The sequence below is a fragment of the Monodelphis domestica genome, chromosome 3 (assembly GCF_027887165.1).
Source record: "Monodelphis domestica isolate mMonDom1 chromosome 3, mMonDom1.pri, whole genome shotgun sequence".
Lineage (NCBI taxonomy): Eukaryota > Metazoa > Chordata > Mammalia > Didelphimorphia > Didelphidae > Monodelphis > Monodelphis domestica.
In genome coordinates, this window is record NC_077229.1 from 305,862,481 (window position 1) to 306,150,838 (window position 288,358).

Below are 288,358 nucleotides of genomic sequence, written 5' to 3' on the forward strand. Positions count from 1 at the left end.
TAAAAAGACAAGGCAAAGAAGATGAAAGATTAGGCAAAGAAAATGAAAGATGAGGCAGAGAAGATGAAAGATGACCTTCAAAGAAAATCAGACCATAAGGAGAAGGATGTCCAAAAAGCCAGGGAAGAAATCCAGTCTTTAATATCCAGAATACAACAACTAGAAGCAAGCAACTTCACAAGGCAGCAGGTCACTATACATCAAAACCAAAAGAATGAAAAAATTGAGGAAAATATGAAGCATCTCATTCACAAAACAGAAGATTTAAAAAATCGTTCCAGGAGAGACAACTTAAGAATCATTGGTCTACTGGAAGAACATAACAAGAGAAAAAGTCTGGACACCATACTACAAGAAATTATTCAAGAAAACTGCCCTGATATTTTAGAACAAAAGGGAAAAGTGGAGATTGAAAGAATCCACAGATCACCTCCTGTACTTAATCCCCAACTGACAACACCCAGGAATATTATAGCCAAATTCAAGAACTATGAGACAAAGGAAAAAAATATTACAAGCTGCTAAGAAGTCATTCAGATACCATAGAGCCACAGTGATGATGACACAGGATCTGACTTCATCTACCTTGAAGGACCAAAATGCATGGAATATGATATTCTGGAAAGCAAGGGAACTAGGCCTACAACCAAGAATCAATTACCCAGCAAAATTGACCATATTCTTACAGGGGGAAGTATGGACATTTAACAAAATGGAATAATTCCAAGCATTTGTAAAGAAAAGACCAGACCTCAACAGAAAAGTTGATGCCCAAGCTCAGAACTCAAGAGAATCATCAAAAGGTAATTAAGAAAGAGGGAAAAAAGAAAAGCAACCCTCCAAAAAACACTTTTTAAGAGACCCCAAAAGTTAAAATGATATGTATTACTATAAGAAAAGAGGTCATTGGTAACTCATAAAATTGTTTTTATCACCTGAGCAGCTAGAAGAATTACATTTAGAGGGAACCGTGACAAAGCATATAGGATGAAATGCCAAGATATAAATATGTATATAGATTTATGTATGCATAAATACATATATACTATATATATATACATACAACTAGAGCTAAAAAAAGAGGTTATTACTAAAAGAAATGGGAAAAGAAACAAAAGGGGGTGAATTTATATGTCACAAAAAGCTCATGGTAGGAGTGGGGGAGAACATCAATACACTGGAAAGGTAAAGAGGTTGGAGACATGAAATACTCAACTCTCATATGCATTGAAATTGACTCAAAGAGAGAAGAACAATCAAATACATTGGGGCACAGAATTGATTTGCACCCAATAGGGAAGTAGAAGGGTAACAAATGGACTGGTGAAGAGGGAAGCAGTACAAGGGAGGGAGAGGGTAGAGGAGGAGTATAAAAAGACTATAAAGAAAATAAGAGGGGAATAAGAAGGGAGGGGATAGAAAGGGAAGTAAAATAAGGGTGGGAATTAGGGGGACTGGTTAAAAATAAAATATTGGTGTAAAAGGAAATAGTGAAAGAAGAAAAGGCAGGACTAGAAGTAGCAATCAAAATGCTGGGAAATACACAGGTGGTAATCATAACTCTGAATGTGAATGGAATGAACTCACCCATAAAACACAAGGAAAGCAGAGTGGATTAGAAACCAAAACCCTACCATATGCTGTCTACAAGAAATACACATGAGGAAGGTAGAAACACACAGGGTAAAAGTAAGAGGATGGAGCCAAATCTATTGGGCATCAACTGATAAAAAGAAGGCAGGAGTTGCAATCATGATATCTGACAAAGCCAAAGTAAAAATAGATCTGATTATAAGGGATAGGGAAGGTAATTACATCCTGATAAAAGGTGGTATAGACAATGAGGGAATATCAGTACTCAACATGTATGCACCAAATGGCATAGCATCCAGATTTCTAAAGGAGAAACTCGTGGAGCTCAAGGATGAAATAGATAGAAAAACTATACTAGTGGGAGACCTGAACCTTCCTCTATCAGAACTAGATAAATTAAGCCAAAAAATAAATAAGAAAGAGGTAAGAGAAGTAAATGAAATCTTAGAACAATTAGAGTTAATAGGTATATGGAGAAAAATAAATAGGGACAAAAAGGAATACACCTTCTTTTCAGCAGCACATGGTACAGTCACAAAGATTGACCATGTACTAGGTCATAAAAACATTGTAAACAAGTTCAAAAGAGCAGAAATAATAAATGCAATCTTCTCATATCACAATGCAATTAAAATAATAATTAGTAATGGTACATGAAGGAGCAAATAAAAATTAATTAGAAATTTAAAAATGCGATTCTCCAGAATTGGTTAAAGAACAAATCATAGAAACAATTAATAACTTCATTGGAGAAAATGACAATGATGAGACATCCTTTCAAAATCTGTGGGATGCAGTCAAAGCAGTACTCGGGGAAATTTATATCCTTAAATTCATATATTAACAAATAAGAGAGAGCAGAGGTCAATGAATTGTGCATGCAAATTAAAAAACTAGAAAGTGAACACATTAAAAATCCTCAGATGAAGACTAAATTGGATATCCTAAAAATCAAAGAGAAATTAATAAAATTGAAAGTCAAAGAACTATTGATTTAATAAATAAGACTAGAAGCTGATACTTTGAAAAAAAAAACAAATAAAATAGACAAAGTACTAATCAATCTAATTTAAAAAAGGAAAGAAGAAAACCAAATTGACAGTATCCAAGATGAAAATGGAGACCTCACCTCTAATGACGAGAAAATTAAGGTGATCATTAACAAATATTTTTCCCAATTATATGGCAAGAAATATGGCAATCCAGGTAATATGGATGAATATTTACAAAAATATAAATTGCCTAGACTAACAGAGGAAGAAATAGACTACCTAAACAACCTCATATTAGAAAAAAGAAATTGAACAAGCCAACAAAGAACTTCCTAAGAAAAAATCCCCAAGTCCAGATGGAATCACAAAAGAATTCTATCAAACATTCAAAGAACAACTAATCCCAACATTATACAAACTATTTGGCAGAATAAGCAAAGAAGGAGTTCTATCAAATTCATTTTATGACATAAATATGGTACAGATCCCAAAGCCAGGCAGGTTAAAAACAGAGAAAGAAAACTATAGACCAATCTCCTTAATGAATATAGATGCAAAAATCTTAAATAGGATACTAGCAAAAAGACTCCAGCAAGTTATCACAAGGGTTATCCACTATGACCTAGTAGGATTCATACCAGGAATACAAGGATGGTTCAATATTAGGGAAACCATCCACATAATTGACCATATTAACAAGCAAACCGACAAATATCACATGAGTATCTCAATAGATGCAGAAAAAACCTTTGACAAAATACAACATTCATTCCTATTGAAAACACTAGAAAGCATAGGAATACAAGGGCCTTTCCTAAAAATAATAAACAGTATCTATCTAAAACCATCAGCAAATATCATCTGCAATGGAGGTAACGTAGAAGCCTTCCCAATAAGATCATGAGTGAAACAAGGATGTCCTTATCACCTCTGTTATTTAACATGGAACTAGAAACACTAGCAATAGCAATTAGAGAAGAAAAAGAAAGTGAAGGTATTAAAATAGGCAACAAGGAGACCAAGCTATCACTCTTTGCAGCTGATATGATGATCTACTTAAAGAATTCTAGAGAATCAACCAAAAAGGTATTCTAAATAAATGTAAGGAATTTTCCTTACTGAATGACAAGAGCAATTAGGATTGTATTCTTCTTTGTCTGAAATAAACACCCTGACCTAATATGAACTCATTATTATAACAGGTTGTTAAACATACACAACACTTCAGATGTGGTCTGGGTAGGATAGTTATAACAGGATTGATTTATTGTTTCTTTATTGTTAGATACTCTGGATACTCTACGTTTTTTAAGCAGACAAAAATGCATTAATTTTCTTGGTTGCTTTATCTCATTCTTAACTAAACTTAATCTGGCAGTCCTCTTCAAACCTAAGCTCCTTTTCTGACAAACTAACCATGTCAAGACATCTCTACCCCAAAGTCTTGTACATTTGAATTCAATTTTTAAAGTCAAGTAAGACTATACATTTATCCCTATTTTATTTCCCCTTACTAAATTTGACCAAGTGTTCTAGCTTGCCAAAATCTTTTTGTATCTTGCCTCAGTTATTTATTGTGTTACTTTTCCTACATGGCTTTGGGTAATCTCCAAATATGGTGAGCTTGCCATCTGTCTCTTTAGCTAATTCATAGGTAAAAATGCCATGAAGAACAAGACAAAGCACAGATCCTTTGGGTACTCTATCAGAAAGCTCATTCCAAGTTGTTGTTTTTTTAATTTTTATTAACTGATTTTTAACCATTGCCTGTCAATTTTTAAAAATGACATGAATGCATCCCACTGTAGTTAACGCAGGATTAAAAGATCAAGAATTCAAGCATATTTGCCACTTAAATGAAGCCATTTTGGCATCCATGACAATAACAATCATACCAATTCATATAACATTCTTTGAAGTTAATAGAAGGAAGAAACCACAATTCTGGGACATCCAAAATACACCACACTATTCAAACCTCATAGTGTTATACACATATCTTAGTATCTTAGTAGAAGTATAGTGAGGACTTAAATTTTATTCCCACAATGAGGTATCCAGGTAGTACATTAAAAGACCTCGAGGCAAGATAGATCTGAGTTCAAAAGTGACCATAGATACTTACCAGTTGTGTGATTCTGGCTAAGTCACTTAACCTTTAGTTTCTTCAAGTATAAAATAAGGAGAATGATAGAACTGTTTAATACCATGAGATAACATTGGTAAAAAAATGTTCATTTAGCATAGTGCTTGGTATGTAGTAGGTACCATATATATGTTTGATCTTTTCTGGTCTTTTCCTTCCCATAACCCTGAGTTTAAATCTAGCCTCAGATACTTACTACCTGTTTAACTCTGGGCAACTCACTTAACCTCATTCTCTTCAGTTACTCATGTGTAAAATGAGCTGAAGAAGAAAATGGCAAACCACTACAGTATCTTTGTCATGAAAATTCATAATGGGAGCCACGAAGAGTCAGATACAACTGAAACAACTGGACAACAAAGAGCATCTGTCTTTGTTGATAATGTGCTGTAGCCTACTGTATTCAGATGCAAAGATGAGTCTTTGTAACATTGTGTTAAACATACTGTGATTTTTCATCAACCACACAGCTCTTTGTAAATGGCTGAATGTTTGGTGTCATATGAGGGCAGTGTCCATGGTCCTAGGCTAGGAATTCTTTTGGCATGAAAATCCAATTATAGTAATACATTAATTTTTCTATTTCCTTTCAGATTTTCTATGATTTTAGTCATCTAGAACATACGTTTGAATTTAAAAATGTAGTCGTCTCTGTATTACAAAGAAAATGTTTGAGGCCAAGTTTGAGTACTCAATTATATCAAAAATACAAAAATTACCCATAAGCCAGAACAATGACATATATAGAATAGGTTGTCACTCATTATTTGCTGAATTTTAGTGGCTGTTGTGTACAACACACTGTCTGTGACAAATTGTGGAAGATCAGGTATGGCTAAGCAGGCAAAAAAAAAAAATCTCCAAATAACCTTCTAATTTCTTTTCAGTCTTCCCTTCAAAAAAATATCTTGAAGTAGAAAAAATTACCTTACCTGTGTTTTACTTTTCCTTCCTTTCCTGTCTAAGTATTGGGAATGTTAATGAACAATGGACAAAAAGCAGGAAAAGGAATAAACAGGAAAAATAAATAATCATTATATAAATAATTAAGAGCTGAGTATATGTAAAATTTTGCGATATGGTTTAAAAATCACTTTTATGGTTTGCATACAAATTAGATATTTAAAAAGTGTTGGTTGAATTGAATCAGTAGGAGAAATGAGAATTTTTTTCTCCATAACATTTAAATGATATACTACAATCTCTAAATTCTTTGTAAAAAAAATTTTTTTTTAAACCTAAAATGTATAGCTGAAAGAGCACTGGAAACTGGTTTTGGAAATGGAAAATCTGAGTTTCATGGCTGCCTCTGTCACTATCAGCATAATTATTTAATCTCTCTTGGCTTCAGGTAATCAACAAACATTTATTAAGCACCTTCTATATGCCAGGCACTGTACTAAGCTCTAGGGATGCAAAAAGAGGTAAAAGCTAGTTTTTGCCCTCAAGGAGCTCACAATCTAATGGGGGAAACAATCAAACACAAATGCTCAAACAAGCTATCAACAGGTTAAGTAGAAAATAATTTAAAGAGGGAAGGCATTAGATTAAGAGAGGTTGGGGAAAGTTTCCTATAGAAAATGGGATTTTAGATGACACTTAAAGGGAGCCAGGGAAGCCAGTAGGTGAACTGGAGGGAAAGCATCCAAAGAATGGGAGGACAGGCAGAGAAAATGCCTGCTGGAGCATTTTCCTTACCAATGAGGCAATGTTCTCATCTATAAAATAAGAGATTTTTTACTAGCCAACTTCTATGTTTTCTAGCTTTAAATTATGATTCTATGATTTTCCCAACATGTAATATTACTCCACGTGATGAATAATAGTATTTCTTGAAATTGTAGCAAATTGTAAAGAAAATTATAGCCCAGTATAAAAATCATACATATTCATACAGATGTGAATTTTAGACCATTGTCCACTCTTATCTCAGTCTATCATTCTGGCACATTGTTATGCCTACCTTTTAATTTTTAATACATTTGTATTCTGTTTAATCTATTCAATTTATTAAATATCCTAGTTAATTGCCTATTGTGCAGTTTAATTGAACAAGCATTTATTCCTACCCAATCTAGCAAATAAACATTTCCTTTCCTCCTTCTAGGTCATTTTTGGATTAGAATGAGTTGAATCTGTCAGTTTATCAAAATTCAGCTAAGTTTCTTGACCAACATTTTGTCTAAACTACAGTTTGTTTACTTATGTATTTGTATATTTTTCCTCTGCTCAACTGACAAAAAAATTTAGACAAATACAAGATAGGGTTTCATTATCTAGTATACTCCGTGTAACTGGACATTTTGGGACTCCATTATGAAGAAGACAGAATAAAAAGAGGACATAGTAGAAAAGAAAATAAAAAAGGGGAAAAAGAAGAGGAAAAGAAGAAATCAAAGAGTTCTAATTTGAGGAGTAAAGTCAAACCTCATTATTAGAGTAGATACATGCATGTATATTCAAGTAATGAATATGTTCATATTTGTACATTATGCACATCATAAACATATATGCACCCATATAATGAATAAATGCACTCATACATGCTTATAGTGATCATATGTACATGCAAGTAATCAATAAATATGTCCCTCATTCATGTATGAAATAAATATGTGCACACATGGGCATACACATGTAGACACACATGTATATGTTGTATATTATATGTATATATAGATACATGTAATCAAAGAATGCACCATATGGATTGATTTGTACATGTGTTTGTATATACACATATGTATGCATGTATGTTATATATATGTATACCTAAGTATATTTTGTTTTGGACCAAATCTATAATACAATGGAGAGGTGAGGAAACATTCACTTCCATTGAAAACAGAGTTATTTTATAATTTGTAGCTGTACACAGTTATGTGAAGCCATAAAAGTTTAAATGACTTGCCCAGATCTCCTAATCCCTGAGGCACTCTCTCTATCCTCCAGTCCAGTAATTCATAAATAATTTTTTGTCTTAGGACCCTTTTGCATTCTGAAAAATTGTTGAGGACCTTCAAAGGGCTTTTGTTTATGTGGGTTATATCTCTTTGCTTTATTAGAAATAAAAGCATCTTTGTATTATTATTAAAATTTTCAGCTTCATGGATTCTCTTAAAGCATCACTAAGGATGGGTTCCAATCCATACTTTAAGAACCACTGAATGAGGCTAAGCTGCTTCTTTCTGAGCTTATATTGTTGTTGATGTTGCCAATGTCTGATTCTGTATCTTTAGTCCACCATCTCTCTTTCAAGATAGGGGAAGTATATGTCAATATTAGTCCTCTCAAGCTATCACTGGTCATTGGATTGAGTCTTTAAAAGTTGTTTCGTTCTGTTTGTTTTTTTCCTTACACATATAGTCATAACATATACTGTACTCCTGCATTTGTTCAATTTAGTCAACATCAATTTATACATATCTTCTTTTTAAATTTTTCTTCATTGTAATGATACTAATAACATTTATATATAATATACCATTCCCCAACTGATCTGGACATAACCTTTGTTTCCAGTTCTTTGCTACTGCAGAAAGTACTTGTATAAATATTTTTGGAAATATGTCCTTTCTGTCTTTTAAAAAAATCCATTTTGTGTATATGCCTCATATAACCATTTTCTAGTATGGCACTGAATAAAGTAAATTATTTTAGTTAATGATTTTATTATTATGATATTGGCATTTCCTCAACAACAAATAGTTGTATTCATATAAATCCTGTGTAACTCATGGCAACAACAACAATTAGTATAATAGCATATCTTATTTGATGCCACAATCCTGTGGGGTATGAGCTCCAAATATTTTATATATTGTGATGGTTATCTTGAAGAGAACTTATTTTTCTACCTCTTCCTGCTGGATTTTTTTCATAATATTCAGAAAGGCTAATGATTTGAGTGGATTTCTTTTATAGCCTAATCCTTTATTGAAACTGTTAATTGTTTAAGTTAATTTTAGTTTAGTGTTCCATAAATAGGCTATCATGACATCTGCAAAAAGTGACATTTTTCTTCTTTGTTATGCTGATTTCCTTGAATTATTTTTCTTGTTTTATTGCTACAGGTAACATTTCTAGCTTTCTATAAAAGAGGTGATAATGGATATATTTGCTTTCCCCTTTATTTTATTGGAAAGACCTCTAATATTTCTTCATTATATAAATAATTACTGTTTCTATATTTTTAGATATATACTTTTTTATCATATTAATGAAAATTCTATTTTTGAAAGTATAAAATTATTCTAATAGAAATGGATACTGTATATTGTAAAAATGTTCTATCATTTGAGAGAATCACATGACTTTCATGGTTTTTATAATTATCATATAATTATTATAATATTATATATAATTATATCATTATTATAATATATTTATTATTGATATTAATAGTTTTCCTAATCATAATCTGATCATTTTTTACTTTAAGCATTTCCTCAGTGTTACAGCATTACATGTATTACACTGAAATGTTTTTGTTGTCTAGTACCTTTAAGCATAATATAGATTGTTTCTCTTTTAACTATGTTTATCTTACTATTGCCTTATTTGAGATTATGATTGCTTCCTTTGCTTTTTTTCATTCATTTCAAACATAATTTAGTAAGATCCCTTCTTTTTCTTATTTTTGCAGTTTATATAATATAGTAATCAGTCGATCTTTGATATCACCTCATTCTAACTGGGTGGATTTTTATGCTTCATTTGCATTTTGTAAATAACATATTGTTGGATTCTGCTAATCATATCTATGTTCTTCCATTTTCTTGGTGAGTTCATTCCATTTGTGTTCATGATTATTATCATTAATTCTGTATTTCCCTACATTATTTCCTTCTTTCTTTGCCCTCTATCTCCTGCACCAAGCATATAATAAAGAACATGGTTATGAAAGAGGAATATGAACAATATTAGTAATTCATAAAGAATTCTGCTTCAACTTGATCTGCTCCTTATGTCTTCTCTTTTTTTCTTTCTATCATTTAAAATCCACCTCCTGAGGGTGAAATTTCTTTAGCTTGTTTTTGTTCCCTCCCTAACCTTATCTTTCCTCTTAAACCTTTCTTTCATCTTTCATTGTATCCACTTGTTTCATTATTTTTTTTAAACCCTTACCTTGTGTCTTGGAGTCAATACTGTGTATTGGCTTAAGGCAGAAGAGTGGTAAGGGCTAGGCAATGGGGGTCAAGTGACTTGCCCAGGGTCACACAGCTGGGAAGTGGCTGAGGCCAGATTTGATCCTAGGACCTCCCATCTCTAGGTCTGGCTCTCAATCCACTGAGCAACCCAGCTTTCCCCCACTTATTTCATTATTGAATAAAATGTTATAGTGCTCCAAAATGTATGTATGTGTATTTGTGTGTATGCATTTTCAACTTTCCTTTGATTCAGATAAAAATGAGTTTTTTATTTGAGTGACTGCTCCCCTCACCCTTTCATACATGCTTGTATACTTATGGTGTAGTGCATCTCAAATATGAGAAGTAATGTTTTCCACCCTGTTCTTCCTCATTTTCCCCCTAATGTATTCATTTTTACTCCATTTTCCTTTCTTTCTTGAGACTATCTAAACTGAAAATAAAGCCACCCTACAGATCCTCTGTTTCTTGTATTTTTCCATCTGTGTTCCTTGAAGACAGTAAGACTTTCTAAAGGGACATTTTTTTCCTTCTCTACATATAAGAATATAAGCCCTTACCTATCATTTTTTTCTTTTCTTTCTTTTTTTTCCTCTTAAACCCTTTCCTTCAGTCTTAGAATGAATACTGTGTATTGTTTCCAAAGCTGAAGAACTTTAAGTGCTTGACAATGGGAGTTAAGTGACTTGCCCAGGGTCACACATATATGAAGTGTCTGAGGCCACATTTGTACCCAGGACCTCCAGTCTATAGTCCTGGCCTACAGCAACTAAGCCTCCTACCTGCCCCTATCACTTAGTTTCATTAAAATGCTCAGATATATGCATCCTGCTTTTTCTGGCTCCTATATTTCATTTCAAAGTTCTACTCATTCTAGTACTTTTTAAAACTGGAATTGCTTTAAAGTCCTTAATTCTATTAAATATTTACTCCCACCCCTACCTCTACCACCAGCAGGATTATATTCAATTTTCCTGGATAACATATAATTTTTTACCTTTTGGAAAACCATATTCCTAGATTTTATCTGCTTCATAGTAGTTGCTGTCAGGTTTTATGTGGCACTAACTGATTCCTTGTTAACTTGAATACTTTCATATTGGCTGTTTGACTAATTATTTTTTCTTTGAATTGGAAGCTATATATCTCACCAATGGCATTCCTGGGAGTTTTCACTTTGGATTTCTTGCAGGAGGTAACTAGTAGATGCTACTTTTTTTTTTCACTTTGCCCTGTAGTCCTAATAAATGTGAGCAGCTTTCATTTATAATTTCTTAAAATGTGGTATTCTAGATTTACATTGTTTTTAGTTGTTATTTTAAGGAGTCTATTATTTCTACTCAATTTATTTTCATAATCAGTTGTTTTAATAGTAGATATCTTTTGGTTCCTGCTCTTTTGTTAAATTTTTATTTTATTTCATCCTAGCATTTATGGCCATCTCATGAAGATACTGTCGTCTATTTATTCCAGAATAATTTTTCAAGTCTAAGAAAGATTTTCTGCCCTCTGTTTTAAGCTATTTATTTTCCTTTCAATTCTTTCCTAAAGAGCCCTTATTTCACCTTGAATACCATTTTTATCTGCTTCTCTTCCCCTCCCTCTAGTGATTTCTGCCATATTTGGTCAAACTTTTTCTATAAGATTTGGCTTGTAATTTTATTGGATTTATCTTCTCCTCCTGGGTTTACTTCTTGGGCATCTCTTGACCCACATGTTTCTCATAGTGTTACTCTCTTCTTCTATTTATTCATATTCCCAGCTTTAGTTTCTCATTTTGGATTTTATGCCAAAGCTCTTTCCAATTCCCTTGAATGGGTTGATCAAGTTTTATTTTGTCATGACCTTAATTTTTTTGGATTCCTGTAATTGGTTTTCATCTTTTGATGTGTTGTTACTTAGAGCTCTGATAGGTTTCAGTGTCTCCAAGAGAAGTTTTATGGACTTTTGTCTCATTCCCCTCCCCCTCCCTTGGAGAATCTGTGTTAAGGTGCTACTATGGTCTTCCATTCTCTCTATGTGTTCTCTAGTACTTAGGACCTAACCCTGGTGGCTGTTGGGACTTCTCTTGGGACATTCCCAGGAAGGGTGCGGTGGCAATCTTCCATTCCTCTTGGGCAAACCCAATTGTAGTGGTTCCATAGGATTCTGGTTATTTTTTTATGTGTCCTGGTTTGCATGAAGGAGTTTATTAGTGTTTCTCTTTGTATTCTTGACCATTGGCTGATCTGGTACACTTAGTAGATTCTTCCTAGAGTTATGTGGGAAAAGTAGGTTCCAAAAATGACCTTTCATGCCTTAACTGGAAATCCCTTCATAAAAGTATTGAGGTAAATTGAATAGCTTTAGGGTCATAGCAGAAACTTACAACCTGTGTTAATTATAGACTTTGTGTCCCTATCTCAATTTGTTTATATTACTTTGTTGAAAGAGACTGTACCTTCCTGAATTTTTGTCTTTCTCCAATATATATTTTTGATATACTAAAATTTAGTAAATAGAAGTTTGCAAAACAAATCATACTGATTGTTGCCTGGACTCTGTTTTTATTTTAAGAAATGTAAAACTTTTCAAAGAATAATATTTTCTTATATTATCTTACTCTTCCAATTGCATCCACAGGGAAAATTCTTGGTGTTTGCTTGACCCATCTATTACAAAAGAGAGAACACTAAAGAGAACAATGCATTTGCTATGTTACAAATACTTAAGATGTCTGTAATGTTCTGTGAAAAATGTTTAAGTAATATGTTGAATTATGGATAGTCAAATCCTGCGATATCATTTTACAGCAAAAACAACAGCAACTTTGAAACCAAAAATTTCTAAGTTGAGTTTGATGACTCAATTTTTTTGAGTGATATTTTATGGAGAAAATTCCAGTAAAACAAAAGAAATTGGATAGTTCCTTAAAGGTTATTCTTAAAAGACTTTATATTTCTCTATATTACCATACAAATGGGATGATGGGGCTTAGATTTTTTCCTTCCCCCGCCCTGTTTTCTTTTTCTTTCCAGAGTATGTTATTAAAATTTTAATGACATTTTTTGACATTTTGTGATCCATATTCTTTCTCTCCCTTCGATTCCCCTTCCCTCCCCAAGATGGCAAGTAATATGATACATGTTGTTCATGTGTTATATATAGAGTACATATTTCCATGATCGTTGTATTATGAAAGAAGACATATTGCTTATACTAGAGAAAAATTCATGGAGTAGAGGCCTAGTTTTTTTTTTTTTCAAAATAATTGGTCAGACAAAAATAATTACTGGGACTTTCTGACTTGAACATTTCATTATTATTCCATCTCTGAATATATTTTTGATTATTTTTGTTATTGTTGTTGTTGTAATATGAGGGTAATGTTACACAATTTATTTGCACAAAAAGTTAGACACTATGGTCTGGATACTGTATAGAACAAACCAATATGAATTGACATCCTCAAACTCATAGATCAAAAGGACAAAGCAAAGGAATAATGCAAGAATTTAGTTTTTTGCTCCATATGAATACCAACAAGTAGTATTTCTCCAATGTCATATACTCTTTCTATTAATATAACTGGCAATATGCATAGCGAACTGAACATAGAAATAATAAGGGATAAGTTCAGATCCTGCCTAGTGAGTATTCTAATCTATGTGACCTTGGGCAAGTCATTTAATATATTTGAGTCTCAGTTTCTTCATCAGTAAAAAAAGGATAAAAGTAAATATAGTGCCTCCCCTCAAAAGGTTTGTTGTGAAGCTCAAATAAGATAATCACTTATACATGTCAGTCGAAATGAATTAATCTGAGAGAATAACACTGATATAATCTATTATTACAGTGCTAACATTAGCATGCCAAAGAGAAGTTCTATTTAAAACCTATTTTTCATGTTATCTTTTTTAAAAAATACATCTATTTTTGGCAGCAAAAAAGTAATATGAGAGTTAAATACATGTAGTCATTTTTGAGTTGAAGCTGAAAAATGTTCTTCCTTTGCTACATAAGCATTTTCCAGAAAATTCAAATATAGGTATATTCTTCTTATACAATACATGCTTTCTTGAAAAGTTGTGTATTAAATGAACCTTAGTTTAAAATTGAAGTAGAAGAGTTTGCTATAAATAATTCCATGATAAAACTTTTTTTTAAAGTGAATAATTCTTCTGAAAACATACTGGTGCTGAACTGATTTTTAATATGTTTGCTTAATCTGGATATACTTTTAGCTAATAAATTATTATGTTAGTTTAGATTTCATATGATTAGTCCTTCTTAAAGTTTTAGTTATTACAAAATTCTGAGGGATAATAAGTGGCCAAGAATATGAAGAATAATTTTGAGTGTTTCAAAAATGTTAAAATTAATTTAAAAATAGATTTGACATCATATTATAGAAACTTTATTAATGAATTAATCAAAATTCTTACTATACGCCAGGCACTGATACATTATGTTCCAGGAACTAAGAGACTAAGAGTACAAAGAGTGAGATAGCACCTGCCCTTGAGAAGCTTATACTCTTAACACAGGGAAACTTTTATATAGCTATCTAGCTAGATAACAGATCTAAGTTTCAATATAACTGAGTGTATTTGTAATCCTATGCATATTATGTTATGTATTTAAAACTGTCCTATAAGAAAGAGTTGATGGGCTTCCCTAGGCTGCCAAAGGGGTACATGACACTAAAATGGATAGAAATTCTAGTCTAAGGGAATACTAGAAGATAAACAAATAGAGGATATACAAAAAGAAATATAGCAGGTCCAAGGGAACTAACAACTGTGGGAATCCCAAAGACAGGAATCTCACCTCTTGGAAGGGGTGGCTCTTGAAATGAACCTTGATGGGAGGTAGGAACTCTGAGAGGTTGAGAAGAAAAAGGAGAATATTCCATACCTGGGAAACAACTTGTGCATAGGCACCTAGATTGGCGATGGAATATCTTGTAACGGGAGGCAACCCTGTATGTAGAGTGCTGTATGAATAGTGTATAAAAGAGAATAATGCATAACTGAACTATAAAGATACTAGATAGAGGCAGAAGGACTTTAAAATACCAAATTAAGGCATTTGTATTTTATCCTAAAGATAACAGGAAACCACTAAAGTTTCCTGAGTGTGGTCAGAGCTGCACTTTCGAATACTTATTGGACAGTTATGAGAATGGGTAGTATTGGGAAGAGAGAAGATAAGGGGTAGTGATTAAAGTATATACATAATTCCTTTAAAAAAAAAATCTTGGCAGTTAAAAGTGCTTCAAGAAAAATTAAACTCAATAATCCTAAAAATGGCAATATTGAACAAAATAACATTTAAAAAATGCAAGAAGTACTCATTTATTTAAAGTCATCATGCTTGGTGACGACAGATGTGGTGGCTAAATTCACCTAAAGGGTTGACCGTGATTCTGGACGCCCCACCTCCTGGCGCTGCCCCTTTAATTATAACTGCAGTGGTAAACAAAATCTTTTTTTTTTTTCTTTTTGATGTTCAAAGCTTTCAATAAAGTGATCCCTGTCTACCTTTACAGTCTTCTTATATGACCCTCACACCCCCACCTCGTCCCATATACGCCGAGATCCAGTGACATCCTTGCTGTTCCTCGAACAAGACACTATCTAAGGGCAGGTTTACTTGCTGTCAGTTTTCCTAGAATAAATACTCTCTCTCCTCTACTGTGCCTCCAGGCTTACTTCAAGAACCAAATAAAATCCTGCTTTCTAAAGCAAGCCTTTCCCGATCTTGTACGTTAGTGCCCTCCCTCTGTTGATAATTTCCAATTTATTTTTTATCTATCTTGTTTGGTTTTTGTTTCCCTCAGACTGTGAGCTCTTTGAGAGTTAGAAACTGTTTCATTACCCCAGCGCTTAGCACAATCCCTGGCACACAGTAGGCACTTAATAAACGATAATTTGCTGACTAATTAATTTGAAAGATTGAATAGGGTCAGGCTACCCCAATCACTTAGAATTTTAATCTTTTCTCATTTCTGTTGTTTTGTGTGGTGTGTTTTGAGGGAATTTTATAATCTGAACTCCTCATGTTCCTGTTTTAAAAAAAAAAAATTATAATAATAATAAGCTTGACCAGAGTGTGAACACAAAAGCTTCCACTAACCATAACCTCAACTCAAAACTAAGTTCCTTCCCTCACTTGCACAGTTAAACATCCCTTAAGCCCTCCCACTTCAGTGTGGACTAAACCATTGCCTCCACAAGCTAAGGCGGCCATAAAAGCAACATTGCTATCTCTCGCAGCTGGGGCTTGACAACCTTGCAGATTCTGCTCAGATCCTCCTCGGCCTTCATTTTGTACATTGTGGGCTTCCCCTGCAAATTGGGGCGAAAGGTCAAGCGGGGGCCGGCAGCAGCCTCCAGACAGGCTCCCCCGCGGGCTCGAGGACCAGTGGGCAGGGCCCGGTTTGCCTAGCTCTTCTTTCCTTTGCCAGCGGAGGCTCCAGACCCTGGGAGTTTCATTCAGGGTCTGGAGGAAGCGGTTTGTGCACTGGAGGCAGCAGCGGTGGCGGCGGCGGCCGTTCCTCTGAGGACTCTCCCTCCACTTCTGCCTTCTGGGTCCATTAGTTGGTGTCTCCCGAGAGGCTGTCGGAGACGTGTTTGGTGAAGCTGGAGGTGAGGCTTGGCCGGGAAACCAAGGGGGTTTGGGGATGCGCGCCGCCGACGCTGGGCTGCTAGCTGTCCGAGCGAGTTAGCGAGGCTGGAAGCTGGAGCTGGCGGGGGAGTGCACAGCTGCCCAGCTGCCTCCGCCTCGGCCGCCTCGACGCATGCATTTCCAGTTGTGGCAGACGCTGCTTCCTGGGATACATGGCAAAAGCCAGCGAGATCCTGGAGGCTCCAGCTCCTCACTCTGCCCTGCTTTTCCTAACACTGCTTCCACGAGTTGGCCAGTTCCGGCTCCAGGGTAGCATCCAAACCCCATTTGCGGGTGGCAACAATGGGGATCAGACTCCAGTCTCTTGCTGGGTTCTGGTTATTCCCCCACCTTCCTTTCTTCTTTGCACCTCTGTCTTTATTGGTTTTGCTTGGTTTAATTTCGAGGAAGGGGTAGCAGTTATTAGGTCAAGCAGCTGAAGTTTCCAGCTTCCAATAAGGAACAAGAGAAAACTGCTACAATTTGAAGAGAGGTGTGTGTGTGTGTCTGTGTGTGTCTGTCTGTCTGTCTGTGCGTCTGTTTCTTGTATAGAAAACCCCCTCAGATCTTGAAGTTGCAGCTTCAGAAGTTAATCTGGGAGGGGGAAGGGATCACCCTGTGGCCAGGGTTTCAAACCTGCTTTCCTTGAGTGATTTCGGTGGCTAGTCCTTTAGAAAATCTAATCATTTAATTCTGAATATTTCAGGGGAAACTACATCAATGATAAACTTGCTTTGTCTTCCCATCTCTATTTGGAAGATTGCAGCGACTGAGTTTAAATCCTTAGGCTCTGGAATTTGTCCCCCTTTCCTACTTCCATTATGGTCTCAAATGTCTATGCTTTCTTTGAAAGCATACACATTTGAAGGGGAATTAAATTATCTTTGGTTCACTAGTGCCCCAGATCGCTCAGTAGAGTTCAGTAACTAGGCAATAAAAAATATCCATGTAGCGGGCAGCCCCTGATGTTTGCTGCCTGAGCGTTGGATTTCTGCCCTATTATTGTTATTACTACAGGCATGGGCAGTGTAAAGATCAGGACTGTTTCCCTCAACTGTTCCTCCCCCTTTTACCCCTTAAGCAGCTTTATGAGGAAGGAAGAGATCTTTGGTGTGTCCTTTAATTCCTCAATAAAGTAGAGAGAAAACACCTGGTACTGGGGAGACTGCTGTTTAACCCCTTCAGATTGTTACCCAGATTGAGTAAGTAGAATGATAAATGTGCTCATTTTCTATTCTGCCTGTGATGTAGGCATGCCCTGGGTTTTTCCTTGGAGCCAAACTTATGTCCTATGCAAAATCTGGCACACATCTGTCACAACATTACATGAGACTAACTCTTTCAGCCGTTGACTTTGAAAGGGCTACTGACTGGGCTATTTTCAAAAGGGACTATGACAGTGAGATTAAAGAGTCTTCCATTCAGGATATTTCCTTGGTTTCCCTCTGTTATCAAAGATCTTTTGTTTAATTTTTTTCCCTGTTAAACTATTTTTTCATCTTTATGATTTTGTTCATTGTGTTTAATTCATAGCATCACAACCTTTGGTCAGTAAAATATGTTATCAACCAGTATTAACTTTTTTGCCAAGTTTTACCTAATTGACAAGCTAGATTTTCTATAGTGATGACATCTCAGTATATTATTAGAGCTGGAAATGGCATGAATCCAACATATGATACATCAAGATGAAATTAGAAGTAGAAATGATTTAGGAGTAAAACTTTTTAACTTCTTGGTAATCAATGAATATTGAGTAAATTTTGTTGGTAAAATACATTTGAGCTATTTGGAAATTTGCTGTTTGTGCCAAACCCTTTTAGCTGTGCCCCAAATATGTTTGTGGTTAGTTCTACATCAAAATTAAAGATATTGTGGGTTCTTTTTTAGACTGAAATATTGATTTGCATATTCTTATTGCCTAGCAAAGTTGGATCAACTACTTAGTGTATATTACTGTAGCAGTACACTGCCCTGATACCTCAGTGCACCATCCTGAAAGAGTGAATAGATAAGACTTCTTAGGGACCAAACAGTATAAAGGGTTCCAAACTGAAAAGTCTAGCTAGACTATTTCTCTTGCTTATGCTTTTGTATCCATTAGTAAATTGCATTATTGCTTATAATTTTAAATTGATTTTAGAACATATTTCTAGTCAAAAAGAATTTACTACAGGAATATTAAGTGAGTTGCCTAAAGTATCATACCATATTTAAGAGAGAATAAAAAATAAAGCCATAGTTATCTTTATTCCTACCTGTATGTTGAAGCTGCTAGATCCAACATAAGACCTGTCTAGTAATTTATATAGAAAATGAAAAAAAGTCTTTCTTTCTAATGTGTTCAATTAAAGAAAAATTATGCTAGTTTTCTAAAAAGAAGTTTCTTATTTAAATTTTTTCAAGAAACTAAACATTAATTTTCAGATTCATCTTCTACTCTTCAATGTATATCTTTAAACTCTTGAATAACAATGGATAAGAAAACTATATTATTAGATCTTGAAAACAAAGGTGCTATGTGAAGTAGCAGATAGTATCATATGTTTTGAGAAAGTTGAATATCACAGTTCATAGTGGAGAAAAGCATTAGACTGACAATCTGGAGATATGTCCTGACTTTAGTCAGCAGCATGACCCCAGAGGGGTCAGTTAATCTCTCTAGATACTTCCATCATTTATAACAGGAGTGGATTGGACTAGTTACTTTCTGTTTTTAACACTCTTTACCTCAATAATAATAGCTAATATTTGTATAGTACCTACTATGAGCCAGGCATTGTGCCAAGTGCTTTACAATTATCATCTCATTTGATTCTCACAACAACCCTGGGGGGTAGGTGCTATTATTATCCTCATTTTCACAGATGAGAAAACTGAGACAAAGGTGAAGTGACTTGTTGAGTCACCCAACTTGTACATATCTGAGGCTAGTTTTGAACTCAGGTCTTGACTCCAAGCCCAGTGCTTTATCCACTATACTACCTAGCTGCCTCAGCACAGTTTCCAAAGATAATACTGAATTCACAGCATGAAATCATCTAAATATTTGCTTCTATTGCCTTTTATGCTTTTAGACTTTACACTAGGCCATGTTTTCACTGGAAAAACCAAAGTGTTAGACAAATGTTTCATATGATTATCAAGTATAATTAGGTGAAATGGGCTCCTCTCTCTTCCTTTTCCTTCTCCTAATACAATAAAGCATTTATTAGTGAAGCCTAAATAAGAGGAACCTACAATCATTTTCAATGTTCTTTGGCACTTTTAGCAGAAAGAGAGAAATAGCAGGAAAACATTCTTAACAGGAATGGATTTTTAAAAAATCAACTTTGAATTTATCTTGGGATTAATAAACTTTTCCTCTCTATTTTATTTTTCTTTCTTTAGCTATAGTACCGTACAGTGAGAGATGGTATGAATATATCATTGATGAACATAAAGCACTCAAAGATCCTGAATCATTTAAGAAAGATATCTATATATCTCTATTATATGAATATTTCATCATTAGTGCTGGAAATTTGCTGGAGAATTTAAGAATGAATTTCAATCAAAAGAAGGGATTCTTGTTAAACTCTTAGTTTACCAGAAAACTTACTAAGTATAAGCTCATACTACAAGCATTTCAATTCACTAACTTAAAGCTCTTCTTTTTTTTTCCCCTTTGACTCTGGAGTCAAAGAAATCAAACCTCTTTTTAATGACTTGAAGTTACTGAAAAAAAAAATTGAACCCTAATGATTCTGAGGGAATATTACAGACTTTAATAAAGTCTATAACTGAACTGAAAATGTTATAGACTTTCTTAGGACATCATTTAACCCTTTAGAATTAATACCACCCTTTTTGTTACTGTTCTGTCCCTTTTTTACTACTTAGATATTTTCTTGCAATGTTTTGGTTTGGGAGTCAGAAGATCTGAGTTCAGATGTCATTATTTCTTTCTTTACTACTTATATGACTTTGGACAATTCACTTAATCTTTCTTATATCAATTTATTCACCCATAAAATGAGAGATTTAGAACTGATGGCTTTTAATGATTCTTCTAGCTCTTAAATATATGTTCTTATGAAGTATGTATGGATAAATAAAATATGATTTTCTAGAACATTCTTTTTTGGGTTCATCACTGACGATCTAGAGAAAGTCAGACCTTTATTTTTGATGCCTTGATTTTCTTGTATAAATTGATACATTTAAGTGTAACCATCTTTCCATCTCACAGAAAATTTTGAAGATTATTGGTTCAAATTCCTCCCTTATGCATCCATTGTTTTTACCTTGTAACTTATAGGATTAATTTAGTGTTAAAGGCATGTTGGAATTTTTGAATACCAGGGATATTTTGGAACAAAACTTTTCAATAAAATTGGACTTTTTCAGATAAGTTTGTAATTCATTTATCTAGAGACAAGTCTTTATACTGGCCCTTTAATGCAACAGTTATGCAGTGAATAAGAATGAGGATTATTGGCAAAGAATGGACTTTGAGCTTTGATGGGTTAATTTGAAAAGACACATTATTAACTATTGTTTAGCTAAAGATGAGGATTGCTAAATCCTGGAATGTCCTTTTCCAGTCAGCCTTTAAACCACATAGGTGAATTTCTGAAATTTCATTTTGTTTTCTTCTTTGTGATGGGAAATTAGCAGAGTTAAATCAGAAATGATTTCTATCTAGTACTTTGTGTTTACTTTCCTCTGTTTATGAGAAGGATCTAAAAAACACATAGTTAATTTAGCAACAATGGTGGTTAATCTCATCTTTTCTTTAAAATTCATAGAAAGTGCTTGGTTGTGTTTTTTTTTTGGGGGGGAGGGTTGAAAAGTGTGTTAAATTTTGCTAGGGAAGTCTCACCAGATTTAAAAATTTCCCAAGACATGAGTTTTCTATTGGCAAACCTCAATAAGTAAAACAAATTACTTCCTTTTTCCAGCAAGTTTGGCGGTAAAATGGGTAACATGTGGACAATTAAACAATTTGAAATTGGCATCAAGCTGTGATTTTAAAATTGTAAATAATTTAGAAGAAAGTTCAAAGGTGAATACCTAAGCAAGAGGAAATGATAAGTTATTTAGGCTGACAGGTTTTTGGAAGAATTAGCAGGAATCCCTGAATATGTTTTATGCATCAAGGCAAGATCAATGGGTTTTGAAATTGGGCTATTCCAGATAAGCCTTTAAAAAATACATAGGCATATGGGAACTCTTTTAAAAGGTTATGTAGTAATTCAAAGCATTTTGTTTCAGTGATCATACATTGAATTTATATTTCATATGTTTAATAGTCTTTTTCAGGAAGAATTATAGTATGCTTCAACAGTTATTATTCTTGGTGACACTTTTACTAAATTGATTGGAGGTTATTGTAAAGAGAGTACTAGTCAAAAAGAATGTAGTTCATCTCTTATCTTTTTATTGTGATATTTTGTATCCAAATCATGACTAGATTATTAGAATTGGAATCTCAAGAAGTCAAGTTAGTGAAATCACACATCTCAAAGAAGGGAATCTTTGATTATAAGGAAGGAGATTACCAAAGGAAGGAGTTGGAGATGTCTGGTTAGTTCCAGGATTCATACCTCCCAGTTGGCAAGCAGATGGTTAAGCAGGCTTCAATTCTTACCATGCTTTTTGGGATTTTACAACATCCCAAGGGTGCCAAGAAGATAGTGGAGAAGGTCAGTGGCCCACAGAGTCAGAGACAGAGAGCTGGGTTTCTTCAACTTAAGGGTCAAACAAAACAAAAAGATTGGAACTCTCTGTCCTAAACAAAGTTCATTTACCTTTGGTCTGACAGACAAGTTACAGATTTCATGGTGTTTACTAGTAAGTAGATCAAGGAGTAAAATTTCTTTAGGATATTATACCTTTCTTATTATCTTGATTTTGTATTTCAGAAAACATTTCCAATGTTTCATTCATTTGTAGCCCATTTTTCTCTCACCTTCTTTCCATGATTTGTAAATTATTTGAGTGGAGGATAGGGACTATATCCCCTAGCACTTAGCTTAGAATTTTACACTTAGAAGATACTTAGATGGATCTGTGATTTCAATCAATGTAACCTAACCCTAACCCTAAATCAGTGAAGGAATTCACTACATAGGTGCAGATTGAAACCTCTCTAGATTTTGCAAAAATCCCCCCTAGAGGCTATACCCTCTTCCACTGCCCTTAAAAGTCCAGAATACCCTCACCTGGTATTTACAGGTTTTGGCATATGACTAGCCACCTCGTTTTCTAGAGATATATGATGTCTAGTTTGTTTTATAACAAACATATTAATACAAATGGTATTTTTGAGTGTTTCTAGACTTGTCAACCTGTGTGTTCTTGAGAAAAAGATCACATTGATTTTCAGTAGTTACATTAGTGTTTATCAAGGACTTCAAAAGTATGGAGTTCTTAACACCCTTTGTTCAGTTTCTCCTACTCAGCTACTCTCCCTGCAAAAGGAAAAGGAAACAATATAAGAACAAGGGCAGTTTTAAGTTTACAGTTTCATGATCACCCATCATGATTTTTTTATGTTTATATGGAAATATTTATTGTATGCAGAATAGGCCAGTTGGAATATCTTATATGATTTTCAGTTTTTTGCTAAGCTACAAAGCATCCTAGTTTGGGGCAGGGTGATATATAGGACTCCTCTCTTTCAGTTCTGAGCAGTATGTTGAACTTGGCCACATCATTGTTACATAATAATTTCCTTACAACTTTCTGTTTGATGGCCTTAGGGTGATACCCTTAGTTTTCTTCATCACAAATTCAGTGATAAGAGAAAAAGATGATGAAAAAGCAATCAAATTTGTTCTTCCCAGGGATGTTTTCCCTAAGCTCCTTGGGCTGCCCATGAAACCAATATATCTGGTGGCTCCAGAAGCTGTTTTTTTTCCCCCCAATTTGGTGCTTAGGTATACCCTTCAGCACTGGTTTCTTGGCCTGTGACTTGACTTTTGCCTTAACTGTTCTCTTTGCCTTTGGTGGCTTCTTGGCATACATCAGGGTCCTCCCAAGTTTTGTTCAAATTCTAGTGGCCTACCTTGTGATAATTAGCAATCTAAATACTTGTAGATTAAACTATCCAGAGTTTGCTAGCTGGATTAACTGACACGATCTTTAAGAATTTGAAATAACTTTTTGCAGTGGGATTTTTATAGAGGTCACATGGTAAGGGTTTAATAAGTGGTTTGGTTGTTTTAAATTTTTTTCATTGAATGAATAAATATTTGTATGAGTTGAATTAGCAGTTTGAGATATAGTTGTTTGTAATTGCTCAATCATAACTAACTTGATAGTGGACACTTTGGACAATACAAGCAAGACTCTAAGAGCAGCTAATGATTTTAAGCCTTATGCACCCCACATGATAAAGGCAATATGTTCTTCCAAATGTAGGACAGGAATATAGGACATTGTTGACCGCCTGACAGAACTACACTGCTGGATGAAGCCTGGCTGGGCAGAGTCCTGGAAATTATTTTAGAATCTGCCTTTCTCTTTAGTTTTTGCTAAACAGTATTTTCAGATACCTTCCTACTTAAGACATTTTGTGTATTTCCATGAATGTACTTCAGCATGGACCATCATTATCATTTCAGTAGTACAATGCATTGCATGTAGTAGACATTTAAGAAGTTGATGAGACACTTGAGTTCAAGTCTTGCCTGTGACACATACTTGCTATATAGAACTTAACTCCCAAGATTTTTGTGAAGGTCTCACGGGATAAAAATTGTAAAACACTTGGAACATAATACGTGCTATATAATTGTTAGTTAAAACCATTATCATTCTCTTCATCATTACTATACGATCATAAACAAATCACTTATTGTAACAGTATGATAGTGGATCGGCCAGCCTGAAATCTCTCACCTTTCCAATCTTTTGCCAGAATGTATCTAAAGTGGAACTTGAAGTCTGATTTTTCCTGACTCCACAGTCAAGTCATTTTCTTTTATATTACACAACTTCTCAAGTAACAATGTAATTGATGGATAAAGATACAGATATTCATATGTATACAGAAATGCATTAGCTACCCTCCCTTCTTTTGGCACTGTGGTTTCCATAATCTCTTGGTATAAAATAATGAAGATAAAGAAGTATAAAATATAATGGTATAAGATAATGAAGATAATGAAATTTAAAATAGGAAAGGAGGAAAGAATGATATTAAGGAATCAAACAATGTCATGAAAAATTGTTTGGTAAATGATGAATTAGGCAAACTTGGATATATCAGAAATGCTGGTTTTCGTATCAGAGGATCTGGTGTCATATTCTGGCTTTTTTGCTTGTACCTTTGTGACCGTAGGCAAATCATAATGTCTCTAGACTTTAGTTTCCTCATCTATAAAGTGAGGGGAGTATAATATTAGATTATGTTAAAATGTCCCTTCCAGCATTACATCTATAATTCTTTGATTCTGTTTTATTATCTGCATAACTTATTGGATTCTTTGTTTTGTCTCGAATAAGCAATTGAGGTTAAGTAAATTGTGTAGAGTCACAGGACCAGGCAGTGTCCAAGGTCAAATTTGAACCGAGGTCCTCCCAACTCCAAGCTTGGTTCTCTATCTACTGAGTTACCTAGCTGCCCCACATCTAACTTATTGCTACTGGAGAGTGTTTGATCCTTTTAATCTACCCCCTGATTTGTGCTTATTAGAATGTTCAGTAATTGGAATGCTGAGATTATTAAGTGTCAGACATGTTTTTCTTTCCATCTAGATTCATTCTTATTCAGTGACTATGTGAGGAGAGAAGAAATGATTTTTTGTTGTTGCTATGAGATCACTGTTTCTCTTTGCTGCATTTTGGGCTAGGAAATTAGATTGGTAATAGGCATGGGGCACTGACCAGAGAAAGTAACCCCTTTTAAAGGATAGACTATCTGATAATTAAATGAGAATCCAGTGTCAAATGTTGAAACTTTTTGAGTGTGTGTTCCAGATAGTTTTATTGGATTTGCCTCTGGGATCCTTGGATAATAGCTTTAAAGTGCCTATTAAAGGAAGTCACAGTTATAATTTGTAATTATAACTACGCATTTGGAAGGAAGTAAGAAACTAATAGATGCTGTAGTTCAAACACTATTGGACCACACCAAGGAGCACTAAATGTCCAGTTGTGTAATAAAGATCAATCAATCAATGAGAACTTATTAAGTATCTAAAAGGTGCCTGGCACTCTGCTTAAATATCAGATAGGCTTACATGAGAAAGATTTATATTGTTTTAAGTGAATTTTGCTTAGAAAATATGAATACAGTGAACAATAATGTCTCAATGTTAAATATGTAAAGCAGTGTGTACGTATTTAGTTAAGACATTTTATTCAGTATCAAATAAGCATTTGCATTTCCTCAGTTAGAAAATATTTTAAGTTGTATACCGCTGTGAAATCGATGACTATTTCTGTGTCCTACTTTGGGAAGATGATGCCTCATAGCTATGTGACACCTTCTTTCTTTTTGAACTCACCAGCACTGAAATGAAATGCCTAGGCTAATAATCCCTTGTTGATATTTCCAAATGACTTTTCCAGAGTCATTCTAATGTGAAGAATCCTGACAGCAAAGCTCCAGTTCAAAACAGATATTGTGATGAGAAGCACATGCCTCACTCTGGTCATTTCCCACACTGCTATCAGACCCTGTGGATTAAAGATAAAGCAGAACACAAAAAGTTTTTTTTTTTAAATTTAACAGAACGTTGCCCTGTATCTTCTTGTCATTTAACGAATGAAAGATCCAAAGCTATCTTCTTACTTTAACTTCTATTTTTCATTATTTGAGTCACATAATTTCTGTAACACTGTCAAATTATAACAGTCAGGCCAACTGTTCCTAAACATCATCTAAGTGATTTTATAGGCACATCCCACATATGCTTGCCCTTACCAATATAATTTCATAGTAACATTGTTAATACATTGAAAATCAAACCCCTCTGTAAAGCTCGGAACTCTACTTTCCCTCTTGAGTTCCCATTATATTTTGTCTGATCTTTGGACACTGAAATAGAAAAGATGATCCTCTTTCTCTTCAGGTCTCTACCACAATACACAATGCATTTATTTTATATAATCTCAATTAGTCCTTTGCTACTATGTTGCCATCCTTTTATTTATCTCCAAATGATTACACTTCCCACAGTATCTGTTCTAAATCTGTTCTCAGACCTCCTACAATCAATCACTTCTTCACCCTTATTCTCAACAGTGAACCTGATCACTTGATCTGTAGAAGAAATAGAGGTCATCTTTCCTGAACTTCCCCCCCCCCCCCCCCCCCTTGTCCCATACATACCTCAGAACCCTTCTATTTCATTTTCCATTTCTTACTCTTTATTCCATTCCCTGACATGGAGGTATTATTTCTCCTTGTTCCAGTCCTTTTTCTCAAGTGTGCCAACACATTTGCTGGACATGATCCCTTCTCTTTATTTTGTTTTGATCTTCAGTTTCTCTACATTTATTAACACCTTTTCTGCTGCCTACAAAAATACCCGTGGCTCTCTCATCCTTAAAGAATATTCATTTGACTCTATCACAGATCCTTTTAAGCTATTGTCCTTTATCACTTCTCCGTCATTCTTCATGTTCAACAGCTTATCAAGTCTTACTGATTTTACCTTTATAATTTATGTTGTACCCATCCCTTTCTCTCCAATCACATGGTCACCACCTTAAGTCACCCTCATTATTTCTTGGCTAGAATATTTTGCAACAGCTTCCTAATCAATTGTCTGACTGTCTTTCTCTGCTCCAGTCTTCCATTGAAGTTTCAAAATAATTTTCATGTGGCACAAATCTGACTGTGACATTCTGTGACTCAAGAGTCTCAGTGACTCCCTATTGCTTTTTAGGATAAAATACAAATGGCTCAGCTTGGTACACTTAACTTTTCCAGGCTAATTTCACATAATAGCACTTTAGGTACTCTGCATTCCATCCAAACTGGTCCAACTGCTGTTCTCTGAACTCAACATTCCATTTCCTTCCTCCTTGTCTTTTCACAGGCCATGCTTGGAATGCTTGCAATCCTCACCTCACTTATTAAAACCCCTATCCTCATTCAGGATTCATCTCATGTACAACCTTTCAGGAGAAGTCCTTTTGGACTCCAAAAGAATTAGTGTTTTCTCCTTTCCCAAATTATATATTTACCTCTATGTGTTATCTCCCTAGAAGAATGGTGGTTCCTTGAAGGTAGGGATTATATTTGATTTTTGTTCTTGTATCACTAGTGCCCAGTACTGGTCCTTGCTTAAATACTTATTGGATCTGATTATTTTGGAATCCTGCTTCTGATATCTAGTGACTGTATCACCATGGGCAAGTCACTTAATTTCCTTGAGACTTGGTTTCCTCATGGGAGTACTAATAACAATAGTACCTCACAGGTATACTGGGAGTATAAAATGAAATATATCCCCTTGAAGAACTTAAAGCACTATATAAATGCCAGTTATTTATTAGTGCCTTTTGCGCTGATAAATTGTATCTCCCTGTCTTCATGCAATTCTCCAGAATTGCTCTTTGTTCCTGATCACTTTGCTGAGGATGACAGTTTAAAGTGTTGTGAATTTTTAGAACATTAGACATACCTATAATTAAAAGAAACAATCATTAATTCATTCCACATCCATTCATTAAGTGCCAGACACTTTGTTAGGGCTACAAGAAAAGGCAAAAAGCAGTCCCTGTCCTTAAGGAGTTTACAGTTTATTGGGGTGGGGGTGGGGAGAAACAATATATGAATAAATTCATACAAAGCAAGTTGTGCCTAGGGTAAATAGGAAATAAAAGAGGGAAGGCTCTGGAATTAAGAGGTGTTAGGGGACCCTTCCTGTGATATTTTAGCTGGAGCTTAAAGATACAGTGCAGTAGGCAGAGAACCAGGATTTTAATTCCAGCTCTACTGCTTATTAGCTTTGTGATCTTAGGCAAGTCACTTAAACTCTTGGGTCCCAATTTCCTCATCTGTAAAATAAGGGAATGACTAAAAGACTTCTAGGCTTCTAAGGTCCTGTTTAATTATATGGCTACAATACTATGATATGGTATGATTCTACATATTTTTATATGTTTTTGTGTTTCTCCATTTATCTTCCACTTTAGATTTTCATCTCCTATAACTCCCTTCACAATTAGACAAGCATTGATCTATTTGCTTATAAGAGCAGACATGGTATGCTTATGTTTGTTAGACAAATGATTGACCACTTATATTTTCATTTCAATTGTCTTGCAACTTTAGGATGCAAAGAGGTGTCACATGCCATCTGAAGGATTTCACATATGGAGGTCATAGGCTTTCTATATAATATCTCCCTCATATCTGTTAGCAATCCTTGGGTTGATTTATGACTCTAAGTCTATAGTCTAGAAGATGAATTAATGCATGAATGATAAAACATGTATTAAGAACTTGCTGTTTTCTACATACCGTGCTAAATGATAAGGATAGGATTATAAGAAATTAAGACAATCCCTTCCCTCAAAAAGCTTACATTTTAATGAGGGAAGATAACTCATGAATGGAATCTAGAAGGTGATGGAGTACATGTGTGGCAGCATGGTTTAGAAATAGATGGGAACTGATGTAAAAAGCTTGGTTCCAGGTAAGAGATGGCCAAAGGCTCACCTAATAGAATCTGTTATTTTGGTGGTAGAAGCAATAAAGAAGTTGAAGATTATGGCTAGAGTGTGGGTTCCATGGTTTGGCAATGCTGGGAAGTAGGATTTTGTATGTCCCACTGGTCTGTTTAAAAAAAAAAAAGATCTGATTGAAAACATCTCTAATGGACTGTTTTGACAGTCTTTATTATAAGCCATTGAACAGTTCTGGCAGGAAACTTCCTCTTGAAGTCAACCAGACTGAATTGAAATGTCCTCCCAGAACTGCCTAGTTTCCAAATTGGGAACATGTCTCAGTGAATTGGCTTGTTCTACCTAGACCAGGTGCTAGGATTTTTCTCCTTTCAATATGAGTTGTGATGTGAAGGACACTATGGTCTTTCCTTCTCTTTCTTCTAGACACTGCTGCCACATATCTTCTGCTTACATTTCCCCAGCACTGTGAACAAAAGGATTTGGGAACACATGCCCAAGAGCCACCTTTGTAGCAATCTAATGATCCTGACTCCATTGCTCTTTTGCTTATATCACTAAGCTTCTGGTGGTATAAGTGTATCATGCACATTGAACTAAGCTGATTGTTCTCTGAAATGACATTTACCATAAGTAGATGTGGCCTCATTGTGCTGTTCCTATTGTGCACATTCTCTGTGTAGCTTGTTAACATGGAGGATGTATAGCTCAATCTTGCCTATTTGAGATCAGTGGTGCAATGTTAATGTAACAGCAAATACCTATTAAAAGGGGTGGGGGAGGATTTGCCAGCTTTGTTTTGCCTGATGGTGGGATTTTCAGTGTTATTTTCCCATTTTTTCTCTTGCCCCCTTTTTAATTAATAAAGTAATAAATATTTCTCTTTTTTTTTTGCTTTTGTTTTTTAAAATCCTCTGGGAAAAGCTATTCGTTGTCAGAAAAAGGCTATTACAAAAGCTTCAACTAGCAGACCTCATAACTGACAAGAAAACTTTTATCTGTGCTAATAGATTTTTAAAATAGATAACTGTCATCTTATAGTCTCATGAAAGAAAACAGAGAACCATGAAGGACTTACTGCCATAAGGTTTTTTTTTCTCCTGTATGTAAGGTAAGACAACACCTAGTTTGATCTCATTAAAAGGAAATGATGCCTTAATATTGACCTGTATATCTTTTTTTTTTTTTAAACCCTTACCTTCTGTCTTGGAATCAATACTGTGTATTGCGGCTAGGCAATGGGGGTTAAGTGACTTGCCCAGGGTCACACAGCTTTTCTGAATCCAAATTTGAACCCAGGACCTCCTATCTAGCCAGGGATAGACCCTGGCTCTCAACCCACTGAGCCACCAGCTGCCCCTGCCCCCGCCCCCCCCCCCCCATGTCTTTTAAGGTAGCAAAGCATGGCTTATTACAAACAGAGAATATATTCCACATGCTAACAGATAATTCATTGAGTGACCCCATATGCATCACATAGGATAATGAATTTAAGAGAAAGTAGAAAGGGCCCCATTTTTTGGATGTAAGCCCTTGTTACTAACATTAGACCTAAGACAGATAACCTATGGATCACCACATAATGCCCTTTCATTAGGTTGTGAGGCTCTTAAGGACAGGAACTATCTTTTGTCTCTCTCTTTTTTTTCTTTAATCTCCAGTGTGTAACACAGTTCCTTGAACAAAATAGGGACTTAATAAATGCTTATTGATCAACTTATGCCAAAAACTATAAATGTTAAAAGACTACTAGTGTTAGCTGTGCTTCTCCTAGTGCTCTCATTATGCATTTCCCTCTCTTCCATTTGCTGCCTTACAGAATCAATGTCTCAGACTTTTAGTTTGTAGGGAATTCAGAGACCTTTTAGTCCATTTTTTCTTTACCTGATGTAGTATTTGTTCATGCAACCTCTTTGTGACTTTTAGGGAAAGGGAACCTCCCACTTCCTGGGAGCAGGCTATTCTGCTTTGGGATGTCTTGAATGGTTAGGAAGTTTTCCTTTTAATGAAGTCAGTTTGCCACTCTGCAGCTTCTACCCAGTGATTTCTGGAACCAGTTCATTTGCCACAGGGCAACCCTGTATATAATGGAAAAAAAGTGATGAGGTTACCCCCTTCACATGTTTTTTCTTCTGTATGTTAAATATGCCCACATCTTCACTTTCTTCCACTCTTGATATGCTCTTGAGTAGTTGAACTATCTTGATAACCTTGTTATGGAGCTACTTTCCAGCTTATCAGAAACTTTTTTTCCTAAAATGTTGCCTAGAACTGAATATTCTAGATATCTGACCAGGGCAAAGTTCAATGAGACTATCACTGCTTGCCCTCCCTTCCCACCGCCACCACTCCCAGTTTTGGATACTATGCCTTTCTTAATGTAGCTTAAAAATTCATTAAAATGGCTTCCTAGTATTACTTGGCTATGTTACATAATTCTGAATCCAAGAGGTAGAGGCTTGAAAATTACCTTAGGTGCAGAGGAAAAAAAAACTGGGGGGAGAGGGAATGTAAGGTGGCTTGTGGGAGATGTTTTAATCTTTCTAAGATCCTTAGGGAGATATTTTAATACCCCTAACATTCTTTTCTATTTAAATAACTAAAATACTGAACAATGGACTAACCTAGTAGGTATTTACTTATTTCAACCTCAGTACAATCATGATAACAAGACATTTGTATTGACTTTAAAGTTTACAAAGCTCCTAACACTAGCATGTAGCCCTGAGACAGAGATTTTGACTCATTACCTTGTATAAACACCATTAAATTATGGTGCAATTAGCCTTCAAGACAAGTCTTAAAAGTTACCTTTTCTAGCCTTTATTAGCCCTTCTAACCAATAAATTCAGGTTAATGCATTTGATGTCATGAATCACCAATGAACTGATTATATAGTACCACTATCTTACCACTGTGCACATCTCATGCTAATTTGTATTTTTCATTTTTTTAATCCATGGCAATTATTAAATCGCCTCCATTTTTGAGATCCTTCGTTTTTTAAGATATGGAATTACAAATCTTTGCCAGAACACAAGCTATCTTATTTAAATGAATTAAGTTAAGTTCAAGTAATATTGTAAGTAGATAGGACTAATTTAGGAAATTATATGAATTATATGTTTATGTTCTTTTTGTAAACTCATAAAATCATGAAATCTTAGAGTTGAAAGGGCTCTTAGAGATCATCAATTATAGCATTCTACCTGGTATATGAATCTCCTCTCCTTCATCACTAGCAAGGGATCATCCAACCCAGTGATGGTGAACCTATGGCACACATGCCAGAAATATCATGTAGGACCCTCTCTGTGGGCACGCCTGCAGTTGCCCACTAGAATTTGTTACTAGAAAGCCATGGGCCCTCTAGGCATTGCTGTTCCCCTACTCCTTTCCATGAGCCTGAAGATATTCCTTACTTCCCCCACTCCTCTGCCCAACAGCCCAAGGGGAGTGCTTTCTCCCTCCCCTATCTGAGGTGGAAGGGGGGTGGGAGGGAGGAATGGGGTGTGGCACTTAGTCTTTGGGGGGTGGGCATGGCACTCTGTGGGGTGGGATGGAGGGGCTGACACTCTGTGGGGGGAGAGGGAGGCAGGGCCTGATACTCCCCTAAAAGTTTTGCCATCACTGATCTAGTCTCTTCTTGAGAACTTCATTACCTCCCAAGAAAGGTTTTTAATTTTTTCCCCAAGGTGCTAATTGTTACAAACAATTTTTTTTCTTTTTTGTTGAGCCAATATGTATTATGGAACATGCCAGGATGTTACTGTCATGATAATTGGCTAGTGTATTCATTGGGTGTTCATCATATTCCTGATATTAGGAACTCTTAAAGATTTTAAATAACAATGTCTCTAATACTTAGTTTAATGGAGGAAATAATTGACACTTGTGAAATACTTTAAGATTTACATGGCATTTTATAAACATAATATCATTTATAATATTTATAATATACTCAAGCCCACCCTATGAGATAGGTATTATAGGTATTATTTTTTCCATTTTATATGAGGAAACAAGTTCAACTTACTGTCTGAACTATTCCACATTATCCCCAACTGTCTTGTCCACTCTTGAGATACCACCACTCCAGCATCTGATCTCTGGATTGGTGATTTCTTGAGTAGGATTACCATTTTGTGAAGGATTCCTGGCATGCTCATTTAACTACTGCATTAACTCCCTCTCCAGACTGCTTCACCAGAAGCTTTATTCCCACTACCCTCTCCCTCTGTTTCCTAGTTCTTCTTTATCATTCATCTTCTGCTATTAGAATATAAGGTCCTCTTAGAGACCACTGTGTTTTCTTGTATCCCTAGCATTAGCACAATGTCTGGCACATTGTAAACACTTCTACGTGCTCTCTAACAATCTGAATTTAACTGATCTACCCATCTGAATCTTCATTTTTATCTTCCTATTCATTCTTGGACCAAAAAAAAAATATTTATAGTGCTCTTTGTGGTGGCAAAAAAACAAACAAACAAACAATCAAACTGGGAAATAAGGAGGTGTCCATCAATTGGGGAATGGCTGAATAAACTGTGGTATAGGATGATGATGGAATACTATTGGGCTGAAAGGAATAATGAATTGGAGGATTTCTATGTGAACAAGAATGACCTTCAGGAACTGATGCATAGTGAAAGGAGCAGAACCAGGAGTACATTGTACAAAGAAACTCATATATGTGGCACAATCGACTGTAATGGACTTTTCTACTAGCAACAATGCAGTCTTCCAGGACAGTTCTGAGGGTCTTATGAGAAAGAACATGATCCACATCCAGAGAAAGAACCGTGGGCGCAGAAATGCAAAAAAACAACAACATATGATTGATCACATGGTTCAATGGGTCATGATTGGGGATTTTGGCTTTAAATGATCACTCTATTGCAAATATTAATAATATGAAAATAGGTTCTGAACAATAATACATGTATAACCCAGTGGAATTGCTTGTTAGCTCAGGGAGTGGGGAGGGAAGAAGGGAAGGAAAGAACATGAATCATGGAACCATGGAAAATATTCTAAATAAATAAATTTAGTTTTTAAAAGTCTAAGATATATTTTGTTAGATGAGCTTTACAGAATCATTATTTAATTGGATGTTATGGTCTCAACAATAACAATTCTTTATCTACTTATGGTTGTTTTTTCCCAGTGTGGACATTTAGTTCAAACTTTTTGGGGGGATTTGAATCTTATTTTACGAAGTGCTCTGATATTTATGGAGCATAATGCAATCAGCACAATGTCATCTGCAAACAAAGGCATCTGGAATGCCTCACCATCTCTAGAGTATTCTCTCTTGACCTGATACTGATGTATCTCCTTCTGTCAGTGGTAAACATCTTTGAGCCTACAATACCCATGCTGTCCTTGATATTAATTATTGTGGGGAAAGAGACAAGATCTTTGAACAAAAGTCAAATCACTTCCTTGTGCTCAAAATGACAAGGTTAGCCTAGATGATTTGTGCAGCCCCCTTTCATTATAAATCTGTAATCCCAAATCTTCTGGTAGAGGTATATTAAATGACACAGTATAGCCAAAAATCCAACAACTAATAGATGTGACAGTTGAACCACTGAAAAATCATGAAAGATTTCAAGATGAGCCAGAAAGCTGAAAATGAGGCAATATAATTTTTCAATTTAAAATAAATAAAAAATCAATCAATCAATCAATCAAAAAAATAGTAGATTCTTAGAATTTAGAGATAGAAGGTACTTTTAGGTCATCTGTTCTAACCTCCCTATTTAGAGAAGTGACTTTAGTTTCTTAGAGTTTCAGCGATTTGCCCAAGGTCAAATAGCTACTGGGAATTCAAAATAAAGTCCTTCAACTACATATTCCATTTACCTTCCCCTATACTATGTCATGCTGCCTCTATAGAGCAGTGGGTCACAACCATCTTTTAAATGAATCAATACTTACAAAGTATGGGCATTTATAAAATAAAGATCTTTAGGATCTAATATGGGTTCAGAAAGAATATTCCAAACTAAGCTCACCTTTTTTTTTTAAATGTTGGCTTTACCAGCCAGGAAGATAAAACTCTATACTTATGACATATTCCATCTTGATTACACTAAAAAAAAATTATAATATCCTTCTGGACAAGATAAAAATGTGACTAAATTGTATCCTTTTAATTTCTATATAAATCCTGTGTGATTCTCTTAATTAGGTGGTTTCATAGCTTGAAGGAAAGTCCTTGCTATTTTTCTTTGGCATTCTGTCCTTCAATTGGTTTAAGCGAAATTTTTGTTTTTCTTCTTATTCATTGTCATGAATCTTGAAGACCCTGATGGCATACTTATCATATTTAGGAATAACATAAAATGGGTGACAGAATTGACATATGAGTGACAGAATCAGTATGTGAATATATCTTGATGGGCTAGAAAATTATGCTAAAGCCAATTAGATGAAATTTAATAAAGATAATTATGAAGTGTAGTTCTTGGGATCCATAAAAGGTCTACAGACATAGATATTGGAAAATGTAGATTTATATCATTTCATGGAGAAAAGACCTCCAGTTTTGTCTTGACTTTTTGATAATGTGCTTTGATCTTCTTGGGATATATTAATATGATATACAATAGGAGGGAGATGTGCTATAATTGGTAGTGGTCAGCTTATGCAAAGAATTACTATTTTCAAATTCAGTGCCATTTTTTAGGAAGAACTTTGATACCCTTGAATGAAACCAGCATAGTACTGCATATGAGGAATTGTTGAAGGACCTGGAATAGACTGAAGAAGAGAAATTTGATTTGGAGATATCGGGAAAGAATGAGAAGTCTTATCATATATCTGAAAGATTTTCATATTGAAGAGTTTTATTTGGTGTAGCTTCAGATGATGGCTACCCTCTACCAGGTTATAAATGCTTTGAGGAGACAGATCTTGGCTCTGACTATTTAAAGAATATCCTGGAAATCAGAACTACCCAACAATGGAAGAGTTACCATGAGTAGAGAGTTCCCTATCATGAATAGATTTCAAGCAGAGACTGGCTGACTGAGCTACCTTTATCTTTCTCCAATCTACCATCATAGCCATAGCCTAAAGTAGACAATAGAAATTTCTGACCTAAAGCAATATCTGTTTGAAAAGAAAATGGTAAGAGTGAGGAATAATTGAGAGAATATCCATATTCCACTGGTGTATTGATGTCAAAAGAAGTTGAGGAAGGTGCCCACCATTTGGATAGAACCCCTTGAAGAATTTAAGGGAAGGTCATAGTCATAAAATGGGCAGGCATAGAGATATAATATCATTGGAAGGAACATTTTCACCTAAAAGGTCACACGTTGACTTGAGTATTTGAAGGAAGGAAAGCAACAAGTATATGTTAAGGGCTTACAATGTATTAGGTACTGCTAAACACTGGAGATACAAATACAAGCAAAAAGAAAGATAGTGCTTGTCCTCAGAGAACTTACATTCTAACTGGGGAAGATAACACATAAAAGGAGGTAGGGAATGGAAGTATTCAGCATGGAAGTATGGTTTTTGAAGTTTTGAAATCAAGATCAGAACTAGGAGGGGAGTAAAAGTTGATTGATCTGAGCTCCTCCACAAAATGGAGATTCCCCAGGAGGAACTCATCAGTTTGAGAAGGGAGCTGGTCTTGTGGAAGACCAAGGTAGGAAGGACCTACTCCAAGGTAGGAAGGATGGCAGGAGTGGTTGGATGTTATAGAATTAGGAGTACCCAGGCACCCAGTTCCAGTATCTGAAACATGGTTTTAAAATCTATAAGTCAAGATTACAGCTGGGATGGGAATGTTCACATTAAGGCCACATTGTTCGTCATTTTTAAAAAAATAAAATAATCTTTGGAGATGCTAGTAGATTATTGCAACTTTCACCTCAAATATCTTAACTATTCAAGATATTGGCCTGAATTAGATCAATAGTTTGACTAAATGACCTTCTAAGGTTCCTTCTTATATAAGAGTAATATAATTCAGTTATGGGGCAAATCCTTTTCCCTTATTGTCCCTAGCTGCTCCTTTCTTTGAATCGTATCTGAGGCTTCTTTGGCATTAGGAATGGAATCTCAATGGGAAAGCATACCTCCACAAGTATAGATGGACACCTGCACTGAATCAGTTTTCTGGGGTTACTGAGTGTTTAAATAACTTACTAGGGGTCAGATAACAAGTATGTGTCAGAGGTAGAATTTGAAACCAGGCCTTCCCTAAGTCCAAGGACTACTTTTTATCAACTCTCCTGCCTCGCTAACATTAAATATCTTTTTTCTCCCTGTTGTGAAACCAGTTCCCAGTACTTTAGAAGCAGGGAGACTGTTTCATGGAAGACTTAACAGCCTATTCAGGGCAATTTCTTAGGGACAAAGGGTTTAAAAATAAGGTCAACTCCCTTCAGCAGGGGAACAGCCTGATAAATGCTTGCTAGCAAAGTGCCAAATACAAGCAATAGGTTTTTCTTCTTCTTTTTTTTTTAAATTTTCAACACTACAACATTTGTTACAATACATTTAAATATGCTTGGGAAGTAGGAGGACAGACATACCTTATTTTAAGGAAATTCATTTTCTAGACATTAAGTTTTATAAACTCTGAAGTAATTTTCATGCTGGACAACAATATTTTATTGGATTCTAGCTCTTCCTATTCAATTGTGTTCATTTGGGGGAAAGGCTAGAGTTGAAGTCAAGAGACTTGTGTTCAAATTCCACTTTTAATACTTATTAACTAGATGATCATGGGTTGTTTAACCCCTCTGAACCTCAGTAAAAACAAAAAAACAAAAATAAAAAAAACCTCTCATCAGTAAAATGGTGATTATAACTCTCACTTCACAAAGTTGTTTTTGAGGAATGCATGGAGTAAGTTGTAAAACACTATATAACTGAGTTGTTACAGTTGTGGCTATTGGGAGTAATTATTCAGTCTCCATACTTGAGATATCTGTTTGGGTCACTCTTCCATTACATCAATCCTGCCATGACTTAGATGATCTCTGAGAGTTATAATGATTGAACAATTCACCACCTTCCAGTCAACCAGGTGATGTGCTTCTCACTAACTTTAGCCAGGCTAGTCCTTAGGCTACCAGGCTCAAACTTGAAATGTATCCAACTTGAGAAGACTTGCCAGATCTTTTCCTTACCTAGAATTGTCTTTTTGGAGCTCTGTTCAGCTTTGTATTTTATTTGACTTTTGGTTTTGGATTATATAAGTGAATTCATTGGCATGGGCAAAACCCAGGGAGTACCTTTGCAAAATTAGAAGTTAAATGGAGTGTGGTACAAGTAGGACAGTGATGGAGTCAACAAGGGTTTGTTGTCTATTATGTTCCAGTCACTATTCTGAGTGCTGGAGAGAGAAAGAAATGAAGAATAAAAATCTAAAGAAGCAGACCCCTGACCTCATGGAGCTCATAGTCTGATGGTAGAGACAACATACAAATAGCTATGTAAAAACAAGATATAGGTGGGATAAATTGGAGATAATCTCAAAGGGAAGTCATTAGAAATAGGGAACTGAGAAAGATCTTGCAGAAAGTGGGACTTTAACTGAGACTTAAAAGAAGCTAGGGAAGCCAAGAGGTGATGAGGAGAGTGACAATTCAAGGCAGAAGGGACAACTTATGAAAAAGCCTGGCCTCTGGACAGGTAGTTTGTCCAAGGAACAGCAAGGAACCTAGTGTCACTAAATCAGTGAGGACAAGGAAGGGAGAAGAGGGAGGGAAGACTAGAAAGGTAGAAAAGGATTATGTTATAAAGAACTTTAAAAACCATACAGAGGATATTATATTTGGATAATATATATTGCATTTGATCTTTGAGGAAAGAAGGAGTCACTAGAGATTTTTTGGATTGAGAAAAGGTGACATATATATATATATATATGTATATATATATGACTCCTATATTTTGGGAAGATTAATTTGACAGCTAAGTGGAGAATGAAAAGGAATGGGGAGAGATGAGGTAATGAGACCAACCAGCAGGCTTTAATTGAAGTTGAAGAGATTAATTAAATATATGGTCAGAGAGATAATAAAGTTGTGACCATGAATATCCAAATCCCTGAGGATGTTGCCTGAGGGTTGGGTGAATCTGGGGCTAAAATCAGTGAGGAAGGTGAGAGAATGACCTGGAGGTCAGTAAATGGTGAGGCAAGACTATAGATGGGAAAGGAAGGGATGATTTCAATAAATTTTATGTACTTAAACGAAGGAATGGTTACAAATTATAGGATTTTAGTATTGGAGAGGCAATTAGAAATAATTAGAATTTCTTCATTTTTACATATGAGGAAACTAAGACATTTTTCCCAGTGTCACATAATTTATAAGTGGTAGAACTAGGATTTGAACCCAATTATTTTCTTTTTTTTAACCCTTTCTCAAAGTCTTATGGTCAATCCTAAGTATTTATTCTGAGGCAGTTGGGGTTAAGTGACTTGCCCAGGGACACAGAGATACAATTATTTTATGTTGTGTTTTCATTGTTTTTAACTAGAGAATGGTTTGAAATAGCATGGCTTGGGGTAAACACCCTTCTTCCTGATCTGTGAATCAGAGAAGAAATTGTTTTTGGTGAAAAGAATTGCAAGGAATATCATGTCTTCAAGGAGAAACCAGGTTTCTGTTAAAGTAAAGCAGTCAATGGAATTTAGAAGAAAAGTTTGAGAATTTAGGGGAGTTTGTTAAGCATATGTTAGAGATTCAAAAAGGCATAGTGGAATGGACTCTTAAGATGTCCAAACTGGAACAGAGTGAGTTTGAGGAGGACTAGAAATGATCTGATGGGATGGCAGTTTCAATAAAGGGCTATCTAGTGCCATAGAAGGACTGCAGATTGAAGCATACCATTTTTCACTTTGTGATGTGTCTTCATTTACATGTTGAACATGGAAGTAATGTATGATAACACATGTACAACCTCAATTATGTTACCTGCCATTTTGGGGAGGGTTGATAAGCAGAGAGAGAACATGGATCACAAAATGTTATAAGATGATTCTTAAAAATTGTAATGATGACTTCCGGTCAAGATGGCGGCATAGAAGCAGCGAAAGTTTAGACCTCATAAACCCTTCCTTACCAATCGCAAACAGAGTGCTCCTAGGACACCAAAATTCAAGCTGAACAACAGGATAGACCTGGGGAACCCTCCTCCTGGACCTGGATCAAAAGGTACCGCACCGCAAAAACCAGAACACTAGATCACTCGGATCTAAGGGGTAGGCAGAAGGAAGGTCCCAGGACCCATCCCCCCCAACCAAGAGTGCGGAGCCCATGGCGGCAGTGGGAACCTCAGGGCTCTGAGGACTCACCTTGAAAGCAACCTGAGCCCATCTCCGGGGGGCCCAACACAGACGGCAGGGAAACATAGAGAGAAGGGGGAAGCCTGTAGCCCCCTGGCTGGGTCCTTCCATCTGAGTCTCAAGGGAGGTCCCAGCTTTAGGGCACCAGCTGAACCCAATCCCATCAGGAGCCCTCAGAGCTACTGAAAGGACAGAAAACTCAGGGCTGGCAAAGGGGTTGCTCCATAGAGCTTACCTTGAAAGTAACCTGGGCCAGTCTCAGGGCATTCAACACAGACTGTGGAGGAGGATGTTGGGTTTTTTTTTCTTCCTTTTTTTGGCTCCTGGATCATTTGGCCCACACCACTTGAACCTAATCCCATCAGGAGCCCTCAGAGCTTCTGAAAGAACAAAAACCTCAGTGCCAGTGAAGATTTTACCTTGAAAACAACCGGGGCCAGTCTCCAGACATTCAACACAGATTGTGGAGGAGGAGGTTTTTTGCTTCAGGGCTCATTCAGCCCAAACCAGGTGAACTGAATCCCATCAGGAGCCCTCAGAGCCCAGGCAAGACATGACCCCTTCCCCCTTAGAGAGCAGGGTCTTCTGAAAGAACCAGCTGAACCTAATCCCATCAGGGGCCCTCAGAGCCCAGGGAGGCCACACACCTCCCCCCTTAGAGAGCATAGTCTTCTGAAAAAAACAGAAACCTAGAGGCAAAGTCAAGATGGCAGCCTAGAAGTAGCATAGACCTGGCAGCCTGGCCAGAGCTTTGGAGATCCTCCATTTTTGCTCCAGCTGTCCAGGAAGTTTAAAACTCAGAGTAAACCCAGCCCAACTAAGCTGAACTCAATCCCATCAAAAGTCTCCAGAGCTCAGGGAAGCCCAGGCTCCCCATCCATCCTCATTGACTGCTGGACTTTAAGCCAATCAAAAGCCTCCAGAGGACAGGAAAGCTCAAACCCCCAACAACCCTCCCCCAGAGATTACACCAATAGAAGTCCCCAAAAAACAAAAAAAAATGAGAGGAACAAGATCACAGACAAATACGGGGAGTAAAGAAGGGGTGAATTTGAACAAATAACAGAAACAGAAGAAAGAAACTACAATAGACAGCTACTACTCAGCAAATAGAACAGGGGGGAGAGAATAGCAAATGATAAACCAGAAATCCCAGCGAATTGGATACAGGCTGTGGAAGAACTCAAAACACAACTAAGAGAGGCTGAAGACAATTGGGAAAAGAACTTAAAAATTAAGATAAGTCATCTGGAAACAGAGGCACTTGAACTAAAACAAGAAAATAGTGTCCTGAAAGCCAAAATCATCCAGCTGGAAAATGAGGCAAAGGAGATGAAAGACGAGATAAAGAGGATGAAATACAATCTTCAAAGAAAATCAGACCAGAAGGAAAAAGACGACCAAAAAGCCAGAGATGAAATCCCATCTTTAAGAACCAGAGTAAAACAACTAGAATCAAGTGACCCCACAAGGAAGCAGGACACTATAAAACAAAACAAAAAGAATGAAAAAATTGAGGAAAATGTGAAGCATCTCATTCACAAAACAGATGATTTAGAAAATCATTCAAGAAGAGACAATTTAAGAATAATTGGACTACCAGAAGACCATGACAAAAGAAAAAGCCTGGACATAATACTAGAGGAAATTATCCAGGAAAACTGTTCCGAGATCCTAGAACAAGAGGGAAAAGTGGAGATTGAAAGAATCCACATATCACCCCCTGTATTTAATCCCCAACTGACAACACCAAGAACTGTTATAGAAAAATTAAAAAACAATCAGATGAAAGAACAGATATTACAAGCTGCCAAGAAGAAGCCATTCAGATGGAATGGAAACACGGTGAGGATAACACAGGATCTGTCTGCATCCACACTGAAGGACCAAAAGGCATGGAATACGATATTCCTGAAAGCAAGGGAACTAGGTCTACAGCCAATAATAAAATACCCATCAAAACTGACTATATTCTTACAGGGGAAAATATGGTCATTTAACACAACAGAAGTGTTCCAAGCATTCATAAATAAAAGACCAGACCTGAACAGAAAATCTGAAGTCCAGCCACAGAACACAAGAGAATCATCAAAAGGTAATTAAAAAAGAGGGGGAAAAACAACAACAACAACAACAAATTTTTAAGAGACTCAATAAGTTAAAATGATATGTATCCCTATGAGAAAAGAGGTCATTGGCAACTCTTAAAAACTGTTGCTATCACCTGAGCAGCTAGAAGAACTACACTCAGAGGGAACAGTGACAAAGTGTATAGGATGAAAGGACAAGACATAAATAGGTATATAGATATATGCATGCATAAATACATATACATGTGTATGTATATATATACATGACTAAAGCTAAAAAAAGAAAAGAGGTTATGACTAAAAGAAATGGGAAAAGAAACAAATGGGGGTAAATTTATGTCACAAAGAAGCTCATGGTGGGAGGGGGGAGAACATCGATACACTGGAAGGGTAAAGAGGTTGGAGATAGGAAATACTCAACTCCTACGTACTTTGAAACTGACCCAAAGAGGGAAGAACAATCCAATCCATTGGGGAAGAGAATAGATTTGCGCCCTATAGGGGAGTAGAAGGGTAAAAAACAGACTGGTGGGGAGAGAAGCAGTACAAGGGAGGGAGAAGGTGGGGGGGAAATTTTAAAAAGACTACAGGGGAAAATAAGGGAGGGAATAAGAAGGGAGGGGGGTAGAAAGGGAAGTACAAGGGGGACTGATTTAAAGTAAATCACTGGACTAAAAGGTAGAGCTGAAGAAGAAAGGTTAAAATTAGGGAAGGATATCAAAATGCCAGGGAGTCCACAAGTGACAGTCATAACTTTGAACGTGAATGGGATGAACTCACCCATAAAGCGTAGACGAATAGCAGAATGGATAAGAATCCAAAACCCTACCATATGTTGTCTTCAAGAAACACAGATGAGGCGGGTAGACACAAGGTCAGAATTAAAGGATAGAGTAAGACCTTCTGGGCCTCAACTGACCGAAAGAAGGCAGGAGTGGCAATCATGATATCTGATAAAGCCAAAGCAAAAATAGACCTGATCAAAAGGGATAGGGGAGGTAATTATATTTTGTTAAAAGGGACTTTAGATAATGAGGAAATATCACTAATCAACATATATGCACCAAATAATATAGCACCCAAATTTCTAATGGAGAAACTAGGAGAATTGAAGGAAGAAATAGACAGTAAAACCATATTAGTGGGAGACCTGAACCAACCATTATCAAATTTAGATAAAACAAATCAAAAAATGAATAAGAAAGAGGTAAAAGAAGTGAATGAAATCTTAGAAAAATTAGAATTAATCGACATATGGAGAAAAATAAATAGGGATAAAAAGGAATACACCTTCTTCTCAGCATGACATGGCATATTCACAAAGATTGACCATACATTAGGTCACAGAAACATGGCAAACAAATGCTGAAAAGCAGAAATAATAAATGCAGCCTTTTCAGACCACAAGGCAATAAAAATAATGTTCAGTAATGGTACATGGAAAACCAAATCAAAAAACTAATTGGAAATTAAACAATATGATACTCCAAAATCGTTTAGTTAGAAAAGAAATCATAGAAACAATAATTTCATCGAGGAAAATGACAATGGCGAGACATCCTTTCAAACCTTTTGGGATGCAGCCAAAGCGGTAATCAGAGGTAAATTCATATCCCTGAGTGCATATATTAACAAACTAGGGAGAGCAGGGATCAATCAATTGGAAATGCAAATAAAAAAACTCGAAAGCAACCAATTAAAAACCCCCAGCAGAAAACCAAACTAGAAATCCTAAAAATTAAGGGAGAAATTAATAAAATCAAAAGTGATAGAACTATTGATTTAATAAATAAGACAAGAAGCTGGTACTTTGAGAAAACAAACAAAATAGACAAAGTATTGGTCAATCTAATTAAAAAAAGGAAGGAAGAAAAGCAAATTAACAGCATCAAAGATGAAAAGGGGGACATCACCTCTGATGAAGAGGAAATTAAGGCAATCATTAAAAATTACTTTGCCCAATTATATGGCAATAAATACACCAATTTAGGTGATATGGATGAATATATACAAAAATACAAACTGCCTAGACTAACAGAAGAAGAAATTAGAATTCTTAAGTAATCCCATATCAGAAAATGAAATCCAACAGGCCATCAAAGAACTTCCTAAGAAAAAATCCCCAGGGCCTGATGGATTCACCAGTGAATTCTATCAAACATTCAGAGAACAGTTAACCCCAATACTATACAAACTATTTGACATAATAAGTAAAGAGGGAGTTCTACCAAACTCATTTTATGACACAAACATGGTACTGATTCCAAAACCAGGCACGTCAAAAACAGAGAAAGAAAACTATAGACCAATCTCCCTAATGAATATAGATGCAAAAATCTTAAATTGGATACTAGCAAAAAGACTCCAGCAAGTGATCAGAAAGGTCATCCACCATGATCAAGTAGGATTTATACCAGGGATGCAGGGCTGGTTCAATATTAGGAAAACCATCCACATAATTGACCACATCAACAAGCAAACCAGCAAGAACCACATGATTATCTCAATAGACACAGAAAAAGCCTTTGATAAAATACAACACCCATTCCTATTAAAACACTAGAAAGCATAGGAAAGAAGGGTCGTTCCTAAAAATAATAAATAGTATATATCTAAAACCATCAGCTAATATCATCTGCAATGGGGATAAACTAGATGCATTCCCAATAAGATCAGGAGTGAAACAAGAATGGCCAATTTCACCTCTACTATTTGACATTGTACTAGAAAAACTAGCAGTAGCAATTAGAGAAGAAAAGGAAATTGAAGGCATTAAAATAGGCAAGGAGGAGACCAAGTTATCACTCTTTGCAGATGACATGATGGTCTACTTAAAGAATCCTAGACATTCAAATAAAAAGCTAATTGAAATAATCAACAAGTTTAGCAAAGTTGTGTGATACAAAATAAACCCACATAAGTCATCAGCTTTTCTATATATCTCCAACACAGCTCAGCAGCAAAAACTAGAAAGAGAAATCCCATTCAAAATCACCTTAGACAAAACAAAATACCTAGGAATCATTTCTCCCGAGACAAACACAGGAACTATATGAACACAACTACAAAACACTCACCACACAACTAAAACTAGACTTGAGCAATTGGAAAACCATTAACTGCTCATGGATAGGAAGAGCCAACATAATAAAAATGACTATCCTACCCAAACTTATTTATCTACTTAGTGCCATACCCATGGAACTCCGAAAAAATTCCTTTACTTATTTAGAAAAAAACATAACAAAGTTCATTTGGAATAACAAAAGATCAAGGATATCCAGGGAAATAATGAAAAAAAAAACACAAATGAGGGGGGCCTTGCAGCCTCAGACCTCAAACTATATTACAAAGCAGCAGTCATCAAAACAATTTAGAACTGGTTAAGAGACAGAAAAGAGCATCCGTGGAATAGACTGGGGGCAAGTGACCTCAGCAAGACAGTATATGATAAACCCAAAGATCCCAGCTTTTGGGACAAAAATCCACTATTCGATTAAAAACTGCTGGGAAAATTGGAAGACAGTGTGGGAGAGATTAGGAATTGATCAACACCTCACATCCTACACCAAGATAAATTCAAAATGGGTGAATGACTTAAACATAAAGAAGGAAACCATAAGTAAATTGGGTAAACACAGAATAGTATACATGTCAGACCTTTGGGAGGGGAAAGACTTTAAAACCAAGCAAGACATAGAAAGAATCACAAAATGTAAAATAAATAATTTTGACTACAGCAAATTAAAAAGCTTTTGTACAAACAAAACCAATATAACTAAAATCAGAAGGAAAACAACAAATTGGGAAAAAATCTTCATACAAAACCTCTGACAAAGGTTTAATTACTCAAATTTATAAAGAGCAAAATCAATTGTACAAAAAATCAAGCCATTCTCCAATTGATAAGTGGGCAAGGGACATGGATAGGCAGTTCTCAGATAAAAAATCAAAACTATTAATAAGCACATCAAGAAGTGTTCTAAATCTCTTATAATCAGAGAGATGCAAATCAAAACAACTCTGAGGTATCACCTCACACCTAGAAGATTGGCTAACATGACAGCAGAGGAAAGCAGTCAATGCTGGAGGGGATGTGGCAAAGTAGGGACATTAATTCATTGCTGGTGGAGTTGTGAACTGATCCAACCATTCTGGAGGGCAATTTGGAACTATGGCCAAAGGGCGATAAAAGAATGTCTACCCTTTGATCCAGCCATAGCACTGCTGGGTCTGTACCCCGAAGAGATAATGGAGAAAAAGACTTGTACAAAAATATTCATAGCTGCGCTCTTTGTGGTGGCCAAAAATTGGAAAACGAGGGGACGCCCATCAATTGGGGAATAGCTGAAGAAATTGTGGTATATGTTGGTGATGGAATACTATTGTGCTAAAAGGAATAATAAAGTGGAGGAATTCCATGGAGACTGGAACAACCTCCAGGAAGTGATGCAGAGCAAAAGGAACAGAACCAGGAAAACATTGTACACAGAGACTGATACACTGTGGTAAAATCGAACGTAATGGACTTCTCCATTAGTGTCAATGCAATGTCCCTGAACAATCTGCAGGGATCTAGGAGAAAAAACAGTATTCATAAGCAGAGGACAAACTGTGGGAGTAGAAACACCAAGGAAAAGCAACTGCCTGACTATAGCAGTTGAGGGGACATGACAGAGGAGAGACTCTAAATGAACACTCTAATGCAAATATTAACAACATGGCAATCGGTTCGAATCAAGAACACATGTGATACCCAGTGGAATCACGCGTGGTCTATGGGGGTTTGGGGGGAGGAAAAGAAAATGATCTTTGTCTTTAATGAATACATGGAAATGATAAAATAAAATATTATAAAATTTTAAAAAATTGTAATGATGTAATCTGGAAAAATGAAGATTTTTTTTAAAAAGAGGAACAGGAACATTTTTGTTAATTTATTTTAGTCATGTCCCACTCTTCTTGACCACATTTCGAATTTTCTTGGCAAAGATACTGGAGTGGCTTACTATTTTCTTCTACAGCTTGTTTTATAGATGGGGAAACTAAGGCAAGCAGGGTGAAGTGACTTTGCCCAGGATCACACAGCTAGTATGTGTCTGAGGCCAGATTTGAACTCAGGAAGAGGAGTCTTCCTGACTCCAGGCATAGTACTCTATCCACTGCTACATCTAACTGTCCAATAGTATCCTGAGACATTATAATAGAAAGGGGACTGGGGTGACATTATGGATTTGACATATAACCTGCATTTTTATATTGTCTTATAGATAGAAAGTAGAGTCCTTTGGACTAAAGAATTGAGTTCAAGTTCTGCCTTTGACACATATAAGCTATGTGATTGTGGAATCCAATTCCTCAGCAAGTCTTCAGAAATGAAAAATTACATTTGATTTGATGCTTTACAGGTGAAGAGTTTCTATCTTATAAGTACTCCATACTCCTAAAATTACACCTTTAGACCTGTCCATCCATTCCTCTCTTCTCTCTCCTTGCCCCATTAAAACAAGGGATAAATGAATATTTAATACTCTTTTGAAACTGCATTACCTTAATTGAGGTTGATAAAATGCCAGATAATTTTTAGGAACTTTTGGTAATCTTATTAACAAGCATTGAAAAGATGTTGGATATTTAAGGTTTAATTTCTTAAAAACATGGTTTTATTTGCACTACTTCCTTTTTTTTTATAATCTTGGGTTTCTCAGTCTTTAAATGCAACAATTTTATCATTTTCTCAAATAACTATGTTCTTTTTTTGTTGCCAAGACACAAAATTATATTATGGAAGGTATACTTTTTAAATTAATGAAAACAGGAATAGTCCCTATTATTATGATTCAGTTTGGAAGAAAATAATGAAAATAATAATTTCTAAAGTCAATTCAGTCTTAGATCACAAGCTGAATAATAACCACTAAGTGAACTGCTCATATATTTATGAAAAGATATGAGGAAGGGGTTAGTGAAATCTGGTAAAATCTGCAAACTAATGAAAGTGAATCTATCTTTCTAGAAGGAAATGTTAGTGTTTTTATGGGATATTGAACTTCTATTGCATATAAAGTTGTTCTTTTTAAGACCTAGTGACACTGGACATAAATTTGTTCATGTTGAAAGTCTTAGGATTCTTGTACCTTTTTTTCCTTTAAGGGGAGGGGTACAAATTCATTTTAGGTAAGCATGGTCAGAGGGAGCTAGTTAAATAGCTACAGTTTATGTGACACTTTAAAATATAAAAAGTACTTCATCAATATCATTTCACTTGATCTTGAAAATTACCCTGTGAAAAAATATTATAGGTATATTATCCCCATTTTATAGATTAGGAAACTGAAGTTCTGGTTCAAAGGGGCTAAATGACTTGTTCACTAAACACTAAATGAAGTGTTCCCCATAATGCTGGAAACTAGAGTATCTACCTTGCTGTTTTGAACCACTATGGTGAAATGTATGAGTTTGATATTGTTAGATGCTTTTGCATACAACACTCAAGCAGAGTAAATGTTTCCTTGACTTGTGTTTTCAAATAAATGCAATTCAAATTGTCATTTTCCAGTACTTTGTCTTACTTAATGAGTTCCTGACTACATTTATATCTAATCTACATATTTAGATGAATTACTTTTTATACTTTTTAAACTCACATTATCCACCTCACTTCCCTTCTTATCTTCTTCCCCACCCACGTATTTAATTGGCATTGCCCTTTTCAATATGTTTTTTGGCTCTTCTCAAGATAGATACTTCTCAGCTCTGAAAGTGGGGGGAGAAATAAAACCCAAACATTCCTGTCATTTTAAGCAACTGAGCCAAGTGGTTCCTCTTAGTATAGCCCTCATGTTTTTTATTCTTCCTCTTCTTTTCAGTGACAGCCTGTACTGTCTTAATGTGTTGGTCATGCCTGCTTGTCATTGTCACTTGAGAAAACTGAAGATGCTATGCCTGAATTTGTCTTGTGTTTTAAGTTCCCAAAGGAAAGATAATAGTTTTTGAAGCTCAGGAGATAAAGGAAGGAGCATGGTGGAAAATGAGTAATTCATGTTAAGAATTTATATATTTTATTGGACTTTACAGCAGCAACATAAATTTAGACATTAGACAATAAAGTTTTATTTAATAAAAAGTAAAGACAAAACCCGGCTTCTCACTGAAGATACCACATTCCTTGTTGCTTTCTCTACTATTCTCAACTCCTTCTCTCAGGGCCTCATATTAGGATTTCTTCCCTCCTGTCACACCATACCCTGACCCCACCCCAGGAGAAGTCCTCATCATCCTTGCTTCCCTTCCAGATATCACTCAGTAACCTCTTCTCCTTTGAAGTTTAAACAATCTGATTATATCCCTTGTTTGGTTCCCTGTGGTTGCCATTTTCCAACCTTTAGGTCACATTCCAACCTTCCTTAAGGATTTCAGCACCTGGTTAAATTCCTTTGTCTTCATTCCAAGCCCTGTCATTATCCTAGGTAACTTTAATATTTACATTGATAACCCTTCAAGTTCCTCACCACCTCACCCTGCTCTCGGCTTCTATGACCTTCTGCCACTTGATTTCAGTTTTCTGCAGGGGTGGGCACATGTAGGCTCACCTGAACTCAGAAATTTTCCTCTCTGATAAGTTTCTGGTCCTGTCACCTCTCCCATGGTCTCCTACTCTGGAACTAGCTCATCATTATTGGTTTACCTTTGATCCTAGTTTGTCCTATTAAATCACTAGGATTTACTCAATCCTAGACCTGTTATGGCTTTATTTCCCCCCCCCCCCTTATTCTTAACCCTATACATACTTGGCTATTTCAGAGAAGTCTGGGTTGTCATCTGAGTTTGAGGAAAAGGATTCAGGCTTCTTTAGTATCCTGTGAATAATATCAGCTGATTTGTTAGTATCTATAGTAGTTAAAAGGCCAATCTATTGTGAGAAGTAGCCTGAAGGTTTCATATTTTAATTCATTCAATAAACCTTTATCTCCTGCTTACTATGTATAATATTATCCATTCTCCTCTGATTCCTTTAGAGAAATACAGAAATATGAAAAATGGTTCTTGTCCTCAAGGAACTTACAATGTTCAGTGCTTCAGTAGTATCTGACTCTATTACCCCACCTGGGATTTTCTTGGCAAAGGTACAGCAGGGGTTTAGTTTTCCTTCTCCAGCTTATTTTATAGATGAGGAAAGTGAAGCACATAGGATTAAGTGACTTGGCCAGGGTCACACAGCTAGTAAGTGTCTGAAAACCACATGTTAACATGATCTATGTTTTACTATATTTTAAAAATTTTGTTAACTACTTCCTCATTTCTTTTAATCTGGTTCCAGAACACTATAAAGTTTTGTGGGCCATATACTAACTGTTTGATACCTCTAATGTGTGGTCCTTTCTACAGATGGAATGTAAAACAGGGAAGCCATGAGATATTTAAGCCAGTTGTGGTTTCATTGTTTTGTTCACAATATACCTTGTAAATTCCTTGAATATTATACTAGTTTTTATTTTATTTCAAATTGCAAGGAAAGAAAAGGGGGTATTTAACAGAGGTCAGGTCACATCACCTTTAAGTATTAAGGAAATCAGGGATTCTGGGACCTCTGAAAATACCTCCTCTTAAAAGGAAAGTTAAATCTAATGCCCAGTGGACTTACGCGTCGGCTATGGGGGGTGGGGGGGAGGAAAAGAAAATGATCTATGTCTTTAACGAATAATGCTTGGAAATGATCAAATAAAATATATTTTTAAAAAAGAAAAAGAAAAAGAAATTTAATTACTAAAAAAAAAGGAAAGTTAAGAACCCCTTGAGAAATCAATCTCTTAGAAAAGAAGTTTTAAAAAGATAACTCTCTCTACTGAGCTTTTAAGCTCTCAAAAACATAGTATTTTTTTAAATCCTTATCTTCCATCTTAGAATCAATTCTATGTATTGGTTCCAGGGCAGAAGAGTGGTAAAGACTAGACAATGGGGGTTTAGTGACTTGCCCAGGGTCACACAGGTAGGAAGTGTCTGAGGCCAGATTTGAACCTAGCATCTCCAGTCTGTAGGACTGGCTCTCAATCCACTGAGTCACCCAGCTGCCCCCAATGTCATAGTATTTTGACAACTATGGCCACTAATAATTGGGAGAAATAAGACAAATTATTATTTAAAGAAAAATGATTTTATTTTTAATAAAGTGTTTAAAAGTAATGAATGTAATAAGTAGCAGTTACACGAATGAAAAAGTACCTAGATTTTACCCTGAAAAGTTTACCTATTCAAAAATAATTCTCATGCCAAAATCAAAGTATATCAAATCCTTCACAAAAATAACTTCTATGAAAGAAAAATATTAAATAAGCTTTTCTGCCCACTGATTGTGCATTCATGAGTGCTTGCTCTGCAGTGGACATCACTAGTGGAAGAATTATGAGTGATGTAAAGAAAAGAAATTGAAGACATAATCCTTGTATATGGGGAATTTCCAAATTTAGAGATGCAACTTATATTTATGAAACACTCAGAGAATAATAAACAATTTCTAACCATTCTAACACAGTACTTTTATACCATGCTAGTCTGGTTAGTGCTAGCTGTTGTTTAATGATGTCATACACATTCTCAAATATTGAAGGAAAAAAAAGGTGAATTTCTGCTATTTAAACTTTGCTTGACATGACTAGCTTGGAAGCTTCTCCACTGGGGAAAGCCAACAACTAGAGCAGAAGAGATACTAAAAGTGAAGGTAAATAGTAGTAGAGAAGGTCTGTGTTCAGGATCTTGTTAGTACTGTAACTTTCTCACTTTCATGAACAGAGAAATAAATATAAAATACAAAATTTACCAGGGCATTAATGTTGCGAAACACCTGGCTATTATTCATTTATTTGTTTATTTAGTTATTCATTCATTCCTTTATTTATTAACTTTGAAAGCTAAGGTGTTCTGTGAAATGGATCACAATATATTTTACAAACATTATGCTCAAACATTTTTCACAGTATGAAAAATGAATTTTGTGGATGTCATTCTAAAAGCAGTATGTCATGCAGTATGTTTTTCTATTTTGGGGGGGGGATAAAAATCCTTTTCAGGGGATATACAAAAGATACCTTGGCAATACAGACACTGCCATTTTACCTAGGACACTCACTTGAAATGGAGAGCAGAGACTCTTTTACCCTCAGAAAAGATGGCTCTATGATTGAAATTGTTGATAGACAATTGACTGATAATCTCTGGAGGAACTGGAAGTAAGTGAAGAGGCCATTTTAATTTGGACTATAAGGGATATTGTGTATATATATATATGTATGTATATATATATATTACATATATATATATATACATACATATATACTCCTTTTCAGATGTTTTAAATAATATTTGGGGCTTCTACCTCACATTATTTTGTGGTTACTTCTCTTGGAGCATGATGATCAACCACCTTGGAGGGTGGTGATCAATCTCTTCTTCCTTCTTTGGTCTTGAGAAATACCTGAAATGATGACGGCAAAAAACTTCCCCTTGACAGTGCTGTACTAAATAGAGCATGACAAAGCAATATGCCAGGGTTTACATTTCTTGGCATCATTTCCTTGAGTTAAATGACTTCTGTTTAATGCCTTGATGCCCATTTAATCCCCATCCCCTTAAGTTAGCCATAAGATTGAGATGTTAAGTATGAACATAGTTATTTTCATGCCTTGGGACCAATGGATTTTGGTGATTTCCCTATACCACCTCTATTTTTTTTAAAGAAGAATTTTCCATAAACTAACAGCGATAGACCATTCAGCATGTAAAGATTTCAGGTATTAAGCATATGTTTTCTATAAAAATTTCTGCTGACTTAAGCTAAAATAAGATATTCTATATTATGGCTTCTGGTTTTTTTCCTTCAATCAGGTTCTACTACCTAAAAAAAAATAATTGATTTTTGAGAAGTTGATGTTGAAGGGAAATCTTTTACTAAATACATTGTAGACTTGTGCATCTTTGTATTCTTCCTTAAATAAGATAACTTCCTTAGGAAATGTAGCCCCACTATTTTTCTCTCTCTTTTAGCCTTGCCAAATTTGCTACAGGGTTTTAGAACCATTTATGCTTGTTCTCACATTCATGGAAACAAGAGACATTATGGTTTAGCTACTTCATTGTATTTTGAGCAATCACTTTATTGTCAAGTTTTTGTGCTTTATAAACATTACATATGACCATTAAGTGCCTTGTATAGGTAACTGCCAAGTCACCAGATTCAGCATTGTTTATTTATAATCATTAATCCCTCAAAACTACTCTATAACTCATTTTTGACTCTCTTAGCTAATATGTCCATTTTTGAAGCATTTTTATGAGAGGTAGTACATCTTTGGAGATTTAAATATGTATATATTTACAGAACATAAGACTATTTCTCTAAATACCTAATTTGTGATCCTTGTACACAAAAATCAATCAATAAACATTTATTAAGTGCCATGACTTGGTACTAAAATGTTGAGTATACAAAAAAAGACAAAGGATGATCCTTGCCCTTAAAGAGTTTACCTTGGATAACCTCTTGAGGAAGGCAACATGGAAACGAATATATGCAAAGCAAGCTATATACAGACTAAATAGGAAATAATTAACAGAGAGATGGCACTTCAATTAGGAATTGGGGAAGACTTCCAGTAAAAGGTACTATTTTAGTTGAGACTTAAAGGAAGCCAAGAAAGTCAGTAGGTGAATGGAGAGCATTCCCAGCTTGGGTGACAATTACAAAAAATGTCTAGAGCTGAGAGATGGAATATCTTATTTGTGGAACAGCCTTTGTCACTGGAGATTTGAGTGTATGGTGGGAAGTATGGTGTAAGAAACCTGGGAAACGCAGAAGAGAGCTAAGTTATGATGGAATTTGAATGCACACCAGAGAATTTTGCATTTGCTTCTGGAGGCAATAGGGAGCCACTGGAGTTTATTTGGCAGGGACTGGGATGGGTGATGGGAATAGACCTGTGCTTGAGGAAAATCACTTTAGTATCTGAATAGAAGGATGGATTGGAGTGGGAAGAAGCTTGAGGCAGGCTATTGATTGCTGTAATCAAGGTGTGAATATGATAAGAACTTGCACTAGAGGTTGGCAGTGCTGCAGGAGAGCAGGAGGTGGGGGGACTGGAGAGATGTTTGCAATTGTAAAATTGACAAGCCCTGACAACAGCTTGGATATAGGAGGGTGAGAGAGAATGAGGAGACCAGGATGACTTGTAAATTGTGAGCCTGAGGGATTGGAATTGCCCTCTATAAAAATAGGGGGGTCAGGAGTAGGAAGAGAAGATTTAGGAGAAAAAGATACAAACTAAAGCAAAAACTTGAGGAAGCTATTTGTACAGTACTGTGCTGATTATAAAAGGAAAATTGGGAGAAAGTCTCTAGAAGTCTTGAAAACCTAGCCTTTACTGTTATAATAGCAATTTTAATGACCTACATTTACATGGCACTTTGAGTTAAGGCAGACAAAGCACTATTTTCCTATTTTAAAAATTAAAACCTTAAGACTAGGAAATTAATTGTCTTGGTCATAACTGCACAGCTAGCAAATTCAAAACCCAGTTGTTGTTTTTTTTTTAACCCTCACCTTCCATCTTAGAATCAATATCCCATATTGATTTTTGGTAAGGTCAAGCCCGTGAGGGGTTAAGTGACTTGCCTAAGGTCACACAGCCAGGAGGGAAAATCTAAGTTTCTAGTCTCCAAATCCCACTATTCTTTCTATGATAACACTATGCTTCTGTTTATTTTTTTATCAGTGACTTGGATAAAAGCAAGGATTAGTCTTCATGAATAATGGGTTAGTTTATGAATCAATGGATAGATTGCTAGACCTGGAATTAGAAGATTAAGGGCAAATCCAACTTTAGACTCTTATTCTGTGACCCCAGGGAAATAATTTTACCACTCTTTGCCTCAGTTTCCTCAACTGTTAGATGGGGATAATAACAGCACTTGCCTCATGGTGTCGTGAGGCTCAAATGAAATAATACTTGGGAAAAGTGGTTCCTACAATGCCTAGCATCCAGTAGGCACTACATAAATGCTCATTTCCTCATGCTTTGGGCAAAGATAAAATGATCTAGGAAATCCTTTCTAACTCTAAATTGTGTGAATCTTTTAAAAGCCTGGTAATTTTTAGTGTCTCCTACCGTCCATTTTCGAATTCTATCCAAGAATTTTACTGGTTTTTTTGTTAGTGCCAATTTTTAGTTTCAATGTTGGAAATATCTTTATTGAAAAGTAACTTAGGAGAAATAATATTTAATGAAGCTAGGGGGCAAGAACCAGTGAATCGCTCAGCTTCATTTGCTCTAAAAAATGGATAAACATGCCACATGTCTTCAAGTTTTGAGGTCAAAACAGGGACTGAGTACTCTTTTAACATATCAAACCATCTCTTCATCTCTTCAGTATTGCTATCAATCAATCACTTTTATTTAGGTCTAATCAGTGAACCAGCTCTAGCTCCAACTGACTGTATGACATGACTTGCCATATACATCTACCCTCACGCCTTGACATCTGTACTATAGTTAGACCCACTGAACCTTTCTACCTGCTCTGCATTTGCACCCTGGGAAGGGTATTATCTCCTTATATTAGAATGTGACCATCTTGAGAGAAAGTATTATGTTACTTTTCTCTATGTGTCCCTACTTAGCACATACTTTATAATTAATAAGTGTATTTTTCATTATCATGCATGGATGTGTTCATGAACTCATGCTAATTATCATTTCCCCTCATTGCCTACAGGTTATCCCTTAGAAACATATACTAGCTATTTGACAGAAATCTATCAAGCCTATGACTTGAAATATTTCTCTTCTTTCCCCTTTTTAGGTTTATTTTCTTTTAAAATAAGTTTAACTCATCCTATGAATTATGATACAGTAGTCTAGCTAGGTGGATATATGCTGCTTTTAGATTGACTCTCAAGAAGGTGCATCTAACTGGATTCTTGGCTCTATGGGTGGGATAGTAGTAGTCTCTTGGTGTCCGAGAATGACAATTGTCTTTGTGCGTTTTCATCTATGGTGTACCCTCATATAGCTTTGGAGTCCAAAGATTGAGGCACAAAGTTTGGGATAAGAGTGACTGAAATTAGTTGTTTTTCTTAGGAGAAACGGGGGGGGGGGGGGGGGGAGGGGGGTGCCAAATTAGAGTTAAATAGTTCTTTTTCACTATTTTGTTTTATTATCTTCTTCCTTGATCATCTGAGATCCTATCATCTGTTTGATCTTCTTGCTTTCCATAACTAAAGATGGCTTTTCTCTTGAAGGTTGTAGGGAATCCTTATCTTTCTTTTGTATTCATCCTCAGTTATCTGCCTTTCCTTATTTGTCTTCTTGGTCTTCTTTTAAAATCTCCTTTGGTCCAGAAGAGCTACAGGGAGTTCAAGCTATATCAGTCTCTTCTGCCTCCTTATCTTGGATCCTGAATCACTTGTAAATGTTACCAAAATTTTGTTCTTCAAATTCTTGGTACCACATAAACTGACTTCTCTTACTTAGTCCACTGGATCTTACCTCCTTTATCTCTAAACTCCTTGAAATCTGCTTCTGTCAAGTAGAGTGATACACATTCATGAACCTTAGAGAAGAGGCTCAGCCTGGTAGGATTTGGACCCAGATCAAAAGATGGAGAAACTAAGACAGAGATCTGGGAGTATTATGGCATTGCCTCTCTTGTTAATGGTCTGTTCAAAAATGATGTGGTCACTGAATCCTGAAGTTCTGCTTATTTCTCCTTTACCAATAGGAATATTTCTCTACCTCATAAAAAGTTAAATCATGGGCAAGGTAAAGTCAAGAATTTCCCTGATGTTTTCCTTTTTATAGAAAGAGAAATCCAGCAGTCATCCAAATAGGTGGAATCTCCCAACAAAACTATGTTCTGTCTAGGCATAGTGATATATAGTTGTGATCCTTGCTCACAGGGAGGCTAAGGCTAGTGAATATCTTGAGTTCCTTCTGAGCTCTGATAAGTAGGAAGCTTTAAAGCTAATTGGGTATTCACACTATGTCTGGTACCAATAATATGTTGAATTCCTCAGGAACCAGACTACTTAAGGAAGGGTGAACTGACCCAGGTCAGAAAAACTGAGCAGGTTATTAAAATTCCCCTGCTAATCAGTAATATCATGCCATTTGTTGGTCATTGCATTTCCAGCCTGGGCAAGGTAGAGTGTCCTAGTCTCATGAAAAAACAAAAATAAAACATTCTGCCTCCCTGTTCTCTGTCAGGACTTCGTCCATTTGTCTCAGCTGACCCAGAGCCCTATCGTATGCTCATACCAGTCTATTACTACTGTTTTTCCTCCTTTGATCTCTACCCAAATGATTTCCATCTTCAAGTTCATGTATTTCTAAACTGTTGAATATCTTCTTAATGCTCAGTTAAGTAAAATGCACATTTATGTAACCTTTGGACCTTAAAAAAAGTTCTTAATTATTCATGTGGATTAAAAGGACTAAATTAATTTTGAGGAGATAGTTTCACTTTGACCAGGCAATATTACATAGAGATAACAAAGCTTTTTGAAGTTGGCAGTATATCTTCATCCTGATCATAAGATTGTATTATGGGTTTTGCATTTTTATATATCTAGGCTTTGCAAGTAAGAAGTTAATTTCCTTGGCACTTCCTTATTTTAATAGATAAAGTAGGCAGAGAGAAGGGAAAGAAATTTAAAGATAGTAAGAAAAAAGACTGCTAGGAAAATCTAAGAACAAAGTTAATGGGAAATTCTGGTGTTGTTTTTTAAACTATCTTAAAAGATGTTAAATTTATTTGTGTGGTTGGACTGAAATATATTAATTAGGTGGTCACCAGGGATTCAATTTCTAAATCCCAAAATGAATTACTAAAGTAAATGGAATTTATGGTAGTTTATTTACAATAGTGGGAAGATATTAAGGAATGAGAGAGAGAGACAGAGACAGAGACAGAGAGACAGAGACAGAGAGAGAGAGAGAGAGAGAGAGAGAGAGAGAGAGAGAGAGAGAGAGAGAGAGTCAGAGACAGAGACAGAGAGAGAGAAAACAAATAAGAACACACAAGAACAAGAACACACTCTGGCTTTCACTGATACCAGTTAGAATTTCTAAGCCCCAGGGAAGAGGATCTCAAGACATTGGGCCTTACCTGGAGGCTTCACACCTCCAGAAAGGTGGTGTTACTAAATCAGCCTTTCACTTCCCAAAGGTGACCATCTAAAAGGAAAAGCAGTCTGCGGTCTCCTGCACTCCTGCACAAGTTCCTCCAGGGGTCCAGTTCCTCCATGACATTTGAATCTTGAATGGAATATCTTCTTCTGGCCTCTGATCCTCTTTTTAAAGATCTTTTTCTCTTGTGTCACCTCCCCTAAATTTCACATCTACCAATCGCAGCATATGCTTTTTTCCAGGACTGCCCACTCTTTAGTTCACACCTTCTTTGGTTAGATTATATCTTTTTGGGTTACTTAACACCTATTTTGGTTAGTTCACCTTTTGTAGTTACTTAATACTTTTTTGTCGTTAAAATGGGTAGATCTACCTAAAATACTGAGTTATCACCTTTTGGGGATTAAAATCTAAAAATAGATTGTGGATTACAATTCAGTCTTCCCAATAAAGGAAGAGCTAAGTACCTTCATTGTGACAATCTGGAGATAACTAAATTCAATCTTCACAAAGGCCAACATAGTTTAAAAGATCCTCAACTTTTTCTTTATATTTTTGAATAAAGTATTTTTGTGAGAGCTTATTAAATCATTCTTATTAATTTGAATACCTGTTTGGTCTTCAAAAATTATCTCAGTAGGAAAATCACTCCAATTTAGAGTTCAAGTTTCAATTTTAATCAAATATTATTAGTTTGTACTTTATGTCTCTCATCTTGGGCCATGTCTGCTGGAGAGTAAAGTTGTTTTGAAAGTTATAAATATGAGAGTGGGAAGTATCAGTTCCAGTTGGTATTTAAATGGAAAAATTCAGAATTCCTCTTCTAAAATTGCATAAAATCTAGGTTAAGATTTGAAGCATTGTTTTATTAATAACATTAAGATTTTATTCACTATTCATAGCTGCCAAAATTTTGAGGAAAACACTGGGGAAATTGTCACTGAAATTAACGAACTGGTACTTAGCCATCATCTTCTGATGGCTTTCTTAAAGCATTTTACCATTGGCTGTTCTTACAACAATGTAAATACATTGCAAATCCCTTATGACAAATATCCATTTTAGTCAGAACATTTTTCTTCCACTGCCTGCCACCTCCCACTTCCAAGTAAACAAAGATGCAGTTATCTCAATTTATGGCATTAGGGTTTAAAACAGATGCTTGAGTAGAAGATTGTTCATTTTGCCTTCATAGTATTTTGTTTTTTATTGCCAGATGTCCAGATGACATTTATGTTCAGCATTCATCCAAGAGATTCAAACTCTTTATTTTTATTTTTTCCACCAGTGGTAGCAAGAATCTGGGAGGTATCAGCTTTGGATTTTTTACCCAGTTTCACTAGTCACTGAGCTAGGATCAGCAAGCCTTGTGAGATCAGTTTATTTTGGACTTCTGAATCTACCAATTTTCTACCTGTGTGGGCCTGGACAAGTATCCTAACCTCTCTGAGTCTTTAAAAAAAATCCTTACTTTCTATTATAGAATAAATACTAATTCTTGATTCCAAGGCAGAAGAGAAGAGCTAGGCAATTAGGGTTAAGTGACTTTCCCAAGGTCACATAGCTACACAGTGTCTGAGGTCAGATTTGATACCAGGACCTCACAAATCTAGGTTTAGCTCCCTATCCACTTAGTCACTCAACTGTCCCATCTCTGGGCTTTAAAGGTCTCAAATGAGGTGTTTGGACTAGGTGAACACTGGTGTTCCTTCTATCTCTAAATCTGTGATCCTAGGAGGTCCTTTTTGGTGTATTTTGTATATGTGGAATTTGAACTGAAGATTTTAAAATGAATATTATGAAATTTTTTTATCCACACTAGAGAACACTAAAATAAAGTTTTTGAATTGTGCCATAAGAATGTGTTTTATATATGCCCTGATTCCTTACCCTATGTTTCAATATTATCCCAGCAGGATGCATTGTTTCTGTTCTCTCTAGTATTAATATTCCATCATTGTTTGTCAACTTTGTTTCTCACTTGGATTCAGTGACACTGAAGAGGATATAGAAAGAAAGTTAGGATGGTAAGTGTTTGGAACCCTCCAAGGTGATTATTCTAAACAGGTTTCCATTTGGGAATTTGATAAATGGCATGCTTACCCATTTAGTGCAGGTTAGTGTTTGGCTGTCATTTTAGCATTTCCTCTTATAGCAATTCAGTTTCTCCCTCCCCTCCCTCACCCTCAGGTATATTAGGAAAGGTTTTCTTTCTTTAAAATCTCAAATCAAAGCTGGATTGTTTTTATTAAAGTTTTGGCTTTTTATTCATTATTGAGGCTTTCAAGCCATTGAATTTAAAGTTTCCTTCATATAATCATATAATCTAAGATTCTATTACACATTTTTGTCTATAGAACAAATCTTTCCCCAATGAATAATGTTTACCTCAGAAGTAAAAGAAATAAAAATTAAAAGTTGTTTCCCTCTTTTATTAACATTTTAACTCCATTTATGTTGGTAATTTATCTTTTTTTTGTTGGTAGTTGATGTTTATAAAATTAAGAAGTTAGAAAAAGTCTTTCCTTTATGGGACTGGGTATAAAAGTCTCTAAGAACCTTTTTAACCTTAATATTTTAAGGAGTCTATGATGGATCCACATGTATAACATGGAAACTGATTATATAGTATTTCCCCCTTTTTTGGTTTTCAGACACTAAATTGGCATTTTAAAAAATGAAATTCATGCAAAAAGATGTTGATAACACTCCAATAATAACCTTTATTCATTAGACTCCAAATGAAACAAAACTCAGACCATTATTATACCACAACCTAAATCATTTTTTCCTGAGAGGGCTAAAGCTGCTCCTGGGAGAGTCATAGTCAGATGGTGTATTTACAAAGTGATATTGTGGACAGAAGAGTTTTACTGTTGTTGCTCCTGCTTCTGGGGCAGGGCAAGAAACTAGTCCTGTAACCAGAAGATGATTCTTCAAAATAAAAAAGGTATAACACAATGTACATCGAATGTGATGAAGTCAGAAGCCCTGGGTTTATATTCTGGCCATATTTCTTTCTATTTGGGTGATATTGGACAGGTCACTTAATCTTTCTGGGCCTTGGTTTCCTTATATTTAGATGAAGGTTTAGGACTAGATCGGTGGTATCAAACTCAACTCCTTTGACCACCAAGTCATACAAAAGGATTCCTGCTGCTGCATAGTTTTAAAATATAATGTTACCTAGGTTCTATTGTATTTTTATTTTGTTAAATATTTCCCAATTACATGTTAATTTAACTCCCACTGGGGTCCTGAGTTTTGTACCTCTGGATTAGATGATCTGTAACATTCTTTCTAGCTCTTAATCTGTTATTTTAAGAAAAACAATAGATGGTCTAATGGATAGAATATGGACCTTGGAGTCAGAAAGAAGTGAATTCAAATCCTGCTTCAAATACTTTATAGCTGTGTAGGCTAATTACTTAATCTCTGTCAACCTCTGGAAAATGGAAAAAATAACCACTCACCTCACAATGTTGTTGTAAAGATCAAATGGGGTAACATATAAAGCATTTTCCAAACCTTGAATGCTTGTTAGCATCATCCTTGTTGTCAATCAATCAATGTCATCATGCTTTTGTTTGGTAGAGAGATCTGTAGATGCATATCAGTCTCAATAAGTTCATTATTTACCTATAAGGTACAATTCATTTTAGTAAACATTTTTGTTGTGGTTGGCTTTTTGTTTTGTTTTAGTTTTAGCTTTTTTTGGTCTAGTGGTGTCATTCATTTATTTTAGCAGGTTAATCAGAATGCCATTCCTAATGAGATGATAACTTTCTGTGATAGCCACCCATTATAGTAACTTGGAAAGGATCTCAGGTTCTGTTAATCCACTTCTCTTATTTTAGAGATGATGAAATTGTGGTCCACAGAGTTTGACTTACCTGAGTTAAAATGATTTCCCATTGCTAAGTTACAACTAGAATTTGAACCTTGTTACTTGACTCCAAATATAGGGCTCTTTTGCCTCTCCATACTGCCTTTCAATTTTGGTTAACAATGCAACATTGGATATGCCATTAACCCAATGAATGGCCAAAAGAATTGGTTTAATCATAGTCTTGATTTCTTCTAAAGCTAGACTAACTTATTCTGAACCATAATTAATTAGAATGTCTGCTTTTAGTGACTTGGATAATATTTATCACTTAAGTGATATGTGGTTGATATCAAACAAATAAAAGAATAGTCTATGATATTTCATTTTACCCACATTTCCTGTTATCTTGACTAGGACTTTCCCATCAGCTATTTTCATTTCATAAACAAAGTGTCTGTGAAGGTTATGGTATTTGATTTAGATGCTGTATAATAGAAAAAGATGTCATTAATAGGTGGTGCATCTTTGATGAAATACAAAAAAATCTTGAAAACATCAATATCAATCCCACATTCAGATAATTTGGTGGATTTAAGACAGACAAAACTTAATGCAAACTTTATTATTTATACTTTTTATCTATGAAAATATCTTCAATTCCTTAGTAGACTTTCAGTTGCCTTGAAGACTATTTAATCTTTATATTGTATTCTCAGGATCTAGCGTAATGCCTTACATATCATTGTTTCTTAATCTGTTCATTGAGATGAATAGAAATGGACTTCAGAAAAAAAATATACAGAAGTTTTTGGAGTCTCTATGACTAATGCAAGACTAAATTTATTTTCAATCTGGGAGCCAATCTAAAAATTTAGAAGCCAAAATCCTTTTTATTTCTAATTTGTATAATAAGAAAATATCATTAACAATTGATTTGAATTCCCTCACCTATCATGGGAGTTTTGCTCCAGAGACCCCAGTGATAGGTGAAAATCCAAGAAGTAGTGCCATTATATTTATTTTATCATTTATATATATTTTAAGGCTTTATAAACCCTTCCCACTCTCCTATAAACCTTTCCCACACTCTTATAAACACTGAGCCAATCAGCACCCAGGATATGGAACACAGCGCTGTGATTGGTTACCTTTCATTTTATCAGCCAGTACAGAAAAGCCTGCTTTGCACTCAGCAGTGTACAATCTCACATTGGCAAACTTGTGCAAGTAGCGGTAGTGGCTTCATTTCTATTGTTACTATATGATATTAATTTGCAAAATACCACAATATAGTGAAAATTCCATGATACAAAATTAAATTATTTTTTAAAGAAACTGCGATAAGTAAACTATGATATAGCAAGGGATGACTGTACCAACTTATTGTGGAATATTAATTTTTAAGATATCCTCTTATAAAAATTAATGCCATAATACAGACTCCTATCTTCCATTAGGTCCTCATTGGGTCACCATAGATTTGCACAAGTAGGGATTATTTTGTGCAGATGAGAAAACTGAAGCACAGTTTAAATCATACAGATAATGTTAATGGAGGAACTTAGATGTGACTTCTGACTTTAGAGAACATTCTATCCTGCATGTTATTTACTCTTCCAATCCCTGCCCTTTTTTCCTAATAAGTACTCCTTTGATCTGTTTTTTTTCTTCATTGTTTTTTTTTAAACATTCATGCCTCCCCAAACCATGTCTTTCTTTGCTCACTCTTTTGTGCTGAGGCAGCCTTCCTCTGTACCTTTAGGGTCTTATTAGCCTAGATGTGCCTGTACTCTGGTGTGGATATGAGAATGGCTATGATTTTGTTTGTTTTCTAATGTCAGGGTAAAAATGCAAGTGAGAAAAAAAGATCTTCTGGCCTTATGCTCACTGTGCTAAAATCTAGCTTTCTTTTAACCTAATTTCTTCTTGGTTCTAATGCCATGAATACTAGGTGCCATTAGAACTGTTATGGCATCTTGGCAGTTGGAATTTATTGAATACTGGACAAGGGTATACAATTTAATTGTGCTATATAAATGACAAGATAGCCAACTTTGGAGTCAGAAAGACTTGGGTTCAAATCTTGATAGTGCCACTTTTCTTATTGGGTTCCTTCTACAATTGAAGTCATACTATCAATACCAAAAGATATTATAAGCTGTCTAGATACTAGACAATATTAAATCCTAGTTTAGATACTAAATACTGTCTAGATATTTTGAAATCTACACAAGTATTAACATATAAATCTATATATGCATCTGTATAAGTATGTATAAAAATGTATTATTGTGAAGTTATATATAAATGTGGAGGTTTTTAATGTCTGCATATTTATCTAAATGCTTTTAAAATGTTAGTCTTGTCAAATTAGCTCTGTTGTCAGTTCTGATAATTTGTTTGAAACGTTCTCCTTCCCCCCCAATGACATTATTAGTGGCTGCCAGGCATAATTGCTAGCTCTGACATAGTGCTTTAAGGTTTACAAAGTGCTTTATAAAGAGGCAGAGTGAAGATGGTAAAATAGCAGGAAGAAGTACAGCTGAGCCCCCTCACCTCCAGACTTTTCCAAACAGATCTGGAAAATGCACCAAATAAGTCTTGGTAGGGAAATCCAATTTAAAAAAAATCATGTCAATCATTTTTTCTAGTCCAGGTCAGGTTAGATAAACATTGCAGTTGTAGTCTGGACAGGAGTTGGTGAAGCATTCCAGTACAAGGAGAAACTGTGGACCAGGACAAGAAGAGGTTCCAGATCCACTGTAGACTAGGATACAGGAACAGCAGCTGGCAGCCCTTTCTCTATTTAGGTTCAAGTCACAAATCCAGGGTGGACTGCAAAAGGGACTTGTGCTGAAGAGCAGGGTTAGGGTTCCAGAATAAGGAGGGAATGTGGATCCAAGGCTATATACTAAACTAGGACTAAGTTTAAAAGCAAGCAGCAGCTGTGTGGCTCCAGGACTTTCAGTTCCAGCTTGTTGTTTCATTGGAGGCTTGCAGAGGAATAATCAGGACAAGAATCCTAGACTAAAGGGAAGCCTCTGGTTCTGTCACTTCGAACCAGCAGTGTTTTTCATCTGGCTGATAGTGGCTGAGACCAGCCATAGGCTACTGAAACCATAAAGTGGGCAAGCCATGGTCCCATTGCCTGGAACAATCCCAAGTAAAAAAATTGCAAAGCCCTAACCAGAATCACTTTACTTTGGAAGCTCTGAATGCATACAGGTTCCCAGTCTAAGCTGTTCTCAAGATCTTAGAATAACAAAATATTCAGTATCCCAAGAGAGCAGCAACAGGACTAGCCCAAACCTTATTTCCAGAAGTGTATAGAGCCTCGCCCTAATATGAAGTCGGAAGTGAGGAAGTACGTTGGCAAAATGACCAAATAAAAAATAAAAAGATGTTTATGGTGACAGAGATGCCGAAGATACAAACCTAGAATCAAAGAATGTCTCCAAAACAACTACAAGCACCACCTCAAAGAAAATACAATTGGGCACAATTTCAACTAGAATTCTCAGAAGAGATGAAGCAAAAGATTTTTAATAGGCTAATAAAAATTTATGAATGAAAAGATAGTGCTAGAGGAAAGAAATGAGTAAAGAAATGGAAAGTATGTAGAAAGAATAGGAAAGGGAAAAAACAACTTGACACAAAAAAGGTCAAAATATTGCTCAAGCAGCAAAATCTCTGAAAATTAGAAAGGGCAAGGAAAAGCTAATGACTACCTGAGAAAACAAAAAAGATATTAAAACAAAGTGAAATATTGATAAAATAGAAAAAGGTTAAGGTATTTCATTGCAGAAATAAATCATTTGGGGAAACAATTGATAAGAAAAAACTCTTAAGAATCACTGGAGCACCTAAAAATTATGGCCAGAAAAGAGTCTAGCCATTTATAGTTTAATAAATCATAAAAGAAAACTACTCAGATCTCCTGGAACTAGAGGGCAAAGTAGAAATGGGAAGAATCTACCAGTTACTCCATGAATGAACCTCCAAAATGAAAACTCTTTGGAACAATTTAACTAAAATCTAGAGCTTCAAGGTTAAAGAAAATATATTTCAAGCAGTCAGGAAAAAAGATCCACATACTGAAGAACCAGTCAGGATCATATTCTAATGTAAAGGATAAGGGCTTACTGCCAAGAAGAACTTAGCCAATAAAATTTAAAGATAATCATACTGAAGAGAAAATGGATCTTTTATGAACTAGAGGACGTCTATGCATTTCTAATGAAAAAGACTAGAGCCTATTTGATTGCTCAAAGCAGAAATGTTCATTTTAAGTGTACAGAAAAATCACAGGTGTTAATTTTATTGCAACAACTAAAAGTTAAGGTTCATAAGTGGCAGAATTTCCAATTCAATGTGAGTTTTAATTTCATGATTCATTTTTTATGTTATAGTTTAAACATGTGGATTTCCTTGTAGCCAACAGGACAAAGAATTTTTGGAGGGATTATTATTATATAGAAAATTTGAAGTTTAAACACAGGAATTAAGAGAAAAATAAAAAGGTAAATTTGAGTAAGCACCCTAAGTGACTAAAATTGCAAACTGTTTACATTCCAATCTGAGGAAATGATGTACATGTCCCCTCTGACTTATTGTCATCAGGGGCAAAGAAGAAGTTTGATAGGAAAGGACTGGAAGTGGTCTGATATGTCTTGGTGGTGGTCCTAGAATGGAAAGAGAAGAGATGAAGAATATACTGAGATTCTTTTTTGTGAACTGAAAAATAGTAAATTGAAGGAATGTCAATGAATTAGGGAATAAGTTATCGAGTACTATTGGGCTGTAAGAAATGATGAAGGCACAGATTTCAAAGAAACCTAGAAGTCTCATATGATCCAATGCAAAGTGAAGTGAGCAAAAACAGGAGAAAAGATTTATCAATAACAACTGTATTATAAGTGAAACTTTGAAAGATTTAGGAACTCTAACCAGTATAATTTCAATGGACTAATGCTTTCTGTCTTTTGGTAGAGACAAAAAGAACTTTTATTGACGTGGCCAATGCAGGCATTTGTTTTGCTTCATTGTATGTTTGTAAGAGTGTATTTTGTTTGTCTGTGGATATTTTTTAAACTCTCTACGCTAGGTACAATGCTCTATCCAGAGCTCCAGAAGTCAAAAATTGTTATAGTACTAGTATAATACAGTAGTAGAGTGCTGGTTTAGAATCAGGGAGATCTGAGTTCAAATTCAGATTCAGACACATTATGAGATGCTGAACAAATCACTTAAACTCTAGCTGACTCAGTTTCCTTAACTATAAAATGAAGCTGGTAATACCACCCATTTCCCAAGGTTGTTGTGAGGATTGAATGAAATGTTTATAAAGTACTTAGCATAGTGTCTGACACATAGTATGAATTTAATAAGTGCCCCCCCCCCCTTTCCCTTCTCATTTAGGAAAGAGAATATATGAGGGAGAGAATGTGAATTGTTTAAAAATTGAAAAAAAAAAGGAAAAAAATGCAGAGAGCAAAAGGAAGACTAGAAACAATCACAGAAATATAGGACAGCTGTGAATTACATAATTATTACATGTTCAATTTATCAAATTTCTAAAAGAAAATATAGCTTTATAATAGGAACTTGAAGTTTCATATGCAATCAACCCCCTCTCTGTTCTATATACATGGCAATCTTTCCTTGGTATTTGTTAAGTACAGAATAAAAACTTTAAAAATGAAACAAATGTGATCTCATTTGATCCAAATGCAAACTATAAAGTAATTTCTATTATCCTTATTTTACAAACAAGAAAACTGAAGTAGACAGAAGTTAAGCGACTTGTCCAGGATCATACAGCTAGTTACGTGTAGAGGATACATTTGAATTCATATCTTCTTGACATGGGTCTCTATACACTGCACTATATACCTCAAAAATAATATGTTTGTATTTCCATAAAGTCTGCATTGTGTAGAAGAGAATGAGATTTAGTCACTATTTTTATATACTTCTGCTTATAATTGACCTGAAGTTTTATTTAAACTGTCAGGCTATTATCTCTTAAAGTAGATACCTAAATCAAATATTTTTATAAATATGTTAATTGCCCTTTACTGCTGTAGACATTAGCTCCTAGATAGTCTTTAGTTTGAATATAAATATAATCCTTCTACTTTTATCAAATTTACCTATATCCATGTTATATACTTAGTAATTTTAAGAGATTTCCATTAAAGCTGTGGTTTAATCTATAATACAATGCTATTAACGATGGGTGAGATTAATTAAATGAAAATTAAGTGTGGAATATGTCATGGAAAAATCTATGTGGCCTATTTATGATTGCCCAGAGCAGAAATGTTCATTTTAAGAGTGTATAAAAAATCACAGGTGTTAATTTTATTGAAACAACTAAAAGTTAAGGTTCACAAGTGACAGAATTTGCAATTCAATTGGAGTTTTAATTTCAGGGTTCATTTTTTAGAGAAAAAATGAACCATGAAAATGGTTGTAGTTTAAACATGTGGATTTCCTTGTAGCCAATAGGACAAGGAATTTTCAGAGGGATTATTTGCAGTTATGTGTTTTGTAAAGAAAGTTGCAAGTTACACTGGGCCTTGAGAATATTGTGAGGTTCGCAAAACTCAGGCTAAAGGTTTTGGCTGTTTGCTTTCTTTTTTCTTAATGTTTGCCTTTGGTTCATGGTTTCTTGCAGAAATTGGACAGATATTTATACGGTGTGGTGGCATTCCTGAATTATAGCACCAGGAATAAATTTGTGGAGTTCAGAAAGCAGTATACCTTATCCAATCTGCAAGTGTTTTTAGTGATATTTTAGAATGACCTTTGATTTGAACTCTCCTTTTGGCTTATTTGCTTTCAATATTAATCCAATCTGAGCCTGTAGGAGCAGCAAAGCACTCTAAGCAAGAGTTTATTTTAACATGTAGTCATTGTGTATAGTTTAGTAGTCCTTTTATCCTGCCTAAGTATTTGGATTTCTTCTTTTTTAAAATACTGAACAATGAATTCCTGTAATGTATTGTTTTATATCTGGATTGTCATGGTTATTTTGACATCTAATAACACTTTTCCTTACAGGAAAAAAAAATCCACCTGCCCCTTTTGAAGTGTTTAGTTAATACCTATTAACTGAAATTACTTTGTGATTTGTAGGATAGTTGCTAATGTGCATTTTTTTCTATTTGGGGAAAAGTATTTAAATCATGGAGCATCTGTAATGAGTCTATAACTGTGTAAGATACTGAGCTACATTATAGGGTTAGAAAGTAACCATTAAAAATACAAATAATAATGATGATAGCTTGCATTTATTTAGCATATACTCTGTGCCAAGTACTATGCTAAGGACTTTAGAAATATCTCATTTTATCCTCACATCAGAAGATATGTGTTATCATTATCTCCATGAAGAAACTGAGGCAAATAGATGTTATTTGTCCTGGACTAGTACATGTCTGAGGCTAAATTTGAATTAAGGTTTTCCTGTTTTCAGATGGAGATGTCTACTAGTTTCACCTAGCTGCCTTTAATAGACCTTGCCCTCAGGGAGATTTCATTCTTTTGGAAGAATGAAATAAACAGAGATTAGTAAATATAAAATCATTTAAGGAGAGGGGTGACTCCTCCATCGAGTCTTGAAGGAAGCTAAGGATTTTAATATTTTAAAAACATATATTAAAAATAATATGCATTCATATTATACATTATATATTATAAATATATATTTATATTTTATAGACTTTTTTTGCTAAGTAGATAGATATAGGTGGATGCTTTTCTTAATAGATTTTTATCTTTTTGTTTTTCCCTTGTATCATTCTCCCTACCTTCTTCCAGAAAGTAATCCTTTAAATCTGCAGGATCTTTAATAATAAAAATAGACATATAGATTTTTATGGTTTAAAAAGCAGTTTCTATAGATTCTCTCACATTCCCTCTCTCCACCATTTGTTATCCTTCATTCTCTTCTCCTTCATTCTCAGAAGATGATGTCTTTCTTCTTGTCAAGGAAAGGCCTGAACTTTTACCCTTGATGTATTCTCCACTGCCCTCTGGGAGCTTGTCCTTTCAATCATCTTCTCTTTCTAATCGTCCTTCTTTCTTTATGTTACACTGGCTCCTCTCTTATTCTTTATAAACATACCCAGGTCTCTCTCACCTGGAACAAGAATTGTTTATGATAGGAGCCAACTTGGGGAATTGAATCTCATTTCATCTGTAATCTGTGTGTTCCCAGGGATAGGGACTAAGACTGTGGTTCCCTTGGTTTGGAGAACTCCCAAGTGAAGTCATTCCCTATACCAAAGAAAATTGACACCTTTTCTGAAACTTATGGTCTCAAGAGGGCTCAAAGCTTAAGTGCTACACTCAAAATCCTACAGCCAACATGTGTCAGAGGCAGAACTTGAATTCATTTCTTCCTGTCTTTAAGGCCAGGTCCCTAATTATGACACAGCCTCTTGCAACAAGCTAGGTATTAAATATATTATCATTTTACAGATGAGGAAAAGGTATGTTTTGAGAGACTTGTACATGGTCACACAATGCCAGAACTAAAATTCCAATTGACTCTTTTTTATTCCAACTCCAATATCTAGTCCTTGTACTCTTCTTCCTGCCTGTTTGTTTGACAAAGGTATCCTTCTTTTCAGAAGCAGTTGAGGGCTCTGTAGATAAGAACCCTAGCTTTGGAGTCAGGAAGACTTCAGTTCAAATCCACCTTTGGACTCTTCCTAGCTGTGTGAGAGACACAATTTCCTAGCCCTCATTGCTTTTCTACCTTGGCATTACATAGTATTGGTTCCAAGCTGGAAGGTAAGCGTTCAAAAAAAAAAAAGAAAAAGAAAAATTATCTACTGATGAAAGAAATGGCAAACCATTCAATGTTACAAGGAGTCAGACACAACTGAACAACAAAGAATAACACTTATTTAAAAAAATAATACTTAATATTATATTGCTAACCTGCCTGACATCTGCACAATGTTTGCCACATTAATGACCAATTCCATCCCTCCTTTGACCATCCCCAATTTATCTGCTTTGTATCTTATTTGTACATAGTTGTTTGACTGTTACCTCTCCAATTAAAATGAGCTTCTTGAGGTCAGGAACTATTTTCTTTTTTTGCCTTTCCTTGAATTTGCATACTTGGCACTTAAATGTTTATTGACTGATGAAATTCTCATTTTTCCTGTTTGATTATCTTTATCACCATTTTTCATTATTTTTAAGAATCTATCATCATTTTTGTTCTTTAAGAATAAAACTTCAATTTTGAAAACTGTACACAATGCAAAATCGGAAATTTGCTAACTGCTAAATATTTTTCTAACAAATTCTGAGCTAGCTAGCATCAAAGAACCCTATTAACTCCAGTAATCACGATAAAAAAAAAACAAAAACTTTAATTGTGTGTGCTATTTTACATTCCCTTTTTATCTTTTTAGTGCCAGCTCTTTGCAATAGCCTACTGTCTTTGGCATGATTCTATGACTTGTTTTGTTACTTGGTTAGAACTGGATAACATTGGGGTTTTTTCCCCCTTTCCCATTGTTGTTCAGGGCTACCAGACCTTGCTATCTTGATCCTTCTTCTCTCCCTCCACCCACTGCAATTACCATTTCATTTCAGAGGCTACTTTTCTCTCTTTGGAGTCTATCAATTGACAGATAGCATCACTATACAGTGACACAAGCTGGAGACTGTCTGGATTGGAAATGCAGCTTGTAGTGGAGGAAATGAATTCAAGATTGTTCTGACCTAGTAGCTAGACCTGTTTTTTTGTTCTTATTTGTTTCTGCATCTTCAAAAGAATCTAGTAGGAGGGTAATTATTTCTATTGAAAAAGTATATCCTCCTTCCTGATCATTGTTTATGGAACATGAGCGAATTAAAAATCCCTTTAATAAAATCTTAAATTTGGCATATTTAACGCTCTAAAGCAATGAAGAATATAAGTTTTGATAATTTTAATAAGTTAACAATGTGACAGTCTGTCTTCTCTCCCACCTCCTGCTCTTATTTACGACTGCATTTTTTATCCTTAAGAACTTAAAGAGTAAAGGACTTTGGATTTGGAATGAAAGGTTCTATGTTCAGAGTCAGGCTATTACTTGTTAATTTCACCTCTGTTCTCCTCAGTCTTCTCATCCATAAAATGATAGGGTGAAGTAGATGATTTCCTAAGGTTCTTCTTGCTTCAATCATTAGTCAAGCACTTACTATCATTTCCCAAGCACTAAAAAAAAAAAAAAACCTAAGTAGTTCCTGCCCTCAGAAAACTTATATTCATGGGGGGGAGGGGGAGAGAAGGCATGTACACATATAAGTAAAGACCAACTAATGTAGTGGGATAAAGTTATGGGAAAAGGAATTAATTTCTAGCATCTACCTTTATGCTAATTATGTATTGAATGTTGATATAGTTTGGAATTGCCCTCCTTACCTTATCCACTCTTTTTTTTGCTTTTCTTTACTGGAGTGTAAAGTTTTCCTCATATTTCTGTATCTTAATTTTTGCAGTAGCTGTGTTCCTTAAAATAAAACTTAACATTTTTAAGTACCTTCTATGAGCAAGTTACTTTCAGTCAATAAACATTTATTAAGTGCTTACTATGTGTCATGCTGGAGAAACAAGGAAATGTTAAAAACAGATAAACAAAACAAATCTTGCCGTCAAGTAGCTTGCATTCTAATGGAGAAAGAAGTTGGAAAAGGTTGGGGGAAGAAGGAAAAGGGAGGGGAGGGCATGAGGGAAAAGGCCAAAGGAACCCAGGAAAGTGAGAAATGAAGAGATGACTAGCCTGGAAGCTCTTTTAAATGGAGGTTCTGGAAGGATGTCTCCACTCTCAATTCAGAGGGCTTCCTGAGGCAAAGGATACTGATGAGGTGTGAGTCCCAAAGCTGATGTCATCTTGTGGGATGATGAGGTTCCTGGAAGCATGATGGGGAGGAAGAGGTATAAAAGAAAGGCAGCTTGCTGTTTAAAAGAATTCCTTTTGCAAATTTATGAACCCCCTTGAAATACATCTGTCTTATGAAATATAATTTTTCTTATACCAGGTTTGATTAAAATGGAGCACACCTGAATTGTGCTTTGTGTTCTGGAGTTAACTAAGGAGGCAGAAGAGAACATCGAGGATAAGGAAAGAAGCATTTAAGTTCCTCTACTTTGTAGACTCTTGTAGGTTTTGTCCAAGAAATCACCAAGAATTTATTAAGGATCTTTATTTGTATTTACTTTGTCTCTGTTTGGGAGTGGAGGATGGGGAGACAGTAGATTGGTCAGTGAAGACCCAGGCCTTGGAGCATGTGCAGTAGAAGTCATGGTGAGTTTGATCTTGGAAATGCCTGATGATGCTTGAAGGAGGGGTCCTCCCCCTGATTCAAGACATGAACAGGTAATTCTGTGACCCTATCTTGATCCCTTATTGGATCTTAAAGAATTTTTAAATTTTTTCTGTTTAAAAATTATTTTTTCATACTATTTGTTTTTGTGAGTAATCTTATAAAACCAGAAACCCAAAACATAAATCCAAATAAAAAAGTGATAAATCATATGCTTTCATTTTACATTTCTACTCCCACAGTTCTTTCTCTGGAGGTAGATAGCATTCTTTTTCATAGGACCCTCAGAATTGTCCTGGATTATTGTATTACTGAGAGTAGCTAAATCTATCCCAGTTGATCATTCCATAATATCATGAACCCCTTTTGGCAACCAGCTGAAACTATGGACTCCTTCTTGGAATAATGTCTTTAAATGTATAAAATACCTAGGATTACAAAGGAAATCAAATATGTTGAAATTCAGTCATTAAATATTAATCAATCATTAAAATATTTTGGTTACCAAAATATTTTACAGATGGAGATAGTATAATATAATATTCTAGGTAAGAATTCAGGGAAAGCCTATACTGCAGTAGTGGTCCTTTAGTGGAGGAGAAGGGATTAGGTGAAAAGTTTTATTGATGTAGAATGAATAGGAGCTAGGAGCTGATTGGATATACAGTTCATTTTCTATGGTACCAGTGGCTGGCATCACAAGTATTGTCTGGGTATTACTGTAGCCTTTAGACCTAGAGGTAGGCAAAGCACCAAATCAGAAACATATAGGATAGATATTGAGCATGGTTGTTGTGGTAGGAGTACCAGAAAGAGAAACTATGCCTTATGCCCACTTTCTCGCAATTTAAAGCCTCGATGTTTCTCCTTTCATCAACATTTATTTTTATGTATGTTTTCCCTCCTCTGCCTTAGAAATCTAGAGAGACCTCATTTATAATAAAAATAGGGATAAGAATTGGGAAAAGGGAGTACCAGTATATATTTCATACCGGAACAGAGGAATCACAACACACCTAGAACTTGAAAGTGTTCTTTTATGGCATCTTTCCATTTCCCACCATTCTTATTTCAGCAACTCTCTGTTGGTGTATAGAGGTTAATGGTAAAATAAATGAAAACTGCTAATGCATAAATGCTTTCTGGCAGGAGAATAAAACATTGCAAAATTATAAATTGCTAGGGTAGACTACACTAAGGTTGCCTAGTGAGTAAACATTGAGCAGAAAAATTTATTCCAAAAGAAACTGAACCCATGATCTTTTCTTCTAAAAAGGCAGTAAGGTCTTCTTTTCTCCAGCACTGCCTCTCCTCATGACCCTTCACAAGCCCTCTGCATTGAAAGTGTCCTATTATAAAATTATGTACTTCTTGCTCAATAAATATTGATGATTATTTTCTAGTTGATGTCAGATATTTGAAAAACATTATTTTGTTGATGCTTTTTGTTTTCATACCACATTCATTTCTGAATTTAGCCATTCCTACCTGCTACCCTGCTTGAGCCCAGACAATATATGTGTGGGTTTCTGTATACACACATATATTTCTATAATTTTCGCAATTTATTAATTACAGGATTCATTGCCAGATAATAGTATATTTATTAGCCTCTTCTCACAATTTTCTCTCCCTTGATCCCTCATCTTTACTCTCCTAGGGTCAGTTTTTATGCAAAAACTTTCAGTTTTATGCAGATGAATCACAAATCTTTATTTTAAGACTAAAATCTAACTCTACTAAGCTGCAGATCTAGTAGGTTTACATAACCAGTTTCCTGCTGTATCTTTTCTTTGTACTTCAGGAAAACCATTATATTCCTGAGGCCTTTTGGCTCTAGCTGTCCTACTTAAGGGAAGGATCAGGATATGGAGCAGCTAGGAGGTAGGATGGATAGAGTATTGGTTCTGCAGTCAGGAAAACCTGAGTTCAAATCTAAGCTTGGAAATTTGCTCGCTGTCTGACCCTGGGCAAGTCATTTAATCTCTGTTTGCCTCAATTTCATCATCTGCAAAATGGGGATAATAACATCTATCTACCATGGCTTTTGTGAGAATTAAATGAGATTTATAAAGTATTATGAGACAATTATAAAGTACTTAGCACAGTGCCTGGCACATAGTAAGTTCCATGTAAAATATTATTGTTATTATTAGTTGTAGGAGTAGCAGCAGTAATAGTAGCAGCAGCAGCAGCAGTAGCAGCAGCAGCAACAGCAGTAGTAGTAGTGGTAGTAAATTTGAGGTCAAATCAGAGCTCCACAATTTGAAAAATTTATCCTGGATACTTTATCAGCACTCTGAACTTATTATGTCTAAAATGAAACTAATTTTCCCTCTCAAACTTCCTTTTTCCTCTTTCTTGTTCTCAGTTATTGTTGATGACATTGCAGTTTTCCTGGTCATGTAGGCTTTGATTTTAGAGGTTCCTCTCCTCTCCTTTCTCCCAGAGTCTCACTGAATCATTAGAGGTTCTATTGAACATTATTGCTCCTCCTTATCTATTGTCTCTTCTCCATTATCACTCTAGTTCAAGCCCTGTTTTCATTTTCTCTGGAGTATTCCAGTAGCCACTCTAACTCACAGTCTAGTCTGTCATATATATTACTGATCACATCACTTTTCTAATGCCTGGGTGTCATCATATTACTCATCTGATCAAAAATACTTTAGGGATTTTGTCTTTAGCTTGGCATTCGAGGTTGTCCACAGCCTAGACCCGTGTTGGCGAACCTATGCCACATGTGCCCCTCTCCAGTCATCCTGAGGACATTTCTCACATGACCCACCCCTCTGTCCAGAAGCCCAGTGGGAGTGCTTCCTCCCTCTCCTGTCTGGGGTAAGGTAGAGGACTCACATGTAGTATGAGGGTTGCCTTTTGGTCACTAAGTCTCTAAAAGGTTCGTCATCATTGCCCTATACGTTCCTCCATTAGCCAAACTAGACAACTTTTCATGATCTAAACATGTCCTATACATTCTTGCTTCTATAGACTTAATCCCCTCTATTTTGAAGTACTTAGCTAGGGACATCCAAGTGGCAGAAGAGATAAAGCATTGGGGCTAGAGTGATTTCAGATTTGGCCTTGGACATTTACCAGGTGAATGACCTTGGGTAAGTCAACTCACCTCTTGTTTGCCTCAGTTTTCTCATTGGTAAAATGAGGTTAATAATAGCATCCACCTCCCAGGGTTCTTGTGAGGATAAAATAAGATATTTATAAAGTGTTTAACATATAGTTGGCACCAATTAAGTGATTATGATTATTATTATTCCCTCTGATTGCAAGTCACCTTTTCCCATTCCCTATACTTAGAAATAATCTTTCTTTAAAATCTCATGAATGGTTTTTTTGTAACTATACATGCTTTTACACACAACTTGGTACTTTATAGATGTTTCTATTTCAAGGACAGAATGGTATTATGGCGAACCTTTTAGACACTGTGTGCTGTGCCCTTCTACCCTTACACCAGACAGGGGAGAGAGTAAGTGCACCCATTGGGGTGCCAAGCAGAGAGATCGGGAGGTGTAGTGGAGAGGGGAAAGGAAGCAGTGTCACCTGAGTACCTCTGCCTTTTTAGTAACTAACTCTGGCAGGTGAGGGTGTACCTGCCCACAGAGGGGTCTCTATGTGTCCTCTTTGGCACCCATGCCATATAGGTTTGCCATCACAGGTATAGTGGATAAAGAGATGTCCTGGAAGTTTGGAAGACATGGGCTTAAGTTCTATCTCTTGACACATACTGCCCCCCCCACCCCCACCCCATGGAAGCTCCCTGAGCACACAGATTATAGATCATGGAGTCAGCTGGATTGTATAATGGATAGTGCTGGACTTGGAGTCTGGAAGAACTGGGTCAAATTTGACTGAGACACTTACTAGATCTGTGACCTTGGGCAAGGAATTTAAGTTCTTTTTGTCTCAATTTCTCCATTGTAAAATAGGGATAACAGGTCCTACCTCCAAGGTATTCCCACTTCCTATGGAAATAAAATGAGATCATATTTGGGGAAAAGTGTTTAATATAATGGTTGGTGCATAGTAGGTACCATAGAAATGTTTATTCCCTCTGTCTTTCCCATTTCATCTTCGTACTTAGGCTTTGCCCCCTAACATTCATGCATCTTGTAGTGTCCCATTCATAGTGTCCAATCAGTAAATATTTACAAAATTGAATTCTTATTAGTCCAATACATATTTATTATGCGCTAATGTTAGAGGTTTGTGATTTAAGCTGACTTTTGCCTTATCGTCCTATGGGTTCCATTTTCTTCACTGGGCATCCATTCTTTTAGAAACTCGTGGACTTTCTTTGACCTCTTGGTGTAACCAAAGAAGAACAAGCACAAGATTAGGCTTTTGTTAAGACTTCTACTTCAAGGGCAATGTAGGTCAGTGTTGTCCTAGATCTCTAAGAGACTTCAGTGAACATTCAGTCTACCTCCCTTATTTTATAGATAAGGAAACTCAGTTCCAGGGAGGTTGTCACTTGTTCAAAGTCACATACATAATAAGTGATCATGTTGGAATTTGAACTCAGGTTCTCAGACTGGAGATGCAGAATTCTTCCCACACTCACCATATGTGTAATCATCTGTAAACATGTGCCATTGAGAAAATGAATAAATTTGGTATTTTAGTTATCTGTATGCCAAATTCTTTCCCTTTCTCCCAACTAGAAGATAACAAGCTGTGGGAAGGAAGAGATAATCTCTTATTTATTTTTTCTCCCCTATTACGTGGAACAGCCTTCTGTTTTTAAAATAAGTGCTTAATAAATTTGATGAATGGAACAACTGAAATTACTGCTATTCTGCTCTAAATGGTGGAGAGGTAAGTTGAAAGATCTACCATTATCCTGGTTGTGAATCTGGAGGTTTGTCTTTTTTCTGTCTGGGCCAACACATCATTGACACTACTGCTTTTCCTTTTCCCACTTCTATACTCTTTCCTGCTCTCACAGAGTGGAACCCAGCAATTAAGTGATAAATATGGTGAGATCTCATTTCCCATCCCTAGGCTTTTGTACAGCTGATCCCCATGCAGTCCCTCAATTACTTCTGCTTCTAAGGATCTCAAGCTTCCTTGACAGCCCATCTATGTGACAGCCTCCTACATCATTATCCTTTACCTGTTCCCTCCCCAACTGTAGCTAGTAATCCTAACAAAAATAACTGTTGTTATTGTTGTTCAGTTGTTTTAGAGTTGACTTTTTTGTGGCTTCTTGTTGGGTTTTCTTGGCAAAGATATTAGAGTGCTTTGTCATTTCATCCTCTGACTCATTTGACAGATGAAGAAACTGAGGCAAAGAGTTAAGTGACTTGCTCAAGGTCACACAGCTAATAAGAATCTGATGCCAAATTTGAACTCAAATATTCCAACTCCAGGGCCAGCACTCTATCCAGGTCACGGCACTACCTAGCTGCTGCTGCTGCTACTATGATGACAACGGCTGCTACTATGACGACGACGATGACTACTACTACTACTACTAATGATACCTAGCAATTATATAGTGATTTATCTTGCATTTGCTTTGGCATCAATGCAGCCTCTCTGAAATAGTGAATAGAGCAGTAAACTTGAAATTATGGAGACCTGAATTAGAATTCTACTTCAGATACTTACTAGCTCTGTGACCCCAGTACAAATTACAAAATTTCCTTCCCTCACATTTTCCCAGTTTATAAAATGGGGACAATAGTAGCACTCCCTCCCAGGCTGTTGTGAGGAGCATCTGAGAGGGTTATATATAAAGCATTTTTATTTATTTTATTAATTTATTTAGTCAATTTATAACATTATTCCTTGGTTACAAGAATCACATTATTTCCCTCCCTTCCCTCCACCCACCCTTCCCGTGGCTAGTGAGCAATTTCTTTGGGTATTAAATGTGTCTTTGATCGGAACCTATTTCCATGTTGTTGGTGTTTGCACTAGGATGTTCATTTAGAGTCTACATTCCCAACCATATCCCCTCAACCCATGTAATCAAGCAGTTGTTTTCCTTCTGTGTTTCTACTCCCAGTTTTTCCTCTGAATATGGATAGTGTTCTTTCTCATAAATCCCTCCAGGTTGTTCAGGATCACTGCATTGCCACTAATTGAGAAGTCCATTATATTCAATTGTACCACAGTGTATTAGTCTCTGTATAAATGTTCTCCTGGTTCTGCTCATCTCATTCTGCATCAATTGCTGGAGGTCGTACCAGCTCACATGGAATTCCTCCACTTCATTATTCCTTTTAGCACAATAGTATTTTATACCACAATTTGTTCAGCTATTCCCCAATTGAAGGGCATCCCCTCATTTTCCATTTTTTTGTCACCACAAAGAGCACAGCTATGAATATTCTTGTACAAGTCTTTTTCCTTATTATTTCTTTGGGGTACAAACCCAGCAGTGCTATGGCTGGATCAAAGGGCAGACAGTCCTTTATCGCCCTTTGGGCATAGTTCCAGATTGCCCTCCAGAATGCTTGGATCAATTCACAAATCCACCAGCAATGCATGAATTTTCCACATCCCCTCCAGCATTCATTGCTTTCCTTCGCTGTCATGTTAGCCAATCTGCTAGAGTGAGGTGATACCTCAGAGTTGTTTTGATTTTCATCTCTTTGATTATAAGAGATTTAGAATACTTTTCATGTGCTGTGATTTCTTTAACTGAAAATTGCCTATTCATGTTAATTAGAGAATGGCTTGATTTTTTGTACAATTGGTTTAGCTCTTTATAAAGCATTTTTAAGACATTAAAGCACCACACAGGGTATCCCAGAAGTTTTAGTGCTGTTTTAAGTTTTTAAAGCTGTAAAGTAAGGAACTTGATCACTAAGGACCTTTTTGACCTAAGAAAAGGCAGGCTATAAGGTCTGCCTCTTTTCCAGCTAAAAGTTAGAGCAGTTATAAATTGAATTACATTGTTTAAGTCAAGGCATGCTAAACATGCTTCAGATTGTTCAAGTCAATTTAACAAGCAGTTAAGGACCTACTACTTTTAGTCACAGTAAAAAGAACTCATTTATATTTTTCTTTGAAAAATAAGACACTCTTGGAGACAGCTAGATGGTTAAGTGGATCAAGAGCCAAGCCTAGAGATGAGAGGTCCTGAGTTCAAATTTGACCTAAAGAAACCTCCTAGTTATTTGACTTTGGACAAATCACTTAATCCTAATTTCCTATCCCTTACCACTCTTCTGCCCTGGGAACTCATACTTGTCTTGATTCTAAGAGAGAAAGCAAGGGTTTAAAAAAAAAAAGAAAGCACTAGGATTCTAAGCTGCTGAGAGTTAAGGATATAATGGGAGGCAGACAGAGATTTCTCTTTTAGCCTCCAAGGATAAGTATGACACTAGTGGTAATGATATATAATAGCCTGCATTTAAACAATGCTTTTTAGCATTTACAAAGCATTTATTTACAACAGCCCTATGAGCTAGGGAGTACAAGTATTTCATAGATGAGTGAAGGTGTAAGGGACTACTAGCCACTTAGGGACTCCCAGCTGGGAAGTGTCAAAAGCTGGGAAAAAAAAAACAAGTAAAAACCAAGTTTCTTTACTCCAAGTCCAGTGCCCTGAACATCATGCAGGGGTTGCTTTTTTTGGCCTTTTTTGAGTTCAGATTGTACAGTACCTTCTCCAAGCTAGTTCTGGCAGATTGATACATCTTTGTTTTGCCCAGATTTTAAAAATATAAAGTTTCAGTTCATAAAATGTGAGATCTCTGACCTCTCTCATGGGAAAGGGAGTTAAGTGAGAAGCTGCTGACACAATGAGGAAAAGGGCAGAAACATATCCTTGGATGTTCTTGGTTTTTGCCCTTCCCCACATTGTACGTGGTACAGATTGGCCCTTGTGTAGCCAGTATCTTGCTACATTGTCATATTAGGCTTTTCTAGTGGTAGGAGTGGGTGTTACTGAAGGTTGAAAGAAAATGACCAATAGTAGTATTTAGCTAATTATCTATAAATCAAGAGAACATCACCTTTTGTGTAGTCAGTTTTGCTATAACCAACTTGTTTTGAAAACACGAATTTGTTGACCAATGGATTAGAGAATGAGTTGAGCATGTTGTTCGCACATTCTCAATTTCTTCCTGGAGGATAAGAATGAAGAAACCACAACTTTCTCCAATAATTCATGAGCTGTAGCCTTTCAGACACTTCCTTAAGCAAGCCAGATCTTTTTAAAAGGTAAAGTACTGTACTTATTGTATATCTTTGTGGGAAAAAGATGGCTCATCTTCAGTCTCCACCCCATCCCACTAAGACCATGACCTCCAAATCAGAGCCCTAACTTTCAAATAGTGCCAGCCTTGTCCTTGTGGGCACTGGGGAAGAGGTCAAGCAGCAGCCTAAGCTATGTATGTTGCCATTATTTTTTGTAATATATCTGTATTCTTAATCATTGATGTATAAAATTGTGCTCCCACTTTTATCTGTCACTGATGAAGTTTTTGAAAGTTATTTTCCAACCTCCATTTTTCCCATAAACCCTGTGGTTTTTATTGTGAGATTGTGTATAGCAAAGTGCTTTTAGGGAATTAATATGTAGAGTTATAGCAGAATTGACATCAGTTTTAGAAAGTTGATGCTTTCTATATTCTCTAAAAACTTTTAATCAGTAACAAAACAAATTATGCTAAAAAGAAAAAAAATCTCCTTTGCTCATACTAGCATCCCAGGAATAGAAGAAAAGACATCACCAGGTAGCATACTTATTTGTATCTTCAGATGTAGCACTTCAAATTCTGTGAATCAGCCTCGACTCTTTCAGTCAAGTATATAGACAAAATACGATATTTTCAGTTCCCTAAAACATGCTGCTCCCTCAGGACCCAAACATCTAGGACCCTACTTGAATCCAAGAGAATGAAGTATTTTTTCTAGGTGAGAGAGTGACATTCTAAGGGATTTTTGATAATTTAAAATCTAAATCAAAAGAGCACAGACTTCACCAAGGTGACACACATAGAGTGGTTTTCTGTTGTTATTGTTCAGTCATATCCAGCTCTTTGAGACCCCATTTGGGGTTTTCTCGGCAAAGATACTGGAGTGGTTTGCCATTTTCGTCTCCAGCTCATTTTACAGATGAGAAAACCGAGGCATACAGGGTTAAGTAACTTGCTCAGGGTCACGGAGCTAAAAAGTATCCGAGGTCAAGTTTGAACCCAGGAAGATGAGTTTTCCTGATGTCAGACCCAGCACTTTATTCACTGTAGCACCTAGCTGCCCTTGACCAATTTATATTAGGTAAGTAGGTAGGACTATAATATTCAGTAATAGAATAATAAAATATTTTAGTTTAGGGATTTCATCTCCCCCTAGTCCTGATTGTGAGAGAGAACTATTTCTTACAAACCTAGAATCAGAGATGCCATGTTACTTCTGGGAGCTTTCCTCAGGGCATCATTTTCAAGCTTTGTTCTTAAGACACCATAGTGTTCCATTCTATATGAATATGGGCTCTATGAGAACATTTTTATGTCATTACTTTTCTTTCTATAATGTTAAATATGAAATTATGTTCTACAGTAATGCCAAATGAATAATTCATATTCTTTTATATTGCTGATGTGTAAATGTCTGAATTATTTTATCCATGTTGATAGTCCTTCTCCTGGCACAGATTGCAACCTCGTACCCCTTTTCTATGGATGAGAAACCTAGGTGAAATTTGATGATGGCTTTCCACAGATCTTCACAAAGGATGTAGCCAGTATCCTTGATATACCTTCTTTCTAGTGCAATAAATTCTATCCAAAGCAAGAAGGACCCTTAGAAGGTTCAACTCTTTCATTTTACAGATGCAGAAACTGAGACTGATGAAGATGAAGTCAGTTGCTCAAGGTCATAAAGGTGTTAGCATCAGAGTATTTATCTGAACTCAGACCCTCTGTCTACAGGACTACTATATACAGAATACAGTATATGGATAAGAATATAGTGCTAGTTTTCTGTTCACTATGCAAGTAATTATCATTATTTTTATAGATAAAGATACCAAAGCAACACTTGGACTGTCCTTTTTTATTTTCTCTTCTGGTCATGATTATCATTGAATATGTCTTTTATGACACTTCTCATGTATCAGGTTTTCATTAGTAATATGCCACAACTTATTTACTACAGCCACATAGTATTTCACTGCCCAGTGGTCTAGCTGCAAAAAAATAGGTATTACATGTCACAATCCTGGCTTTGCACAAACATTTAATTTGATCTATCATAGTTAAAAATTTTCCCTTAACCTCTTTTCACTATAGCATTCTATACCTTTTTGAGGGTCAATGCAATACTGGAAAGAGGCTAGCCTTGGAATAGGAAAGAGATGGATTTAACTGTTGACCGTTGATACATAATTGTTATGTGACAGTGAAAAAAACACTTAAATTCTTAAGTGTCTCATGTATCTCAGTTATAAAGGACTTGAGAACCCCTCATTTTATAGGTGGGTAAATTAAGCCTTAGAAAATTGAATCAGGGTATCAGTCCTCTCAGGAAATAAATTTTAGAGAACCCTAGATTTAGAACTGAAAAGCACCCTAGAGTTAATCTGATTCAACTCCCTCATTTTATAGATGAGGGAACAGGCCTAGAGAGTTAAAGTGACTCCAAGGTCACATAAGTTAGTAAATAACCAGCACTCTTTCCAGTATAGAGTTATGATTTAACTTTGTATCTATTCCTTTTTCTACTATACTTTGTTGAAACTTGATGGGAAACTTGGTATCTCCCAAGGATCTGTTCTAGTCCCTCTTCTCTTCTCCTTCTATACTAGCTCATTTGATGATCTTATCAAGTCCCCTGACTTAAATAGAATCTACACAAATGATTCCCAGACCTGTTTATCGAGTCTTAACCTCTCTCTCTCTTGAACTCCAGTCTTGTGTTGCCAACTTCTTGGACATCTTGAACTAGATATTCTGTAGACTTCTCAAACTCATCATTTTCAAAACAGAATTCATTCTCTTTCCTGTCAAGTCATCCTTCCCTTTTTACTTTCTTTATTACCATTGAACTGCTCATCCTTTGCTCATCACTTGCACTCACTCCTCCTCCACATTTAATCCGATGCCAGGTCTTGTTTCTACTTCTTAACATTATATATATATATATATATATATATATATATTTCTCTTTCTCTTTTCTCCTCTTAAATGGTTGTCTTCTTACAGAAGACCCTTATTGCCTCACACCTAAACTATTGCAGTAGACTTCAGGTTGGTCTCCCTGCCCCAAGTCTTTCCTCACTCTAGTCCACCCTCCATTTAGGTGCCAACATCACATTCCTAACATATACATCCAACCATGTTACTTCCTCCCCCAACTAAATAAATTCCCATGTCCCCCTCTTGCCTCTAGAATAAAATATAGACTTTTTGCCTTGGTTTTTAAAGCCGTTCACAATCCAACATGATCAGATCAGAAGTTGTGTGTTGGGGCTATGAATTGGATAGTTCTGGTGAGCCAGTTAATGGAATATATGATATTCCTGAAGAATATATGATAAAAAGAATATAAGCTTGATGTGATAAGTAGTAGGGAGACTTAGCATTCATACCTAGTCTATGCCCCATTTCCTTCATATTTCCATGCAAGGAAACTCATCAGGTTAGTGACAATATATAAGGGGTTATTTAGGAAGATTAAGGACTAGATGGTCTTTCAGGTCCCTTCCATCTTAGGATCTATGATCCTGTGATCTGGCAGCTCTATTTAAGTTGGATCACTGCAAAGGGAAGAAAGAGGAAGAAAAACCAGTTCAGGTGTGAATGCCAGTTTTTTTATCAGTGCACTTAGATTATGTTCTTCTCCAGTTTCTGTTCACCCACAGGCCCCCCCCTCACCTCACACACAAAATCACTTGGCAAATTTAGAAATGTGTTATACTAAAGAGCCAGCGAATTTGGGAAATAATAGTTTAACCAAATGGACTAATAGGTACATGTTAAGCAAGGATTCATCTGTAATCAAAACTATCCTATCTGTCCTTCAGATTTTTCTTTGATTATCATTGCTAGAAACTAAGGAGGATTTAGTTTATGGGAATAAAAGGGAAAATTAGTGGTAGGATGAGAGAGGTCATGGTCATTGGTCTTAAGTATTCAATATGCCCAACAATTCTATCTTAAGCACCACGAACCATCAAAGACCATGCTGTTTGACATGGTCCACGTGGAAACCAGGGACTCCAAAGCAACCTCCAGGAAGGATGGAAACACCCACTGAAACCCCCCTAAATGACTTTCCTTATTAACCTCCCCTTATTATTGGAATTGCTATGATTATTATTCTTACTTGGTCCCAGGAAAAATACATGAGAGCAACATGCTTGCAGGGTTAATACAGATGTCCCACTCTCTCCCCCTAGGATATTACCAGGAGAGCCCACTTACAAAATTAAACCTAAGGATTCTTATATACCCACTTAGATAGGACCCTCTTTTCTAGGGATAAAAACTTCTGGAAAATCTGTGCTTTGAATTCCCTAATCTATATCTCTGTCATGTTGATTCTACCCTCTGATCTTGCACTTAGCAACAATGCTTCATTGACTATGTCCCTAGACTTCCTGTCTGTTGTCATGTTCTATGGAAACATGTATTTTGAGAATGAAACTGTGTGCTGAGTAGATGTGTGATCATGAGGGTATAAAATAAAGCCAGGTCTCAGCCAAGGTGGAGCAGTTTATCCTGTGGAACCTGTGCTGTGGGTTGAATGCAAAAGCTGTGTCCCATTCATCATTTCACCAACACCATCCCACCTCCAAGACCCTATCCCCTGTGAGATGCTGGCCCACCCCACAGCACAAGTAAAGTTATAAAAATAAATGATAGCATCATGATAGAGTCTTTTTCTAGTCTTTATCTTACACCATTAGTTCCATTATTAAAAAAAGTCATCAATAATAATATAAAAGTCAGTAGCAAGGATCAGTAATAATAATATTTACATAGCACTGTAAGATTTATAAAGCACTATATATACATATAGATTCATATATAAAATACCATCTGTTCCCCATGGCTACCCCAGATAGCTAGTGCTATTATTTCATACCTTCCCTTTTTTCTTTTCCCCTTTTTAACAGCTGAGAAAACAGAGGCTAAGAGAGGTTGAATGATTTGTCCAGGGTTACACAGCTAGTAAGTGTCTTAAGTATTTGAACTCAGGTCTTCCTGATTGTTAGTTCAGTGTTACATCTACCAACATAATTAGCTGCCTGTGTGCTCTGCTTTTGGTTCTGCTATACAATCACTATTTGATCTTCTACTGAGTGAAAAAGTTGGACTAAATGATTTCTCTTTCTTGGAATTTTAAATTTGTATTTGTTTTTTTTTCTAATCATAATTCCTAAGTATATTTCTCTCCTTCCATAATCCAGAGAATCATCCCCTATAACTAAGGAAAATAGAAGGGGGAGGGATTTCAGTGAAATAACATAGCAGCAGAATCTAATAGTACATGTGGCATTCCAAATACAGAATGTACCACTTCTGTAACAAAGGAATAGAAATTATTTTCTCATTTCTTCAGGCCTAAGTTTGGCCAGTATGATTAAACAGCATTCAGTTTCTTTATTTTTTGTGCTTTCCATTTTTATTGTTATTATGTTTCTGAGTCTACTTAATTCTTTCTGCATAAATTCATGTCTTCCCAAGCTTCTCTGAATTCTTTGTAAGCATTTCTTACTGTGCAGCAGTATTCCATCATATTCATGTACCACAATTAGTTTAGCTATTTATTCCATAATATACTTTGTTTCCAGATGGCATCTACTTTGTTTTGAGTTGTTTCCTATCACATAAAATATTGCTATGCATAATTTGATGTATATGGACTAAATGACTTTAAAAGGACTCCTTAAAAGGATTCTTGAGGGTAGGAAAGACAGGCATTTCCAGAGGCAGAGACATAGACCCAAGGATATAAAGAGAATATGAGGGAATTGTTTTGGTCCTGATTATCTGCAGAACCTTAGGAATTCTTAACAGTGGTAAATAGAGTGGTTTTCAGGATTCATCGAAAAAACAAATGTGAATTTATAGGAATGAAGAATTATCACTTCGGTATGCATACCATTTTAATTACAATCAATTTGTTTCCTTTTTACATAGCTTACTTAGAAAACTATATCCCCTCTTTCCTACTGTTACTACATTTACTTTAAATGAGATGAATCAAAAACCCCATTTACTTATTAATTGCTTCCTGTGATAGTTGTGACTTCCAGTGATATTCTGCTCACAGCTTGCAAATATCATTTTATCTTTGTTCTAATCACTATGCTACTCACAAGTTCATGATTATCCTGGTGCTTCTTTCCCCAAAGGGAGCTTTGGCTTTTACTTCCTATTCCTTCTGCAATTTGAAGAGTTTTAGAAAAAAAAAAAACCCTAAACAAAACACAGAAATCATCTGTAAGCCTTGGAACTGCAAAGTGGACACATCTGTTTTTGCATAAGTATAAATTGCTGCTTTTACAAATATTAAACATAGAATTCTTGCCACATAGTTGGATAAAGTTTTCCATCCTTGAAATAAAAACAAAACTGTATAGTTTCTTTACCATGGAAGGGGAAAACATTTAATTTATCTTCTACCACTAACCAAAACATGATGCAATGGTGCCACAATCATCTGAAGTCCACTTTTCTCTATAGAAATTCCGTGATAATAGTGGCATTAAAGAAGTGGATTGAGATCCAGATTTTTTTTATTGTAAACATCTGCACAATAAAGCAAGAACTCACACCCTCCTTTAGTTGTTTAATTGCCTTCTTATATCAGTGATTTCTATTATAACCCTTTATTAAATGCTTGGTTTTTACATTAACTTTTTTTCTGTTCTTTTAAGAATAAATTAGTTTAGGGTATTTAAAAATATAAACTTACACCATCTTAGAAGCCCACATGAGTATTTCAGATAGTTGGAGTTTGAAAGTGAGAAAGCAAAAAGTCACGAAAAGTAATTTTTGAGCAGGTGAGGTCATTATAGATTATACCTTGTCAGTGTCTAGAAGGATTTTAAGGATCATCTGCCACATTTTCATTTTTAGTTTTTACTGTATTACCTCTGACATTGTTAATATTGTATTGGGAAGAGCTCTGAACTGGGAATCAGATAATGCCTGCCTTTCAGGACTGCCTCTTTGCACTAGCTATGTATGATCATGGGTATCCATCATCTTTGAAATAGGGATAATAATACCTCTCAGTGTTGTTGTAAGGATCAAATGAAATAATATATTGAAAGGTCTTTGTAAACCTTAATACCATATGTGAGTATAGGTATACAAATTAATTACTGACCATTATCATTTCTTCCTATTGAAGGTCCTTATCACCTCACCATTAAACTATTGTAATAGCCTTAGATTGGTCACTCTAGTCCACCCTCCATTTAGGTGCCAACACATTTTGGCCTTTAACACAAACACATATGTTTACAAAGTTATTGATCAGGAACTTATCTGTAAACTGGTATAAATTGGCTCAGTTTTTGTTTTTGGACTATATACTTTAGCTCATAAAGATGTTGGAAGAAACCAGGACTCACTAGGGACAAGAACAAACAAATGGAAAAGATGCTTGGGGTTCTCATTCACACTATTTCATTACTAGTATTATGGTCATTTTTGTTAATTTTCCTTGGTGTGTTAGGATGGGCTAAACTAAAACTCTTTAGTGATTATGACTCTCCTTTAGGAAATCCATCCGTGCTTTGTGTGTTGGTGTAATTTGTACAACATCGTCCATAAAAGGAGCATGTAGGGGACCTCACCATCAACAGAAAACTCCTTTTCCATTTGAAGTATGTGCTATAAAATCCTTCATTAAAGTGGCTATCACCTTTGGCAATAGTACAGTTCTGTTTTATGTTAGCTGGGTGGCACAACTGGTAGAATGCCAGGCTTAAAGTTAGAAAGACTCATCTTCCTGATTTTCAAATAAGATCTCAGACATTTACTAGCTGCGTGACCCTGGCCAAGTCACCTAACACTGTTTGCTTAAGTTCCTCATCTGTAAAATGAACTGGAAAAAGAAATGACAAACTAATATCTTTGCCAAGAAATCCCCAAATGGGGTCACAAGAAGTCATACACAGTTGAAATATAATTAAACAGCAACAAGAAATTAATGAGAAAAGATGGGTCTGATTAAGTAAATTTGAGAATTGCCAATTGTCAATAACCAAATTTTGAATAAAAGCTTATAATAGAAATCACTGATATAAGAAGACAAATTAACAACTAAAGGAGGATGCGAGTTCCCACTTTATTGTGCAGATGTTTACAATTTAAAAAAAATCTCGATCTCAATCCACTTCTTTAATGCCACTGTTAGCATAGAATTCTATAGAGAAAAGTGGACTTCAGACGATTATGGCACCATTGCATCATGTTTTGATTAAATTAATTCAATTTTTAAGTGAATCGCTAATTGAATCCAAGAAGTTTCCTTGTCAACAAGATTTTGGAACTGTAGAAGATAAGCTATAAAACTCTTCATACTCTTTAGCTACTATTGAGTAAAAATTCTATGTCAAAAGGTAAAACCAAAAGATAAATGCATACCAAATTATTGACAGCATCAGTACCTTTTATGGAAAAAGAACCAGAAGCAAAAAAAGCAAAATCATGGTAAATGATTGTTATGGAATGTGATGTGCTCTGAGATGAATATTAAAAATTTAGACAAATGTGGAAAATGTGTGTTCACTAATATAGAATAAAATAAGAAGAACCTAGAGAATGATGTATAAAATGGACAATAATATAAATTAGAAGATCACTATAAAAGGACCTTTGAGAAACTTAGAGGTAGAACATGAAGTCTATTTCCCCGCACATGGTAGCAAGGCTGGGTACTACAAGCCCAAAATATCCTAACATTGTCAGGTGTGTCATCATAGTGAGTATTTCTGTATAATTATTTTTCCTTGTCTAAAGGGAATGTTCAGTTGTGGTTGGGGGTAGAAAAAGTCACCATTGTTTCTCATTGGATTTCATGAACATCCTTAGGTCCAACATGAATGTAGTTGTGGATATCATTTGACTGTGATGTCAAGACAAAAAGTATCAATAAAACATTTAAAATAAAAATAAATTGCACACCATATCTTCTTGTTTTCTTCCTCTTTTGATATTGACTTCAATCTTTGTTCTAATTCTAATTAGTGGTATGAGTATGTGCAATCAGTTAATATGGACATGATTCCTATACTAATTCAATTCAATAAACATTAAGTGGCTATAATGTACAAGTGACTGTGCAAAACTCTGAGTAGTCAATTGTTTACTGTTTTTTAAAGTGTAATATTATACCTTAAAATGCCTTAAAATGAATATTATGGAAATATGTCTTTCATGATAATACATGTATAATAATCCAGATTGAATTGCTTGTGAACTTGGGAGGGGGGGAAGGAAGATGGGAGACTACATGAATCATATAACTTTGGAAAACTTATGTGGAAATTAATAAAGATAAAATATTAAAAAAACCTTATGGCATTATTTTCAATTTGATGCATCCTGAGGATATGTTCATAATGTATAGGAATAAGACTTCTGTGTAGCGTATAAGCTTTTGTCATATCTCACTTTTTAATGTTGAGCCATGTTTCCTAACCTATTGGTTTTTTTTGTCATCATCCTCTATGGCCACCTTTGCATTGAGCCCCTCAAATATTAAAATATGATGTTCTAAATTTGATGGTCTACTCAAAGCAACCAAGCCACCATGAAGGACCATAAAGAACCATCTCTCCACTCTTCTGTCTTCTAGTTTAATTTATCATGAGGATGTCAATTTTTATATGATTTCATTTTCTTCATTACTATATGAACTCTTGGGCATTAAGCAAGGTCTTCACATTGAAAGAACCAAGAGCTAAGTTAATATTTATATTGACTAAAAAGGGCATAATTGCTTACATTCTTTCCTTACTTTTTCTGTTTCTCAATCATCTTAGAAATAAAAGTGAGTCATAAGGGACTGAGAAACAGTTTTTATTTTCCTTTTTTCCAAGGGTTGCCATGCCTAAAGAATTCATCACCTAGTAATTTACCCTACATTTACCCTACCAGTAATAAACAACTCTTTCCATGCTTAACTAAAGGTGGTCTTTGACAGGCAGATTGTATTTAAATATGGCTAGTGCCATACTTCAAGCGAGCTTTATAAGTATTGTAGAACCTTAAAATACTATTAGGAATCCAGAATCACCTCTTTGCCATGATATGACATCTAAGTAGAAGTACTAAGACAGTATTTAATGGAGGTAGTTAGGTGATGACATGGATACAGTTCTAGATATAGAGTCAGGAAAATTTGAATACGACCTATGTGACCCTGGGCAAGTCTCTTAGCCTATCTCAGCCTCAGTATTTTTGTCTATAAAATGAGGATAATAGCAACAACCAAATAGGGTTTTCAAGGACCAAATATGATAATTTATGCAAAGTTTTTGAAATGAAAGTACTATACATATTAATTATTATTTTTATGTTAGCAGACAGTAGGTGAATGCAAATACCAGGATGATCTACAACTTGAATTGGAGATTGACAAGATATATGCATATATACATAGGTATCAAAACTTGCAAACTCACCCTTACCATCAGAAAGACTGATAGATTGCTGATCAGAGAATGTCCAAATGTCCCCACTCCCTTAGGTATTTTGGCTACCTTGGTGACTTTCCTGGGGATTTCCCTGTGTTATTGATACCTCTTATATAAAGTCCTCCCAGGATATTGTTGTTCTTGGCTGTCTATGACTGGGATGCTACCCTGCAATGGCTCTGGCTTTACTAGGAGAAGGGGATAAGGAGTTTTCTGGTTTCTGACTAATATTTTGGGAATAGAAAAAGTCACTTACTATTGTTTCATATCAGATTTCTTGGACATTAGTAGATCCAGAACACACTTGAAGATTTTGCTAAAGTATATGAAAGCTAGATGATGTAGCAGATATATTGAGGACATCTGGGTCAGAAATAGATTTTCTGTAGGGCATTCAGTTTCTTTTTTCTTTTTCTCTCAATCAGTGAGTTTATAAGCATTTATTAAGCACTTACTATGTGCCAGGTACTATGCCAAACACTAAGAAAAAAGAAAGACAAAAAACTAGATTCCCTACTCTCAAGGAGCTCATATTCTCTTGTTCGAAATACCTTGCAAATATATATAATACGCAATGTAAATGGGAAGTAATTTCTGAAGAGTGGGAGCAACTAGGAAAGTGTCCTTTAAAAAGATAGTATTTCGGTTGTAGTGTTTAAGAAAGCCAGAGAAGCCGGAAATTGGTAGTGAGAAAAATATTCCACATATGGGGGCAGTTAGTGAAAGTTCATGGAGTCAGTTACTGAATATCTGGAGGAATAAAAACAAGCTAGTGTTGTTGGATCATAATAGAGGGTAGTGGTGGTAAAGTATAAGAAGGTAGCAAAAAGGGGTTTGGTTGGAAGGGTTTTAAAAAACAAATAGAGGATTTTATATTTGAACCTTGGAAATAATTGGGAGCTACTTGAGTTCATAAAGTAGAAAAGCTGATATGATTGGATCTATGCTTCAGAATAAATCATCTTGGCAACTGAGTAGAAGGAGAAGTAGCATGGGGAAGAGAATTAAGGCAAGGAAGGCTGATGAGAAGGCTATAGTAACAGTCCTAAACTAGGATGGTAGTTCTGTAAATGAGAAGGGGGATATAAAAGAGAGATGCTGTGAAAATAGAATCAGTATTCAATAATTAATTCAATATATAGGGTGAGAGTGAATAGATGAGGATGACACCAAGTTGTGGTCTTGGATAACTCACTAGATGGTAGCACACCAAGGGAAGTTCAGAAGAGGAGAGGCTTTGGGGAGAAAGAAAGTTAATTAGAACAATTCAGTTGATTCTGAGATTCCTTTGGGATAGCTGTTTAGTGACATCAGAAAGGCAAATGGTGATATGTGACAGTATCTCAGGACAATCACTACACTGGAGAGATGGATCTGGAAATTATCTGCATAGAGATGATAATTGAGCCCATGGGAGTTGATGAGATCAAATGAGATTTAATTTGAATAGATTTAATCTTTCTTCCTCATTTGCATATGTTTTGTGTCACTGTTTTAATTATTGTTTTATTTTCTTTACTCCTTTACTCCTTAAGAAGCATTTTTTTTTGCTTTTTTTTTAAATTTGGTCAATTTCACACATTATTCCTTGGTTACAAAATCATATTCTATTCTTCCTTCCCCTCCCCCCCCCCCCCCCCCCCCGCCCTTCCCGTAGCCTTAAGGAGCATTCTTATTTGAAAGAATATGTTTTATTTTCTATTTCAGAATCTTTGCTCCCCATGTAAACATATGACATAGGAAGAGTGTACATCCTGGCACCTCATCCTTGTTATAGGCATTTTTAAAAAAATAATCCAGCATTTTCTACTTTCCTTTTGAAGTGAAAGGAATCAACTGTGTTTTTAAGTGATAGAAGTGATTTTTTTTTTAAAGGATACCTTTTGGGTCTGTTGAAGTTTTGGCCAAATGAAGGACTCTGTAAGTAGAACACTACATGTGGCTTTTGTACAGCCTCATGTTTCTAGATTTATCAGCATTAACACCTGTTAATGCAAATAAGGATAAACACAATCATATCTCATCTCAACAACTACAAAGGGCCATTTATACAGTTTTGTCTTGATCAAAAGTTCAGTATTCCAGAAGCCTAATTTTATTCTGAAATTTGATTTGGATTTATGAATCTTATAGTTTAAATTATAGTTTAGAGTCTGAAATAATCTTTATTTTGCACTTCTCAAATGTAGGCAACTCTCGATCTGAGCCTCTACCCTACAGAGAAAGAAAGAAGGAAGGAATTAAGCATTTATCAAGTATCTACTTGATACTTGCAGACATAAATCTCTCCTCACAACAATACTGGCAGGTAGGTGCTATTATTATCCATATTTTACAGTTCAACAAACTGGCACAAAGAGAGTTTAAGTATTTTACCCAGGGTTACACAGTTGGTAAATATCTGAGATTGTATTTGAACTCAGATCTCTCTGAGTCCTGGCTCAGGGCTCTAACCAATACGCAACCTAGCTGACCTATATTGGAAGGAGTTTACTCACCTGAGACTGTCACCTACTTATAAAATCACTGATTCATATCCCTATTCCAAATGTATTAAGGACTATTCACATAGTTTTTGAAAGATGGTTTAAGATCAATTAAGAGTAGTTTTTACATTTTAAATTCCATGATTTATCCATGGCCCTTAATTTGTTTAGAAGAATATAGAAAATAAAAGCATAAAATAAGACTGTCAGCAAATTCTCAAAGGCACCCTTCCCATTTTTAATTGTAGTGGAGGTTTCTATAAATTAAAATTATAACTAAAGCTATCACAAATATTAATGCATACTTGCAACTTAAGAGATTTCTATTTCATTTTTTATATTTTCATCCAGGGCAGAAATTCCAAAGTGAATGGCATAATTAGAATTATGTTTTTGTGTTTGTTTTGTTTTTTTACTAATTAGACTTATGTAATAGTGAATGCCTATGTAGTTTATTTTTTGTGTGTGTATGTCAAGTGATCCTTCTCTAGTGCAGAAAGGGAGGGAAGAATATTTGGGAACTTTAATGTAACAAAAATAAATAAATGGGGAAAAGCGTGAAAGCCTGTGGACAGAGAACCACAAGGAGGGGCAAAATTACTTGTCTATATAGTTTGCCTGAGTTTTGTTGCAAAAGATTTCTAGATTTTTGACCTTTTGACAGGTAATCAAAATTATTAGTCTAGAGCTGTGAGCCACATGCTTTGTGCATTTTAATGTGATATAATATTATTTTTAAAAATTTAATTAAAAATTTAAAAGATAAGCCAAAAAATAAAGTGGCATAAGAGAAGATAACATTATTATTATTGTAGTAAATATTAATATGTTATTCACTTATTCATTGTAAGTGAAAAACTATTTCCCCATGTTTTCTTTGACATTTAGCTGCAGGGTATCTTTAAATAATCAAGGATCTGTAGCTAAGTGAACATAGCATCTGTCTTTCAAGCCCTAGGCTTAGCCCTATACCTTGCAGGCTTAAGGTGGCCCAAAATGCTTAAAAATGAAGAAGCATAAAATTAGGGTGGAAATACAATGTCTTTATTTCCTGTCTTGGACTTGGAAAGAAGAGTAACAGAGGGGTTTTGTTAAATGCAGCAAAATCTAATTACAGTTTGATTTAAAGCCACATTTATACAATGGCTAAAGGGTGAGTTCACTTCCATGAAAACAAACCCAACTCCCTGCTATGACCTGGGAACCCTAGACAATCCACCAGAGAAGAGCAGGCTTCGCCCTCTGCTGGCTCTGAGAGTTTCTACACTTAAATTTCCACTGAAGAGGAAAACATCAAAATCCAGAAACTAGATTCTACTTGGTAGCACACATATAAGGTCATCTCCAGTGAGTTCATCAAATCAGCCAAGTGAGCCTGAGCAGAGAGCTGATAATGGACATCTCTGCTACTTCATGGGGAACTGCATAGGTCAGTTTGCATGATTCCTAATGATGTGGGCTCATTTCTGCACTTTTCTGTTTGTGTGTTTTGTCTTCTTACCCCTATGAATAAGACTTCTACCAGTCAAGGGACCTGGCACTACTGCTTCACCTTCCGTGCTTCTCTCCTAATTACATGATAACTAGGAGTTGCTGTGGATAGAGTGCTGGGCTAGGAGTCAAATTCTTGCCCTTTTATGAATAGATTATTGAGCAATTGATTTCCAAAAAGTCAGTTGAGATCTGGAAAAGCAAAAATAAGTAGGAAAATGACCCACACTGATGAAAATGCTTTTGAAATATGATTTATAAGAATTGTCCAAGGTAATGATTTTTTCAAGCACTTAGTTTGCTCAATTAGGAAAATGGGGGCATTTAATGTACTTTAAGGCAAGTTTGAATTCATTCCTAGCTAGCATTTATGTTTTGCAAATTCAAAATTTGCAAAGGACTTTACGTATATTATCTCATTTAATCCTCAGAACAACTATGTTAGGTACATGCTATTATTGCCTCCATTTTACACATAAGGAAATGAAAACCAGGCAGGATTTGACTTCCTGACTCCATAGTCCAGAACATTTGTTAACTGTAGCCCTTAAGTATCTCAGTTTCATGGGTTTGGTGAGTTAGATGGGTTATCCTTGCCCATCTGAAAGCAACATTTTTTTTTATTAAATAGCAAGTCATAATCAGCTATAAAATACTCAGGTATTTTTCACTTCCAAGTTTTAAGGAGGAGATAAAGTATTTTTTCTCCTCCTTTATGTATTGGAGAAAACACCCACCTGCGATTTATGGCCTGACTTATAAAACATGCAAGATACTTAATGTGTCCGTTTCACTTTCCTTCTCTGTAAAAGGAGGGCCTTGGACTAAATGATCACTAAGGTGAATTGTCTGTCCAAAACAAATGATTTTCATCAAACCTTCAGAAAAAAGTTAATTGTGTAATATGAGTGCTCATTCCTGGCTTTACCCACATAGTAGGTAAGGAAGTTTCCCCAGGACAAAAGGCAGAGCTCCATGGGGATGAGGAACATTTTAAATTATGATAAAATGGAGGCACTCTAGGGAGGCAGATTGCATCAGACAAACTTGTGTTTCCCTAACCCTTCTGACAGATGATCTCCCTGATCTCCAGATTTTCCTGGCTTGAAATCCTAGCTTCATTCCTGGCAATTCCCTAACCAGGTTCATCTTGTTGGATTTGACTTCCTGGTTTCTTTGGTTTCTTCTCATGTTTTAGATCTGACACTATTTCCCCACAAGGGATATTTTTATCTCTAGTCTGCTGATTACCTTAATCATTTGCATTTATAGAAAAGACTTGGATTGATAACAATCCTTGTGAAAAAGGCCTTGGGGTTTTAGCAGATTGCATATTCAGTCTATCAGCTGTGTGTCTTGGCAGCCAAAGATGTCTTAGGCTGCATTCAAAGAAGTCTGATGTCCAGAATAAGGGAAATGAGCTTTTCTAATGTTTTTAGCTTAATATTTTAAGGATACTGACAAATATAGGCATATTTATGGAGGATTATAATTCATATGATTATAAACTTAGAGCTGGAATGGACCTTAGGATCTATTTCATCCAACTCTCCTTACCTTACAATTAAGGATTTGAGGCAGCTGGTGGCCCAGTGGAGAGAGCACCATGCCTAGAGTCATGAAGACCTGAATTCAAATTAACTGTGACCTTGGGCAAGTCAGTTAGTTTCTGTTTCCTCCGGCTTGCTCAGATAAAAAAAAATTTGGATAATGTAGCACCTACTTTCCAGGGTTGTTTCCAAGGTCTAATGAGATTGTTTGTTTAAAAAAAAACCAAAAAGTGCTTTGCACAGTATCTGGGTACTATATACTTATATATAAAATGTATATAGTAGGCACTATATACATTTTTTTATTTCCTTCACTTTTCTGCTTAGGTAGGCTAAATGACTGGAGTTGGAGGTGTGTGTGGGGGGGTGGGGAGCAGGTGTCTTGGCATGAGGTACCAAACAAGAATAGTTTGAAAAGGAATTAGGAGATGTTTATCCTAGAAAAGAAAATTAAGAGAAATTATTGTCTTCCAGTATCTGAAGGGTTGTAATATGGAAAAGTTGTTGTTGTTGTTGTTGCATCATTCGTAACTCTTTATGACCTGTAGACCACAGCACACCAGACCCTTCTATCCCCGACCATCTCCCAAAATCTGTCCAAGCTTGTGTTTGTTGATTCCATGATGCTATCTATCCATCTCATCCTCTGCCCTCGCTTTCTCTTTAAGTCTCAAATATTTCCCAACATCAGAATCTTTTCCAGTGAGTCATGCCATCTCATTATGTGACCAAAGTATTTAATCTTTAATTTTTTTGTATTTGACCTTACAATGAGTAGTCTGAATTAATTTCTTTAAGTATTTGCTGATTTGATTTCCTTGTTGTTCAAGGGACTCTCAGTGAGGTCTTCTCCAATATGACCATTTGAAAATGTCAGTTCTTCAGTACTCAGCTTTCCTTATAGTCCAACTCTTATAGCCATATATTGCTAATGGAAAAACTAGAGCTTTGATCCTATGTGGACAAGGTGGTATCTCTGCTTGTTTAGCATGCTGTCCACATTTGCTATAGCTTTCCTTCCAAGGAGCAAATGTCTTTTACTTTGATGACTGTAGTTACTGCCTTCAGTGACCTTTGAGCTCAAGAATACAAAATCTGACACTGCTTCCATTTCTTCTCCCTCTAATTGTCAAGAAGTGATGGAACCAGTTGCCATGATCTTAGTTGGTTTTTTAAAATATATTAATTTCCAAGTCAGTTTTTTATACCTTCCTCTTTTACCCTCATCTAGAGGCTTAAGAGAGTGTAGGTTTATTCTGCTATTAGAACTAGGAAGAATGGGTCGAAATGATATTCAATTGAAATTCATTTCAAACTGTGGGAAGGGAATTCCTATCCCTGTTATGTCACTTTATTTGATGTCATCAACCAGGGACCTGAAGATCCTTTACCATTGAGATGTGCAGGTATAGAGAAACCCTGAGAAAGGAAGTTGAAACCAATGAGATGTGAAACTGATCCAGCCAAATTAAGGAACTATGATTGGTTCCTGAGATGTGATGTGGAAGAGTTGTTAGTAGCTGCAGAAAATTGCTTATACAGTGAGAATAAGGTACCCCCCCACTCTCTTTCTTCCCCTTCCTCTCTTTCTCTTCCCCCCTCCCCTCCCTCTTCACTGAAACGGGGAACCTGAAGGAACCTTGCCAGTGGCAAGCTTCAACAGTAAGCTAATTAACTCTTTATTCCTTTCCTACATTTCCCTCACTTTAATGTCACTACTTTGATGTAATAAAGCTACTAAATCTACTAGCACCCTCATAATTTAATTTTAATTATGCAAAAGTGGAATGGACTGCCTTGGGTAAAAGATAATGACTCTCCCATCTCTGTAGGTCTTATACAGGTATCTCTGAGATACTACAGAGGAAGCTGCCTTAGATACCAGTTGAAGTGGGTCACCTTTGAAATCACTTCCATGGAGGAAGATTCTGATTCCCTATGCTCTGAGCCCTATCCAGTTATCATAGCATTTGGTATTGAGGTAGACTATTGTCTTTTAGAATTTGTTCATATATAATATGCAGTATAAACTCATTCCTTGTTATTGTTGTCCTAGTGAATAATTGTGGGAGCAGAGTACATTTTTTAAAAATGCAGAACATTACTATCCCTTAAGTGGGTTAGAAATTAAAAATTATTTGCATATTATATATAGGTTATGAATTTGGTAAGTTTCATAGGATTAGGATATGAGGAGTATTAGGTATTTATGGAATTCACTTTGAAGAACTGTTTTATAGACAGATCACTTAATTTCTTGGTTTCCCTAGCACCTCTCTAACACTATAAATTGTAAAACAGTACTGGGAGGAGTTTCTTTACTGGGTATTTCCTATACTAAAAAAATGACATATTTAGTCTCCTTTTTAAGAGAGAGGAAGAAAGGAAGAAAGGAAAGAAAGAAGACTGTCACCCTAAAATACGTAATTGTTAAACATGATTTCCTACTTGTTCCCATTTGATTATGTGATCACTTTATTTAAAAAGCAGTTTAATTGGCATAAAAGAAAAGAAAATGCTCCTTTTATCTACCCTAAAATATAATCAAACATCACTTTAGATTTTCATTAAATTATCTATCCTGCTAATTTGTTAGTCTTTTTCTTTTACATAATTCCACCGTGTTATTTCACTTCTTTTATTGTAATAAATTTCAATAGAGCTAAGGAGTAGGGCCTATGTTTATACCTATCACATACTAAGGCCTCTAAATGTTTGTTGATTGATTAAAGGAACATCATTTCAGTTCAGCCTAACAAATATAAATACCTGTTAAATATTGTCAAAGAAGAAAAAAAAGGTTACTTTAATTCACTAAGCAATAGTTTTTTTTATCAATTTAACACAAGCATTTCTAGCTTAGAGAGAACTATATCCAAACTGATATAGTAACATCCCCATACCCTAGCAAATCACACTACTCCAGGACAATTTGAGATGATATTTGTAGGAATCCTAAAGAAAAAAACTATAGCTCAAAATTAATATTCCAGTACAGTCACTTAATCTTCAACTTAGATCCTTCCTTGACCACACCTCTCAATACTCAAGAAGGAATTAATACTTCCTGAACAAAAAGAAGCACTTTTGAAAAAAAGTAGCCAGGCCCTTTTTAGGTCACAGGCCAATCACTTCTGGAGACTGAGAGAGGCTGTGATCTTACCCAGGCAAGAAGTATTTTTGTCCTCAGTTTTGATTTCTACCCTTAATCTTATGTAATTATTTTCTAGCACTTAGTATAGCAAACTACATATGGTAGTTTATCATACTTAAATGGATCTGTAATCTCTATTAATTTAAAGAATTTTGTTCTAGTAACACAGATTAAAGCCCATCCATGACTAGACTAGTGAATCTAGTCCAAGTCCTCTAAAAATTTATCACAAGGGATCCACTTTGTGTGCTGGCAGCATTTCTGGATTTCTCGCTTCACCTTGCCAAATCTAGCCCCTCTATATATACCGTCATCTTTTCCAGAAACACCTAGATATCACTCACAGTGGATAGTGTTCAACCTGGAGTCAGGAAGACCTAGGGTTCAAATTTTGATTCAGACACCAACTGTATGACCATAGGCAAGTCACGCTCCCTCAGTTTCCTCAACAGTAAATGGGGATAATAATATCACCTACCTACCTCACAGGGTTGCTATAAGGATCAAGTGAGATAATGCAGATATTGTTACTACATCTTAGTGGTTAGGGACATGGTTCCCCCACAATCTGAAAGTCTGTGAAAAATTTATTCTCCCTTCATACCAGAGAAGTCTGATTTTTTTTCTTTTTCATTTATGGGGTTTTTCTAGTACTTTGTTTTAAAATTTGGGTTAAATATTTTGTCATAGGCTACATAGTGTCTAAACTTTTTCTATGGCATCTGCTAGCCTTTGTGGGTCATCTATAGTTTGCAAAAAAAAAATCCTCTTATTTCTTATGCTATCCCGCAATATATCAAAACTGCAATGGGGAAAGTTGTCATGAGAAAGAGATGCCTACATTTGTAAAAAAAAAAACTTAACCCACAGCATGGCATAAGGCAGCCTGATATAAATGCTTATTCCCATACCCTCTCCCCTCCATAGTTGCCTACAGCATATTCCCACTCTCTCTCACTTATTTTCTCTCTCCCTGTATACTAACTCCTTTTCTGCTTCCTACAAGCATATCCCCACCATTTAAAAAGAAAAAAAAAAACAAACCTAAACAGGTCTCATTTGATCCTGTTCTCTTCCTAGCTGTTGCCTTGTAATTTTCCTCCCCTTTGGGAATAAATCTGTACTGTCTCTTACTATCCTCATTCTCTTTTAAACTCCACTATCTATTTCTAGCCACATCATTCAATTGAAATTACCTTCTCCAAAGTTACCAATGATTTTTTATTTGCCAGCTCTAATAACCTTTTCTCAATACTCATTCTTCTTGTCTTTGGTGCATCATTTGATTCTCTTAATCAGCTTTTCCTTCTGGATACTTTCTCCTCTCTAGGGTTTTTCCTCCTACCTGTCATACTATTGTCAAGGGCAACAACATCTACCCAATCACTCAGGCTCACAACTGAGATGCCATCCTCAATATCCACAATAAGTATATTAAAGGTTTTTTAATTGACTACCAATTTTTGTCACTTATACCTATTTCCATATTATTCACTTTTGCAATAGAACAATCTTTTAAAACCAAAACCCCCAATCATATACCCATATAAACAAATGATAAGTCATCTTTTCTTGTTTATTCATGCATTTCATACTGATTAATTGTGGGTTTTTCTCAAGGTTCTTTCATAGTTGTTTTTTTTTTCCCTCTAGACTATTGCACATGATGATATCATTGGCAGTGGGTTCAGTTACCATCTATGTGCATCTATTAAATGCCACCCTAGTCTTCCATCCAGGCTACACAGTCCTGAATCACTAATAACCTTTTGTTTATACTATAGGCATTACAATCTTAACAAGTTCTCATTATATTTTCCCCCAAACCCTTTCCTTCAAAGGGGACCATCACCTGTCCCATAGACATAGGGTCTCACCTCAGTGTCATTTTTGGCTCTCCCGACATCTAATTCATTGCCAAATCTTATTGTTTCTACCCTCACAACATGTCAAGTATATTTCCTTTTCTTTGCTCTAGTTTTGGCCCTAACCACTTTTCATCTGAACTATTGCAGCAGCTTTCTAAGTAGTCTTTTTGACTCTGGATTTTCAGATTCAGTTCATCTTTTACTCAGTTTTCAAGGTGTTTTTTTTTTCTAAAGTGTAGGTCTGACTGTGTCACCCCCTTGCTCCCTGAATTTCAGTGACTCCTGTTAATCATAATTATATTGAATTGACTGAATCATAATTCAGTCAGACAATGGACGAAATTTATTAAGTTTTTACTAAGATCTAGAGAGACAAAGGCAAAGAATACTGATGCTGCCCTTGTGGAGCTCCCAGGCAGAGAATCAGGGAAGATTTTGGAGGAGGTGGTATTTGTGTTAAACTTTTAAAAATGGCTAAAATTTCAAATGACATAGGATGGTGAGCAGGCATTTTATGCTTAGAGAATGATGTGATCAAAGTATGGAGTTAGGAAAGTATGGAATATGTTAAGGGAATTGTGGATAGCCTTGTGATGTTGGAATATAGATTATATATAGGAATATTTTGAGCCCAAACTGGAAAGAAGTTGGTTTAGAACCTGACTATAAAAGGACATTATTGCTAGACCAGGAAGTTTAGACTGTATGTGGTAAGCAATGGTAGTCACTGAATGAATGAATATTTATTAAGTATTTACTAGTATCAAGTACTGGGATACCAATATAAAAGCAAAGGAACTTATGTTATAATGGAAAGTAGTGGAGGAAAGAAGACATAAAGCAGTAGTGGTCAGAGACTGATACCATGGTCCAGAAAATGGGACCAAATGGGAGTAGATCATATCCTTTTCAGAAGCCAATCTGTTATGATATTCCCCATAGCAAAAGTCATGTCACTAGGAAGTTTTCCATCATTAGAGAAGTAGTAGATAAGTAAAAATGGCTAAAAATGATTATATCAGAAGTTTTAAGATATAAAGGAAAACCCTGTCAATTTACCAACAATTTTGAATTTAGCATTTTCTTTTAATGAATTTATAGATTAATTGGTGTAGGGAGCTCTTAGTGAGCAATTGCTACCAATCCCATTGGCAACTTACCTCCTAACTACTTCTCTGAGACATCAAGAGGTGTCACCTGCCTTGGTAATCATCACACAGTCATCACAGACAGAACTGGAAGGATTCCTTTCTAGCTCTTCTACCAGCTTTCTCACCCACTGAGTCCCCCTGCCTCTCTAAACTACTTCCCCTCCAACAAAATACTGCATTTTCACCATCAGCATTTTGCATATAAATCAAAGTATGATTATCCTTAAAAATTTACTCTAGAAAATTCTAGAGTTTGTTAATTTTCGAAGATTATTTTTGCAGGTGTTCATTTTACTTAAGGCACTTTTACCGTGTAAGTAAGAGATAAATGATAACAAATACATTAAGGGGGGGGCTGTACAATTTTCTGATTTCATTTTAATCTTATCTATTTAGTTTTAAAGCTGGATGTGATTTGAAGGACATTAACTCACGTTAGTGAAACTTGCCTGAGTTTACCTTTTACTTTTTTTTTGAAAGTCAGATGAAAGGGTGATTGAAATTTCACTTATTAGAATACATTCTTTTTGAATGGATCCTCATGATCTTTGCCAAGTCAGAGCTTTCTTTTTGCTGTCTAATACCACTGCAGAAAAGGCTTCTTAATAAAGAGGGAGCTTTAAATTCCACTTATGGGGACAGCATGTGATGTAGGGTTTTTTCTCCTCATAAAGTTTGAGTCCAACCCACATAACTGTTTCGTGGGTTGAATTTTATAGAAGGATTTTCAATTAATGTCACTGGAATATTCTGTAATAGGAGTAAATGGCACTAAGTAGCTATTGCATTAGTGAAAAAAAGCACTCATTCCCCAACCCTTGATAGTCTAGAGGTGGGAGCATGAATTGTACACCTGACGTCTTGATTACATCCTTACATTTTAGATCTTTGAAGAAGCTTTTAAAAAGGTTTAATCCATTTCTCTTCAAAGAAAAGAGTAATTGCCAAAATTCTATTGCCCTGACCAAGAAAGTTCCCTATACCAGACTGTTTTTCTTGGATTTTAAAGTTTCTGAAGCTGAAGTAACTATATTGGGGTGGGAGGAGACTTATTTTTTCCCAGAGAGGCTTGCCTATTAGAGAGAAAGATAGTCTTAGAATAAGAAAAACCAGGATTTAAACCCTGCTTATGATTCTTAATAATTGTGATACTATGAAGGTACCACTTAACCAACTTTGAGTTCAAGATTTGTTTTCTGTAAAATGGGGATAATTGCCCAAAGTATCAATCTTATAGGATTATTATATGTTTTAATGAAATTATATATATGAAAATGCATTATAAACTTTAAAATTCCATAAACAATTTTTATTGTTTATCTGCAATAGATAAATTATCTTCTCCAAAAGAAACTAGGGCCTTTGGACTAAAGAACTAAGTAGGAAATTTATTCTCTAAATTGTTCCATCAGTTGGTCAAGATATATATATATATATATTTTTTTTTTTTATTCATACTTTTTAGGTGGTGACTTAAGGGCCTATAGAACCTAGAAATGAAAGTGAAGGAGCTGGTGAATGAATCATAGATATACTGATATAATAGATAGCATGGAAATAAGAATGTCTTTTTGAGCCTATACTGTATTGCTTAAAAAAAAGTCTTCCTTGAGTGCCATGACATTTTTCAAGGTTTTTTGCTTGGTCTTTTCTTTCTACCAACCCACATAGTTGTTGGATATACGTGATCTAAAACAAATGCCTCCATCTTTCAGAAAATATAGCCCATGGAAAAGCAAATGAACTGGTAAATGTAAAACCAGTAGACAATATAGTGCAATTTTTAAAAATAACATTATTTAATTGTACCTCTGTACAGTTCTTTTAAATTTATCAATTCTTACCTTCTTTTTAGTCTTTTCTTATATATTCTTTCTTCTCTAGACTTCTCTGTCATTCTTTGATGTCACGTGGTTTGAAAAATGCAGTGAACTGTGCCAAATTAATTCTCACTGAATAAAGTTACACTACCCACTAAGCCTTCTAACTTCAAAAGTCCATGTCTAAATATTCCGTTTGCAGCATGTTCTATTTCTTGGAAATAGATGCTTAATTGAACCTGCTGATCCCTTATTTGCTCTTTATGGCCCTTTAATAAGCTCTAGCTTTGTCCAGAAGATGAATTGGACAACCATTGAAAGTTTCAAGTTTCCAGTTTCCACTTGAAGATTTGGGTTTTGTTTTTGTTTTTGTTTTTTTCCAGCCACAATTCTAGTTTTATATAGGCAGCCAGGTAGCACAGTGGAGAAATTGATGACCCTGGGATCAGGAAGATTTACGTGGAACTCAGATAAATTAATAAGTGACCTTAACTATTGCCTACATCAGTTTCCTCATCTGTGAAATGGGCATAATAATAGCACCTACTTCCCCAATAGGTTATGAGGATCAGATGCAATAATATTTGTAAACGTTTTTTCCAGCTTTAAAGTACAATATAAATTCTGGCTATTACTTTTACATTATAGATATTAACTATGACGTGTATAATTTTTCTACTTTTAGTTTATATATAGCATTTAAAATTTGTTATTTGTTACATTAAAAGACATAGCTAACTCCCTCCTTCCCTTCTTTCCCCCTTAGAGGTGTCATTTGACAAAAAGATATATTTATACGTAAAACCATCTTACTGATTTCTATTTTTTAGATCTTTCACATAAATCATCAGCATTTTTACATATCTCCAACAATAGCTCATAAGAAGAGATAACCCATTTAAGCTAACCATTGATAGAATAAAATACTTAGGAATATATCTGCCAAAAACAAACCCAGAAACTATATGAATATAATTTTGAAACACTTCATGCAAATAAAGTCAGATTTAAATAACTAGGTATACATACTATACATATATGCATACGTGCATGTGTCTGTATATATATTTTGAGAAACCCACTACTTACCTTTAATTAAAACCGGACATTCTTCAGGTATAAATGAAATACTTTGATAAAGACAGCCAGTTATCACTTTCTCAAGTGGCAAAAATAAGACTTTTGACTTATTTTTGACATTAGGGTAGCCTTTGTATTTACTAAGGTTGTAGGACTATAAATTGATAACACTTCCATGATTCCAAACTAAGTAGCTAAGACTCCAAATTCATTTGTCCACACATGTAGTACAAAATTTTTCAAAACTCATGAGGAATATAAACATTTATTTCGAAAGGAATCTTTAAAATTGAAAATATGAGTGATGCTATCTGATACAAATCATCCTTTATATCATAATTTCATAAAAATATAAATCTAGCAAATTATCTTGGCCACATTTCCCCAATCTTGATCTAAATGCAATTTTAATCTAAATCTAAAAATTAAATTATGGGAACTTCAGATGATAATTTAGAGAACTTATAGGTTGATTGTAAGAAATGCATTTGTAATGTTCACAAATGGTGGTTAGGGAGTCTCTGCCTCAGTACTTCTTATGATGAACTCACTCCTTTAAAAAACCATCCATTCTATTTTTGGACCCCTCTGTTACACATTGAGCTAATATCTATCTCCTTGAAACTTCCACTTATTTTACTTTTGTTTTTCAATATCACAGAAAAAGTACAGAAAAAGTCCAATTCTCATTTATTTAACAGTCCTTCAAATATATGCAGACTTTTATCATCCCCCCAAATCTTTTTTAATGACTAAATATCTCCATTTCCTTCACCTGTCCCTCATATAGTATGTTTATAAGTCTCCTTAATACCTTTGTTAGTTTCATTGATCTCTGGATGGCCCATGACTCTCTTAAATATGATGATCAGAGTGGAATAGTCTTCCAAATGCATTGTAACTAGTGAAGTACACAAGGGAACTATATTATTTGCTGCATATAGATGCCATAATTCTTTTAATCAGAGTTGGCTTTGGGGGCTTGGTATGAGGGAAGTGGTAAAAGGTATGAGGCTAAGGAGGCTTACCTAGCATATGATCATCAGAGCATACAAGCATATTTTAACATACTTTAAATTTGATATGCTGCTAAAAGACTAGCCAAATTGGGGAGATAGATGCTTGGGAAACTATTGCCAAAGAGTATTAGTGTCATTTTGAAGAGTCTAGTGGCATCAAGGGTGGGGCAGGTTGGGGAAGATATCATGTAGGTGAAGCTATTGGGAACAGGAGGAAGAATCATGCTATCTCTCTTCTTTAAACTTGTGCACCCCAGGGAAAGAACCTAGTCACCCCTACACTAGTTATGACTTATATTAAGGTAGCTTAACATATAGTCACATCATACTGCTCTTTGTTTTTTTCCCATCCAAATACAGGATTTTCCATTTATATTTCTGAAATTTCATCATATTAGATTTGACACATTCTTCTAAGGTCCCTTTTGGATCCTGATTTCTCTCCTTTGGTGTGTTATTGTTCTTTTTTAATTATCTTCTATCAACTGCAAATTTGATAAGTATATCATTGATAGTTTTTTATCTAAGTGCTTGCTCAACATTTTAATGAGGACAAAGACCAGTGTTTGAAGGAAACCAGCTGCTTCTTTTGATATCATATAGATACAAAGATTGTAAACAAGTTTTTAGGGAGAGACAGAGCAGTAACTAAGCAATGGGAAAGAGTTCTGTTCATGCAGTCCCAGAATACAACACCCTTTTCCTTCTTGGTCTTGATCCCTTTCTCATTCTGTCAGATGAGGCATCTCATGCTCACTATTTATCTATCACTTTGGAGAAGTGCAGAGTATGTGAAGCACAACTTCATATCTAATTCAGAATGGGAAGAATTTTGTGTAGCATGGCTTCACCAGAGCATGAAAACAAATGTCCTTGGTGACTCCCAGGAGTTATATACCCAATCCAGATGATCAGTTTTCCAGGTGCAGTTCAAATATGTATAAACTAATAGATGCTTCTGAATTTGTGAAATTCACTTACACAGTTCTCTGAATAAACCCGACTTTGATTTATAGAAGAATATATTTCCCACTGTGGGAGAGAACTTTTAAAAACTTACATATTTGCAAAGAGTATTTATATTAAGTACCTATGAAAGGCTGTTGAGCTTAACAGTTTAAAACAAATGTCTTTTAAGTAAAATTGAGCTACTTTACAAGAATAGTAAATCAAAAAGATACTTTTCTAAAGACAGTAATGTGTATATTTTCGAGTTATATCCTAGAGAGGTTGAACTAAGCAAATGTTTTTAATGCATATTTTGCTTGGCAAGGTGCATTCATTAGGCTTTTAAATGTGAAGTGATATAAACCATATTCTGCATAAACTTTTGCATCAAAATCTCAAATTATTTGTACCAATTATTTGGTTTCTAAAATAATATGCTCCTCTTGTTACATGTTCTTTCTTTTCTATTTCAAAATTTATCTTAACTCTTATCCCTACTCCACCAGCTCTCCTCTGGAGAACTAGTATATAATTCATTGAGGAAGATGAGGAAGATAATGGGGAGGATATGTCCATCCTTTCTTGCCTTCTCTTTGACCTCTACCTATCTAGAACCCATCACTCACCTAACTTGGATGAAATGGGAATCACCAGTTCCATTCCTTCTGATATGAAGGAAGATCATTAGATCCTGACAGCTTACCCTACTTACTAAAGTCTTCCAGGACTAACCATTTAGTCATCCTCTGATTGCCTCTTGCCTATTACCTGACCTATTGATCTATGCTGAATAACACTATGCTTTGCCATCTGTTTCATTCTCTGAACCCTTAGGACTTCTATATCTTTCAATTTGCACTGTAGCTCAACTGTATTTGTTGTCTCCCCGATAAAGATATATTTGTTAAGAGGAGGGATTATCTGTTGTTTTTTTCTGCTTATTTTCCCAGTACTCAATTTAGTATTTGACACATAGTAAACTCATAAGAAATGTCTGTTTGTTTATTCAAGAAGATTGAAATAACAGATTCTTTTCATATGGAGTTATTACATGCTAGATAAAAATAAATCATCTGTCTTAGTTTAATTTGCTGGATATAGACATTATTTTGGAGTCAGTAGACCTGGATTAGATTTCCAATTCTACTACTTAGTAGCTACGTGACTCTGTCCAAGTCATGAAACAACTCTAAGCCTCTATTTCCCCAACCATAGGAAGAGGATAATATTTACACTATTCCTCACAGGGCTATTGTGAGGAAAATAGAAAATAGTTTGTAAATTATAAGTGTGAGATATTGGTTTTATTGTTAATCTTCCTTCATGAAGTTCATGAAGACTGGAAATAAACTTGAAATGAGGATTCATTATACCTACAAGAAGATACCAAGACACATGGTTTTAAAAATCAGGCTTTAGAATTTCACTGTGTCTACGATCTCATTGGATTTTGGATCTCGGTGTTACATCCAGTCTACTTCATTTTCCAATTCTACTTTTATGAGAGGCTATCTTTTATAACATCTCCTGTGTTCAAGTCATGTTTTGTTAATACACTAAAAGTTATTCTCATTCTACATCTCTTCTTTGTTTGGGGGTTGTTTACAATTCAGAGTCTTCAGAGATTGTAGTATTACATGATTCAGGTAATGCCACATTACCCAGAAAAATGCTGGTGTTGGTTTTTGTTTTAGGAATCATCTTGGAATGATTGAAAAGGCTGTTCAGTTTCCTAAATACAATACAACTTATTCTCTTTCTACATTTCAGTCCTTGGATTGCTCATTGTCCGTTGATATTATTTGTTCAAGATATATGAGTAGATGGATTAATTCAGTGGATTCTCCAACTATAGTGTGTGTGTGTGTGTTTATGTATCCTGTATTGTAAACATTTTTCATCCACTTGATTTTTCCTGTTTTGCTTATTAAGCCAAACTCTTCTGTGTGATTGTAGATTCCATTAAAAGTGGCTAGGACTTAACTGCAATCAGAAAAATGTCAGCAACAAGCAGATGCATATGAAAACAGGACCATTAATAGGAAATTCCTTTTCCTTTTTCAGTCTGCCCTGATCACATCCCATAGCATTATCAAAAATCTTTGGCATATTTTTTGGTTTGATTTAGGCCTTTTTTTCCTCCAGTGGTATGTAACCTCTTCAAGAGTAGGGACTATTTTGTTTGTCTTTTTTTTTTAATGATTTCTAGTGTTTACCACAGTGCCTGACACATAATGGGCACTTATTAAATACTTGTTGAATTTATAAAAGGATCAATTGGGGGGAAAATTCTATTTTCTGTCTTTGAATATTGCATGATCTTAACATATGGATAGGTGAGATATTTTTGTCTCTTCCTCTCTCAAGTAAAATACTTTAAAATGATCAATGTCATAAAATAAAATTTGCTGTTCACTATTATTTCTGCTATTTTAGGCTATGAAGATGTGTCTTCTATAGAAGATCCATTGCAAAAACCTCCATTGTCCCATCTCATTATTTTCATTTAGGTGGCAAAACTCCAAAACATGTCTTGCTTCCATAAATTTTGTGGGTAAGAAAAAAAAGTATTATAGATTGGTAATTTTTTGAAATGATTCAATCACATTTTTTCGAGTAACAACACTAGCCTTATTTTTCCCATTTGTTCAATATTTTTGCCACCTTGTTATCTTGAAAAATGATCTATCAATTTTTTTCAAAATTGTGTTATTTCTTGCACTGATGTTTCCCCCTTATGTATGCTTTGTTTCAGCTATACTTTCTAGCTTGGTTTTCTTTATTATTAGGTCTACTTCTTTAAGCAAAAGAAGACAGAGTATAAAATAGTTTGTAGATAAATAAATGGTTATAGATTTGTAATCTTTTAGTTGTTTCTTAACTTCCTGTTTCATCCTTGGATGGGGTGTTCTTGGCATAATCTGGCATAGTTAATTGGGTCTCACACCTGATGTTTCCAAGCACTGTTTCACTTTTTTATCAACTGAAAAAAATTTTTTAAATTTTTTTAAACTAAAAAAGTTTTATCAACTGAAAAAAAATCATAAATAAATATACATAAACACCAGTCTTTCCTTTGTCTTCTTTGTCCCTTGGCTTGGTACAGAGAAAAAGTATTTGTAAGTTGAGGCAGTTTGGGAGTTCTTTTGGTATTGTTCTGGTGATTCTTTAACATTCTAAGCAATGGTGATGTCCCACATTGATGTCTTTCCTATTATCCACTTCTCACTTTTCAGGAATTCCACAGTATACAGTCTTTAAAAATAGGATTTATTCAGATCTTTCTAGGTTGGCTTAGTTGTGTCCCAAGCAAAGGATTAGATTAGAGGGAGGAATGTGACAGCTAAATGCTTGAACACAACTGAGTTTATATTGTTGCCATTATTAGTCATTCATTGTATCCTATTATGTACTGTGCTAGATACTCTTAAAGTAAACTAGCCAATTTAGTGGAACTTGTTCCTAATGAACTGAGTAAACTTGCATTAGTAAAGAAATCAAAATAGCTGAATTACTCATTTTCATGGTTTTTCTTTGATTCTGTCATTCATCAAACATTTCTTGAGTTTTGTGTTGTCTACGTCATTGCATAAAGGAAACAGAAAGTAAGCTCCTTGTATATTACAGAGACATGAGAAATAAAATTAATAATATTGCAGAGGGCAACCAAGTAGCTCAGTGGATAGAAAACCGGGTCTAGAGGCAGACAGTCCTGGGTTCCTCAGTATCTTCTTAGATATGTGACCTTGGCAAGTCACTTAACTCTAATTACCTAGTCTTTACTACTCTTCTACCTTGAATTGATACTTATAGCGCAAACTGTGATTGGATGTCTATATGTGATGAAAGGCAATATGTTTTCTGTATTGTTTGAGGGAGACAGAGAGAGACAGAGACAAAGACAGAGAGACAGAGAGAGAAAAACTAAAACAGCAGAAGATAGTGAGATTTACCAAAGGAATTTTTATGATTTGACTCATTCAGCTATTATTTGTGTTGCATGTTGATCTCTATCTTATCCTTCTCAAATGTTTTTTGTTTCTTTTTGGACTTGTGATTTCATCTTTGTAAAGAAACTTCCTCCTAGAAAGTCTCCCTACTGATAAATAACTTATAAATTAATATTTTGAATTTAATATGTGTTTTCTAACAAAAACAATCTTAGTGCACTTTTGAGGCAGCCTCTAAAAGCTTTATTTAACCCAAAAGATATTTGATAATATAGGTGAGATAGGATCAATATGCAAATTTTCATTGTGTCTACTATATTCCAGGCACTGTGCTAGGAAGTAGGAATTCAAAGGCAAAGGAAACTGCTGCTGACCTAAGGACTTTTCATTTTATAAGGAGAGGCAACCTGAAGACATATGAGTATAGAAAATATGTTGAAAAAATGCAAAATAATTTGAGTAAGAAGAAACCACCTGTAACTGGGCAGGGAAAAGTGTGATAAGAGGATCAATAAAGGCCTCACATAGAAAAGAAGTTGGATTTAGCTTTCAGTTAGAAGGAAAATGGGGATCCTAAGGGTCACAGGGTAGAAGTAAGGAGGGAAAAGTGTGATAGGCATTTTCAAGATGGAAGATCCCACTACCTACTTTGCCCTGTCCTCTGATTGCTTCACTTCTTCTCAGAAGCACTATTTATGGGAAGGGCCAAGCTAATCATATTCAGTCCTTTATTCCTCAATTGGTGCTCTTCACTCCTATATGGTGCAGTAAAGTGCTGGACCTAAGATCAGAAAGTCCTGAGATCAAACCTAGCCTCAGACACTTATTAATTATGTGACCCTAGACAAGTTACTTTTACTTGTCTCAGTTTCTTTAACTCTAAAGTGGATATAATGATAGCACTTACCTCACAGGGTTGTTTTAAGGATTCAATGAGATATTATTTGTAAGTGGTTAGCCTTAAGAAAAAAAAAATACAAGTAAGCATTTCCTTTCTGCCTTCTTCTCTGGAATTCTTTTTCTATCATGTCCCAGCATCAGGGCCTTTTGTCCCCCTCTTACTTTTTCCTTCTTATTTTTCTTACTTTATATTCTTACTTATATTCTTACTTTCCTCATAAGAATATAAACTTTTTCAGGGTAGGAATTATCTTTTTGCTTCTAACTGTGTACCCATCACTTAACAAAGTGCCTGGCACATAGTAAGGATTTAATAAATGCTTGTTGACTTGATATGACTAAAACACAGCTTATGCAAAGGCAGGGAGATGGTAAGTGGAATGTCATGTGCAAGGACTAGCAAGCAAGCAAGCCACTTTGGCTATGTAATAATGTAAAAAGGAATAGTGCATGAGTTAGGCTGGAAAGAGAGTTTGGAATTGGGTTGTTAAGAGCTCTAACTATTGGACTGTTTATATTTGATCTTAGATATAATAGAAAATCCCTGGATTTTATTAAGCAGGTAAATTACATGGTTAGTCATCTTTTAGTAAAAATCACAAGAATTTATTAAGTAGACAAGTTTTATGAAAATCAGAGTTTTCTTGTCTAGAATTTAGCCAACTGTCCTCCCTCAAAACCAGATCTCTTATTCAGTTTACTGATTTCTGCTAGTAATATCATTTCCTCCCAGATCTCTCAGTCTTGAAGCCTAAGAATAATCTTGAATTTTTCTTTCTTCGTTTTCTGAATCTAACTTACCAGGCCCTCTGTTTGAAGTGTTGAAAATGCCATTTGGATTCCTTTCCATTACCACTCTCATCAGCCTTATTACTTGGAATTTAGGTATCTATACTTGCCTTAAAGCTATTCTCCTGACCCCAATCTCTTCTCTTTCCACAAAAAAACTTTCTTATGTACTGTTACTAGACTATTTATTACTCCCCTTGTTCAAAACCCCAAGAGGTGTTGCCTCTTACCCAATGCATTTCTTCATATTCCCCTTTTTTGTTTTTAAAGCCTAATGTAATTTAAATACATTCAACTAGTACTCTTTGCCTGGAGGATTAAACATGAAGCTGAAGATTAGTGTAAATTTTGGGGATCTTCAGTTAAAATTGTGACTACATTTCCTTATGGTGGTTAACCTATCCTCAGGTACATTCTAATGAATAGATATGTTTTAATTCCTAACTGTGTGTAGAGATGCTAGGGTTTGTGGATGAGGGTCGGGGTGGTGGCAGTGATACAAAGTTTAGATGAAGCAAAATCTCTTTTCTCATTGAATTTATATTCTGGTAAAACTGGAATCATTTTTGTTTGTTTTTCTTTTTTAAGTATTTTGATAACTATGTTTCAATATAATTGATTTATTTTATAAACCTATATATTTCATGCCATGCATTGAAAAACCTTTTTTTGAGAAAGGTTTTTTATAGGTGTCAGCAGACTACCAAAGAGATCAGTGACCCACAAAAAAAAAATTAAGAATCCTGAGTTAGTTGTTATGGCCAGGTAAGGTTTATGGGCCAGTTGACCAATACCTATGAAGGAAAATTAATTGTGAATTCTAAACAACTGTTTATAAACATTTGGAGTACAATGGATAAAAGCATTGGCTTTGGAGCTAGGGGATCTGGTTTCAAATCCTGGATCCCATTACTTATTACCTCTATAATCTCGGGCAGTCACTTAACCTCAGGCCACTTAACCTAAGCCTCAGTGTCACCAACTATAAAATGAGTAAATTGAACTGTTTGGCCAGACAACTCTAAGGTTGCTTCTAGCTCTAAATCTATGATTATATCTTCATAACAAAAACCTATTACAAAGGTCTAAGTACTCAAATTTATAAAGAGCTAAATCAATTGTACCAAAAAAACAAGCTATTCTCCAATTGATAAATGGGCAAGAGACATGAATAGGCAATTTTCAGTTAAAGAAATCAAAACTATTAATAAGCACATGAAAAAGTGTTCTAAATCTCTTATAATCAGAGAGATGCAAATCAAAACAACTCTGAGGTATCACCTCAGTCTATCAGATTGGCTAACATGACAGCAAAGGAAAGTAATGAATGCTGGAGAGGATGTGGCAAAGTTGGATTATTAATTCATTGCTGGTAGAGTTGTGAATTGATCCAACCATCCTGGAGGCAATTTGGAACTATGCCCAAAGGGTGCTAAAAGACTGTCTGCCCTTTGATCTAGCCATAGCACTGCTGAGTTTGTACCCCAAAAAGATAATAAAGAAAAAAGACATGTACAAGAATATTCATAGCTGCGCTCTTTGTGGTGGCAAAAAATTGGAAAATGAAGGAATGCCCTTCACTTGGGGAATGGCTGAACAAATTGGGGTATATGTTGGTGATGGAATACTATTGTGCTCAAAAGAATAATAAAGTGGAGGAATTTCATGTGAACTGGGATGACCTCCAGGAATTGACGCAGAGTGAAAGGAGCAGAACCAGGAGAACATTGTACACAGAGACCGATACATTGTGGTACAATCAAATGTAATGGACTTCTCCATTAGTGGCAATGTAGTGATCCTGAACAACTTGGAGGAATCTAGGAGAAAGAACACTATTCACATTCAGAAGAAAAACTGCAGGAGTAGAAACACAGAAGAAAAAGCAACTGCTTGATTATATGGATCGTTGGGGATATGATTGGGGATGTAGACTCTAAATGATCATCCTAGTGCAAACATCAGCAACATGAAAATAGGTTCTGATCAAGGACACATGTGATACTCAGTGGAATTGCACATAGGCTATGGGAAGGGGTAGGGGGAGGAGAGGCAGGGAAAACATATGATTCTTATAACCAAGGAATAATGTTATAAATTGACTAAATAAATTTTTCAAAAAAATGAATCAACCAATAAATCTATGATTATGCTTTTATGTTCCAAAATTAGGGATTGTTGATATGTTTACATGTTTTATTGCTAAATATACCAAAGTCTTTGCTGATTTGGATGTGAGGGGAATTGGAGAGAGAGAGAAGTGCAATAACAAGGGAAGATGGAAAGAGGAAAAAAAGTCAATTCCTAGGATCTTTTAAGTAAAATTTTAAGTTGGACTCCTAATTTAGACTGGAGGGCATTCAAAGTTGTTTGCAACTAGAGACTTACAATCCTATGATTAGTTAATTGAAGTTAAAGGAAAACTGTGGGAGCCTAGATAGCTTGGGAGTAGAGTGGGTGGAGGTAGAGACAGATAAAAGCATTTTTTGAAGAGTTACTTTTATTTGAAAACAAAAGTTGATGAGCTTGACATGTTTAAAGATTTGGCCTAAGAACAGACTCTGCTCTTTTGGAAAGTTGCTTCATAATGTCTTATAGAACACAGAATTGACATATTTGCCAAGATAGCTTTTATGGTGTTTTTGCAGGTTGGCATTTTCCTAACTGAATAGAAAAGCAGAATTGTTATATGTTTTCTACATGAATGTCTAGAAATTTTACTAGTCTATATACTGGCAACTTTGACAGAGTTCAGCCTCAGGCCAAAATTACTGAAGCCAATTCCTCTTGGATTTTTTCCTCCTGATGACTATTCTTTGATAATTTCCATGGATGAGTACTCCATAGTTGCAGAACAGTTATTTCCTTTTATAGATTTGTCTCAGTTATATTTTCTAGGATTTGGTTGTATTCATATGCATTTTTACACTACATTTTATGACCTATCTTTTTCTATGGTTTTTCACAAAATTTAGAGACCATGCCTCCTCTGTCACTGATATTTCCAAAGAGCTTTTAATGTATAAAGATTAAAAGAAAGTATGAAATACTGCATAATCAACATTTCTCATTCTTATCCACTAGTCTGCAGCTTTAGACTTAAAGGTAGGCAACCTCAGAGTCATCTTTCCTTACTCATTCTCTAACCTTCATATGCAGTCAGTTCCCAAATATTGCTGATTTTACCTTCATGACATTTCTTGCATGATCTCCTCTTTACTCATTGAGCTTTCCCTTTCCTTTACCATTCATCATTTGATTAGACTAATAACCACTGATTTGTTTATTGGTTTTAAGTATTTTTTCCTCTCCAATTCAGCCATCACACAGTTGCCAAAGTGATTTTCCAAAAGAATCCAAAAGAGTAACATCAAGTAGAATTAAATATAAAACTCTTGGTTTGGTGTTGGATGCCCTTTAAAGCCTGGATCCAATCTAACTCTCTAGGCTTATCCGTCAATACTTCCCTCATGCTCTGGTTCAGTCACACTGACCTTTTGCCATTTTTAAAACCAGTCTTTTCTCCTGAGCCTTCCATTGCATATCCTTTGGAATGCCTACCCTCATCATTTATGTCTCTGAAATTCCTATTTTCTTCAAAATTCTGATCAGTCAATCCCTTCTACATGAAGTTTTTCTTGATCCCTATGTAGTAATTAGTATCACCCCCTCCAACCACCCCAAAAGAGAAAAAATATATTTTGGATGTGTTTGGAATATACTTATAGGTTTGTATTGCCTCTCTCTATGGAATATAAGCATCTTAAGGGTATGAACTGTTTGATAATATTTGTATCCCCATTTATTAGTAGTGCTTGACAAATGATAGGGAGTTGATAAATGCCCATTAGTTTAATGACTGACAGATCTATAGACCAAGTATAGTCTTGTTGCACATGACAGCTTGAGGATATTAGTAACAGGACATTATTTGATATCTAGATCAATCAATTTGGTCTATTGATCAATCAAAATTTTAAATGACTAAGAATAAAAGAAAGTACTTGTGATCAAGGCTTAAAGGGAATAACAAATTTGATTTTGATATAATCAATGAAAATATGATATGTCAGCAGGAATATGATTAATTTTATTGACAAGTTTTGATGAAGAAACAAGAAAAAAGTATAATATTTGGCAATATTGCTTATGATAAGACATTTATTATCTGCAGAAGGTACTCTTTTTGTTTGGTCTTAAATCGTTAATTTGGTAAGCTCAGTTACATGTAAAATCTAGTAAAAATAAAGACCATTTTTATAACAAAAGAAGTGTTTTAAAATTAATTGAACTATTTTAAATTTTTAATTAATTGAAAAAATATTTTAATCATTTTTAATTTAATTTAATCATTAAGTTGTGCAAAGAACTTGTGCCTTATTGAATGAAAAAAAGTGCTTTGATTTTTATCTTAATTTCTAATGGATCTTTGCTAGCTTATACTTACTAAATAAGTATGTTGCAAGTCTGTATAAGCAGGGTCAATCTTCTTGATGTAGAAAAATTATTGTGTTTGCATAGAATAGATGCTTCATAAAGAGTGATAGAATGAATAATTTTAAAAAGCGAAGAGCTGGAGTTTGTGTTGGCTCCATAAAGTTATTTCACCTCCCTAGTCTCAGTTTCATCATCACTAAGGTGGACTGAATTCTACTCATCTCTAAAATGCTCTTATAAAAGCCCAAGTTAACTTTTCAAAATTGCTTACCACTTTTCCAAAGTGATAGAATTTTGCATGATATTTCAAACAATATCAAAGGAAGATTTAGTAGTAGTTGTAACAAATGAGCATCAGATTACTAATTGAGGTAAATAAAATCTGAACCTAATTTTATTACCTTAATGATTATATACATTATATACAATATAGATTTTAAATTTGAGCCTCAGCACTAGAATAGATTAAATTTAAACAAGCTGGAATTGGATTGCTTGTGCTTTAATCACTTTGTTTCTTTTGATTGGGGGGAAAACACCTTTAAAATCACTTATAGATTGTAAGATGAGACAACCCTCCAAATGACAAAATCATGATTGTTTTGTCTGTTAGGTTTAATTTATTAAAATTTAATTTGCTCATGTGCTTTGCTTCAATAGCACTGTGCTAGCAAATGGCTATAATTAGATTACCAGGCTGCTAAGCAGTGGTGACAGTATCTGAGCCTCAGAGAGCATGTGCTAGATTCTACATGTGCCTTTTTCCCATTGGCTGTTGACATTGCTGCTTGCCAGTTTGATAGGTTTCCACAGTAATCTTTATGCTGCATTAGAGACATAGATACAGAAGAACTGTACTGTGTACTTGCTACGGCAGAGGTGCTTAGCTTCTAGCATAAAAGAAAGAGAAAGCCACTGATGGAAGAAAGGCATTGGTCTTTGTTGTAAAACATCACTAGTGAACGGCTGCTAGCAGCAAGCAGGGTCAGTGGAGGAGTTTCAGTTCATGGTAATTACTTTCAGTCTTTATTTATGCCATAAAGCACAGCCGTGCATGAAATGAATACTGTTAATCATGTCATCTGTTTAATTTGATCTTGCTTTTGTTAATAGCATGTGTAGTACCACTTTTGATACTAAACATGTTCCCCCAGAAAAAAATTAGTTGAGAAAATATCGTGTATATTCATGTGGGAACATTGTTTTTACATGAATTCTAGGGTGCATGTGCATGTGAGGAATTCTTATTGGTCCTCTTTTGTTTTGGTAATCCTAGTAATTTCATGGATTCAGTTATCTTTGCCGCTTCATGTCCATCCCTGGTTGCTTCTGTTTATATTGAGAAGAGATTGCTCTGAATAATGAGAAGTCAGAGGAAATTTTGTGAAATGTGTTCTTATGAGACATAGAGCAGTAACTATTCTAAGAGACTAAAGAACGGGAAGTAATGTGCTGTTGTTATTTTTTCAGAGATGCTCGCAGCCTTCATTTTGGATGGGTTCTTTGTTTCACCTTTCTCTATTTTCTTTTAAGATACTCTTTCAAAAATTTAAGTTGTCAATTATTCCATATCTCAGTCTAAGGGAGGAAAGGTTCATTGTGTATATTATTTTCAAGAGCCAAATTTTGGCGTACAGGCTTGTTTTGGTGTGAATAAGCATTACCTTTAGAGTTGGAATGAGAGAGTAGGAAGGTGGGGTTCCTATCACTCACTTTGAATAATGTTTCAAACATTGTCCATACCGTTTTTATTTGAGTATATTGTTGCATTCCAATTGTTCTTAAACTACACTTTAAGATGGCTTTAATTCAGATTAGAAATGGTATATTTAAAGGTAATATATTTAATATATGAGATTGAGGAGGGGGGAGAAAAGACAATCAATAAAATGTATATTTGCCTGAAACTATCTCTTCCCTACATATTTGCCAATTTTATATAAAAATAGATTACAGCTACAGCTGGCTGTCACAACTTAAAATTGATGCCCTTGTCTTTATCAGACTGTGGAGTCCACAGAAACTTGTGTATTGAGTCACCCGTCATTCAGCTGGCCGTCTGCCACCATGCGTCTGGTAACAGTGAAAAGCTTTGCTAAAATCAAAAAGGTGTAAGCAACTGATTTTTTTTCCCCCTCTTTCCACAGACACAAAATATTTGAGCAGGCCATCTTGCTAAATGATTGCTTATTAAATAGCTGACTTCATTAAAACTATATACTTTCTGAAAGAATAAATCTTGCTGTATTAAAAACTATGCTAACATTCCCTGTTGCCCTCCCTTCCAAAATATTCATTTCTTTTAAAGTACACATTTAAGTCTAATGGATTGTCTATGTGTTATAATTTCGTTTTTTTCATAAATGACGCATCTGAGAAAGAACTATTAGAAAGAATTATTTATGTTTCACTGCGAATCATCATAATTTAGCATTTATTTGATCTTAAAAATATGTTCTTTTTAGTTTCATGATGCCAGGTATGATCGTTGTAAAATTTTGAACTGTAACTCTGATAATGGCATTTGGTTAACAGTTCAGCATAATTGATTAAAAGGCTGTGCTTTGTTGTGATTTAACAAGATTATGTAGTTGCATCAATGATGGCAACAGAAATTGTGATTATAGTTGCTGCTTTGTGTTCATACCTTCTTCATATGTTTTGTGCCTTTTGTTCTTTCCATGAAATGCTTTACTCCTTTATCCTTGGCTGGCAAACTTTCTGTGTATCAACAGTTAGGAATGGGCAGTGATGATGAGTGTAGTATTTAGGTACTTCAGTTATCCTTTTCTCTTTCCTTTGTCTTCTTAAGGACCTACTAAATCATTCAACTCTTCTAATTACTCTTAAGAAGTATATTGGTTTAAAAGAAAATTATCTATCCCCCTTTGTACAAAATCAAATCTAAGCTTAAAATGTGCACATTACTTAGATTACTCAAAAGCAGATTCTGTTGCTTTTGAGGCATATCAATATTGAGCCATGTATGCTTGAGAGCCTCAAATCAGTATTAATTGATGTGTGAATTCCCATGTATTATATGTAAGATATTTTCCATGTCATGAAGCTTTATATGGTTTTAAAATGTAAAACTGAGTGCATGTTGTGGTGATCTTATAGTATAATGCACAGAACTATATCTTAAAACTAATTAGCCTTACTTAAAGGAACATGGTGCTAAAGAATTTAGTAAAATATTGTCTCTGCAAAGTACAAAGAATGTACATTTTGCTTCCTTTTATATTAAAATGATTAGAAGTGGGGCATATAGGCTAAATTAAAAAAAAATTTATAACCAGAAATATAGAAAATAAGCCTCTTGTATATCCTGAATTGTTTCTCTATGCTACACAATGTTCACACAAAATAAAAATGTATTTGCAAGAAGAAAATATTTGAGCAACTATAACACTATTAGTGGGCCATCAGCATAAAAAGTACAGGGTATATTAAACTCCAGAAAGATGGCATACATTAAGTTGTTAATATTTGTTCATTCAGAACATTATAGTTGAATGACTAAATAGTAATGAGCTGATTTCAACTTGCTTGGAGATCTATAGTAGACTGTCCTCAGGGATCTGTCCATGGTCCTGTGTTATTCAGCATTTTTAATAGTGGCATAGATAAAGGTACAAATTACTCACCAAATTTCCAGATGATAAAAATTGGGAGGGAACTATTATGTTGAATAAACAAAGTCAGGCTGCAAAAAAATCTTGACAGGCTTCCATTAGTTGAATATTAACATGAAATTTAATTAATAATGAGTTTAAAGTTCTATTTTTGGGTTAATATCAATTGTATAAATACAAGATAAAGTAGGGAGGGATGTGGTAGGTAGCAGTTAGTCTGAAAAAGAGCTGAGAGATTTAGTCATCTGCAGATTCAAAACAGAGTGAAGTGGCAGCTATAAAAGACAATGTGATCATAGACTGTTAGCCAGTAACAAAAAGTTCCAAGTTCAAATCCAGCCTAAGCTTCTTACTATCTGCATGGCTTTGATATAATCACTTAAATTCTGTCTATCTCAGTTTCAAATTTATAAAATTAGAAGAAGAATAATCTCCCCAGAGTTGTTGTAAGGGATTTGTAATGTCTTTTACAAACCATAAAATTGTTGTTGTTACTGTTATTCTTCTTGTCAATTCTACTTCCTCTACATCTCTCATATCCTATTCTTTTTACTGGAATCCTATAATAACCTCCCTAATTTAGACCTTCACCACATTTCAGCAACCCAACTATAATAGCCTCATATTTGGTCTTCCCAAATCCTTTCTCCTCCCTCTCAAATAAATTCATCTTCCTCTATAATGCTTCCAAATTTCAAATCCTAAAATTGCAAATATGACCATTTCACTTCTGCTCAAGAAACTTCATTGGCTTCCCATTGACTTAAAAGATAAAATATGGAATTCCTTACTTGGCATTTAAAAGCCTTCACGATCCGACTCTGTCCTAGTCTCATAATCCATCTCTCCCTTCTGTGACTTTTATAACTCCAACAAGACTGACCTGCTTTGCTGTTCCCTGTAAAATAATATTTCATTTCCTGCCTCTCTTTGGGCCTTTACATAAGGTGAACCTCTTGCTTGGAATTATCTCCTATCTTCAAGGGTCACCTCTTTCTAGAGACCCTTCAGGAATCCTACAGTACCTTCCCTTCCCCATAATTGAGTGTCTTTTAATATATCATTTATTTCTTTATTTGAAAATATGTCCTATTGTTCCTGAAGTATGTAAGCTCTTTGGGGGGAGGGACAATCTCACTTTGGTATATGCATCTATTGCCAGTGCTTATATGGTATGTATAGTAGGTGCTTAATAAATGTTTTTCATTTATTTCTATCCTAGCTGCATTGATTTTGGTCCTAAAAAACCTTTAAAATTGTATGATTTCTTACTCAGAATATCTGATTTTTATATAGAACTTTTATGTTTACAAAACACTTTATTTACATTTCCTCAAAACCACCTCATGAGTTAAAGTACTCCAGCTATTATTTTCATTTTACAGTTGAAGGAACAGAAGCTGTAAGAGATTAAATAACTTGTTCCAGGTGGGATGTGAGCCCTAGTGTCTCCAGATTTCAGGTTGCAGGACTATATTCTTGATTTCCTGCTACTTTTCTGCATAAAACAAATGTTGCTTGTGCAAATTCTTTTTTTTTATTTTTTATTATTTTTAAACATTATTTTATTTGGTCATTTCCAAACATTATTCATTGGAAACAAAGATCATTCCCCCCCCCCCAGCTCCCCCCACCTCTCCCATAGCCGATGCAAGATTCCACTGGATATCACATTGTCCTTGATTCGAACCCATTTCCATGTTGTTGGTGTTTGCACCAGAGTGTTCATTTAGAGTCTCTCCTCAGTCATATCCCCTCAACCCCTGTAGTCAAGCAGTTGCTTTTCATCAGTATTTTTACTCCCACAGTTTATCCTCTACTTGTAAATTCTTAATAGATCAGACTGAACGAAAATCATTTCAGTACTGGTAAAGTTAATTTTAAATTAACTTATGGAAATTGGAGATATTTTCATTCTTTATCAGTAGAGGTATCTCTCTAACAAAGGGAACACAGATAATTTATTTTTTTATTTATTGCATTGAAGTGTTTCCTTGTAAAGTTATTCTTTTTGAAAAGTATTTGAGTCTTCTGAAATTAACATTTAAATTTTAGTTGTAAGTTTGATTTTTTTATGTGCTGTTTTATACCTTCTCGTTAAAAGTCCAATAGGACTTGGGAAGTCAGTATCAAGATTGTAGTAGTACAACCAAACTTTGATTAAGATGGTCGATTTTGTTAGCTATTAATTTAACTTATATATACTTAAAAACCATTCCCAATTTAAAGTAGCAGTTAATTTTAGGACCAATGCATCTATTTGGTCTGGCATGTGCTGACACTGAAAGATCTGATGTCAAAAATAGAGAACTGTTCAGTATTATTTTATTGTAATATGTAGTGTGGGTGTCTGTGACACACTGTAGTTAAATAATGCAAAGAAATTAATATAATTTCTGAAGCAGCACAGGATGCAAACTAGAAATGTTCATCAAAAAGTTACAAAGGTAACCAGGTATCAGCAAAAGGTCATGGACTCAGATTCAAGGGCCATTGACTAAAATTCCTATTCTAAAATGTATGTGTTGGGTAGCCTGTAGTTGGATTAATTTTTTTGAACCTTAACTTCCTCACTACATAAAATGAATTTAATACTTAATATTTCTGCTACAGAATTATGAGAAAACAACAGCTGATTTCTGGTTATTAATTAAATGTTCTTTTGTTATTTCAAATCCAACATTCTCATCATAGAGTTCATTATATTCCACTGCCCTGCGTCCTCCCAAACTTAATTATTTTTGTTAAGGTATTCATGTCTTCCCTGTTGCCCAGGTTTCAAACCTCAAATACTGTTTTACTCTTCATTTTTCTTCATATTTATCTTCCTCTGACCCTCCCATTCTGTCAGCTGCCATTTTCCATGAATTTTACTTCCCAAACATTCACATTTGTCTCCTTTTCCTATGTCCAGCACCCTAGGTCCTCCTCTATTAGCCAACACAAATGGTTATATCAGGATGGTACCTAAATCATTTTTGTGCCATGTAAGCTTTGGGGGGATTCCAGTGTAGTTCACAGACCACTTCTTAGAGTGTTTTTAAATTCTTAAAACAAAATACATAAGATCACAAAGGAAATTTGTATTGAAATACAATTATAAAAGCATATTTTTAAAATTCTTTAGATCCCAGATTAAGAATCTTGCAAACTAAGCTCCTTGTTTTACAAAGGAGAGGTTCAAAATGTTTACATAAGTTACCCAAGTCCACATAGTTTAAGCAAGTCCCAGAGCCAATATTTGGACCAAGTTACTTAGCTTCAAATCTATTGCTTTCCCCATTATATTCCAATCAATTTGACATGAAAATACAGAAAAATAATCTTTTTAAGGTAGACAGGAATCTGAGCTAGATATTACCTGTTAAAATCCTATAGAAACTCTCTTTTTCCTCTAGGATATAATGTAAATCCCAAAATCATCTTGAAAGTGCCACACACAGTATTTTTCCAGCTGATACTTTATATCTCTTCAAACACTATTCCATCCACTCTTTCATAAACCCTCTCCTATACTTGGCATTAAATCTCTTCCTCCAGGGTTTAGAGCTCTTGGATTATGGAGGGATTAATGACTTCTCCAATGTCACATGGCTAGCGTACATCAGAGAGTGAATGTGAACCCCAATTCTCCTGATTGTAAGACTGTCTCTTTATCCACTCTCAGCACTCAAGACTCTCAATGTCCTTCTGTTTGTAAACATGTTGTGCCCTCCTGGTAGTAAATGAAATAGAAGTTTCTTGAGGGCAGGCATCGTTTTATATGTCTTATACACAGGACCTAACATGGTCAGTGTTTTGCACATAGCAGGCATATAATATTTGTCTAATTGAATCAAAATACTTTGAACATGTTATATACAAATATGAATTATTATAAATAAAATGTAAAATTTTTAATCTTCATTTCCTGGTGACCTTAATTATGTGATCAGAGAATTTTAATTGCCATCTAGGTGGAATCCTTTGTTGGACTGATGAGGAAACTTTAAAGAGGTTGAGTTAAGTTTGACTTTGTAACAGGAAGAAATCTTTATGTACATACTAGATTTTGCCCCTTATACTGTGTATCTGAGGGTAGTGATAATAATAATAACTGTTGTTATCATAGCTAATATTTATGTAGTACTTTAGGGTTTCCAAAATATCTTACAAACATCTCATTTCTTTCCTTACAAGAACCCTGGGAGGTATTATTATCTTTCTTACAACAGCCCTGGGAAATATAATTGTGCTATTATTATCCCTATTTTATAGATGAGGAACCAAAACAATAGAGGTTACCCGCTTTAGTGTGTGAGGCTGAATTTGAACTTGGATCACTCAGATTCCAGAACCAGCACTCTATTCTGCCACCTAGCTGCTTTACATAGTGATGCAAATTTTGTTGCATTCTTGTGCTCTGCAGATGAGCTGCTGTGATTTGATTCTTTATGTTGTTCTATAATGGTTTTAATGGAATCGTAAAGGAGAGTAATAGTTATTAGAGAATTTCAGAATTTATTTTTCTTATTTTCTTTTTAAAAGTAGCCAAGGGTATCCTAGTCATTAAGAGAGTTATACTGTCTAGTGAACACTACAATAGCTCCATAATGAGCCATTACTGTTTGTTGATGCTCTCATTAAGTGAGCATTGTGCTGTCACATGGATGGGAGGCTATAGTAACTAACCCTGACTTATCCTTTAATTTTGGGCTGGTTTAAAAGATGGACATCTGAACTAGTATTTTTGAAATGTGATATAGACATGGTGTACCTACTTTGAAAACCACCAGACTCCATTCCTCTGCATTAGGGAAGATGGGTGTGAATGCTTTTCTGTTCTACATGCATGAAGCAAAACCAGCTACTGAAAAAGTGGAGAAAATATTATTTGTGTTGTTTGCCACTTTGGTTTATCTGTTTTGTTTGGTTTTTTTTTGGGGGGGGGGGAATATTACCCTAGACCAGTGTTCACCTTCAGCACCATTGTTAATATGTGAAATCAAAGCCTTTATATTTTCACTTTTCCAGTGCCTCACTTTTGGCTTCCTATCCCTGGGACCCCTGCCCCTCCCACCACCACCCTTAACCTGCTTGTTTAATTCTATTTAATAAGATCAAGATTGAATGGGTCTTTCTCTCCCTCCTCATACCCCAGCCCTCACTGGTTACAGGGAACAGAATTCTCTTCTACTTTTTAGCCAATAAACCTTTTGTGTTTTTCTTTTTCATTCTATCGTTGCCTCACAGAAGAATTGGAATTGCTTTTTTTAATTGTTTGGCCATATCTGTGTCCAGTCCCTAACCCTGCATTTTGTTTTCTTAATTGCCTTTGACTCTAAATTCATCTCTTCTCCCTCCATTGCCCAGAAAGCCAACCTTTATAACAAAAGAATTTTAAAATTCGAGATTTGGTGGGAAAAAAGAAGCAGTTCAGCAAAACTAGCCAGCTTATTAACAAAGTCTGACTATATGTGTAATATCCACATCACATCCATGTTGCTCCCATATAAAGAGAGAAGAGTGATGCATTTTCTCATAACTTCTCCTGGATCTATCTTGTTCATTATAATTAAATAGTCTTCAGTTTCAGTATATTTTTGTTTTGGGTCTCCCACCATCAACACCACCATTTATATCATGGCAGGCATTATCTTTTTTTTCCTTTCTGTGTATTTCACTCTCCAATTCTTAAAAATTTTATTTTTTTCATGCCTTCTTACCTCTCCCTGTCTCTGCCACCCCAAAATATATAGGTCTGCTTTAATGCTCACAAGGTTTTGAAGAGACTGGATTCCCAACTCTTCCTTCTGGTGAGTTGGAAGACTAATAGGCCTTGCCATCTGCCCTCCCAAACTCCTCTTAAGGTCCTCTAGGTCAGCAATGGCAAACCTTTTAGAGACCACATGCCATGCCCCCAAACCCGCCAATCTCCCCCCCATCTATCCCCCAGTTCCCATTGACCTGCTGGGCAGAGGGGCGGATGAGAGAAACATTAATTGTACTGACAAAATATTTTGGTGTATTATTTAGTGTGACTTATCAAAAATATATTAGATTAAACATTAGGAGCCTTTTAAGATTCTTGTTCCTTTGTGTCCTTAGACCTTAGCACCCTATTTGGTGTATGGTAAACACTTAATGAATGGCTTTTCATTATCCACATTTAGCCTCATATACTACTAAATTACTAAGTACTCTATTTGTTTAGTCATTCTCTAGTCAATGGACATCTATTCTTGTTTCCAATTCTCTGCTAATACAAAAAGTACTACTATAAATATTGTACTATATATAAAGTCTTTCTTTTTGTCATAGATCTCCTTGGGGTATATTCCTAGTGGTCGATGGATGTGGACATTTCAGTTACTTTCTTAGTATGATTCCAAATTTATTTTCAGAATGGCTGGACCAGTTTACAGATCTAATAGTGTAAATGTATGCATGTGTTTCTATTTTGTTTTGTTTTTAGGATCCCTCTAGTATTTACTAGTCCCATTATTTGTCATCTTTGCCAATTTTCTGAGCATGAGGGGAAACTTCAGAGTTGCTTTTTTTTGGATTTCACTTATGAGTGATTTGTAGCAAGCTTCCATATGTCTATTTATAGTTTGCAATTATTTTGGGAATCATGTATTCAGATTCTTTGACCATTTATTGCTTAATGGTTCTTAGTCATATGTTCAATCAATAATTTATTAACAGACATTTATTAGGTACTTACTCTGTGCCAAGCACCGTGTTAGGCTCTGGGAATACAAAGTGAAATAGTACCTGCCCTTGAAAAGCTTACATTCTAATGAGGCATCATATAGAAATAAATAGTATATATAGAAATGTATACTTGATACATATCCTTAATGAGGAGAAGGTAATTTTGAGAATTAGTGCATTAGCAGCTGGGGAAATTTTGAGAGGCTCCATATAGAAAATCAGTGTGTTAAATATTAGTAATAGTAGCTAGCAATTATAATTCTTAAGTACTTTACAAATATCTCATTTTATCCTCTTTACAATTCTGGTGGGTAGGTACTATTATTCTCCCCATTTTACACATGAAGGAACTGAGATAGATATAAATAACTAGTCCAGTGTTACATAGCTAGTAAGTGTCTCATGCTGGATTTGAACTTAGCTTCAGGTCCAGCACTTTTCCTACTATGCCACTTATAACATTAATTTTTGTTAATTACCTCCTAAATAACTTTTTTGAAGAAAACCCAGGGATTCTAAGAGACAAGGGAAGAAAGATCCATTCCAAGTATGAGGGACATTCATTGCAACATCTCAAAAAGTGAAATGTTATGTGTAGGGAACAAATTGTAGGCCAGTTTGATTGAAACAGAGAGGTGAGTGAGGATGGAGTATAAGAAATTGGCTTTTAATGATGCTGACCTTGTACCTCCTCTGGTATCTATGTGTTCTCTTACCATTTATTCCTTTCTATAGTCTGACCAGAAAAGGCCTGGAATGATCTTTCTCTGTCCAGCTTGTCTATAAGGAACTCTGTTCTTCTAATTATTTCTTTTTTTTCTCTCAGTGTTTTAAAAACACCCTTATTTTCCCAATTACAGTAGCTATTAAAGATATAAAGTTTAGATAATGTGGCCTCTCCCTCATAGAGTTTATTATCTAATGGAGAATTGTGGTTCATACACAAAGAGACAAATAACCAAATTAAATTTTAATAAAGATTCCCATATTTTATGGAATGTATCGGAGAAGTGCAAGCTAAGTTGTATATGAGGTCATATCTATCATGTTTTGAAAGCCTCATATGCCAGGCATTTCTCATTGACTTTTTCCCATTAAATTCAACAAGCATTTTTATTAAGTATCTACTAGCAACAAGGTATTTGCTAGCTTCTAGGGATACCAAGATAAAAATGAAGAGATCTCTGACTATTAACAGAAACAGACTGAACACAGTGAAAGGAAGTAAAAAGCCCTGCTGCACTGGTTAGCCTACCATTGGAATATCATGTACAATGCTAAAGGTGTAATATTGATGAGTTAGAATCAACGTGGAGGAAAGGAGCCAGGATAATGAAGGGATTTTAAGCCATGCCATGAATGAATTGGTTGAAGGAACTGGCTATGCTTAGGGTTAGTTCTCTGATAATTTAATAGATTTGTGATCTCATCTTTGTAAGAGAGTTTCTATTGAGAACCAACCAATTTGATAGTTCTATCCATCTTCTTATCCTTTGCTTTACAAAGGACTGGGTTTTCCTTGGGGGCCTTCTAGATCTCCTCACACTGGAATAAATGGGCTACTTATTTAACATCCTTTACTTTTGCTACATGACTATTTAGTCTGTATTTCTATTAGTTTCTTTAATCATCGTTTGAGACAGTTCTCTGGTGCAATTTTTCATTACAATGTCTTGTTGTAGAGGAGTTAAACTTGCTTGACTCCAGAAGGCAGAATTAAGACCAATTGGTATAAATTAAAGGAAAACAGATTTTGTCCGCTGACATACTTGAGTAGAAATTTAAGGAGAAAACCATTATTTTTGCTTATTTGATAACATGCAAAATTATTCTCCTCCAAAGTTCTGACAAATTTTTAATGATAGTTTATTTTGCCAAATATGTACATATTTTATTAAACCAAAAGTTATAGCAGTCTTTTGTTGTTGTTTCTTTGTTTCAGATATAACACTTGAGGAGATTTCAAAGAGAAGAATTTCAATTACATCAAGTTGCTATTCACTAATTTTCGTTGCAGGTAAATACTATTATATACATTGTATGTTTGTTTTGGGATTTTCTCTTTTTTAAACAAAAGTATTGATTTTCTCACAAACTTGACATTGATATATAATAACAAGAAGAATAAATTATACTTGTGGCCCTTTAGCATAAATTATACCTGTTCTCCTTTTATGCTGAGTATTATACCCATTCCTTCTGTTACAAGGGAATCACTTTAAAAGACTGATATATATTAATTTAAGGTCGCCAAGGAATCAGCTATGTAATTCCTAAATGAAAAACTCAAGTCAGCCGTCAGCCTTTTTTTGGAGTTTAATTACAATAGGAGCAATAAAGGAATTAGAGATATATATAGAGAGAGAAAGGGGAGAGAAGGGAATAGGGCTTAATTACCCCTTCTGTTTAGGCTGGGCCAAAAGGCCCAAGCCCTTAGATAGCTGGGGCAAAGAAAAGAGATCAGTCCCTTTCACTCACGTGTCCAAAATGGAGAAACAGTCTCAGAGGCCCCCACCTTCAGCTTCCTTCAGAGCAAGCTTCCTCAGAGCCCAGGAACCACACCGCTCAAAAACTCCACAACCCCTCCCTCTCGAGTCTCCAGACCCTCCTATCTTTAAGGACACCATCCAAGTTGCCTCCCCTCAGTCCTCACATCTACCAATCACTCTTCATCAATTTCCCTGTCAATGGAGGCTCTCGCTTAACCCAGGACCGCCCAGAGGTTTCTGGCTTTTGCACATGTCTGTTGAAGGTCATATTTTCAAATGATTAAATCTATACTCCTTTGCTACAGCCCTTTCTAAATCCTGTTAACTTGAGTATGGTAGAGATTGGAATAATTAAATTTTGATCTAGGCTGCAGCCCTTACTCAATCTTATTAGGACTGAATAGGGTGGAGTATCTCCATTGTATCAATTCTAAAATCAATCAAGACTCAAAGAAATTCCTGTTCTATGCTCAAGCATAGGTCAAAGTCCTTTCCATTGTTCAGCAAAGGGTTTCTGTCCTAAAGTAATCTTAAGAAGGGAAGAGAAGGAACCTCCCATGCCAATGGAGTTCCCATTCCAATAGACTATCAGTAAGAAATTTTCCAAGTATGAAATATCCCAATGGTGAAATTTTCAACAATTATAAGTCTAAGGAAATTTGAGGTTTACACTTCTCTTAAATGATCTAGTTATTAATAGTAATGTTCATCCTACTGGTGTGTAAGTTTCTATGATCTCTTTCTAGATTATTACAGTTGTTACCAAATCTCAGTATTTATGGATAATCCTTATTTAGAAAACATAAATTAGTGAAACACTTCCACTTCTTTTATACCTAGCTATGACATGTAATTTTGAATAAGACAACAACCAGTTCTTTGCCTCAAACAATCATAAAATTTATTGAAGAAACAAACTTTGTAATTAGGGAATAAGGTGGTATATTATGCTATGTGAAACTGTGCCATATAGATATTGTAGTAGGAGTTCTGAAGAGAGAAAGATAACTGTGAGTTGAGGTTATCAGGGAAGGAGTCATAAAAGAAGTTACTTGAATAAGACTTTAAAGCAGCATTGGCAAACCTTTTCCAAGTTCTAGTGACCCGGGGGAGGGGGGGGAGGGGCGGAATTCAAGCTGTCTGTGAAGGTGGGTTGCCACCATTAACTGGAGAGAGCTGAGAGAGGAAGTTTTTTTGCTTTGGACTTCTGGACAGAGGGGCAGGACTTGCAAAAAAAAATGTCCTTGGGTGCTGGGAAGAGGGGGAATGGAGCAGCTCCCCAAGTGCCAGCTCTGTGCATGTGTCAAGTCTTTGCTAATGCTGCTTTAAGGGATTCAGATAGGCTGAGAGGAGAGAGGAAGGCATTCCAGGTGTGATGAGACTTGGTCCAGCTCCACAGTGTATGTGTATGGGGCAGGGGTTGGGTGGGGTGGGGGGATGGGAAGATAATAAGGGATTACAGTAGGTTTGGATTTTTTTCCATTCTGCATTATCTTCATTGACTCTACCACACTCTGACAAAACACATGGTAAAATTTTGTTGTCATTTCAAAGCTGATAACTGTAGAATCCTGCTTGCACCTTAGCTGAGGAAACTGATCAATAGTGGTCACCTACAGGCCATAAGTTTGAGTTTTCCATAACTCAGCTTTCCCCATTTGTGGGCATTTTATCTTACTGTCCCAAGACCAAAGGATCTCGGGTTGTGCTATTGGTAGCTTTATAGGAGTAAATGAAGAAAGTACTTTGGTCAAATCCAATCATTTCTCTCCCTTGGCTTGTCAGCTGACTGTAGAATACTTTAATTTGCTTGGCAGCCTTTCTCAAAACTTTACTGAATTGCCTTCTAGCATACTTTCACATCATTACCATATTTAATGTTATTACTTTGCATTATATTGTTGCATCAATATTTATATAACGCAAGTAGTGTTTGCATTATATTGCTTTGAGATAGCTTCCCCTGCTTAGTGATTTAGCAGTCTACAGATTAGCCTTGTCCTGCATATGGTAGGAGCTTAATTAATGTTTATTGATTCACTGTTGACTGATTAAAACTTAGCCAACATGTAAGAAACCAGGAGAACTAACACGAATATACTAAAGAAGCAAATGGAGACACCATCACCACCTCACTCTTGTCATCAGAGGGCCTGGGCTGCAGTGAGTGTAGGCAGATTAAGAATAGATTTCACAGGACTCATGAACTGATGCAAAAGGAAGTGAGTAGAACAAGAAAGCAATTTATGCAATGACAGCAACACTGTAAACATGAGCAATTTGGAAAGACTTTAGAACTCTGATCAATGAAATGGATCAATCCTGATTCCTAAAGCTCAATGATGAAGCATGCTAAGCAACTAATGACAAAGGGATGGTAAACTAATGTTACAGGAGACATTTTTGGACATGGTCAAAACAGTGATTTGTTTTGCTTGACCATACAACTTTGTAACAAGAATTTTCTCTTTTTTTTCTCTTCCCAACCACACCATAATGAGGGGATAAAGGGAGAAGAAATTGACTTTTTTAAATAAAAAATTAAAATTTAATTAAAAAAGAACACTCTTCAGAACTTGCTAACTGCAGATGAAAACAATATAACATGCAAGAAAATAAAGCCTCTTGGATATAATACCTATTTTAAATGCTAGATTAGGAAATCAACTAACATTATATCACATTAATAAAACACCCCTGCAAATACGTAGGAGATAAACAAATCAATTATAATAATTTTTATCCTTTGGGGGATATTTTTCTTTTTAGAGAGGGATCAGGGTTTGATGAAAAGAGTTCTGGATGAGGAATTAGCAAATACTCCAGCCTTAGGCATTCCCTCCATGTTTGACTCTGGACAAATCACTGAACTTCTTAGTCTGATTTCTTATGTATAAAATGGAGACAATAGTACCTATAGTTCCTCCAAGGATTGTTGCAATGGTCATATGAGATAATATCTTTAAATAACTTTCCAAACATTAAAGGGAAATATAAATCCCACAATTAGAGGATCATAGATTTAGAACTAGAAGAGGCTGAATCCCAACTCTGTGCATTTTTCATGATTGTCCTCCATACCTTGAATTTTCTTCCTCCCCTTCACCTCCTAGTTTTCTTGGTTTTCTCCAAGTCGTGGTTTTCCTTCACATCTCAGCTGAAATTCTTTCTACAGAAAGCCTTCCTTGATCCACCTTAATGCAGTGCCTTCCCTCTGTTGGTTATTTCAAATTTATCCTATACATATTTATTATAGTTATTTGTATATTGTCCCAAAAGTCTCAGGGAAGTTTTAAGATTTAGGAACTAAAGTAGCTGTAAAATAAGAAGGATCATCTTTGAATTTGTTTGTATCATCAGCATTTTGCATATTATGTAGCATATAACAGGCATTTACTATATTGGTGTTTTGACTTGTCCTTAGTGGCATCTCATACAATGTGCATATTTTTAAAAAGGAGAAAACAGAGGCCCAGGGCAATGAAGTGACCTGTTCAAGGTCACACAAAAAGTAAACACCAGAGACAGAATTTGAACCCAGGACCTCTGACTCCTAAACTAGTATTCTAGAACTACACTCCTTCCTCATTCACTGCTATGATTACTGAGCATATTTCTATAGATACAGTAATATAACTTACTTTTTCTTACTCTTCAGCTTGATGGAGAGGTCTGAGATAGGAAAGACCTGTGGCTTACTTACATAATCCAATATTCTATACACAGTTTGTAATTTAAAAATCTTTATTAAAGAATGCACTCCTTTATTGCATTATCAGTTTGTCTCTGTCCTTTCCTCTCTGTTTACACTTGACATTGTAACTGAGTACTCTTTAACCAGTTAAACTCCTTTTGAAAAGACTTAAGTATTTGTAACAGCATATGTTTTCATGTATTCCTGAGGACAAGAGAAGAAATAATTAGAATAAAGTATTTCCCAGCAAATCTAGAAACTTGAGTTCCATTTCTGTTTATGATATAAAAAGTATCAAGTAATTAGAAACTTACTTGGGTAACTTGCAAACATTTTTGCCCCCATATGTAGAATGGAAATAAAAACCAAGTATGAAATCTCAAAAGGAAGCTAGAATTCATGAGCTTTGTTTCTCCTACTGCTTCTATTACTCTCTCTTAGTCAATTAGGCATTTAGGAAGATGTATTAACTCCTTTAGGTTGTTACTATACATACCGCTTAGTGTATTACAGCTGTGCCACTTCCATAGGTATCTAAATTACTTTCAGCACTGCAGAGAATAGAGTCCAATAAGAGTGTATATAGGTACACCTACATATAGGTGTATATATGTTAGTGTGTATATGTATACACACATAGCTATGTGAGTGCTATGTATTATTAGCCTTACTTCCACTATACAGCAGGTGGTATAATGGATTGAGTACTAAACCTGGAGCCAAGAAAATGCAGATTCAAGTCTTCTCTCTCATGTTATTGTTATTCAGTTGTTTCCCTTGTGTCCAACTCTTCACAACCCCATTTGGGGTTTTCTGGGTAAAGATCCTGAAGTGGTTTACAATTTCTTCTCCAACTCATTTTACAGATGAAGCAAGCAGGGTTAAATGATTTTCCCAGGGTCACACAGCTAGTAAATATCTAAGGCTAGATTTGAACTCAGGAAGATGTCTTCCTGAGTCTAGGTCCAGCACTGTGCCACCTAGCTGCCTCCTTATCTCACAGGCTCATTTACTTATTAACCGTGGGCAACATCGCGAGTAGGACACATTTACCATATCATTAGTGAGTTGGGACCTGTTTTAGAGAAGGAAATTCTCCATGCTAACTAAATTGCAAGTCCTTCATTGATTGACTATAACTCCTAATAGTTAAGTTCAAATTTCCTATATTCTTTTTTTTTTAAACCCTTACCTTCCTTCTTGGAGTCAATACTGTGTATTGGCTCCAAGGCAGAAGAGTGGTAAGGGCTAGGCAATGGGGGTCAAGTGACTTGCCCAGGGTCACACAGCTAAGAAGTGTCTGAGGCCAGATTTGAACCTAGGACCTCTCATCTCTAGGCCTGGCTCTCAATCCACTGAGCTACCCAGCTGCCCCCAAATTTCCTATATTCTTAAAAGAGATTCTGACCCTCACCAGCTGTGTGACCATGTAAGTCATCTAATATCTCACTGCCCCTAGACAACTACCGAATGCAGTTGCAGAAATCTCCACTGGTCTCATCCAATTCTGCTCATTTGGAGTTACCTTCCCAATTAAATAAAAAAATCTAGGGGAAAAAAAGGTATATCTCTAACATACTTCCCATTTTTAGAAGCCTGGAGAAGGAGGAGAAATTTGCATTTAACTAACTTGATGGACTTGAAAAGCAAATCAAAATATTTTAAAATGAAATCGTAGTGAATTTTCTGCATCCAGCTATTAAAGATACTTATATTGCTAGTATATGAATTTAGAGGTCACCATTTAAAGAGATTATTGACAACATTCATGTTTGCTTGTGTGTTCCTCAGTCAGTAAGTTAAAAAGTTTTCTTCAAATATTTTATTCCTTTGTAATCTTAGTCAAACTCTTAATTGACACAATGTTTTTTCTTTTGAGACATTCAGGGATAGATTTGATCTTTTACATAGCATGAGCTGGTTCCCTAGGAAACTTCCAGGAAAGTTTATATGGTTCTGACCAAAAATACATTGTGGTTTCCCAGGGATACTTTTCCCCCCTATAACTTATTTTGCTTGAAGCTGGTCCTTGCTTCTCTCAGGGTCCCTTAATGGCTGCCAAAGGCAGTCTGTACCCTAAGTAACTTGTCTGACTCATCTACCTCTCTCCTAGTAGCAGCTGGGACTTTGCTTCTTCCCTAATCAGCTGTTTGGCAGGGGAGTGATTCAAAGCTGAGCTGCCATCAGTACAGTCAGGTACAGGTTCCCCCGCAGTGCTCACAGTTGGCTCTGACTAGGGGAGTTCCCTACAAGAAAGGGAAGTTGGCCATGCTAATGAGAAGTTCCTGCTGAGCCAGGCATTTTCTCATGTTTGTTTTTAGAGAAAAGGGAGAAAATTCTGGTGGGGCAGGCTTGAGGAATGGGGAAAAAAGAATTTTAGGGGCTTTGTTCTCTTTGGTTAAAAATGACACAAGTTTTATAAGTTTCTAGCCAGATAGGTAGAAGAAGGATGCAGACAACAAAAATACCTACAAAAATTATTCAGAACAAAACTGTAATAAACATTTTTATTGTCAGGCAGAATCAGGTCAATATCGGTTATATTTATAATCTTTTATAAATTTATAACTTAACCAATATTATTTGACATTTCTAAAGTTTGGGGGTTTTTTTAATATCTTCAAAAAAGAGAAGTCTACTACCTGTGGTAACAGAGAAGGCAAAGGGAAGAAATAATCACTGAAATCTACCAATTTTTTTAAAACTCACTTTAGTTCTTTCAATCTTCTAAAAAGTTCCATGTAAGTGTTAGGGGCAGAAATGGAATGGAATGTGGGGGTAGTGAGAGAAAAGAGGCAGTGAGTGGGAAAGGTGATATTCCAGGAACTCAGAATGTGTGGGTGTTAAGGTGAGATTAGTAGCTTAGTGAGATATCAGGCCCAACAGATGGGAGCTATGATACACTTCTAATATGTCTTCTTAGGAAACAAGTCAGAAGAGGTAGTTAAATAACCAGGGAGAATGATTAGATGAGCAAGAGAAGTAAAGGAGGTAGAAGCAAGATGGGAATTATAAATCCAAAGCTGATAAAGGAGATTTAAAAATTTTAAGTAGTATTAATCAGTCTACAGGGTTTGACCCAGTTCTCAGATCTAGATTCGGGCTGTTATCATGCATATTTGAATACATGGGAAAGTAAAAATGGTACAAATAATAATTCATTACAGTAGCCTCTTCAGCCTTATACTAATTAATAGGGTAGGAAAGAATTCTATAAAATATTTGTTGTTTTCCTGTAATTCAATCAAAGGATGGGGTTGAATTGCAACCTCAAAAGAACAGGGATTTAGATTAGTGTTAAATTTTCATATGACCATTGTCAAAGGCAACTGAAACCTGAAAACATTTGCTAAACTTCAGTTCTGATCCTACAAAAACTTCATTAGTAATAGAGAGCCATACCTGGACACAGTAGGTAGTGGGTTTAAATTTGGCCTCAGATACTTCCTAGCTGTGTGATCCTGGACAAGTCACTTAACTTGTATTATCTAGTCCTTAGTTCTCTTCTGCCTTATAACCAATACATAGTAGTGACTCTAATATGGAAAGTAAGGATTAAAAAAAAAAAAACTTCATTGAGATTAAGGGACCTAAGTTTCTTCATTCCTCACTCTTTGAAAACTTACCTACTTTTATATAACCAGGTACTATTCTTTGCATAGATAACTTCAAAATCTTTGTCTATTGCCTTTGCTGCCACTGTTCAAATGCCACATCTCCAACATCCTTAAGACAGGTTAAGATAGCCTCATCCCTCTTCATTAATAGGTATGGTTTCTCAACTTTCACCATCAATGTCAAAGACAATATCTTTCTGCCTTTCTCATTTCTAAATTTCAGTTATCTTTTTCTCTTCCTCCCTTTGTCTTTAATCTCTAGCCAATTGCTTAGTCATGCAGAATCTTCTTCCACATTGTTTCTCAAATTTCACATTTCCTTTCCATTTCCACAACACTACCCATATCACTTGTTCTCTGCTTCAACTCTGTAGCTGAGGAAGTGTTCTCCTTGCCTTTAGTTCATCTAGCTCTCAAGTTATCTCAAACACAGGTTTTAATTTAGTCTAAAAAGCCAAGCAGTCTAGAGCCCCATTACCTGCCCCCAACATACTGATCATTTTATGATTCATCAAATTAGTCAGCTATTGACTACATTTTCTATTTTATGCCAACCTTCTTACTATCCTCTGAGTGTATGTTTCTCATTCCCACCTAAAAACTTTTCCTTATGCTGTTCTTGTCTGTAAGCTCTGTCAATGTTCATTACTTCCTTTAAGACCAAATTTGAAAACTAATTTCTTTAAAAAAACAACATGTATTCCTGATCATTCCTTTGTTTTGTGTTTCCTTCCTTTTTCTCAGGATGCCTTGAGTTAGCTAGGGGCTCAATGGATAGCACATTAGACCTCAAGTCAGGAAGATCTGAGTTCAAATTTGATCTCAGACACTTATTCTGTGACCCTGAACAAGTAATTGAACCTCTGCTTCAGTTTCCTCTTCCATCAAATAAGGATAATAACACCTACCTCCTGGGGTTGTTATGAAGATTAAGTGAGAAAATGTTTATAAAGCATTTCATAAACTTTAAGCACCATAGAAATGCTAACTATTATTACTGTTGCTATTTCCTATTTATTTGTAAATGGCAACCTACTTTACCTCTTCAAATGGATTGTGAGTATCTTCTGGAGCAAAGGCTGTGTTGTCCACTTTTTCATTTTCTAATTACAGTCGTCCCTCACTATATCGCAGTCCACTTATCATGACTTCATTGTATTGCAGGTTTTTAATGTGTGTGTGTGTGTGTGTGTGTATAAAATTCTGTGTCTCTGAGTTACACTTTTCACAGCACACTATTGACAGATGGAATGAATGGCAACCAACCACAGTGCTATTTTCTGTATCCTGGATGCTGATTGGCTTAGTGCCTGTAGGTTAATAAGAGTGTGGGAAAGGTTTATAGAAGAGTGGGAAGGGTTTATGAAGCCTTAAAATATATATAAGGAATTAAAAATAAAACTGCTACTTCATGGATTTTCACCTATCATAGGGGTCTCTAGAATGTAATTCCCAAGATAGGTGAGAGATCACTGTATTTATAAAATTATGTAATACTCAGTAGACTTTTAACATGTTTACTGATAAAGGAGTAATTTTATCATTAAGTAATCTAGGAATCACTAAATCCTGATATTTGTTCTGTAAGGAATGTACTATACTGGAAAACATGAAAGAGAATGATCCCAATCATAATATAATTAGTGTCAGCACTCTTCTATAGACTGAGCATTCCTCCACTGAAAAGAAGTGTAATTATTGTACCAACCAAGGTAACCAATCATGTAATCAAATTTTAGTTGATGATATGGAATTCAAAGCCATTGTTAATCCTGATTTGTGGATAGACAAATGGAAAACCAAATCAAGAAATTCAACATGAAGACTGAACATATGCTGTTAATGGGACGTTAAGCCTTAGGTTAAAACCAAGAATCTAGTGACCAAACTTGCATGACTATGGTATACTTACTTAGATCTATCATAAACATCTCCTTCACTTATATCTTTTTTTAAAGTAGTTTCATTAGCTTATTCTACAAGTCCTGTAAGAATCCTTAGTAAAATAACTCCAATATCTTATAAAAATGCATCATTGAGACACAAGATTAGGTGAGTTTATCATCTAAGGGAGGTTATACTTACTGTAATAGAGGTCTCCCAAGAGGAACGACATTTGGAAAAAAAGCTAGTTACCTAAGCAACATATAGTGATCTGATATAGTATGAATGCAAGTAGGTTGGGCAGGATGCCAGGCAGCCTAGGTTTGGACCTCTGGGAAGCAGGAATGTATCAAATAACACATTTTGTTTTCCACCAAGAGATGAATGGCATCTTTGAGGGAAAATATTAGGTGGCTGAATTGAATGAACACAACCCAAGAGGGAAAGGAAGGAAGTTAGTCACTCAACACCTAACAAAAATGTACTGAGCACCTACTACATATGTGCCAGGCACTGTGTTAAGTGCTTGAGATGCAAAGGCAAAAAAGAAACTCATATTCTACTTTCTAAATCTCAGTAAGCAACAACTATAGTTGTAAACCAAAGGGGACTGTGTTTATGAGTGTGAAGTGAGGAATGTACAAATGATTACTCAGGCTTTCAATGAACACTCCTTAACATAGGGAAAATATCCCTTTAGGAGGCAGAAGCCTCTTTAGATCTGGGGTTAAGAGCTAGTTGGGTTGTTTCAATGAAAAGTAGGAAAGTATGGAAGAGACATGAAGAAAGAGAGGATTTGTAGGACAAGCCAGGCATCCCAACTGCCTCTCCTGGGAACATTCTGTTTGGAATCTTCACCTTGATTTTGTAGATCAGGTCCCCAGCTTGGTCTGCATGCAAATCCTCTCTTTCTTCATGTCTCTTCCAGAAAAGATAGTACAGAATTAGAGTAAAAATAGTAAGAAAGGAAGAATGAGAGGAAACAAAGAGAGGAAAAATTGGTCTGGATCCTTTGTATTATGTAAAACATAACATTGTTTTCTAAAGGTAACTGTACTAATATGGTAAAACTTAATAGTACTTAGGGAATTCTATTTCAAACTAATAAAGCCTTTTTAATCCCCCAAATATGAACTTAAAGGGTAATTCCATTATGAAAAGATTCTTCATTTCACTAAATTATTCTTCTCTAAATATTGAGCTTCCATGCTACTTTTTTAAACTAAGGGAGGGAGGGGAAGAATACTGCTCAAAATGAAACAAACAAAAGAATAAAGAGAAGAAACACTTTTAGCTAGTCCTCGGGCTCTAGTATCCATTGTTTTAACCTGTCAAAAATAAATGCTTGTTGATTGAAGGAATAAAAAAAGATATAAGTTTGCATGCAATTTTCAGGTATACATCTGTTGCTTAAAATAGCATGTCTGTCCAGTGAAATTGAAGTATCCTTTTTGCATTTATATATGTGTGTCTGCATATAAGCATACATATAATATACATGTACATACATTTATCTAGTTACATAGATATATCACATAAAGCAGTTATAGTGTGAAACTGTGGAATGGAAACAGTGCCCTCTCCAGATTGAAAGTTGATCTAAATTTCTGTTTTCTTCAAATAATAAGCCATATGTGTGTGTGTGTGTGTGTGTTTGTGTGTTTGTGTATGTATGTATGTATATATGTATTCAGGTTAGTCAGTTGCAAAAGCTAATCCTAATAGTGTTTATTTTTCTCTTGAAATGTTCTTTTGGAGTGAAAAAATGTTTTTTCAAATTTCATTTTTAGTTGCATCCACTCATTCAGAATTTCTAGGGCCCTAATCCTAATCACCTCAGAGCATAAAAGTAACCCAAATAAATGAATTAGATTTTTTTTGTTAAGATATTTTATTTTACCAGTTACGTGTAATAACAACTTTCCATGTAAGTTTTCTGAAGTTATTTGATCCAAATTGTCTCCCTCCCACCTTTCCCTCCCCCTTCCCATTGATGATAAGCAATTTGATCTAGGTTATACATATATTACCCTGCAAAATATATTCCATTTATTTTTAAAAGAGAATACTCATATAGGCCCAGATCCCCAAAATAAAAACCCAAATAAACTAAAGACATTTTTCTTTTAAATGATTAAACTTAGAAGGTATGCATGAGAGAATTTCCCCAAAACACATTCCTTGCTGTCAGGTCATCTTTACTTTTCTAGGAGTTATTTCTCCAATATTCCAGTTATTTAGTACAAATTAATTTGGCAACTGATCTTCTGTGTCTTTTTCTGTATGATGTTCTTGCAGTAATTCACAAGAACACCTCTACAGTTTATGAAATGTTGGATATCTGTACAAGGGAACCTCATTAATTTAGATTATATTAATTCATAATTTTTGATTATTTGGTCATAAAGTCAAAAGTATATCTGTTGTAGGCATGTATTGTGTTACAAGGAACAGTGGGGAGGAGAGAGTAGGATAATGAGTTAGATAGTGCTACTACTGTACAAACAGTAAAAATATTTACTCTCAGTGAAAGGTCAACAGATTCTTTTCAAATACCACTTTATGCTGTAATGAATTCTCATTTTTTATTAAGTACTTAAAAGAGAATCTAAAGACAGCATTTCCCCCAATCCTATCACTAATGAGCTTATTTATAAGGTTTTTTTACTACAGTTGTCCCTGTCAGATTGACCTTTCCTCTTTGACCCTTTCCCTTGCTCCCATCTCCCCCCTCCGCCCCACACTATCCTCCAATTAGGATAAATGGTCAGGGCTTTTGTATTCTCTTATTAATGTGAATCTTTTCAAGACACACCTCTCAAGGGCAACTAGATATTTTCTGAACCACTGCTGAGGTAATTTAAAATGGCATTCAATTTCTGAGTAATCCAGTTTTTATTCAGTCAAGGGTAGCCAAGCCCCTATTTTATTTATTTATTTATTCATTCATTTATTTATTTTAATAAACCCTTACCTTCTGTCTTGGAGCCATGTGTATTGGCTCCAAGGCAGAAGAGTGGTAGAGGCTAGGCAAGGGGGGTTAAGTGACTTGCCCAGGGTCACACAGCTAAGAAGTGTCTGAGGCCAGATTTGAACCTAGGACCTCCTGTCTCTAGGTCTGGCTCTCAATCCACTGAGCCACCCAGCTTCTCCACATCATTCCTCTATTTCTTGCAATAGTACATACACATAAATTTTCTAAGAGTTGTCTATATCACAGTACTGCTATAATGGGTGTCAGCAACATTACTGAGCCTCAAAGAGTGTCCCCTAGTAAAACAGATTTGGAAATGGAGTCATTAGCCTCTCTTTTCCATTAGCTTACTGAGTTTCATGCTTAACTCCATTAGAAGTATTCTCTTAATGTAACTTGTCAGCATTAGGTATCAAGAAAGCACTACTTGCTTTGTTCTTTTTATTTCTCCATTAGATTTATTTATGGTTTAACATACATACACGATATCTTTAGGAAAATCCAATATTTCCTTCAGATTACGCCTCTTCTTAAAGAGTTTGTGGGTTTTTTTTTTCTTTGACTGGGTGCCTTGTAGGTTTACCCTAACCATTCTTCCTGTGTTTTCTTTCAGAGCTGTGGGAACTAAGCCTTTTTTACTGTTAAACAGCAGAGCCAGAGATTAGGGGTTCATGTGCAAAGGAGGATGGAACAATCTTCTTTTCCTCCATCCCTTTTTCTATTTCCTAGCTTAGAGACACTAGTTCCTGATCCTCTAGAGCCAAGTGACTTGCTACTGTGGAAATTTGACCTGCTCTGTTTCAAACCAACCAAAGATCCCTTTGCCCTGGTATATGCAAATCCTTAGATAGGAGGATAATGTTTTCAAATGTGTAGATTGAGTGATTAATCTAAATTCTGTGAGATGTAAGGAGAAAGCTGATTAACTTGCAGAATCCTATTAGGAAGAATAATCACTGACCACTTGTTTCCAAAGGAAGAGATACTTCTGTTTCACTTCATTCAAATACTCTCAGGCCTGAAAGGATTTTCTTCTACTTATTAAAGTTCTAGGAGACACATTTCTATTGACATGTAAAAATAAAAACATGTTGCAAAGTATTTTGAGAGCTCTAGGTGAAAAACTGATGGGTATCATAGTATTATTATGAGCATTCAATATTATGCATCCTGTTGACAGGTTATTTTTAAGGTTATTGAATCCTAATTTTGAAGTACTGACAAGAACCCTTGTACTTTTTATACTAATAAGTCACCACTTTGCTAGCAATCATACTAATAGATAAGTAGGACAACTATAAGAATCTTGTGCTGTTCCATAGAGGAGACATTTTCCTGGCTTAAATGGCTACATAGTATTATGTCTTATGAAGGAGCTTCCAACACTTTGTTTCAAGGTAAGTGATAATAATAGATGATGCATTTCCAAAACTACATTTGCCGTTATTTGAGCAAGACTCATAAAAATGTATTTTTGTTTTGTTTTTGTTTTTAAAGGACTAGGGAAGTCACTAAAGGTGTAATATAATCGACTGCTAAATTCTTGGGGAGGTTTTGAGATTTAGCAAGCATTATTGTACAGTGCATTGTTCTGGTTTTTGGATAAGATGGTCCCTGCTTTCACAGCAGTGATTGGCAAAAGGTATTTCTCATAGTAAAAAACCTGTATTTTAAGACATGCTTAAAAACCTGAGAAATCTGATCATTTGCTTTACAGATTGATTTCTCTTTATAAAAGTATATTCTCTGGGATTCCTATAAGAAGGACCACTTAAAGTACATTTAAGACCTGTAGTAGTAGTAGAAGTTGTACAGGTCTAAGATCCAGGATAGTTGGATTTCAAATGAGACTCTGCTCTTAACTAGCTTTATATCTTTGAACAAATCACTTGGGGTGGTAGATGTCCATTTTTTCATTTGTAAATTCAGGAGTTTGGAATAGAAATTCCCCAAGGTTCTTTTCATTTCTACTGTTTTGTGAGTATAATTGTTTGTTTATGCTGGTAAGCGCCAGGAAAAAGATACAAGACATATTTTAAAACTTAATCTGAATTATTAATATTTCCTCCAGTCTAACTAGACAATCAGCAAAACAACAGCTTTATCCCTGATTTGTAGCATTTACCAATTTCCCAGGTGCTGAAATTTTAACAATCAGCTCTCCTATTTAAGCTGGCTCCAGCTTTGATACTAAGATTGTAAATTGCATAGCTCTTTCTAGAAGGAGTTTCTCTACCAAAAACCCCCCACCAGAATAAAATCACAGGTCCTGATTAAAATTTAAAAAAAACAACATGACATAATGGGTAGGTGGATTGTTGGATTTAAGAGGATACCTGAATTAAAATCCTGCCTCAGATGCTTACGATAAGTCACTTAATCCTTCATAAATATCAGATTCCTCACTTGTAATAAGGGAATTGGATTCAGTGATCTCCAACATATGATCCGGTTCTAAGTCTATAAATTCTATATGTAAAATCTCTATATATTATTCTATATATTCTAATAGTTTTAGAGAGATAGGATCTCAATTATCTACAGAAAACAAATTAGAAATAAGATGAAAATATCATTGAAAAATATTGTTTGTTTCTGAAAGTTCAATTTATATATTTTTATGATCACATCTAGTTTCTGTATATGAGAGGCAGAGTGACAGAGTAAATAGAGAGCTGGATGGGAAGCCTGAGTTCAAGTCCTAACACTAACATCTGTGGGCTGTGTGAACCAAACAAGTCTTTAATCTTTCAGTGAGCCAGAAAACTGGTGGACTCAAAATCACCTCTACCTCTTAGAACCTCATTTCCTTCAAAAATTTTCAAGCACTACCTTTTCAATCTTAGTACTATCCAGTGAAATGTACTTTTATTTTTATGCATAGATATATATATGTGTGTGTGTGTGTGTGTGTGTATGTGTGTTGTAAGTGTGCATGTATATATACTACTTGTTATTTTTTCCAGTAAAATATAAGTTTCTTGAGGGCAGGGGCTGTTTCATTTTTGTCTTCATTTTGTCTGATCTTTGCACAATGCCTTATATTTTGCAGATACTTAACAAATTCTTGATAATTTATCAGTTTCAGAGTTGGTACGGATCTGCACTGGCAGTCTGTTTCTCTATCTAAAGTGCCATATATGAAATAAAAGGTAGTGCACATAAATTATATGATATTTTTATCAATGCAGGTGTATCTACAGGATAAAAAAAATGTATCCAATTCATTCATCATCTTCATTTGTCAGCATTGTAAATATTACAATTAAGATTTTAACAGAATAGCAATATAACATTCATGTTCATTATCATGTCATTTTTTGCATATGTCACTGCTAGAGGTATAAGGCCATCCTTCCCTTTAGCTACTCATTTGGCTCTCAGCCAATTGACTGACTTGATAATTGCCCAACAACAGTTCCATTAGTACTAAAAAGAAAGGTCTTTTTAGAAGTAATAGCTAACACATATTAAGAAGTAGGTACATAAAAGGTCATTTCCCATAGAACACTCCTCCTTCCAAACTTAACCTTCCATTGAGTTTCATTTCCCTTACTGCAACAAGATTTCTGTTTTATTTTCACTTTCTTTTTGCCAGACTAGAGGAGCTTGTCAAAATGAAGTGATTTGTGTATGTTGGTAGTTACTTTTTATGGGATGCTATGAATAAGAATATTTTTTAACAAACCAAATTATATTTTCTCACTTTCTAAACTTCAGAGAGGTTTATGGCACATGATTGATTGAGTGCACTAGAATTTTTTATGGCGGTTACTAGAAAACTGAACAACAATTCAAAATTATACCTTCATCCTTGATGCAGTGATGTCCTTGGAGTGGGAAAGAAGGGTGAAGGAGTTATGAGTGCTATAGCTAGGTGAAATAATATTTTTTCCAGAAGCTATCACGTTGTTGGGTTTTTTTTTCCTCCTTTAGCACAACCTTTTTTTTTTTAATCAAAGGGCTTACAAGGTGATGCCAATATGCATGCATCAACTTTGTTTCCTTGTAGATCTGATCCCTTATAAATTTGTGACATTTTGCCTTGTTAGAGGAGTTTTAAATTTTCATGTCCATAAATATTGCTTTTGACAAGATAAGAGAACAGGTCTTGAATGTCCTTTTAGTAGCTGGTGAAAAGTCTGCAGTAAAATTCTCAATTTTTAAAGATGGCAATTGGAAGAGCTAACTATGGACAAGGGGCAGATAGAGATAAAAATTATTTATGTATTGCATGTGATGGCTTTTCCTTTAAGTAAGAAAAAATACATGATCTTTATAGTAGAACATGTGATGCTCCTATATGCAGAATATCAGTGAATCAAAGATTCAGAAAAGATAAGAGTTTGTAGATAATGTCTTCTTTTGGAAAACTTGTTGCCTTTGACTGGATCCCTTCAATTCAGTAAAAAGCCATATGATAAACTCCTTTTATCCAGAAATTGTGAACTACATTAGAGATCTTTTGTTTTTATTATTGTTGCTCGTATTGTTGCTCCATAGTTTGAACACATTTAAAACATTGTCTTAGGTGACCATTATTTAGTTGGGAGATGATTTCCCTTTTAGTGCCTTAGTTTGACAACTGTTATTTTCCTGTTAGAAAGGCAATAAAGAGTCTCAGAATTGAAAACTATTAATTTGTATTATTCTGAATACCTGTTTGTCTTTTTTTTTTCTTTCTATAAAGCCTCAGATCCTGGCTTTTTGCTTTGAGATTGTTTTTGTTTTTTTCCTGCTCCTGTAATTTCTATTAATCTTAAAATAAGATAATAGATTTAGAACTGTAATGAATTTGAGAGGTAATCCATTACAACCACTTCAGCCATTTTATAGATCCCAAAAGATCCCAAAAGCTTAAGCAGTTTGTCCACAGTCACTCAGGGAATGAGTGGCAGAACCAGGATTCAATGCTGAATACTCTATCTCTTTTCAATTTTCCACAGTCTGTAATACAAAAATTCTTACCTTTTGAGATAATTGGAACAAAGATTAAAATTGATTAGGTAGAAATTTTGACGCCTAATTTGAGGACTATAGTATAAATGAAGTAGAAAATTTATTTTAAATTTTAGAACTCAAATAGAAAGAAACATTTAATTGTTAACACACAAATGTTCTTTAGTTCATATGAGCATTATAGAATATTTTACATAGAATATTTTTGTTATAGTAGAATTAGAATGAAGAAAAATGTTCTTAATTCTAGTAAACTAATTAATCCTCCAAATAAGAGAAAAATTGTGGTCACAATCTAAGAAACTTGTAGACAACTGGGTGAAGTTTTTAGAAAAACAATATTTTGCCATAATAACTGTAAGTTGGGTAACTGCTTGAATAAAATTGATCTCTAGCACAAGCACAATTATTTGTTATTAGTAGAGTTCCTTTAGATTATGAATTATTTGAGATTTTAATATTTTAGGGAATTTTACATTTTTGCAATATCCACCTAAAATAAGTATTTCATTTGAGAAGTTCTGAGTTCTGTGGTAAGTGGAGGAAGAAGAAACCAGACCTGGATTTACATGACCCTAGGACACATCTTGGCTCTCATAGTCATTCTTTGTTTGACATCTAATAAGTGAACAGCTATACTGTTCCGTTCATAGAATTATAGGGGGAACATACATTTTTTTTACTTTAAAGATATGGTATAATAGCTAGAAAGCTGGGCATAGATTCAGGAAAATTTGAATTCAAATGTGATCTCATGTATTTATTAGCTATATGACCATAGGCAAGTCACTTAACCTCTATGTGTCTCAGTTTCTTCCTCTGTATAATGGAAAAAATGAAGCAACTATCTCCCAGGACTGTTTTAAGGATCAAATGAGGTGATATTTATAAAGTGCTTTGTAAAACTTAAAGTGCTTTACAAATGCTACTATAATTAGATAGCATCAACATTATTGTTATATAAAACATGGATTTCTCATTGCTTAGAATTTGAGTTCTTGATTCTTGGGAATCCACCACAACTGGCTATAATCATCATCATCATCATCATCATCATCATCATCATACTGAAGTTATCATCACATTTTTGAGTGTTCTATTGAGATTAGAGTTTTATTTTGTCACAGAGGAAGATTAACTTGTATATTTTCCCACAAGACTCATTATAGTTGGAAGACTAATTTAAAATGAAATAATTAGCTTTCTTGAAATAGCTGTCACAGGCTCAATGTTGCAAGTGAGCAGACTAGACTTGTCGACTTTACAGATGTGTCTTAGCATTCTTAGGTCCTACCTAAGATGGTTTAGTAAATGCTATACTTCTAGTTCACCAAATAGTCCCCTAATGGTGGAAATTTAATGAAGCTTCAAAAAAATGTGACAACAAGAGAAGTAATTCTCATAACTCTGGGTATGGTTGTAGCTTAAAACCATAAGAATAAATAAGTCCTTTTCCCTTTAAAATCCTTAAAGAAAACCCATTCATACCCTTCATTAGTGCCATCATAACAGCATAGATCTAGCTCCAATATTTTTAATATTTTCCTAAAGACTCTCACTGGCTCCCCAAGTCAGTGAACTTCTCTGGGCCTTAGCTGTAAAATGAAAGGTTTGGACCAACTGGCCCAAGATTCCTTCCATCCGCTATCCAGCTAATGGCCCTTCATTTTACTGATGAGGAACCTGAGACTTAGAAACTCTGACTTGTCAATCAATCAAATACTAATCAATAAACCTTTTATCTACCACTTAGTCAGCCTCAGACATAAGAGTAAGATCTGGGGAGGTAAAGACCAAAGCAAAGTAATATCTGGTGATAAAGGAGCCTGCATAATATATAAGTATATTCAGAATATAGGTATCCCTTCAAATCTGTGGATTAGGAGCATGGTACCCAGCCATCTGGAAATTCTGAGAAAAATTTTTTGTCCCTTCCTTCATACCACATAAGAAGTCTGATTTTTTTTTCTTTTTCTTTTATGGGGTATTTATAGTACCTTATAGGCATTTATACATTACTAAACTTTTTACTATATCTCTACATTTCTAGTCTTTGTGTGTCATCTATCTTTGCTGTTTTTTTCACAAACTTTAACTTTTGACTTATTTTAACATTAAAAAGGAAATTGTGTATATTTATGGTATTAAAGATAAAATTTGTTGTTATCAAAGTATGCATACATTTTATATATTCCTGAGTTTCTAACTTCTTATGTGTCATTTGCAATACTGTGAAAATACAAAATATAGCAAAAATGCAATGGGGAAAGTTGGGCTGTGGAAGGGATAAATGAGTATGTGTATGTGTGTGTATGTGTGTATGTACGTATGTATGAGATAGGCAGCTAGGTAATGCACTGGATAGAGTACTATTACCTGAGTCCAAATCTGGCCCAAGATATTTTCTTGATTTATGACCTTTAACCCTATTTGCCTCAGTTCTCTTCTGTCAAATGACCTTGAGAAGAAAATGGCAAGTCACCACACTTTTTGCCTAGAAAACTCCAAATGGGTTTAGGAAAAGTCAGACACAACTGAAAAATGAAAAAAACACATAAGACATTGAAAATATTATTTGCATATTTATTAATTTTATATTATTACACAAATTTATTTTATAAGTATATATGATATAAGCAGCCCCAGGCAACAAAGAAAAGATTTATATAAAATATTGCATTTAAACTGAATCTTAAAGGTCACCTGGGGATTTCCAGGAGGCAGATGAGAAAAGGGAAGGAATTCTAGATAATAGAAACAATTAACGCAAAGGCATCAAGATGGAAGATGGACTGGCTGGTATAAGGAAGAAGTGTTAGGCAGCAGAGACAGGATTCAAATCCAGGCCCTCTGGTTCCAAATTCACCTCTCTTTTTCCTACATCACACTCAGTTCTCCTCAGTCTAAAAGTTGGTTTTGTTTGTTTTTTTTCCCCCTAAGTGCTCCAGTTATAGTTTAAGCTCCTTCATTTAGCATAATAAAAAGCTTGCCCATGTGGGCATGAGTTCATTTTAAAATACTATCTCATCCAAGCATTTCTTAAGTGCCTGCTTTTTACAAGGCAGAGTCATTTTACTGGCTTTGTTGAAGAGCATTCATTAAAGAGCCTTACCATTCCAAATTCTGTTGATTTTTTTTTTTAGCCAAGGATTCCAGATTGCCACATTGTATTCTCATCTGGTATAGCTCTTAGAATGGAATTAAGATGTAATCTGTGGATGTCTTACTTTAGATACCATTCCACTGCTAAAACAGATTAGGCATATGAATGTGATAATAGGGCGGAAAAATAAGGATGAGTCAGGGAGCCTAGAGAACATCAAAAAATAAATACATAACTGTTCACTTATTATTCCCCAGAATAAATGCTGATGCCATTGCAAAAGAACATTTAAAAATCAACTGTAATGATGTACAATAGTCTTATGTAATAAATGTTGAATGGGAAGATTCTAAAAAACCCAAACCTAACTTGGAGCATTTTTTTTTTTACCTATTCCTTGGTCACTGGGTTACTGGGAATGTGTGAAATGATTTCACTCATTAATTCAGTCTGTTACCATGGAAACTCACTAGTTTAGAAACCCTTCAGGCTAGTTCCAAGAACATTAACTCTATACTAGTATACAAAGCAAACATCCAAGAATCAGAATCTCAATAACTTTAAATGGTTAAGGCAATTGGGAGACCACAGTACTATAAAGGAAAACCAAGAGGGGTTCATTTACCAAAGCATAATTCTGGCCTTAAGAACCAGCTCTAGGAAACTGATGCTGGCTCTCCTTAACCTTTTGTCCTAATAAGAAATAGCCATTGGAAGAAGATTAATTCTCTTGGGAATATGATTTTTATTTGAGGATACTTCATTCTTCTTGAGCATCTTCTTTTGTCTTTAAAAATGCATGTGACTATCTCCATGAATTTGCCATTTTTTAAAATACTCACATGGGAAGCCGATCTTTCTTCTCTGCTTAGTGCCTCCTCCTCCAAAGAAAATGAAACTTTGTATATATCAAGCATTGAGCATCCTGACTTAAATACCAAGTGACTCAATGGACTGGGAGCCAGGCATGGAGAAGGAGGACTTCGGTTAAAATCTGGCCTCAGACATATCCTAGCTGTGTGACCCTGAGCCAGTCACTTAACCCTCATTGCCTAGCCTTTAAGGCTCTGATGCCTTGAGCTAATACACAGTATTGATTCTAAGACAGAAGGTAAGGGTTAAAAAAAAAAGGATGCATTAATTATTTCCAAACTCCACAGTGCTCTAATTATACTTCTCTGTTTATATATTATATACCATTCTCTTCTTGTTCTATTAGGAAGCTGATGGCACAGTGGATAGAGTGCTGGAATTGGAATCAGGAAGATCTGGGTTTAAATATAGTCTCAGACACTTAGTAGCTGTGTGATCCTGGGCAAGTCACTTAATCTATGCTTGCTTTTGTTTCTGTGACAATAAAAAACAGTTAATAATAGCCCCTAACTTGCAAGGTTGTTGTGAGAATCAAATGAGATAATATTTGTGGAAGGAAAAAGAAGCTTCACGCATTGCCCAAAACATCATTGACCTCATAAATATGATTATTTTCTTCCTACTACCTAATTTTTATATTTGTATAAATTTCATTTTTTTCTTTCTGCTAGCTTACCTGTTATATATTCTCCAGTGACATCTCCTTCAAGTAAAACAAGTTGCCAATCTCCTTGTATTAAAAAAAAACTCCATTATTTTACCTTGTCTTCATGTATGTCTATCTTGTCAGATTGTGACTAAACTCTCCTAGCAAGCAAAGGATTCCATGCCAAGTAGTTGATGAGTTCTTAGAAAATAATAAAATGAGATTTCTTGAAGTTTATTCACTCCTGTTTCCTTGGCATTAGAAACATTATTAATTAATTTGGTATTGTTACAATATTTCTGGAGAGTTCCACAAGCATGTATTTATTGTGATGATGTGCTAGGCATCATGCTGGGAATACAGACAAAAAAAAAATAAATTTTCCTTGCTTTCAGGGAAATTGTTTTATGTCTTGGTTGCATATTTGAACCTACCCCTTTAAAATCTAAGCTCATTGAAGAATTTCTTCCGTGGTCCCATTGGGGTCTTGAGATATCCCCTATTTCTTTTTTCTCCTGAGTTTACTTCTTTTTAAATTAGTTTTTATTAATTTTTATATCACTGTAGTTTTCCTCAGCAGTTTTCCTCTACCTCTACCAGAGAGTTATCACATATTGTGAAATAACATTTGTAAAAACTTGAAGAAAAAGTAAAAATAAGAAAAATTAATGAAATACATTAAAAAGTTCAAAAATATGTGCAGTACTTGTAAATTTCCCACTGAGGTAGGGTAGGAATGTCTTTCCATAGCTCTTCTTTCAGGCTATACTTATTCTTTACAGTTTTACAAAATACACTTTTGATTTTGTGTGTGTGTGTGTTGATCATGTTTACCTTGTTGTAGTCATTATTTAAATTGCTTTCTTCAGCTTTGTTTACTTTGATCTGGATCAATCTGGGTAGATCTTTCCAAGCTTCTCTATTCTTCCATTCATAATTTCTTGCAACTCAGCAATGTGACAATGCAGTTATATAGTACATTTTGTTTAAGTACCCAACTAATGGACATCTACTTTTATCCCAAATTTTGTGATCATAAAAGGGCTGCTATCATAATTTTGGTGTATACAAGAACATTCTTCTGAGTAATAGAATCTTGGTTATTTTAGTCATTTTAATTGTAAAATTCCCAATTGTTTCCCAAAATGGCTGTACTGATTCATAGCTTCACCAACAATGAATGCAGCAGTGTGCCTTTCTTTCCATAATTCCTCCCACATTGACCATATCCAATTTTTGAAATCTTTGTTAATTTGCAGAGTGTGAGGTCAAGCCTTAGAACTGTTTTGATTGGCATTTTTCTTATTATTTGTGATTTTAAGCATTCTTTTATGTGGTTCCCCATTTCTTTCTAATCAAAATCATCTGTGACTATATAGAGTTTTATCTCAAAACTCATTCTTCCTTCCTAAGCCAAACACTTTCCCTTTTAGCATCTCAAGCCATGAAATTATACATGTCTTTTTTCCTGAACTTTTTGAAAATTATTTTCAAATAAAATTAATGCATATTAGACACCCCATATTCAGCATTGCCTGATTTGGCTGCCATAAACTCTATTTGTTCATGCACCTGGGTGTTCTGTTATTAATAGAAAGTCTATGAATCTCATTTTAAAACATATTAATTGTCTCTGAACTTGCTGCCAGAATTTGTTGTTATTGCCAGATGGCAAAGAAATGTCAATGTCATTTTTAACCTTTTCATCAATTGGTATTTTCTTTTAGATTCAAAACTGGATCTTCATTTTCTTTTTAAATAAATCAGGGATCATAATGGATTTATAATTTCTAATTATTCATCATTAACATTAATTAGGGAGAAGCTAGGTGGAATAATAGGTAGAGTGCCAGGCCTAGAGTCAGGAAGATTCATCTTCCTGAGTTCAAATCCAACCTAACATATTTACTAGTTGTGTGACTCTCTTAATCCTGTTTGCCTTAGTTTCCTCACCTATAAAATGAGCTACAGAGGAAATAGAAAACTACTTCCAGTATCTTTTCCAAGAAAACCCCTAATGGGGCTGCAAAGAGTCAGATGAGCCTCAATGTCATTTGTCATGTCACATGTCATATGACAATGACATTTATTTTGATTTAGGTTGAATGACCTACTCAAAGCTAACATTTTATACATCTCGAGAATGAAAAGCACTATATGATTGTATTCTATAATGTAGTAGTCATGTTTAATCAAAAGCATCCCACAGAGGTACTAGTAGAGTTAAGGAAAAAGAATCATCTTCAGTTCCCTCTCATATTTCTTAGCTCTTCTTCTTCCCAATTTCCCTAGAACTGGAACTGTTGTCTTGTGGCATTTAACTTATTTTGAACTGGCCTCTATAGGTTCAAATCTACGCTCTACTACTCACTATCACAATGATGTTGGGCAACTTATTCCCCTCCATAAGCCTCAGTTTTGCCATTTATACAATAGTCAAGTGACCAATGACTTTTCCTCTCTCTATTCAATTATGAGCTCTTTGAAGGCAGGGACTGTCTTTTGCCCTTTTTTGTGTCTCTAGCCCTTAGTACAGTGCCTGTCACATGGAGGGGTGCTCAATAATTGGTTATTATATATGTTCTTCCATTTATAAATCTGCTATCCTAAATCTATTAACCTTGATAAAGCCCATTTCCTCCTCTATTAAATGGAGAAAATAATATTATCTACTTCAGTCATTAAAAAGAATCAAATGATGGTTCACATATTAATCATTATGAATAGAATGCAACTTCAGAGATCATTTGATCCAAGCCCTTTGTTGGAGAGATGAGGAACTAAGATTTGGAGGAGTTGAGACTTCTATGGGATCACACTGTGCTATGCAAAACGTTTTGTGACTGTAACATGCTGTATAAATATGAATTATTATTTTGTTGTTATAGTTTCTGAGTTATCGTCACTCTTTACATAATTTACCACCCTTTAAAATTAATATAATTTATCTATAATTTTTGGCTTCTGGGTATTTGTAAATTACCATAATTAGAACATATAAAAGTTTAATCAGCTAGTGGACTATAGCATAAGTTGTGATTATGCTAATGAATTATTTTTGCAAGTATTTCTATTTGGCTAATCACATTGTTTGCAGAAAGAAACTAGTTTCAGTTGAATTTAAGAGATTCTATCTTTTTTCTCCTACAAGTACATATTTCAGTAGTCATTGAGTTTTTCCTACTATTTACCAGAAAAACTGCCATTAATCATTATTGGACCAAGCAACAGTAAAATGGAGAAACTATTGATTTGCTTTGAGAGACAGAAAAACTTCATGGTGTAGTAGAGAGAAGCATCAGGTTTTTAGTAAGAGGATTTGGGCTTAAACTAATTACTCATATGATTTTCAATAAATCACTTAACCTTTGACTTTCATTTTCTTCATCTTTAAAATGAGGTAGTTGGACCCAGGGACAGCCAGTTTTCCTTCCAGCCTTAAGTCTGTGATTTTGTCCCTTATTTTGTATGTCAGTTCTGTAATTCACATATCAAACAAAAATGTCATTGCTCCAAGATCTTTGGTTTTTTTAATTCCTTAGATGAGGCATTAAATGAACTACCATCTAGAAAACAAAATCACAAATGGAATTTTCTCATAGCACCAATTAAAATAAGTAACAATGAACAAATAAGACAAAAAAGCAAAACTTTTAGACTTGTATGCAGTATCTCTCCATAGCAGTTCCCAATAGAAAATGCCACTGACCTTAGTACTGTGAGCATTCAGTTTACCTTGGGCAAAACTAGAAGCACAAAGCTAGAATCTTAAGTTAGAGGTTTCTCCCTACTTCTTATTGGGCAAAGTCCTGCTGGGAGAAATTTTCTCAAAGTGAATGAAGGTTTGATGACATTTAATGGCAAAGGTCATAGAACTGACTTAGCCATACCATATATTAGAAATGTTTTTACAAAAACTAGTCAGTGACCCCAGTCCTCAGACTTAAAATAATTTTAGCAATAAACACCAAATATATACTAGCATCATCTGCATTGTTTTTGTAATTATATTCTACTTTCAAGAAACTGCAAAAGTAGAAAATAGAATTATAATCCCACAGTCTTCAGAGTTGGAGAGAGTCTCTCTGCTTCTTCAAATGCTGACATCTTTTATTAAATAATGATAGGTCTCTCTATATTCTTTATGGGAACTATTTTCCTGAAAATATATCATTTCCTTCTCTTAGCTAATTGATAGAACTTGGTAAAAATGAAGATTTTGGCCAAGAGCACAGTGTCAATGCTGGTTGTAGGATTATGCTAGTGTATATTGTAATATTTGGAGATATTTGTACTATATTTTACCTAAAATTGAATAGTCAGACAATGCCTTAGAGCTAGATTTGGAACCCACTCATTTGAACTTCAATGTAATGTTCTTTCTGGTACACCAAATGGCCTTCCTCAAACCAACTGAGTTGATAATTAAGATAGCATTGCTCATTAATGGCAAGAACAAAGCTAAAATCCTGGTTACTGGATTTTTCAGACCTTTTTTTATATGCTACTCCCCATAAATTAGAGTTTGTAGTTTATCTTCTTATATATTTTCCAATTTTTTTAGGAGTTCAAATGCATTTTTGTGTAGGAACTTTTCAAGGCAATTTGAGAGATATATAAACAATGATTCTTCACAATTTAAAGAAAAAGTCTAACATCCTTTTTTTTTTTGTTTTGGCTAAAAATCAGGTCATCTTTTATTATCATTGCCAACCTTAAATATTTACGACCCTGGGTTTTTAAATGACTCCACTGACAATCAGAACAAAATGGCATCATATCAAGCACTATTTTGAAATGTTTCTTAAATGACTTGGTTCAGTGATTTATCCAACTATAAAAGTGCCATTTGTCAGTGGAGAAACCAAAAGCCCATTGCCTCCTGGGGATGTATATTTCATTTGAACTCAATCTTCTGGCTTCCCTTTAGTCTATTCATATTACTGACACAGCATGTCAGGTTTATTGTTTCCCAGACCAGAAGTTCTTTTGTGGGTTGGAGGGGGGGAGGCGAATAGGGGAGAAGGGGAAAACCTCTTCCTCTTTTATTCTTTAACTTTACTCTGTTCCTCAAATGAATAACCTTAAGCCAAGCAACCTGAGTTCCACAATCTAAGACAGGCTTTCCTATGTTTTAGATGGTTATCATTCCTTTTCTGTGGGTTTAAAATTTCGATTTGAAGATCAGTAGATAATTCTCTTCAGTGCATTTTCATGACATCCCTCTGTTCCTACCTCTACAAGTCTCTTGTTTCCCAAATGTTGCCTAAATTCATGTCATTGCTAAATATTTTTCTTTATCACTAGACCATGTCAGATGAATCCCATTTATTTCATTTCTTTAGAAGCATCTGCTAGAAAAAGTATTACAAAGTATAACACTCTTCTTATATTCAGTTCCAATTTCCCCTAGGCATGCAAGTAGAGCTCACTCTAGGCATGTGAGGAAATGGGGGAATTTGACTCTGAGCCCAAAAGAAATGAACACAGAAGAATTCTGGTCATTTGTGCTCAGAGGAGGTACAACACAACGGAATGGTAAAGATGATTCTAATTAGATTGGCAATGCCTCCTTCTTTGAGTTTATTCTTACATTAATAGAAATTCCACTCAGTCATTTCTCTGAAGAGTCATTTAATATCAAATAACTCCAGAGACCATTTAAATTTACTATCATGAGGAATGGAGGAGAGTTGAGGAAGCAAGACAGAGAGAGCTGAATTTTCCACAGGTAGAGAGACCCCTAATCTATATTTTTTTGTTTCCTGGTCTTTATGAAGTTGCTAATATTCCTGCAGCTTCTTACTGAAATCATTGAATAATCAAATATAATGTACCCAGGTATTAAATAACTGGTATTATTTATTATGCTCTGAGTGAATTTTTTTGGCACTGAAAAAAAAGATTTCTGTGCTTTTAAAGAAGTACTTTCTGATGTTTCCCACTAAGAAAAATTAACCATACTCCTCTTTATATTTTACTTGTTAAGAATAGACTTCCAGGCTTAGTTCAACTTACCAGTGGCTCCCATGCAAAGAAAACTATGAGGGCTAAAGAATTCATTGGACTTCAATATGGTAGAAAGGAAAAAAAAAAGACTCAATTTACAATTTTGACAATAAAGGGAAATGTTAATGAACATAATTAATATCTCTCCCTCCTCTCCTTCTCTGATAGATATAATCATACAAAACAGAATAAAATGAAATGAAACAAAAAATATAAATGTAAATGTACCTATCAGAGTTAGACTGGACCTTTGATTTCACTGGTTGAGAAACTAATAGTGTGGAAATTTCTCTATCCCAATTAAGATCAGCAATTGTTCTGCAAACTCAGTATTATAGTTTTCCCTGAAAGTTAAACCCTGAGAACATAAAAGAAGAACTTATTATCTCCTAGGGTGCCCATCCCTTTCTAGATAAATTGATTGTTAAGAAAGCTTCTTGAAATCTTCCTTCCACAGGTTCTTATTCATACTCTTGGGAGCCAGGAGAAAATCTCTGATCCTTTTATATCTTAAAAGTGTTGTCCCATCAAATACTGCACAGCTAACACATCTGCCATGTTAACATGCCAATTCTCCTTGGCACCAACCCTAGTCAATTTATTTACTTTGCCTCTCTCTGCCTCCTCCAGTCCTATTTGAGCTTATACTAATACCCAATATTCCCAATGTGGGATGACCAGAGCAGAGTATAGCTGGGGCTATGGCATTGCTTGAGCTATACACTAGGCTTCTTTTAGAATGAACTAAACCTTTATTTTTTACTACCACCATGCCACACTGTGCCTCATGTTGACCTGAGTATGTTCCCTGGAACACTTACATTTCCCCCCCCCCAACCCCATACACACTGTTGTCCAGTCATAACTTCCCAAAGAAGGTTATCTTTTATTTCTAACTTTCTTCTTAAATTGTCTCCCATAATTGACATTTGTCCTCCGGTACAAAAAAGGAAATTCTAAAGAGGCAAACCTCATTTATGTCATTCTTTTTGGAAGCCAAATTTCTTCCCAGTGACAACAAATGATCAAAACCTCAATTTGTGCCCATTTAAATATTTAATTTTTACCTTTGCCTTCTAGAGATGATTCTGTGGCACAGGAAGACCTGAATTTAATTCCAAATTTACTGTGTTACCTTGGGCAAGTCATTTAACAGCTTTGTGCCTCAGTTTCCTCCTCTGTAAGATAGAGATTAAAAAGTTTTGCTTTTAAGCCTAAGGTTGATGTGAAACTCAAATGACATAATATTTTAAAGGACTTTGTAAACCTTAAAGTCTCATATAAGTTCATGATATCATCATCATAGTTATTCATATTCAAATTTATTAAGTTACTTCAAATAATATTATTGGTCCACAAAGAAGTAGTTGTCCTCTATTTCACAAGTCTTGGGAGGCTTTCTGTCACATTTTAGATGCATTACCTTGGAAGGCACATATTTTTATTTATCAGGTGGACAAATAGCCACTTCAATATACCTCTCAATTAGAAATCACCAGCGATCATCTCTTCTTCTTCTGATCATCTTTAGATATCCTCCACCACCCCACCACCCCCGTCTTTTAAGGACTACTTTTTTTTCCATGATAATTTGGGGGAAAATTATCCATTTTTCTAACTTTTTAACCTTTCATCAGGGGAATCTCTGTACTTTTTGGGTATTATAATGTTGTTTTAAGCATTAGCAGAACAGACAAAGCAAATCTTTTTAAATCACTAAAAAATGATTTTCCCTTATCCCTTCCATACAGACTCTCAGTACATGATAATCTTTTGGTTGCTCTCATGGCTAACTGATGACAGACTAAAATGGCAAAATACCCATTTATCAAGCTATTTGTTACTAACTTACTGTCTTTCCTATCTTCCATATGACAGGAATTTTTGTTTAGCTGACCTTTTTTTTTGTTATCAGTGAACAGATTTCTGCCTAATAGGTGCCTTTAAAATATTCAAATAGAGTCTCAAGCATAAAGGCAATTTTTATTAAGGTATTATCCTAATTAATCTAATCTCACTTTTGTTGGCTTGACTTTCTATATCTGATAACCTTGAGATTCTACAATTCCTATCTTCTCTTTCATATGGAAAGCATCTTCTATTTTGTATACCTGGGACTGTTCCTTGGCCCTGGCAGAGACATAAATACAAATGGGATTTGACAAACAGGTCACTGCAAAACTCCCATTCTTGTACTAAAGTCTTTGGGTCTAATGCTCTTTATAGAGCCCTTGGGACTAATTTTCAGGGTTAGTAGCTTCTGCACACCATTTTATCTCCTTCAGTGTGGATATGTTTCTATATCAGAAAATTTTAATAAGGGATTCACAAAATTTAAAAACAAATTTTAATGACTATTTCAATATAATTGTCTCCATTTATAATATTTCAATATAATTGGCTTCTTTTGTAATCCCTATGTCTTTTATGTATTTAAAATCTTTATTCTAAGGAGATGTGGAGTTGCATGATACCTGAAGAAGGTTGAGAGCCCCTAAACTTATCCTAGTTAGAAAAAATAAAAAAACAAATTCCAAAGTATTCAATATAAAGCAATTTCTGTTCCAAATGTAGCTATATTAGTCACATCATTAGTGTAGGATCTTTTAGGAACAAAGTTATATTTTTCTAATTGACCAGAAACTTTTCTGTGTCCTTACTAACATAGTATTGAAATATCAATGAAACACTAGCCCTATCCATAATTCTTTATGAATAATGATCAAGCCACCTTTTGCTGTGTCCTCCTACATTTATGGGATGTCTCATGGAGGAATTGTTGTCTCAGCTAACCTTTGAAGAAAAAGATCAGTAGGCAAGAGTTAAGGAGGTAGTGTACCAAGACAAGGGAAGAGGTTGGGGGAAAGATAGGGCAATCAGGAGGAAGAGGATGGGGACAAGAGTGAGGGATGAGATTAGGGAAACAGTTGCCAGTTTTAATTGAAACAAGCCAAGGAGATGAATGTGAAATAAGACAAAAACACTTTTAATTGAAAATTTAAATCTGAGTCAGATTAAGAACTTTAAATATCTTTTTAATAGTATGTAATACTACTTTGTAGTGTATGTTATTATGTTATGGGAAAAGTGGAAATTAAGTTTATAAGCATTTATAGAGAGCCTACTATATGCCAAGAACTCAAAATTATATCTCATTGTATCCTCACAACAGCTATTTAATATCTCCATTTTATAGCTGAGGAAACTGAGACAAACAGGTTAATTGACTTGGTCAGGATTATATAGTTAGTGGATTTGAGCTCGTCTTCCTTTACAATAGATTAAGGGGTGTGGGTGTGGGTATATGCACAACTTGCTTAGGAGATAGGAGACTTGGCTGGGCATGTACCTTCTTCATTTGACAGGTTTGTAAAGCCTGGAAGACTATGTAGAAGACTGTTCAAGTAAGAAATGATGAGGTCCTGAATTAAACTGGTAGTAGTACAAGAACACAAGAGAGAATAGATTTGAAGAAATAGTCAAGATTTTATAGATTGAACTTGGCAGATAATTGGAAGGAAAGGGAGCCTTCTAGTATTGCTCTGAGATTGTAAGTCTGGGTTTCAAGGGAAGATGCTAGCACCTACATTCAAAATTGAGGTTTCTGGATATTGAATGGGTTCCACAAACCAAACAGTTCTTGGTTCTGGTGGGACATAGAAGCAGAAAAAAGTACCAGATAGTTGGCACCATAGAACCAGAATTCAAGAGAAAGCTTAGACTAGCATGTATACGTATGGTAGTCATCTGCACAGAGATGAAAATTGATACCATGAGGGGTTTATGAGTTCCCTGAAGGAGAAAGTATCTGACAACAAGTAATGGATACTGTTTCTCTAGTATATTAAGCAGGGGTAGGTGGGTGGGAGTATGGGGGGGAAGAGGGAGAAAAGCCTCTATCACTTATGGAGAATTTCATGGAGAAAATGAACAAGAATCCTTTGAGATAAGAAGTTGTAAAAAGGCTAAAATCTGCATTAGTGGAGAGGTTGCCTGCCTAAATAAAACCACATATCTTTCTAAATAGAGTGAATTTTTTTTCCTGTTTCATTTGAATGATGTGACCAAAAATGACTAGTGTAAATTTTTCAACTACACCCAATGTACAACTATAGATTTGTATTATTATTTGGCTCTACCATAGTAAAATATATTTCAGTAACAAAATTAATTGATAGTTTGGCAAACTGAAACCAGATTTGGGTTGTTAGGTAAGGTGTTCAAAGCTAAGAACAAGCCCAGTTGGGAAAGGTTGTTGTTGGGGAGAAGATTCCCCAAGACTAGAGAAAGACTGCTCATTCTATGTATTGTATTGAACAATTAACACAATACTTTGGGAGCATAAAGTTTCAAAGAAAAGAGTTCAAAGAATAGTCAAGTTTTGTTTTGTTTAGTTTTTCAGGAACAGAGAGTCTAACTTCAGCAATTTCTTTGAATACTATATTCCTAATAACTGCATCAACCATTCTCCCCCTTTCTAACAGTCTATAAATTTATACTGATATTCTGATACTTGGCTCATGATAATAGAGGACCTTTGTCATTAGAAGTTGAAATTCTGTCAGAAGCACTGGAAATCAAGACATCAATAAGCATTTAACAATGTTCTAGACACTGTGATAGACCCTGGAGATAAAAAAGCAAAAATTAATCAGTCCATGTATTTAAGGAGTTAGCAACTGATCAGGAGAAACAATAGGTACATATCTTAAGTATGTGAAAATATACAAAAATAACTAATTACAAGATAACTTGTAAAGGGAAGGCACTAGTGGTATCTAAAAGAATAGAAGAGATCTTTTATAGCAGGTCATACTTGAGGCTGTATTTTGAAAAAGACTGGAAATTCTAAGAAGTCAAGTTGAGGCAAAAAATGCAGGGCATTGCAAGAACTGGAGTCAGCCTGGGCAAAGGGAGAGATGGGTAATGAATTGTTATATGTGAGAAACAGAAAAGAGGCTATTTTGATTGGATTGTAGGCTTAATAGGAAGTAATATATATTAGGTTTGGAGAGCTGAACCAAAATCAGATCACGAAGGTCTTTAAATGCCAAACAAGATTTATTTTTGAAACTAGAAATAATTGGGAGAGTAGCATGGACATGTATGTATTTTAAGCAGCTTTCTGGTAAGGTTTTCCAGCCAAGTAAAGAAGATTTTGTTATTTCTACCAAAAATAAGTGTGCCTGTTTTTTGACAACTCAAATTCTATAGGCAAGCAAGATCAAAGAAAGAAGTCATGTGATTTAATATCATATGGTTGTAATAATGTTATGTGCAGGTATGTATGTGTATATTACACATATGATATATATTATATACACACACCCCTTCTTTCTATATGATCCCATCATGTTCCATTTGGAATTTTGAGGAGGTTATGGGAAAATTAAGCACAGAGATGTCATGTCTACTAATATATTTAAAATAACTGAGGTTTTTCTCTTCCCACTCTCTTTTCCTTGTTTCAATTTGTAAAATAAATATATTACCACTATTTAGGTTAGGGGGAAAATAACACTTTAATTTCTCTGGAAGTAAGTCAAATAAGATAACTCTTTGCTGTCTTTGGGAAATAAATCAGCATATAAAAGAAATACAAGACTGTTGTTCCTTTTGAAATGACTGTTTTGTTGGATTTGTGGCTTATAAAAAAAACATGTTTTTAAAAAGCATAAATGATAGAAAACTTATCTTTAATGACATTCTCACTTGAAAAACAGGGAGAATGAGAAAAGTAGCATCCAAACCCTAGCTATTACCATGCTTTTCAGTGTCCAATTCTTTGAGTTCTATGAAATGATTTACTAAATAATCCCTTGTAAAGACAAAACAGTGACAAAGCCAGTTAAAGTACAAGTAACCTCCTTTTTCTGCTAGCAGTTTCTCATAGTTAAGCAAAATGAAAATAGTTTGCAAGTGGTAAAAAGGTCATCTGCACAGAAATGAAAACTGGTATTCAGTAAAATGAAAGTAGTAGACATATAAAATGTACTTTTACCTCCTGTGTTTGTGTCTTTAACTCCTATTATTCTAGTCAAAGGAAGAACCTGGTACCAGCTATACCCCACAATTCATTGCTAATATATTCCTATAGGATTGGAAGGAGCATTATGATACTTATGACCCTGTACCCCTTGCCCAGAGGAGATTGAAAGGACATATGGCACATTATTTTGGGGTAGAAGATGAAGGCTAACTAGGTTTCCCTTCCTAATCTAAGAGTAACAACTATTCAACTGCTTTTTTAAAAATTTAAATCTGTTGTCTCTCTCAACAGGGTCAAAAGGTTTTTGCTTAAATAATGATGCATATGATTTTAAAGATTTTTTTTTAATCTTAAAAGTAGAACTGGAGAAGACATGGAGGTAATTAAAAAAATTATCAATTACATGTAATTGTAGGTCATCTTGTTTAGTTTTTTCATCATATAAATGAAGGGACAGAGGCCCAGAGAGCCCAAGTGAACTTGTTCAAAGTCACACAAATAATATAACATAAGCAGGATTTTAATATAGGTCTGCTGATACTAATTCAATACTTTTTAAATCCCTTCTTTTTATACATCACTGTCATGTCAACATTGTAAAGCTTATTTTTAGTGCCCTGGTTTCTTAAATCCTATCCCTATGCCTTGTTTAGGACAGATATTACCATCTCCCAGCTTGAGGAACTTAGAGTCAAAATTTAAACATTCTATTGTTTTCATTATTAGAAAAGGGTCTTGAAAACACTGAATCAAGTTTCATAGAGGAACTATTGTTTTTCAAATATTTTTGTGAATGTTAGATGCCAGAATAGTTGGACCATAGAAAATAAGCTTTTATTAAAGGCATATATACATATTTTTTTTTCTGTAATTTAGGCAACCAAGTCAGCAATATGTTGTCCTAGACCTGTGTTGAGAAACCTATGGCACATGTCCAGAGGGGGCTGCTCCCCTCCCCCTCTCCAAGCATGTCTAAGGACATTTCTCACATTTGCCACTCTGCCCAGCATCCCAATGGCAAGAGGCTCACATGTGGCATGAGCACTTGGTCTTTAAAAGCTTTGCCATCACTGATCTAGACTCTGTTACCACTTCTTATAGATGCAGTTATGTGGCATAATCTTGATGAATTTATAACATTTAGAAGTCAAGTTGACAAAATGTACCTTTTTTTCAGTTTTCTGGATGTGGACCTCAACCTCTGATCTCATCAATATAGAGGATCTCCTTGGTGTGTAACTTAATTCCAATGACACACTTTGTGCCTCTTAGAGTTGCCTGAGGCAAGATATGTGGACATCCAGCTGATATGTATCAGAGATAGTATTTACATTCAGAGAATCATAAAATTTAGAGTTGGAAGGGACCACAGTAATTATCTTGTCCAACCTATTTCTGAGGAGGAATTCCCCCAATACAACTTACTCAGCAAGTGGTCAAAAGTGGTCTTTTAGCTTCTGCTCAAAGACCTCCAATCAAGGAGAATGAAGTACTCCCTAACAGCTGTATAATTAGAATCTGCTCCTCAGGATTCTAAATCCCAGCATTCTATTTACCTTTTTACCTATGAACTTAGGTAGGAAGGATATATTTTGATGTATGCCCACCTCTCTTCTCCCAGAATTGTGGCTGTGGAGGTGGGGTGAGGTGAGGCAGGAGAATATTACTCAGGTGTTTTTTACTCAGATTTTTATTTTTGTCCTTTTATTTCTTCTACTTCAAGTGATTATTAATAAGTCATATAAAATATAATACTTGGAGTTATTGGATATTAATTTTAATCTTACACAACCCATTCCACTTAGAACTATCCATAATTTTTACAAAGCATCACCTAACATCAAGCTTTTAGTTTAATCTTTTCAACTTCTTTGCTCTTGAACCAGTCATTTGGTACAAACAGAGAAAAATTAATCCTTCCCACAAATGAAAACTTTTCAATACTTAATTCTCTCTATCAGGTCCTACCTAAAACATGTCTTCTTCAAGCTACCCATTCCCAATTCCTTCAAGCATTTCTCTTATTACTTAAATTGAAGTCCTTTTACTTTACTTTCCTGGTTTCCCTCTGGATGTTCTCTACTTTATCAGTGTCCTTCCTAAACTGTAGCATCTAAAACTGTAAGCAATACCTGATCAATAGCATAACTTATCACCTTCACATTTCTTATTTATCTAGACTCTCATTTCCATGTTGGCTTTGTTGTTATTCAGTCATCCCTTCCAAAGGTCACTAATCTTGTCACTGAAAACTGAAGCAAAATAAAAATACAAGTCCTGTCTTCTATCCATTGTCTTGTTATTACATAATCCTTCTGGAGTAGTAATTTCGTCCCTTTCTTGATTCTCCTCTTTCCCCCAATTGACTAATACGACCAAAAAAAATTCTTTACCTCTCTTCTCTGCCCGTATGTCATCTGAGCTTTAGCACTTTTGACAATAGTATTACAGTATCAAGAAAGAGTGTGTTAAACATTGTCTGATTTTTCTCGTTTTTCCTCTTGTGAGTTCCATGTTGCAACCCAATCAACTTCCATTTTTTTACCCCCAGGACTTGTTTCTTTTACTTCTCTATTACTTTTTAGCAGATAGGTGGCCCAATTAGTGCTAATTACAACTTATCCATGATTTCTCCTCCTGTATATAACTCTTATTTACATTTACATTCTCCCATAAATCTTCAACAGTCTTTTCCCACCTGAGAGAATAAAGTTTCTATAGATCTCTTGACATTTCATTGATTCCCTTGGAGCACATATATCATCCATTCATCATCCTTCACTTCTTTTACAGAATTGGGTTACTTTTCTTTTATAGCCATGTGCTTCTCTAATTACATTTTATGTTATTTTTCCTCTGTATTTCTTCAATGATATTATGTTGCGATCTATCCTGGAGGCTTCTCCATTGCCTTTGGGTGATCCTCAAGTTTAATTCTGTTTTGGGCATGTGAGTTTCTAAGAACATTTAAAAGTATCAAATGCCAATCAATCATTCAATCAAACCCCAATAATTTCTCAATTGCCCTTTTATATGCTGGATAATGGGGACACAAGTACAAATAACAAATACTCCCTACTTGCAGGGAACTTACATTCTAATGGACATATGAGTACTTTCATTAAAGCAGAAGGCATGTTAAACCTAGGGAAATGTATTTTTCAAATGTTTTATAAGTAGCCTACATAACAGCCCCACAGTGAAAAACAAGTTGATTTTTGCAAGTTCACAGTATGTTTGTTGTTCTCTTTAATGAAGGAGCATTACATAAGTGTAAGTTATATATACTTAATCATTTGAGATATGATAGACTAATTTATTGGCTATCAGCCTAAATGAAACTGTCATAAAACATATTCATATGAGCTTATATGTAATTTCTCCTGCCCTGAAAGGAATATGGCTCATAAAAGGAAAGAGGCAATAAGAAGATAGGTGTTATTATGAAAAAATATATATTACTAATATTGAATTCTGAGGTCACTTGCCGACTTCCTTAACATGACTTAACCTACATGTAGACCCAAAGATTTCAGGAATAAAATGAAAAGAATAAGAAATAGGATAGAAGTTGTTGGTGGGGCTTCTATGATCTGCAGTGATCAAATGGACAACAGACTTTTTTTTTTTATTTCAATCAAGAGTAAGTCACTAAGTCTTGAATGTAAGAGGTTGTTGGGATTTCCATATTCACTCACTTCCATATCCATGTCTCTATTTAAGATTATGCAAATCCCAATTAGCTTGTCCTTTTTTGTTTTTAACATAACACCTTGGTACTTAATAAATGTTTATCTACTGATAGATTGATTAACCTACTCTAGATTCTCTGGTATAAATTTGGGGTCCAGAAGAATACAGGGCCAGATTTAATCCTTCTCTTCATTTTAAAGTATTTAAAAGATATCTGACAAGAATAGTAAAGAACAGAAGCAGTGGAAAGATGCTGTGGTATCAATTTAACATGATACTCAAAATTCCTTCCCTGCCTTGAAATTTTCATCAATAGGGTTCTTTTAATATTCACCTTATATTAAGATATCCTTCTGCACTTTGAATTATCTGTGAATATTTATATTGGTGGTTATTAATACTTAATTTACTTCCTAGTATTGAGAGAGACACATTAACTGTATTGACAAAATACTTTGGTGTATTATTTAGTGGGACTTAATACAAATGTTAAATGAAACATTAGCAGCCTTTAAGATTCTTGTTCCTAGATAGAAGATATTTTCAGAATATGAGAGTAGTAAGGACATTTCTGAGAAATAGAGAGGGCACTTGTCAGCATATTGTTGTTGGCCAAAAATTGTCATGTACTTTGCAATTCACTGTAAGTCTTTTACTACCAAAGATGAGGTAGAAACAGTAAATGAAACCCAGGTATTAAAAGTGGCATGATGCCCAGAACACTTCAGTGAGGTTTGGAAGCTGAGATGGGATTAAAGGGTCCAGAGATATTCAGAATGGTATCTGGGAGGAAAAAAAAAGCAGAAGGGTCACTGGATAGCAAGAGTGGCAGCATGTACAACAAGCCTTCCTCCAAAGGAGATAACCTTTCAGCTTCTGTGATTTGGGGCTAATACAGACTATGTCCTTTATATTTTTCCTGCACATTATTCTGCATATTCCTTGCTTGGGAACATTGATCCACAAATAACCTTTGAGGTAGGTGATTATGATACTCATACTTATTTGGTGAAAATCAAGCAGTACTAAAATAATTTGTTCCAGAACAGAGAACAGGGTGAACCTATAATTAGGGACTAGAGAGAGAATATGAGTATAAATAGAAAAAAATATATCTTTAAAGAATCTTTATTTGGGGGAATATGCCCTTTATAAAATAATTCCAGAAACCTCAAAAATGAACAGGCTTAAGATACTGCTTTGTTATGATGCTTATTAAAAGTAATCACACCTTGGAGTGCCTAGGATTTTGTAATATATTCTTAATGAAGCTTATATTTGAAGTATCAAAGATCTCAGTTCCATTGTTTTGCTTCCTGTGAGACCTCAGTTTAGTCATATCACGTCTCAAAGCCTAAGTTTATCATACATAACTTAAGAACATTGGGCTACATTTCTAAAATCCATTCTGACTCTTAAGTTCCAAGTTGCATTTACTCATGCAAAATTAAAGTTTCATTTAGTTGTAAGTAAATGTAGCTTCATATTTTAAAAATAAATTTAATTTCATTTGACAGCTCTCATTATCATAATCTAAAGTCTATTTTAGGTCATATAAAAAAACAGGTTTTCTGGTGTAGAATGAGTATTTCAGGATATAGCTTAGAATGTATTGCTGCTTGAATATGGTGCTTGACACATATTTTTACCTAAAACTTAAAAGAGGTATGAAATTAGATAAAAGAAGAAGAGAAAAAAAACTTGGGATTGTCCATGTTAAAAATAAAAATTACAACAGAAAATTGGCAGCTCAAATGCCATTTGAACAATAACTGCAAAATGGTGCCAACTACTTTAAGGCGAGAGGAAGCTGGTGGTAATTGCTTTCCAAATAAAAGGTTATCACTATAAATAGAAACGAAGTATATTCATAGACTCTGTTTTACAGTAGACAGCAAAAAATTTCTTATATTTAGGACCATCTCAATACTTTATTCTTCAGAAGAGGGTATTGTTTCTGCTTTTTTCCCCCTCTATAAAACTGATTTTATTGGCCATTGTAGCTAGGCTGTGGCAGTTTTTCCTAGGATAAATTTTAAAATTTTGGACTTTTGAGCAATATGTGAAATATAATCCTTCTACTACTGCTGTTGCCTCTCTGAATTCAATTCTATGCTTCACAGAATAAATATTTAGTATTCTCTTATGTAAGGATGCACACACACACACACACACACACACACACACACACATATTTCACTTCTCACTCCTACAGGAACCCAACTCTGACACTAAAAAGAAATGAGAAGACCTCAAAATGTTATACATAGCTGTCACATTCTCCTACACTATAGCCACATACTTCATTCTTCACACAAAATCTTTCTATTGTATATTCAGTAGGTAATGAACAATGAGCTCAGTTACCTGTTTTTCCAATCAGCAGCAACAAACAGGAAGCTGAATGGGATGAGATTCAATGAAATGTAGGTACCATGATAGTAGGAGAAAGAATAATAGCAAACCTATTATGAGAGTGGACACAGAAGACCTCAAAAATAGACTTAGATGATTACTATAAATTAACAGAAATTGATGTCCATAATAATGAACATTCATTCAGAGGCTTAAATTGTCTTTAATATCCTGTTTAACAAGGCAGGGAACTATCAGAAATGGTCCAGAGGATAAAGCCTTAGCATTTATCAAGCTTCATTTATCTTGCAAATTCACATAGTGAGAATTCCACAGTTCCTGATAATATCAGATGTTCCAGGTGTTCCAAAAAATGAGTTATAGAAAAGAATTTGATTCAACTAACATTTATTAAGTACATATTGTATCCAAATGCATCCACATTTGTGCTACTTTAAACAAAAATCTATTTGAAAAACTAATTTGAAGACAGTACAGAATCACTTTAAAAATCTTTTAATTAGTGTCTCCATTGACAAATATCTCTTTATTAATTTTTATAGGTAATAATTAACTTGATTTTATATAAAAATCCTTGGAAAAGGAACAAGATATTATGTCTGCCCCTGCAAAGCTAGGTTCTCAAGACTTGGATGCCCACATTTTGTAATTCTAGCATTGATTCATAACCTTTGTTGTAAAATCAACTATGCCAAAGTCTTTTTGGCAGTAATACTAGGAATTTGGAAAAATTCCTAAGGTCCTTGCTGTGACTGTTTGTTTTGTTTTGTTTTTTTTTTTAATTTCCCAAATTACATTTTAGTGAGATTACTCTTTAGGAATAGTATGTTCTACCTATCCTCAACATCCTATTTAAGTGTAGTGCTAATTATAATTCAAAGCCAGGTACTACTTTTAAAAATTAATGTTGCCAAAGACATTGCTATAAAAATATTTTTCTAGGGTTATAATTTTCAAGCTAACATCTTACTAAGCTATAAAATAGAAAAACTGCCGTCACTCTACCTGTTAGTAGTGATCAAGCATTTGTTGAGTTCCTGCTGTATACAGAACTCTGTATTGTACTCCATGATTTATTTTGTCTTCCTGCCAAGAATTTCTACATAATTGGAAATTTCAAACACCTTGAAATAGGATAGAGGGAGTACAAGTTGATATTATTTCATTACATCTGATCTATTCCTATTTCACTTATTTTCTTATCCAGGATTTTAAAGGACATATTTTTGGTGCATCTCAATATTATCTCCCAACTTAATAAATTTACTCTTTCTAATCATTAGTGAAAATTGTGAACTTTAAGAAGCCATTGATACACTAATATTTGTCTAGCTTGGACTCTCATTAATATTTTGATGTAATGTTAAACACAATAAAAAAATTTGCCAAATTTAAGATGGATTACCTCTGTGGCTTCCATTGTCATTATATTGAAGGAGGTAAGATTAATTGTAGAGGTCTTAATCATTGAAAGTCATGTTGATTGGTCTTAATCAACAAATATTAAGTGCCTATTAGGTTAAAGTTAAACATATATATTTGTAGGTAGTCAGTGAAATAAGGACATGCCTTCTTTGTATACAATATCTTCGGTTCCCAAAAACTAAAATCTAGATAGCATAAATATATTTTTTAAAAATAATTTCCAATGAATAACTGAAATTTTAAGCATTTTCCAAAATTATTTTAAAATTTATTAAATGTCTTCATTCTATGATTTCTGCGCCCCACCTTCCCAACAATTCAATTAATCAGCAAAAGCTAGAAAGAGATTAAAGGTCCAGGATATTATATTAATTTTAGATGCAGCCTAACCAAACTGCATCATCCTTCTGTGAGGCAAGACCAGGAAGGATCTCTCAATTTATCTGTACCTTGGGAAGAAATGAGCATGCCAATGTATCTAGTTCATAGGATTATAGATTTTAAAGGTCTTGTGGTCCAACTCCCTCATTTTATAGATTCAAGTCAAGACATCATTGGTCCTCTTCAAAACAAAGGACAAACAACATGTCAGGAAATGTATGTCCAGTGACATTAATCAAGAAATCAGCAAGGATTTATTAAGTAATCACAATGTACCAGGAACTGTAAAATGAATTGTCCAATGTCACATAGGTAATAATATTTAGCTACCTGACATTGTTGGGCAAAGGAGATATTTGAACAATATTGAATCAGAAATTATGCCCTTATAAAGAGAATTTTTAAAAAATTAAAGTTAGCAAAGTTTGAGTAATCATTGATCTCTTAATTTTCTCTGAAACTGTGATTCATCCTGAGCATAATGTTTTTGCAAACGCATTTTGTTGCTCACCCACTTGCTTTTTAAAGGCCACTTTAATTGTTCATTTTCTTTACTTCTCATTCCTGGAACTCGAAAAATGAATTCTCTGTGAATGCAAGTCAAATATACCAGAAAACCCTGGAAGTATAAAACCAGTTTCTACAGGAACAAAACTAGCCCCATTAATGTGTAAAGTATTAAATCAGACCAGGGACTGCTGTAACCCAACCAGAGTCTGGTATCTGATACCTCAACATGCCCCTATCTCTGACCCTGACTCGATTAAATTCCTGGCCTCCAATTGTCCATACTATGTAGTTATTCTTTAATTATATAGTATATTCAATAAATACCTTAGGATCCATTTATTCATTTAGCTAATGCTTTCTTTGTAAAAGATTACATACCTGTAACTTACAAATTCACAAAAGCTGTCATTTCCTCAGTAGAGGGAACCTCTCATGAAACAAGGTCACAGATTTAGAACTGGAAAAAAATTTGGATGTCATGTAGTCCCATCCCCTTTGTTTTACAGAGGAGGAAACTAAAGCTTGGAAAAGTATGTGCTTTTTCCAACTAGTAAGCAGCAGAACCAGGCCACTATACTATAGTTATTTGAGACACATAAAGGTTAATTAACTTACCCAACATCAATATAACCTATTAAGTGTCAGAGGTGAGATTTGAACCTAGGTCCTTCTCACTCCAAGTGCAACACTTTTTAAATACCAATTAAAAAAAAACATGTTTGTATGGTTATATACAGATCTTTTCCACCACTCAGATTTGGAAATTCCTGAAGGCTATTATATTTTATATATTATTTAAATCTTATTGCCACTCTTAAAATTCTTCTTTCATAAGTTTCACTTGGCTTTACAAGAACCTTAATAATTAACCTTCTCTGTAATATATGGAAAGAATTAAAGTAGGTGATTAACAATATTTATTATAATGGAAAATGGATACAAGATCACACTGTCTCTTTTGAGAATCATCATATGCAAACAAAAGGTGATAGATCCATCTTCCCAACATTAAGCTTCCTTAAGCCTAAAGAATGTCAACAGACTTGAGCAAAGATAAAAGAATACTGTTTAAAGGATACATTGATATTAAAAGAACACTTTTTAAAGGATAAATTGGTAATATTAAGTATGGCTTCCTGAAGAAAAGTCCATATCAGGTTAATTTTATTTACTTAATTGACAGGATTATTAGACTGATAGGTCAAGGTAATGTTTCAACCATCTTATAACAAGGTTCACTTAACAAAATTTCTCATTCTCTCTTTGTGAACAAGATTGGAGTGATATAGTTAAACGGATTTGTTAGTTTGAATAGCTAGACCAAAAAAGGAGTTATTTCTGGTTCCATGTCAACCTGGAAAGTCTCCAGGGAAGTGCTCCAGGCACTTATGCCTGGCCTTGTGCTACTTAACATTGTAATTAATGACTTGGATAGAGGAATACATGGATTGCTTATCAAATTTGCAAATAACAGAAATCTAAGAGGATTAACAATAAACATATATTAACAAAATAATAATTAGATGACAGCATCAACATTCAAAAAATGTTTCATAGGTCAGAACTTGAGCCAAATCTAAGATGAAATTTAGTTGAGAAAATGTAAAGTCTTATATGTATGCCAAAAAAAAAAATCAACTTTACAAGTATAAAGTAAGAGAGGTGTGTAGGTTAAGAGAAGTAAGGGAGAGAGAAAAAAATTATAATAAAATAGAAAGAAGTCTAAAGGTTTTCTTGCACAGCAAGTTCAACATGAATCAGTAGTGTGATATGGCTACCCCCAAACTAATATAATTATAGGCTACATGAAGAGAGTCATATCTTTCAGGATGAAGGAGAAAATAAAAATGTAGTATCATTATATTTGAACCTAGGTCCTCCTAACTCCAAGCCCACCACTACCTAAATTATAATGAATTTTATAAAAAGAAAAACAATATAGGTCAAAGCACATCCAAAACATTGTGTTCATTTTTGATACCTTACTCTAAACAGGGTATTGATTCTTAGAGAGCATATTAGAAGATGGATACCATCAAAGTGAAGTTCATGCCACATGCAGCTCATCTGAAGGATTACACCTAATATTTAGAATGAAGAAAAGATTTAGGGAGAATATAATAGGTGTTTTTAAGGATTCCTGGAACATGCAAAACACCATGCTTGATCTAATTGGATGTGTATGTGTTGTTATTGTTTTTGGTCATGTCTTTTTCTCTTACCTGCTATGATTAAGTCAACCTGTCATTGCCATTGATGCCATTTAACTAAAGTAACAAATTGTGCACAAATTGGTTCTCATCTTAGAATGTGTAAAAGGAGGAAGCAAGCTGAATTCATTGTTGGTTTTTGCTGCTATTTGTTTAAGACAAATTATGCCTTCCTAAACAATCATAAGTCAGTAGGCAAGAGACAGTAGAAGAAACTATTTGATGAAAAGCATCTAAATTATCTGTCCTCTGGTCCATCTTTTGGGGAAAAGAAACAGAACTATAACCTGCCATTGCCAGTATGAGTTCACTTTCTTGGGAGTCCTTGAGCAGGTAGCATGTATTCATTGAGCAAAAGTTATAATAGGGAGAAATGCGCCAGAGGATTGGCTCCCTGCCCAGAATTTGTTTCTAACTTCTGTAATTGGCTCTTTGGTTTTTCATCAACCCTGCAAGATCACCAGGGAAATGGTCAGTGCCTTACTCCTAAGAGCAAAGATACTACTTTTCTTGGACAATTCCAATTCTCTCTTTCTGTTGCCTATTGGTAACACTGTGGTTCCTGGAGCCCTTGTCTTCCCAGGGTAACTCTGAAACCTAATGAGCTGAAATTAGGGGAACCAAATTTGCTGACTGCTTAATTGGCTCCTTTTTGAGCAAAAGAAATTTGCTACCAAATGCAGTCTTTTCAAGAACTTGGTTCATTTTTAAACTGGTAACTTCCCAGTTCCAAAACTGGAAAAGAAATCTGCATATAGAGTATGAATGATTGAATTATAAATGTAGAACTTTTGCAAGCATTGTGTTCATAAAGTTCATGTAAAACTTTTTTTCAACTTCTCAGATAAAAGTTTTGTTTTCCCACAAGACCTGAAAAAAAAAAAGTGAACAGTCTCCACCCCCCAAATCCACCCCCTCATGTCCCTGACAGGATAGCTTAAAGAAAAGAGTTTGTTTTGGCAGGTTTGTTTTATAGAATGTTTGTACTTCTCTGCTTAGAATCTTTTAAAGCAGAAAGGAAGAAAATCAGTAACAGTTAAACCAATTAGAAAAATCTAAATGAAATAGATACTTAAACTTTAGTGAAACAAATGAGCTGACTCATTTCAAAAGGGTTATCATTCTTGTCATTGTTGGTAACTGGACATAGGCTTGAGTATAAAGTGGGATTCATTCTTTAAATCTACAGAACAGTGGTAGTAAGCCTGATAGATTTCATTCTTTGCACTCTTCTAAATCTTGTCAGTTGTAATATAGAGACCTCAATTTTTATAGTGTATGAATGAATATCAGACATAAGAAGGCTGAAGAATTAATTGTTCAGAATATTGAGTAATCTGCTGACAAATTGACTTAGTAAAAAAAAAGAGAGAGAGAAAGAGAGAGGAAGAGAGAAAAAATTTCCAGTGTGTGAGAGGACCATCATGAATATTCTGAAAATGCTTTCTAGCACAGTTCCTAGCCCTAAGGCCCTTAATGCTTCTTGATTCCACTAGACTTGATAGTTCAGAGACCTTGTGTTTTGGGAAGTTTTTAGAACCACATTTGGAGTAGATTTCTGTTCAAGTTTAAGCAGATCTTTTATATTAGAAAAAATACATATATTTTCTTTATTTAACTCCAACTAAAGTCTTTTTGTATCCTAAAGAGATTAAGTTTAACTAATCATTTATTTCAAGTTATTTAATCTCTGCTTGCCTCAGTTTCCTCAATTGAAAACTAGGCATAATAACAGCACCTACCTTACAAGGTTGTTGTGAGGATCAAATGAGATAGTATTTGTAAAGCATACTGCTTGGCACATAAGTATTATACCAATACTTATTACTTCCCCCAATGTAAATAAAATCATCTACTCATTAGAAGCAGTTGTACAATAAAATGAAACATAACGGATTTAGAAAAGAAAACATTTTCGTGAGAATTCCATGTGTAGATACTAGTCATGATCTTTAAAGAAATAAATAAACACACAAAAATGTATGGGTTTTAACTTTTTCTAAATTTCCCTGAGATGTTACTAATGTCTAGCTTGATAAGGTTGCCTATGACTATCATAATGAAGTCAATCTAATTCAGTATTTTCCTTCTCTAGACCCCCATCTCTCTAATTACTATGTATTCTAAAACAATTTCTTTTGCCCCTTTGATGAATGAGTACACACTGTTATTATGGTAATACCAATGCTAACCAGTCAGGACTGTAACAGGTTGATACAGCAAAAAAAGAAACACTCCATTAAAAATTACTTAACTAGCAATCTCTGTGAAAAACGTTTAGAGAAGTCTATGGGAGGTTTCATTCATTTCAAAGTGATCTGATTCCAATACCCAGTTTGACATTATAATCATGATAATGAAACTAAATCTTTTTCCATGTCTTAGTTTTGTTTGGTTATCAGGAAAGTCTGAAAAATTAATATGTAAATAATGTTTGACATTTTATAAATAACATTGTTGTCATTCAATCATTTCAGTTGCATCTGACTCTTTGTGACCTCATTTGGGGTTTTCTTGGCAAAAATACTGGAGTGGCTTGCCATTTCCTTCTCCAGCTCATTTTACAGATGAGAAAACTGAGGCAAACAGCATTTAGTGACTCATACAGGTCATGCAGCTGTTAAGTATTTGAGGCTGATTTTAACTCAGGTTTTCCTGACTCTAGGTAATGCAGTAAGCAGACTGCTGGACTGATTGTAAGACTGTTATTGTAATAAAACCCAAATTGAAAGCCACATAGAATTTCTGTAGGACTTGGAAATTTAGGGACTTGGAACTGTATAACCAAACTACAACATGGAGAAATTAAATGAAATACATTAGACTAGATTAAGAGTGTAAGTGAGACAATCCAAATCCAAACTTTTTAGGTTCAGTGATTCCTAGAAAGTTTCTACCCAATAGGCAGGCCGTACTTGATTAAAAACTACTTAAGGGGGGAAGTGTGGAATGGGAGGAAGATAAGATTAACATATTTAAAGCAGTCAGAGAAATTATGTTTGTATGTAAATATTTTATGACACCCTAAAAATAGAGTAACATACTGCTTCTCATTGGCAAGATTCTGCTGCAGGGAATTGGAAAATAATTAAATGTTGTCTTTAAACCCTGTGCCTTCTTTTTGATTTTTCTAATCTTGCTTTTATTGCTTAGCTTAGCTTATAAACTATGAAATATTAAAAGATGCTTTCATAGGGTTTTAGGTTCTAAAAAGGATAGGAGAATACTCCCTACCTCTTTCAAATACCACCTACCAAGAATCAATCCAGATTTCTTTATAAAATGCTTTAAGCCGTTCAACAGGTGACCATCTTTCCTTTAATTTAGTACCAAATCAGGCTCTTGTGTGGTAACTACTTGGATCCTATCCCAGAGTGGCAGCATTTCATTTGTAGATAAGAATAAGTGCTTTAGTGCTAAAAAAGAGTACAACAGCAATATTTTTGAGATTTTTATATGTTGAGTTATATGATTAAATACCTGGCATTTCAAGAGTATCCCTTCAGGATATGTAAAATTTACCAAGTAAGATAATGGAATTGGCTGAAACTACACTCCAAGGTCTGGAGAATGTCAGGATATAAGAGGAGATATACAAGAATGATTTTTATATGATCATATGAGGGTTTTTTGATATCCTTTTTAATGGTTTCTATTTTAAATGTATATAAACTATAATACTTAACTTTTACTATAATCATTTGTTTTATAAAAATTAATTAAGCTGGGTGCAGCTGTATGGCTCAGTGAATTGAGAGCCAGTCCTGAAGATGGGAGACCCTGGATTCAAATATGGCCTCAGACATTTCCTAACTCAAACCGTGGACAAGTCACTTAACCCCAGTTGTCTAACCCTTACTGCTCTTTTGTCTTGGAACCAATACTTAGTATTCTAAGACAGAAGGTAAAGGTTTAAAAAAATTAATTAAGCTTGATTTGGGGGATTCAGTTTAACAGCAATATGACATAGTGGGAAGAGCATTAGACATCAAGTTGGAGGTTTTCAATTCAAATACCTCCTTCAATATTTATTAACTGTGTGACCTTATGTGAGCCACTAAACGTCTCTTGATATTAATTTCCTAATCTATAAAATAAGATGGCTAGACTAGATCTCAGATCTGATCCAGCTCTAAATCTATGATGTGACCATTTCAGAGATTTTTCATTTGTTGTGCATGAGTATGTTATGGTAGAATTATTTGGATCAAATTCCCTACCTCTACTATTACCTCAAGTTCCAAGGTCTAGAGAATATCAGGATGTAAAAGAATATACACAAGAATGATTATATAAGATTGAATGAGATTTTAAAATGTTTTTTAATGGCTTCTATTTTAAGTGTGTATAAACTAGTCATCTTCTCCCTTTCACTGTCAAACTCTGAGAATGAATCATCTGTGGTTGGGTTTTTCTTTTTTTGCTTCTCACTCACTCCAGTCCTCAATCATTTGCTGTATAGTAGTCCCTATTAACCTATTGGAATAATTCTTCTAAGATCATCAATGATATCCTATTGCTAAATTTTATTATCTTTCGTTATTTTCCTTGACCATTGAACATTACATCATCCCTTTCTTCTGGATGCCTTATCCTTCCTTGATTTCTGTGACTCTCATGATTCTCCTGTCACCCTAATTCTTTTCTGTTTACTTTGTTCTTTCTGCATCACCCCCTCAATCTTTAAACATTGGTGTCTCCCCAGATTCTGTCACTGGCCCTCTTCCCAATTTCTTTCCATGTTCTTTCCTTTAGTGCTCTTTTCCATGCTCATAGTTTTCTTTACCACTATTATGCAAATGACTCCTAAACCAGTGTCTCCAAACCAAGTCTTTTCTTAGAGCTCCAAACCTGTATTTCTAACTTCATGCTGGAAACCTTTATGCACTCATATGTAGAAGACAAATTAGACTTGATGTGAAGAAAAATGTCTTAGAGACTAGAATTATCAACAAGTGTAAAAGACTGCCTTTTAAGGTAGTGAGATCCCCCTCACTAAAGGTCTTTATGCAAAGGATAGACTAGCTATTACTGACTATATTATAGCAGGGGTTCTTAATCTAAGGTTCATAAATTTATAATTTTGTAATTTTATTTTAATAAAATTGGTTGTCTTTGTAGTCCTATGTATTTTTATGCATTTAGATATATCAAATAGACAAAAGGGTCCCTGAGCCCTAAAAGTAAAATAGATTAAGGACATCTTATGGAAGAAAGTATTCTTATTCTGGTTCAGAGTAACTAGATGGCCTCTGAGGGCCCTTCTGCTTCTCATATTGTATGAAAGAAGCTCCAACTTTTGTATTTACTGGCAGCTTTATCTTCCCAATTAAAAACCTTCTTAAAGGATTAAAGTCCTTCTTTTCCTCATTTTAAAAATCCAGCTGCTTGCCCAAGTCCAATTAGTTGTTCTTTCTCACATTCTTCCCTTTCTCCCAGCTACTGCAACCATACATCTTCAAGGCTTTATCTCTTGTCCTCTACTCCAAAGCTTTCTGACTAATGCATGCAGTATAAACTCCTGATCTCCACATGTCAGGATTTCCACAACCTACCTTTGTCTCATTCCACTCGCTTCATATAGCATTATGTTTGGAAGATGCAAAGATAAAGGTGAAATACTTCCTACCCTTAAAGAGTTTATGTTCTAACCAACCCTCCCCTCCACACACACATACATAGACTGGTATGTACAACACAGGTACAAAGTAAATACAAAATAACCTTAGGGGCTAGGCACTAATTGCTAGAGGGACCAGTAAGACCAGTAAAGGTATCCCACTGACGTTGGCAATTGATCTGAGTCTTGAAGGAGTCTAGGTATTCTAAGGGGAGGGAGGGAGAACATTTTAGGCATGAGACACAACCAATGAAGTTCTGTGTAGACTGGAGATGGGGTGCCATGCTTGATGAATAAACAAGTTTGACCAGAACCACATCACGCATGACTGGTCCTCAATTGTGTGGAGGGGAATAATGTTTGAGAATATTAAAATGGTAGAAAAGGACCAAGTTGGGAAGAGCTTTGATGGCCAAATGAGAGAATTTATATTTAACCCTAGACCTAATAGGGAGTTCATCGAGCAGAGAGGTGACATGATCATACCTGTGCTTTAGGAAAAGCCCTTTGACAGTTATATGTAGGAATGATCAGAAACATAAGGCAGGGAGAACAATTAGAAAACTATTAGAACAGTCCATGTTAGAGGAAATGAGACCAGTGGCAGTATGACCACAAGGACAATTATTTACGTAGCACTTTAAGGTTATAAAGCATTTTACAAATATTATCTCATTTCAACCTCACAGCTACCCTGTGAGATGGGCGCTAATATTATTGCCATTTTACAGATGAGAAAATTGTGGTTGAGAGGGGTTAAGCCCTTAGTCACACAGATAGGAAATGTTTGAGACTGGATTTGAACTCATGCCTTCCTCACTCCAGGTTCAGCATTCTGTCCAACATACTACCTGAGTGGAGAGAAAGATATGTATACAGGAATAGTGCAGAGTTAGAAATGACAAGATTTGGCCCCTGGTTGGATTGTTGGAGTAAATGAGAATAAAGAGTCAAGGATGCATTGAAGTTTCCAGTTTGGGTGACTGAAAGGAGAATAGAGGAGTTAGGAGAGAAGGATAATGGGACATGTTTTAAATGTGTTTAGTTTGAAATGGCTACAAGGTATCTAGTGTTTTGATATATAGTAATCACTGAATAAATGCTTTATATTAATTAATCCATTAAATGTTGGTTCAATTGAATTGATCCTATAGAACTGAATATAGAGATTTTTTTACTTACAAATTGCTTAGGTTTCAGATGTTAGTTTCCTGGTTTTCAGCCTTGATCCAATGAGTCTCTGTGACATTGTTTTTATGCCACTTCACTCTATCTACTGTGTTTTACTAGAGTGCCTCAAAATTAACTCCACCCAAAATTTCCCTAATCTGTACTGAATTAAAACACCATATTCATAATTTCATTTTTTTCTTCTGAGTTACCTGAATAATGAACCAGATGCCAGAAAATTGATCATGTTGACCCTACTGATCTGACCTACAAATTTCTTCCAACTTTACTATTTTTGTGATTATGTATTCCAAAAATATACTTTCTTTAAGTCATGCCAAAGAGAAATTCCCATCTATAATAATCTTGAATTGAACCTGTCTCCACAGGTACAAAAAATTTTAATATATCTAATGGTCTATTCGCAGACATATCGACATCATACACCACTAAACACATTACTATTGTTCTATTATTATCTTGTTTATGTTTTTAATGGCATGCAATAGTATGGGGAAAGTTGACTTTGATTTTTATTGTAGAACATTTGGATTTCTGCAGTTTTTCACTTGATAAGCTGGTACAATCTCTTCTCAATTACAAGCATACATGCTGTTAATTTTGCCAATCAAACTAAGAATGTTTGTACTAAAATAGACATTTGAGAATTAAAATGAATGTCATAGTCCTGATGAATTGCTAGCATGTAGTATCACTAATTTTAACCTGAATTCTTTTAAGAAGATATTGGAGTTGTTGAGAATGATAATAGCTGATATTTATAAAGTACTTTCTATGTGCCAGGAACTGTGCCAACTACTTTACAATTATTTTCTCATTTGATGTTCACAAAATCCCTGAAAGGTTGGTGCTATTATTATTTACATATGAGAAAACTGAGGTAGGGGTTAAGTGACTTGCCCTGGGGCTCACAACCTCAAGCTCTAGCCATGTCTAAGAAATAGCATAATGCAAAAATGATTCATTTTCAAAATACTTATTTAGCCAGTAGAGTATATTGGAGGTAGTATGTCAAACATGGAAATCTGATAAGAAATTTGGCCAAGTTTTTCCTTGATGCTGATATTTCTACCAACTTTTACTTCAAACATCTTTTTTAAACTTCTTCATTTTTTCTCATTTTAAGAATAGTCATTATATGATGAAGAAGCCCTAATTATTCAATATGCATTTTTTATTTATTTTCATTATCCTCATCTTTATCCTGGGATGCTATATTAGTGATCATCTTGTTATTTAGATGTTTTCTTCTTTAATTTTCTGCCTGATTTCTTAGTACTAATAAAAATCTCAAGCCCAATTTAAACATACCTTTTTCACTCTTAGCTATCAGAGAATTTTCAGAGAGACAATGTATTCATTACAGAGCAGTTTAGTTGATTAAAATGACAGAGGAGTGCTACCAAAATAATTTCAGAAAATCAGCTACTGAGTTTGTTTTATGGGCCTCTCTTAGGCTATTGCTTATGATATGATCCTGGTTGATTAAATTACCCTTTCCTTGTCTTTCACTGTCTGTGTATGTTTAAAAATCTGAAGCCAATATTCTCTAGCTTTCTTGGATGGACACACCAAATACACACCAAAAAAATAAAATAAAAAAGAGGAAGAGGAAAGGAAGGAGGAAGAAGGAAAGAGATAGGAGAGTAGAAAGATGATGCTTTATTATACTCTTATTATAATATATACTATATATACACTATTATACTATACTAGGTTATATATACATGTATATAAATAATGCAGTTCTATTAGACTATGTTTATATATACATGCATTTATAACATATGCTATATTATGTTTGCTAGGTAGTGGAATATCACCAATAATATATGCTATATTATATGTAAATACTATAATATGTATTACATCATACTAAAACCTAGTTATAAAATTTAGAAGGAAAAAAACTTCTTTACCTCAGTAATCTGTGGACATGTATTTCTGGTCTACAGACATCATAGAACCCTTTTCTCACCCTAATCCAATTCATTCATGGATTGCACAGCTCCTTTTTTAATGTTATCTATTTAAGTATGTAGAAAGAGTCCTTGTTAAAATAGAAGCTTAAATTCATCATAAACTACCTTCTTTATGTGAAATTTAAGTTGAAGTGAATTCATGGGGTAGGAAATTAACCTAGTGTATATTATATTCTGAGCCTAAAATTAAATAGTTGGAGGACATTGAGATGAATTCTGTTTGACAAGTGGTTTAGTTCTTTAAAGACTAAGTGCTTTTCTGAAACAAAAACCCATATTTTTATTTTCAGCATTCTTCTGATATTATATTACTACAAATCATGGAGTACTGAGGTCACCAAAGAATGATAGTTGTGGGTCACCCAGAAAAGAGTGAAAAGTTAGCCAGCAACATATGACCAATGAAGACTTGTTTAGGAGAGTAGCATAAAGAGAAATGGAATCATGCAGAGAGGAAGGATTAAATAATAGTGTGCTGTAGGAATTTACACAGTGTCAAGAAAACAAACACTGGGAGGGCCAACTAGGTGTCAAAGTGAATAGAGTACTGGCCCCAAAGCAGGAAGACTCATCTAACTGAGTTCAAATCCAGCCTTAAACACTTGTTAGCTATGTGACTCTGAAAAAGTCACTTAACCCTATTGGCCTCAGTTTCCTCATCTGTTAAGTGAGCTGGAAAGGGAAATTACAAACCACCCTAGTATTTTTTCAAGGAAAACCCTAAATGGGGTCATAAAGAATCAGATATATATCTCAACAACTACAATAACATAATGCAAAAATATTTCATTGTCCAAATAATTATTTAGCCAGTAGAGTGTATGTAGAAAGGAGGTGGTATCTCCATAAATCTGATAAGAAATTTGACCAAACTTTTCCTTGATTCTGTACACAATAACAACAGGAGATCTAGATTTGAGCTTTCAAGATATTGGGTGGCTCTGGTATAGAGCATCTTCAGGGGGCCATGATAAAAAAGTTGGGAATGGCTTGAAATCTGTTTGGGGGGGGGGAGTACTCACTTTGGTGAGATGAGAGATTTATTCAAGTATTCTGGCCACGACTGGTTCTGTCAGTTGATTTACAGCTATTTTCCCAGAGCAGTGCCAATATTATGCTTTAATATGTCACCAAGACACACCTTACTATATTTTGTCTTAGGTTTCATCACTCACTCTGACAGCTGTTTTTGTTTTTGTGGTGGTTGTTGTTATTTTTTAACCTAGAGGGTTGAACATAATTATAGTAGCCATGGTGGAAAGATAAATGGATGTTATTGATTTCTGCATATCTATGTATGTGTAAATATATGTAAAATGTGTGTTTTTTGGTGACAAGATAGGTCTTTCCAGACAGTCTTAGAATCAGAGAACCAAGCAGACTTACAGGTAAAGCCTGGGGTCTGAACATGAGCAAAGTCTGGGGGCATTATTTTGGATTGGCACATAAATACAATATGATACACATTTATTTAACGCCAACAAGTTGGCATATTTGTCCTGGAGTCAGGAAAACCAGAGTTCAAATCCAGCCTTAGACACATACTAGCTGTATGACCCTGGACAGGTCATATAATCTCTGTTTACCTCAGTTTTCTCATCTATAATATATATATATATATATATATATATATATATATATACATATATAAAAATGGGATAGTAATAGCATGTACCTCCCAGGGTCATTGTGAGGATTAAATGAAACTATAACTGTAAAGTGCCTAGTACATAGTAAGTGAGATACAAATATTAGTAGTGGCTATTATTGTTGTTGTAAAGATGATGGTGTTGCTACATATACTGTTTGGTGCCCTTTGGTGAAGAGGGGAGATAATAAGTCTAGATATGATATAGAACCATTCACCTTGAGGAACGTTCAATTAAATCAGAAGAAAGAATTGCCATAAATGACTATTATATACATGTTCTTGTTTATTACATGATAAATGCATTTACAAAATGAAGTTCAGTGTAAATTCTGGGAAGAAGAGAATTCCTGAACTGGGAGATTGAGGAAGGTTTTGTGGAAGCAATGGCCTTTGAGTTGGGCTTTACAGAATGGTTAGGAATTCAATCAATGAAGAAGAGAAAGAAGAGCAGTTAAGGTAGTGTGTCTAGAACCTATTCTCCAAAAGGTACAGTAAATATTTGATGGTGGAAGATCATCCTGTTTGACTAGAGTGCCTGGAGAAAATGAGAGAGAAAATCTGAAAAGGTTAAGTGGATCCTATTTGTGGAAGTTTTGAATGCTAGGTAGTAGAATATCACCAAGCAATGAGAGCAATGAGGAGTCAATGGAGGTTTGGGAGTATGAGTGATACAAGAAATGTTGGTTTTAAAATTAATATACAATAACTCTTATATTTATGAGATTTATTAAAATACAAAAACTAGAGTATAACCTGCCTAACTATACCACAAGGAAGAAGAAGAGCAAGGGAGGAATCACAGCAAACTTAAATACAATCATGGAACCATGCAAACAGGAGGACACAGGAAAAGGAAAAAGGATTCTAGGTAATACAGAAAGGAATTTGGGGTAATATAGTTTTTAGGGGTTCAAGAATTTCCAACTATACAGAAAGATGTAAATTTGAGTCTAGAAAATGAATCCAAGACCAAAAGTTCAGCAGGAGAATCTAAGATCTAGTGTCATTGTGGGCAGAGATGGGTTTAGTTGTCCCATAACAGTATCTTTGATATTTCACATTCGTGAATAGTTAGCCTGTGATAAGGGCAGAGGTGGCAGGTTCCCCAGAGTACCCTGGAGAGCATGAAATGTCCCATTAGCTGCCATGATGCTTCTTGCTATAGGCCAGTCTGTGGTGACTATAATGATAGTGGTAGAAGAAAAAAAGTCAGAAGACACATTTTCTGTGCTATCACATTCACTCTTTAGCACAACTTCCTGTGTGAAAAATGTTGTAATTGATGTTTAGATTTCCAGGAAAAACTCAAAGTTCATTTAACCCATATCCCATATATTGTAGAATTATTAGTAATATGTTGGGTCAGGTAGCTATTCCTTGTTAAGAGTTTACCTTCAGAGAGTATTGTCTGTGGTACATGCTAAGAATGGAAAGAGGTGGTACACCAAATTGGACTATTATGTCTTATTGTCCCTGGACTATAAAGATACTATGGTTGCAGTAGTAGGTCATCTAGGTAGACTTTCTAATTTTCAGAGATGAGGAACTAAAGGTATTAGAGGTGAAATGGCTTGCCAAGGTCATCTAGGTAGTAAATGGAAAGGTTGAAACTGAACCCATATTCTGTTTCTCTAAAGCAGCATTCTTTCCACCATGCCCTATAAATTCCTTCATGCCTCTAGGTGAGCTTTCTTATTTCAGGTATTTTATAAGTTGGATGTTCATAATTTGGGTAACACTTGTTTCTACAGTGGCTGTTGTTCATTCTAGGCAACATCCATTTTTGCCAAATCAGGAGTTGTTTGAATTTTTTTTTACAACTCTCTCCCGGTATGTTCTAAATATTTATATAAGTATGCATAGACATAGATATCCTCTCTTCCCTTCCTTCAATGGTGCTATTAGTACCATGGTCCATATTACAGTTACATTGTGACCTAAGAGGGTCTTTATGACCTGGCCTTGGAGTCTAATTGTCATTTATAACATTCTTTCAGAGGAAAAAAGTAGCATAGTTTTTAAAGTTTTTTACAAACTTTTAATATACCATTTGCATCCACATAACTTTTTAATACACCCATTAAATTTTTCTTTGTTTTGGCGGGATTGTAAATGCATACTATACATTGTCTTATAGGCAGATTGGGAATACAGTAGAAGGGGCAGAGTATATTCTTTTATATGTCCCATATTGAAACAAACATTAAAAATATGGGTTAGAGCATAGTGCTTGTGAGATCAAAGTCTTGAACTTTACTAACAAGTAAAACTTTTGATAAAATCTGTTTTTTGTCCACAGACCCTATTGTAATTGGCCATCCTACCAGTGTGTAGTTGGTTTTAACAAAGACTAAGAAATAAAAACCAGAAGAATTAGGACAAATCCAATGGCTGTCCTTGAAAAACAGAGCTCTTAAAGGCAAGTGTGGTATAATGTAGCAAACTTTAAATTTAGACTCAGAAGACTAAAGCTCTGATAATTGCTGACTCTGTGTCCCTAAAAACGTCACTTAAATTCCCTCAATCTCAGTTTCTCAATCTGTTAAAGTGGCCAACCTAATTCTTCATTTTCATGAAGATTCAGTCATAGGGTCCAATTCTCATTCTAGGAATAAGGGCAATATTTACCAGTCAATTTTCATTGCCCATTTAAAAATGATGAGTAGATTTCTTCCTGTCTGTGGGAAATTACTTCTATTTCATTTTTACCAGTGGTCAGGAAAATGGATATAGGAATTATGGGCCTTTATTCTTCAAAGGTGATAGAGAGGGTGGATTACTTGATGCTTTCTTATAATATTTGAAGGAGCATCTGGCATTGAGGGGGGAAAAGTGAATGTTAAGTGCTTCTTTGTCAAATACTTTTAAGACATATTATTGAAAAATAATTTTATCAGAGATGCCAGCAATTTTCTGGCAAAGCTTTTTCATTCTGTCTCTGTAAGCCTGCATTTCATAGAACTATCAATAACAGTCCATTATGAAAAGTCAGTAAACTGGAGTAATTTCATCTTCATAGTTGTGTTATCAGTTTAAATATTTGTCCAGAGACATATTCAGAAAAAGAGAAAAAATCAGCCTCTTTGAATTTCTTAGTTTATATGTTCATCTAGTTAAAGTGGTCTGGGAGAGATTCCATGAGTAAAGTAGTTTAAAGTTTAAAAAAAAAACTTGTCTGCCTTTAAGGCCATTAAACAAAAGTGAAAAGCCAATATCTCCTCTAGAAATCAATGAAGAAAAAAGAATTTCACAGAAGAGTTAGATTTACTCTCAGCTAATGGAGGGGAAAATTCATAAATCAGAAAGATATGACATGAGAGGGTAACATTCAACACAAAATGGTGACTGGCACCTTCCTCCCCTGCTAAGTTAATGACCCCCCCCAATATTCCTTCATGGTTCCTAGGCAAGGAATGCATAATTTAATTGACTTATTATCAACTACAATTGCTGGCTAAATGTTTTCTGAGTGTTTTTTGGATAGAGAAATGATCTTAAAGATAAAGTGAAACTCTGTCTATACTTACCGAGTCTAATTCAACTTTTTTTTATGCACCTCAGTGACAGGAAAGTGAAGTCAAGACTCTTAACTCATAATAGTATACAGTCATCAATCATACTTTCTACTTCATCAGGAAAGAGGGGGGGTATAATTTAGTGAGGTAGCCTTGCATTAATGTTCCATATTTTTATCATTTTACCCAAAGCATTAGGCTCTATGGAAATTGATTCACACTAACAGAACTCTCAAGAAAGTGAATTTGTAAGACAGTTTCGATTGATTATCCTACATTGAGATATATCTAGCAAAAATATCATCCTTGCTAGTGGAAGGGAAAAAAATGCCTTGGAAAAACACTTATCTGCTCTGGCTCATTAAAGAGAATGAAATTTCTTGAAAAGAATGAGATTAGAGCTTCAAGAGTACCAGAAAGAAGGGCAAGAATTTGAAGAGAGAAAGAAAATTCTAACCTGTGTTAGGAAGTTGGAGAGTGGAAGAATGTGATAAAGATAGAGAAAGTGAAGAATGACTCCTGAGCTGGTGTACAGTAAAGTTATATTTTCAGACATTATTTCAATAATATATTTGTGGACAAAGCAGCACAATTTTAATGAAAATTTTTCCCACTGGGGATAGAGCTAGATTTCCTCTGATCCTACAGAGAAGATCGAAGTTTGATCAAAGGGAAGATGGATGAGTCATGGTTGATTTTTGCCCTCCAGATGTGAATCATGACTCTCACATCTTGTTTCTGTGGTATTCCTTCCAGGCATAGTAAAAAGTCCAGGTCCCACTTAACTTAGGAGCAAACAATACCTCCATCTAGGATACATGAAGGCACTTTCCCTGAGAAAGAAACTGAAAAGTGTAGCAGTGGGCTTTCTAATGCTGCTATTGATTAAAGATTCCGACAAGAAAGATGATTTAGGCACCTATGATTAGGAAGAGGTTGTCTGCAAAGAGAATTTGAGTTTCTAGACCAGGAGTGAATATTACCTTCTACACAAGACCTTTGCTGATCACTCATCTCCCAACTGTTAGTACCCTCCTTCCATTAACTACTCTGTATTTCTCTTGGATTTATTCTGGATGTATTAATAGTATGTGTTTGTCCCTCTTTCTCCATTCCATAGGATGTAAGGATTTTAAGAGCAGGGAAAGTTTAATTCCTGCCTTTATATTAGAACACTTAGCATGGCTCTTAAACACATAGCAAGGTCTTAAATGCATGCTGATGAATTGATTAGGAGAACTGAGTCTGACAGAAGCTAAGTAAGAATGGAGTCTCTTCCAGGTATAAGGGACATCCTCTGAAAAGGCAGAGACAGGAAATGGAATGTCACCAATGGAGAATAGTAAATGAGCTAATTGTATGAAAGAGGAAACAAAGTATAATCATATATTGATCCCAGTCTAGAAACCTAAGTTGCTATTAGATGCAAATGACATTAATGGACCAAATGGAGAAATTTGTTTTTTATCCAAGGAGTTTCTGAAAACTCTTGAATAGAGGGAAAGGGGCAGAACTGTACTTTAAAGCCATCAATTTGGCAGCCACATGGAATGGGATTGGAGAAGAGTAGAAGCATGGATGTAGAGAAACTAATTACCAAGCTATTGTAAAAAATAACCACCCAACTGGTGATAAGGACCTAAATGAGAGTGGTTGCAGTATGGGGAGGGGGGGTGGAGCAAAGGATTATGTAAGATATTGTGGATATTAAATTGATGATATGGCACTTGATTCATTATGGGAAGTGGATGTGTCAGAGTTGAATTTGAGGTCACCAGCCCAGATAACTAGAAAGATGATGCTGTCCATCACACAAAAAGGTAAATTGGAAGGAGTAAGTTTAGTGGGAAAGATAATGAGTTCTCTTTTAGACATAGACTGGTTGTGAAAAACCTCCAACCAAGTGGACAGGTCTTCTAGATAGAATATGTAGTCCTGAAGCTCAAGAGAGATGAGATGTGGATGTTTATAATTTGGAATTATCTTTATCAAGATTAGAGCTAAATCAATTGGAGGTGAATTCATGATCAATAGAATATCTATAGAGAGACCAAAAGAGACCCCTGACAAATGTTGAGTATGTATAATTTAAAAAGAAATGTCAAGACCTAAGGCAGTAAATTCCCCATCATTGTTCATTATAAAGGAAATCCAGGTGGTCTCCTTGCTAGGTATATTGTAATTGATAATATTTTTTGAAATTGAACAAGATGGCTCTTTAAGGAGTTTTATTGAGAGGGCAGCTAGGTGGCTTAGTGAATTGAGAGCCAATTCTAGAGACAGAAGGTCCTGGATTAAAATTTAACTTCAGATACTTCCTACCTGTGTGATCCTGGGCAAGTCATTCACCTCTATTGCCTAGCCCTTACCACTCTTTTACCTTGGAAGCCAATACACAGTAATAATCCCTAGATGGAAGGGTAAGGAGTTGTTTGTTTTTTTTAAAGAAGTTTTATTGATTAATTTGTTCCTAATAATATAGTCATTTCCTAACATGCCCTGCCCTAATCAAAACCCCCTAAAAAACATCCTGCACAAAATTCTGATGGTATATATAACAGTCTACATCCATAGTCCCCCACCTCTATGGCAGGAGGAGGGAAATGTGTTTTATCATATGTTCTCTAGAACCAAAATTAGTCACTGGAACTAATCTGAGTTTGTTTTCATTTGTTATCATAGTCACTGCATATATTGTCCTTCTGGTTCTGCCTTCTTACTTTGGTTCAGTTTATCTATGTACTAGATGATTTCTGAGTTCCCTTCTAGCTCTGAGGTTCTATGATGCTATAAAAGGTAACTGTCCTGCACAGTTGTTGAGGATATTCTTTCTTGGCTGATATTTTCATGCAGTAACACAAAATTATAGCTCAAAAGGTTACTTGGTAACCAGATGATAAACTCCAAAGGAATAAGAAGTTTGTGATGAATATTTCAACAATGTCATCCATATTAAGGATATTTTTGTTTAGGCAATTAGAATCACTATTGTTTACTTCCCAGTGATGGAAGTACATGGATGATGTATTTCTCTAGACTCTGTGTAGACCACAGTTTTCTATGATGTTAGCTCAGATATGTTACAATTGATTAGCTCATATCTTCTCTTGCACTGGTTACATTTTAGTCAGTTTGTTGGACTTTGAGAGAATCTGGAAAGCAATCTAACTTCATGTTCAACATAATTTTTAAACCACCTTTCAGGGTTACTGTGCAGATAGCTAATAACATCTATTTTGTGTTGTTTAGATTCAGTTTCAACATGTGACATTTTCTGATCTTGTCCTGAAATTATGTCTAGGATATGCAGCCCGTCATCTGATTTTGACCCTTTTTAAATATATACTTGTTCTTTTAAAATCTTAGTTTTTTCATAGAAGATGATAGCTATCCCTTCCAGATTTGTATTTCCCACCAATTTGATAAGCATGGCTTTTGTCTTCATCTAAATGATTGACAGAAATGTTGAACAAGAAAGAGTCAAGTACAGAATTCCACAGTACACCCCAAAGATAATATAAATTCATTATATATGCTCTTGGGGTACACATATTTAACTATCTGCTAACTGTACTTGCATTTTCCTGTATGCATTTTTCCATTTTGTCAAGATCATAATGAAAGATTATTAAAGACCCTATTAAAATTAAGATTTACTGTATCTGTGACACTACCTTTATCTACTAGTTTAGTAACCTTATTTGAAAGGAAAGGAGTTTACAAGATTTGGGGTTTTGGGTTCGTTTTTGTGACAGTCATTCTTAGGAAACCCTTGTTGGTTCTTAGTGATCACTCCTTCACTATGTTCACAAAATATTTAATAATTTTGCCGAAGAATGACAAAATTCTTTGCCATCATTTGTTTTGGGAATTCATCCTTTCCCTATTTTTGAAATTTGTAATAGTATTTGCCATTTTCCTAGCCTTCTGACACCTCCCTCTATTATAATGATTTCTCGTAGCTAATCTTCAGACTTATAAACATTTACTCTCATTAAAAATAAGGGAGGGACCATCTTTACCTTTATATATTTTAAACTTAAGTTTCCTATTGATATTGTTATATTTAACCTTTCCAGGATAAAGATTCATCCTCATCATTGAGAAAATCTAAGCAAAATATAATTTGAGTAGTTCTGCCTTTTCCCTTCTAACACAACATAGGAAATGCCTCCCTATTTCACCCCAGGATCGTACTCTTTCAATGTTATTGCTCCAATAAAAGCTGAAAGATTTTTTTCTTAACTTAAAATATATTTTGAAGAAAATCATGATAATTGAGGTCCAATTTATATTTCCCATTTTAGGTATGAATAATGTATTTGTCCAGGGTCTGGCTTAAGCTCTTGTGGTCATTTTCTCAGTGTCTTCTCCTAAACTTTAGCCTTCCTTCTGATCTTCTGCTTGAAATCCAGATATATTAGGATGTCCAGAACTTTCTTGTGATCTTCTTATTAGTCTGAGAAGCTTGTCAAATTGTAAATAAAGTTATCATTAGATTGACATCACTTGTTTTTAAATCATGATTTTTCCTGGTAATTAGTATTCCCTTTCCAAATGTTCACAAACTTTCACTTCAATGATGTGCTCCAGAATTTTACTAGGAAACAAGGTCAAACATACTGTTCTCAACTTACTGATCAGAGAATGAACTTTTTTGTTAACTTAGAGACTAAGACATTTGCCCATTTCCTGCCCAGTGCTACTTCTTTGGTTCTCCCCTGTCCTTTTTCAGCCACCACATTCCCAAGTTTTTAATGAGAAGGCTAGAATTGGAGACACATCCCTGCCCCTCTGACCTTGAACAAGTAGATTAATTTCTCATAGCATCTGTTTCTTTATCTGTAAAGTAGGGATCTTATCTTAACAAGATTGATGTGATGATCAAATAAGCTATGTAAACTATAAAGTGCTATAAATGTTCATTATGTTTATTATTTCCATGAAATGTAATTCATCAGATCTAGATGAACCTACTATAACAGATAAGTCAGGCATTGTGAACTTTTTTGGTGTCAGGAATCCCTTCAGCAATCTGATAAAGCATCTAGTCCCAATCTGAGAATGTTTTTAAATAGTTAAAGGAAATGCTAAATTTTAGTAGACTGTTAATGAAAATAGTATAATTTCCTTCCCATTCAAATTCACAACCCCTCTGAAATCTATCTGTGGGAACTCTGTGCTCAGTGCTCCCTTACAATCTCCATACATATCTTGGTTTTTAATTACATTAATTATTTTTCATTGTAACGTTTCCTAACTTAAGATCATTCCCCTAGGTGGGAAAAAAAATCAGAAATAAGCAAGCATTGAAGAGTTTTGCCTTCGTTCCCTTCTCCTGTATAATCTTCCCATCCATACAAAGTAAGGGGTCCTATCCTTTTCTGTCCTCTTCACCATGACAACCCTCCCTCCCCCTTTCCACCAAAATAGCCCTTTTATTGGCTTTAGTATTTTTCACAAGCCTCCACTCATGTTAAGTTTTTGCTTTCCTGGCACTATCTATGCCACTCCTCTGTTTCTCTCCTTATTTATCTGCACATTCTTCCATCTTTTGCATGTTCTTTAAAAGTCTGAGCACCCCTTCTGCAATAGATTAGTGGCTAAAAGAATAGGCTGTTTAAAAAAATACAAATTATTAACAACCACATGAAGAAGAAACATTCAAAATCTCTTGTCAAAGAAATACGGACCAATGAGATTTTGGGTTGCCACCTAACACCCATAGAAAGGGTAAAGTTAAAAATAATTTATTTTTAATAGTAAATGATAATAAAAACATTAAAATAACTCTTTGCCTGTGGAAAATGGACTTGCTATTTTGTTCCTGGTGAGTTTTTCCAACATTTTTAGACAATAGTATGGAATTATACAATGTGCAAACCTTTAGATTCAATAGTTACACACTAGAGGAGAGGGCTCAAGAAAGGTATTGACAGGAAACAGACATCTCTCTACAAAAATGTTCCTTGCAGGACTGTTTTTAATAGCAGCAAATTATGTTTCAATCATTGGAAAATTGGGAAATTATTAAAGAAATTATAGTACTTTAATATAATGGAATATTATTATGCCATAAAAATGTAGATCAAGGAATCAACAAAAGAGGGGAAGCAGAGTGAGGAAAACAAAACCAAAAGCAATATTTATGTATGACTACAGCTATAGTGTTGAAAGACAAGCAGTACATGTTTTTGGCAGAAAATAAGGTCCCAACAGATCACAAAAATAAGCATGTGATTTGAGGGAGGGGGGGGATGCTAAGTGGTGCAGTGGATAGAACACCAGGCCTGGAGCTAGGAAGACCTGAGTTCGAGTTTGACCTCAGACACTTAGTAGCGGCAGCAATATCCCCAATAGTAGGAATACAGGTGGGCACCATTGCACCCTGTTTGTCCATGCTTTTTTAAAAGTTCCCACCTAAAAAAAAATGATCATACTAGTATGTTGAACATTCTTTGACTATTAAAAGTCTAGGATTACAAGGCCATTTTCTCCTAAGATTCCAATGCTTTTTTAAGCAACCAAGTCATTCTTCTTGGTCTAAATTGAGACATTGGGGGCACCTGGGTAGCTCAATAAATTGAGAGCTAGGCCTAGAGATGGGAGGTCCTAGATTCAAATCTGGCCTCAGTCACTGCCCAGCTGTGTGACCCTGGGCAAGTCATTTGACCCCCATTGCCTAGCCCTTACCACTCTTCTGCCTTGGAGCCAATACATAGTATGGGTTCCAAGATGGAAGGTAAGTGTTATTAAATAAATGAATGAATGAATGAATGAATGAATGAATGAATGAATTGAGACTGATTCAACAGATTTCTTTTGTTTCTTCTTCCACTTTCTAACAAATGAATTTACTAACAAGGCAAGCCCAGGATTTATCAGATCCTCCACTTTTAGCAGATGAGTTTACAACAAATGTCAAACCCTCTTACTGAATCTTGGCTCTTTGCGAAACCTGTAAATACTTATATAAAAACACTCTCTATAACTTCCATCTGGAGAGGTTTATAGTATATACTGCCTTACTATTATTTCTGATTCTTTCTTCTTTTGTCTTTACCCAGATTCTTACTATACTTCCCTCAGGTTTACAGATTTACAAACAGGAGTTTGCTTTGTTAATAATATACTGTGTTACTTTCCACTTTTTTCTTACAGATTTTTTTCTTTTAAACAAGACCACAACAAACACACACGCACACGCACATGCACACACACACATGCTCTTTTCTAGTCATTAGTGTACTCTAAGTCTCAACTTTTAATTTTGACCATTTTTACATCATTATATAAAATTTCAAGCTTACCTTATTACCATTACATTATATATATATATATATATATATATATATATATATATATATATATATATATATATATATATATATATATATATAAATATATATATATATATATCTGAGACCAAAATATTGTGTCTGAGCCTCTTTCCTATTGCCCCTCCTGCGAATGACTATGGATCATTTTTTTGCCTCATGCAGGTTTACTTAGATAATGTTCTTTGAAACATAAATTTTGGTCTTTCAGTGCTTTGCAAAAAAATGTGATTTTACAATTGAATAGCTGAAATATTGGGGTAATTTTCCTATGTAACCTGAAAGAGTTAATTCACCCTGATTTCAATGAGAATGCCATTTTTATTCCCTGATACCTCGAGGCCCCTTAAGTATTATGTCATATTTTTACCTGATTAGATGATGACTAAATTATTATTATTTCTGTTACTGAGAAGGCATTTAATTTCCTTTCCAGGATAGAAGAAGAATTATTTTCCATTAAGGAAGATTTAGTAAATCTCCTGAAGCCCTTAGGAGATTTCACAAGACAAACAACTTGTGATTAGACGAACTGCCAAAAAAATTGCCATATACTGAATTTACTACATATTTTCCATCTCATATTGATTTTCTTCCTCTCCCATCTCTTCATTTTGACAAAAAAAAAATTACTCTCTAAATCCTTCTGTTTTTTCCTTTCTTGAAAACATCAATTACTACTATTAGTTAAGGTTTCCATAAGCAGAATAATCTTTGCCAGAGGAGATGGTTGCCACAGTGTGACCAGGCAATGGAGAGCTAATCCCCATTCAGTGCCTCACACCATCCCAGTTGCCTTCCACCTTTTTTGCCTCCATCAAATCCTCCACATTCTCACCCCTACAAGGATACTAATGGTTCTGAATTGCATTTCTTTCTTTGACCAAAGATGATTGAGCTCAAAACCTAAAACATGAAAGCAAAACTATAAAAAATGTAAATATATGAGAATGTCATAAGAATGCTGGAAATGGAGTTTGAGATCTCAAACCATGGATTTCAAGTTAAAAGGGACATTAGAGGTCATTGGATCTAATACCTACCTCGTTATTAGGGTTACATCTGCCTCAAGACATATCTTAGCAATAATTATTATTATATTATGTATTATATATATGCATGTATAATATAAAAAGTAAATTAGTCATCTGTCTGCTGGTAGTAGCTAGTTTAAAGGGCACAAAAGCAGAGCTGGATACCCAGTATAATCCTCCCAGTAGTCAATATTCAGCTTTTTGTTGCTCAATTTCAAAAATGTTTGCAATATAGTGGTATAGCATAGAGTTTGAGTTGTTCTAAAGCTTTCCCAACATCTCTGCCTTAAACACAATAATTAAAATTAACAAAAACTTGAAAGTTGAAATAATAATTGTTTTGGATAATAATAATAATGGCTACCATTAAATAGCACATTTAAGATTCACAAAGCCAAAAAGCATTTATTCATTGCCTATTTCTGTGCCAGGGACCATGCTAAACATTTTACAAATATTATTTCACTTTAACTTCACAGCAACCCCAGAATGTGGGTCTCAAGAAATATCTTTCTTGATATTTCTTGAAAATGAAAAGAAATTTCATTCCCATTTTACAGTTTAAAAAACTGAGGCAAAGTCAAATGACTTGCCTAGGTTCGGAAAAGGAAGTGCCTAATGCTGAATTTAAGCTCAGGTCTTTCTGATTCCAAATCCAGCTCTCTCTCCACTATAACACTTAACTGTCTCATGCTCCATTAAAAAAATGAGGTGGTTGTTTCTATCTTCTTAAACATCTGCAGATTTTTTGAACTAAGATTTTTTTCCCCTTTTCATTCAGTACTTATCCTAAAATCCTGTCCAAATTTTCTCAGTGGCAAGGACATCCTCTGTTTGCCTTTTTAGAACACATTCCAGGAAAGTACTGGTTGTTCTAATAGTCACTTGTTTACTTACTTGGAGCAATCCAAGAGATGCAAAAAGAATCCTTAGTGTCGACAAGCAAAGGAACTAAACAAGTATCAATTACATTCCACAGTAACCCTATTGGTTTGGCTCTAAAATCCAACCTTTTATTGATTTGTTCTTTCTGCTCTCTTTGTTCATCTTTAAGCACAATTTGGTTTTGATGCATTAGCAAAATTGCAAATAAGCAGTTCCTGGATATCCATATACTGTTCTCCAAGGAAGAGAAATTATATATAGTATTGAGTGTTTCAATTGGATAAACACTATGTTCCAGACTTTACAAGTTCCATATCTGTTCCCTTTAGTAAATGTTAGCAACCTAAGGAGGATCAGTATAATAAAATCTTATGTTCAACTTTCCATTACAGACCAATAAAGACATATGTTTTTTGTTTGTGTGTTTTTCCTTTACAGTCTATCCTTGTTCTCAGGGTACAGCTGACTCAGATAGCAATAGTAAGAGGTGACAGTAATTCAGAGAAAGAAAATCTGAAGATAATAGAGTAATTTTTAACTTTTTTGCTGCCTTTGTCATCATATTTTTAGCTTATAGCTAGTGATTTAGTTTCCTGATTTAAACTTGCATTTCCTCTTACTTCCCATTCCCCTGGTCTAGGAAAGGGGTGAGTGAGTAAAGAAATGGCCAAAAGATATATGTTAAAAAATATTTAAAAAGGGTAAGAATAATCTACAAATTGAGTGACCTAATTATTTGAGTCAATTTGACCATAAATGAAGTAATAAATATATTACATTTACTAACAATTGCCATATTTTATTATATAATTTCTATTCTGGTTCATTCGTCTAAACTGGCCACTGAGAGCTTGCCCTCCAATCAGAGAAAGCTATCTTGCTTTTTTTTTTCTTCCCCAAATATAAGCACATCATACTTTCCTTGGAACACATTTTCAACTTTTATTTCTCAAGAATTTTCATCCTTTGGTTCTAAATATAATTGTTAGATACTTTAAAGTATTTTTAAGAATGTGTGTTTTATAGAGTTAAGATTATACTATAATCATTCTATGATATCCTTCTATTGCTCACATAGCCAAGGATTTCAGTGAGTAAAGTAGCAATATAAAAATGAGGCCCAAGATTAGCTATAGTGGTACCCTACAACAGCATTGAAAACCTCAATATTCCAGGGAACTATGATGTTCTCCTTAAATTGAGGTGGATGCTAGATTACCCAGTCAAAATTACTTTTCTTTTTAAGTGGTTTCCCAGGGAGGAGAGTTAAGGACAAGGGAGGGTGAGAGATTAGTACTACTGTTCACTTGGAAATACCATATCTCTTAAAGTAAAACAAATGTTCCCTAATTGAAGAAAAAGGAAAATATAGGGATATCATAATTAAATTTACCTTTCAAACATGACAGAACCGAGTAAAGAAAATTTGATTACTTCAATGGTGGGTAAGTTCATTGATCTGGGTGGTCTCTCTCTGAAATAAATTATAATCTCCTCTATAACGTAGCAGATAATTTTCTTCCATTTCCATGGCCAAAAAATGCATCCCTCTGTCACCAGCCAGGTGATGAGCCTCTCCAGATTTAGCTAGGCTGTTTCTAAGAGCACAGATGTCTATATATGAAGATTTCCTATTGTAGTAAAACTCCTCCTAGGCTTCTCAAGGCTGAGAGAGATCTAACTGAAATCCCAGCCAGAATCTTCTGGCTTCTCAACATTCCAGACCTCCTGGGACTCCTCCCCGGATGTGGTGAACAGATCCATCAACTCTTCAGCCTGTCACTGTTCCTTGAGTGCAAATCCTCAGTCACAAGTTTCAGTCCATTGTAATAGCATTGGAAGACATAGAATCCTCCTCACATCCTGTTGGGACAGGAAGAGAGAAGAACTTTAATAAAGTGGATAGAGTGGATAATCTATGTCTTTCATAGGTCGATGGAGATATGATTGGGGATGTAGACTCTAAAAGATCACCCTAGCCTAGTGCAATTATCAGTAATATGAAAATAGGTCTTGATCAATGACACATGTAAAATCCAGTGGAATTGTGTGTTGGCTACAGGAGAGGGATGGGAGGAGGAGAGGAAAAGAATATGAGTCTTATAACCAGGGAAAAATATTCTAAATTAATTTATTAAATAAAATTTTACAAATAAGAGGTAATTCTGGCTTTCACAGCATATAATAAGTATGCTAAGCATTCTGGAGAATTTGAGCATAGTAGAAAGTACAGTTAATAAAAAGTGTAGGCACTCTATGTAAACAAAAAGAGATTAAGGATGTAAAAAGTAAGGTAATGCATCTTGTAGGAATCTGTATATTGTAATGTTCTGTTACGTTTGAATTAAACATGATCAATATGAAATTTCTCATAATAAAATTAATTGGTAAAAGCAGTTAGCCATTAAGGTAGTTAGATGATAGAATAGATAGAACATTGGACCTGGGATCAAAGACCTCAGTTCTATTTAGCCTGATACTTGCTTAGCTGTGTGACCCTGGGCAAGTCATTTAACCTTAATCTTCCCCCCAGTTTCTCAATCTGTAAAATGAGAATAATAATAATATTTACTTCTAAGGGTTGTTATGATGATAAAATTAGATAATATTTATAAATCCCTTTTTAAACTTTAAAGTGCTATATATGTTTTCTATTGTTATAACATGGAAAAAGATTTTTCAAGGTAGAAAATGAATTATAAGGACACCTTTTCAATTGTTAGATTCCACTGGGGGAAAAACATGCTTAAATAATATATTAAGCAAAGAACATTTTAATTAGATTAATGATAAAAAACAGTTGATGAGGTAAACTTAAGCCCCCATGAGAATGTTGGATACCTTTCTCAAATAATATTTGCCTAAAGGATCTTTAGCCTTTTATTATGGATTCACATTATAAGACGACTTTCTTGATGGAGACGCTTTGACAAGCAAAATATCTCAGAGCTGGGCAAAGAATAAGCAGCATGCCTGGCAGCAATGGCCTTTTTTTATGTTCATCCAGATATGGCCACTCATTGGATTTTCATTTAGAAATCTAGTAGTCCTGCTTCTTAATTATATGTAGTAGTTTTCATTAAGGAGCTCATTGTGTTCCTCTAATATTTCCAAATGGCATTTGGCTCTGGCTACATTGCAGTTTTTATTTCTGTAATTATAGGTTAAAAGGAGGCTATTTGACCATTTCTGTTGGTTTTATGATGCTTTGTCATTTGGAAATAGCAATACATTTCCACCTTGTGCCTGGGGAAGAAAGTTGAATCATTTAGAACAGAGTATAATCTTTCCAAATTTTTATCTCATTCTCAATGTCTAAATAAAGGAGAAATAGCTTAATGTAAACTATCCCCAACCTCACAACTTTGTACAAAGTATTTGTTTTGAAAAAATATATAACCAGGGGTAGCTAGGTGACTCAGTGGATTGAGAGCCTGGCTTGTTGATAGGAGGTGCTAGGTTCAAAAATGGCCTCAGTCACTTCCTAACTGTATGACTCTGGGTAAGTAACTTAACCCCCACTGCTTAGCCCTTACTGCTCTTCTGCCTTAGAGCCAATTAAGACAGAAGGTAAGGGTTTAAAAACAAAAACAATCTAATTTCCCAGAGCAACATAAGATGAGAATGGTAGAAAATTATATTTAACTTAATTAAAATGTATTAAATGCCTGTTGTGCGTAGAACATGATCTATTGGTTTTTTGTTACCTGTTTTCAGGTTTGATTTTGTTTTTTCATACAGGTCAAAATCCCTTGCTTTAGCTCAGCTCACCCACTTTACTGATCTTACTGTCTATTGTTGTTGTTCAGTAGTTTCCTCTCTGTAAACCCATGTGGGTTCCCTTGGCAAAGATGTAGGAGTGGTTGGTCATTTCCTTCTCCAGCACATTTTATGGATGAGAAAACCAAAATGGTTGAGTGACTTGCCCAGGGTCACATATCTGGTACAGTGTCTGAGGCCAGGTTTAAACTAATAAAGATGGGTCTAGACTTCTCACTGTATAAAAGCTCCCTTTACTCTCTGACGCCAGTTATCCTTTGCAGTTGAAATATGGGCACAACACAAAGCGGAGTGATGTGAATGTGCCTCTTCAGCCAAAATGCCCCAACATTGCCTCCCGCTTCTATATGGATTAGTATATGCGCTGTCATTTCACAGTATAATAGAACAATTGAAACAAAGAGGATCCATGTGATTTAGAAGAAAGATCACTGGAATTTTTAAAATTCTGGTCCTGGCTTTGCCACCTATTTCCTTTGTGACCTGGAATAAGCTACTTATTGTCTGGACCTCAGTTTCCTCATCTCTAAAGTGAGGCGAAGCTCAGTTATTTCTAATGAGCCTTCCAGTTCTAAATTGATGATTCTCTGATTGTGGAAGTTCTGAAACCAAATGCTAATAGAGATGATTGTTGGTGGCAGGACATCAGGTCCTAGATCCATGTCGGAGAACTTAATGGCACCTGTGCCAGAGGGGGCTGCTCTCCTCCCACTCTCCACACACACCTAAGGACATTTCTCACTTCCCTGGCCCCTCTACCCAGCAGCCCAGTGGGATCACTTTCTCCCTTCCCTGTCTGGGGTAAGGCAGAGGGCTCACATGCAGCCTGAGGATTACAATTTGGGCACTCAGTTTCTAAAAGGTTCTCCATCACTGTCCTGGATCCACATCAGACATCTGGGATCGGGAGAGTGAACTATGTATGACAGATGGGCAGCCAAAGAACAAGCACAAGCAAGAGTCAGAGTCATCAAGCAGTCATCCCTGCTATAGACAAGTTGGTAGTTTGTCTCTTGAAGTCTGGGAAAATAGCCACAGAATAAATAGTCAATTAGTAGGAAACCTGAAAGGTGAAGGGAAGGCAGGTGGCATTGTGGATAGATTTATCTTCCTGAGTTCAAATCTAACCTTGGTCCTGTGTGACCTTAGGCAAGTCACTTAACCCTGTTTGCCTTAGTTTCCTCATTTGTAAAATGAGCTGGAGAAGGAAGTGACAAACTACTCCAGTATCTTTGCCAAGAAAACCCCAAATAGAGTCATGAGGAATCAGATATGACTGAATGACAACTGAAATCGAGACTTCATCATATACAGTTCATATGAGATCACAAGGAGATGGTTTGGGGACTAACACAAGTAGTCAGAAGTCAAAAAAATCTGTGAAAGAAGAAGAAATAGTTAGTCAACAAACAGGTAACTGCATTGAACAGCTGTTATATAGCTAGTAAAGTCCCAAGTTTGTGAAAGATGAATTTCTTTGAGTCACTGAACACTTATTAAGCACCTATTATATGCAGAAGCTAATGAGTAGGAGAAATATCGTGGATCCTAGCTCTTATGGACACCGTCCTCTTCCTACCCATAGCTAAATTAACATACTTCCTGTTTCCTGTACTTGCCACCTTTTCTCCAGAATCAATTTTCCATCTTAAAGAACTTAAGAGTCCTCTGGGTCTGGAAGGCTCTCTTTCCTTATCTCCTCTCACTTATTTTGTTTATTTTAATTCAGCTTTCAATATGCCTATTGTTCTCCCCACTGTACAAGAATAAAACTCCCCAGGAATAGATACTGTGTTGTTTTTCTCATGACTCTAGAACTTAGAATAGTAGGTACTTAATAAATGCAGGTTGAATTAGAGTGACTTGAAAGAAAATAGGAAAGCAGATACCTATATCAGTGCTCATAGATTTGTTCCCTAAGGGAGTATCATGTCCTTCTCATTGAATCTCATGGGGCCAGAAACCAGTTCCAGCAATTAAGAAGGGAACAGGTAATTGGCCTTTTCCATCCAATAAAGGGGTACAGGAGCAGAGGCATAAGAAAATCAAATAAGACATCTTTTCCAAAAGTAATGGTAGCATTGTTGTGATTGGGGAATGAGAAAATAAGCATAAACATCTACTAAGCACCAGATACAGTGCTAAGCTTTACAAATACTCTCATCCAATACTTATAACAACCCTGTAAGGTAGTGACAATTAACATTCTCATTTTACAGATGGGGAAACTGAGGCACATGGCATCATTGACTCACCCAGAGGCCACAAAACTATTAAGTTTCTGAAGCTGGATTTGAACTTAGGTCTTTTTGACTCTAGGCTCAGCACTGACTCACCTAACTACCATTACAGATTACTATACTTAGAGCTGTTAAAAAGGAGAGGAGGAATGGGCTTGGCAGCAAGGAGGATGGAAGTGAGAAGCATAGAGCTCTATGATGTTTCATTTGCATGTCAGATTTACTATTTAGGATAATACCTTGCTCATGGTATCTGAAGGTCCTGTGAACCAGAGGAAGCAAAAACAGTAGTGATATATTTATAGTTAATAATACTTAATATTTATATCACACTTTAAGCTAGGCAAAGCCTTTTACATGTAATTGAGCCTCACAACACTGTGACAAAGTATTATGATTTTAGTCATTTATTGTCATTCTCGGTCACCGAGAGACTACCACTATTATGATTTTATACCCGAGGAAACTGAGGGAAAGGGTTACATAACCAGTAAATAGGTGAGATTAGATTTGAACTCAGTTCTTCCTGATTCCAAGTTCAGAGCTCTATCTGCTGTATGACCTAGTTGCAGAGATAACTAGGAGATGAATATGATGGCTAGGCTAGTTGTCAGATGGAATATGAAGCATAATCAGGGGTCTGGAGCAAGATAAATATAGTAGGTCCCAGTGCTTCTGCACTGACCAGATCTCCAGGCAAGATAGCATGGTTCCACGATAATAGTTCCCAAGCTGAGTATCTAGCAGTACCAAATTTAGTCACACAAGAGGTTTAAATGCTCTTAGGAAAACAGTGTCAACCTACCAGATTAAAAGAGAACACAGTGATAGTAGTGGGAGGAGAGAGAGATTATTTTCCTTGTGACTTCAAATTGAATTGCTAAGAGGAAGGTTAGGAAGGTCAATAAGGAGAAGTTTCAGTTGTCAGAATAGTGGATGATTGTAGTATGGATGAGGGATTTTACCATGGAGATGAGAAAGAAGATGATACTTATCATTTAGTAATTGCAAAAAAAAAAAGTTAAGGTCATGAAAAGGATGGTGGCTTTGACTTACTGTTTCCAGATGATTGGCCTTGTGACTTTTTAGCTTCTGTTCAATTTACAGGGTGTGAACTTAAATCTATTCCCATTTTAGCTTATGGTTCATTGTCCCTTTTCCATTTTTTTTCTTGGCTTTTGTTCTGGTACCCTTTTGCACTCCTTGCAAGTTATTCTTCAACTGCAAATGGAATTTATCCAGCAGTGAGAGGGTCATGTTTTTAAAATGCAAGGGGATATACAGAGGATAAAAGAAACCTTCTGTTAATTAGAATAGATAAGTGAACATTTCCCAAAAGGGATGACATTTACTTTCTTTGGCCAGTAAATTTTAAGTATGTTTTGCTTTGAAATGTGAATTTATTCTTGTGATCACCTGAATATCATTAAGAATTTGTCAGAAGTTCTGTAGCTGGACTATTAGTAATACAATGATCCAGGGCAATTCTGAGGGGCTTAGGACAAAGAATGCTATCCAGCTCCAGAGAAAAAATTGTTGGAGTAGAATGCAGATGAAAGCATATAATCTTTCAATTGTTTATTTGGGTTTATGTTTGGGGGGTTTGGTTTATAAGATCACTCACAAAAATGAACAATATGGAAATATGTTTTGTGTGATAATACATGAAACCCAGGTTGAATTGCCTGCCAGGTCCAGGAAAAGGAAAGAAGAGTGGGAGAGACATAATTTCAAATATCTAACTTAGGAAAACTTGTGTGGAAATTTGTTATAACATGTAATTGGTAGAAAAATAAAATAAAATAAAAAGGAAGTTCCTTAGCTGGAAATTTTGAGTCATATCATAATACTTTTTTTTCAATACCCCAATGGATCTAGATGCTCTTCCCTCTCAGAACTGATTTCACTGAGAGTAAGGTTTATTACCTATTAGCATTCTCTTCCTCTCCTTCTTATAACAGTATTCTTCTCCTCCCCTTCCCTTGTGTATCTTTGTGTGATAAAGATTGTCCTAGTTATTTTATTTCTTCAAGTATCTCTTGGTGCCATCTTCAATTCCCCCCTCGCTTTTTCTTATTTTGCATATCGTCTTATAGCACTTATTACCTCAGTATCTTCCTGTGAATGATTCCTCTAATTACTATAACAGTGAGCATGATTTTTGATAGTTACAGATAACATTTTTCCCATTTAGTAATATAAATAATTTGATCTTATTGAAGACCTTAAAGAAGAAAGTTTGAATTAAAAAAAATTTCCCCTTTCTTATTTACCTTTTCATGATTCTCTTGATCTTTGTGTTTGGATATCAAACATTCCACTTAGTTCTGGTCTTTTCTTTACAAAAACTTGGAAATGTTCTATTTTGTTGAATGCCCATACTTTCCCCTGGAAGTATATAGTCAGTTTTGATGGATAAGTGATCCTTGTTTGAAGACCCAATTCTCTTGCCTTTCTGAATATCATATTCCAAGCCTTGTGGTCCTTTAGTGTGGAAGCTGCCAGATCTTATGTAATCCTGATTGGTGCTCCTTGATATCTGAATTGTCTCTTTTTTGGCTTCTTGCAAGATTTTCTCCTTAGTTTTGAAGCTCTTGAATTTGGCAATTACATTCCTGGGAGTTGTCTTTTGAGGATTTAGTGTAGAGGGTATTCTATGAACTCTTTCAATGTCTATTTTGCCCCCCTTTTCAAGAAAATCAAGGCAGTTTTCTTGCATAATTTCTTGTAGTATGATGTCAAGATTTCTGTTTTATTTCTGGGTTTTCAGGTCAACCAATGATTCTCAAATTGTCTCTTCATGCTCTGTTTTTCTAATCTGTCATATTTTTAGTGGGATATTTTATATTTTCTTCTATTTTGCCAGTTTTTTGACTTTGCTTTATTAATTCTTGCTGTTTTGCAAGATCATTGGTCTCAAATTGCCCATTTCTGGTTCTTAAGGCCTGATTTTCTGCTATAATCTTTTGAATTTCTTTTTTGGTTTGGTCTATCCTGCTTTTTGTGGCTTCCAGCTATTTCTCCAATTGGGAATTCTTGTCCCTTAAACTGTTATTTTCTCTTTGAACTATTTCCCACTTTTCTTGCCAGAAATCTTCCATCTTTTTGATAAGCTCCAATTTGAATTCTTCAAGAGCTTGTGGACAATTTCTGGTTTTTTTGGAAGGTTTTGGTTCATTTATTTGGATTTCCTCTTCTATTTCCTCTGTAGCATGGGTTTTTCCTCTGTAAAAATTATCCAGGGTCAACCCCTTCTTCTTGTTTTTCATGAGGTTGGGAAGTTGTTGTTCCTGGGCACGATTTGCCATTACTGAGGTGGTTTTTCCTTCCCTTTTCAGTCAGAAATCCAAGTGAGATGGGCAGGCTCTCTGTGTATGGAGCTAAGGAGCAAGGATTTTGGTTAAGGCCACCAATGGAGTCTCTGCAGCTTCCTCTGTTTACTGCCTCTCTCTGTGCTATGTCCCTGCTCAGGTGCCCATGGTCTATGCTCCTCAGCCTGCTGGATCTACCTGCTCTCAAGGGTAGGTCCTCTGTGATCTCAGTCAGCTGCCAAGGACCCAGAGGTGCCCTTCACTCACTCCAGAGGTTCCCCTTGCTCACTCACTGATTTTAGCACACTCTGGCTCTGGCTCTGTAGGTAGACTGGGGGAGGGTGGATCAGCTCGAGTTTGGGTGGGAGCTTTTTCACCCCATTATGGTATGGAAATGCCCAACTCCCACATACCTCCGGTGCTGAGCCCTACTGTAGAGTCCCTTCATACCTATTAATTAGGGGTTTTTTTGGCTTTTTAAGGTAGTCTATATTGGTATTTGGTGGGGAGAGGGAGAGTCCTGCATCTAGACTGACACCATGTTTACCTGGAAGTCCTCCATAATGCTTTGAAAAAAATAATGTTAGGTATAAAATTTCATTGATAAGGAAATTGCAAGCTGTATCTAGATATACATATACAAAAGTGACATGGGGAATAATTCAATAATGCAGGTAGTGGGTTATAAGTTATGTTAAGATACAAAGAAAATTCAATTGATTTCCATTAATGATGTTGGATGCAATACTTCATGCACTCCTTAGTAAAAGAAGTTGTCATACTTTCACCAAGCGAATTAGATATGAACTTTCATAATTACGTTAGGTTTTTTCATAGATATTAAGGAAATACAATTCAAAAGATCCAGAATCTGCAATAGAGGGAGTGGTTATCCCAAATTAGGCATCATTTAAGATGGTACAGAATGACTATTGAATTAAAGTGGATGATTCCATTGGGGAATGGAAGAGCCAGAGAATAAAATATTTTCATTTTTCAAAGGTCTGTGATTTCATTACTAGCATAGCTAATGGTGAACATACATCATTGATAAAACAAAGAAAGTTTTGGGTCACAGTCTTACCTTAGCAGTTTAATGAAAAAGAAAGTTTTTTTACAACTTTTTCTCAACTGCTGAGTTTGACCATAGGATAGTTAAGGGGGAAAGTTTGGAAAACCAAACATAAGCCAAAATGGGAGAGCTCTTAAATATTAGGCTAACAAATTACAATTGTGTCTTATAGGAGAAAAAGAAGGTTTTTACAGGAGTGACATGTATGAAGTACCTCTGAAGCAAAATTAATCAGTGTTGGACACCTTTTTAACTAGAAGAAGAGAACTGAAACAGGAATGCTACTACAATACTCCCAGTGTGGTTTGGAAGTAGAAAATAAAGGAATGACTAAGTGAAAGTATGGAGACAAAAACTAAATGAGGTTCTATTCAAACATGGCAGAAAGAAATCATTATGTAGGACTAATGGAAGATTTTGGACATAGACATGGAGGGAGAAAGGAGTTGACTAGAGGTTTTGAGACTACAAGGTAATTGCCATTTTAAAACATAGAGATAGAATAAAAGCAGCATGGTATAGTCAGAGTACTAGATATTAGAAGACATTAGAAGGTAATGGGTTCAATCATTAAACCTCTGTATCCCTAGGGATTCATCTGCCAAATCACTGCTGCATTGATTTGTTCATACCCAAAGATTAATAAGTTATGATGCTACACATGCAAGGTTGAATGGGTTCTATGGATTCTTGACAGTTCTAGATAAATTATTAACATTATTAATAAAGTTTATTAACAAAGTAAGTCCCATCCCAAAGAAGTTGTTGTTTCAACACAACCTCAGTTTATATACAATTCCTAGACAGACTCCATCTTTTGTTTCCTATGTCATACTTTGACCAAATCAGTGCTAGATATATACAGGATGTCCCATAAGACTTAGTTAAGTTTTAAATTTCAGTAACTTCAAACATCTATAATAAACTTTTTTCCCATTTGAATTAATTTATTTAGTCAATTTAGAACATTATTCCTTGGTTACAATAATCACATTATTTCCCTCCCTCCCCTCCACCCACTCTTCCCGCAACCAATGTGCCATTTCATTGGGTATTACTTGTGTCCTTGATTAGAACCTATTTCCATGTTGTTGTTTACACTAGGATGTTCATTTAGAGTCTACATCCCCAACCATATCCCTTCAACTGATGTATTCAAGCAGTTATTTCTCTTTGGTGTTTTTACTTCTACTGTGTTTCCTCTGGATGTGGATAGTGGTCTTTCTCCTAGGTTCCTCCGACTTGTTCAGGATCATTGCATTGCCACTAATGGAGAAATCTGTTACATTTGATTGTACCACAGTATATCAGTCTCTGTGTACAATGTTTTCCTGGTTCTATCCCTCTCACTCTGCATCAATTTTTTGCCACCACAAAGAGCGCAGCTATGAATATTCTTGTACATGTCTTTTTCCTTATTATCTCCTTGGCTTACAAACCCAGCAGTGCTATGGCTGTATCAAAGGGCAGACAGTCTTTTAGTGACCTTTGGGCATAGTTCCAAATTGCCCTCCAGAATGGTTGGATCAATTCACAACTCCACCAGCAATTGTTACAAGGGAATCACTTTAAAAGACTGATATATATTAATTTAAGGTCGCCAAGGAATCAGCTATGTAATTCCTAAATGAAAAACTCAAGTCAGCCGTCAGCCTTTTTGGAGTTTAATTACAATAGGAGCAAGAAAGGAATTAGAGATATATATAGAGAGAGAAAGGGGAGAGAAGGGAATAGGGCTTAAATACCCCTTCTGTTTAGGCTGGGCCAAAAGGCCCAAGCCCTTAGATAGCTGGGGCAAAGAAAGAGATCAGTCCCTTTCACTCACGTGTCCAAAATGGAGAAACAGTCTCAGAGGCCCCCACCTTCAGCTTCCTTCAGAGCAAGCTTCCTCAGAGTCCAGGAACCACACCGACCCAAAAACTCAATCCTCCTCCTGAGTCTCCAGACCCTCCTATCTTTAAGGACACCATCCAAGTTGCCTCCCCTCAGTCCTCACATCTACCAATCACTCTTCATCAATTTCCCTGTCAATGGAGGCTCTCGCTTAACCCAGGACCGCCCAGAGGTTTCTGGCTTTTTGCACATGTCTGTTGAAGGTCATATTTTCAAATGATTAAATCTATACTCCTTTGTTACAGCCCTTTCTAAATCCTGTTAACTTGAGTATGGTAGAGATTGGAATAATTAAATTTTGATCTAGGCTGCAGCCCTTACTCAATCCTATTAGGACTGAATAGGGTGGAGTATCTCCATTGTATCAATTCTAAAATCAATCAAGACTCAAAGAAATTCCTGTTCTATGCTTAAGCATAGGTCAAAGTCCTTTCCATTGTTCAGCAAAGGGTCTCTGTCCTAAAGTAATCTTAAGAAGGGAAGAGAAAAAACCTCCCATGCCAATGGGGTTCCCATTCCAATAGACTATCAGTAAGAAATTTTCCAAGTATGAAATATCCCAATGGTGAAATTTTCAACAATTATAAGTCTAAGGAAATTTGAGGTTTACAATCCCCCCTGATGATCATTGGGAGACTAGTCTCCCCATTGATCATTTAACATAATCATTTTGTAGTTCTAAATTCACTTCTAACTAAAGATATAGACAATATTCAATTTTCTAGGAGAAATTAGAATAGTGAGAGAGGAAATAGAAAAGAAAAGAAAGCAAAACCAATGTTTGCTAGGCGCATTGACAGAAAGCCAAATTAGGGGCAGTCCCTTTTGGCATAAATGTTACAATAAATGTTCAATCAAAAGTTCAGTCCAATCAATCACATCCAAAGTTCATTCTTGATCTTCTTGATGAAGTGTAGGTTTTCGGCATCTTTCTGCAACAGTTCATTCTCTGGATATAAAAGTTTCAAGCTTCTTTCTTGAAGATCTTTTCTCGAACAAAATCAAAATCTTTGAAAATTTTTTATAACAGTAAAATCTTAAACAAAAGTCTTGGATTTTTATAAAAATAAAATCTCAAACAAAAAAAATTCAAAAATTCTTAGATTTTAAATTAAAATACAATCCCCCCTGAAGTAAGTATTAAAAAAAAATATCAAGTTTAGCTCAGAATGCAATGTTCAGTTATGGGGTTGTATGTGTCAATTATCAAAAGAATAGAAAAAATAATAAAAAACATAAGAAAAACTCAAAATAGACCTTGTATAGGTCCAGTTTAAAGTAATTTCTATCCCACAAGTATGTAGGACAGAATGCAGTAATATTTCACTTAGCCATTTGTAGCCAAGACTACAGGAAGTTGCCATAATATAAGAAAGAAAGAATTAGAATTCTATTTTGATGGGGAAATGACATTCCCTTGTCTGATTTTTTTTCCTTCAGAGATATAGGGAGCCAGCATGATAGTCAAGCTTTGTATTTGTTTGAGTACTTCGAAAAGAGTGTAGATACAAGGAAGTCCTACGACTTAAACATAAGTTAAGCGTCGCAACCTCGAGTCTCACTTTAATATTTCTTGTGTGCTCTATTGGCACTATTCAGGTTTAGTCTGTGCTCCTTGTTTTTATCCCTTTTCCTGGAATCAGACACAAACATTAATCACAGTCCTATAATATTTTATCAATAAATGGCAGGTTCCCATAGTTTAAAGCTTTTAGGCATATATTGATATTATAGCAAGAGTATATATATTAACTTGTATTACTGCAGGGAAAAAATATTAATATTAATTATGTGTACCTTCAGTACAAAACATGAGAAAAAATCAAATATTCTGATAAAAAATAAAAGAAAAGAAATAAGAAAAAATAAGAAAAAAAATCAGTAATTTAATATATTCTTGAAAAAAAAACATCCATTTGTCTATGGATTATTATCTCCAATTCATATGATAAGATAGAGTCACAATTCATATGATAGGATAGAGTCAATCAGTCTCAGCAGAAGATGCTTTCTTCACATGTGAGCAGTGAATCCAAGAGTCTCTTTCTCCAATCTTTATAGATGTTGGAGTAGTTAATAATATTTGGAATGGTCCTTCCCAGGAAGGTTCAGTTGCTCCAGTTCGCTTGAAATTCTTGATATAAACTTTATCTCCTGGGTTCAGGTCATGCAGAGAAAAGTCTAATGGTCCAGCTTGTACTGCAGCTCCAGATTCATGAAGTTCACGTAGTTTGTGCTGTAACTCCTGTATATAGGAAGCAATAGTAATATCTCCCCCTAATAGCGATGTATAAGCCGGGGAGAAAGGCTTAGCCTGTATAGGCGGATGTCCAAAAAGCATCTCAAATGGTGAAATATGTAAGTCTCCTCTAGGCCTGCTTCTAAGATAAAATAGGGCCAGAGGGAGAATTTCAGGCCATTTTAAATGGGTCTCAGTGCATAATTTGCCAATCATAGTCTTAAGTTCTTTATTCATCCTCTCCACTTGGCCTGAGCTCTGGGGGTGATATGGAACATGGAATTTTGGAGTTATCCCCAAGCAAGAATATATTTGATTTAAGACAGAATCGGTAAAATGACTCCCTCTATCGGAGTCAATACGTGCTGGTAGGCCAAAACGAGGGATAATTTCTTTTAAAAGTATCTTTGCAACAAAATCTGCTGTGGCTCGGGTTGTAGGAAATGCTTCCGGCCATCTGGTTAGTTGATCTACAATTACTAGACAAAATTTATAACGTCCAGCCTTTGGCATTGTTATGAAATCTATCTGTAGATGTTCAAAAGGTGTGTAAGCCAGAGGACGTCCCCCAAAGGCTTTTCCACGATATGCATGTTGGTTATATGCCTGGCAAATAGGGCAGGCTGAACATACTTTAGAGGCTACAGTAGTTATACCAGGGGCTATCCATACTCTCTTGACAGAGTCCACGATGCCCTGGGTGCCAAAATGACCATTTTTATGAATAGATTGGCAAATTTGGTTATAGAAACTTCTAGGGAGCAGAGGTTTTCCTTCAGGTGACACCCATACTCCATTAATTTGTTTTGCTTTAAATTTTTGTTTCCATTTTTCCACTTCCTTTTCATTATAGGAGAGTGATAAATTTAAATTATCAGTGGTTGTTAATGTTAAAATTAATCCAGGTCCTTCTATGGCTGCTAGTTTTGCAGCGGCATCTGCTCGGTCATTTCCTCTAGAGACAGGGTCAGAGCCACCTGTATGGGCAGAGCAATGAACTACAGCTAGGGCTTTAGGCAGTTTGAGAGCAGAAAGAACTTCATTAATAATTTCTGCATTAGCTATGGATTTTCCAGCTGAGGTTAAAAATCCTCTTTGGAGCCATAGCATCCCGACTGAGTGACAAATGCCGAAAGCATATCTAGAATCTGTATAAATTGTTGCCTTTTTATCCTTGGCAATTATACAAGCTTGTTTTAGAGCTATGAGTTCTGCTCCTTGAGCGCTAATGTTAGAAGGTAGTGAAGCTGACCATTCAGTGGCAAATTCTGAGACTACGGCAGCTCCAGTGTAACGTATGCCATCCCTCATAAAAGAGGAACCATCGGTAAATAAAATCAGATCTGCATTGTCTAAGGGAGTGTCCAAGAGATTATCTCGAGGCTTTTCTGCCATGGACACTAATGTTTCACAGTTATGTAGTGGTTCTCCTGAAGTAGGTAAATCTGGAAGCAAGGTGGCAGGGTTAAGAGTTGAACAGCGTTTCAAGGTAATATTTTCACTATTTAATAAGGATATTTCATACCTTGTAATTCTCTGATCCGAGAATGCCTGTGTTCTATGTTTTACCAATAATGCTTCAATCTCATGTGGGCACATTATTGTTAATGGACATCCCAATACTAAATCAACGGTTTTTGTTACTAGTAAGGCTGTAGCAGCTACTCCTCTAAGGCATGGTGGTGCTCCTGCTGCTACTGGGTCTAGTTGGGCAGAATAATAAGCAATTGGGCGCTGAGAAGGTCCCAAAGTCTGAGTTAACACACCGGAGGCTACTCCTCTTCGCTCATGCACATATAAGGTAAATGGCTTGTTGTAATCTGGGATGCCTAGAGCAGGGGCAGACATGATAGCCTTTTTCAGATCTGTTAGAGCTGACAAGTGTTCAGGCCCTAATTTGAGGGGTTCAGGAACCGAATCCTTTGTTAATGCTATAAGGGGTTTAGTGATTTCCCCATAGCATGGAATCCATTGTCTACAAAACCCTGTTGCTCCTAAAATTGCTCTCAGCTGTTTCTTAGTGGTAGGAGCACTCAATTTTTGAATGTTCTCAATTCGTTTTGGAGAAATATAACGAGCACCCGCAGTCAAGATGAATCCCAAATATTCTACTTTTTGGAGACACCATTGAACTTTATCCTTAGAGATTTTATGTCCTCTTTTGTGCAATTCCAAAAGAAGGTGTTTGCTATCTTCTTGACATGTTTCTGCATCTGTTGAAGCCAAGAGTAGATCATCTACATATTTGATTAATTTGCTATTTTTAAATGTTATATTGTCTGTGTCTTGGCTCAAAATTTGCTCAAATAAGCTCGGACTTTCGACATAACCCTGTGGCAGCCGACACCAGGTATATTGTGAGCCCTTCCAGGTGAAAGCAAAAATATGCCTGGAGTTTTCATGTATTGGTATGGAAAAGAAAGCTGAACACAAGTCTACTACTGTAAAGTATGTAGCTGTGCTAGGAATAGATGAAATAATAGTATGTATGTTAGAAACTACGGAGTGTCTCTTTATAACATGATTATTCACTGCCCTTAGATCCTGTACGAATCTATAGATGTGCTTGCCATCGGGTCCTTTTTTTGGTTTTTTAATTGGCAGGATGGGCGTGTTGTATTCAGATTTGCAAGGGATTATTATTCCCTGTTCTATTAATGAGTTAATAACTGGTGTAATACCCTCAATTGCCTCCTTTGAGAGGGGATACTGAGGGATAGAAGGAGGTGGGCTAGATTTAGTTTTTATCTGCACAGGAACAGCAGATTTAAGTAAGCCTACATCAGAAGAAGATGTGGCCCAAAGAGACTCCGGTATATCTTTAGGTATTTCAAAAATGGAAGGTTCTTTTGCCTCCTGGTTTTCAGAGAGAAGTACAGGGAGTAAATTTAAAGATTCCTCTGGTACTTCTAATGATAATGAGCCATCTGGGGAGCAGGTTATTGTGGCTCTGAGTTTGCATAGAAGGTCCCTCCCCAGCAAATTTAAAGGGGAGTCAGGCATCAAAAGGAAGGAGTGTTGTACCTCTAGGGGTCCTACAGACACCATTCTAGGAGGAAGTCTTTTAACTCTTTGGGTTATTCCTGATACTCCCATTACATTCTCTGAGCCAATAGAATAACATTGTAAATCAGGTGTTCTCTTTAATACAGACCAGGAAGCTCCGGTGTCTAATAGACAATCATAATAGGTGTTACCCACTTTTAAGGTAACATGGGGTTCATTAGTATGGGGAGGGCAGTGGATAGGGACAACGGGTAGTAGGACATCAGGGTCTGGGAAATCAAAGGTTGTATCCTCTGATTCCTGTGCCCCAGCCCCCCCCGGGCACCATCATTGTGTTTGGGATATTCCTTGGGCACCCCCCTGAAGGGCACCTCTCTGAGGGTCATTAGTACCTCGAGTAATTTTTGGACGAGCGCCATTTCTCATATATTGTTGAGTATTATCATTAAAATTTTCTTCAATTTGAGCATTGTCATTAAATTCCCAATTCCTATTTCTATAATTCTGGTTTCTAAAGTTCTTATTTCTATATTCATTATAGTTATTTCCATAGTCATTATTATAATTTCTAGAATTCTGGTTTCTATAACCATTATCATAATTTCTATAGTTATTATTTCTAAAACCATTATTAAACTGTGTATTCCTTCCAAACATCTTAAGAAAGGTTCTACATTCCATCATTTTGTGGCCCTTCTTCTCACAGAAGTGGCAAGTAATGGATTGATAATTGGATTTCTGGAGAGGGGCAATTGTCGTTGGTTCATTATCATGCCCACTTTCTAATTTAGTTATCCTATCTATTACACATCTCATTTTTTTCTTCATTTCCTCCATGTCATCATTATTCTCTTTCTCCTTTTCTTCGTTTCCCTTAAAAATATATATAGCTGTTTTTCGCAATTCTTCAAGGTCCATATCTGACCATCTTGGGCATTGTGTTTTAAAATAATTTTTAATTACTTTGCATGAATTATTTACAAAGATTCTTCTAACTTGTCTTAAACTATTCTCTTTATTTAAGTCCCAATCTAAGTATCTGTCCCCAAACTCGATAATTCTGTCCATAAATCTGGAGGGTGTTTCGTTTTCCTTTTGCTTAATTTTTTCCAGTTCCATCCACTTATCTGTACTGTCCGCACATTCCTTCATGGCCGTGAGGATGGCCTCTCTACAACGGTATAGTTGTAGATAGTCCTCAGGATTATTATAGTCCCATTCGGGATCCTGAGATGGCCAATGTGCTGCATTACGCCCCCGGGTTTTGTTGACATGAGCAATTATTTTATTTTTTTCACGTTCACTTAAAAAAGCCTGTAGTAAGCTCTCAACGTCCTTGTAAGACGGATTATATTGAAAAAATATGTCTCCCATCTTTTTTGTTACTAGAAAAGGATCTTGTTCATATGTGGGGATATTTCGTGTAAATTCATTTATTTCTTGGGGAGTAAACGGTATCCTATGTCTTAAAGTCACCACATCCCCATTTCGTCCTATTTCAGGTACTTCTCTTAGAGGAAACAGGCCTCTAGTTGAATTTTGCACCTGTGGGTCAGTTTGACAAGGACAGGTTTCTCTAGGAGGACAAGATCTCCCTTGCATTGGAATTTGGTTTTCTGTAGGAGAAGGAACATGAGAAGCTGGGATTGCAGGGGAAGGGTTTTGGGGATTAAATTCAGACAAGATTTGCACTGCACGAGAGAAGCAGTCTGTTAACTGGGCTATAGGGAAGGTGTTTTCCATCTCTATTTCAGGGAAGGAAATTTCCTCATTCAAAGGTTCAGAAACAGGTCTGTTTCTGGTAGAGTGGGTGTTTGCCCATTGATCCTGTAAGAAACATTTTAGATCTTCTAATTGGGCTTGCATTTTTTCCTCAATTTTTCCTATTTTATCTTCCATATCTCCCATTTTATCCTCAATATTTCCTATTTTATTCTCAATATTTCCTATTTTATCCTCAAGTTTTTCTATTTTATTCTCAATATTTCCTATTTTATCCTCAATTTTTTCTATTGTATCCTCAATTTTTTCTATTGTATCCTCAATTTTTTCTATTTTATCCTCAATATTTTCTATTTTATCCTCAATATTTTCTATTTTATCCTCATTTTTTTCTATTTTATCCTCAACATTTTCTATTTTATCCTCAATATTTTCTATTTTATCCTCATTTTGTTTTATTTTATCCTCATTTTGTTTTATTTTATCCTCATTTTGTTTTATTTTATCCTCATTTTGTTTTATTTTATCCTCAATATTTTTTATTTTTTCATCTCTAAATATAGTATTGAGGAGTACAAAAATGACAGTACCTATTAATATAAAAATTTGGAGGTATCCTTCATTCCTCAATGCCCCTACTTCTTCAGCTGCCATATAATTGTCAAAGAATGTAGTACTCATTTTTATATGTATATTTTGTAATTTCACAAAACACGTGGGGAGCAGGGCAAAGCAACAAACTTTCCACAGGGTTTTTTTTTTTTTTTTAATCCAGGAAGTTGTTCCTTAAGGGAAAGGATATTTAGAAACAGTTCTTCCAGCCAGGACTTTAGAGTCCTGTTGCTGAGATTTAAAAACAGCTGTTTTCTGTCTATCAGAGTCACACAGCTGGGAAGTATCTGAGGTCCGATTTGAACCCAGGACCTTCTGCCTCTAAGGCTGGCTCTCAATCCGCTGAGCTACCCAGCTGTCCCTTAAGATTAAAGGGAAGAAAAAGAAAAAACTGCTGATTCCAATTTAACTTAAGGAGAAAAGAGAAAAAGTTTTTTATACTCACGTGTTCTAGCAGCTGTGTCTTTAAGCCAAGTTTTTTTTTTTTAAAAAAAGGACTAAGTGGTGAAACAGTATAGTAAAAAGGCAAGGAAAAAGTTTTATTGAGAGGATTCTTTAGACTCCCGTGTGGTCAGCCACAATGTTACAAGGGAATCACTTTAAAAGACTGATATATATTAATTTAAGGTCGCCAAGGAATCAGCTATGTAATTCCTAAATGAAAAACTCAAGTCAGCCGTCAGCCTTTTTGGAGTTTAATTACAATAGGAGCAAGAAAGGAATTAGAGATATATATATAGAGAGAAAGGGGAGAGAAGGGAATAGGGCTTAAATACCCCTTCTGTTTAGGCTGGGCCAAAAGGCCCAAGCCCTTAGATAGCTGGGGCAAAGAAAGAGATCAGTCCCTTTCACTCACGTGTCCAAAATGGAGAAACAGTCTCAGAGGCCCCCACCTTCAGCTTCCTTCAGAGCAAGCTTCCTCAGAGTCCAGGAACCACACCGACCCAAAAACTCAATCCTCCTCCTGAGTCTCCAGACCCTCCTATCTTTAAGGACACCATCCAAGTTGCCTCCCCTCAGTCCTCACATCTACCAATCACTCTTCATCAATTTCCCTGTCAATGGAGGCTCTCGCTTAACCCAGGACCGCCCAGAGGTTTCTGGCTTTTTGCACATGTCTGTTGAAGGTCATATTTTCAAATGATTAAATCTATACTCCTTTGTTACAGCCCTTTCTAAATCCTGTTAACTTGAGTATGGTAGAGATTGGAATAATTAAATTTTGATCTAGGCTGCAGCCCTTACTCAATCCTATTAGGACTGAATAGGGTGGAGTATCTCCATTGTATCAATTCTAAAATCAATCAAGACTCAAAGAAATTCCTGTTCTATGCTTAAGCATAGGTCAAAGTCCTTTCCATTGTTCAGCAAAGGGTCTCTGTCCTAAAGTAATCTTAAGAAGGGAAGAGAAAAAACCTCCCATGCCAATGGGGTTCCCATTCCAATAGACTATCAGTAAGAAATTTTCCAAGTATGAAATATCCCAATGGTGAAATTTTCAACAATTATAAGTCTAAGGAAATTTGAGGTTTACACAATACATTAATGTCCCAACTTTGCCACATCCCCTCCAGCATTCATTACTTTCCTTTGCTGTCATGTTAGCCAATCTGCTAGGTGTAAGGTGATACCTCGGACTTGGGTTTGTTTTGTTATGTTTTTTTCTGCAGTATTTTTTTTTACTTTTAAACATTTTATTTGGTCATTTTCAAACATTATTCATTGGAAACAAAGATCATTTTCTTTTCCTCCCCCCCCATCCCACCACCCCTCCCATAGCCGATTCACAATTACACTTGGTATCACATGTGTCCTTGATTCAAACCCATTTCCATGTTGGTATTTCCGTTAGGGTGTTCATTTAGAGTCTCTCCTCAATCATATCCCCTCAACCCCTGTAGTCAAGCAGTTGCCTTTCCTCGGTGTTTTTACTCCCACAGTTTGTCCTCTGCTTGTGGATAGTGTTTTTCTCCTAGATCCATGCAGATTGTTCACGGACATTGCATTGTCCCTAGTGGAGGAGTCCATTACATTCCATTGTACCACAGTGTATCAGTCTCTGTGTACAATGTTTTCCTGGTTCTGCTCCTTTTGCTCTGCATCACTTCCTGGAGGTTTTTCCAGTCTCCATGGAATTCCTCCATTTTATTATTCCTTTTAGCAGAATAGTATTCCATCACTAACATATACCACAATTTGTTCAGCCATTCCCCAAGTGAAGGGCATCCCCTCATTTTCCAAATTTTTACCACCACAAAGAGTGCAGCTATGAGTATTTTTGTATAAGTCTTTTTCCTTATTATCTCCTTGGGGTACTAACCCAGCAGTGCTATGGCTAGATCAAAGGACAGACAGTCCTTTATCGCCCTTTGGGCATAGTTCCAAATTGCCCTCCAGAATGGTTGGATCAATTCACAACTCCACCAGCAATACATTAATGTCCCAACTTTGCCACATCCCCTCCAGCATTCATTACTTTCCTTTGCTGTCATGTTAGCCAATCTGCTAGGTATGTGGTGATACCTCAGAGTTGTTCTGATTTGCATCTCTCTGATTATAAGAGATTTAGAACACTTTTTCATGTGCTTATTAATAGTTTTGATTTCCTTAACTGAAAACTGCCTATTCATGTCCTTTGCCCATTTATCAGTTGGAGAATGGCTTGATTTTTTTTTTGTACAATTTATTTAGCTCTTTGTAAATTTGAGTAATTAAACCTTTGTCAGAGGTTTTTGTTATGAAGATTGTTTCCCAATTTGTTCCTTCCCTTCTGATTTTTGTTACATTGGTTTTGTTTGTACAAAAACTTTTTAATTTGATGTAATCAAAGTTATTTATTTTACATTTTGTGACTCTTTCTAAGTCTTGCTTGGTTTTAAAATCTTTCCCTTCCCAAAGATCTGATATGTATACTATTCTGGGTTCACCTAGTTTACTTATAGTTTCCTTCTTTATGTTCAGGTCATTCTGAGTTTATCTTGATATAGGGTGTGAAGTGTTGTTCCAAACCTCATCCCCCTACACTGTCTTCCAATTTTCCCAACAGTTTTTATCAAATAGTGGATTTTTGTCCCAAAATAGGAGATCTTTGGGTTTATCATAGATTGTCTTGCTGTGGTCATTTACCCCAAGTCTATTCCACTGATCCTCCTTTCTGTCTCTTAGCTAGTATCAAATTGTTTTGATGACCACTTCTTTATAGTATAGTTTGAGATCTGATACTGCAAGTCCTCCTTCCTTTGCATTTTTTTTTTCATGATTTCCCTGGATATCCTTGATCTTTTGTTCTTCCAAAAGAACTTTATGTTTTTTTTTTTCTAATTCAGTAAAAAAATTTTTTTGGTAATTCAATGGGTATATCACCATATAGGTAAATTAATTTGGGTAGGATTGTCATTTTTATTATGTTAGCTTGTCCCACCCATGAGCAATCAATGTTTTTCTAATTGTTTAGCTCTAGTTTTAATTGTGTGGAGAGAGTTTTGTAGTTGTGTTCATATAGGTCCTGTTTTTGTCTCGGCAGATAGATTGCTAAGCATTTTATATTATCTAGGGTGATTTTAAATGGAATTTCTCTTTCTAATTCTTGCTGCTGAAATGGGTTGGAGACATATAGAAATGCTGTTGACTTATGCGGGTTTATTTTGTATCCTGTGACTTTGCTAAAATTGTTGATTGTTTTGACTAGCTTTTTGGTTGACTCTCTAGGATTCTTTAAGTAAATCATCATCATATCAACCGCAAAGAGTGATAGCTTGGTCTCCTCATTGCGAATTTTAATACCTTCAATTTCTTTTTCTTCTCTAATTGCTACTGCTAGTGTTTCTAATACAATGTTAAATAATAGAGGTGATAATGGGCATCCTTATTTCACTCCTGATCTTATTGGGAAGGTTTCTAGTTTATCCTTATTGCACGTAATGTTTACTGATGGTTTTAGATATATGCTGTTTATTATTTTTAGGAAAGGCCCTTCTATTCCTATATTTTCTAGTGTTTTCAATAGGAATGGGTGTTGTATTTTATCAAAGGCTTTTTCTGCATCTATTGAGATAATCATGTGATTTTTGTCACTTTGCTAATTAATTTGGTCAATTATGTGAATAGTTTTCCTATTATTGAACCATCCTTGCATTCCTGGTATGAATCCTGCCTGGTCATTGTGAATAACCCTTGTGATGATTTGCTGGAGTCTTTTTGCTAGAATCCTAATTAAGATTTTTGCATCTATATTCATTAAGCAGATTGGTCTATAATTTTCTTTCTCTGTTTTTGACCTGCCTGGCTTTGGGATCAGTACCATGTTTGTGTCGTGTCAATGAATTTGGTAGAAATCTTTCTTGGATTATTCTGTCAATAGTTTGTATAATATTGGGATTTGTTGTTCGTTGAATTTTTGATAGAATTCATTTGTGAATCCATCTGGACCTACACATTTTTTCTTAGGGAGTTTTGATGGCTTGTTCAATTTCTTTTTCTGATAGGGGGTTGTTTAGGTAATTTATTTCTTCCTCTTTTAGTCTAGGCAATTTATATTTTTGTAAGTATTCATCCATTTCACCTAGATTGCCATATTTGTTGCCATATACTTGGGCAAATTACTTTTTAAAGATTGTTTTAATTTCCTCTTCATTAGAGGTGAGGTCTTGGTACTGTCATCTTGGATACTGTCAATTTGATTGTTTTCTTTCCTTTTTTAATTAGACTGACTAGTACTTTGTCTATTTTATTTGTTTTTTCAAAATACCATCTTCCAGTCTTATTTATTAAATCAATAGTTCTTTGACATTCAATTTTATTAATTTCTCCTTTGATTTTTAGAATCTCTAATTTAGTCTTCATCTGAGGATTTTTAATTTGTTCACTTTCTAGTTTTTTTTTTAATTTGCATGCCCAATTCATTTACCTCTGCCCTTCTTAATTTGTTAATATATGAACTCAAGGATATAAATTTCCCTCTGAGTACTGCTTTGGGTGCATCCCATAGGTTTTGAAAGGATGTCTCATCATTGTCATTTTCATCAATGAAATTATTAATTGTTTATAAAATTTGTTCTTTAACTAACCGGTTTCGGAGAATTGTATTGTTTAATTTCCAATTAATTTTCAATTGTTCCCTTACTAATTATTATTTTCATTGCATTGTGATCTGAGGAAGCTGCATTTATTATTTCTGCTCTTTTGCACTTGTTTGCAATGTTTTTATGCCCTAATACATAGTCAGTTTTTGTGAATGTACCATGTGCTGTTGAAAAGAAGGTATATTCCTTTTTGTCCCTATTTATTTTTCTCCACATGTCTATTAACTCTAATTTTTCTAAGATTTCATTCACTTCTCTTACCTCTTTTTATTTATTTTTTGGTTTGATTTATGTAGTTCTGGTAGAGGAAGGTTCAGGTCTCCCACTAGTATAGTTTTTTTTTATCTATTTCATAATTGATCTCCACTAGTTTCTCTTTTAGAAATTTGGATGCTAGGCCATTTGGTGCATACATGTTGAGTACGGATATTTCCTCATTGTCTATACTGCCTTTTATCAGGATGCAATTACCTTCTCTATCTCTTTTTAACGAGATTTATTTTTACTTTGACTTTGTCAGATATCATGATTACAATTCCTGCCTTCTTTTTATAAGTTGATGCCCAGTAGATTTATCTCCATCCTCTTACTTTCACCCTCTGCTTATCTATCTTCCTCATGTGTGTTTCTTGTAGACAGCATATGGTAGGGTTTTGGATTCTAATCCACTCTGCTATTTGCTTGCGTTTTATGGGTGAGTTCATTCCATTGACATTCAGAGTTATGATTACTAGCTGTGTATTTCCCAGCATTTTGATTTCTACTCCTGGTCCTGCCTTTTCTTCTTTCACTATTTCCTTCTACACCTATGTTTGTTTTTAATCAGTCTCCCTAGTTCCCACCCTTATTTTATTTCCCTTTCTGCCCCCCTCCCTTCTTATCCCCCCTTATTTCCCTGTAGTCTTTCTAAAATTACACCCCCACCCTCTCACTCCCTTGTACCACTTCCCTCCCCACTAGTCTGTTTGTCACCCTTCTAATCCCCTATAGGGCGCAAATCTACTCTCTGCCCCAGTGGATTGTTCTTCCCTCTTTGAGTCAATTTCAAAGCACGTAAGAGTTGAGTATTTCCTATGTTGAACCTCTTTACCCTTCCAGTCTATTGATGTTCTCCCCCCTCCCACCATGAGCTTCTTTGTGACACATAAATTTACCCCCATTTGTTTCTTTTCCCATTTCTTTTAGTATTAACCTCTTTTTTATTTCTAGTTGTGTGTGTATATATATATGTATATATACATATATATACTCACACATGTATATGTATTTATGCATGTATATATCTATATACCTATTTATGTCTTGTCCTTTCATCCTATACAGTTTGTCACTGTTCCCTCTAAGTGTAATTCTTTTTGCTACCCAGGTGATAACAACAGTTTTTAAGAGTTACCAATGACCTCTTTTCTTACAGGGATATATAACATTTCAACTTATTAAGTCTCTTTTTAAAAAAAAAAGGTGGTTTGTTTGTTTTGTTTTGTTTTTCTTTTTTCCGTTTCTTTTAAATTACCTTTTGATGGTTCTCTTGAGTTCTGTGCTTGGGCATCGAATTTTGTCTTTACAAATTCTTGGAATTCTTCTATTTTGTGAATGACTATACTTTCCCTATAAGAATATAGTCAGTTTTTCTGGGTAGTTAATTCTTGGTTGTAGACCTAGTTCCTTTGCTTTCCTGAATATCATATTCCATGCCTTTCGGTCCTTCAGTGTGGATGTAGGCAGATCCTGAGTTATCCTCACTGTGGTTCCATGGTATCTGAATGACTTCTTTTTGGCAGCTTATAATATCTTTTCTTTGGTCTGATAGTTCTTGAATTTGGCTATAACATTCCTAGGTGTTGTCAGTTGGGGATTAAACATAGGAGGTGATCTGTGGATTCTTTCAATCTTCACTTTTCCCTCTTGTTCTAGACTATCAGGGCAGTTTTCTTGAATAATTTCCTATAGTATTGTGTGCAGCCTTTTTCTTTTGTCATGGTCTTCTTGTGGACCAATGATTCTTAAATTGTCTCTCCTCAAACGATTTTCTAAATCCTCTGTTTTGTGAATGAGATGCTTCATATTTTTCTCAATTTTTTCATTCTTTTGTTTTTGTTTTATAATGTCCTGCTGCCTTGTGAGGTCACTTAATTCCAGTTCTTGTATTCTGGTTCTTAAAGACTGGGTTTCATCCCTGGATTTTTGGTCATCCTTCTCTTTCTGGTCTGATTTTCGATGGAGGTCATCTTTCATCCTTTTTACCACATCTTTCTTCTCCTTTGCCTCATTTTCCAGCTGGTTGATTTTGGCTTTCAAGGCACTATTTTCTCATTTTAGTCCAAGTGTCTCCATTTCCAGATGACTTATCTTAGTTTTTAAGTTTTTTTCCCTTTTGTTTTCAGCCTCTCTTAATTGTGTTTTGAATTGAATTTTGAGTTCTTCCAAAGTCTGTATCCAATTTGCTGGGATTTCTGATTTATTGTTTGCTGATCCCTCCCCCTCTGTTCCATTTGCTGTATAGAAGCTGTCTATTGTAATTTCTTTCTTCTTTTTCTGTTGTTTGCTCATATTCACCCCTTCTTTGCTCCCCGTATTTGTCTGCATTCTTGCTCCTCTCATATTTTTGGTTTTGGGGGATTCTGTCAGTCTCCCCTCTTGGAGCTTTGACAGAAGATTTCTCAGTGTGTAATATTTATTGGGAAAGGAAATAGGATTGGGAAAAATGGGGATAAATGGGGAATAATGGGAGGTTTGTATAGGGGTAAGGAGGAGTTAAGAGGAGAGAGAGAACACTGCTTGGTGAGTCAAGGGAGGGAGATGCCCCCTGCTGAGAGGAAACAGCTAGTCCCAAGACCCAACTGCCACTCCCAGTTGGCCCTCCCCCACACAAACTGTTAGTCTAGTTTCCTTTCCACAAGTGCAATCTGTGTAGGAGGGTTGTTGGGGTTTTGAGCTTCCTTATTCTCTGGGGGCTTTTGATTGGATTAAAGTCCAGCAGTCAATGAAGGAGGGGTGTGGAGCCTGGGCTCCCTGAGTTCTGAAGACTTTTGATGGGATTAAGTTCAGCTGGGTTGGGCTGGGTGTGCTCTGAGGCCAAAACCTCCTGGAAGGCTGAAGCAAATATGGAGGATCTCCACAGCTCTGGCCTGGCTGCCAGCTCTATGCTCCCTCTCCCACTCCTTCCCCACCATCTGGGTTCAACACTCTGAGCTTGACATAGCCCTGCTCACAAAGTACACCCTCCAAACCAGCACCTTTGCCCACCCAGAGGTTCCAGCTGCCGCTGGAAACTCAGCACTCTCGGTGAGCCGGGGGAAGGGTCCTGGGACCTTCCTTCTACCTTCCCCTTAAACCTGAGTGTTCTTGGATTCCAGCTTGGGGGGGGGGGTACCTTTTGAATTGATTACAGCAAGAGGGTTCCTTGGCTCTCTCTTTTAGGTTTGATTATCAGTCTCCTTGGAGCATTCAGTTTGTGATCAGTAAGGAAGGGTATTCAGAGGTCTGAACTTCTGCTCCTTCTAGGCTGTCTTCTTGATTCTGCCTCCTATAATAAACTTTTTAAAAAGCATTTAAAAGTTTATTTAAATTTACTTTTAATTTTATAAATTTGAATATTTTTTAAAATTTTAACTAAAGAGTGTATTCTGCAGGTATGCCACTTTCTCAGTCTGGTGGATAAATACCAAGTATCCTCTTTCTTGACTACTTTGGTCACCTGATGTATTCTGTTAGACTTTTTCTTGTGGAGCCATGTCAGAACTGTTGTGTTTGCATCAAATCCTCATTTTTTCTACATGATCAGAAGTCTATAGTTATAAATGTAATATTTTCTGTCATTGAGCAGCAGCTTATGACATTTTCTACAAAGTTCAAAAATCAGCTAGAGTGATGAATAATAGAATAAGGTGGCTTTAGTGAATATTAATAAGAAAAATCAGTATTTCATTTCTAATATTCAAACTTCTAAATTATGTTCTATAAGTTTGTAGCATTTATATTTCTGAAGTTTTTAATATTTAAAACTATAATACTAGTTTGTGGGACACTATTAGATGTCTAATAAATGTTTCTTGATTGGTCAAATCAGTATCCATCTCCAGTATTCAAGGAACTTTCTTTTCTTCCTGCCTAAAATCCTATGCAACTTTAGGTGCCATCTTAAATGTTATGAAATTTTCCCTGACCACCTCAGAATGTGCTATTCTCATCTCTCTCCAAATTCCAGAGGTACTTATGTTCTGGCTCCCTATTTATGGTGGCATGTTTTCTCTGTATAGATTATAAATTCTTTCTTCCTTATAAAATCCTTCTTCCTCTATTTCCTGAGAGTAAACCTATGCTTCTTTGTATTCCTTACTGCACCTAGTATGATAACTTCTATTTAGTGGTTACTCAGTAAACATTGGCTCTTTTTGTGGTAAGGTGTACCCCTAAATTGTAGAATTACATTTTCTCATAGGTTTTTAATTGTTAGACAATTCAGATTTTTTTAATGTTTTCAGGATAATTTTGAGAACTATCTTAGCTTAAATTATGAAGATATTGAATCTGTTTGCCTATATTTGAATAACCAGGTATATAGAGATAAGGGATTGGCTCCTACCCAACTTATGTCAAAAATTAATAAGCAAATTACAATTAGGTAGTTTTGACTTTGTATAAATTCATTAACCTTCCTATGTGCTTTTAATTCATCTAGAAAATGAGAGTTATAGTAAATATTCTTTAAAGCCCTTTCAAGTCCTAAAATTCTATGAAGCTACCTCAAAATGAAATAGCTACACTACTTATATAAATCTCAATTATGCTTGACATTTTGCATTAGTAACAGTAAAAATCTGGGATTCCAGTCATTTCAGAATCTTAATTGGCTAACAATCAGATTGCTCCTTGTGATGCTTAATAAGTTGGATATACCCTTCGATGTCTTTTCATTTTCATCTGAGTCTGTGCCCTACAGTTGTCACCAGGTAGTATGTTCCTTAGTTAGTTACATAGCCTCTGTAGAGCTATAGCCTATGTAGCAATAGAATCTCAACATTGCACTAGAACCTAAGAGGCAAATATAAATAGGTAATGGATTTATTAAGCATGTACAATGTACCAGCATTGTGCTAAATGATAGAAATACAAATAAAAGGAAGCAAGAAAGTGCCTGTGCCCAAGGCCATTTCATGCTAATGGGGTAAAAGCACATAAATGGAAATTGGAAGCTAGTTGGGGAAAAGATATATAAGAGCATGGTAACATTTCCAGGGATGTCCCAAAAGTTCAGGAGAGACCTGAAATTGATCAAGATGAGGTCACAGCTGGCATTTCAAAGCCCAGGTGGTCACTCCAGAGGTGGAGTCCTTGCTCCGATGGTAAGTGGAAATGAAACTCCGAGGGGAATTGAAGGCAAAAGGACTGGCTGGAAGGAGTCTGGGAAGTGGAGATCTTCTAGTCTAAAACTTGAGTAGAAATATTTTCAAGTATTCAGCCTTTGCTTGAAGATCTCCAGCAATAGGGAATTAGTATTTCCAGAGGTAGAACATTGTGCTTTTCAGTGTTTGGAAGTTTGTTCTGTTTTGTTCTTTTGATCTCCCTTTCTGCCACCAGTTCTAACCTCTGGAGCCAATGAGAATTACTTGGAATTCAGTCAACATTTTTCTAGCCTGTCAGTATACAAGACTCCATGCCAGATTGTAGAGATATAAAAATTAAAATGCCACAGCTCAGGGGACTTCTTATCCAACTCATAATGAAACAGACAAAAGTGTTCATCCAAACTGTGCTTGAAAACTTCTATTGAGTATTCATTATCTCCTGATCCAATTCTGAATAGTTTGAATGGTTAAGGAAGGTTTTCCTTACATCAACATTTAATCTACCTCTCTGCAATGTCCATTCATGGCTTCTGATTCTTCCATGTATATAATTGTATCTCCTCAGTACAGTATAAACTCCTTGAAGATTTAGGAATTCTTTATTGTTTCATTATCCCCAGTGCCTAATGCTGTACTCAACATGGTAGAATGGTAGCATTCTCTAATTTTGTTGAATGGTTCCTAAAACAGGCCATGCATTGGGAATTCTCCCCATGACCACTGTCAATCATCCTTTGGCATGCTTTTCTTTTGTATCATTCCTCTCTTCTATATACCTTTTATACCCCCTAACAAAATTCAGTCTAATGGGAGGAGAGAGAGAGAGAGAGACGGAGAGACAGACAGAGAGAGAGACAGAGAGAAAGAGAGAGAGAGAGAGACAGAGAGAGAGCACATGCACATTAGCAGAGCATTCACATTAGTAACAAAAGCAAGGAGGAAAAATTTCTTTTCTCTACAATAGCAAAATTCCAGTCTCTTTCTGGATATATTGTTATTAATCCTTATAACGTCTCTGTGAGGCACATAAGTAGTAAATGTTATCCTTGAAAGGAGAGGCGCTTGAGAAATGAGTATTCGGACAATATGTTATTGTTCAAAAGTTGAAGGCTATACTATTCTTTATTTTGTAGTCCAAACATTAGATCATATTCAGAGTGTTCTCTGATTAAGACAACAAAATAAGCAGAACCTGGGAAGAAACAAAGTAAAATCATTAATGACAAGTCTTTTCTTTGACATTTTTACTTTTTGAATCTAGTCCTAACCTCCTCCACAATAGTCCTACTATGGTGATTCATTGTAACATGGAAGTAACCCTAGGTTGTCACAGAGTAATCCTATTGGAAAGCAAATTCTGGCAGATTGGTTTAGCCTTGAAAAGCTTCTAGTACAGACACCATAGGAGAACATGTCTGTTGTCCAAAGACCAACCCAACTAAATTTGGAGGGAATAGGTTGACTGCAGAATGAAGGATTTTTTCAAGCCCACCCTGTCTCAATGGTCATCAATTGAAACACAAGTAAATGTTGATAGGTTTCAAACGATTTTAATATTCTCCTCTCAAGTAGGCTAACTGGAGCATACTATTAGAGTCAGCAGGATTAGCAATATGTAGAGATTGATTTATCCTAGGTAATAACTTATTGTAACAACCAAGTAACAGCTGGGCCAGAGAACTGCCACATTGATCAGCTCTCCAGATCTCACTATGCTTTCCTGTGTCCAAGTTTGTTCCTCCATTTCTAGTATGATATGTAACAATGGCCTTCCCCTCTCAAAGTAGCCCATTGTTGCCATCTTTTCCCCCTAAGTAAGTTGGAATTTCTTCATAGTCATGACATTTTAAGATGGGGAAATAACTTTCCAAGGTGAAACTTAAGTACTATATCCTGATTAGGTGACTGACTCTCCAGAGAAGAATTGCTTTTTACCTTCTGAGTTTCATTTCAAATCTGTTCCAACAAACAACTTTCTAAGCTTAATGAGAAGAGGTTTCTTTTTAAACAAAATTGAAATGTCAATGTAGAATTACAAATTCAGGAGAAGTCATTTATGCAGAAGTTGCCTTGGGGCTCCTTAGACCCTGAATAGGAAAATGTTTTTAGTATGGCAGGCCCCTGAGCAGATTACTGAAATCGTGTCTAGTTTATCATCAAAGCAAAATTGATGGTTTTTATTTAGAGAATGTATTTCAGAAGACTTCAAGGAAAAGAAATGAGTTATTTCTAATATTGCTATTAGTAATATGCATTTTATTTTCTTTCCTTACTGTGAGAATGGAGCATTTTTCTGTGAATATCACTATTTATTTGAGTAGGTAAACAGTTACTTGACATTTTGGTTCAATGCCTCTGTCTTCTAAATTTTCATTTCCCTAATTATAACCCTGCATGAAGGTAATGGAAATCAGCTTTCTTAGGGAGGTGATAAGATGTACTGGTTCTGTGTCTTAGCAAGATGTAAGATCAAAGTAACCCAGGTTCAAAGAATCCCAGGGAGGGAGTCAGGGGGAAGGGGAGGAAGAGTGTAAGACTGTAGGCTTGTGTGTGTGCACATGTGTGCTTGCGCATGCCAAAACAACTGTCTTTATTTCACTGATAATTAAAATGAGAAGTGAAGAAAGGGTAGTCAGAGATACCTGGAAAAAAACAATAAAAATTAGGAAGGCCATTAACCAATTGCTTTGGAGTGCAGATTTTTTTTTTCATATGTTCTCTAACCCTTGCCACAGGGAATGAAGTCATCCAGCTGAACAAGATAGATTTCAGGACATTTTGTATTAAGTTGAATGTTAACATTCCTTATGTAGCAGTCTTATGTTGGAATGTTGCTGTTTGTTATATGTCAGCATGTAGCTGTAGTTGATTTTTAAAATATCAAATTATTCAAATTTAATTTCAGATTATACATGTTCCCAGTAGTAGATATTGTTCAACATTACCCAAGTTTTAAATAATATAAGGCATACTTTTTCAGTGTGACTGACATTTTAATACTGGCAACATAGGAAAACTAGGAATTTTAAGTACATAAAGTAACTGCTGCTTTTAGCTGTGTTATCAGGAAAGCAGTAGGCATTAATTAAGCATTTACTGTGGACCAAGCACTGTGCTAAGCTTTGGGAATACAAATTTAGACAAAAAGAAAGCCAGTCCTTGCCTTCAAGGTGTTTATGTTCTAATGGGAGAAGACAATACTAGAGCTAAAGGGGGAGAAGAAGGGGAGGGTGAAAGTCCCTGCAATGGGGCAGGGAGGCAAAGTCCTTAGAGTCAGCTCAGCTGGGAGAGGAATGAGACTTGGCCAGTCTGAGCTTATCCCCAAAATGAAAGCCCTGAAAGAAAAATCACAGATGGGAGAAGGAGGCCTTCATGAAGGAGGAACCTTCCAGAAGGAGAAGGCCCTGGGTGCTAAAGGAAGGATCAAAGTATTAGGAGCAATTGTGACAAGTACGCAAATATTTCTCCATATATCTGAAACATTTAAAATCAGTCTAGATGTCCTATCCAAAATATATACATATATAATAATTTAAACCCTTATTTTCTGTTTTAGAATCAAAAATAAGTATCAGTTCCAAGGCAGAATAATGGAAAGGGCTAGGCAGGGTTAAGTGACTTACCCAGGGTCACATAACTAAGAATAACTGGCCACATAACTGAGGCCAATTTTGAACCCAAGACCTCCTATCTGCAGACCTAGCTCTCTATCCACTGAATCATCTAACTAAACTGCTCTCCCCCAATAATGTTTAAAAAAATAGTTTGTAGTGTTTGATGGACTAAACTCTAAGTATATATAATTTTGCTTTACATGAGAAAAACTGATTTTCTGTTAGGCAGGTGAGTTAGTTTGAGCAGATAATTTCATTGAAAAATCTAAAAGTCCCACAGAAGCAGTTTAATGAAATATGAGCTCTTATTTGTAAGTTCCCTGAGGCCAGGAACTGACTTGATTTTGTCTTTGTTTCCCTAAAACTGAACTCAGTGTCTGCGAAGTCGTAGAAACTTAATAAATATTCCTTGATTGATAGATTGAGTTCATCAGTTTAGCAAACTTTCTTTGTACAATTTTTCTCTTCTGATACACTTTACAAATTCCTATCATTTATATTCTTAGAGATTTGCTTTGGGCACAGAAAGTTTAAGATCATACAGAGACAAAATTGGAATCCAAGTCTTCTAGACACCAGGGCCAGGTTTCTATCCTAAAGGAATATGGTGCTGCCTCTCATATGTGTGTGTGTTTCAATCAGTCAATAAGCATTATTAAGTGCCTGCTATGTGACAAGCCCTGTGCTAAGTGCTATTGGGATACAAAAAAAGAGGCAAAAGGCAGTCTCTGCCTCCAAGGAGCTAATTGTGACACAAGGAAATAAATATGTACAAATAAGCTCTATTCAGCATAAAGGGAAAAAAAGAGAGGAAAAGCACTAGAATTAGAAAGGGATTGTGAGAGAGGCTTCCTATAAAATTTGAGATTTGAGTTTGGAATTTGAAGAAAGCTAGGAAAGAGAGCAGGGAGAGATTGAGGACAGAGAGCATACCAGAAATGGGGTACAGGCAAAGAAAATGCCCAGAGCTTAAACTGAATCTTGTGTAATGGATATGTACTGGATAACAAGCAGATGGATTATCTCTATCTTTCCCTGTTGTCCCCCCCCAACCTCCACCCCTAACCCATTCTGTTTTTGAGAAATATAAAGAGGAAGTGATGACTTCCTGTGTGATTCAGAAGTTGGTAATTAATGGTGAGAGAAATCATTCTCTCCACTGAAAACGAATGGATTACAATCAAAACTGCATTCAAGAATAAATTAAGATTTCTCTCAGAAACAGTGGCATTTTAAAAGTTTTGGGGGAGATGGGTTGGAGCTAGGTGGCTCAGGAAGCCAGGCATAGAGGTTGGGAGGTACTGGGTTCAAATTTGACATTTCCTGTCTCTGTGACCATAGGCAAATCACTTAACCCCCAATTACCTAGCTCTTACCACCTTTCTGCCTTGAAATCAATGCACAATGTTGATTCTAAGATGGAAAGCAAGTGTTTAAAAAGAAAAAAGAAAGCCAGGAGGGGCAGCTAGGTGGGTTCATTGGATGGAAAACCAGACTTGGAGATGGGAACTCTTGGGTTCAAATCTGACCGCAGACATTTCATAGCCGTGTGACCCTAGGCAAGTCACTTAAAACTTATTGACTAGACCTTACTGCTCTTCTACTTTGGTACTGATAATTAGTATCAATTCCAAGACAGAAAGTTAGGATTATTTAGAAGAATTATGAGGTAAGATACTAATTCCTAGCACTCGGGCTCCAGTGCCCTACACAGTGCCTTTGTTAATCAGGGCTCAGAGGAGGCTCCTCACTTCTAGAGAAACAGCTGGAATAGTTACTTAGTTTTGATTGAGCTGCTGTTTCCTTTAGCCTATCTATGTAGAATTGATTAAATCAGATGCTGGTGCAGATGCATCTGTGCATTCAACCATTTTTCCTGAGTTTTTCATCATTTGTAACTGATGCACACTCCCCAAAGGTATGATGGTATGAATGCTTCAGATGAGATAGCCCCGCTTTGACTGCACCGCCTAGGGCTGTAATTCAGCCAGTGACTAAAGAAGTCTATACAGAATTTCTCTGTTGCTATAGCTATGATGTCACACACTCATCCTCACCCGTGGTTGGTTATTTTGTTTTTCAGATCCCTGCCTGTAGTTGAGCACAAAGACCTCCGAAGAGAGACTCCCACCTCCTTCTGGGAGAAGAAAGGAATCAGCAGAGCAGATTTAAAGGGACTCATTTCTGGTGGCCCTTTGTATACAAGTCTGCCTTCAAAGAGGGAGGGAGAAACACAGTAGCATCTAATGAACTCTTCACAGTGATATGAGGAACTGCTGACACTCAAATTCCAAAGATCCATCCACTATTCCTCGTGCTTAATGTATATGTTTCTACAAAGTCCGTTGAGAAGAGCCCAGAAGAGAATCCAAAACGGCTGCGGGGGAAAGACCACCCAACATGCCTACAGAGACACTTCAGACAGGTAGCATGGTGAAACCTGTCAGTCCAGCCGTTACGTTCACGTCGGCAGTCCCCCTCCGCATCCTGAACAAAGGACCAGACTATTTTCGCAGGCAAGCAGAGCCTAATCCCAAAAGACTTAGTGCGGTGGAAAGACTAGAAGCTGATAAGGCAAAATATGTAAAGAGCCAAGAGGTCATCAATGCCAAACAAGAACCTGTGAAGCCAGCTGTGCTCGCAAAGCCACCTGTCTGCCCTGCTGCAAAGCGAGCACTGGGCAGCCCGACGCTGAAAGTGTTTAACAACAATGCAAAGACTGAGAGTGGTATGCAGAGGGAGAACTTAAAACTTGAGATACTAAAAAATATTATTAATAGTTCTGAAGGCTCCAGCTCAGGTTCAGGTCACAAACACAGTACCAGAAATTGGCCACCCCACAGGTCGGATTCGGCAGAACTAAACCGACACTCATTTGCAGAATCTCTAAAGGTTTACCCCACCCAAGGCCGGAGCAGTCCTCAAGAGAGCAACTCAAATGTCAGCAGAAGGCTCCTAGAACACTCAGCAGAGTCCTTCCTGCACGTTTCCCATAGCTCGTCAGACATTCGCAAAGTGACTAGTGTGAAACCTTTAAAAGCAATACCTTGCAGTAGTTCAGCACCACCGCTGCCCCCCAAACCTAAGGTTGCTGCCATTGCCACAATGAAAGCTCCCGAAATTGACCCAATAGAACCCTCCAGTTGTGGAGTCAGCCGGAGACCCTCCCTGCAACGGTCCAAATCAGACTTAAGTGACAGATACTTTCGTGTGGATGCAGATGTGGAGAGATTCTTTAACTACTGTGGCTTGGATCCTGAAGAACTTGAAAACCTTGGGATGGAAAACTTTGCAAGGGCTAACTCCGATATAATATCCCTCAACTTTCGCAGTGCAAGCATGATCAGCTCAGACTGTGAACAGTCTCAGGACAGCAACAGCGACCTTAGAAATGACGACAGTGCCAATGACCGTGTGCCATATGGCATTTCTGCAATTGAGAGAAATGCCCGAATCATCAAGTGGTTGTATAGCATCAAGCAAGCAAGAGAGTCACAGAAAGTATCTCATGTGTGAGAGAAGGGTAGAGACCAGCTCCCTCTAATAAGATGAGGAAGGACCATATCTTTGTCTGTGAATCGTCAGTTGTGAAGGGTTGTGAAGTCTACTTGAAGTTTCGTAAACTTCTCCAATCTCTTTGTGTTGCCTGTTGTGCAATGTTTTCAAGTTGCATGCCTGTCAACATGTGAACTGACCTGGCTTCCACTTGAACAATAACCGCAGAGCCTGGCTGAGCATACGCATTATCTGCCAAAAGTTTAAGACCAGAATCTAGTTAGGGCATAACTTCATTCTAATCAGAACTGTTTACATGAAAATGGCATAATGACTTTTCAATATTTATGTAGTTGTGTTTTTATAGCCCGCCTTTATGTGTCTTAATTAAAATTTGTCAACCTACATTATTGGCTTTTGAGTTGGGAATGGAATCTTTTCTTTAAGTAATTCTTTATTTAAAATAATGCCCAGTTAGCCTGCAAGTGAAAGAGTAAGAATAGGGAGGAAAAGTGGATTTCATCTCAAAAATGATGCATTGGCCTACACGAGGTTGAAGGGATCCAAGTTTCTTGAGGAACAGATTGGAAAATAAGATACTTATCAATTCCTGCCTGAAATTTTCATACCATATCCTGACGTGGCAGTCTGGAGGCACGAACCATTCAGCAATTCTTATAGGAGAAATTCAGCCAAGGCTTGAATTTGAATCAGTAGAGAGAGATACCTCTAGGTCTACTTAGTCCTGGTCCCAAGGAAAAATAAGCATATATACATCCACAAGTGAATCAAGTTGGGTGGTGGTGAGTGGAAGGCTATTTGGTATGGGGAGGGGAGGACAAGGAGAGAGCAGTGTTTTGTTGATCATTCAAAGATTCCCAGTCTTAAACTTTTGACAGGAATGGCTGGACCCTAAAGCTGATACTAAATGCCTTCTTTTTCTCCCTTTAAAAATTTATCAAATACATCCTTCCATCTTTTCTTTTTTACCTTTTTTTTTTTAGGGGAAGGGTGGGTTTACGGGGTTTGACCTATTTGAAGAGTTCAAGGACAAAAAATGGAAACACACAGCCATATTAGTATAAAGCCTCCTATTCAAAAGTAAAGACATCCAATAGCTGACCTGTATCTGAAAAGGTGTGATTCTGTAGTCTTGCATATGTTGTATCTCGAGCTGTGAATGTCCATTACAGCTCTAGGAAACTGTAGAAACCAAACAGTATGTAGATTTTTTTTTTCTTTTCCCTTCTCTTTATGGTCGTTAGTGCACCCCATCAACCCGTTATATCCCTCCCCCCATCCCCTTTCAAGACAATCTATGTCTTCCCAATGGTTTAATGAACTGTCATTCAGCAGACAGTTGTGGTGTGGTAGCAAAAAAAAAGTTGAAAGTACAGTGGCCTGCTTCATTATTCTCATATTCATGCTTTGAAGTACATCGCATCCCTACCTTATATACTTCATCAGCTAATAAGAAACTTTTTTATGGTGTAAATGCTGTAAGACTTTGTAAATACTTCAGTTGTTATGAAATCTTAAAAAAAAAGTGTTATGCTAATAAATTGCTCCTGGTGCAGCCATTCTTGGTGGTGTTTTCTTTTATCCTTTCACCTCCCACCCCCACAGTATCTCTATGAGCCAAAGCTGTGGGAAGAAGTCTGGATTAAACTCTGCTGCGGTGACTTGCTACTGAATTCCCATAATTCTGAGCATCAGTGCTTTTAATTGTAGCTATAGCAACATCTTCCTGTGGGTCTAGAAGAGTTTCATCCAGACTCCCGAAATAGCTTCCTGCTTCTTTGCTTATTTCACACTTACCTGACAGGATTGGGTTTTTTCTTGTCTTAAGCCTCTATTTCTGACATCTCTTGCAAGTCTTTCACATGACTCCTTGGTAGTAAATATTTATATGTTCTTACAGAGAAGGCATTATTTCAAAATAGCTAGTCTTATTTGAAGAAATCTAACACTGTTAACACTGAAATTATCTGCAGTTTTCACATTTCCATTTTAGGGGACATTTCAGTTCCCTTTTAAGGTGTTCTTTTTACTCTCATTGGATCAACCACTCCTGGACTAGAGAGAAAGAGGGTAGTAGATTCATTCAATGGACATCTATTTGTTGCATAGGGATTATTTTTTTTAAAGAGGTTGGTACTGTGAATGCTTTGTTTGCAAATGGAATCTTCCCCTTCTCCATTATCATATGACTCATCAAAAAAGGAGGAAAAAAGGAAACTAAAAATATAATATTTATAGATGGAAGAGATTGTATAAGCTTATCTAGTCCATTCCCCCTTCTTTGTTCTCATAGATGAGAAAACAGAAGCCCAGAGGTTGTCACTTGCCCAAAGTGTCAAGGCAAGATTTGAATCCAGGTCCTCTTACAGAAAATCAAGTACACTTTCTACTATAACAATTTGATGAACATAATAGAAAAAGTAAATATTACATTACAGCTCCATTTGTAATTCAGCCTATGAGGTATTATTGTCTTTCATATAAACTTGTGTCACTTCTACATATTTTCAGGAAACAACAGAGGAAATGCAAGACTCGCAAGTATCATCGCTCAGAAATCTGTGGTTCCTTTCACCCTCCACACTTCTGAAAATAGGGAGGAGGGAATGTAAATTGTGTTTGGATCTCTATATTCAATTTAAATTCTTCTAGAAGTTACTTTTTCTATTGTGAGTCCCACTTGACTTTGAAATAGGACTGACAAGAGGATTTTTGCAAAATGGAGGTTTATAACATCATAGGACCATAAATTTAAAGCTAGAAGGGACACTAGAAGCTATCTAGTCCAATTCTCTTATTATATAAATGAAGAAACAACCAAAAGAATACTTAAATTCATTTTTCTCCTTAAATTCATATTAAATCCTACCTAATTTTACTTTTTTCAGAGAACAATAGATCTCTAATGATATGCACCTAAATAAGAATAGTATATTTTAACTGACCAAGGCAAAGTACTTCATAGACATTATGTTATTTAATCTTTTAAAAGTAAATTCTTTTTTTAAAAACCTGTGAGGTACATGCTACAGGTAATAGTATCCCTATTTTACTGATGAGGAAACAAAGGCTGAGAGGGGTCTAGTGACTTGCTCAGAGTCAGTCACATAGTAATTATTAGAGGTGGAAATCAGACTCAGATTCCTGACTGCCAGTCTAGTCTTCTTGCCCATACAAAACACTGCCTCTTGACAAGTAGGAATCTGAGACCAAAAGTTCTGTGTTTTCTGGTGCTGAGTTAAAAAGGTTAACTAGCACAATGGACTGGACCTAGAGTCAAGAAAATTGGAGTTCAAAACCAGATTCATAAACTTTCTAATTATATGACTCTTGGCAAGTTGTTTAATCTCTCTCTGACTCAGTTTCCTTCATCAGTAAAATGGAGGTCATAATAACAACTGCCTCACCGTGTTGTTGCAAGGACCAAACAAATTATTTGTAAAACTTAGCACAGTTCCTGGCACATAGTAGGCACTTAACAAATGCTCATTTTCTCCCTCCCAATCACAGGCAAGTTGTGTGCAGAGCAAATCTATGCAAGGCAGCATTTCCACTTTGCATTGCCCTCTCTATAAATAGGAACTTTTAAGGTTGTTCTTTATATAGAAGGGGGAGAAACTCATTCCAATTTCTCTTGGCTTCTTAATAGGGTTAGGTAGTCTGTTCATAGAAGTATTGTACATTTGGATTACTCTCAGACTGATATATAACAATTTGCAAGTCATTTTTCCAGACCAATTCATTAATAAACCCCACGGAAACAAATTGAGTGCAGATGTGACTTTTTCAAGGCTTGAGTCAATTCAATGCATCGAGCACTGAGTGCCTATTATGTGCTAGGCATTGTACTAGGTAGGCACAGGATATACCAAGAAAATGGGTAATAGTCTCTGTTTCCATAAACTTATAATCTAATTGAGAGAATTTGTGAATTTCTAGAATTCCTTACAAATTAAAAAGCTTGAATGAAAGGTAATGATAGTTGTTAGTGATGGGTTTTTTTTTTGCCCTAAGTATTATTAAACCTATAATTTCACTGGTGTTGAGGCACTCCCAACATGAACACTCCCTCTACCAATGAAGATCAACAATACCTTTGTAACTTAACCTAAAGGGCTGCTCAGGGCAAAATATGGAGTGGCTTGAGATGACCTGCCCATATTCACAGAGATAGTATGTGTCACTGGCTAGAGTTGGATCCAAGGTTTACTGACTCCGGGGGTATCCATTGGGATCGTCATATTAAAAATTCAGGACATATGCTTCAATTAGAGTTTGGCAAGGACGATGGTGCTGGTATGGCCCTATTGAGCCTGACTAAATTTGCAACCATCAACAAACCCCTATAGAACCATTTGCACCATCTTCTAACATTCCATTGCCCAATGGCACTCCAAACAGAGAAAGAGTTTCCAAGCACTTGGTTTTTCTTGTTTTCTTAGCGTAGGTCTTCAAGTAGTTTTCAAAAGTCCTACCTGCTGCCTAACATTTGCATTTCCAAGCAAGAGTCAAATGCCATCTTGAATATCTGCCTGAACAATAAGTAACAGACAATCAGAAACACATCATTTCAGTTAATTTATAGATAATAATATTGTGAGGAAATAAAGAGGAGGATGCTTCCGATCTGCTCCATTGTGAACAATCCATCCCACTGAGTTCAAAGAGATTAGGCCATAGGCTGTGATTTAAAAGCTGTACCTCATCTCACTGATCAAGGGCACTTCAAGGATAACACCGTGATGGCAGATAAATTTGGCAGGATTTCAAAAATCGGGGTGCATTTTGATAATACACCAATCAGCAATCAGCAATCATTTTTTTTTTCCTTCCAGAAGGGTCATGCATATTGGTTGGAAGTGTACTCATTCAATTAAAAAAAAAGTGCTTAATGGAACATTGGGGAGAGAGAACTGAATCAGCTTTGTGTCCTTATGTAAGTCACCAAAAGAATGATGATCCCAAGATTGCTTTGAAGACAGCAGACTTTCCATTTGAAATAAAAATAAATTTGCAAATCATTATTAATTCAACAATTCCTTAGGCTACTACCAAATACTGCTAACTTTTATTTTTCTGAATTTCACGATTCCCTGTGCTACATATTGCTCCAATAGTAACTTGAAGTTGGATTGGCAGCTGATTGAGGTCCATTAAGAAAAATATCTGAGAATTTCAGAGTTCAATAGATCCTCCAGGGCTAATTCAGCCCAGATATGAAGGGAATGCCCACTCTCATGTATTTAATAAGTGGTCATCTTATGCTGGAAGCCTTCCAGGTAGGGAAAACCCATCACCCCCTTGATGGAATCCATTCCACTTCTAAATAACTGAATTGTTAGGAAGGTTTTTTCCTCACATCACACAAAATTTGCAACTTCTCATTACTCTGCCTATGGGCCCAAGCAGAATAAACCTTTCCTCAAATACAACAGTGTAAGACATATTCAAAGACAGCTAAGATTCTCCTTCTCCCCCAAAAAATATTTTCTCTAGGCTAATCATCCCCAGTTACTTCAACTGATAAAACTATCTTAGGTATGAGGTGGATAGTAAACTGGGCCCAGAATTGAACAGGTATTAGGGGAAAGTCGTGGCATTTTCATGAATTTTACTTAAAGTTTGTTTTTAACACTAATATTCCTAATGATGTTCTATGGTTTGAAATCATGAAACACTATGGATCTCAGAAGCTCACAAGTGAGCCAAAGTGCAAGTAAAAGATAATCGTAGCTAATGTTTATATAGCACTAACTACGTGCCAGATTCAATCCTGAGAGGTCAGTGCTATTATTATTATTATTATCCCTTTTTGATAAATGAGGAAACTGATCCAAACAGAGGTTAAGTGACTTGTCCAGGATCACACATCTATTAAGAGTCTGAGAAAAGATTTGAACTCAGGTTTTCCTAATTCTAGTCCCAACACTCTACCCAATATGACACCAGGTGCCCCATGGTGATTGCAAGTAAAGACTGCAGCATATCCCTATTTGGGCAGAATGAATATATAAGACAATGAAGCCAAATCCAGGCTCGTGCACTTTCCACTAATACCATTTGGCCTCCATAGTTTTCTTTCTGCCATAGCTGTTCAACTGTGAGAAGCAAAACAAGGCACCTCAAACAAACAAATACTTTTCCAGTATCCTTGTTTCACAAATGCTTGATTTGGGATAGAGAGGTTTATGAAATGTGTCCTTGAAATCGTTGTTCCTCAATTTCTATCATGAGGAATATTGTCCTAATTTTTTATGCCAAATTTCACCCTCTATAATATGGGAAAAAAAGATCTAATTCTGACCACTGCCTAGTGGCAATTCCTCAGTACTTTGTCAAAAATCAAACCAATGACTTAGTAATAATAACTAGTATTTAGATGGCATTTTACGGTTTGCAGAGCTGTTTACAAATTTTATTTCATTTTGCCCTCACAGCAATCCTGAAAGAAAGGTGCTATTTTTATTCCCATTTTATGGCAGACAGGATAAGCGACTCACCTAGGAACACACAACTAGTAAATATCTTGGACTGGATTTGAACTCAGGTCTTCCTAATTCCAAATATAACTCTCCATCCAATGCACCACCTAGCTACCTCTTGCTACTTTTCCCACACCATTCCATGTGTCCTAGGCAGAAATGGTGGGGATAATAAAACTTGCGAGCTATCTAACCTTGCTATGTTTAAGTCCATATTATGTCTATCCATTGGGAAAGTATAAGTGCCATAATGATGACCAAACACACCAAACCCTTAAGTGAAAAGCATGGATAGTAACAGATCCAATAAAGTTAACTCACGGACAATTTATCCTAGGTCAAGTTTTGATTATTTTTTTAGAGGAGTCCAATCTAATGAATAGAGCAGATGAAAAAGATAGTCTTTAAAGGAAATCAGTGTATTATTTTCACATAGCAAATGAAAATCCAGAGACTGACAAAATAAGATCTCCTGCCAGCCAAGTTTAAATTAACTTTAAATTTTGGGTTACTATCTGTGTTCATTTCACTCTGTCCCAATATCCTTTGAAAAATACACAAATTGCTCTCCTGGCAAAGGAAAAATATGGATGTATTAGACAAACAAGCATTCTACTTCTGCTCTTTTGACCCAGAAAAGTGACCAAATGTCCATTTGCTTTCCAAATTTGTTATAGCTGACTAATCATGTCAATGCTCTGTGGGATGGTAAATGAGTAGTTATTTGGGCCCTGTGGGGGAAAGAGTGACTATTTAATCAAATCACTGTGTCCTTTACATATTCAACAAAAAGTGAAATTTGATGGATAGCTGTAATTTTTTGAAATTGTCATATAGGATTAGAGGTAAAGAATGTCCTCATTTACCTCAGTGAGAATCAGATTTTTCTAGTTTAGCAATACGGCAAAGTTGTTATAATACTCCTATGATCTCGATTATTTTTCTCTATCTAGTAGTACATGTAGTTGAAGAAATGCATTCCTTCATAAAAGCATAATATAAAACCAGATCCTAAACTGGGAAAGAGAGAAATTAGGAAAATCCAAAATATTATGATTTTCATGGCACAGAAAACCACTAGAATATTTACTGTCTCCTTTTCTTCTTTCCTTATTTTTTTGCTTGCCCTAATCAGTAAAAATGTGAGATTCTATCCCCAATTTATGTTTATTTGCTTATTTACAAATAGTCTGCACTTGCTACTGCAATAATCATGCATTATATAGAAAATCATAAGAAAACAAATTTTTCAAAAGTATAAGATAAAAAATATCTGATTCCATAACCAATATGGAGCCATTCAAGATTATTGAATATGAGAGTAACATGAGTGAGCTTCTGGAAAATATGTTGGGCAGCTTAAAGAATGGATGTGAAAATGGAGAAACTTGAGACATAAAATCAAACAGGCTACTATAATAGTTTAGGCAAGAGATGAAAAGATAAAAAAAGATTTGGAGGGTGGTGAGATAGAATAAGAAGTTAAAGATGACACCAATGTATGTATATATGACAGTCAATGGGCTCAGTAAATTGAAAGCCAGACCTAGAGATTGGTGTCCTGGGTTCAAATCTTATCTCAGACATTTCCTGGCTGTCTGATCCTGGGCAAGTCACTTAACCCCCATTGCCTAACCTTTACTGCTCTTGCTCTTCTGCCTTGGAAGGATTGATTCTAAGATGGAAAGTAAGGTTTAAAAAAAAAAAACTGCAAGCAAGCCAGTTTAACTAGAGTATACAGTCTGGGGCCAGATTATGAAGGATTTTAAATACCAAACTCATGAGTTTGTATTTTAATATAAAAATGATGGTGGAACCACTAACGTTAACCAAAATGTCATGATCAGACCTGCAGGTGGAGAATTCAGAGAACAACGCAAGTCAGTGTGAATTGGTTGGCCAAATGTGAAAGAACAGCCAAGAAGGCATTACTTTGTTGGTGTCAAAAGATCCAGAACAAGAAGGAGGACATGGAAAAAATGATCCAGGAACACAAAAATATATGTGAAGTTCAAGGACACATATAGAAGTACAGTGAAAAGGTCCAGATTGTTGGGGGTGGGGAGTGAGTTAAAGGGGAGGGTATTCATCATGAACTCTGAACCAGGAGCCCAGGAATATATGAATGTCTGAATCCAACAAAAGCAGTTTAGAAAACAATATGCTCAAAATGATCACAGATAATGCTCAAGCTCAGTGCCTCCTACTCAGGTTTGTAGCATCCTCTTTTGGTCTGAGAAGGGCTAGCACATGTATATTGCTCCCCAGTGAGGCAGAACCCCACAAGGTCACAGGACAGGACACTGCAGAGTAACCTTTGGAGTCTGGCTTTCAAGATCTCCAGTTCTGAACATTTCTCATGTACTTAATGGGCTTTATGATTACCAGCGAATTATGTATGTTCATCTGATATAGAATAATCATTTCAACAATAAGGAAACATGTTTTGTCTGCACTGAATAATAGAATCAAGTTTGATGTCTAATTCCATGCTTCTTCTCAGGCTACACTGCTTGCCCAGAAATTAAAAGACAAGATATGTAAGAGAATATAGTTCCCCCAAATGGAATATTTCATCTTACTTTGCTGTATTTTACCACTTGGGGCAGAATGAAAGCTTTTTGAGGGCAGAGATTCTAGTGTCCAGCACAGTGCTTTTCATATAATAGATGCTTATAAAATAATTGTTGAATTGAATTACATGTGATGAGGCAGGAGCATACTGACATTGAAACAGAGACTCTTTTCCCCTTTCTTAGATCTCTTGAGGCAATGGACCTAGTAGTACGATACCTGGCTCAAAGGGCACAATAACTTAGAAACTTTTGGAGAATAACTTTAAATTGCTTTTCAGAATGACTGGACCAATTGAGAGCACCATGAATGTATAGTGCATCAATGTTCCTGTTTTCCCACAGCCCTTTGGGGAATGGCTAAGGACTGGAAACTAAAGAGATGTCTATCAGTTGGAGAATGGTTGTACAAACTACCGGTATGTGAGGGTAATGCTATAAGAAAAGGCAAAGGGACCTAGAATAATGTTTATGAACTGAGCAAACCAGGAGAATAATCTACACTGTTACAACATTGTAAAAATAACCTTGAAACTTTAAGGATTCTGATCAAACGGATGGCCAATCAGTTTCCTTGACCATTGAAGAATGTTATCCACCTCTGGAGAGAAAGTGCTGAAGCAATGAGCTAAATGTGCACAATGAGACACATTTTTAGATTTAACCAATATAGGGATTTGCTTAACTATACATATTTGTTAGAAAGCAGGTTTCTTTGTCTTTTTTTCTAAGGGAAACAGAGGAATGAGAAAAATGCTTATTAATTGAAAAAATTAAATTATTTTTAAAAAATTAAATGAAGGAAGAAAAAGTAGAACCAGCATTTCTGAGCACAATCTCCAGAAAAGAGAAAGTGAAAACATCTAAGTTACACAGCGTTCACCAGTATTACACTAAGTTGTTGGGATAATTTGCCTTGACAATAAAGCAGGTCTGCAATGAGTTCTCCATTTCTGCCTTTCGGTGGACATAGTACTGGCCACCCTTCAATGTCCTAAACTCTGGGAAATTCATTAATCAGGAATGGACATGCATGAATGCACTATCACCCCCAAGTGAACAGCCTGATGGCAGCTATTAAATGGTAACACATGGAAGTTTAACTAATAGGAGGAAACATAGGAGGCATAACTTTTTGTACCACTTCCTGAAAGTGCTTGATATATGGTTTTTATAAGTGTAAATTAGCATGAGTCTTTCGGTTGATTTCTAAGCAATTTCTGTTGTCCTGGTGTGATGGGGAAAACAGCAATCAGAACCAGATTTTTGAGTCTTTGCCCTAATATTAGCTGTGTGATCATAGGACAAATCATGTAATGCTACTGAGTCTTAGTTTCCACATCTATAAAATAGGCATAAGATTTATTCCTCCCTTAAATCAATCATATGTAGTCTCAAAGTTAGAAGAGACGTTAGGGATCATCTAGCCCAATCCCCCTCATTTTACCATAGCTAGGCAGCACAATGGATAGAATGCCAGGCCTGGAACTAGAGTTCAAAGGTGGCCCAGCTGCATGATGTTGGGAGGATGAAAACTCTCTTTGCCTCAATTTTCTCTTTTATAAAATGTGAATAATAATAACACTTTATCTCCAAGATTTGTGAGGATCAAATGAAATAATAATAGTAAAGGGTTTAGCACTGCCTGGTACATAGTGCATGCTATACAAATATAAATCTATTATTAACATAAGAAGAAAATTAATCCCATATAGAGTGACTTGCCCACACAGGATCACACAGATATTATATGGGAGAGCTAATATTTGTGCCCAAGTGTTCCTACTCCAAACTCAAAGATAGTTTAGAATAATGCAGAAAGAACCAGATGTAATCAAGAATCGCTCTCAAATGTTTGAATAGTTCTTGTCCCTCATATTCTAAGAGGAACAAAATGGCATCATGATGATATCTTTTAACTCTCACTTAGATTGGATTAAAGTGAAGCAGAATTGCACAAAGGCAGCCTTACTCTCTCTTCTAGAGTCATTCAAGTCCAAGGGCAAGATAAAAAGCAAGAGGACTGGTGATGGCCCAGGATGCAGTGGATGATCTTGGCATCATCAATGTCTGGCCAAACTCTAAGCACTCAACAGTGACTGCTAAAGCAGACTTCATGGCCATTGGAACAAATTATTCCCATGTGCCCATTCAACCAGGTGATATTTTCTCATGCCTGGGGTAGAAATGTCCTCCCAATCCCCAACACATCAATAAGTTTAAGATCTGTTGGTTGCCTTCAACTTAGTTGAACTCAGGCTTCCTGCTGAGATGGATTTACCAGGGTTTGGCCACTGTCCATGCTACAGTTTCTTGGAGCCACAAGTGAGAACTGGGTGGCAAGTGGACAGACACCAAAGAAAGAAAACAGACCTGAAAAGGGCTTAACAAGCCCTCACACCAGAAGCATTACCCCATATACTCCAGGTACTAGCTATGTGATCAAAAGCAATTCCCTTAAATAAGCTCTTGATGCTCCTGGGCAACTCTCTAAGATTATCAATTATCTTTGGAGTTGCTGATTTACAGTAATGGTAGGAATTTCCATAGTGGGAGTCCTACACTAATGAAACCACAGCACTAGGACAAAAATATAATAAATGACCTCATTTATGGATAGAGAATCAGATTAAGTTGCTTCTGGAAATTTCACTGAGTTTATGACAGAAATTACTAAGATCTGAGTTTGAATTCTACTTCAGATACTAGCTGTCACCTTGTGCAAATCATTTAACCTCTTTACTCATCTATAAATGGAGAATGGCTTCTACCTTGCAAATTTGTTGACAGAATCAATTGAAATAACATTTATAAAGCATTTTGCAAACCTTCAAAAGCTGTTATCATCTTCCTCCCCATTATCATTGATTCTCTTTTCAATTACTTCAATCTCATCATTTTTCCAAGTCAAGTTTCAAGGCAGTTTTAAGAATCTAGCTCCTGGACTTTCTTTTCTCAGTTTAGAGAGCCTAAAGCTTAAGATGAAATTCAGGTACTTCACTAAAGAGCCCTAGCATCCTTCAAAGAATTCCTTGTTTTAGAGATGAGTGCTTCCTCTAAAAAGTGAACTTGTACATAGTTGAGGAGTATGTATGCTAATGCCTCTGACTGTTGGAACACTGTTGATATGGCTTATCCACGTTATAAGTTTCTTAGAGAATATCAAATTACAAGCATCTGGCAAAAAAATTCACTCCTTTCCCTGGGGGAGTAAAAAGCCCTTCCTCTGAGTTTAAGTATTCACATCCATCTGCTGATTTTGCTTTTGTTTAAGGAATTTCTGAATAGAGAACTCTCAGGCCTTTCAGGGTCCCATGGTTTTTGTTTTTACCTTTTTAATTCACCACCTGATGCCTTTTAAATCCCATTTAACTGGCAAAATGGATTTCTGTGCTTACTGCATTGAAATGAGAGGGGGTAATGTTTGTGTGGATGGAGAGGGGCAGAAGGAAGTTTACACATGTTGAGTTTCTGGAAAATTTATTTTAGACACATGTCCTATAGGTCAAATTACAATATGGCACTTTTTCAAATTAAAGTTCTACTCTATTCAGGCAGGTTTGAAATGCTAAACATACAGCCAGATAGCAAGGATTGATCTCAGGCTAGTAATGAAAGCATTTTGAAAACATGAGTTTTACTCGAACATTTATTTACTCCTAACTCACATTTTATTACTTTTCCTCCTGATTGAGTGGCCAATTTCCTTTGGGCACATTTAGATAAGAAATGAGGAGATACCAAAGAGAATAAACTCTGTTTGGTGGTAAACTCCTGTTCTTTCTATGTATCAAGAAGAATGGATCACTATAGAGAGCACAAAGTTATTCACCATAGATTTAGAGCTTGAAAGAAACTAAGAAATCATTGAGCTTAACTGGCTCATTTTATAGACACGTAAACTGAACCACACGCAAGTTAAGTGACTTACCCAGAGTCATACCATTAGTAAAATCTGAGGCAGAACTTGAATCCAGTCGTGTAAGAGTGTAGGAGAAAAAGTTCCTTCCTAATTCTGGATTGTACTCCCACACTTCTTAAAATTCCTAGGTTCTGTCAAAGTTCAAATTATGTGCCATCCCCTTCCTAATTCTCGCGACAGCCAATGTTCCCCCTTCTCCATCATTACCTTGTATTGATTTTCTAGGTAGATAGATAGATAGATAGATTGGCTGGCATTTAATAAATGCTGGTTATTTGGATCATTTATTGATTGAGAGTCACAAATAATACAACCCCTAACTGAAAATGACAAATAATACAAATATGGAGAATACAAAAAAACATGGAAAGATGTGGAAAGATACAAAAACGAAGAAATTGGACAATGCATGTGCTAACTATGACTAAGGAATGATAGTAACAGTCATAAACACTGATAATTTTACATTTAGAAAGCTCTTGAGAGAAGGTGGTAACAAACTTATTAGTTTTTAAAAGATTTTACATAGTGGTAGTCTCTTGGTGACTGAGAATGACAATTGTCTTTGGGCGTTTTCATCTATGATGTACCCTCATGTGGCTTTGGAGTCCAAAGGCTGAGGTGCACAGTTTGTGGCACACGGGGCATGGGACGCCAGTTGTTACAGGAGGTGCAGTTGTGGCCTGGTGTTGGCGTTCACACGCAGCGGCAAGACGTCGACGTCGCTCATCTTCAAAGGTGGTGGCGGCATGGTGAATGTGGGTTCGCCAGCTGCTTCTGTCAGAGGCAGCGAGTTCTAGTTGCTTTGGTGTAATGCCAGCCCACTCCAAGTTGGACTTTAGCTGATCCTTGAATCTTTTCTTCGGTCGACCTTGTTTCCTGAGTCCAGCTGACAGTTCACCATAGAATACCTGTCTTGGTATTCGCTGGGGGTCCATGCGGATGACGTGTCCAGACCATCATAGCTGGGTTTGGAGGACCAGGACTTCGATGCTGGTGGAGTTGGCTCTGTCGAGGATTCCTGGTTGGTGATTCGGTCCTGCCATCGGATCCTCATGATTGACCGGAGGGAGCGTTGGTGGAATTGCTCCAGCTGTTTCATGTGCTTCCTGTACAGTGTCCATGTTTCACACCGTACAGGAGCAAGCTGAGGACCACTGCGTTGTACACTTTGAGCTTCGTCGCAGTGCTTACACCGCTGTGTTGGAGGACTTTGCAGCGCAGCCGCCCGAGTGCCTGGCCGGCCTTTTGGATCCTGGCATTGATCTCATGGTCTAGGGACCCGTCGTTGGCGATGGTGCTGCCCAGGTACTTGAAAGTGTTGATGTTAGAAAGCTGCATGCCATCGATTGTAATGCACGGCTGGTTCATTGGCCTCCCTGGTACAGGTTGGAACAGCACCTCTGTTTTGCTGAGGCTGATAGTCAGGCCAAACAGTTTTGTTGTGGGAGAGAGCCTGTTCACAATGGTTTGGAGATGATTTTCTTGGTGGGCTATGAGAGCACAGTCATCTGCAAAGAGAGATTCCAGGATGAGTCTTTCTGTTGTCTTTGTTTTTGCAGTCAGGCGGTGAAGGTCAAATAGTGAGCCATCCAGTTGGTATTTGATGTAGACGCCCAGGTCTAGATCCATCACAGCATGTTGTAATACTTGGGTGAAGTATAGGTTGAATAGTACTGGAGCGATGACACAGCCTTATTTCACGCCATTGGAGATGTTGAAGCGATTGGAAGTCTCTCCACCAGATAGGACTTCCCCTGTCATGTCGACATGAAAGAGCTGGATCTGTTTGACGAATTTTGCTGGGCAACCGAGCTTGCTGAGGATCACTCACAATGCGTCCCTGTTCACTGTGTCAAACACCTTTGTCAGGTCTATGAAGACAATGTAGAGACTCAGGTTCTGGTCAAGGCATTTTTCCTGCATTTGCCTCACTGTGAAGACCATGTCAATGTTGCTGCAATCTGGTCAGAAGCCACATTGTGATTCAGGCAGGTTCTGCTCTGAAACAGATGACAGGAGTCTATTGAGTATAACACGGATGAGGATCTTTCCAGCAGTGGAGAGTAGTGAGATGCCTCTGTAGTTGTCACAGGCTGCTCGTGAGCCTTTGTTCTTGTATAGGGCTATGATGGAGGCATCTCTGAGTTCTGGGGGCATGTCTTCCTCTTCCCATATGCTGGTCAGCACTATATGGAATGCCTGGAGCTCCTTTCCATTTAAGGCCTTGTATACCTCGGTTGGGATCCTGTCTTTACCGGGTGCCTTGCCTGCACTCATTTGTTTAATGGCTTTTTGGACTTCCTCTATTGAAGGAGGGACGTCAAGTTGTTCAATGGAGTGGTTTGGGGGGATCTGGTCAAGGGCGCTTTGGTTGACTGAAGAGGGTCGGTTGAGAAGCTGACTGAAGTGTTCTTTCCACCTGTTGCTGATGCCTTGTTTATCTTTTATGAGAGTGTCACCTTCAGAGGATAGCAAAGGAGTGGTGGTGGGTTTTAATGGCCCATAGAAAGTCTTGAGGGCACTGAAAAATTGTTTGTAGTTTTTCATATCAGCAAAACGCTGGATTTCTTCTGCCTTTTTTTCCCACCATCAGTCTTGCATCTTCCTGATCTCACGCTGCACCGTGGCTTGGAGAGACTTGAATCTGTCCTTTTTAGGAGCAGAGTTTGGGTTATTTTGCCACTCCATAAAGGCTTTGTTCTTCTTGCTCAAAGGTCTTCAATAGCAGTGTTGTTCTCGTCAAACCAGTCCTGGTGGTTGCGTTGTTTGGGGCCTAGGACTGCCTTTTATGTTTCCTTCACTGCGTCTCTGAACTGGTTCCATTTCTCGGTTGAGCTTCCAGTGAGTGGTCCCTTGGCAGGCAGCTTGTCATCCAGGCAGGACTGGAATGTTTGCAAATAAGATGGATCTCTAAGATGACTCACGTTGTAAAATGCGTGAACTGTCTGGGCACGTTTTGGGTGGCGAGGCGCAATGAGAATTTGAAGAGTTGCTCTAACCAATCGGTGGTCTGTCCAGCATTCAGCTCCTCTCATGGCTCTGGTGATCTTTACATCCTGGATGTCTCGGTGGTGTACAATGATGTAGTTAATGAGATGCCACTGTTTTGATCACAGGTGCATCCACGTTGTTTTATATTTGTTCGCCATTCTGAACGCAGTGTTCATGATGGTGAGTTCGAACTCTGAGCATTTGCTGAGCAGCAGTAAGCTGTTGTTGTTCATTTTGTCCACTCTGTGTTTGCCGAGTACTCCTTTCCATCTTCATGGTCCTGGCCAACGTGGGTGTTGAAGTCTCCCAATAGTATCAGCTTGTCATTTGTGGGCACTGAGTGCAGGACGGCACTCAGGTCAGAGTAGAATTGCTCGATGGTCTCCTGGTCTTTGCTGAGAGGCAAATGGATCTTCATGAGCCCCTCGCTGATGCCCACAGGCAAGTCTGGCAGCTGTTTGAGTAAACTGGTCTTGATAGCCAGGCCAAAACCGTTGATTCTGTCTTCATTTGAGGCTCTACCTTTCCAGAAGAAGGTTTCACTGAGTGATCCCTCTTCTGATAAGCGTGTTTCACTTAAGGCTGCAATGTCGATGTTATATCGCGCCAGTTCTTTACCGATTAGAGCTGTTCTTCTCTCAGGTCTTGGGGTATTCTCTCTGTCAAGTAATGTCCTGATGTTCCATGCTCCTAGTAAGAGTTTCTTTGTGTTTTGTTTCTTTTGGTTTTAACCGCTTAAAGGGATGACCAGCCAGCCTCAGTGTGCTGACCGGGTGTTTGTAGGACAGGCAATGTTTGGGACACCTTTTCTAGCCCCCTCCCTTGATTAGGGTGAGCAGTGCTGTCCTAGAGAGGTCTGCTCAGTCACCCAGGATGCTGCCGAACGTCCCTGCTACCCTACAGGGCCGAGCGACCACTGGTCCGTGGGCCGCCTACGTGCAGGATCATGACTACAACTGCCAGTGGTCACCTTCACCTGTTGCGTCGCCACTCCCCCATTGCCTCAGATCTTGAAGAGGGTGGACGGGGTTAGGATAGATGAGTGTACCCAAAGATACTTGTGCGTGAAAGAGATTTAAGTGGAAAAGTAGATGCACAGAGACAGTCCCACTCTCTCGGCGTTGGAAGCCTGGGTCCAGTGGCACGAAAAGTCGTTACACCTGGAGACTTCCTCAGCTGCATTGGATGGCCGTGTTGTCCTTTGTGCTCCAACACGCCCTAAGTACTCCACAGTGCTTTGCTGCGTCGCACTCTCAGCCGTTGAACCTTCTTATTGGTTTCTTCCGTCTGTTCCGCCGAAGCAGTCTTCACATGCTGGGTGAGCAAAGCCCTGGTTCACCAGGGGTCGACGACCCGATGGCTACCCTCACAAGGTTTAGCCGGCCTGTCGAAGCCATTGCCCGGGGTTTAGCCGCTGCCACATGCTAGCAGCTACTGGGAGCCACAAGTGAGAGCTGGGTGTCAGGTGGGGGTCAGAGGCTGGAGAGCTGCCCTAGGAGGGCACAACAAGCCCTCCATACCAGAGATACTACCCCTCTCTGAGCACCCCATACACCCCAAAAGATTTTACATAAGTATACTGTTAAGATACAAATAATTTTGAGTTTATTATATTGTGATTTTTATTTGATTTGTTTCTGTTGAAGTAATTATGGTTAATTTTTAAGGGGACTCTTGGGGAACAGGAGGAAAAAGGACATGAAATCAGCCATATAACACGTAAAATGTGATGAGAAGACTCTCATTTCTAGCCAACAAACAGTTGGAACAAGGTCACAGAATTAGTGATTCTCTGGTTCTCCCAGAATCAAGCCAGGCAATATATTTAAGAAGTTTCCCAATATACAATACAAGAAATAGCAGAGAGAGCTTTCCTGTTCTCCACATCCAGGAAAAGTATTAAGTTGGCCATCTATATTGGAATCTTCCTAAAGAGGTGCATAGATCAGTCTGGCCAAGCCATCAGAGGAATTTGTGGAAGCATGAGCACATAAGAGTTCCCTGAACCTACCTGAGTTTAATTTCTTGTCCTCACAAATTCTTTGTCTGGCCCCTGGATATCTTTCCATCTTTCCTTTCTCAAGAAGTAAAACATAAGTGTGTTAATAGATATTGTGAATTAGTTATCAGTACACCTTTTCTACCTCTATTCAACTTTAATAGTAGCACATTAATTTTTTTATTTGAAAAATTTTATTTATTTAATTAATTAAGATTATTTTTCCATGGTTATATGAATCATGTTCTTTCCCTACCTTCCTCCCATCCCTCCTCTGGTAGCCAATGAGCAACTCCACAGGGTTTTACATGTGTCATTGATCAAGACCCATTTCCATATTATTAATATTTGCATTAGGGTGATCACTTAGAGTCTACATCCCCAATCATATCCCCATTGACCCATGTGATCCCATTTATGATGGTGTGGAGGTAACTGATTTATTAAAGGTTAAGACGTCACAGTGAGAGCTCAGGGAGATCCTACCAAGATAGAAAGACTTCCAGAACAACTTGGTGTCCCATGTGCCTCTCATTTAAGTACCAGCTGAGCTGGGGAAAAACTTATTGCCAGGGAAGTGGTTGCCAGATAAGAAACATTTTTAGCCATGGCACCTTGACATTAATGCAGGGAGTTTCCACAGGGATGAAATCACTGGTCTGTGGTAAATGTATTATTTCTCTGGAGTGGCCCTGAAGACTTAAGAATCAACAGTGAAAAAAAAGATTGTTTCTCTCAGTATTGGCCATAATCCCAGCAGAGACTCCCTCAGGAACCTTGAGGAGTTGTATTTTGTTTACCCTATTTGAACCATCTGGGATCTTCTTCCATCTCCCTTCCTATCCTAATCATACTCATCCTTCAAGGTCAAGCTCAGAGCCCATCTCTCCTGGAAAGCTTTCCCCTGGTTCTTTCTCGCTCTGTGACATCTGGTGCAATTTTTTTTGGACAATTAATGATGACCTTTTGTTATCCCCTTAAGTGTTGTCTTGAGCCCATTATATACATATTGTAGGGGTATTTGACTTTTTACATTTTTATGTATTAGCTTTCCATAGATTAAAACTCTTTGAAGGAAGGGACCAGGAAGACATTAGTGAAAGAAAAAAAATATTAAATGCTTTCTGCATGCAAAGCATTGTGCTAAAACCAAGTGTTACAAATACAATCAAGCAATAAAAAAATACTTATTAAGCACTTATTCTCTGCCAGACTCTAAGTCTTGAGGATACAAGGAAATATTAAAAAGAATCTCTGTCTCCTAGGACCTTACATTTGTAAAGATCAAAATTTTGGGGAATACTGAGGCAGGTAGAAATTAGTTTCTCTCTGCAAGGAGTATTATATTTTTTAGAGGTTTATTAAAGGTTAATGATTAAAGAAAATACAGAATAAGAAAAATACATGCCTAGGCCAGAGACCTAGACAAGATAATCTCACGTCATGAAAGAGATGCATCTGCTCCAAATCGGAAGTCCAAAAGAGCCCGAGCCTATTCACAACCAGGTTTAAATACCCCATCTCGCTCTCGGCCCAGGTGAGATTACAAAGCATTCTGGGGAAGTGGAGCAAAGGCTTGTGGGGATTGAAGTCCTGGATTTGAGTCTATTTTTACACATTTGAGTGAGAAGACACCATCTACATAAATAAGCATATATTAAAACACACACAGAATAGAGACAAGATAAACTTAAAGATGGAGATCTTGACCTTTTATGAGTCAAAGATCCCAGATCTGTTTTGGCAATCTGGCAAAGCCTATCAACCCCTTCTCAGAATAATACTTTTAAATGAATAAAAAAGTTTATAGGATTACAAAGGAAACTATCTGTATTGAAATACAAATATTATTTAAAAAAAAAAACAAGCTTATGACCCTCATGTTAAGAACATGAGGATTTAGAGGGAAGGGACCAGTAGCTAGAGAGACTAGAAAAGTCTTCTTACAAAAGAGGGCCCTTGAGCTTAAACATGAAGGAAGCCAGGGATTCTAAGAGGAGGGTTTGAGAAGGGAAAGCCTTGCAGAAATAATGCAAAGATATAGAAATGAGAGATGGCACATCATGTGTGGAGAACAGCAAGTAAGCCATTGTGACTGAATTACTGAATACATGAAGAGAAGTTTTATCTAAGAATACTGGAAAAATAGGAAGGGTCCAGTGCCAGGAGTCATCAAATGCACACTGTTTGACATGGTCACAAGTGGAAGCCAGAGACTGCAAAATGGCCCCCAGGAAGGATGGAAACACCCACTCAGACCCCCTCTGTGTGACTTCTCTCAAAAACATCCCTTATTATTGTAATTGCTAGGATTGCTATTCTCTCCCTAGCCCCAAGGAAAATAGATGAGAACAAAATGCCTGCAGGGTTAATACAGATGCCCCGCTTTGTCCTCCCAGAATATTACTGAAAGATCGTACTCACAAAATGAAACCTAAGGATTCCTATGTACCCACTTAAATGGGACCCCTTTCTCAGGTAAAAAACTCCTAACAAAACTGTGCTTGGATTCCCCCACCACTGTACAGGCCAGGGACAACAAGCATATTAATTGCCCTTCAGGGAGAGGCTCATACATTATACTTCATTGATATGTTTTGCTAACTGAAGCCTAGGCAAAATCTTAGAAACCTTAGTGAAACATTAGAAAATGAAAGCCTGGTATTGAAAAAATACTTAAAACTGGGTTATGTTGATTAACGTAGACTTGATAACAATGCTATGTGTTGATTGTCTCCTTAGAAATGTGATTTATTATGTATTTGATTAAAGTAACAAATAATCACTCCTGGCTTAATTGTAAATTTGAGCACCACATGGGTTAATGAGGAACTGACCTCCAATCATGCTGCCTATGATGAGAAAAACATTTATCTTCTATAAAAGCTTCGAGTTTGTTAGAATCGTTGGAATAAATGTATGTGTATGTGTAACCACTGAGGGCATAAAAATAAAAATCAAGCCAGCAAAAGGCGGAGCAGTTCTCTTGTGAGCCTGGCCGCTGATTGAAATTTTAAACTGCTTCCCATTTCTTCTTCAATTTACACCAAGGCCACCACACCCAGCCAGAAGACCCCCAACCCTGTGGAGGGCAGGCCCCCCATAGCAGTCCAGGTTACGAAAAATTAGACTTAAAAAAATCTAATTTGATTTGTTTTGATAGCTGTGTATTTTCTCCATCTATAAAATGAGATTGGACTTGATTTCCAAATTGCATCCCAGTTCTAAAACTCTTTAGTGTTCTTTTCCTTCTATTCCAAGGTTTCTGAACATGTAAAATAGGGGAATTTCCTGAGAGTGGTAATTCCAATCAGTTAAGATTAGAAGGGAAAAATCCCCCCAAAAATCAATAATTATGATAGAATGTCAATTATAAGACTTGAATAGGAGAATGAGTTGATGGCCAATGTAGGAAGTTGCTTGGTGCTTTCATTGAAAAGCTACCAAACCCATCTTGTTCACACCAACATTCTCCCAGAGGCTCGATGTCATAGAATTACATAAATCATGGCAAAGATCTCCAAAGCATTCAAGTTCCAACTTAGTCAAAGTAGAAGTTTGGTGGGTATAAGTAGACTTTGTAGAATGTTACCAGTGATGGTTTTCCCATGAGCAATAGCATAAAAGGCATGGGGGTATACATTTAGAATGCATAGACATCTTAGAATGGTCTATCCAACCCCTTCAGTTACTGATGAGGAACACAAGGTCTAGGGAAGGGAAATGATCTGAGAAGGCCACACAGAGCTGAATCTTTATTCAAGGTTCTGTGATTTAATATATAGGATTCTTTTTGCTGCTCAGTGAGGCCATTAATCATTAGAGAAGCATATAAAGGGTAGTAGGCTTGTCAATGGTAAGAACAAAGGACAAACAGATGGATAAAATCCAGGCACTGTGCTGGTACCTACAAAATGTTAAAAGACCTAGAGAATGGCTTCCAGCCCACTGGGGAAGAGGATTATGGGAGGATTTGGATTAGATCTTCACCTGTGAAAGTACTCCTATTAATGAGAGCAATTATCTCTCTAAATATAAATTATAAGAAGCACAGATTGACAGTATAACCACAGTTATTACCTATGGTGCCTGTTTTGCTCAAATCCTGTATTTACATAGCAGAATTTGGGGCCTCAGTCATTGTAGACTGTCTGTACAAACAGGTCAAGATGAAAGGGAGAGGAGGAAAATGTAGTTACAATCAGAACCTTAATATTGCCTTAATATTATGGCACTTAATCTGGGAAAACCTAATTTCCAAGCAAACTTTTTGTTTTTGTTGTTTTCCACTGGGCAATGACTTTAGTCAAGGGTTTGAGCTTTTGTCTTGACCAGAAGGTTAAAGTAACTCTTAAATGGACATTTGGGTCTGGTAGAGTGTGGGAGTTTGAACACATGTGCACTCAATTGAGCTTTAAGTTACCAAACTTTGAATTAGTTTCACATGCTCAGCCTTCTTGTTGTGAATGAAGGGTTCTGCATACAGGACGATAACGGCCACAGCAAATGAGTATTCCATTGTTACTGAACTCTTTGGGTGCTCCAGGGAAAGGAAAAATTAATTAATTGGATTTTCCCAATGAGAAAAATATGAAGTTCTGTAAGTGCTTTTATACTGCTTTCAACTTCAATTGATTTTGAAATAACAGTTCCTATTTACACACATCCAACATCTGTTCTTCATAGAGATTGGTAGAATAAAATATAGATTAATTGGAACTCAACTAATCAAAACCCTCAATGAGCTGGATTTGTTTTTCAGAACTCCACTTTTAGGGGGAAAATCTCAAGACTGAGTACATGGCTGAGAGCAGGGCGTTAGTTAAAAAAGAAAAAGTCATTTCCCCAGGAGATGATGGCCTGGGGTTGGTTTTAATTCACCTCACTAACAAATTACATTTATAAAATGTTTTTTTGATTATGAAACATATTGCACATGATATTATTTGGTGCTTAGATCAGCCCTCTGATATAGGTTCAAAAAGTATTACTATACCTATTTTACAGATGAGGAAACTGAAAGGAAGCATCTTGTCAAAAGTCAAACAGCAATGGACCCACAAAAGGCCTGGGAAAATGTGCCTCCCTTCTGTCGTAATGGAGATGGGGCACTACTGGTGGGGAATATTGCAAACATCGTTGATGAATTGGCTGGTTTTAACTTAATTGGCTTTCCCTCCCCTTTTTTTTTAATATTTGGTACAAGGTTCTTTAACCTAGTTCAGGACCTCTTACATAGACAATTAAAATAATTTTCCAGTTGGTCTTGTTGCTCCAAGTCTCTCCTTTCTCGAATCCCTGCTTCATACCTCCAAGAGGGCAGTCCTGACCCTGCTACTCTCCTCCTCAGTACAATTCAGTGACTCTGTACAAACTTCAGCATCAAATACAAACTCTTTTCTTTATCATTTAAAGCAAAGTCCGTCACAGCCCAGCTCCAACCAGCCTTTCTAATTTTAATCCTTATATTAAGCCTTCATGCATTCTATAATTCAACCCAAACCAGCCTTAACATTTTTGCTCAAACACAGTATTTGTTGTTGTTCAGTCGTGTCTGATATTGGTGGTCCCATAGACCAGAGATGCTAGGTCCTTCTCTTCCCCTCTCTCTCCCAAAGTCTGTACAAGTTCATGTCACATAGCTAATAAGGATCTAAGGCCATATTTGAACTTTGGTCTTCCTGATTCCAAACCTGATGGCTCTATCCACCGAGCCACCTAGCTGCCCCAAACACTGTCTGCCATCTCCAATCTCTAAACCTTCACAGAGCCTGTCTCTCATGCCTGGATTATATTCTTCCTCACCTGAGCATCTTAGTATCTAATGTCTACAAAGCATTTTAGTACACACATATATATTATATAGAATGAATCAAAATATATGGATATGTTGATAGCCATATAGACTGATTATTTGTTGATATGTCAATATCCATATATACTGATTATATTAATTGCTTCTATATATTTACATTAATTACTTAGTATATAAAAATTGTATATACATATATGATCCTGCCTTTGGAATGTCAACTCACTGAAGAGAAGGATTGTTTCCTTTTTGCCTCTATATGTCCAGAACCGGCACCCTGGCTGGAATGGAGAGGACACCTAATAGATGTTTACTGCTTGATTTACTGAATGGACAGCTTTCTGGGGAGCAAAGAAGGAAGGATATATTTGAAAACAAATGTGCTATCAAACAAAAAGGATTGTATTTTTTAAGGCCACACAGCTTGTATTTTTGTTTCTTTTGTTAAATATTTTTCAATTTCCTTTTCATCTGATTTAGCAGCCCTCTAATACAAGACCCATTTAGGAGTACAGGGAGTATTACCAGTCACGTGAAGCCTGAATCAGATATTTGCTATCTCTGCTCTCTACGCCACCTACATTTTCTATATCTATAATCCTATTCAATGTTAATAATATTCAAAATGGAAGTGCTGACATGTTACCAGAGCCTCAACACCATCAAATTCAGTTCAATTACTTCAATTCAAAAGACATTATTAAGCACCGACTGCTAGATAATAAGGGAAATCAAAATTTTAGTTGAGATTTAGTTAACCTCTTGTCTTCAGGGAACCTCAATAGGCAGAAATATGAATGTTATCTTAGATTGATTTTCACAATGATTGAAACAAACAAAAATAAATATTCTGTAGAAACAGTGCTTGAAGGCATCCCCACTTCCCTCACAGAGAAGGTAGCATATGGCTACCTCAAGCTCAAAGTTTTCTGTGGGTCTACATCCCTTAAAACCATAGCCCATGAGCCCCCACTGATTTACCTTTAAAAGTCAGCCTTAGGATATAATTATTTCAAAGCAAAGGCATTTACTGAAATGGCATAGTAAGAAAGATAGTAAGAAACCATTTCCCACATAAGCCCCAGGATCTTTCTCCCACAAATACACAGTTTTACTGGGAAGAGTACATGCAGGGAACCTCAGTAAAGAGGCTATATATATATATATGGAGCAGGCATGGCCAAGGCACAAGGATGGAGGGCGACACATCTAATGGTTCAAGACTATGAGTGTCTTCCAGATGCTGCTTGGCTATGGCCTTTATCACCTACAGCTTCTTGTTCAGTTGAAATCCTTAACTGTCTCTTCTTGGAGTAACAACCAGAGCTGCCAAGCTGTCTTATCTTAAAGCCCATATTTTGTTTTGTTTTTTCCATATTTTTTAAAGCAGAAACTCATGCTTAGGAAGCATCAGAATGCTTTCCCTTGCATGTTGCTATCTCATTCTGCAGATTCTTGGCTTCTCCCAGTTATTTTTTTTCACATGTTGATACAATTTTTAATAACATTTTCTGACATTTTGCAATTCGTGTTCTCTTTTTTTTTCCCTCTTCTCCCCCTCCTCTTACTCCTTCTCTACATAGCAGGTAATGTGATATAGGTTATAATCATGAAATATATATATATATATATATACATACACATATATATGTTTATCATGATGTGAAAGAAGACATATCACTTAAACAAGAAAAAATTCATGAAGGAGATAAAATGAAAAATAATTTGATTCAATTTGCATTGATTTTGCAGTCCCTTCTATGGCAGTAGATAACTTTTTTTGTCATTGGAGTTGTCCTGGATCCTCCATTGCTAATAATAGTAAAGTATTCACAACTGATTATTGTACACTATTGTTCTTACTGTGGACAATATTCTCTTGGTTCTGCTCACCTTACTTTGCATAGCTTCATACAAGTCTTTCCAGGTTGGGGTTTTTTTTTTTATGATCATTTCTTATGGTACAGTATTACTCCATTACAATCATATACCACAACTTCTTCAATCATTCCCCAAATGATGAATGACCCTTCAGTTTCCAATTCTTTGCCTCCACAAAAAGAGCTGCTATAAATTTTTTGTATAAGTATGTCCTTTCCCCCATCCTTGATCTCTTTGGGATATAGACCTACTAGTGGTATTGCTGGGTGTTCACAGTTTCATGACCCTTTGGGAGATGCTTTGTTTAAAAAGGGAACCTCATCATTTCCCTACCTTGAAGCTCTTCTAGATTCATCATTGTTTCCAGAAACACATCTTTCTAGAAGATCATATCGACTCTGAAACTAACACTTCCTTAACAATCCCTGGCCCTGGGGCTCCTCCTTTCCTTTGAATGAAGGAGGTGGAACTCCTTCCAGATCCTCCATTTAAGGAAAGGACCCAGGGCAACCATCTTATAATTTGCCACCAGGCTGCAGGACTATTCCTCTCCACCAGGGAATTTCCTTCTCAGTTTTTCTTTATGTATGTTCCTCATTAGATTGTGAGCTCTGCCATTTGCTTTCCTTGGTATTCCCAGTGCTTAGCACAGTTCCTGGCACATTGTAGGTGTTTAATAAATGTTTATTGAGTGATCACTGAGTTCTTATCTCCATAGTAAGAGATTCTCAGTCCTACATGCCAAGTATTTTGAAGCAAAAAGTAGTTTCCTACAGACTACCTAGGGATTTCATAGTGATACTTTTCCTAATATTTCTCTGATGGACCACATGTCAGCTTATGATGAATATTTCATATACCTTCATTGGAAATAATATTGACTCAGTGACCCATTGATTTTAGACCTGCTTGTCAATCAGTATTAGGGAAGGGGAGGCATCATTCAGTCTGTCATGTAGTCAAGTCTTCTTCCTCTTATGATCTGCAAATTGTCATGTCCTATTCCTAACTTGCGAAGGAAGTGAGATACAAGAAGCCAATCTCTTTTGCTGATGTGAACCTATCAGAACAATCTTTATCTCATGACAAAAGCTACCATATATACAATGTAGATTGGCACACCTGGAAGCAAATTTACTGATCCCCCAGTGATCAACCCACAATGAGCTGCTACCTTGACTTACTTTAAATTCATTTTAATTTTATTCATCCCAAGTTTTACCTCCTTAAAGTGGGTGAAAGGCCAACAGGAAGAATTTTCCTTTCAATTCCTCCTAAGACTAGAATTAAGACGACTGGACTTAAGTCAGATAAAGATTGCTTGCCTTACTACCAAATAGCTCTGAGATTTGGAATTCTCAGACTTTCAAACTCTAAGTCATTTCCATTCTTTTCAGTGGACAAAGAATGTGAGGAAGGGACAGGAGGGAAAAGGCATACAAATTCAATGGATTGCATGCCTATTGCCCATTTGAGCATTAAACTAGCCCATTTAAGTTTGGAAAGGCTCACAACCAGAAGGTAAGCCTCCAATTGATGCACAGTGGTACCATTATTCTAGAAGGCAAGTGGAGTACCAAAAATGAATTTTTCCCTTAAGGAATAATGTAAATTTAAACCATTCCAGACACCCAGAAAACCCAGATAAAATTATAAGGTATTATGTGCATCAATGATGTTGTATTTTACTAAATAAACACTAATAACAACTACATTGACATAAATTTAAAAACATAATTAGATTAAATAAAATAAGTCTAACTTATATTGAGAGGAGTTCATGGCTTAAGGGGATGGTGGGAAGGAGTCATGTTATTGTTTGGAAGAGGGGTCCCCTTGCATAATATCTGAGGACAACTGCCCTTCTGGAGTTCTTTCTCTTTTCTGTTCTTTTTACCAATAAAGCTTGCTTGAGATTCCCCAGGTGTAAACTTCATGAAAAACCTCTCCAATGATGTTTGTTTTAGTCTATATTTCAAAATTCCTCTAAAATGGGAAATAGTCGGGTCATTTAACAAATTCACAGTTCTGCTTGTTAAAGCTTTATCAGGGTGACTTTTTAAAGAAAGTTTTGCACTTTCACCCATTTTTCACACATTTTCTTGATTAATTAAATGGGAATATTTTCCTTTGCCTTCTCCTCACCTGAAGAAAACTGCCCACACCCTCGCCACTAGTTGTTACTTCCTTTGAAGTTCCTGCATCTCCTCAATGTGGAGCTCTTCTTTATGCTCTTGAAGTAACAAATGACCCTTGGTTTCAGCTGGACAGAGCATATGGCATATGTTTTCTGAGACCAAGAGGCCAATAAGTTATAGGAAGAGTATGGAGTGCCATCAAATACCTGGTCAATTCATTCTCATCAAGATGCTCCAACTACCAAATTCGAGTTCCCAAACCATGGAATATCAAGGTTTAATTGTATTTGGGGACCTTAGTAATTCACAAAGACAGATTCCTGAGGCATGAAGTGACTGAAATCACCACTAACAGAAGGTTAATCACAAATCCTTGAAGGACTGAAGCCTACGGGGATAATACAACACAGGTATGAGTTTTAGATGTGTGGTTATCCTATGGGCATCACTGAGGGGATTTCTGAGGGAGTTAACAGTAGTGACTTATACATTGATAATAGGGAGCTGGTATGGATGTTTATTACTGTGTCCAAAATGGTATTTTAAGTATGCTGATCTCATTTCCACCATGAACCCTTGCAGATAAAATGAATGTCACTGAGAATAATACATAAGATTATAATCAAAACCATACTGGAGCCTGTGGCAGCTGCAAGCCTCTTACCCTGTGTCTATTTCCTCCACTGGTCACACCAGTATTATTACTAGACAATGAGGAGCAGAAGAACCTGTCCATCCACAGGGCACACAGTATAATTACTCTGTGGCTTGTGAAAATATCATCAAATAATGAACCTGCTGTGATCTAGTGCTTCTTTGAGGTAAAAACAGACTGTCAGTCTGGTTTAAAAAAACTGAAATATATTTGCTGATGTGTATGGCTAGCAATGGGGTGCTTGCCTAGATCAGCATAAAAACCCTAGTGTAAGGCATGCTACAGGCAGCATTCACTGAGTCATTGATGGGCAGAATAAATGTATGAAAGGAAATAAGAGAAAACCAAGTAAACTGAGGCCACTTCATATGAAAACCCAAGATAACAGTGACACCCCAGATTTTGTTTTTTATTAGTTTTTTTAATAAGCAAGCATCTCTTTTCTCTCTCCAACTCAAATTTTGTCTGTATAAAAAACCCCAGAAATTTGCAACAGATTAACCAATGATCTAGTCCAAGTGATCTTCCAGAAGAGCAAGAAAACAGGAAAGTGGCAGCCATCAGTGCAGGCTTTTCAATTATGAAGTTTTCCAGATGTCCACTGTATATTTATGTCAAACCACTATTTCTTCATTTCTATGTAAGTAGCTCAATGTTTTATGTCATGGAGTACAGAAAGTTATGCTGCCTGGGTGACCCATTGTTTCCAGATCTGCTTGTCAATCAGTGTTGAGGTGGGAGGCATTACTCAGTCTATCACAGTCCAGGCACTTCCCACCCATGACCTACAAATTGCCATGTCCTGCTCCTGATTTGGGGAGGAACTGAGATGTAACTTCTTCTGCTGATGGAAATCTATGAGAATTGTTTTTATCTCATTAAAAAGTTATAGATATAATCTGGCACACCTGGCAACAAATTTGTCCATTGCTTTTGCTTTATTTTCTACAAGAGATTTATAAAAGGAAATGTCTAAGCCCTCTTAATCCCAAAATAACATGAATTTTATTCATAGTTTCCTGTTTTTAGAATTCCTTTTCTCTTTAGCATCTTACTACATTCTTTCCTTCCTTTTTTCACTTTCCTTTCTTTCTTTTCCTCTTACCCTTTCTTTTGTTCTTTCCTAACTTCTTCCTTCCTTCTTTCTTTCCCCCTCTTTCCTTCCCTTTCTTTGTTCCTTCCTCCCCTTCCTTCTTTTATCTTTTTTCTCTTTTTTCCTTCATTCCCTTTCTTCCCTTCTTTCATTCTCTTCCTTCTCCCCTTTCTTCATTCCTTCTTTCCCTTTCTTTGTAACTTCCTTCTTATCCTGCCTTGGTTTCATTCCTTCCTTCCTTTCCTTTCCTTCCTTCTTCCTTTTCTTTCTCTGTGATTTGATGTGGATGGCATATGGAAACTCCCTCCACAAATCCAGATTGAATTAATAACTAACTTTGAAAGCTCAACTCAAAGGCCACCTGCTCCAGTGAACCTCACTGATCCTCAACTACCTTTGGAATTCAAAAAATATTTTGTTTTTACCTCTCTTATGCATGTATAATTTACTGTTACATACTATTGTTTTGTGTGTATGGTTCACACATATGTGTATGTTTGTGTGTATCCTACTTCTGGACCATAATCTCCCTGAAGGCAGGGATGGTGTTTATTTTGGGAAGATATATCAATGGTGTGGTACCATATGAATGATACAGGATTTGAAGTTGGAAGACCTGGGTTCAAATTCCAGCCTTGGTGCTTGTTGCAGCATCATGAGATAACATATTTAGAGCTAGAAAAGATCTATGGTCTGACATCTTAATTTGACAAATGAAATAACTGAGAAACAGAGGACTTAAATGATTTCCTGAAAGTCATGTAGGTAGTTAGTGGCAGGTTGTCAGACTCCAAATCTGAGACTCTTTCCATTGTATCATGCTGATTTTCAGCTCTAGTAAATCTGTAGAATGAATGAATGGAGCATTCATTAAGTTCTTAACATGAGCTTATCCTGTGGAATCTTTAGGGAACACTAGTATCTCTGGTTTGAGGGCTTGCTAAACCCTTTACATGGCCACTCATTCTCCTTTATGGTCTACCTGCCACCAAGCTCTCACCTGTGGCTCCAAGAAGCTATAGAATACATAGTGGCCATAACCTGGTAAAAGCATTTCAGGACTTCTGGTCAAGATGGCAGCTTAGAGAAAGCTAAAGTTCAGAGCTCCAGAAACCCTTCCTTACCAATCTCAAACTGAATGCTCCTAGGGCACCAAAATTCAAAACAAACCACAGAATAGACCCCGGGAACACTCCTCCTGGACCTGGATCAAAAGGTACAGCCCCCCAAAAGTCAAAACTCGAGATCACTCGGATCTAAGGGGTAGGCAAAAGGAAGGTCCCAGGACCCATTCCCCCCTAACCCAGAGCGCTGAACACGAGGCAGCAGCAGGAACCTCAGGGCAGGCAAAAGGGCCTTGGGAGCCAGCTATTCTGAAGGCCTCACCCTTAAAACAACCTGACCCAGTCGCGGGGGCACCCAGACAGCAGGGAAACAGAGAGAGAAGGCAGGAGCCTGTAGCCCCCTGACCAGATCCTTCCACCTGAGTCTCACCAAAGGTCCCTGCCTCAAGGCATACTCAGTCTGAGGTTAATCCTATCACAAGCCCTCAGAGTTCCTGGAAGCCATGGCCCCTCCCCTCAGAGTGCAGGCTCCTCTGGCCAGCAAAAACATTGAAATACATCTGAGAGTGTCAAGCCAGGAGCAGAGCATAGAAGTAAGGCAACAGAGAAGCATCGGGAGGGAACTGAGGAGGGTAGTAACACCAAAACACCAAAACACCAGCAATTCCGGGCTTCCTGGGGAAGAAAGACAATTTGCCTGGGGCTAAAGCCACTGAACACCAGACAGATAACAGAAGAGTCAGCCCCCCTCACTCAGATAGAGATGGCAAACAGCACAGAAGCAAAAAAGCCTCAAAACAACAAGAAAAACAAGAAGGGGGCAACTTTGGACACATTTTATGGAGCAAAAATACAAAATACAGTGGAGATAGAAAAGGAAACACAAGCAAATGCGCCAAAAATTTCCAAAGGAAATGGAAACTCTTCACAAACTTTTGAAGAATTTGATTCGAAAATGATCAAAAAGATAGAAGCCTTCTGGCAGGAAAAGTGGGAATTAATGCAAAAGAATTGCACGCAACTACAAAACCAGTTTGACCAAACTGAAAAGGAAAACCAGGCTTTAAAGGTCAGAATTAGGCAACTGGAAGACAACGAGCAGGTAAAAGAGCAAGAATCAATAAAGCAAAGCCAAAAGATCAAGAAATTAGAAGAGAACATAAAATATCTCACTGACAAGGTGACAGACTTGGAAAATAGAGGAAGAAGAGATAATTTAAGAATAATTGGTCTACCAGAAAATCCAGAAATAAACAGCAAACTCGACATAGTAATACAAGATATAATCAAAGAAAATTGCCCAGAGATGCTAGAACAAGTGGGCAATACAGCCACTGAAAGAGCTCACAGAACACCCTCTAGACTAAATCTCCAAAAGACAACTCCCAGAAATGTAATTGCCAAATTCCAAAGCTTTCAAGCAAAAGAAAAAATCCTACAAGAAGGCAGAAAAAGACAATTTAGATATAAAGGAATGCCAATCAGGGTCACACAAAACCTTGCAAGTTCCACTCTGAATGATCGTAAGGCATGGAACATGATTTTCAGAAAGGCAAGAGAGCTGGGTCTTCAACCAAGAATCAGCTATCCATCAAAACTGACTATATACTTCCAAGGGAAAGTATGGGCTTTCAACAAAATAGAAGATTTCCAACTTTTTTGCAAAGAAAAGACCAGAGCTCTGTGGAAAGTTCGATATCGAAAAACAAAGAGCATGGAATATCTGAAAAGGTAAATATGATGGAAAGGAAAAAGGAGAAAATTGTTATCTTTTCATCTATTCAAACTCTCTTCTATAAGGACTACATTTATATCAATCTATATATATTAATATATGGAAAATGTAATGTGTAAATAGGGGGAAAAGAAAAATCAAATAGAATAATCTTTCTCAAACAAAGATTCACACGGGAAGGGGAGGGGAAGAAAACTCCTATAAGAAGGAGAGGAAGAGAGTTTTTACTTAAACCTTACTCTCAGGGAAATCAACTCTGAGAGGGAAAAACAGCCAGATCCATTGGGATCTTGAATTCTATCTTACCCAATAAGGGTAGGGAGAAGGGAAAACCAAGGGGGGGGGAGGGAAAAAAAGGGGAGGGAACGGGAGGAAGGAGGGGGAGGGAACAAAAAGGGAGGGGCTAGAAAGGGAAACATATCAAGGGAGGGGATGAGGGGGACTGATTTAAAGTAAATCCCTGGATTAAAAGGTTAGAGCTAAAGAAGAAAGGTTAGAATTAGGGAAGGATATCAAAATGCCAGAGAATTCACAAGTCACAATCATAACTTTGAACATTAGTGGGATGAACTCACCCATAAAACGTAGCCGAATCGCAGAATGGGTTAGAATCCAAAACCCTACCATATGTTGTCTTCAAGAAAGACACAAGAGGAGGGTAGACACCCACAAGGTCAGAATTAAAGGATGGAGTAAGACCTTCTAGGCCTCAACTTATAGAAAGAAGGTAGGAGTTGCAATCATGATATCTGATAAAGCCAAAGCAAAAATAGACCTGATTAAAAGGGATAGGGAAGGTAATTATATTTTGTTAAAGGGGACTTTAGACAATGAGGAAATATCACTAATCAACATGTATGCACCAAATAATATAGCACCCAAATTTCTAATGGAGAAACTAGGAGAAATAAAGGAAGAAAAAGACAGTAAAACCATATTAGTGGGACATCTGAACCAACCATAATCAAATTTAGATGAATCAAATCAAAAAATAAATAAGAAAGAGGTAAAAGGAGTGAATGAAATATTAGAAAATTAAAGTTAATAGACATATGGAGAAAAATAAATAGGGACAAAAAGGAATACACCTTCTTCTCAGCACCACAGGGCATATTCACAAAGATTGACCATACACTAGGTCACAGAAACATGGCATACAAATGCAGAAAATAATAAATGCAGCCTTTTCAGATCACAAGGCAATAAAAATAATGATCAGTAATGGTACATGGAAAACCAAATCAAAAATTATTTGGAAATTAAACAATATGATACTCCAAAATCGTTTAGTTAGAGAAGAAATCACAGAAGCAATTAATAATTTCATCAAGGAAAATGACAACTGCGAGACATCCTTTCAAACCTTTTGGGATGCAGCCAAAGCAGTAATCAGAGGTAAATTCATATCCCTGAGTGCATATATTAACAAACTAGGGAGAGCAGAAATCAATCAATTGGAAATGCAAATAAAAAACTCAAAAGTGATCAAATTAAAACCCCCCAGCAGAAAACCAAACTAGAAATCCTAAAAATTAAGGGAGAAATTAATAAAATCGAAAGTGATAGAACTATTGATTTTATAATTAAGACTAGAAGCTGGTACTTTGAAAAAAACAAACAAAATAGACAAAGTACTGGTCAATCTAATTAAAAAAGGAAGGAAGAAAAGCAAATTAACAGCATCAAAGATAAAAAGGGGGACATCACCTCCAATGAAGAGGAAATCAAGGCAATCATTAAAAATTACTTTGCCCAATTATATGGCAATAAATATAGCAATCTAGGCAATATGGATAAATATATACAAAAATACAAACTGCCTAGACTAACAGAAGAAGAAATACAATTCTTAAATAATCCCATATCAAAAAATGAAATCCAACAGGCCATCAAAGAACTTCCTAAGAAAAAATCCCCAGGGCCCAATGGATTCACAAGTGAATTCTATCAAACATTCAGAGAACGGTTAACCCCAATACCATGCAAACTATTTGACATAATAAGCGAAGAGGGAATTCTACCAAACTCCTTTTATGACACAAACATGGTACTTATTCCAAAACCAGGCAGATCAAAAACAGAGAAAGAAAATTATAGACCAATCTCCCTAATGGATATAGATGCAAAAAACTTAAATAGGATACTAGCAAAAAGACTCCAGCAAGTGATCAGAAGGGTCATCCACCATGATCAAATAGGATTTATACCAGGGATGCAGGGCTGGTTCAATATTAGGAAAACCATCCACATAATCGACCATATCAACAAGCAAACCCACAAAAATCACATGATTATTTCAATAGACACAGAAAAAGCTTTTGATAAAATACAACATCCATTCCTCTTGAAAACACTAGAAAGCATAGGAATAGGAGGGTCGTTCCTAAAAATAATAAACAGTATATATCTAAAACCATCAGCCAATATCATCTGCAATGTGGATAAACTAAATGCATTCCCAATAAGATCAGGAGTGAAACAAGGATGCCCATTATCACCACTACTATTTGACATTGTACTAGAAACACTAGCAGTAGCAATTAGAGAAGAAAAAGAAATTGAAAGCATCAAAATAGGCAAGGAGGAGACTAAGCTATCACTCTTTGCAGATTACATGATGGTCTACTTAAAGAATCCTAGAGATTCAACCAAAAAGCTAATCGAAATAATCAACATCTTTAGCAAAGTTGCAGGATACAAAATAAACCCCCATAAGTCATCAGCATTTCTATACATCTCCAACATAGTTCAGCAGCAAAAACTAGAAAGAGAAATCCCATTCAAAATCCCCTCAGACAAAATAAAATACCTAGGAATCTATCTCCCGAGACAAACACAGGAACTATATGAACACAACTACAAAACACTCTCCACACAACTAAAACTAGACTTGAGCAATTGGAAAAACATTAACTGCTCATGGGTAGGACGAGCCAATATAGTAAAAATGACCATCGTACCTAAACTTATCTATCTATTTAGTGCCATACCCATAGAACTTCCAAAAAATTTCTTTACTGATTTAGAAAAAACCATAACAAAGTTCATTTGGAATAACAAAGGATCAAGGATATCCATGGAAATAATGAAAAAAATACAAAGGAAGGGGGCCTTGCAGTCTCAGATCTCAAACTATATTACAAAGCAGCAGTCATCAAAACAATTTGGTATTGACTAAGAGACAGAAAGGAGGATCAGTGGAATAGACTTGGGGCAAGTGACCTCAGCAAGACAATATATGATAAACCCAAAGATCCCAGCTTTTGGGTCAAAAATCCACTATTCGATAAAAACTGCTGGGAAAACTGGAAGACAGTGTGGGAGAAATTAGGATTAGATCAACACCTCACACCCTACACCAAGATAAATTCAAAATGGGTGACTAACATGAGCATAAAGAAGGAAACTATAAGTAAATTAGGTAAACACAGAATAGTATACATGTCAGACCTTTGGGAAGGGAAAGACTTTAAAACCAAGCAAGACAAAGAAAGAGTCACAAAATGTAAAATAAATAATTTTGACTACATCAAATTAAAAAGCTTTTGTACAAACAAAATCAATATAACTGAAATCAGAAGAAGAGCAACAAATTGGGAAGCAATATTCATAAAAATCTCTGACAAAGGTTTAATTACTCAAATTTACAAAGAGCTAAATCAATTGTACAAAAAATCAAGCCATTCTCCAATTGACAAATGGGCAAGGGACATGAACAGGCAGTTTTCAGCCAAAGAAATCAAAGCTATTAATAAGCACATGAAAAAGTGCTCTACATCTCTTATAATCAGAGAGATGCAAATCAAAACAACTCTGAGGTATCACCTCACACCTAGCAGATTGGCTAACATGACAGCAATGGAAAGTAATGAATGCTCGAGGGGATGTGGCAAAGTGGAGACACTAATTCATTGCTGGTGGAGTTGTGAACTGATCCAACCATTCTGGAGGGCAATTTGGAACTATGCCCAAAGGGTGATAAAAGAATGTCTGCCCTTTGATCCAGCCATAGCACTGCTGGGTTTGTACCCCAAAGAGATAACAAGGAAAAATACTTGTACAAGAATATTCATAGCTGCGCTCTTTGTGGTGGCCAAAAACTGGAAAATGAGGGGATGCCCATCAATTGGGTAATGGCTGAACAAATTGTGGTATATACTCATGACTTATTATCAACCATAGCCCTGATATGGATTTATGTAATTAGTAATTATGGAAATAAGTAATTTAAATAATAAGTAATTAAGTAATCAGAAGTGTTATAAAGGCCTGTTGATAATAACTGGGACAGTGATGAGAAATTCATAGCTCTTTCAACTTCTGTCCTTTGGTTTAACTAATTTAGTCATATATCTGTGGCCCAACTACCTATTAACAAACCTTATTCTGGATAATGAATGAATGATGGTGTCTACATCAGACCTAGCCATCCCACCAGTTTCCTGACCAGGACAGCACTGCCTATTCTTTTTTTTTTTTCCTGTAATCAATCCCAAAGAAAAAAACAAACAAGAAAGATTGTTAACATGGAATGGTTTCTTACACAAATCTTGGAGACTCTGATAAAATTCTAAGCTTATTCAATTATAGTATACTCTTCTGTCTGGAGAATTCAAAGGATTGGGGCTGACAAGCACCACTCTCTTTCTTGCAATTATTACCCAGGTGAGATGATTCTTACACTGTTGATATATTTATGTTTTATCCCTACATGAGGTTTCCTTATTAGTGGGAGTCTATTTAACGCACATGTGTTTAGTTGGCTAACTTTTATTTAAATATTTGTAACAAGATATAAATATAAATCCATCTGGGAATTTAGAATTGCTGGCAAGAGGGAAAATTCCCTCCATTCGGTTTTAGCTTTTCAGGAAACAAGCTAGTAATGAGAAAAGGATTAAAATTTCAAAACCTACCCAAGACCATTTGGCTACAAAGAAGCATGTTTTTAATCATGTTTTTAATCCTTTCCTTGGTTTTTACCATCGATGGAACATTTGAGAGACACTGTTTGACAGGGAATATTCTTTTCATATGTCAAGGGGTAAATTTGAACTTAGACATAGTCAGCAAGACACCAGGCCTCTTATTATACCCACTTGATTTACCATTAACTTTATGTTTGAGATGATGTCACTAGAGCTGGCTCTCCATGTGGGAATACATAAGCAATGCCCTGCGTCCCCCACCAAAACTAAAAGGCCTGGGACGTAGAGTTATCTCTTGCTCACCACCAACACTAACTTCACATTAAGGCTATCCCCACCTTTTGCTTTAGAAAAAAGGTTACTTTTCATGAAAATAAATTATTTATGTTAACATATAATGTGTTTTTAATAATTAATTTAAATAAATTAATATTGTCACTTTTTCCATTTTGATTTCTCATATGGCTAATATTAATAACTATAACCCATATCAGCAAAATATCTTTGGGTCCCTCAAGTCCTGACTCATTTTTTTTTCAGGTCCTTACCTTCTAGTTTAGAATCAACACTGTGTATTAGTTCCTGGGTGGAAGGAGCAGTAAGAACTACGCAATGGGGGTTAAGTAATTTGCCCAGAGTCACACAGCTAGGAAGTTTCTGAGGCCAGATTTGAACCCAGGATCATGCTGTCTCTGGGCTTGACTCTCAATCCACTGAGCCATCCATCCATCTACGCCCCCCATCCTATTGAGTTTTAAGAACTTAAAGAGCTCATCAGACCAAAATGATTGAGAACTGCTAAACTGCTACCTTAAAGCAACTTTTCTAGACTTTCTATTTTATCTTTTATTCTCCAACCCAACCCCTTACTCCCCATACTTGACCTAGACTCTTCGTTGATTACTGCTCCAACTTGAATTTTCTCAGTATTTCACCTCAAACATACCCACAATTAAACCTCCATCTCTTCCTTTGCTCCCACCAGAGAAGGGATATCTCTATGAATTACCAAGGCTCATATCTCACTAGTCATGTCCAAGACCTTGTTCCTGCCCTTGCTTTCATAAGTTTTCATCCTCATTGCTTCCTTCCTTTAAACTCAGAATTATACTCAGTCCTCCTCAAGTCTGAAGAAACCTCCCCCAAGTACCTTCAGCTACTGTTCTGTCTGTCTCTCTGTCTCTGTCTGTCTCTCTTCTCCTCTCTCTCTCTCAATCTATCTATCTATCTATCTATCTATCTATCTATCTATCTATCTATCTATCTATCTGTCTGTCTGTCTGTCTGTCTGTCTGTCTGTCTGTCTGTCTGTCTCTCTGTGTGTCTCTCTTCTCTCTCTCATTCTCTCTCCTGCTCTCGCACTCTCTTCTTATTTTCCACTCTTAAGCTTTAATTTTTTTTCTTTATTTTATTCCAGTAACAAACCTATGCATAAGTTTTCCAAGGTTACATGAGTCATGTTGTCTCCCTCTCCTCTTCTCTCTTCCCTCATCAACTTTTTGAAAAAGTTGTTAACAGTTGATGTCAACACTTTCCAGAAATGTGCTGCCTTCATTAACTCTTTACAACTAGGTTTCTAACTCCTTTCCCCATTATAATTTTTATAATTATATTTTATATAATTTATATCAGTTATTTTTAAAGTTTAAAAAATGGAACATAACCTTCTTGAGAGCAGAGACTGCCTTTCTTTTTGGCTGGTTTTTGTATTCCTAGCATTTAGCACAGAACCTGGCACAGACTACTAAAACTATTCTCTGTAAAGAACTCAGTTACCAGGGCTGCTAGGTGGCACAGTATATAGAATACTAGACTGGAGTCTAGAGGACTTGAGTTTAAATCTAGCCTCACACACTTCCTAGCCATGCGACCCTGGACAAGTCACTTATACATATTTGCCTAGCTCTTGCCCGTCTGTCTTAGAGTTGTTACTAAGACTAAAAATAAAAGAACTATGTGTGAAAAGTCTGGTAAAAGTCTAAGGAAGATTATGATGGCTGTATATCCATTAAGTATCCCTGGATGGAAAACTGTGCTTTAAAGTACTTTCATAACTGGAGGACAGAATTCATCTGGGTTAGGCCACTTGAACAAATTAAGAATAACAGTTCTTTTTATAAACTTTTTTTAAACTTTTACTTTTAGTCTAGAACTATCCTAAATCTTTGCCTCCTCCCCAATTCCCACATTCTGAACCACTGTCAAGGCTCTTTGGAAGATCACGTTACAACTCCACCAGCAATGCATTAATGTCCCAACTTTACCACATCCCCTCCAGCATTCATTACTTTCCTTTGCTGTCATGTTAGCCAATCTGCTAGGTGTGAGATGATTTGTTTTGATTTGCATCTCTCTGATTATAAGAGATTTAGAACATTTTTTTCATATGCTTATTAATAGTTTTGATTTCTTTATCTGAAAATTGTCTATTCATGTCCCTTGCCCACTTATCAACTGGGGAATGGCTTGATTTTTCATACAATTGATTTAGTTCCTTATGAATTTGAGTGATTAGATCTTTGTCAGAGGTTTTGGTTATGAAGATTGTTTCCCAATTTGTTGCTTCCCTTCTAATTTTGACTGCATTGGTTTTGTTTGTACAAAACCTTTTTAATTTAATGTAATCAAAATGATCTATTTTGCATTTTGTAATTTTTTCTAGCTCTTGCTTGGTCTTAAAATCTTTCCTTTCCCAAAGATCTAACAAGTATACTATTCTATGTTCACATAATTTATTTATTGTTTCCTTCTTTATGTTCAAGTCATTCATCCATTCTGAGTTTATCTTGGTATAAGGTGTGAGGTGTTGATCTAAACCTAATTTCTCCCATAAATTTTCCCAGCAGTTTTTGTCAAATTAGATTTCATTCTAAAAGATTTTATTAAGCATTTGACGATTCATATTTTTTGTGGAAAAGAAGGAGAGACATGGGCTAGAAAATAGTAGAGTTTGGCAGATTCAAACTGACTAAATGGCTGAAACAATTCTAGACAAAAAAAAAAAAGTCACTATTATTTCATTGTCAGCTTTGAAAAAGGTCTCCAGAGGAATGTCCCAGGCATCTATGCTTAACTTTTTACTATTTAACAAATATATCAATGACTTGGTTAAAGGCATTTAAGTCATACTTATTAAATTTGCAGTTGATATAAAGCTTGGAAGGATAGCTAACCTATTGGATAACAATTTCAAAAAGATCTTGACGAGCTGGAACTAGGTCAAATGGATTGATTCAATTTAATTACAAACACACAACCTTATATTTGTGTCTCAAAAATAAACGGTGCAGGTAATAGGATCTGTTGATTTGGTGAGACAATAGCCTGTAAGAAAAAATGTTAAGAATTTAATGAACTGGAAGCTAAATATGAGTCCACAGAATGATTAAGCAATTGCATTAAGAGAGAGACAGAGCCACCAGGTGTAGAAAGCTGATAGTCCCACTATATTCTCCCCTGGTCAGATTCCATCTGGAGAATGACATTCAGGTCTGGGTACTACATTGCAGGGAGGATGCTCATAGGTTAGAGAGTGTCCAGACAAAAGCAAACAGAAGGCTGAAAAGCCTTTAGTGGATACAATATTAGGATATAGAGAAAGACCTACATACGTTTTAGCACAGAAAGAAGTCTTAAGGGAATAACAAATTAGTTATGTTTAAATATTTGAAGGAATTTCAGATGGAAGAGGGTTGAAACTTGTTCTGCTCAGAATTAGGAAGGCAGAATTAGGAGTAATGTGTATAAATTGCAGGAGCAAAGTTAAGCCCGTTATTTTTTTAAAAGATTGTTAATAATTATTGTTGTTCACTCAGTTCAACTCTTTATGACCCTATTCAAGGTTTTCTTGGCAAAGATATTGGAATGGCTCATTTCCTTCTCCAGGTCATTTTACAGATGAGGAAACTGATGCAAATAGGGTTAAGTCACTTGTCCAAGGTCCCACAGCTAGTAAAGGTCTGAGGCCAGATTTGAATTCACAAAACTGAGTTTTTCTGACTCCAAGTCCACCTAGCTGTCCCTTGAACCACAGAGATCCTGCAGTTAATTAGTAGAGTGGTTTAAAAATTGAATGAATTTCAGTTCTCTTTCACTGAAGATCTTTAAGCAAAGTGTAGGTAACCAATTGTCATGGATTTGTAGGGCCAGGTTCCCTTTTTTCAGTGATGGTTTGGACTTAATAAATGCTGAAAGCCCAATCAACTGAAATTTTGTGACTGTGTCATTTCCCCCTCTTTCCATTCTCCTTCTAGGTTTCTAACTACTTCTCCCTCCCCTTCACTGGCCTCTCATTCTCTTTCCAAACCCTTAATATGTGTCTCTCCCAAGAATCTGCCTTTTTCTCTTCATTCTCTGTATCCCTTCCTTTAGCAATCTCATTGACTAACTGAATTCTGCATCTTCAACCCTGTTGGCACTTCCTTGTGAAATCCAGACACATATTTGCTAATGTTTACAGGACAATTTGTTTCATTGGAAAGAATGCTGAAATTGGAGTTCTGAAACATGAACCGAGATCCCTATTCTCCAATATATTGCCTATTTGACCTTGAACAAGTCAGTTAACATCTCTTGGTCTCAGTTCCCTCATTTGTAAAATGGGAGGACTAGCCAGATGATCAGTAAGGCCCCTAATCTCTAGAGCTGTAGTCCTGTAAGAACATTTCTAAAAAGAAATCTCATTGACCCCTCATTGTAATTTAAGCCAAAATTATTAGCTTTTAAAAAACCTGTTCTTCCTTCTGACAACACATTTTCTGTTAGAGCCTCCACCTTCGACTAAATTGCTTATGTTTATGAGCAACTGAATCATCCTCATTTTCCTATTTGACCAAATTTCAATTCCTTATTATCCCTAAAAATTTGTCTCTTCTTTTCGATTTTCATTCCTACAACTCCATTCTAGGCCTTCATTAGTCTAGCACTGTGATGGTGAACCTATGACATGCATGTCAGTGTTGACACAGGTAGCCATTTTCAATGACATGTGGCTGCATGTGGACTCAGCTTGCCTCGGGGCCCAGGAGCTGCCAAGGAGAGCTGTGAACCCATAGCCATGATCATAGCCATGCCCCAGCCTTGTGGGGGAGGGAGGGAGGGTTGCTTCATGCTCTGGCTGGCTGCAGGGGTGGGGGGTGTTGGGGGGAGGGTGGGGGTCCAGCAGTGCTAACCAAGTGGTTGGAGTGCATGGGGCTCCTGTGGGGGCAGGGAGGAGGAGCATGCATGGTGAACAGGCACATGCAGGTAGGCTGGGGGGGTGGCAGCCACTGCTCTTGTGCCGCCCCTGGGGCAGCCAGCTGGTGAGGGGCCAGGCAGGGGAGGGCAGGGTGGGGCAGGGCCTGTGGAAGACTGGGTGAGGCTCTGGTCCATGTGCAAAGGAGGAGTACCTGGAACTGATTACCAGACACTTTTAGCACCCTGAACAATATAGCAATGGCTTTACTCACAATTTTTCCCTCTACGTACTTTTGTGAGACCTTATTCTCAGTATTAAATAATATCAAAACCAATAAAAGAAACAGATTGACAGACAAAGTTAGTAGTGTTTGCTTGGGCTTGAAGTGTACAAAATACTAACCTTCAACTGAAGATTTAGCCAATGAAATTCAATAACAAAAAAGTCACTAATAGGCAGGTTAGTTAAAGAATTCCCCCTCCCCCTCATTTATCTTAGTTCATGTCACTAAGCAGGTAAGTCAAATAATTAGTTTTTGGCTTATTAAATACAGTTATATATTACAATTATACATTTTTGTTATTTAAACTATAAATATCACAAAATTATGGTTTTTTTCTCAAAGTGACACACCACCCAATTTATGCTCAGTTTTTTGGTGAATTTTGACACACCAAGCTCAAAAGGTTGCCTATCACTGGTCTAGGACCTGCCTAGAGTATTTAAATTAAAATTAAATCATCTTTTTTACAAATCTTCTTGTCTCTCCTATGTCTTCTTCCAAAACATCCTTCATGCTACTGCCATTATAACTGCTTTTGTTATCCAAAGCTCTGCTGTGTTCACAGATCATCTGTTGCTTCCCATTGTCTGCCAAGTGAAGTCTTAAAACTTCTTTGCCTGGTTTTCAATGCCCTCAACAATCTTGTACCACCCTGCTGTTCAGTTTCATCTCAAATCATTATTCTCCAAACCCTCCTCTTTCCAAACTATACCAATTTTGAAATTAGAGTCAAAGGATATGTTTTAAATCTAGCCAGCAGTTCTTTTTGATGCCTTGTTACCTAGAAGATGACTAGATGACTTCTAAGGTCACACTCAGTTCCAGAATCTATGATAATTTACTTGGAGAACTTTAAAGATTCAAATAAAAATTAATTGAGCAATTAGTAGCTTTGCTCAAGTAGCAGGATATAAAATAAACCCACAAAATCATTCATCTTTTTGCATACTGACCAAGAAACCTAATAGGGAAAAAGAAAAAAAGAATTTCCATTTAAGATAGCTACTGAATGCCAAAGAATCTGAGAGCTCCTTAATGAGACACACACAGGAATCATATGAATACAAAAACAAAATATTTGAGAATGAAAGAAGGAAGGCATTAAAGAAAGAAAAGACAAAATAAGTGGAAACATATTAATGGCTCATGATGAAACCGTGATAATTTTATAAAAATGACTATACTACCTAAATTAATTTATAGTCAAGGGACATACTAAACAAACTATCAGAGCCTTACTTTATAAAACAAAACAAAATAAGGACAAAATAAGAAATGAGAAGTCAAGAATCTCCAGGAAAATAAATAGTGGAAAGGAAAGATTCTTGGCAAATTATAATACAAAGTAAGAATCATTAAACTATTCTACACTGGTTAAAAAAAATAGAAAAGTCCATCACTGGGGAATAATTAGGTATATAAGATTCAGAAGAAAGAGGACATATTAACATAGTATTCAGGAAACCCAAGGACATCCAGTCCTGGGGTAAGGATCCATGTTTTGTCACAGTGAACAAACTGTATAAAAAGTCTTAAAAAATTAGGGTTTAGACCAACATTTGACACACCATATATCATATATACCATACCATAGGACCAATGGATATAAGGTCCCAATGGATACATGGCCTAGATATAAATGGTTATGCCATAAATAATTTAGAGAAGAAGGAAAGATGATATAGATAGGGTCAATACTATAGATAGTCTTGACCAAACAAAGATTAGAGTTTGCTAGAAAAGATAAAATGGAAAATTTTGGTTATGTAGAATTGAAAAGTTTTACACAAGCAAAATCAATAGAATTAGAAGTAAAAGAGTTAACTCTGATAATTTACTTAGAGAACTCTGGAGATTCAAATTAGAAAACTATATTTGATGGAGGAGATGTTTGGGGCCAGGAACAGACAGTAATGCATTCTTGGTGGGGCTGTAAATCAGTCTAGACATTTGGAAGGTATTGGGAGTTAGTTACTAAACTGTTCTGCCCTCTAATACTACTACTAAGTTCATACTTCAAAAAGATCATAGACAAAGGTAAAGGATGACTATATACAAACAATATGCTAAGCAACACTTTTTGTTGCAGCAAAGAATTGTCAGTGAATTTGGTTATACCCATCCTTTGAGGAATGGTGGGACACATTATGGGACATTCATGTATTGGAATGTTATTGATTGTGTGAAATGACTAAAGAGTTGAATTCAGAAAAATTAGGAAATATTTACATGAACTGATAAAGAATGTAGTGAAAAGAACCAAAAAAATACATTAGTTGGAAATTGCAGGTCACATGAGCAACAAGATGGAAGACTAGTTATTTCTTCTGTCTGATCCCTATGATCTCTCATACATCTCCAAAACAGTAGTAAAGATAAAAGCAATACCAGTCGTCTCCATGAAGATACCCAGAATAAAAGGAAGGTTAAAAACAAAAACAAAACTCATTAAAATTATAGAATGATTGAGATCACTTGGTATTCCTCTCCTACGTCCTAAAATAGGGGCAGCAAGGCTGAATGAGTAGAACACGGACTTAGAATAAAACTCATCCCTATGCTGTGTTCTCTTCCCCACCCCCTTTCTAGTTCTATGGAGACCCTGGCTCCAGGCTGCAGTAGTTTGCTTGGCCATGGTCAGCAAGTTGTCCATAGCCCTTCAGAAGAAAAGAAAAGTGGCTGGACTGGAACTGGGGAAGGAGGTAAAACCATTTGAACTGGTTTGAGTTCAACTGTTTTAAACAAGATTGAACTGATCAGAAGTAAATGGAACCAATTTGTCCTAGATTGAGCTGGACTGAAATGTATAGAATTTTTTAAACCACATTAATCTGGTTTAAACTAGATTGAGCAATTCTAAACCAAATTGAGCTGGTTTGAATTGGATTGTAATAGAAAGTCAGAGTTTCCTATATATGATCTCTTTTCGTCATTTAATCTTTTTTGAATATGGATATGTTGGTATTAGTTGATATTTATCAAGTCTGAATTTTTTTTTAAAAGAAAATTTTTCAAACGAGGGGATATTAGTCCAGATATTTTCTAAGATCTCTTCAAGAGCCAACTCTCATGATACCGATAATAGGAAAGGATTTCATATGCACAAAATCTTATTGTTGGATGGCTTGGTTAGGGCTGGGGATATGTGTACTTTTTTTGTTGAACTCGGAGAAGGAGAACCTATATTGAATCCCACCTCTGACGTTTCCTAACTATGTGACCCTGAGTAAATTACTTAATCTCTCCAAGGCTCAATTGGAGCAAAATGGAAGTGGAAATGATAATTATTCCTAGCACTGTGAGGATCAAATTAAATAAAGTATGTTAGGCTCTTTGCACACTTTCAAGTGCTATATAAATGTTAATTATTATTATTATTATTACTATTTCTATTACAGAAAATGTAATGACAAAAGGAAGAATTCAGCTAATTTTTAAATTATGTGCAGACCCCAACAGCCTCAGGATAGCTATGAAACTAACATGTTTCTCCTATATTCTTTCTCCCTAAACTCTTTCCTCCACATACATTAGTTCACAAGGGCTGTGGCCACGGAAGCTTTTATGTGACTATAGGTTACACTTGGTGACTGGGCCTTCCCAATCAACACCTCTCTCTTAGGGAGGGTCCTGGGAACATTCCAGACACACCTGTACCCACTGGGAAAGTCTGCTACCCTCGGGGGATCCAACTAAACCACAAATATCATTGACTGCATGTGTGTGTATTTTGGCAAACACACCTGAGCTTCAATACTCAAATGCATGTTGTCCCTTTAAACTAGTCACCTTGGCAGGCTATCTGTTAGACCAACTATTTGAACAACTCTGTCTGGAATTGCCCTTAGATACATACTTTTGAATCACCCCAATGGTGGTGGCCACTCTTTGTCCCTTCGAATTAGATTGATCTTTGGAAACAACCAAAACGTATTCAGAACAAACCCTGGTGAATAAAGCAGTTGATCCAAGTGGGTAAGATCATGCAGGGTAAACACATGGGCTTTGACTACAAAGCAATGACTTTGACTTTCTAGTAGGGCTTGTTGTAGGATCACAGTTGAGTTGGATGGGATCGCAGAGGTCACTGTTCTAAAGTCATGCTAGTTAATTCATAATAAGAAATTAACATAGTTCCAAAATGTCAAACATATGAAATATGTCAAGCATGCCTGAACCATATCTAATTGGGAAATATTTCATAAAATAATGAAACACACAATAAAACATAGATAATACAATACAATAAACTAGAATGTTAATTTGCAGTTTTCCAAGGCCATATTTTGCCCACAGGTGTCTTTAGGTAGAGTTTAGAGGCCCCTGTTTGCATTTGAGTTTGTCCTCACTGGTCTAGATCCACCTCAACCCTCATCTTACTGATGAGTAAAACAAGGTCTAAAAAGTGACACGACTTGTCCAAAGTCGCAGAATTACAGATTTGAAGGTACTTCAAGGGCTCTCTAGTCTAATCTATACTCAAATCAATCAGTCAGTGTTGCTGTGTTGATAAGCACCCAGGATTGTCCAGGAGTTGCTATGTTCTAGATATGATGAAAGAAAGGCGCTTCTTTCTCCAAAAATAGTCACCTTTACAAAAAAAGAAAGAGCCTTCTCTAAATCCAGCCAGCTTTCCACTACACCAAATAGCTATGCCTCAGAGTTCTGATGGCAATTTCAAAAGAGGAGTTCCAGAAATATTTTAAACAATAGTAGCATTGTTGGAATATGGATACCAGCCTCCTAAAGAAACAATTTTGACAGCTCTCAGTTCGTTTTTTTAAAGTTCTGGTATGTTGTTTCAAAAAAAAAAATCTCACTCTTCCTACTGAACCTTGTTTTGCCACGGACACCTGTGATCCTCTTAAATTTTAAGCACTAATTATTATGGTGCTTTGGGGAATGCGGGCCATATTTGTTGCGCGGTTATGTAATCCCACTCTTTTCTCAGACCCCAGCAGTGGAGAAGACAAAGAGGAGTCATCTTAGCATTCCATGCCCTGTCTGGAGTCAAAATACAGGTGTTGGAGAATATGTTACAGCTTAATCTTCATATGTTTTGCTTTGTCGTTCTTTGAAGATTGCGATTTGTACATAAGTTCACAGGCTAGCTCTTAAAAATCTTTTGAGAAAACCCAGAGTTCTTTATAGTACACACTGGCTTGAGTTTTTTGTTTATTTGTTTCTTTATTTCTGGGGATTCCGAAGTTTACCAAAAGGCTGGTTTGACAAAGACCTCATGGCAGAGGAAAGACACTGCCGCATTATCAGCATAGGTGATTAAGGAGAGTGAGCCTACACTATTACTTCCCAGCTCCAATAAAATTCACTGAGAGGGATTGAGAGTCATCTTCTTTGGTGCTAGAAAATTGCTGATTTAGAAGAACCACAGCTGGGTCATCTCCAACCTCAGAAAATCAAGTTGGGGTTTGCCTCCCTAAGTAAAAACTGAGACGACTCTCTTTCAGAGTCTATGTCTAATAATTCCTACATCTGCAGTGGGATTTTCTTTTCCTCCATCAAAGGCACTTCTTGTATGGACTGAAGTGTGCCTAGAAATAAGGCTAGGTTTCCCCCCAGGGGAGGCTAGACTGATTGGTTCTATCTAAGGTTGGTGGGTAAGTCTGGTCCGAGAAGATGGACTAACAAGCCTCTGAATGCACCTAAATGTTGTTTTTAAATTCCTGCAACTATATGGGGGCAGGGGGGAGGGAGGAAAGAGGGGAGGGAGGAAAGCAAAGAAAGCACTATGTAATAGGACCTAATTCAAGTATAATCAATAGTCCACCTTTAATGGTTTCTCCTAATGCTCCAAATGGTTCTTCCCACTTGGTCAGCATTAAAGCCAACTCGATTATGAAATATAAGCAGCAATAGCAGCAATCTAAGTCTGATCGTTGACAGCCAGAATAATTTGGGATGATGAAAATGTCTCAAATATAAAAAAAGGCAAACTTGATACCCCTACCAGGGGAATACACTATATCAGAACTGCCATTTGATCAAGCTAGCCTGGTTCTGGATGGTTTTTGACTTTTCCCGTGAAGCTTTTGCTATTAATGATTTTGAGTTTTCTTTTGAATATTTCAAGAGAGGCTATATTCTCTAATCAGATGATGTCTTGATAAAAAAAATCAATTTTAAAAATCAAATAAATAAATAAATAAAATAGCTTAGCTACATTGCCCTTAGAGTTGGTGATGACTTTGATGACTGCGAGACTGAGGCTGATGACTTTGTGTAACTGTGCCTCACTTAAATCCAATTCACCTGCAAGTCAAGATATCACCCCGTGTCATTGGTCCCCTTGAAAAAAAATTAACAAGGTCAGTAATGCAGATACATTTGATTGGGAAGAGATTTAAAAAAAAAAACCCTGCTAAACAAGACCCAGCTAGGGGAAAGTGTGTGGTAGATTGAAAAAGATGTTCAAGTCATAATCAAAGGATCTGAGTTCAAATCCTGGCTCTACTTGACCTTAGGTTAAGAGACTCAACCTTTTTGGAACTCAATTTCCTCCATAATAAAATGAAAGAGTTGGATCAGATGGTCTTTGAAGATCCCTTGCAGTTCTAGCTCTAGGATACTGAGTAAGATCCTGATGTTCTTGTTTTCTACTCAACACAGCAGTGGATAGGCAAGGTTAAGCAATACTTCAACATGTTTATGTTTGAACTGTAGCTGTTTCCAGGGTACTCCCTGGACTCTAGGAACCAACCTTGGAGCTTCTGGGAATATTCTTACTCCACTTCTGGAAACTGCCAAATTGATTTCTTCTTCTCTGCCAACCTATAGTCTGAGGATTTCCTGAAGCAATGATTTGCCCAAGGTCATAGAGTAAGGATGTGTCAGAGGCAGAACTTGAAACCAGGTCCTCCATTACTCCCAGCTAGCTTCCTGATAGTCTTCTCACTCTGGTGATGCCTCTGCCCATGGTCTGCTCCTCTGATTGATGAGCCCTAGAGCACGATTTAATTAGATGCTCAGGTTTTCCATGATCCTTTCATTCCTAGCTCTACTCATTCTCCAGGGTTTTATAGGTCCTCTTTAGTAACTTTGCCTTCCAGAACTTTATACCTTCTTCCTCCTCTTCCTTTCTGGCTCATTTTAGGTATTATCTTCCACCCTTGGAATGTAAACTACAGGGATTCTCTCTTTTTTCTTTATGTGTATTCCCAGTATAGTGCCTGACACAGAAGAAACTTAACAAAATATTGTGTGTCTGTCTGTCTCTGTCTATCTCTCTCTGTCAAACATCTGTCTGTCTTTCTGTCTATTTCTCTGTCATCTATCTCAATCTCTCATCTATCTACTTATCTGTTATCTCCATAATCTCTGTCAATCAAATATCTGTCTTTCTATATGTTTATCTGTCTCCAACTCTCAATCTATCATCTATCTACTTATCTATTATCTATCTCTCTATCATCTCTCTATCTCTATCTTCATGGAATTGAGGTCAGATCTCTACATACTGTGTCACTTGGCTTCTTTAATCCTACAGTAGTGGGGAATATAAGCAAAAACCTGAATCTGGTAATTATATCCTATCTCTTTGTAGAAAAATCATTTACTATAAATTAATGCAGATGTGATTTTGTTGTTATTCGGTCATTTCAGTTATGTCTGACTCTCCATGACCCCATTTGGAGTTTTCTTGACAAAGATACTGGAAGAACTTGTCATTTCCTTCTCCAGCTCATTTTTACAGATGAGGAAACTGAGGCCAACAACATTAAGTTAATGCCCAGGGTCCTTCAACCAGGAAGTGTCTGAAGACAGATTTAAACTGAGAAAAATGAGTCTTCCTGACTCCAAGCCTGGCACTCAATCCACTGTGACACCTAGTTGCCCCATTGATGTGCTATGGGAGTAATATTTTTGTTCTTGTTGTTAATTTAATATAAGATTCCATCACCACAAGCCAGTGGAAATAGGTACTGTATCATTTGTCCCATCATATAAATGAAGAAACTGTGACTCATAAGAGGTTAAGTGACTTGTTCAAGGTCACGCAGGTTAAAAGTGGAGAAACTGAGATTTAAACCTAGTCTAATTAAAGTCCAGTTGCTCATGTTACCTCACTAAAATCATTCATTTTAAATCTACTGGTTATGACTCAGTAGCTTACAAATACTGAGTGGGCACTCACCTTTTGAAATGGCCTTGAGAAAAGTTGAATCTGCTTGAATCTTCATCCTGTAAAATTCCCATTGTTCTTGTGCCAAAAAGAGGCAAGTCAATCAAATGCCTTCCATTTTTTTTAACTTCCTCATGTTTCAGATTTTGTACCATCCTTGCATTTCTACATTTTTCTTCGTACCCAAAGCCGAAGTGACGAAATGCCACAGGAAAGGCTGTCTGCCTAGGATTGCCAATCTGACAGAGAGCCAGCGGCACTGGATGGCTTCCAAGAAAGTCTGTTCTCAAAAGATTTCCAGGCCAATTTTTGCAAACGCAAGAGGTTTGAATAAACATCCAAACTTCTGCATGCTTATCAGTCCTGAGAACCCCTGAACCTGTCACCCATAATGAGATCTGAGGTGGGTATAAAAGAAAAGTGAGATCTCTCCTGAATAAGGATTATATTTAACTTATAATGTCCTTCACTCCTAATT

The 288,358-nt window shown here is 36.0% G+C and overlaps 1 protein-coding gene and 1 long non-coding RNA gene across 6 annotated transcripts; one reads left to right on the top strand and one right to left on the bottom strand.

The window, feature by feature from the left end:
* Nucleotides 1–16,045: 16,045 nt before the first annotated feature.
* FAM110B (family with sequence similarity 110 member B) lies at nt 16,046–238,564 on the top strand. 5 transcript variants are annotated; one of them, XM_007487091.3, is made up of 4 exons: nt 16,046–16,510; nt 94,740–94,858; nt 131,467–131,541; nt 235,573–238,564. In XM_007487091.3, the coding sequence occupies exon 4, from the start codon at nt 235,890–235,892 to the stop codon at nt 237,003–237,005; it is 1,116 nt and encodes a 371-aa protein (XP_007487153.1). In that variant the 5' UTR covers nt 16,046–16,510; nt 94,740–94,858; nt 131,467–131,541; nt 235,573–235,889; the 3' UTR covers nt 237,006–238,564. The 5 variants fall into 5 exon arrangements, with proteins under 5 accessions (XP_007487153.1, XP_007487155.1, XP_007487156.1 ...); XM_007487094.2 differs by lacking the exon at nt 16,046–16,510 and adding an exon at nt 81,419–82,109; XM_007487093.3 differs by lacking the exon at nt 94,740–94,858 and having other exon boundaries at nt 16,071–16,510.
* Nucleotides 149,376–201,271, bottom strand: LOC130458411 (uncharacterized). Its single transcript, XR_008917731.1, has 3 exons — nt 200,965–201,271; nt 160,840–160,950; nt 149,376–157,329 (listed from the first exon to the last, which is right to left on the bottom strand). It is a non-coding gene; the product is annotated as an uncharacterized LOC130458411 (long non-coding RNA).
* Nucleotides 238,565–288,358: the final 49,794 nt, after the last annotated feature.

Excerpts from the sequence above, each read along its gene's own strand:
- FAM110B (XM_007487091.3), top strand. The coding sequence starts at position 235,890 with ATGCCTACAGAGACACTTCAGACAGGTAGCATGGTGAAACCTGTCAGT.